The 288358-nt window shown below is 40.2% G+C and overlaps 4 protein-coding genes across 6 annotated transcripts; 3 read left to right on the top strand and 1 right to left on the bottom strand.

Moving 5' to 3' along the window:
- Positions 1-29629: 29629 nt before the first annotated feature.
- SPDL1 (spindle apparatus coiled-coil protein 1) lies at positions 29630-55981 on the top strand. 2 transcript variants are annotated; one of them, XM_066328942.1, is made up of 13 exons: positions 29630-29708; positions 30832-30879; positions 32658-32841; positions 42438-42614; positions 42919-43113; positions 43416-43565; positions 44183-44281; positions 45100-45210; positions 47633-47773; positions 49284-49393; positions 49943-50130; positions 51246-51591; positions 55220-55981. In XM_066328942.1, the coding sequence occupies exons 3-13, from the start codon at positions 32683-32685 to the stop codon at positions 55365-55367; spliced, it is 1824 nt and encodes a 607-aa protein (XP_066185039.1). In that variant the 5' UTR covers positions 29630-29708; positions 30832-30879; positions 32658-32682; the 3' UTR covers positions 55368-55981. The 2 variants fall into 2 exon arrangements, with proteins under 2 accessions (XP_066185039.1, XP_066185038.1); XM_066328941.1 differs by lacking the exon at positions 55220-55981 and having other exon boundaries at positions 51246-51817.
- A 12076-nt stretch (positions 55982-68057) lies between these two features.
- DOCK2 (dedicator of cytokinesis 2) lies at positions 68058-218847 on the top strand (the record flags this gene model as incomplete). The annotated part of the gene is made up of 51 exons (XM_066328940.1): positions 68058-68169; positions 70888-70928; positions 72539-72594; positions 72736-72832; positions 73863-74011; positions 75630-75765; positions 77142-77296; positions 77922-78003; positions 78532-78667; positions 79212-79287; positions 80250-80326; positions 80641-80766; positions 81628-81752; positions 84162-84260; positions 85730-85802; positions 85878-85981; positions 88022-88205; positions 88309-88406; positions 89482-89571; positions 89816-89916; positions 92372-92506; positions 94717-94825; positions 101897-101967; positions 102241-102347; positions 115983-116131; positions 122868-122960; positions 159556-159654; positions 160741-160835; positions 173683-173761; positions 181874-181974; positions 182072-182130; positions 183784-183932; positions 189167-189252; positions 193099-193255; positions 194767-194807; positions 196478-196568; positions 197606-197725; positions 199388-199477; positions 200685-200789; positions 201597-201738; positions 203378-203459; positions 205614-205698; positions 207204-207290; positions 207606-207782; positions 208300-208383; positions 210364-210501; positions 211589-211716; positions 213322-213502; positions 214790-214910; positions 215899-216041; positions 217971-218847. Coding segments are annotated over 51 exons (5496 nt in total), but the record flags the coding sequence as incomplete, so codon positions are not given.
- Positions 128379-157678, bottom strand: INSYN2B (inhibitory synaptic factor family member 2B). 2 transcript variants are annotated; one of them, XM_066328937.1, is made up of 4 exons: positions 157486-157678; positions 136353-138494; positions 133645-133719; positions 128379-130184 (listed from the first exon to the last, which is right to left on the bottom strand). In XM_066328937.1, the coding sequence occupies exons 2-4, from the start codon at positions 137720-137722 to the stop codon at positions 129998-130000; spliced, it is 1632 nt and encodes a 543-aa protein (XP_066185034.1). In that variant the 5' UTR covers positions 137723-138494; positions 157486-157678; the 3' UTR covers positions 128379-129997. The 2 variants fall into 2 exon arrangements, with proteins under 2 accessions (XP_066185034.1, XP_066185035.1); XM_066328938.1 differs by lacking the exon at positions 157486-157678 and having other exon boundaries at positions 136353-138661.
- Positions 218848-228770: 9923 nt separating the features above from the next.
- FOXI1 (forkhead box I1) lies at positions 228771-231525 on the top strand. Its single transcript, XM_066328804.1, has 2 exons — positions 228771-229550; positions 230541-231525. The coding sequence occupies exons 1-2, from the start codon at positions 228977-228979 to the stop codon at positions 231092-231094; spliced, it is 1128 nt and encodes a 375-aa protein (XP_066184901.1). The 5' UTR covers positions 228771-228976; the 3' UTR covers positions 231095-231525.
- Positions 231526-288358: the final 56833 nt, after the last annotated feature.

Raw genomic sequence — 288358 nt, 5'->3', positions numbered from 1 at the left:
TTTAAACATAGAAAAATCGGTCAAGTGAAAGTGCCTTTGGCAAATGCTAAATCTGCAAAGTCACAGTTGCGAGGAACCACAGCACATAAAGAGTTCAGTGAAATCTGGGATCTCCCCAACTTCATCAGTCCAAGTATTTTAGTGTTTCACCTGCCCCATGTTCTGGCCAGGTGAGAAAGAATGTACCTGGTTCCATCTAATGGGAGAGGTTTAAATATACCTACCCAGAAACAGCCAAAGAAAGTTGTGCTCAATGCCACTGCCCCGCTCCTGGTAGTTGTTCAATCCTCTGCTGGCAGTTGTGTTTTAGAATCTGCTCAAATTCATTTTTCAATTTTTGCTGGGAAGTCTACCTACTTCTCTCATACTGTATTTTTCTTTCTGACATTTTTGTTATTTTATTAACTGCTATGCATTAAAGTGACAGACTGCAAGAAAACAAATGGACACTAAGATGAAGCACAGCCAAAATTCTGGAACACTAGTGAGACTGTTGAAGGTGATGAAGGAAGAGAGAATTGCAAATGACTCTTCTGCAGAGGAGCACAGCCAGAGATCAGTGCTGGAATCCAAGGACACTGCCCAGAACCATCAGCAGCACACTCCTTGGAGGATCATTTGATCAGACCCTTCCATGGAATGGGAGTTGCCAGCACTGCAGTCATCACTAGAATGCATGTGGCAGACAGCTCCTAAATGCTTTCTTCAAATTGACCTGTGTATATTTTGGTCTGAGTGAGAATATTTCAGAAAAAAATTCATAGACTATATATTAAAATTATCTTTTCCATTTTACCCAACTGCTTGAACTCTGAAGCTGTTGGGATTCAGTTTCTTGTTCCTTTCAATATGAAAACTAAATTTAATAACAGTTCATAAATTGTACTGTTAGTTCCAGAGGAGAATGTTTTGTGATAGCATCTTTAAGCTCCAGATCACAACAAGTGAACCTTAAAAGCTTCTGCATCAACACAATTTTTCACAGAAATAAAACCTATGAGGTCTTTCAAGACATGAAGCCATTGCAAAAACTAAAGTTCCTCTGTTCAATGCTGTGTGGCAGCCTAAAAGCAGAGGGGGCAGATGGAGCTGGTGTCCAGGCTGGGAGGGGGACCAGGGCAGGGAGAACCTGCCCAGGGAAGTTCTCAAAGAGCTCAACTGTGTCTCCTGCCCCTCCCATAAAGGTGTCTCAGTTACCGTGGGTACAATGCAAGCAGTCAGCAGAGCTCCACTTGATCTGCAGACTGCATCAGAAATGCCCTGCACCATCCATGTGCAAACAAAAAAAAGGTGACTTTGCAGTGCAATGCAAAGTTCTGCACCTCAGCATGACACACCTGGGGACACAAGGACATCGAGGAACCTACTGAGTGCATGGGATTAGTCATGTGAATGCTTTGATTTTTCTGAGCAAATGAGTCAAGTTCTCAACATCGGCTGCAACATTCAGCTACTGTAAACAGCAGGAAAGACACAAGTGCTCAGAACTCACAGAGCTGGGACCAAATGGATGCATGTCTATTTTTTGAGTTAATTGGTATTTATTTTATCCTGGTCATTCCAGGAACCACTGAAAGAATTTCTGACTTCTGAGAATAAAGCTTCACATCAGCTTTTCAGTGTTAAATTACTACAACTAAGTTATCTATTTAGCTCGGGATTAACTGCAAAAAGCATAGTTATCCAGTAATATTATGAAATATAATGTCCCCAGGACTTGCTATGAATTATTTATGGACTCCTTACTAAGGGAAGGGCATTAAAATCACCAAGTCCCATGGTGTTACAAGCAGCTAAGGTTTTTTCCTGTCCATTTGACCTGACCTCTCTAAACTTCCTCAGCCTATGCTCGAATTCCAGCAGTTAAAAGCTCCATCTTGATTCTTGTTAGAGTTTTACTGTGACATTAAAACCTTCCTCTCCTGCAGCATTCCTGATCAACAAGAATAAACAACCACCCCAAGGAGGACTTTAGCAGTTTATTGCCATACTTGCAGTTCTTAGAAACTGGAAAGACCTTGGATAAGTAACTTGGGGGGTTAAGGGGACTCAAGGAGGACCCTGTGTCACAGTCCATCCTGAGGGTCACACCTTAAGTGTTTATGTGCATTTTTATTCCCTTTGACTTTACAGCTGAAAGGATGTGTCCTCCTGCCCCGAAGGCTGGGACTCAGAAAAAAGCCACTCAAAATACACTGGAAAATGCAGCATATTGCCATTCCAACTCCCTGAAAGCTACACACAGCCTCTGAAACCAATAGATCAAAGACAAATGGAATAACCACTGCTGTCATCCCATTTTTCCAAAAGTAAATCAATTTCTTGTGGAAAGTGATAAGCATTGATAATAGCTGAAAAAATAAACAAACTCTTCCTGGAGAACACACCATTTCTGCATTACTGAATTTTAGGGTTTTTTGCACCATTGGTTTTCATCAGCTGTTATCTGCAGCATCTATCCCAGGGTAACTGATGTTTGCAGGGAAAAAAAAAGTCCCTATCAGTACTTGCACAGAGGTTCAATATATACAAAATTTATCTTGGTAATAGCACAGAAGAGAAAAGCACATTTTGCTCAGTCAATATCTGGTACAATAATTTGATAACAGGGGCCAAGCCCAAGCTTATTGTGCATCCAAACAAGACAGGCACTAAAAATGAAGAACACTGGAGCCAGGGACTGGTTCTGAACACTTCAGCAAATGAATTCTCAGCATTAGTATTCTGGCAGGGCTGCAGCTGATGGAGCCACACAAGAGATGACATTTTGCTATCTGCAAAACTAACTGAAGTGATAGCTGTTGTATATTTTGCAGGGACTAGGACCTCATAAGAAACAACTGTAAATAATGCTTGGAAAATCCATGTCACTGATGGAGTCAGAGAACTGCCCCAGAGCTGGCAAACTTCCCATCCTAATGGCTAAAGAAGGGCTAATGGAGGGGAAGTGTACAGGCACATGATGGGATTCTTAGCGCTGTCCTGGGCAGGAGCTGGACTTTGATGTTCCCAGTGAGTCCCTTCCAACTCAGGATATTCTCTAATTATACTATTCATTTAAGAGATGCAATATTTTCCTACTGCAGTGTGTACTTTCCTTAGCTGCAGAACAGCAGCCACAAAGGCTGCAGACACCAAGATTTTTTAAGCCCATCATGTCAATCTTGTATTTTTATTATCAGTGCAAAGTGACAGAAGCAGCAAAGGGCGTTAGGAGAGATGACAGTTTATTATTCCTGTGAGAGTAAGTAATTCTCACTGCTCCTTTCCCACACTTCACGTAATGCTTACCCCATTTCCACCACTAAAAGGATTTTTTACCTTTTTTTGGTCAGGTTTAGGAAGGACGGACTCCTCAAAGCACATTTTAACACTTTGAGGTATGTACAGACTTGCTATGTATTTGATCTATCTTCAATGCTTAATAGAGGTTAAAAAGGTGGGTATTTAAGAAAAAACAATCTCATGCTAAGATCAGTCAACAACCAATTCTCATGTAAAAAGCAGCTACCAGAGCCAGTGTGGTGTATTCAATTATCCAGCTACTCTGTCTGTGATATCATCTGTCTAGGTTTTCTTATGCTTAATACTTAAAAAAGAAAAGTCTTCTAAGCAACCAGTCTTGTTTAAAAGATGCCTATCAAACCTAAAGTAGAAATCTCATAGCTCTCTTTCCATAGTTAAGCATGACCTTTATAGGTGGAGGAATACAGCTCAGCATCAAGAACTTTAAAACAAAACTAAATTAAGGAAAACCTCTAAGTTATAATTAATTTGGTGACAGCAGCAATTCAAATTGAGTCTTCCATATCAAAACCTGATACTACCTTCTACCACTATTGCTTTAATCAGAAACTGATAATTCCCAGGAAATGAATAACTCAACAGCCAGCACATGGAAGAATTCAGTTCTGGGAATATCCCTTCAACCACAGCTGGTAAATGTGCCCAGTTGTCGACCATTTTTAGGTCAAGTGCCATAAAAGCCCACTCTAGCCATGAGTCACACACAGATTAAAGCAGAAGAAAACAGGTGGATTATCAATTCCTCTCGTCATCATCAGTGAATTAGTCTTTGGACTGCTATCTGTTAACAGAGTCTCATAATTACTCTAAGGGATCACCTTCCCTGAAAGCACAACCCAGCCTGTTGCATCTTGCAGTGGAGCTGACTAATCGTGCTCCTACTCAAGGAGAGTCAGTTACAGGAGTGGTAAATCAAATACATTTCTGTTTGCTTTTCATTAGTTTCCAGAGATTTGCATTAATTAAGTTACTGATTATCAGAATGAACAAGACTCCTAAGGCTAAGTTTTACATGAGTCATCTCACTTTCAACTCAGTGGGCCAAAACCTGCAGTGCCTACATATTGTTCCAGCTAGGAAGATAATGGAACCTGGCATCTGCTGCCACCCTCCCCTTTATAGTTACATCACACTATTGTATTTCCCTCAACACAGCAGAAATCACAAAGGCCAATCTTTGTTTATAGCTCCAAATCACTTCTCATAAAGCCTTCAACCAGAAAGCTCTTTTATTTTTGGCAGTGAGAAGCGGTGGGAGGGTGGGGATGGAATGTCACATTGAAAAGCTTTGCTCAAGGTACATCCACAGGTTGCTTGATCCATCCTTGGGGCCTTTTTCTGCAGCGGTTCTTGCTGCTGATCTCACAACCCTTCTGTGGGTACAATACCTCCCACAAGGCAAGGCTCCCTCCCTCACATCCCTTCAGGGCTCTACTCTTGGAGTTAGGTGTCCTGATTGAGCATTGAGATCAGTTTACTTTAGGGAGAGAGGCACCTGACAGTGAATATACACTGTATAAAACAAGGCAGGATCACAGGTTCCCTCTTGTGCAGGAAAACCCAGCTCAGTTAAGTGAGGGGTTTTGGTACACACACAGGACTTTTTGCAAAGGGGAACATTCCTGGTGCTGTTATTCCTAGCAGGTTGTACAGACACTATGGAAAGCAAGACAATTTCACAACCTTTTCCCCAGTAAGTTGTAGCTTTCAAAGAGAAGCAACCCAAGGAGCCATGCACCTAAATTAGCCAAAACCCCCATTTTCCCTAAACCTGTAACTCCTCAAGAAGCAAAACAGGACCATCTTAGACAGTCCTCTCAAGAGCATGAATGAGTGAGTGGTGGTTTAAATGCTGTCTTCATAACAGATACATAAAATAAAAGGCAAAACTCTCCTCCCCTCTCTCAGCACTGCTGGCCCAAATGGAAACTATCAATTCTGCTAATCCCTCAAACCAACAAAGTGAAAAAACCCTACTAGACACCTACAGTCAGTAAAAAATGAACTGCAAGGGTCTCATGGCTGATGGGCATGGAGCAGTCCCATGCCACTTACCATCCTCCAAAGAGGCTGACATGCTGCAGCCACATGTGTTGGGATACAAGCTAGAGAACCGTTCAAAGCATTTGAAGACTTTAAATGAACCTTTGCATAGGGTTTCTTTAATTTCAGCCAGCTAAATCCACATCAGTCACGTTACATCAGTGTACAAGGAATGCACAGAGAGGAGCCAGTCTTCTGGGATTTTTTGGTCTTCGTATTTGTAGTTAGCACCCTAACATTCAATCTTGGTGTTCAAAACTGGAAAAGGTGTTCTCACTTGAACTCCACATCCTACAGAACACAACGGGGTAAGTTCCAGGATATTCATTTGGCAAACTAAGGTTACAACATCTCTCTGGCACCAGTGACAGCATTATAACTTCAGAGAAGAGAGACCATCATGGTGAAATGGCTCCTCTTCCTTTTGATTTACTTTGCAATGTTCTTCTGATTGTGATAACCCTTACATCTGCAGCACTTAAACTAGGGGTTATTTCTGTGGTTTTCTTGTTGTTTATATTATTAGGGAGTGCATTAATAATCCCTTCAAGGACTAAAATTGGGATGCCAATTCATTTACAGCTCAAAGCACAGACTTAAGAGCTCACCTGCTTTGACACCCCAAAACTCAGTGCCTTAAAACCTGAGGTGAGTGATGGTGAAGTTTCTGCTCTGGACTGTGCCAGAACAGGGCTCCAGAGCTCTCAAGAGAATTCTCCCTGCACCTGAAAGTTGTAAAGCCTAAAGCCAACAGGGCTATGGAGCCTCAGGTTCAGCCTGGCCTGCTGTCCTTGGGGAGGGGATCAGCTCACTGCTCACCATTTCTCCAGGCACCCTCATTGTCCTGGAGAGCCTCACCTCACCCCAGACCTCTTTTCTAGAAGTTATTTCATGTGACCCAACACTCCTACAAGCTAGGCTTAAGTCTCTGGAAATCACCCAACGAGCCACAAAGCCTGATCTGCAAGCAAATTATTGTGATATAAAGTAACAACCCAAAATCTCTGCCCTCCAAGTATTCCACGAAGGAAAATATTGCCTTATGACTGGACAAAAGACAGGAAAATCATAATCACAGCCCAAATGAGAACCTTGAATTTTCCCCAATATGTGAGCAACACATGTATTAAAGCCTTTCAAGAATGCAAACTGGGAAGAGAAACAATCACCTCATCACTTCAATTTCATATCTTCTGTTTTATTTTAAGGCTTACTAATAAGTCTAGTGAGGGCTTTCATGTATCTGAGGAACTTCATTTTGTTTAACTTTCCAGTCTTAATGTTTGTTTAATAGATACTATTTGTAAACTTATGGTGTTTCTATATCCAAACTCTATTTGTGTTTGTTTCTCCAGCATTTTTTCTCCCTCCTGTGTTTATTTCTCTACTGACACACCAAGGGAGGGCTTACTTTTGGCACACACTCTTGCCAAAACAAATTGTTTTATGTACTATTTCCTTTCATCAGAACTTCAACACATTAACAACTTAGGATATTGCATATAAGTCGGTATCAGGATTAAAAAAAATGATGGGAGGAAGAACAGGACACATGCTGAGGCAAGAAAGATTAAAGGAAAACACTTCTCTGAATTAAAACCCTCTTAGCAGTGCAGTTGAAACTACGCCCTAAGTTTTGTTTTGTCATTATACAAGTTCAGCCCTTGATGAAATCATGTTTATAAGTAATTTGGGATCAATCTTCCTTTCCTGGAAATAATCAACAAGAAGTTAAATTCAAACACTTTCTCTTTTTGGTGGGGGAGTGAGGCAGTAAGGTGGCAGCTGGGTAAAAATAAAAGTAAATAGAAGAGTAGAACTAAGGTAATTAGCTATTAACAATCTCAAATTTGCCTATGAAATGGGAAGTAAAGCTTATGGCAGTTGAAGGTATATTAGATAATGTTGTTTCAAGTCAAAACCCTCCTCAGAGCCAGTTAAACATGTACATTAATTTCTATGATTTTCCACATACAGATTTACAGATGTTGGCCAGAATAAAGAAAATAAGCAGAGTAATTCACATTCATAACTGAGACCTAATGTAGTGCATTAAGTAATCTCTGCTATCCCATTTAGACCACACTTGGCAAAACCAGCTTTGATAAAGGGTAACTCTCAAGCACATTTTCTTGTGGATCCTGATCTAACTCCACGATTTGTTCAAAATTCTATTCATAGTCCCTGGGTTCTGTAAAACTCTGTGTCACCTAGATTAATTTGAAAGATGTATTTCTTCATTAGCAATGCCATGTCAAATAAGCTGTGACAGCACTGATTTATCTATCATGGGACTCAGAAGATTATCATACATCTGTCTGTTCAAGCAGACAAAGTATCCTCAAAGCTCTTTGCCTCCATCTCCAGTAATTCCAAAGGCATTCACTGGGCACTGTGGGCCAGGTCATGTCAGCCAGCTGCAGAGAACTGGGGAGTTTGTGTGTGACAAGTGCACTGAGCAGCACAAGTACCTTGTACATTGCTGACACTTTTAAAAACATGAATTCTTATTTCATCAGTCTACCCTTGGAGAAGAAGACACAGCACATCAGTCACATCACAGCCTCAGACCTGTGTGTGCCCAAGAAATGCAGCACATCTTTCACTGCCACAGAGACAAATTTGCCATGGCAGCACAAAGGAAGGGGACCAGGACAGCAATGGCACAACACATTGCCAGCAAAGCTGGCATTTAGGCTGCTGAAATACAACTGAAGGGCTTCTTTTCCTTTTGGTAAGCAACAAATGCATGGATTATCGCTTTCAGATGAGTTAGTGGTGATGGGAGCTCTGTTTCTCCCCTTCACATTTCCATTAGAACCTCTTAGGTGAAACTTAACCAGTGTCCTAGTTATTTCAGAGACTTGGTACTGGACTCTAATGAAAAAAAACCCAAACAACAAACCCAAGCAAGTGTCACATCAGTGAAACCTTGAAAGCAAAAAAATACTCATGTAAAGTCAGAGGAGTCAGTGATAAAAGTACCTCATGTTGGGAAGGCTGGTAGGGTAGAAATGATCCAGATTTAAGATTTTAAACTCACTGCACAGGCACTGAACAGGTGAAAAGTGGTTACAGTCCCTTCACAGGGTTCAATAGCTGCAAAAGAACTGGAGCTTATCTACCGTAGAACTTGGAGCAGGAGAGCATCTTTGAGGGACTATGATGTTGTTGAAATTGTGCTAAACAATCTATCTGTAAAGCTAATGACAGCAAAACCTCCCAGACTTACAGCAACTATAGCACACAATTATTTTCTTACCTAGTTATCTGCTTTTAAATACTTCCTCCACATGCACAAATCCACTCCTGAAACATGAAATACAAAGAAATCCTGCAGTGAACAAACATGATTAAACCCCACTGATTTTCATGCTTTGTCTTGGGATTTTTGTTAAGTTATTGCACTGTGGTACATGAAGTGTTTTTAACACTATGTGCTATACAGCCAGTTTGGAGCAGAAAATGAACTCACGATAAATTTGTAGTAAATGTGTGAAGTTCTTTATTTTAGAACTTCTTGTGATGTTAATACAATTCATGCTATCCTCTTACATGATTTTTTTCTAATCCTCATTTTTCTCCACCTTACTATGTCTAATCTAGCTCTCCAGGCTCTACACTCCTCCTTAAAACCTTTATGTCACTGCCCTGCCCATGGCATTCATTTTGTGCACGGTCAAGGCTTCAGTCTCATGAAACACAGCCCGTACCTGCCAACTCTGATGAAAAGATCATTCCACAAAGGCAAATGGCTTTGGACCCCCCACCAGCATTAAAGAAAACTGAAGGAAGGAAAATTCAGGAGTTGGCAGACCTAATTACATTTTCATAAGATGGATAAGATCTTAAAAATTCATAAGCATTGGAACACTTCTGTATTATGTGTTTGAGACCTCAGTCACACTAGCTATGATTAAAGAGCTCTGTGAAGAAAACAAAAACAACAAAAAAAAGAGAGACAAAACCCACTCAGCCCCCTAAAGGATCAGGAGACATCTGCCAGTCAGGGCATCTGGCATGGAAAAAACATTTTCATCTTGCCTGGATTTTGATTAAGCAAGATAAAGCTTCAAAAGCATGAGTAGTGCTATCTATTGGGCCTTGTCTTAAAACAAAGCTTTAGAAGCAACCCTGTTGTCTCCAGATTGGCTTTTGCCTGCTACACAACAATTGTTCCAGTCCCATGCGAGCTGATGACATAAAGAGATGATCAGAAAGCAAGGACACTCTGAAAAACAGAAAAGCAGAACATGAAAAGATGTTTAACATTTCTGGCAACAATTACCGGTGCTCCAACTTTTTGATCTGGGGAGCTGGCAAATAAATCTTGTTAAATATGAGAGCAGCACAATACCTGAGTTACCAATTACTGGGACATTTTCCTTGAATTTCACACCTCAGTGAAAGGAGCCAGTTGTGAAATTTAGCAGAGCAGCACAGAATGAGGGTCAAGCATAGTGATATTTGGGGGTGCACCACCACTAATTACTCCAACAATGTGAATGCATATCAAGAATTCCTTTAAAACACAGACTTTCTATCCCACACAAATCCCAGAGGAGCAGTGGTAAGTAACATGAGTGTTATGGGTGTTTCTCCCCATTTGTCTGCTCCAAGCCCTTCTCCCTGACCACAAGGCCTGTAGATGAGCCAGCAACAGACACAGCTGAACATTTTGACTTGGTTCAAACTGCTTGATCAGGTCTAACACCTTAATTTTGCTATGCCAGCTTTTAGTAACTTAGCAAACTACTGAGCATTGCTTTCAGAACCTGGAAGAGGTGATTTTTTGCTGGAGGACAGTACCATGACTTCACTGCTGGAAGAAAAGCTTTCATTGTTCAAGTTACTGGCACAATTTCATAGAGGTGAAGGCAGAAGATAAGCTCTCAGCAGAATTTTCATTCAGGCACACGTCCATATCTTTATCTGTCTTTGTCTTAGAAATTGCACTTTGTCTGTGATTCACTTTTCAGCTCTTGGAGTTTGGATTGCTTGAAAAGAATTCACCCCATTAAGGATTCAAATATTTGAAAGCTCCTATGTGAAAAGATTTCAACCCTTTAAGATCAATACCAGATCTGCATCAGACTCAAAATTATACTGGAAATAGTATGGTGAACTGCCAAGAACAGACAGCCAGCCCTCTTGGGTAAAAATCTGGATTGCTATACCCTGAGAAAAAGTGCTTAATGATTCTAGAATGCAGATTCACATGACCTGGTGAATCTAAGTGGTAAGGAACAACTAGGCAGAATAGTAACTTATGGCATCACTGTGCCCTGTTTGGCTTTCTTGTGTAGCACTATCAGGGATAGCCTGAGTAATGATCTTCTGATCTAATTTTGCTCTAGTCCAGGAAATTAAGCTGGTCCTGAAGCAGACACCACTACAGAAAGCAGAGCCAGTGGAACAACTCTGGGGGAGTTTTACATCAGCAGCTACAAAGGATCAACAATTTTCTTTGAACTCAGAAATTTAAATCCACCAATAAAGAAAATCAACGGTTGAAAGTTTTATTCCAGTAACAAAAAGTGACAGACACGCTAGCTAAGATCTGCCACAGATACCATGGCAAACCACTCACCCTGCCTTGGAGGAGATGTCAATTAACCAAATTTAACTATTTACTGAAATACACAACCTTAGTAGAAGAATCGGGCTATGGAAAGAAGTTTGCGCTTCTATCAGTAATAGCCAAACTTCCAGAAGTAATGCAAGACTTAGGATTTAGTAACATTCTAATAGCATTCTCATCACAAAAGTATTATCTCCCAACAAAACTTCAGACTAAACTTGACAGCAACAGGGTCTAGATTTCAAATGTTTCCAGCTATCAAACATCAGTGAAATCCCCATTTTGAAGTGTGGGAAAGCTGATAGAAGATACAGGATTCTGAGCAAACTAATTTCCTTAATGGCAACAGATAAGTTAAATGATTTAATGAAACAGCATACCATCAGAAAGGAAAATATCAGGGTAAAACCAGGCACGTAAAAAATTCCTCTGTTCATAATTCTCAGATTCCTTTCTGTTCTGCACAGACAATTGCTTGAGTGCCAGCCCCTGCCTCACACATGAGGGAGCACATGTGAGTTACCTATTCTCCGAGTCTGCTCTTTACTCTTTCATTCTTATCCTTTCTTCCCACTGGATAGTCGCATCCCTTCCCTCCACCATTTGTCCCAGGAAGCCACCTAAAAGAGGCTGCTTTTCTCTTTGGGGCTCCAGCAATCAAGTTCTTCTGAGAAGCATTTACCAACTCCTGAAAGAAAAGTCAGTCTGTTCTGTACATGTTTAGCCTCCTTCTCTTGCCTCTTGGGGACTGCAAAAAAATCTCCCAACTGGATGGCAATGTCCCCAGCTTTGAGCACTAATATTAGTGCTCTAAGTGCCACACACTGCTGGAGTGGCACTCCCAGTGCAATGCTTACTGGTGAAATTTGGTTTTGTGAGGGCCCTTCTTTGGATCTGGCTAGAAGAATCATTGAGCAACTTCAGTACGCAAAGACAAATTCAGCACAAGTTCAAGACTTCCTCTTACTTTGCTTGCTTAACTCATAAAAACAGAACATTCCAAATCACCAGGATCCAAATCAAACAGCCAGTTTTGCAGGTCCAAGCAGCATCACCCCAGAGAGCCCAGCACATGTCCTGAAAAACCAGACAGTGACCCAAGGCACAAAACCCTCATAACAGGTTTCAAGCCTGATAATTCCCATAAACACATGCTGCAGCAATGAAGTCACCACCACAGCTGTCCAAAACAGAAATATAAATGTATCCTTCAGAAGGGACCAGATGACAACATAAAGCTAAAGTAACTCTTCATTCCAAGCAGTAAAAACTCACAAACACACAACAATAAAATTCACTTATTTCATCCAAATTCTAATTCTTTGGGGTTTCCAACTCAAGTCCAGGTGCTTTGTTTAGGTGAATTCATGTGGTATTTTCATTGTTTGACCTTGATTGTTCAGAACCCTATTTTGGTGCCAATGACTCTCTACTCAGGAGCAGGTGCTGCAGAGATCAGGCTCTGGAACCCACTGCTTCTGCACCCAGGATGTACCAAAGGATCTCCCTGTAGCCAAACAGCCAAGTTTTATACAGACAAGGACATGACAGCAGTGCCTTTCCACAGTAAAATCAGTGTATAGGTAGTGAGGACCATTTAATCACTAACACAAACTCCAGAGTTCACAGCCCACAGGAGAGCCATTAAAGGAAAAGGAATCATCATAGTTCCTTTTCAGATGATTCCCAGACACAGAGGTTAGAAAGCTGTAACAAAGCCTAGAAAAGATGATTGGTCAATAGCACAAATGGCAGGCTGCTTGATGTGTTTCTATTGAGGCTGACTTTAATAGAACTCTCCCTCTCCACCTTTATCACAAGTATTGCTCCAGTAAACAACCCTAATTTGCAATGTTGCCATTTTCATTGCAGAGTTTGTCTATATAAGGGATTGAAAAAGAAATTTGGCATCCCTATCCATCACAGAAATTGCAAACCCTACATGAGGTTCTATGTGCATCTGATTAAACGTGCAATATTTAATAACTACTTGATGCTGCATCCATGTAACAATCATTACAAGTGATTGATTAGATGTGAGCAGTATCAATTTGTGCAAATATTCGCATTTCACTTCAACAGTTTTGGTGGCCAAATTGATGAGCAAATATAATTAAAAGAGGTCAAATCCTTAACTCACAAAACTCTAATTTGTAAGCAACATCTCTAGCAGAACTGTTTAAAAGCTGCATTCGTATCCAAGCTATTTTAAAACTGGCAAGAGGAGTTACCCCAACCTTCTCATCAATACTGGCAGAGCCAAACAACAGATCTAAGCCCTGCTATGATTTAGAAAGGACAGATAGAAAAGGTTAAATGCTGTCAGGACCCCAAAGGCCCCATCCATGTACACTAATAGACTCTCAGTTGAACAACTTTACTGCAATTAACCTTGACATTTAGAAAATTTAGGTTGCCGGCAGATGTTTGAGAACATCTGCTCTTCATGTGCTACTTTAGTGGCAATTGTACAGCCTCTGTACTCTTGGAAATCTTAATTACAGGAATCTCCAGCTTCCCTGAGGAAACTTTAATGGAATTTGTTGTAAAGGAAGCATTCTGCAACAAAAGCTTTACAAATACAGGAGAACTTTTTTCCCCCGAAGTTGACAGGTACACTTACCTGTCTTTATGAGGAATCCTAGAGCCTACATATTGATAGTCAAAAGGGACCCATTACACACTAAAAAAAAATTAAATTAGGTCTTAGAAAAGTAAAGTAAAATGGGCAAAGTAAATGGAAACTTATCAGTAAATAACTTTAGTTAAAATGTGAATAATGTAACTGATTCGAAATTGAACTTCTGCTTGTTTGCTCCCATCATAATAAAATCAAGATTTCAGTCCAAGGATATATCCCAAGTCTTGTTGCAAAGTCATGCTCCAGTTGCTAAGATTGTCTATCCACTAATTGTATAAGATTTGGATTGTATATCCAAACAACAAATGATAAGTTGTACAGCATTCAGGAAGATTAATTAGTTACAAGGAGAATTTTTTACCTTCACCAAGCTTACAACAGAAATAGTTTGAGCTATTTGCTGCCTGAATGTGGCAAACAGCTTATTTCCTAAATGAAAGAGGATTTTCAGCTGTTAGTGAAGTAGATACAAGAAAAAAATTGAAGTTAAGTTATATTTCAGCTTCAAAAGGTCTAAAGGCCTCCAGCACAAATGTTGGAGTGGCATCATCTCTCAATGTAAGTACCAGAGAACTTTTCATTGGAAACAAGTTATAATCCATATTGTCCAGGAAAGATCTGTGACTCGGTGAAATCCTTATCTACCACTATTTGACAATAGCTGTGAGGCAGATTACTAAAGGCAACATTTTCCAGATGAAACAGTCCTCTAATTATAAATAAAGCACTTTTTTCTTCCTTTTTCAGAAAAGACTGCTGTGAGGCAAAACAATAGAAATGGCACCATCTGCTAATAATCCAATTAGAGGGTTTTAAAGCACCAGCTAAAAAAGCTAGCTAGTAGGGATTTATTCTTCTAAACATATTTCTCAATTACACCACATGGATGTCCAAATGCTTTCTAATTACACTCTATTTGGAAACTGCAAGAATTCACAGGATCAAGGAGAAATCATATCATGGATAATGCAAAACATGACTTTTTCCCAGTTATATTTGTCTCCCCTTGTGACAGAACTTCAGCACTTTCTCATATTCCCCCGTGATGAGTGTTAGTCAAACACATCTCAGATATGACTTTTCACCGAATATTCTCCAGAATGACCCAGGATAAGCCCTCTCTTCCCACTTGGTTTATGGTCAGAACAATCAACAGGTGCCAAAGAAACAGTAACTGTGACTAGACATTCTGAAATGCTGTAATTTAGGCAGCAATCACTGCCTATCATTCAGGATTATTCGCCCAGAGATGGAAACCCAGCTAACACTGTTTAGGTGGGACTGGTTTACCAATGCCAAACATCTCACTGGCTCCTGGCCTCTAAAAACCAAAACTCAACTATCACTAACGTTTGAATGTGTCTTCAGAAGATACCGACAGGTTCAGTAAAACAGCTGAAAATTCCACATTAAATCCAATGTTCAGTTTCTGCCTTTCAGTAAAACACGATGCTTTATTGCTGAAGGCAGACAAGAACTTCTTCCAAGCTATAAAGTTTTGACTCCAAAGGTGATTTTATGGCAAAAAGAGATCTGTTAAAAGTAGTGTTTGCCTGGAAACACTTCAACAGCAGCTAAGGTGTAAATCATATGTCCACCATAACTGCACTAGGCCCAAATATTTTCCTCTCACTTCCCTATCTCCAGATTAGCTTCCAGACAAAAGCACAAAATATTATCCAAAGTCTGAGCTAACAAGCTTAACATGGTTTTACTGGGCCTTCAGAGGAAGCAAACTGCTGAACATTGTACTCCAGGCCAATATTCACTGTACAGCAGCTCTTGGAGAAACAACGAAGGTTGCACGTGGATTATTATCGCACAAGGAATATCCAAATGCCCAAATCTGTGAGCACAACAGAAAAATCTCACAGGGTTTGTGCTCCCATACCAAGAACAAACTCATTTCTCTGCTGTTCTGTAGAAAAAGCTAAAATGAAGCCTTTGGAGCGTGATTAATCCCCCAATACTGCCCACTATACAGAGTGCATGAAAATTGCTGATTCCTTCACCCACCTCTAGTATTCCTGTAGTGTGGTGGAGCACAACCTGCTGGGAGATTAAAGTTTAGAATTGTACCACAGTAGGGCCCTTGCTCCTTTTAACGCCCAAGTGTGTGCAAAGAGACCACTCATGTAGCCAAACTTGGTGCATCTTCCCAACTCATCCTTAAACTGGTTCCCTTACAGCAGCACAAACATCAGAGCAAACCAACAGCGGGCAAGATAAAATGTGAACTGACCTGAGTTTCATCAGCTCCTTTTCTGATAATGTAACTTCACTAACATACAACAAAAATATTCTGCAATTACACCCAAAGATTCCTGAGTTCCTAATAAATACATCAATTCAGTCCCAACCTCAAGCAACCTATTGATCTAATGAGCCTCTCTAAAAGCCACTGCCAAAATACAAGGTCATAATGAAATTTCAGGATCGAGAGCCATCAGCACGACATGTCACCAAGGTCACATTTGATGGACAGCTATCAGTCCTGTTTACAGCATGCAGCTGAAAGGAAAAGATCTTTCTGAGCAGTTCCATTTCAGTTTTATTCACCTCATTTGCTGAGAAAATGAAATGGTGTCACAGCACACCATTTCAATGCAATTCATCTATTTAGTGATAAATAAATAGGTATTCCATGAAATGTGATCTCACAATATTTAATTCAGCATTTGACTGCTGTTTTTCCCACTAAGCTATATAAGTAAGGAAAAGCACAGCACACACAGTTTTCTGACAAAAATATATCTCAACTGGAGTAACAACAAACACAAAACACCTGCAGCACAAAGCCACTGGATATTTAACATGGTTTCTTCAGTCCTGCTTGCATATTTAATATTGAAAAATAAGTAAATAAGTTGTGGGGATATTTTAATGAGGTATCTCAATGTCTCATCAAAAGGTCCATTTCCACAAGTGTTTTATGTCAGTTACTAGAGCCACATCCATTTCTGTAGAACAAATAAACAATCCCAGGCAGAAGACAGCTGAGCTGCTGCTTCAGTTGGTGACTATTTCCGTGACTGACAAACCCGTGCACTTCACTCGTGAAAGTCATTGAAAACATTACTGGGACCAAGTGAAGCCTTCCAACAGACTGGGATACAAACCCCAGCTTCCATTCAGAATCCTCAACTTTACAGCACTTGAAAAGTACAAGTTTTATTTCCCACCTTTAGTACCCACATTCAAAAAGAACTGTACTGAAAACCAGAGTGGACAGACTGTCAGGATAAACTGACCCATAATACTTCAGAACTGCTTAAATATAAATATTAGTTAGGACTCCAGCAACATTTTTGATGCAATCTTCAGCCTGTGCATAACCACAGCTATCCATTAACTTCTGGTAACACAACATGCTGGAGGAAAACCACACAGCAACAAGCTACTAAAGGTATTAATAACAAGTTTGCTTGCTAACATAGGCTCTGTACTCAGTACAATATTTCCCAGCTTGGTGTTAAAGTTAATCCAGACCTACACATGCATTTTGTTCATTCCAAGTCATACCCCAATCACCTACAAAATCAAGTATTTCTTAACTATTCCAAACAGCTGTCTTTTGAGAACTGCTTCAGAGACAGAAATTTCTCGACCTAAAAAGTTATACCAAATGATGAATAGTAACTTAAATATGAATTCTTCTCGCATCCATTCCCCACTATAATTTAATTGTTAATCTGAATGCCTTTTCCTGACAAGTCTGCTATATTAAATACCTTTTAGGTCTTTCTGCTCTGCTCTTCTCTTCCCAAGAATAAAACCATGTCTCCAATTAAGCTAAAATCCATCAGCTGCTGTTTTGTACTTTTTAACTTGCTTTACTCACCTGCAAATTCAGAAGTGAGATGACCACATGCAGGCAGCTCTAAGAGATAACACAAGTTCTGTGCTTGGTATTATCTGCCCATAACTGGCTAAAAAAATTAAATTTAAAAAAACACCCAAAAACAAACAAGAAAATGTCTGGCAGCCAACTTCATTCAGGATGTGACTGTACTAAAGGCTGAGATCTTCAGGAGTCCTGAGGAAAGGCAGGTGCTCAACATGTAACTGTCTCAAACACTTCATTTGTTTGAAGATGACAGCCAAGGAGATTAAACCAAATCTGCTCCAGTTCACTTTAATTCATACTCTGTTGGAAGGAGCATTAATTGCAGAAACTTTTGCCAGTTTTCTGCCCAAAACTCCAGCACATTTCATTCCACTCCCCTGAAGGAAAAGCAGGAATAAGCAGCTATCATTACAAAGGTGTATAAGGAGTCAGCACAAGTGCTCTCCAAAAAAGGAAAACTTGTAAACAACTGACTCAGGGGATCAGTCTTCCTGCTCCGCCCAGCACATTAAAAGTTTGCCTAAGGAAAAGCCTTAATTTGAGTTTGCTTCCTCAAACTGGGAAGCAACTACCAAAACTGTTTCTGCTAGAAATTAAAAAGAAAAAAATACTAGATAAGTGACCTAAGATCAGGGCAGCTGCTAAATTTAAGTAGGGCCTAAGTACTCCCTAAGAGTGAGATAAACTATGGTGTTCTTCTGGTTGGTATCAAATTGTACTTGTGCAATAAAGGTAGACAGAAATGAGAATAATATACCCAATACCTACTCCATGCAAACGTATCCATCCTATTCTCTCACTATAGGAAACAAAGCAATGCTCAGCAGGGCTGAAATCTGATCACTATTTCCTGAGGAATCCATCTCCCACAATTCAAGCCAGCTCTAAGCAGAGTAATTTTTCTAGTTCAGGTTTCTAATAGACTGAACTAGAGCCAACATCTCTGCTAACTTTGTCTAGACAATAGAATGTTTACATATTTTCTTTTATTAGAGTTTTACCTTTTGTGCTGAAAAATTTCTGAACTTAAGCTTCATTATACTTTTCATTAATCGTCCAGCTAATCAGCAGCAGTAGAAAAATCTTGAAGCCATAAAAATGCACTGAATTGAGAGTAAGAACAAGACAGAATAGTATAATTTAATATTCATATAGATCCCATATAGTGATATGACTGAATTCAGAAAGCTCAGATTAGGCTGCCCATCTTCCAGGATTATGGCAATAGGAGGGAGGTATTACTCAGAGTCTAGTGCAAAAGCACCTAAAATAATAAATAAATCTCTAGACTGAATTTGTCTGTTAGAAATTTAAGTATGAAGAACATTTAAGGAGTGTTGTTCCTTCAGGCCTCAAATTTCTTGCAGATACTGAGTATCAATAAGGTTCAATTCATAAACTGGAGCAGCAGAGCGAGATTCAGACAGGAAATTCATAGAGTTTCAAAAGGGCTTTAATTCTCAAATACAGGTTTTGAAAATTTTGTAGTCAAAGCTAGAAAGGGAAGAGCATTTAACTGGAGAAGGGATTGCAATACTCTGAGATCACAGAGTCTTGAGCAAATTCATCTTGTCAACTGTACAGAATCTACACCTCAAGAGTTAAAATCTAAATGTTAAAATCTGCTAAGTGTGTAAAACCCAGCCTCAGCAGAAGACATTAGGTAATGAGTGTCTGCTGTAATTAATTACAGCACTTGCACACTTTTCCCCCCCAGAAGTGATGGGAGTTTTCTGATGAGCAGCTTCCAGGCTGGGTGCTGGAAGCAGCCAAATGAATCATCTCTTCCCCTAAACCTGGCAATTGATGACTCTTCTTTTACATCAGGGTTTAATTAGATTTTGCTTTCAAAGCCAGTGCACATCACAGCATTCACTGCCACAGAAACCCAAGGAAGCAACAAAGACTTAAATTCCTAATTTCAGCAGTTGTCATTGCCTGATACAAAAAAGTCTTTCCTAAATGTAGCTCTTGGAAGCATCCTTACACACCTATAAAGTCACAGTATCAGAAGTACCCATGACTTTTTACATAATAATAGCTTTTGGGAATAGTCTTCATGGTAATTCTTAATTAAACCAGTTGCAATCTAGCTTTTGCCATAAGGGTATGATACTTCATGAAAACAACACTCTAGAATCAAGCAAACCTCTAAAAAATATCAGCTGTAGTTAGAGTTCACAAGAGATGGATACTAATGGCCCAGCTTATTGTCTGTAAAGATTAAAGTTTTACATCTTCAGTTTTGATAACCTTGCCTTTTAATTAACTATGCAGCTAAAAATAATAGTTTAGATCACTGAACAGGCCTCAAGGCAACAGAAGGGCTTTATTTCCTGTGGAAGTCAGCTTTACTAACTAATACTCTTTGTAAGAGAACAGTAAAAAGTAGCAATTGTTTGTGTTATACAAGATGTACTTTTTCTTTCCTCTCCCTCCTCTTTTTCCATGTATTCTCGCAACTGCAAGGCAGATCAGAAAGATCAGATTAGTCTGGAACAAGTCAATGGCAGATAAACTATTGTGTGAATACACATGTGAACCCTGAGCCCAAAACAACACATTACATAAAATATTTACATATCACAACTCTCAAAACTTCTGAGCTGCTATTGTTGAAGCTTGAATTCACTTAAAACATCATTAGAATATAAAATCCAAAGGAAAACTTCTAATAACTTTATCTGGTATATAATTATTTACTGTGAAAAAACATGACCTGCCCTGTATTGTTATTTAGACTTGATAAAATGACTTGTGGAAAATGATACAGCAATGAAGTAAAGCTTAGAAAGATGAGATACAGAAAAGACACTTCCATAATCATTCATTCAATCGGCAAGGAAATGTTACAGTTGCACAGAACATACAGACCCTGTATCGTGATTAAAGCTAGTCATGGTTAGTGGAAAATTAAATCAAGTCACTGAGGAGCTACAGAAACCTCTCACTAATATTGCTGAAGGGGCAACCAGGCAGGGACAGAAAGAGCCAACAATGGCCAAGCCCTTCAGTTGCAACTCAACTGAAAGGTGACTGAGAAAATTAAATACACAATTAAATTGATACACGGAAAGATCTGATCCATTCTGCTCTATTTCAGACCCTAGAAGAGGGGTAAAAATCTCTTTTTCATAGCACAAGGGACAAACAGCCTTCAGCTTGAGATCCAAACCACACTGAATTTGCATTATCTGGGTAAAGCACCCCTGTCTCACCATCTTGGATAGATGGTGCACTGTGCAGCAAAACATGGCACATTCAATGCTTGCTTCGTGAGTTCATCTGGTTCAGCAGCATTTAAACTGCAACAAGACTTCAGCTGGCAATTATCTTGTATGAACTAATAGGATTTTTTTACACATCTTTTTGAAAAGAAACATGATTTAACTTCATTCACATTAGTGGCCTCTCTGTGAAAAACTTTATTAGAATAACTCCCCTCTGAAGTTACTGAAAACTGAGTAGCACAGAACTACACAGGCAGAACAGTCTTACCCCACTCAACTCTGAATAATAAAATACAATAAATTCTAAAGTCAAGGCACAAATCTGCCATGAAAACAGCTAATTTAAATAGCTCCCCAAACAGAACAAATACCAAGGTATCAGAGGGGACTGTAACTAAACATCATGAATGCAAACATCACAAACAGCAGGTATAAAGATCCATGTTAATGATAAAATAAAGAGTTTTGATGAGACACTGGGTCCAGTGGAACTTGTACTCTCATTTTAGATTACTCATAAGAAATGGAGACAGGCAAGTCCCAGCTCAGCAGGCAGCCTTCCTGTAGGAATTTGTCCCCCTATCCCCTCATTTCCTAACCAAATTCCCTGCACTGGACATATCAGATCATAGAACAGGTCTCTGCTATTTTACCAATCAAGATACCTTGTCTGCTGTTGCTCACCTTAATCCATAAACCTTCTTCATAAACCCTTTTAACATGAAACCATGTCTACATGAAGTCAAGACCAGTAATTGCCAGCACTTATCACAGTATCAAAGAAAATCTGACCTTTTCACGTGGAGAAAGAGTCTCATCCCACGGCTCATTACTTAAATCAGCAACATGTTTTAAAATTGTCATTTTAAGTTGCCATTTAGAAGTCTTTCTAAAATCCTATTACTCATCTAAACATGATAATTTAAACCAAAACCAGATCCCAGCTACTCAAATCAGCACACACAATTTAAAACAGATCCTGAGACTACAAAGATGTTCTGCATACCACAGGATAAAAAGAGGCTTATTGTAATTTAAATATTACTATTCTTTGATATAATCAGTGTGAAAAAATCTGTTAGCAATTAAAATGAAGAGCATTCAACTTCAAATGCCTAACAGAAGTTAACTATGTTCTCAATGCTATGATCATGAGTAAACAGTTATTTAATGAAGACATGCATAAACATCCTAATTTGTAGTTCAGTGTATGGATCCATATTTAGTTTGGGAATACTAATTGCTGCTAAAGATCAAATAGCCAAAAGCTTTTCACGGTGCTGCTTAGTTACCCTTGAAGCAGCACTTTCAGTGCTCTGTTTTGACCATGTAAGAAAGGCTGCAGTGCCTGTCACAGGACTATTACCACATTTAGAGTTTACTCAGACTATTAAGAAGTTCAACAAATAGCTTGAAAACACAAAAATATGTGCTGGGTTTTTTTTTTAATTTGGTACTATCCAAGATGAAAATATAACAAAAGCAAATATTTCAAAAGCCATAAAAACAAAAGGAAATAAAGTTGAAATTAACTTTTTTGATAGTATTATTGCAGCTACCCAGAGTCCACCACCATTTATAAGGAATATAGGAGAACCCAGGTAGACCACTAGAGTCTCACTTTATTTTTCTATTGTACCCATTTATGTTTGAACTACTCTTCATGTTACTCATCATTAGTGAGACTCTAATAAGCAGTACAGCTTCCCTTCACACTGAACTAATTAGCAGAAAGTAGCACCCCAGCAATTAATTTTAAGCCATTTTATAATGGTGCGGACTCCATCCACCCAAAATTGACCCTGAGTGCCAGACAATGTGGTGATTTTGCTGCTCCCCTAAATCTGAGTCAATACTTAGAAGGGATATTTTAATAAGAGTTTCAGTACTCAGAACTATTCATGTTTCTCCTTTAATTTTAGGCAACGTCTACAAGCTGATGAGATTTTCTATGAGAATTAGCTCAAATTCACACTGGCATTTTTTAGTTAATATTACCCAAGTTAAGACTCAAACAAGAATATGTGTGCAACTGGATATTTTAGCAGGATTGGTATAGAAGGATAACGGTTCGCTCAAGAGGTATTTTTAAACCTAAAAACCTCAACTGAATCCACCCAAGTCTGAGCAGATTATCCAGGCTAAGTTTGGCTAAAGCACAACTTTATAAACTTTGACACATTGCTTCACACCAAATGCCACAGTAAGTTCCATGGCTGGGAAGCTTTTTGGAGCACATACTTTAGGCTATTCAATAGCACAATTTGTTTGTGCAAACAGATCAATTCTATTATTAAGTACTGAAATCATAAGCACAAAGCAGGAAATATGGTTCCAGGCCATTTTTACTGAGGCATTTTGGGAGATCTTGCACTTGAAATTAAATAGTTTTATGTTTTGAGATACAGCATGAATATTTAACAATGAAATAAAAGCCAAATTCACTTAGAATTAAAACTAGGCTCTAAGCTGTTGATCTGCCAGTAAAGCTATTAATTAGTATAATTACAGAGAAAAAGAAATGGGGATTCTCAGTGTCAGAATATTTTACTAGGCTAAGCAAATAAAAAGAATAAAGAACATATTTAAGTGATTACGCCCTTCTGTTTCATCTCTTCCAATTGCTCCATTTTACTTAATCATGTTCAATTCATTGCTTTTATTTTTCATTTTGCATTCAAAAGTAAGTATAAGGGAAAAACAATTACACTAAGGAAAAAATATCCAAGCTACCACAACAAGGCTGGGGGTAGTTTAGTATTTTACAAACATTTTCCAGAAGCTTTGGAAAAATCTATCTGCTCTTTGGTGAGACTTAACAAGTCAGGTCATTGTAGCCCAGGAGTCCCAGAATGAGACTGGCCAGGGCTGTGGGTGAAGATCCAGTTGGAAGCAAGCAGCTGAAGATAAAACTCGTGCCTACAGGACTGAAAACTCCCTCAAAGCCATCAAACTCCACATCTACAACTTCTTTATAGAACTAGGTATCAGATGCTGTTAATTCAGTTAACTCCTAAAGCATTAGTTTCTACCTGGTTTAGGTGGCCTTATGGCAGGATATACAACTTACAGTCAGCAGAACTGCTTAGTCCCAAACAGGATCAGTTAAGTTCCCTCAAGAATAAGAAAGTATCCCCCAGGTTTAGCTAATGAAGGGTTGGAGATCATCCTTTAATAGGGATGGAGCAGGGTTTGGGGTGAAAAGTAAGAAAAAAAAAAAAAAAAAAAAAAAAAAAAAAAAAAAAAAAAGTAAAATCAAGAGTTTTGACAAACAAAAGTCATTGTTAAAAGCAGTCTTAAAAATGGAAAGCCTAGAACAGGAACAAAGCCAAACTACTACAATTCAAACCATTACTCCCTACTTAAATCTATTGCTCTTTTAACTGATGATAAATACACTCAACAAAGTCAGACTTCAAAAGTCTAATAGCAGTTGAGTATTCAGTTTAATATTTTAGTTTCTATGTAGCAACTGACCTCAACCCATGAAAACATGACTGATGATTTTTCATGCATTTCTATATAAGATTCTTTTTAGAGTATCTAAACTATGCTATGAATGCAATCCCCATTATGAATAAAACCAGGATTATAAACAACATAAGTTATAAGATAACTTATAACAATATTAGCTTGAACATTTCATAGCACCATGTTCTAGTCAAAGCTCGCCTCAGAAGCCAAATACACTTTTTAAGCCATCAAATAATATTGCAGTCAATTAGAGCTCTTTTGACTTATTACATTTTACTTCTCTTATTTATATCGAATTCTTCTTTGTTGCTGTAAGCATCAGAAATATGTAACACTAACTAGCATTTTCAAAATTACTTAATAGATAAAAATGGGTAAGAGAAGTTTATAAGAACTCCAATACAATCATACCATCCCACAATTTAAAACATTGCTTAAAGGAAAACTAAACCAAAAAAAGCCCAGTAACTTAACATATTCCACACAAATAAACACTGCACATTTTAACAAAAGAGACATTTAAAAAAGAAAAAAAAAAAAAAATTACCTTTCCAAGCAACCCCCAGGGCAAACTTGAACTAGCCCATATTAAGAGTGAGTCAGGCTATTTTATACCAGGCCTGAAACGAGCTCCAGGTGAAAGGTATTGCTGGTGAAATAGCTAATTGCCTCCAGCTGGCAAAGCTGATTAAACTTTTTACTCAGTTTGATTAGAAATTCACAGTGACAGTGCTAAAGTTATCATCCAGAAGGTAGCTGATGATCTGTGTGAAATTTGATTCAATTAAAATTAAAGACAGTGCCTTTGTCCAACTGTTTAGCGGGATGGGGAGGGAAATGTAGCCATGACAATGAATTTGAAGCATTCCTTTGCTCCAAAGGAAGCTGTATTAGTTGATGGGATCGCTTTTCCCGTTAATATTTGATGGGTTGTGTTCCTGGGGCCGCAGTGGCGCGGTGCGGCCGCCAGGTGGGGCTGGAGACCGCGGGAGCCCGGCACGGCCTCGGCGGTCCCGGGGATGAAAGGCTGGGATAAAAACCTGCGGGAAAATGAACGGCTGGAATACAAACCCGAGGGAAAATTAAAATCTGGAATAAAACCCTGCGGCAAAGGGAACCCCGCGTGTAGAACTGACTGCGTTAGAGAGCTCGGCTATTAGCGGGCATATAAACAACCCGTACCTATTTTAATAATTTATAATGTATACGGCTTTTCAGAGAACGGTAATTGTTCGGGTTAGTTCATTAATGCTATTAGAAGTGATGCATAGTGCCTATATGAATATTTTTATATCACAAAAATGCGGGTTTAAAGCATTCATTTGATGATGTTGCCAAAGAAGAGAGCAGCATTTAAACACTGAATTTGCACTAGATCAGTGCAACAAATTAAATGTGAACTTGTGTCAACTAAGTAAACGCCAAATATAAGGAGAAAAAAAGTGGAGCTTCTGACTCACCGTTGTGGTAATATTGAATAGCTGCATTTATGCTGGGTGTGAAGTTCAAATGGCTTTTTGGGATATTGCTAAAAGAAAAGTGAAAATAACTTAGAGTCACCCTACACTCCGAGTTCTAGTGATTGTGGATTTGTCAACCTTGCTCTGGGATTGACTGATCCCTTGAGTTACCAGATATAAACCAACAACAACAACAAAAATCAGCACCCTGAGGTCCTCATAAAACTCACATTGTTATTTTGTTGTTTATAGAAACATCTTGCAATTGTGACTTAAACTATGGATATTTGGAAAATATTAAAGATGCATCAAATGTTATCCTTTCTTTTAAGAATAAATTGCACACTGAAAAAAGTACATTTTCATGACTGGGTTCCTCAATTACATAAATCCAGGAAGCTCATTGTGAGGCTCTTGTCCCATTCAAACAAGCAGTAAAAATGTGACCAACAGAAATAAAAATAATGGACAGGTTTCATAAGGGGGTTACAAAGCTGAGAGTTTGTTTTTGTAACTCTCACACCTACTTGGTAGATTTTGCAGTGATCATGTGTGGCCATAGAAGGCCATTTAAGGTCAGACTGGTAAGAAAAATGTTAAGTAAAGACATGTTTTGCTAAGATGACTGAAATAGTGAGATGGAGTGATTTGGGTGAGGTCAGTGTCTAATAGTTTAGAGAGGATTAGAAACAGTCACTGGTCCTCAATCTGTTGCTGTAATTACTGAGCTACTGAGTTTCTCACTGAACAACTCATGGATTGGTATTACTGCTCTTGGTATTCACAGTGTTAAATTAAAACATATTAATATCCTGGTTTCTGTTAATGGAAGGTGAAAGTGTCCCATCTCAAAAAAAGCAGAACTTTTTCATATTTACCTGCTGAAAAATCTGGATAGAGTTGAACCTGGGTTTTTATGAAGCTGCACTGAGTTTCACTGAGGAAATAACAAGGCTTTAAGTTGTTCAGCTTGAAGTGTTCTTAAATAATGAAGAGCAAGGATGTGTAAAAACAAACAAACAAATAAACAAGACTCTAATACTCCTGTAAGTTTTTATTGTGGTGAAGCCTGGGTCAGTTGTGCCAAGTGAGGGGTGGTAATCAGCACTTCTCACCAGACTGCTGGAGCTGCCTTGCTCCGTGCAGCATTTGGCATCTCAGACACAGTTAGTAAAACATTTGTCAGCTCATATGTTACCCTGAGCAATTAGCAGGGAAAGACCGAGAAAGCTTTTTTAACTCATTGGTTTTTATGCTGATAAAAGCAACAAGCCTCCTCCTCAGACGAAAAAAAAAAACCAATACCAAACCACCAACACATTGACTTGCTGCAATTAATCCCTTACTTATGTGGAATTCTTGCCTGCTGGTAGATAAGAGTCACAAAACATAGATTTCCACTTTATACAGGGTCAGCAGTGCACGGAGTTAATTAAGTGTGCTGATACAAAATGTCAATAAACAAAAGTATACAAACTCCACACTTGAGAAACATTTACGCTTCAGTAGCTACTGGATTTGTAGATTCTCTGAAGGGCAGTGGTCGTTGTTGAGGTCGGAAGCACGAGAAAAGTTCCTCACAATAAATTTATGGTTACAGTAGCAAGCTAGGGACTAAATATAACCTAAGCTGAAAAGAAACATGAAAATTGACAGTCTTCTCTTAGATGAGCAGGACCAAAGTGTTTGTTTCCATGAAGCCGTATTTACCACAATCAATGGACGTAATGACTTTGGTTCTTACAGCCTCTTAGAGCAAAATCCAGCTTCCAAGCTCAGGAATGCTGGTGTGTATCAGAATTAGATATTGTAAGGCCAGGGAATGCTCCTGCAGCATTCTGGCAAGATGGTCACTCCACCTGACAAACTGCTAACAGCTCGTTAGCAACCCATGCCCGTATTTTCCATTCACAAGCTGTAGATACGGTCTGTAAAAACATCCTACTGACTGACTGACATCTCAGCAAGGGGGAGAGAACAGGTCTGAAGGCAATGGATTTTTATAGTAATGAGTTAGTTACTCTGCGTCTAAGTACCTAACTCTGCTTTAAAGCATAAATGGAAATTCTAAGCTGAGGAAAATATTATGGAGGGTGCTAAATTATTTCATGTTTTAAAGATCAGCTCCCGTAGATAACTGTGGAACCAAAGAGGGGGAAGCAGCAGCTATTCCAACTCTTGTGTAATTTAGCAGGCTAGGAGGGTGGAGTAACCATGTTAATACTTAGCATTTACAATGTATTTTCTCTTTTCCCAAGATGTGCTCACTGTCAGGGGAGTTCTTGGGATTTGTTAATTAAGTCACTGTTATCCGTATTTTAAAACAAGGGGGTTTAGCAGTGGGTGTTTGGAGTGCTTAATCACACAGTGAACACAGCAGAATCAGGATTAGAACAGGATTGTCTTGTTTCCTGTCCCTATTTTAATCAACTCGGTATTCTTGCCTGTCTAGACCATCCTGTATTTAATTTTTAATCCCATTTCTCTTGACAAAAACTAGACTCCCATAATGACAGGAAAGTAGAACTCGTGTAATTCTGATAGTAGTAATGTTTTATTTGCTCCCTCTGTCAAATTTTAGACTCTGCTTATTTTCCGAGCCCCTTTTTTTTCTTAGGACATCTATTTCTGTCCCAGTTGCTCCAAATAGGATTGTTATCCTTGCATCTACTTAACAGCCTGCTGCTTGAATTTAACCTTGCACTACTTGATGTCTCACTAAAGCAAGAATTTGCTATCACACGGTTATGTGCAGTGGCTTTTGTTAGGGATGTCACATCAAGTAGAATAATAAGTGCAGAAATATATAAATCTTGCAGAACTGATTAAAATTTTAATCGCTGCTTAAAAGGTAAAAATTACTAAGGTTTTCTTAAAAAAAAAAAAAAAAAAAAAAAAAAAAAAAAAAAAAAAAAGAAAAAGAAAAAAAAGTATGCAGACATTTGTGCTTGGATTCCCAAACAGCCAAGAGAAACACTTCCTCTGATAGATTTTGGTCTTCTTTGTGGATATCACTCAGATCTTCACTGTGTTAGGAAATCTATGAATCGTGGAGACTTTGGCACTGTAAAATCCCTCCTTGGGAATCCTCCTTGGTATGGAAATGAGGATGAGCAGAAACTGGAGCATGCTAGGAAGAAAAAAGAGGTTATGGACAGCTGTGCTACAAGCACTCAGCTTGCCGTGTAGTTTGGCCGGTGGAGCTGCCCAGAAATTAAAGAAAGGTTTGGCTGAGTAAAACAGGAGGTGATATCCCTTCAGGAGGGGGAACTGACAGATCAGCATGAGAAACGAGAGATAGAACAGCAAGCAGCGGTTTAAACACTCATGAATAAAAAAGTTACGGAATTAGTAACCAGTGAGTGCTGAGGCCTTTGCTGAAATGCATAAATAGGGAAAAGTTTCGCGGATCGGTGAGCCAGCCTTTCGCGTGTTACCGCCCATCTCCCTACTTCGGGCAAACTGGAATAAAACACAGAAATCGCTCTCCTGGGTGTGCAAATTGGCTCCCGCGGTCGGGCCAACGCTGCGACATTTAATACCAGCAGCCGGGGGTGAGGGGCAGGACCCTGCGGCAGCGCTGGCACGGTGACGGTGACGGCCCCGGGATCGGCGGCACCGCCCGCCCTCAGGGGGCTCCTCACGGAGCCGCCCTCACGAGAGGCGGGGCGGGAGCGCGCGGCGCGGATCTCGCGAGACTTGGGCGGCGCCGGGAGCCGAGTTTGAACGGCGGCAACGGCCGGCCCGGGGTGAGGGCGGCGAGGGCCGCCGGGGTTTGTTCCCTCTGGAGCCGCCGCTCCCTGCACCGGCTGGGGCCCTTTGCTGCCCCACGGCGAGCCTGTCCCCGCTGCCCTCGGGGCCCGTTCGGGCCGTACCGGGGGTGGGAGCTCAGGGCCGGCGGCCGGCCCGGTGTGCAGTGGGCACCGAAGGAGGGGACAGCGGGGCCGTGGTGCTGGTGACACCCAGCGCTGCCGGAGCCTGCCCGGGCTCTGTGCTGGCTGAACGCTGAGGCTGTAGTGTGACATTTGTGTGTTCTCTGTAGTACTGACCTGTTTGTGGAAGGTGATCAGCTCCGGAGATCTTTCACCCTGAGTGTGCGGCGTGGTAGGCGCAGATATGGACTCGTGTGAGTAACTGGCTGGAACTGTCGGGAGAATACCTGGGCTAAGGGAGAGAAACCACCCTGGTGATTGTGTTCCCGATCAGAAAACTGCACAGCTGCTTCTGCCAGCATCAGGGCTCAGGCAGCTGATACACGCGGCCCCGGGGAACAGGGGTTTAACGACAGGAGCTGTGCTGGAGAGGGAGAAGAGTTGGCCTGCAGGGAGACTGCCTTTTATCTCCTACCCTGTCACTTTTATTAAGGACTACTTGAATGGTTGAATAATCGAGGTGTGCAGCTCTCAGCATAGAATCTGTCATTGAATGTTTGAAGGTGTTTAGCCAAATGTGAGTAACTCTTGTAGCTCAGTAGAATAAATGAAGACTGATATCTGTTATTCCCCCTCCTGCCTTCTTGCCTTGCTACCCATTCAATTGATCTTAAAACATTATTTTCAGAGTAATTTACTTAGCCTCCTGTATGATATTAAATTGCTGACAATTATTTCAGTGTACAACTTCATGAACAAAACTACCTGGACTTGTTTGATTCATCCAGAATTGACAAGGAAAAATTGAGGTTGGCTGTGCTTCAAAAGGCATACTTGCTATTTTCCCTAATAGTCAGCTGGAATGTGTGAAGAGGCAAGCTATTTCCCTTTTCCTCCATTCTTGAACTATAAAATTAAGAAAAAAAGCCCATAGGATGCTTTTTCTATTGCCTAGTAAATAATTTATTAGGAGCTCAAAGTTCTTGTATGTGAAACTGGAAGAGAAATGCAAACGAGATTGAAGAAGTAGGAGAGAGTGGGACAAAAATCCCAAAAAAAAGCCCCTCAAAAATTCCAGGTGTGGCAGAAGATGTCCCTGGCTGTAGCCTGTTTCCCTGCCCCAGAGGCCCATTGCAGAGCATCCACCCTTTGGCAGCATTGCCTGATCTGACTGTTTCTAAGCTGTCTGACAGCTGCCTAACTTAGATTTGAATGAGATTAGCATTTATGTGGGGGTTTAGCTTGTGATCTGCATGTTCATGAGGCAGGCAGCAGGGTTAAGCCTGTTCTGAAAAGGGACTGCCCTGAAGGGCTGTGCTGTGGTGGCAGCTCAGACTCATCCAGACTAGACAACTGTTGCTTCTTTTTCTTTTAAAGATGGAGTGTAAGAATAAGGTCAAGAAATACTTCAATGGGCTTCTAGAGGTGAGTTAAATATGTTATTAATTTAATGTAGTAAACTAGTAGCTGCCAAATGGCTGTGTTGCCTTTATACTGTTGTCTGATCAGAAAATAAAACTATTTTTTAAATTCTGTTTGTATAAGTGAACAATGATTCATTAGTCCTCTTTACAATGGAAATGCATGCCAGAAGTTGTTGTCTATGTTCTTGTATTGCTACATCTTGCCTTAAATACTTCATGATTAAATTGTACATTGTGTCCCTGTCCTTGCGTAAGTATAATATTGCTGATTCTCAATTATTGGTATGCAGAATTCCTGTGTTTCACTGGCTTATTTTAGTAAGTGTAAAACTAGTGTTTTTAAGTGTAAAAGTGTACTTTTACACTTTAAAGTGTAAAACTAAGTGTAAAACTAGTCTTCCGGGCATTGCAGGGGTTAGAGGTGAAAACTGAAGTTTCAAAGCCTGGCTGGATAAAGCCTCTTTGTATGTGTTAAACCTGGATAGCAACAAGTGAGGCGAAACCGCAAAAACCAGAATGTGATCATTTCTGTCTTGTGCCTTGGAAAGGAATTGGCACAGTATTGGCACAATTACTTCTGCATGTTAATTAAATTCTTTCCTACTAGAAGAAGCTGGGTAACTCCACTAGGAGCTATTCATATTGAATAAAAGTTAGCAAAAAAAAAGAAGTGAAGGATGGATATTACAACATTCATAAGAATGATGTATGTACCGGTAAGGAATGGCAACAAATAAATTGCTTCTGTGAGAACAAAAAGCAAGAGTTAAGTCCTCAATACAAAATTACGTAAAAATTATAGGCCCTGACTTTGAAAAGTCAACTGTAGGAAGTTTTTTGTGTTAGTCTACTACTTTCTGAGAAAACTCTTGGCATATGTTGTTCAGAAGCCTGAATTATTTAGCATTTTCTTAATAGGATTTTTTTGTAGCAGGCTGATTTTGCAGATTTGGGAGTGAGCAGTCATACAAGCTTATGGTGTTAATTTGACTTGATTTTTTAAAAATATTTGTTTTGTTGGACTCACTTTGACTAACCTTTTTGCAAAATTCACCTCCTGTCTCCTTTTTACAGTTAGAAAAGGGTAAATTTGCTGAAATGTGATGAGGAGATGATTATTTACAAATAAGTTGCCTGCAGCAACTATGTTTTGAAAGACTCCATTAAGTACTTAAATAAATGCAAAGCCCTGTGTTAAACTCCATATATTTTAACAGGGCTTCTATTTTGGACTCTTCCCTCCCTTACCTTTTATCTGTTTCTCTATCCCACCTAATGTTATTAGGAGTACATTATTAGGAGTACATTATTAGAAGTACACTGTCCTGCTAAGGCAGCTGCCTACACCAATCCTAAGTGTTATTTGTGTGGATAAGTAATGCTGGACTTGGTTTATAATACAGGGGAAATAGCGTCAGCCAAGTGCATGGCAGTGTTTTTCTAAGGTTATTTAATTGTCCTGTACTTGGCAAGAGAGCTCTAGCCTAAATTAACTCTGGTTGTGATGTACAAAGAAACTGGGCTGGGTGCACAGGAGTGCTTTTGCTGCATGTTAGACATAATCAAGAATAAGGCAGTAGCCAAGTTGATGAAGAAATAACTGTTATTTTACTGTTCACAGATCTGGTTTTGAGCTTTTCTTTGTGTCTTGTATTAATGCAAAAATATATTGTTCTGTCCTGGTTAAGGGAGGAAATCCAGTAACTTCTTTCAGAAAACTACTCTTATCTCTAAAATATATTTACTGCAATATATTTTTTTAATAATTTTTGTTTGCAGTGTTGAATAAGAAAAAGAAAGGAAAATGGAGGCAGAGACCATTTTAAGTCTTAAACAGCAGCTCAAGGAAGCAGAGAACGAGCGAAGAAAGGCAGCACAATATGGTTTGCATTTGCTGGAGTCCCAAAGTGAGGTTCAAAATCAGCTGGATCAAACACGCTCTGAATTGACTGAGAAAACTGAGGTGATGACTGCCTTTTCTTCTCAAAGTTCAAAACCAGAACTTTATTTCATTTTAACTATTTTCTGAAAGGCACAGGTGTTTTACATGCCTTCTAGCATCTAGATTAATTTTAATAAACCTCTAAGTAGTTGTAGAGAGGGCTTTTTTCTCAGCTTGAAGACATTGAGCATAATTGTATCTAACTGGGACAGAGTTTCATAGCTAATTATGCATCAAGTGTTCAGTATCATGTAGGACTAATTGCCTTTAATGTAAAATGAATGCTAAATGCTAAAGTAAATTTGCTTCAGAGCATGTGTTTTGCCTCTGTTTAGCAATTCATTAGTGTGTGCTCTCCCAGTCAGCTTCATATCACTTAAAAGCTGGGAGAAGAATGCTAGCAGCAAGACAAATTGATTTTTTTCTGTAGTGAAGTTTTCAAATTTTCCAAATACCCAGGGGTTCTGAACTTATTAGCACATTTCTTTGCAGCTCAGAGAAGGGGTAGTATAGTGCTGAGTTATAGTGTTAGCGAGGAAAACACATAACCACCGGAATGATTATGAGGTGCTTTATTGAAGAGCTCTGGGAGCCGGGGTACAAACCCAAATCCAACTCCAACGAGGGTCCAAGAAGGGCCCCGTATTATACCATTTCGTTACATAACTCTATGTTAATCATTAAACTTACATTGTTCTATTGTATACATCCAAGCATGAATTTTGTAAATACCTTCTTTACGATTCTGGTTTGAAATAATAATCATGTTTAGCTACCAAAAATCATTACAATTCGATCATCTATCTTATGATGATTAGGTACAGTTTCACCCGACCTAGTTTCCAAATACAAGTCGTCCCAATCTTCTCCTTCTCCCCCCATCCTGATTACCCAGGCAGAGTTATACTTGATTTGGTTAAAGCAATGAAAGCAACACCTGGTTGCAGTGAAGCAGAGACTCTATTCCCAGCTTCTCTGGTAACCGAAATTATTAACCCTATTCTAACATTCCCCCCTTTGAAAGTACTTCACTTTAAATCTACTAAGTGTAAATGCTTTCATTCAGTACAGTCCATTCATCTTCTATACTGGATGTTCAGCTTCAAATCCGTGGTTGATGTGGGCTTCATTAGTGCAGATCGGAGGTGCTGAAGGTGCAGTCTTGTCTCGTGTCAGCGCCTTCATTATTGTTCTGTTCCAGGATGTTCTTCTTTGTATTTCCTCTTTTAGGATCCTATAAACTAACCAGATCACTAGAAACATAATCAGTAAAATTATTACATTTTGAAGGATAGATTTCACCCATGAATTAATATTCAATCCTAATACTTTAAAAATTTTCTCTAACCAAGTAGTAGCTAAATCTTTTTGTTCCTCTTGTACCTCATGTTCTATCTGTCCTAACTGGCTAATATCATATTCTACATTTGTTGTTACATTTGGGATGTGGATGCAGCAATGGTCAATTTGTCCTTTTAAATATCCACACACTTCGTGTTCTTTCAGGAGTAACATATCTAAAGCCAATCGATTTTGCAAAGTCATTTTGGTAGTAGCTTGTAACTGCATATTGAATTTACTAAATCCTTCTCGTGCAACTCTTGCTAATCTTTTTACCCTACCTGTGATTTTACACCTGTGATTTCCCTATTCTGATAATTTGCAACAGGACCAAACAGAGATTCCAGGGCCCACCCGAATTTTACTCCACTAGAGGGTTCTTGCCAGGTGTCATCTTGATTTTGATTATTCGAGATATCTTGTTTTGTTTTTATCTGCAGGAGCTTACGGCTCCCATTAAATGGGGACCTTTTCCAGATTGGGCATAAGGTGGGGAGACCCAGAGTGATTTCTTTTATCTCCCTGTCTACTGGCAAGTGTGTTGTCCAAGCACTATCACTTGTTGCTCACACAAATTGCCCCGGACTTCGGACTGTACTCTTACTACATCCTACTATGATCCTGGGTGCGATTTTGCCCTGTTTGTGTTTGATTCCTCTGCAAGCACAACCAATTTGCAAGGCTACAGCCAAGGGTGACTATTGTTTTACCTCCAGGTTGTCAGAGGTGCAGTCATAAATCTTATCACATGTCTACCAATTTACTTTTGCTGTTTCTTTTCTGCTAGTAGTACTAGTGTTTACTATTGCTGGATCTGTTTCATTTTCAGGGCTTTTCCATTTAATGCACCAAGGAGTGCTTGCCATATATTGAAATTTCTGAAATATACCCACAGACCATGCACTATCCCAGGGTTCTGATCCTTTCCATTCATTTTCTTCACACTTCCACACTAATGGGTTTCCTGTCACATTTTCTGTTACCTGTTTACATTTAACTGTTTTGTTCTCTTTTATATTAGGTAGTTTTGATGTTATGATTCCTCAACTTACTGGATCCCCTGCTGCCTTCGGTATTGGCAGGCAGGCTGTTATTCTAGTGGTGTTTTGCATTTTGGCAAAGTCTTTGATCAATCCAATCATCACATTTTCAGCTTGAAGCGTATTAGGAGCTTCTATTACCTGTGTTCCTGTTTGTACCTCTCTCTTCACTTTAGAATGAAGAGCAGTTGGTAGACCTCCGTGCATTCCATATCCCAAAGTAATTCCTAATGGTAACATTAAAATACATAAAGTTAACATTAACCCCCAAACGAGCATAGTTACTGACACTGTTGAAAACAGTTACAGACGTCTTATCTTCAGCTTTGTTGGTCCTACAGCTTGCGCAGCCCACGACACAGCTCCACGAGGGACTTTCTTCACTCGGGTGTAGCATATCCAGGGTTCCACTTCAGCCCCTCTGACAGCTGTAAAGGTGGCTAGTAGTACTTGATGAGGACCAGTCCACTTTTTCTTCAATGGCTCTCCATCCCAGGTCTTGAGGTACACCTTGTCTCTCGGTTTGATGTCGTGGACTGGATTTTCAAGACTCAGTGGTCTATTCTACAGGAGAGCTCTCCGGAGCTGTGCTAAAGTTTTCTTAAGAGACAGAACATAATTATACACATCTTGTTTCCCTGTAACGTGTACATTTGGATTAGGGTTTGGAGATTCATATGGCTTCCCATACTATATCTCATGGGAACTGACTGACATTCCACTCCTAGGTTTTATCCGAATCCCCAGCAATGCTATTGGTAATGCTTGTGGCCATTGCAATTTGGCTTCCTGGCATATCTTACTAAGCTGCCTCTTCAATGTCTGGTTCATCCTTTCTACTTGTCCACTTGACTGGGGTCTCCATGGGGTGTGGAGGTCTCAAGAGATTCTCAATAATCTACTCACCTCCTGTACCACCCTGGCTATAAAATATGGGCCTCTATCTGATGATATCCCTATAGGCACCCCCAAACCTGGGAATAATCTCCTGTAGTAACCACTTAACTGTTTCCTTTGTTTGATTGGTACAACAGGGAAGGGCTTCTGGCCATCCAGAAAATGTGTCAACCCCTACTATCAAATACTTATATCCTTGAGTTCTGGGTAATTCTGCAAAATCTACCTGTCAGTAATCTCTTGGTTTTGTCCCCACCCAAATTCTTCCTAGCTGTGTTTGTCGTCTGGCCACTGGATTGTTCTTTAAGCAAATCTCACATTTTGACATTACTGATTTTGCCATTGTTTGCATCTGTACTGAGATTATATCTCGTTTCAGTGATTTTACCAATGCCTCTGCACCACAATGACACTCATTATGTCTTATTTGTAAGATTTCTCTCATTACCAAGGGGGGTACCACTATTTGCCCTTGTGTGGTTACATACCACCCTTCTGCATTCTTCTGTGCCTTCAGCAGATGTGCCAGTCTGTCATCTTCTTTTGTGTACTTTGGCTTGGGAGGTAAATTGAATTGAGAGACATTAAGTTTTGACGGAATCAAGGCCATTGTTTTCTGCACTTCCCGTGCCACCTGACGGGCTGTCCAATCTGCTCTTCGATTCCCTTCACAAATTTTAGAACTGCCCGACTGATGTGCCTTGCAGTGCATGATTGCTACTTGTTTGGGTTTTTGTACTGCATTTATCAGTTGTAGGACTGCATCTTGATGTTTAATATGTGTTCCTTGGGAGGACAGTAGTCCTCTCTCCTTCCATAATGCTTTGTGTACATGCACTACTCCAAAGGCATATTTTGAGTCAGTCCATATGTTGACTGCTTTCCCCTCACTCAGTTCTAATGCTCTGGTTAATGCAATCAGCTCTGCTCTCTGGGCAGATGTATTAGGTGGTAATGCTTTTGCTTCCACTACTGTGTTAATTGTGGTTACCGCACATCCAGCGTATCTCATTCCATTTTCCACAAAGCTGCTTCCATCCGTGAAGAGTTCCCATTCTGGTTGCTCCAGAGGAGTATCTTTCAGGTCTGCTCTTGCTGAATAGGTATATTCGATCACCTCTACGCAGTCATGTTCCAGTGGACCTTCCTCAGCTGTAGTACCTAGAAACAAGGCTGGATTCAAAAGGTTAGTTGTTTTTAGTGTCACATCATCCTGCTCGGTCAGGGTTACCTGGAATTTCATCATCCGACTCGGAGAGAGCCAGTGGCCTCCTTTCTGCTCCAGGACCGTGGTTACCATGTGTGGCACGAAGACATCAATATGTCTTCCCATCGTGGGCTTCCTGGCTTCTTGTATCAGTAGCACAGTAGCTGCCACTGCCCGCAAACATGAGGGCCACCCAGCACTTACGTTGTCAAGTTGTTTGGAAAAGTAACCCACCGGTCTTTTCCAACTTCCCAGTCGTTGGGTCAGGACTCCCAGTGCCAGGCGCTGCCTCTCATGTACATACAGCTGAAAGTCTTTGGACAGATCAGGTAACCCTAATGCAGGAGCAGTTGTTAATGCTTCCTTTAATTTCCGGAAAGCCTCTCTTTGTGGTTTGCCCCAGACGAACAGCTGAGTCTCCTGAGCCTCATATGAGGGTTTTGCAATCAGTCCATAGTCCATGATCTACAGGTGACACCACCTGGTCATTCCAAGGAAAATTCGCAGCTCGTGAAGATTTCGTGGCTCTGGAATATCACAAATAGCTTGAACATGATTAATACCCAGCCTTCTTTGCCCTTGTGAGATTTCACATCCCAGGTAGATAACAGTCTGTTGGGCAATCTGGGCTTTTGCTTTGGACACCTTATATCCTCCCATTCCCAAGAAATTTAAAATCTCAGTTGTTACCTTTATGCAGGTTGTCTGTTCTTCAGTAGCAATCAGAATATCATTTACATATTGGAGCAATAGGTACTGGTCTCTTGGTACCTGTCCTTCTTTAGTCCAGATTTCCAGCTCCTTTGCCAGCTGACTCCTGAATAGGGTTGGGGAGTTTTTAAAACCCATCGGTAATCGAGTCCAGGTGAGTTAGGGCTTTCTTCCACTTCCAGGATGTTCCCACTCAAAGGCAAATAGGTTCCTACTATCTTGGTCAAGGGGTATGCAGAAAAAGGCATATTTTAGATCAAATGCAGTAAACCATTTATATATCTCCTTTACAGATGCTAACAATGTATAAGGACTGGCCACCACTGGATAAATATCTCTGGTTATCTCACTTATGCCCCTCAAATCCTGTACAAGTCTATACTCACCATTGGGCTTCTTCACTGGAAAAACTGGAGTATTGTATTCTGATTCACATTCTTCTAGGATTTGCTATTTTAAAAATTTATCAATAGTCTTTGCTATTCCTTGCCTTGCTTTTGTTTTATAGGGTAATGTTTAATCCGTACAGCATTTTCTCCTTCTTTCAATTCTACATGTACTGGTTGTGCCAATTTAAATTTTCCAGGTACATCCATTTCACATACAGAAGGAATCACTGCATCTTCTACCTCCTTAGGAATATTAGGGATTGGCTTTTTTTTTTATCATTAAAATCTTTCCTGTTTTGACTCAGGTATCATTACAAGTTCACCATTCTCAAAAGTAATTACCACTTCAAGTGCCACCCATAAATCATGCCCTAAGAGCGGAATTGGGCACTCAGGCAAATACAAGAATTCATGTGTTAAAACATTATTCCCAAAACTCAAATCTAGGGGTTGCAGGAATGACCGTGTTTCTTCCTTCCCTGTGGCTCCAATGATTACAGTCAACTTATTCTCAATTTGCCCTTCCATACAGTTCAATACAGAATGTGTATGTAAAAAGGGTAACTTTCTTTCCTTCTAAACACATAGTCACCATGGGTTCCTTTAATCCTGGCTTTCTTTCACATAAGACCATGACTCCAGCTACGCTGTCTGCTTGGGGCTGACCATTCTGGGTAAACCGGTTTGGGCACTCTTTTTCTAATGACTTTCTAATAAGTAAGTAAGCATAAATAAGTAAGCATTGATTTATTATTAGTTTTTCATGGCTTCTGCCAAAACCACTTCTATTACCACTCCGACCAGTTCTACTACATCCTCACCCTTGTCCTTGTAAAACTGCCAAAAGACTCTGTCCCTGTTTCTTAGCAGCCACTTTTCTCTATTGTTATTAACTTTAAGCCACCTCAAGTAATTTGTCCAAATTTCTTAACTTTTGCCCCTCCTGCCTTAGGCCAGGCAGGGGCCAATTTTAACCAGGTCCAATGAGATACCGGGGTTACTGGTTTATCTTCATCACTCCCACTACTATCCACTCCTTCTGCACCCTCCCCATGTCTCTTTATCACAGCTACATCTTGGTTATTTCTCGGGGAAGGAAGGAGCAGGTGAAAATGACAGACGAAGGTCAGGGGGACAGGAGCAGGTGTCAGCAGGGGAAAGAGAGAGGCGTAAGCTGGGGAGAGGTAAGAGAATCAGGTTGGGTGAGACCAAGCGAAGGGGAACTCAATGTCGGGGGGGGGGGGGCACTGGTGGGAACTGTGGGTCCCACTAACAAATCAGCTTCTAAATCATTTTCTCCCCCCTTTTCCCCAAACTTGCACTCAAAACCAAGTGTTCCACACAACGCTTATCCTGGACACAAGCCAGGCACTGATTGTTTTCAAAGATCATTGTTTTTAACCCATACTCAGCCAGCCACTCTGGCTTTTCCTGTAAATGAAACAAATACGTAACTTCATCCAATCTCCCCCGTTATTCGCAATACTCCATCAGCTGTGATATTAGATTCGGTTCCAAAGATCCATTCTCCAGCCACCTCTGATTATCAGGCAAAACATAACCAGGCCACCATGTATTGCAATAATTAATCAATTTATCCTTCTGTAATTCCTGACCAAAATTTTCATCCTTCCCGTGTGCTGCCAAGCACCCCAAAGGAGAAGCGGGTATGGGGGCATTGCCGCCCATAACCCCTACTTTTAACTCTTTCAGCTTCTCCATATGTTATAGTACGTAACACCACCACTGCCGAACCTGCAGGGCTTTCGCCCTGTCTGACGGACGGCGCCTAGGCAATACCAGGAATTCCTTAGCCCAACCACGCGCAGCTTTCGCCGCGTCTGACAGGCAGGCACCAGACCAGAATAAAGCACCTTACCTCTTCTCCAGGGGACGTTGTGAGCGGCGGGGGGTCCCGCCTCGATGGGCTCCCCGAGAATCCCTCGGTGCCGGCTGGAGCGTGATCGGGACGGGAGGTCCTCAGCAGCACTCACAGGGTCCCGTCTGGGTCGCCAAAATGTTAGCGAGGAAAACACATAACCACCGAAATGATTATGAGGTGCTTTATTGAAGAGCTCTGGGAGCCGGGGTACAAACCCAAATCCAACTCCAACGAGGGTCCAAGAAGGGCCCCGTATTATACCATTTCGTTACATAACTCTATGTTAATCATTAAACTTACATTGTTCTATTGTATACATCCAAGCATGAATTTTGTAAATACCTTCTTTACGATTCTGGTTTGAAATAATAATCATGTTTAGCTACCAAAAATCATTACAATTCGATCATCTATCTTATGATGATTAGGTACAGTTTCACCCGACCTAGTTTCCAAATACAAGTCGTCCCAATCTTCTCCTTCTCCCCCCATCCTGATTACCCAGGCAGAGTTATACTTGATTTGGTTAAAACAATGAAAGCAACACCTGGTTGCAGTGAAGCAGAGACTCTATTCCCAGCTTCTCTGGTAACCGAAATTATTAACCCTATCCTAACAATAGAGGTATTATTTAGTCAACCATTTTTCTATTTAGTAATTGTTGGAGAAGATTTCAGTTGGGAAAACCTCTTCCACTTTTCATAAAGGTTTTAATGTTCATGTTTGTGTTCAGCCAGCCCATGTTTCAGATAAATTATTTATCTTCATCTAGTCTGTTTGTGATTGTGCATTGCTCCCTTCTCCTGGGATAGAGCTGAAAGGTTTGCAGCACCCTGCTGCTATGAATGGACAGGATTTTTTTATTCTGGTCAGTACATCATTAGTAAGCTTTGTGTGAGAGGCACTGAAGGCACAGTTCCAGGGAAGCCAGGGCAGGATCATCCTTTCCTGCTGGCCAGCAGAGAGGGCAGGTGCTGAGCTCTAAAGCTGCTCCCAATGGCTGTGATCCTGTAAAAGAGGCTGGAGCCAGCTTCTGAGCCTGGCTGGTCACTCAGATTCCAGGGCTGGAGAGTGGGAACTGTGGCCTTTGTACATGCAGTAGAGTAACATTTTGTGTAGGAGCTGTGCTTGCCCAGCAGGTTCTTTAGAGCTTTGGAGTCTCTCTCTGGCTCTCTGCTTTGCAGTCTGAGAGCCAAGGCAGTCACTGTGAACACAACTGTGGGTTCTACCAGCAGGCACAAAAGCCTCTCAGAAAGCTCTGTGCGCTCTTCTGGAGCAGCGTGCAGGCAGGTTCTTGCTGGGGTTTTATTGCTCTTGGCTCTGGTCAAGCAGTGCACTCCCAAACCTGTCCTGTGCCCAGTCTTATCTTTGTGTTATGCTCCTGCCCTGGGTATTAGAGAGCTAAGCCTGTCCTTGATAAGCTGTGTCTAGGCCACAGAGGTCACTGTGATAGCTGACAGCTTTTTGTTTTTTATTTAATTCTGGTTTGTGTCTCAAGAGTTAAGTTATTTTGAAAAGGAAAAAAAAATCTGCATATTTAGATTAATTTGCCTTATTACTTTTTTTGCTTTCAAGATTCTCTTTTTCTTTTCCTTAATTGCTGGCTGAGTGGAAGAGTAAAATGAGGCTGCCCTTCGTAATTAGGAAACATGCAATCAGGCATAGATGGAAGCTGTTTAAAAAATTATTCTTCAGTCTGGAAGAGTTGATGGGATTTATTATGAAACAGACAATTTAGCTGTCTTAAAAAAACTATTGAACTCAGCTGTTTTGCTTGATGATCTGTAGTAATTTTTAATGTAATTGGGTTCTGTAGTGGTAGAAAGGGCATATAAACTCTGGCTAAATTTGTGACCCTTGCAGAAAAGATACCCGCACCTTTCATGTTGGGTGCGAAGAAATAGAGTTTCTGTGAGCAAGAGAATATTGCACAATCAAGTTATAACCACAACATGTATAAATCATAACCTTTTAGAGCAGTTATTTTTATTCTTTTTTAGAATATGGGTATTACAACTCTCTAATTGGCACTCCCAGCAAAAGACTAAATGAGCTACAAGCATCTTGGTTCTGAACCTGTGCTTTTTCATAAATGCTTAGGGAACAGTGTACAATTACATATAGATTTATTAATGTGTCATTTCTTTCAGAAATTTGAACAAGAGAAATACACTCTTCAGAGAGAAATTGAGCTCAAGAATCGAATGTTGGAAAGCTTGAATTTTGAGTGTGATTCCCTTAAGCAGCAGCAAAATGTGCAGCTGGATAAACAAAAAGAGCAGCTTGACAGAGCCTATGGACAAGAAATCAGTGACCTTAAAAACAAGGTTTGGTAGCTAATATATAGCTAAAAAGTTGTTAATGTCCTTTTAGATGCTGTTTGCTTAACTTATAAGTTAAGCACTCTTAACTACCAGAAGAAATAATAAATAGTTACAATGTAGTATCTTGTTCGGTTGGTTTTTAAAAAATTTGTGTAGTCACTTATGAATTGCAATAAATTTCAATGCTTATTTTTAAGAGCTACTCTTGTGTTTCCAAAACATTTTCTGTAGTCTGAATAGTCAGAAGTATTTTGCTTTTAAGAATTCACTATGAAATGATAGTACTTAATTGTCAAATGTTTTTAAGCTGGAGAACCTGAAAGCAGAACTGGATGAAACCCGACTCTCAGAGAAACAACTGAGGCAAAAAGTGGAGCATCAGAAGGAAATAATTGCTGCCAAATCAGAAGAACTGCACATGATGTCTGAGCGTGTCCATGAGACCATGTCTTCAGAAATGCTCAGCCTGCAGATAGAGCTCACTGAGCTCCAGAGTCAGAGGGTGTGTGAGTAGCACTGAATTTGCAGTGTAGCCTGGTTGAAGATGAATTTCTGCCCTTTTAGTCGTTTCATTTTTGGGTGTGTTGTCTACAGTGCCATGTTAGGATTAACTTTTATTCAGACAATGTTCACAGCAAAATTTAACAACCTTAACAGCTAGGCTTTAATACCCTCTCTTCTTCAAGATAATACTTTGTATTAAAACTAATTACTACTAACAAATGGCTTTAGTTTATTTAGGCCTTCTTGTCTCCAATAGTTTTAAATATTTTTTGTTTAAGGCATGTTTTTTTGTTTGCTTAGGCCAGTGATGAAGAGAAGCTGAATGAGCTGCAGTGCATCAAGGAGCAGTTGGAGCTCGTGAACAGTAACTTGCGGAACCAGCTGGAGCGGCTGCAGGGGGAGAAAGAAGAGAGGGAGAAAGAAGTTGTTTTTTACTGTAATGCATTAGAGGTATTCTCTTCATTTTACTTCACGGTGGTAGATAATCTCCAGGTGGCACAAACTGTGTTGCCAGGTTTTTGGTGAAGTAGGAGTTTTGAGGAGTTGGGAAAGAGAAGGATAATGGTTGGTCATGTTTGGTGTTGCCTTGTGGTAAAAGCTCTCTGTTGGCCTTGTTTTGTGGGAGCTGTGAAAGGAGAGCCTTTGCATGGTGCTGTTCTACCTCTTGGGAACCTGCTCACAGGTCGCTGGCAGAGTTCTCCTTTTTATTTCAAGTTCCTGCTGAATGCCATGGACAATGTTGTACTGGGAAGTAGAGCATTTGGGAGTGATGAACACAGCTGGGAGAGTGGTCTCAATATCGTGGATCCAGTTGATGAACATCAAAGTTTGCCCTTAAAGGCTTTTAGTTGTGCTCTTGTCCTGAAGAACAAATGGAATATCAAATGTCTTAGTGAAATGAGTTTGTCTCTTAGTTACTAGAACTGTATGTACAGTTAAGGACATCAGTACAATATTATCTCTGCTAAAGTATAGGAAATTAAAAGGAGTTAAAGCTATCTAATCAAATTCATGTCTGCAGTACATCAGATGCTTAAATGACCAATATCCTCTTTGCTTTAATCTAGAAAGCTCGTGAGGCTAATGAGGAGCTTCAGCTTCAGCTGGATCATGCAGCACAACAATCTTTGGACCCTACAAGTAAAGGCAATTCTCTCTTTGCTGAGGTACAACTGTGCTACTGAGGCCTGAGAAGTATTTTCAGTTCTCTTTCTTACATTGTATTGGAAATATGAGAGTATCTGCACCTGATCTGGCAGCATGTATCTCTATACCTCAAATATGACTTCAGTGTTGATCTGACATGTGGAAAACCATTTCATGCTCTCTCTGAAGATAAGGACTTAGTAAACTTAATGGAGTCACTTCAAGTTATCTGACTGTCGAGTCAGATAGTGACTGAGGGTTTGTGATGGTTCTGTCTGCAGCTCTTGATTTTGAATTGTGTTCAACTGATAAATCCATCTTTAATGTAGAAGGCAGTATGTGAAATACTAACAGATGCTGATAAAAGCTGCCTTACAAACTTGCTGAAAATCTCTGGATGTTTGAGCTTTTGGGAGGGTTTTGGAATTAGCTTTTGAGTAGGAGTTAAATGCATAGGGAGCATTATGTTTAATGGCAGCATCCAGGAGTTGGGTGAAGTTGGGAAACAGTTCAGGTTTTTAAAACTGTTTATTCTGTTGATAGTGGACAAAACTATTCTACAGCTACAGTGAAGCATATGAAATGTTACTTTATTTTGATATCAATAGAACAAAAAAAAAATCTATTGCATTTCACTGCTTGGGCTTCAGTGGCACTGTCTACTCACTTCTATCACAGGGCAATGACAGTAGCCTGTATTTTCCAGTACTATTGCTGGAAAAGCAGTATTTGCAGACTGAACACTTATTGCTAAGCAACAGGTCCTTATCAAACTCATCATCCAAGTGACAGCAAGTGTTGTGATTTCCCAGTAATAATTGTTCACAATGTTCTGTAGGTGGAGGACCGTAGGGCAGAAATGGAACGACAGCTGATCAGTGTGAAAGTAAAGTATCAGTCCCTACAAAAACAGCATGCTTTCACTAGAGAACAATTGCAAAGAATGAAGGTAGGCTGATTCCTGTCATACTCCAGGGTGTCCTTGGGTCTGATAAAGCACTGCTTTAAGTCACAGGCCAGGGGATTTGTTATCTTTAAAATATGGTGCAGTAGTCTGGGGGGAGGAAAATGGGGGAAAAAACAAGTGAGAGGATGTTGTGTTGTTTGACTCCTGTGGTCCAACAGCATCCACCTTACAGTGAAGGCACCATGTTTGCTCACTTTGGCAGCATTTGGTTTGTGGATAAAAGTAAAACACAACTCCTGTCAGTCAAACTAGCATTCAGTTTGTCTTGGTAATTGGTTTTTCTTTTCTTGTCTAATTCTTGTAAATACTGCATGAGTCAAGTATTTGTGCATTAACTGTGGTTATCAGGAATGAGCATAAAGAAAACAACAGGCTTTTACTACTGTCACATTGTAGGGATTTGGGTTTTTCTACCTCTCTGTTGCTTTCTTGTCTTTGTCCATATTTTTTTCTTCTTGCTTTTCCCTATTTTTGGTGTAAGACTAAGTCATAACTCTTTAAGTTAAACTCCACTGCTGTAGGATGGGAGCCTGTTGGTTAATATTGTTGAGGACTAGTTAGCAGAAGCTGATTTACAAGGTGATGTCAGGGGGATGCTGCAGAGCTGCCAACTGTTTCCATGTTGGTTTCATGATTTTTTCCAATGCATCATTTTGATCAACTGCTGCAGTCTGAGGAGAGTGCTTAAACATCAAGGGTGAGCATCATGAGTTGCACTGAAGGTTTGCATTACCTACATTTCGTGGGGTAGGTTGAAAATAGTTCAAACAATGGTCATAAAGGAGAAGGAAAACCCTAGTGATACAGCAAAGATTTGAGTGAGGAAAGTTGTTGGGTAGGATCAGTTCCTTTGGGAATTTTCTCCTTTTAATATGGGGTAAGTCAGTCATACTGATTGAATGTGTAAGAAACATATCTAATACTAAAAGTACCAAAAATGGAGGCAGGTTGGTATCCCTGTACTAGTACTTCATGCTTTTATTTGGAATTTTTTGTGAATTTTTTTTCTGATAGTGTTGAAGATGGGTAGTTTGTTAGGACAGCTGTTTTTACTTAAGCTGCTTAGATCCCTGTTAGCTTCCTCTGTGTGTTGTGCTGCACTGAGATGCTGCCAGTTAAAGCTCAGTCTGAGTTTAGCTCATCTCTCCACTCAAAGCTTCTTACCCCAGGAGAGGCAACTGCTGTTGCATCTTTAGTTGAAGAATCTCACTTTGTGGTATTTACCGGTGAATCTGAGGATCTGACTCCTGAACAGAATGTACACAGCACTCCTGGGAAAGCTTTGCCACCTCTAGTGTATTTTTCCTTGTCGAAGGCATCCTTTCCAGTTTCTTTAAGTTCCTGTTCTCTGTTATGTAGATCAGGTGCAATTTGCAATTCTGACAGCAGGATGTTTTTTAAGGGAAAAGGGGAAAAAATTTGGTGTCTGTGCTTGGGAACTGTAAGGATAGTTCTAGTCAACCAGGGAGGTGGAGTTTACAATTTTGCCTCCCTTACATCCTGTAGAAGCTCTGAGGAGGTGGTTGAATCTTTGATTAGCTCTGATTTGTGCACAGAATCATCAATACCCTTTACCTGACATAAGAGATCCTATAGGGTAAATGCTGTTATTGCTTTCTCTCTGTAATCTAATTTTTTTCATTTGATCCTTTCCCTTTGCTCCCAGTATTACCATATCCATACTGACTAGACTGATAAAAAATGCCTCAGTTTTCACTAACACCTCATGAAGTCTTATTTTTACTGTATTTCCTGTTATTTAAATGTCTAACGTGTCACCTGTAACTGAATGTACTAAGATTCTTGTACTTCAATATTAACACCAACAGAAATATTGCTGTAAATGTAAGTTTGTTATAACTTCTCCTTTGTAATGACAGATGATGTTATTTTGCTTGAAAGGATGTATTCCGTTGGAGAAGCAGAAAAATCTGAAATTCTTGGGTTGATATTGTGGAAGGCAAACGTGGTGTTAAACCTGAAAAGTAGAACTGAAAAAGAGGGGTTAAACCTGTGGGTTTTCCCAAGTGAGCTCTCAAGATGGATTTTGGCTCTGACAGATCAGCCTGGGCTGAGGCTGGCTGCTGGCTGCCTTGGTGTGGATGTGGAATGTTGTGTGTCCTTGGCAGTGTGTTTATGTACTCAGGCAAAACAGAGATGAGTGGGACACCTCAGCACTGTCCTGCTCAGGGAGATTTCAGCTGTCCTTATGCCTTGGAATATCTGTGGGGATAATTACTAGGTTATGTCATGCAGACTGAGCTCAAACATCCATTGCCCCTTCTATATTCAGGTTTAGAATTACAAGGCTTGAGTACCCAAACAGTTTTCTGTAAAAGGCTGGGGTTTTCAATCACTAATCCCATTACCTGTTGTAAATAGGTTTTCTTTTCCTTTTTTCCAGCTGCAAATGGCTACACTGCTACAGCTGAAAGGCTCCCAGGCAGAATTTGATCAGCTGGAACGTTTACAGTCCATGTTAGAGCAAAAGAATGGAGAAATAGAAGATCTTCTTGTGAAAGTGAGGCAGCTAGAAAAATTTAAGGTATATGTTTTTTAATTAAGTAGAATATTGTAATTGGAAGCTAAAACATGAGAACAAGAAGAATTAGCAAAACTGTCTGAAGTCCATGCTTGGGTTTGAAAAGGGATCCAAAAGCTGCCTCATATCTTTATTTGACATGAATTGTATTTTACAGCTGGAGAATATTAGACTCCTTGAGTGCAGAGAAGCAGAAAATTATACCCCACCCAACACCTGGGTTGAAGAAACAATTTTTTTGTCCTGTGTGAAGTACCTTCATATCTTTTATAGTTATTTCTAGCATTTAAATTCAGTTACTTGGTCAAAGCTCACTGAGCTGTGACATCCAGTTTTTCTCTGGGAAGGTGTAGTCGTTTGGCACTTCCACTGTGTGGGCTTAGGCTTTAACCTGTAGTGTCTCAGCTCTATTGAATTTCCTGGATGTTTATTTTTATAAATGTGTCTTAACTTTGCAGCTGAAGCATGCTCTTTTCTAGCAAAACTGAATTGATTCATCATCCTTTTAAAGCAGTTTTTTCAGTCTGCTTATGCAACTTGAAAACATTTTGTCAGTATTTCGAAAAGTGAGAAATACACGAGGCCTTTGGTATACACCAGTGTCTTACTATTGATGTTTGTGTGTTTCCAGAGTGAAAAACTGGAGCCTTTCTTAATTCTTGCATGTTTCTGGACTTGTTTGCCCTTTCTTATCAGAGCTTTGGCATGCAAACTGAGGTGTATTAGCTTGTGCAGTAGGATTATGCTTTCCAGGACAGCCTCCTGTATTCTTTATTTAACCCAAGTGGTGTGAAGCCAGGCTTAACCCATTTTAGCAATAATCGAGGAAACCTGATTGTTTTACCAGTTTTGTTGTGTTTAAGCTTCATCTGTATTTATTTCTGTCTCTTGGCCACAAGTAAGTAGTGTTGAGAATTTGAGTGATTGATTGCAATAACCATCAGAAGTGTCTGTGGGCAGTGACTGACAGAGGCCTGGGAGTTCTCTGGGGTAGGATTAAATCTGAGTACTGCTTGTTCAGAAAAAAACGACCAAACAAAAACCCATGTGTCACACACTGCTGCATTTATGACATCTTTTCTTCAAACCAACTTCCTCATCTGAAATATGCAGTTAATTTTGAGATTTTGACTGCTGATTAGCATGGCTGGTGTTCCTCTGGGGTCCAGCTGCTGAAGTCTAGAAATAAAGGCTGAGAAAATTTCCCTGTGGGTTAACTAAATATCCTGTATTTTCAAGTTAAAAAGCAAGAAAGCTGTTTTGCAGTGCTGCTTCCAAACCTTCTGCAGCTGAGATAACTTTTTTCCTTTTTCAGTGAATGAGAGAGAGCTGTCAGTTTTAGTGCTATTTGACATTTGTAAGAAATGAGAAAGTACTTAGAGCAGCTGAGTTTTATTTTCTGTGTTTAATTCCCTCTATGATGAGGCTTCTCCATGAAAATGTCTCTGAAGAACTAAGCTAATATGCTTCTGAAATGTCACTGCTTGACAACCTGACCCTTGTTCTTTATCAGAGTTTGTATGAGAATATGGAGGAGTCCAGACCTGCTAATGGCACTAAAGGAAGCGATTCTGAAAATGGTTACTATGCAGATTTACTGCAAATTAAACTTGACAACTCCAAGTAAGTACTTCCAGCCTGAGGCTCTGGTTGTAACAGGGCTGTCTTCTAGGTACTTGTTTTTATCCTCCCTTTTTTGTTTCTGTTTGGATGCACTGCCTGCATGTGCAGATGGGTTTTGTTCTTGTTGCATTTTCTAATGCTGTGGAACCAACCTGACTTTGTTATAGGACTGAGAGTTGGTTTTATTTGTAGCTTCATATAAAGAATAACAGCAGAAATGCTATTTATGATTATTGCTTTCTTCCAGAAATGTTGTTAATACTCCTAGATACAGGGCAATTGAGACCTTGAATCAATTAAAAGTTAATCTCTAAGGAAACGGTATGAAAAGTCTTAGCCTTTAGGCTCTGTATGCTTATTTCTCTTATAAAAAGTGAGATAATAACACTCAAAATGTTTTATAGGACAAAAAAGCTTGATTTTTTTTTCCTGCTAATGTATAAATACCAATTTAAGGTGAAGTTGAGTGCTTAGCTGTTGCTTTTCTAAAAGAAAAAAACCCAAATCAATCCAAGTCTGACTGACTTTATAATTGTCCTCCCACCCCAGCAAGGAAACTGAAACACTGAAAAATGAACTATCCCTGCAGAGAATGAAAGCTCTGTATGAGAGCCAGAGGGTTCTGGAATTTGAAAGGAAGCTCTTCAGAAATGAGAGGCATTTACAAGCTTGTCAGAGTGAGAATATGAACCTGCAGGTTATGCTGGATGAGCTGAAAATGAAATATGAACCTGAAGGTAAATACCTCTTTTCTGTCTGGGAAAATAGAAGATTTTCTCAGCCTTTAGAAATGTTATGACATTAAACAGGAAGACATTGGTTTATCTCCAGAATTTAAAGTTTACATAGCTGACTTTCTAAAATAACCTGATCCAAATTCTGCTGAGCTGAAGTAGAAAAGCCCTGCCTTGCTCAAGACCTCACTTGAATATGTGAATATTGACTGGAGGAGACTAAGGAATGCAGTTCTACAGTTAAAAATGGCAGTGTTCAGGGGCTTTATGGAGCACAGGTGGATAACCATACTCAGGTGAATGGGATCAAATCTCAGGTGTTTCCCATAAGAGCAGCAGTGTCTTTGTGGTGGTGAGAAGCCTCTGCTCTCTGGGTGTGCCTGATAGGAGCTTTGGAATAAGGTGCAGAGCATTTAGAGGAAGACAGTTTGGTAGCTCAGGTTGACTAGAGAGGCCCACCTGACAAAGAGCTGACAGCTGAGAGTGTGCAGAGCAAGGGAGCTGTGGAGGAAGAGGATTCTACTTAAACTGAGAGCAAGTTTAGATGAGATATTAGGAACAAACTTCCCTGTGAGGGTGGGCAGGCCCTGGCACAGGGTGCCCAGAGCAGCTGTGGCTGCCCCTGGATCCCTGGCAGTGCCCAAGGCCAGGCTGGATGGGCCTTGGAGCAGCCTGGGACAGTGGGAGGTGTCCCTGCCCATGGCAGGGTGGGACTGGGTGAGCTTTAAGGTCCCTTCCAACTCAAACCATTCTGGGATTCCACGAATGGGGAGCCAGATAGGAGAGGTGTCTTTGTCCACACCCAAAGGATTTAATTTTAAAATGTTATTTGTGGAGGCTTACCTCAGCAGCCTGCAGTTCAGAGCATTAAATTTAAAGCCTTAGTGAAAAGACAGTGGATCAGGAGAAAGATGTTGTCTCTTTTTCAAGCTAACTTCTGTTAAGATGATCAGATTTTATGAAGAAACATTCTTTAAGGGATATAAATTGTCTATTAAGAATTATTCCAAGCTCTTGTGTCATGTGAAATATTCTTACTTCTACTATGAATATGTTGGGGCACAAGTCATCTCCAGCTTCTCTTTTGTACAAAAAGTATGTTCGTTTTTTTCCTTTAGAATTACTTGAAGGTCCTAAAATTAAAAAGAAGAGGGAGAGAATCCCAATGAACACGACTTGTGAGTACTTTGACAGCAAAAATACTCCAGTGAAAGAAACTGCTCTCGCTCAATTGCCGAGTAATGAAGGGAAAAAGATGACTACCAAGAACCTGGAGCAAAGTGATGCTTCTCCAAAAAAACAGCCTTTGCAAGCATCCCCGCTGCACACAGCCCTGCAGGCAATACGGAACATTGTTGAACCTGAAAGAGAAAAAAAAAGAGTTAAAATTCAAGATGAGAATCACGTCACCGTTGCTTCCAATAGCAGAGGTGGAAACAATTCCTTGGCTCCAGCTGTCCCCAGGTCAGTGTCAGCTTCTGTCTCTGCTCAAGGCACTCAGCACAGACCTGCATCTCTTTTCTTTCGCTGCATGAACTGTGCTCTCCACCTCTTTATCTATTTCCTCAGTGTTGCATGCAATGTCATTCCTCAGCTCCAGCTGCCCACACTGAACCTCTCTCTAAAACTACCTTTTAGAAGGACTAAAGCACTGACTAATAGAAAAGACTCTTGAAACAGTCTCTGAAGTAACTTTCCTGTTGCTTGAAGACATTTAAGGTGTGCAGGTAGCATGACAGCTTACCTGGTTTGCTCCAGCATCAGCAACTTTGTGTTCTTGGTCCCCTAAAGCTGCCACAGCTGTGTTACAGCTCGAGGTAATAAAGGCAGCTGGAATCATGCTCCAGTTTCATACCTAATTTCAGCCCCCAGCAACTTCCAGATTTAACCTAAAGTCTAAAAATAATTTAAGTAATTCTTCACCTGAATTGTGTTAACTTTCATTGTACAGGATGATAGAGAATTAATTAGGTATCTGTGTTGTCAGACAAATGAAATGCGTGGTCTGGATGCACAACAGCTGGAAACACAACTGCCAAATTAAGATGAAGTTTTTCTCCTGAACTGAGAATTAAAGTTACTTTTTGCTAATGGTAAAATAACTGAGAACAGTCATCATCTCCAGCTTTTTTATCCTGGTGAAAAGAATGCTGGCTTTGTTTTTCTACTTTTTCAACTAATGCTTTTTGTTTTCTGTTCACAGTCTTTGTAAACACATAATCGAGGGTTTGGGGGTAGAAAAAAGTCTAGGCTAATCCAGATGTTTTGGGCTTACAACTTGCTAACATCTGCTAGAAAAAATAGCCAAAGTTAATGGCATTCAGGAGTAATTGGATTGATGCTTTGGCTCTTAGATCAATTACTCAAGGTTGCATGGATGTAATTAACAGACTTAGAGCTGCCAAACACTGCAGTCTTCTTAACCTGTGGAGAGAATATGGCAGAAAGAGCAGTTTTAGCAGGTGTGTTTAAAATGTGGGATTGTTAGCGAGGAAGGAAGATCAGGAAGGTCAGAAGTGGGTGAAAGTGGAAAGATTAGGATCATTTAGTGGGAGTATTGAGTTTTGACAATGCCCTTCACACATAAAGGAACAAGCAGAATGTAAACTGATATGAAAAGTTTTCTTACTTCCTCACATTGCTTTGGGAAGAGATCATGTCTGCTTGCAGGAAACTGTTGGAAGTAGTTTATGGGAACTGAAGGGGGAAACCGTACTGGAGTGGGGCTGAGAAGTGGAAATGATTTGTGGGGTTGATGCTGGAAATCAGAGTAGAGGAAGTGGAAGAGGAAGATGAAACTGTAGTTCAGAGAGAGGTTTCTAATCTTGTGTCCATTGCTGTTGGTTCAAATAAGGAACAAAATAGGAAAAATATTGGAAATATAAAAACTACAAACACAATTAAGCTGCCACAAAGCTCCATCTGTTAAGGCTGTTAAGCTTTTGTTGGTGATAGTATGAGCCTGTAAAAGGCAAATCCAGGCAGAAAGTTCTGTTTGTTTCTGATTGTGTTAATGAACTGCTAAACCCCCAAGTCATGATATTAAGCTAACATGAAGGATTTACTCTACCCCTGATCTGCTATGATCTGCTGTAAAATAGGAAGTCATATTAAAGCCTGAGTGTTTGAGAAGCTGGATTTCTAAACACTGAAAGAATCTCTGGACTGTTCTATGATGGATGTGGCTGAACCTTGGGCACAGAAAATATTGGCAAATCGATCGGGAGTGGGGACCTGGAAAGGGAGAATTTGTGGGAGGAAAAAATAAGGGTGGATAATTGTCAGTGTTTCACCTTGTGTTAACTAAAATGTGCTGCTGCAGCTGAAAAGGCTGTTATGGTCTCTGGGGCTTGGTTTTGTGCCTGGAATAATTTTTGTGCAGTAATTAGTGGAGCTCTAACATTGGCCCATGAATTGTGGGAGAACAGAGCCACTGTAGCTGTGAAAAGGCTGCAAACTTAATTTCTAGAAAGTGGTGTTTAGAATTTGTCATCTGAGCCCAGGAGTTGATGAGGAAGTGGTCAGAAGTGATCTGTGTGCTTGTGAAGATGACAAACTCCCTTGTGTGAAGAGACTTCCTTGCTGAGGTGACTGAAGCAGGTACAGCTGAATAATCTCAGCCACCAGCAGGGCACCTCTGTGTCCTTCCAGAGGGCTACAGCAGCCCTGGAGTAGCTCATTAGGTGGTGGCACTGATGAGGTTATGAAATGAGAGCGTTGAGACTACAGATTTAGATATTTGAGTGGTGATTATTACTTGTCAATGAATACTGGAATTGTGGCAGTGCAAAGGTTATGTGCAGTGATATCTTTTGTTTGGCCAACTAAGTGGTCAATGAAGAGATATAATTCTCTATTGAAATGCTTTTCTTCCCTTCTTAAACTGAAATAGCAGGCTAGCCCTTGCTGCACAGTTCATTTTGTGTTGAGATTTGAGGTTGTTTGCCCGAGTTTGATCTAAAGAGCTTGGATGTCTAAGAGCTTATTTACTCCCTTAAATTATTTGCTTGGATTACATACCCCAAATTCACTTGACTTGGGCTTTGTCCAATTGCCTGTGGCCATTTGGCTCAGCAGATCTGGATAACTAATAATAGTACTCTTTGGGGCTTTAGGCACGGCCCCTCAGCCCTTGGGAAGTAAAGCTCCACCTGATAAAACAAGTTCATCTTCATTAAACAGGTAAACGGAGCCCCAGTTGTATCTCAGTTTTGGAGTCTGTGGAGTCAAGCTTGAATTGTGTCATTTCAGCAGCATTTGCTTGAAGTGTTTAACCATTGTCTGTTCTCTGTGCTCCATTCCTGTGCTGACAGCTGATGAAGCAGGACAGTGCTCTCAGGGCTGTGGGGTGAACCTCAGCTTGCTGCCAGCTGCACATCAGCTGCTCCTCCCTCTCTTCCACAGGACAGAGGAGAGCATTGGATGGAAAAAGGTTGTTGGTAAAGGTGACAGAGGAAAGCAGCCTTGGGGAAGATGAACTCATTGCCAGTTAAAGACAGCAGGGCAGTGAGAAGGAAAAGCGCCCCAACCCTTCTTCCCAGGTTCAGCTTCACTCCCTCAGTCCTGGCTTCTAAAATATCCTCCTCACCGAGAGGCCAAGGGAGAATGTCATTGTCATTGCCAGAGTTGTTACATGATGTGCTAAGAGAATTATGTAATACCATAAAAGGGCAATATTTGGTATAAATCCAGTTGTGCTGCTTTGGGACATGATTTAAGTGATTGTGGTTTTTATTTGTTCTGGTGTGAGTTATTTCTGCTTGCTTAGAGGGACTCTGGCAATTTTGGCCACTAGAGTGGTGGTTTTGGTGGCCTTGGACAGAGGTTGTTGAAGGCAGAAGAGTGGGAGGGACAAATGAAGGGAATCTGCCATAGGAGCAGGTTGATGGACAGAAACTCTCCATCCCCAACTGATGACTGGTATAAAAATGCTTTGGTTCAGTCTCATTTTCTCCTTAAACTGTGCTTGCTCTGTCTCTGTATATGGATGGTCTTGTTTGCCAGTTGGCTTGTTGATTTTGCTTAAAATTCTTATTTTAGTCCTGGTTTATATTAACTAAATATGTATTTAGAATGGTTGCTTTGCCTATAGGTTAACAGCTGAATCCAGAATTGAAACTACAGAAGAAGATAAGAGAGAAAATAAAATCTCAACAGAGAAGAAAACACAGAAGAAAAAACATTCCACATTGTATGTATCTTCTAAGGCAAGTTCTGAAACTCAGTGTGCTCAGCAATAAATCCCTTCTGCAAGGAGCCTGGACATGTTGGGGTCCTGCTTCAGCAGGAGGTGCTGAGTGAGTGAACTCTGTCTCACATCAGTGCACAGGCTGCTGGCTTGAATATTGATCTCCCTGCTGTTGTGAAGGGTGTGATTGCTTGGCAGAGCTGCACTTTGACTTCCCTGAGGGCACCTGTTGTGTTCCCTGCACTTGAGCTGTGGCCTGTTCTCCACTCTTGGCAGTCTCTAAACACATTAATTGCTCTTTCTTTGAAGCATGGGGCTGTTGTGGAGAAGTTCTGGCTAACAGAGGCTTTATTATATTGTAAGACAGACTAGACAGGGCTGATGAGAGCTCAACTAAGTGATGTGCTCCTAAACATCTTCCAGTTTCCAGATTCAGAATTCTCAGGCTGACCTATTTGCAAAAGTGCATGTGAATCACTCAGTGTGTTTTGTTGGTCAGTGTTTGAAACTCTATAGATTCTTGTGTTTGTACTATTAATTAAAATAAAGATTTATTTCTTTCTTTATAAAATGTAGCCTGTATTGTATTTGAGGAAAAACATGATGTCTTTTGTAGAATTTTTGTTAATAAAAAAAATTCAATAAATACCTCTCAATAAATGATAAGCAACTGTAATGCAGGTGCTTGTGTCGTGTTTTTGGGAGACAATTTTAACTTCCTCAAGTTGATGCAAAATAATTCTGAGGAGAGCTTTTAAGTTAGTTCCATTAATTCTTGGGATATTTGTAGGAAAGTTGGATTGCTTCATTTGAGTCCCCATGCTGCAGTTTAAGCTCCCTCTGGTGCATAAATTAGCTAGTTTCTAAGGAAAAAAACTCAGTAGTCAACAATGAAAGTTCTTTGAGACTTTTTTTAAATCCATCATGGAAAAGAGCACATTGGGGAGCAATCATGCAACCAACCCCCTGGTTTGTTCACAGTTCTGCCAGGCCTGAAGTGGTGCCTGTGGGTGGCTTTAGCTCATCAGTCACTTACCTCAGCAAAAACTGAATTCTGATCACAGAAGTGACTAGAAAGATGGGAATGTCAACTTTAATGACCACATCTTGTTATCAGAGCATTTCTGCACAGTTCTGTTTAGGAACAGCCCAGTGGCTCCTACTTCTGTTGAACAAAATAATCAGAAATGTGTGTCATAGAATCAGATTGTGTCACCTCACTGATATGAGAAATTTGCTATGCAGCTGAGTTTTTCAGTCTGTTGTTACTGGAGCTACATGAACTGAGAATATCTTCTTTTAACTTTTACTAAGGTGTTATTACTGACAGCAAATGTAGAGCCATGAAATAGTTCTTGCTCTTCTTGACTTTGACATGTGAACTTAAATCATATGTTGAAGAAGTCCTGGTTTTTATGCTCCAAAATTTTGAAAAAAGTCCTTTTTTATGCAAGTGATGAAAGTTACATTTATTTACTGTCACTACTGTGAGCATGAAACAACTGAGGCCCATGATTGTTCTGCTTACAGGAAAACCTTTGGCAAGTTGACATTGGATAATGTACTTTCAATGACAATACTGATGTGTACATTGTCTACTAAGACAATTATATGGTATGTTATTATATGTTGATATATGTTGAGCTACTGGACATGTGGCATTTCCAGAATTTTTTCTAGGTTAAAATAACTTGTTAATTTATGTGACAAACAAAACTGGGATGTCATTTCAATAAGCAAATGAAACTGATTAGGATTATCTAATTACCCCCAGAATCTGCTGTAGGCTGCTGCTGGACTCCACATGGAGTGTGCAACCTTTCCCATCTTATGCAATGTATTTGTGTTTGCACAGCCTCTTCCAGGAGTGCAGGTGGGGGAATGTTTCTGTGTTCTTTGGGTTTGCCATAGCACACTTGAGGTGCTGTGCAGCAGAGTTCTTGCTGTATTTTCTTACTTGCTCGTGGTTTGTCTCATCAGTTGCTTTTCTGCAACTTCGCTCACAGATCTGGGCATAGAAGAGAATTTAGAGGCAGTTAAATGCAACTTCTGTCTTTTGCTCAAATTCTTCTTAATAATGAAAATTAGTTTAGCTAATAAATGGGTAATTAGCTACTCAGTGTCTTACACGGTCTTGTTTTATGGAACTGATAGCAATATTGAGGGAAGCAGGAATTGTCTCCCTTCTGCCTGTCCCCAGCCCCCAAAAGGTAAGTTTGTCTTGTGAGCTTCCTCCACAGAGAGTTTCATCTTTCAGGGAAGCAAGGAATTTTGTTTTCTTTAAAAACCTTCTGTCCTGAAAAAGACTTCAGGAAAAAATTGTGAGATGTGTGAGGGTGAAGAACCTGCCCACTTTTTTCTGTGGAATATCAATGTGGAAGTAACTGCACAAATAAACCCACTTGAAATAAAAACCTCCATGGACGAAGGGTGTAACTATTGCTCACCTTGATTCCTTAGAGCTGTGTTGGGGTTTGTTCTCTGCTGGAAGAACAGGAATTTAGGGCTTGTGCTTTGCTCCCAGTGCACTTTACTCTTACAGCCAAGGAAGGATTTGGTTCCCCAATCCATTTATTAGGAGTTCCAGGCAGGAGTTTTTCAGACACAGCCAGACAAGGTAAGGTGGCAGCTGAGATGAGGTGGCAGTGCCTTCCAGTAGGTGAGGAGTTGCAAAAGCACCATCATGAAAATATGCCGGGAGGAAATTCCAGCAGCTGAGCAATGCTGAGAGCTGGAATTGGGAAGGGGATGGCAGTGGGAGGCAGCAATTCCTGGGAGAGTTTGCTTTTGGGGTGAGTGCAGAGGGTCCTGGCCAGAGCCCAGTCCCCTTGTTTGTGCTGTGCTCTGCAAAGTCACATCAGGGCAGCAGAGAAGTGTTGCAAATTGGATCCCAGTTTGCAGGTGAAATTTCTGTATTTTTAGATCATTTGCTTTCAAAAGACAATACAAGTATTAACTAGGTGTATTAGACCTCCACGGAGAGCAGCTTTCTAAATGAGTGCTAGAAAGGAACAATTTACCTCTGGGCTGTTGCTTCACAGGGAAACACAATAAGGAAGGGCAAGGTAGAACAAGAAAATAAAACCAAGGCAACCTTTAGGCCAAGTAGTGAATGGGAAGAGGGGATTTGCTGCAAGAGGGGTTGGGAGGAGTGAGGAACATAATTACCAGTGATTGGGAAGTTACTACTCAAAACCCACAGTAAACTAAAAGATGAATTTGTTCAGCCTCAAAATCTGTTTCTGACAGAATAACAATAGAAAGGGGATTTTCCAGGGACAGAAAAGATTATGAACTTTTAGATGAAGCTTGTCTGTAAATGGAGATAATGGGAGCTGCTGGGAATTTAGCCCACTTTAGTAAACAGAACATGACTTTCAATGTTATTTTAGGGGAGAGTAAGGAGCTAAATCCTTTTCTAAGCTAGTATGGTTAATATTGGACCAATTCAAGCAAATCTGTGATAAGGTCAAAGTGATTTTCCTGTAGAAATACATATCAGAATTCCACATGCAAGGAGAGAGACTGGCAGTCCAGTCACATGATTGCTAGTTAAAATCAAGAAATAAGATGTCGTGTTTTCCAAACCAGAGGAGATGGTTATCAAAAATCAGGAGATGGATGTAGCATGGCAGTGTGAAACAGTCTGAATAAACAGTGATTGCTAAACTGCAGTGGAATGGCCAGAGGACAGGATTGTCAACTGAATTTGGACTAAGCAGATCAAACAAACTGTAAATCTTGCAAGGATTTTGTTTGGGTTTTTTTTTAACTGTAAAGCATAAGTAAAGCACAGACTTTGTGCTTTAAGGTGACATACTGCCTACAATTCAGTATATTGTCCTTTATTCACATCCCAACCTACTTGGCCTGGTCTTTTGCACATCTACAATGTCCTCACCCAAGCGTGGCTCCCACAGCAGCCTGTGTGGAAGCACAGACTGGAAATATACTAAAAACTGCTTTTGGCAGCTTTGTGTTGACAATAAATCTTTAAGAAAGTACTGCTTTGTTTAGAGAAGAGAGTGAGTCTCCTACTTCTTCCTCCAAACATAAAATGATAGAAATCTAAAAAATAGGAAAATAAGTGTTGTTTGAAAAATAGTTTTGTCTTCACTCCATTTCTCTTTGGAGAGGAGATATGAAAAGCACATATCTGTGTTTGGGGACAGGTTAGAAGAGCAGAGTTTTAAGATGTAGCATCCTCTGAAGTCAGACCTTTCCAGCCCAGCGTTGGTGTGGGGTCCAGGCCTGAACAAGCCGTGGTCAGAGATGGCCAGAGATGGCCAGAGATGGTCACTGCAGCCAAGCCTTGGCACAGACCCCAAGTGCAGCCGTGGTGCCACAGCCTTGCCCTGGGCTGGGTCCTTTTGTGCCTCTGCGCTCGGGGCTGACATGGTGCAAGAGACACCCAGTTTGGGATTCCCCTCCCCCATGACACCGGGGCACGGTATCTCGAGCTGAGAAAAGAGGAAGGAAGCTCCGAGAGGCAGCAGATCTCCCCGAGCCCTCGCAGCTGCTGCTCCTGGGGCTGGGGAGCCACGGCGCTTCCGGGGCCTGTGTTTGTCACAGTCTCCAGCTCTGCATCCCCCAAATCCTGCTCTCCTCCGGGCTGCCCATCCCTGGCAGCCTTGGGTTCACCTGGCATGGCAAAGTGGCACAAGACTGAGAAGAGCGGTGTGGGTAAGTAGCTCTGGGAGCTGCCATTTGAGCCTTGTCTTTCTGTCTTGTGAGCAGGATGTGGGCAGGTGTGCTCTCGGGTGGGATGAGTTGACCATCGCCTTCAACAGGGTGGATTAATTGAAAGGATCAAATTTGTTCAAAGGTTTGATCCTTCAGACAGAATAGCATGAAGTACGCTAGAGTCAGCTCTACCACTTTCACAATAATGCAGCTTTTCCAACCTTGATGTGTTAGAGGCAGACTGAATAAATTGTGTGTTGTATAACGTGCAGCAGCCAGAAGTTATGGGGAACAAATGTAGGGGAAGGGGAATCCTGCAGTTGCTTCTGCAAGGTTGTCATTTGTGGTCAGTGTTACAGAAAAAATCTGTATCTCAGTTGCCAAGTCATACTTTTTGAAGGGAAAGTAATCTTAAAAGTAATGATGTTTACTTGTACGAAGGACTGAATTGCTGTTTAGAAAAAGCCTTAAACAAGTAGGAATCAAAGCTAAGGTTCTTGAAAGATGCATGCTACTACTTAGTTATTAACCTTCTAAGTGCTTCTAAAAGAAATTTTTTATTTTAAGTAGGCCATAGAATTTTTGTGATATGCACTAAAACCCAGCTGGCTTCATGAAATAAAATGTAACACCAAGAAATTAATAAGAGGAAAATAATGTCAGTTTTGTTCAAAATAATGTTCAGTGTAGATGTCCAGCAGTAGCAGACTTGCGAAATGGAAGTAGTCTGTTCTGGTGGCAGTTTACATTACAAAATAAAAGGTGTCAAGATTTTCTGTTTCATTTTTACAGATAGTAGAAAGCACCTAATTTTTGCACTTGTAATAGTCTTTATGGTACTTGAAAGGTACAAAAAACCTCACACCGTAAAAACCATCTTGTGAAATACAATCATTCAAAAACTAACGACAGTTTGTTCTCGTGTCCAAAACATTGCAATTTACTCTAGAGTAGGTCACTGGGAAGAACTGACACTGCAGACCTGCTGCTGTTTCCTTTTCCCTCTGCTTGCCCCCTTGCTGCTCTCACTGTGGGCACAGAGTCTGCTGTAAAAGGCAATCTGGGCACGCCGTGTCCTGCAGGGTGGGGATAATGCTACCCCATGCTGGCCCTAAGTTCATTTCCTGGATTAAGGGAAAAACTTCTATTGAACACCTTATAAGGCTCTTTATATTTTTATGTAAAAATTGTAGTGGTATCTGTGGTTTAGTGTGTCACAAATCAAAATAAACAACAATCAGATGGACTTCCCAACAGTGTTAGAATAATAATGGAAGTGGGTGTACATGTGGCCTATGGTAGGTTTTCTTCAGTAAGAGCATTTTGTCTCTATTTTTGCAGAATTGCTTGAATTTAATAGATGAGTGCAAATTCAACAACCTTTAGCTTGTATCCAGAAGCTGCTTTTCTTAGCCAAGCTGTTGGTTCAGTTTATTTTACTCTGTCTTGGAAAACAAATGTATTCTTCATTGTATATGTTGGTGAGAAAAATGGGAGACTCTTGCACCCAGAACAATTAAAACAATCAAACAAGCACGTACCACCATCACTGGCTGTCTGTCCTGTAAATTAAATAAATTTATATTCTTAGAAATTGGCAGGAAAATAGTGTGATTGCCAAATTTCCAGTAAATGAAACTCAGGGAATAGTGAGGCCTGAACAAGGAGTATTGACTACTATGGTCACAAATGAAGAGGTTTTTTAATTTATGGTCTGTTTTAAGCATGCCTCCTGTGCCTGAGGAAATAAGAAAAATGGGCACGCTGAGTCTTCTGAGTCATAAATTCTGTGAAAGTTGATGAGCTTTTGGAATAATACACACTGGAAGCTTCTTGAACATATAGCCCTATTTTGTCTAACGTGTTTTTGAAAATCTTTGGGTTTAAGTCTCTTATTACAAACCTCACATTGAATTTTCAAGTCTATTATCGGAAATGTGCCAGATGCCTCCAGTTTCTGCTGATAAGCAGAGTTTCAGTTTTAGCATATTGGGCCCATCACGCTTTGGATGGGCAGAGCACACTGCAGGGTGGATCTGGAAGACCACACCATCCCTTGGCTATGGTAAATTGCAGCCTGTTGCATCCACTTCTGTGTTTTACTTAACTAAATGGAGCAGTCCAGGTAGCAGATACTCAGCATTGTACTAGGAAAGTACAACCCTGATTTTACACATGAAGGCTGTTCTTAGTCTTGCAGCATTCCCAACATAAATTTGTGTTGCTCCTGTGGCCAGGACAGGATGGAATAGTCATGGCAGGCTGCTGGCTTTGGGTGGCAGTTTCCTGATGGAAAGTCTTTGCCATCTGCTCAGACTTTGAGCAAAGTTACAAACTGGTGAAATACTATGTTGGCATTTAAATTCAAGCATCAGATTTCCTCCTGTTCTGCTGAATCTGAAAGTGAATGTTTATCCTTGTGAAGCAAAGTTCTGGGGAGGAATGGGTGACTTCTTTGAAGGTGTAGAAAAGCACATGCTCAGCCTGAGTGCACGAGGCTGAGACTGGCTTCTCTGATTTCATCTACTGAAATCCCCTGAAATTGTTCTACATCTCTGAAATCTGCATAGATTGAGGCGTAAGGGAGCAGAGCTTTGTTCAGAGCAGGTTTCCTCCATGAAATGTGCCCTCTGAACCCAACAAACTGTTCCAGCTCCTTGGGAAACAGCAAAAGCTGGGAAATAATATTTTTATCCACGGTCCTTCATGAAAAGGAAATACCTTGTTCTTTATGAAGAGTTCTAAGAAAAATGGCTGCACTACAATTTTATATGAGAAGTAAAGAGACAATGTTCATATGACTAGTTTAGTGTGTTAGAGCTTCCTGGTTCCTGTAATCCATCCTGGCTTTATTGTGTTTAAGAAGGAAAATAAGTAGCTCAGGTCAGCAGAAACCTCCATCTGGACATCAGGTTGAGCAAGTAAGGAAATCTGTATTCAGTTGTTTTCTGAGATAGCAACTCATTACCTGAGAACTGCAGTTACACTTTGAGCATGATTCACAATTAATTTAATCACCTTCTAACCCCCCAGAGGTTTGGGATGAGTTTCTGACCTGTCCTGGAGCTGTAGCTGTGTTGGGGTCTTTAAGACACACTTGCTCTGTGAGATTTTACAGGAGATCATTAACTTGGAATACTGGAACACTTTTTTTCCAGGTTTGTTTCCAGAAGCCAAGAAATCCTGTAAGCACTGTATAATATTTTCACCCGGGGTTTGTCTGTCTCCTTGCTGAATGATTTCACCCTGTTGTCATGGGAAGAAAATGGTAACTGAACACCAAGAACTGATCTCTTATGGGTATTTGACTACTCATAAAAGCGGAGCTGCATATTTAAAAAATAGAACAGGGTGCTTGCTGAGCCTATTAATTAGCAATTGTTTGAATATGTAGAGTTATTGCATCAAAATCATACCTAATTGTCCTTGTCTTGTGGTAAAATGAAATTAGGAACTGGTTCAGCAACAGGTTAGAATTTTTTATTTTTTTTTTTTTTCAAATTCTGTATGAGTGGAAAAGTAGCCAAGGAAAACAACTTGAAACATGGCTTGTTACAGAAAGGTGAGTTTTGAAAGGAAACAATGTGATACTTGTAGTTTTTATAGAGAACAGGAAGGGGACTGCATGTGAAAGAAGACAGGCAGCAAAGACTGCTCGGTGAATAAATGGCTTCAGTGTTGCAGGTTCTGAGGTTTTCCTCCCTTACCATCCCCATCTGGCAGCAGTTTACAGGCTAACCATAAAAATAGCAAGAATATAGGGCGTTAACACCGAGGAAATGTGGCTTCTTGAGGAAGGGGTTCTGTTACCTGGGGTATTGTGACTCTTCTGGGATGTTTTGTGTGTGAAAACTCCTTAACAAGGTGCACAGTATGAGGGTTGGGTTTTGTTTGTTTGGGGGTTTTTTTGCTGGTCATTTTCCAATCCGAGGAGGACACATAATTTAATCTAGGGAAGGTGAACTGGTTTCTGTCTCCACAGCAATCTACACAAGAGCATTCTCACGTATTTATCCAGTGAGGAGAATGTGTGTATCAGAGCCAAGCGCTCTGGCTGCAGCAGATGAGTAGGAATTCAATGGAAACAGAGGGAATTTCTCCAGGCCTCAGTTTTTCCCATGGAGAGAGACACTGCTCCATGGCTGCTCAAGCTCTGGGTGAAGCTGCTGAGGGTCACATCTTTGCAGTTCTGTTTGGCTGGGCAGGAAAGGATTCTCAGGGCTTTCCTCATGGCCATGATGGGAATTATTCCCACTTGCTGGGGTCCAGTTGAAAGCCCAGCTGGTTTTGGGCAGGCTCAGAGTGGAAGGCTGGCTCTGTCAGCACTGACCTGGCATCGTCCACTTGCTTCCACACGAGGCTGTGCTATGTCATTGTCACACCGCCTTTCTGTCACTTGTGTGAGGGGTCCACGAGTGTGGCAAATGGCTCTGATAGCTCTTGTTTAACTTCTGTGCATTCTGGGCTTCCTGCTGGCTGCGTTTGAAGGATTTCTTGTGGAGCTGTCCCTTTGATGTCTGCAGGAGGTGCTGAAGGCCAGTCTGCTGACTGGTGTTGGGGTGTATCGTGAGCTGGGGTGTCTGCCAGGTGGCCATGGTGAGAGCAGGGTTTGGGCCTCCAGCATTAATCCAATTAATCCTCAAATAATTAAGTCTATTCATCTGTTAAGAAGCCTTCGCTATTTCACATCCCACAGAGCATACTGTGAATCTGTTAAAATCACCATCTCTGCAGTCCTATGGCACTGGATTGAGTTTCCCCTTGCTCTCTGAGGAATATGGATGTCGTGGTGTGCTGGCCTTCAGCTCCACTGCAGAGGGAGCTGAGCATCTCAGGGGTTTGCTGTCGCCTCAAGTTTGCCTGCTTCTCACTGTTTGCATTTTGTTCTCACGCAGCTTCAAGAAAACTATGGGTGTTTTTAGAATTTATCTATTTTGTTCACATATTTCTCCTCTGGGAGGAGAAAGATGATTGATGGGGATGTTCAGCAACGAGGTCGAAGAGGTGGCAACCTGTGTAGCCAATCTTTGGCCTGCTTGTAAAAGTGTATATATATATATATATATATGGAGCCAGAGAAATAAAGAGGAGAGCTTTCCTGCTGACCTTTCTGCTGCCTGCTTCGTTCTTTCATGCCCCTAACAGCGACAGTTTGCATTGTTTGTCTGTCTGTCTGTTTGCTGAGTCGTGTGTGTGCTATCAATTTGCCACAGAGGCTATGGTGAGCTCTAAAGAGATGGGTTTTCTTCTTTGCTCATTCAGGGGATAATCTTCCATCTGTGTTGTCAGTGAACTGTAAAGTTCCTATTTAGGAACACTGCTGTAAAATTGGAGTTTCTGGGCATTGTCTGGGTCATCCTGGGAGAATCCTGCAGCATCTGTGTGGAGGTCCACTGCTGCTGGGACAGCTCAGCCTGGGGCTGGGCAGGGCTCTGCCACCCAAATCTCTCCCTCTAATCTTATTGCCATGACTTCAGCAGCTCCTGAGCTCAGTAATTGCTGTTAGGATTTAGAGTGAGCGCTGGGGCCTTCGAGGAGGTCACTTCTGTGCCTGAAGGATGCTGACTCATTTTGTATTTATGGTTGGGATGCAGGATGCCAGGAAGAGGAGTAAGAAAGTTCTTCGATGTAATTTGAAAGGGCTTTTTTTCAACTCACTGGAGAGTTCATTTTTAAAAAAGGCAACAACCCATTGTGAGTATCCCACATAAAAAAACCTTCATTCCGCATGGGGTTTTCATATACTATCTTTGAAGAGAATAATAAGTCAAATGTGTTTGTGCACACAATAACCCTGATGATCTCAAAAGAGGGTGGAGTAAAGGGAACCCTGCTTTTGGCTGGTGAACCCTGAGGTGACACACACACACAGGAGGTCCCAGTTTGTAAGGGAAATGACATCACTCAGCTGACAGAAAACATAAGTGGATATAATAGTCAAATTTTTATTCACAGTTAATAATGAAAAGAGAAGCAGATGTGATGGTCAAGCTTTCTGGTGCTGTAGATAAGATATATGGATGAAGCTGTTGGTGTTGGGTTATTTGTTACCTTTTTTGCACAATGGTTTAGGATGTGGTTTATCATAAAGGCATAGACAGATCTACAGCCCAAAACTTTATACAGGATTTTTTCAAACTCGTCCTACCAAAAAATCCAAGCTCTACAGTAAAATATCTCTCGTTAAGTTTCCACTTACTCATTTAGAAATATCTAAACTGATACAGCCACTTCCTCTGCCAGTTTGTTACTGCACCTTTCAGTACATTCAGGGCTGTTAATGAGGAGAGCAAAACTGAAATGCAGTGTAAATAAATTACTCAGTAATTTGCATCTATGTTTTGAAACAGCTACAACTAAGTAGAGAAGGGCATATTTTGAAATCTAAAGTATTTACTGATCAACAGTAATCTTCATCTCCATGGACTTCTCAGGAAGAGAGTGTGAAAGCATGGCAATGCACCCACATCCCTCCCACCTCCCAAACACTCCAGGGAAATGTATCTTGAAATGTCATAACTTTACAGGGTTGTTTGCCATCCTCCACTTCTGCAAAAGAGCCCAGTCAGAATAGAATTACACATGCACTCTTCCACATAAACTCAATTTTGTGTTGTGCTAAGGCAGTTCTGAGGAGGTGTTTTCAGCATTCTTTTGAATAAATGGCTGAATCTGAGCAGCAGAGCCTCACTTCAAAGTTATACTTCTTTTACTCTTCCCCATATTTTGAATGATTCAAGCCTTGAAAGAATTTATTCTTGGTCCTGTAAGCCTCTTCAATCTGAAATTCCTTCTAATTTCAGAAATATAACAAAATAATAACAAAATAAACAAGAAACATATTTTATGGAATACATGTAAAGTGAAGAGGACAAATCTATTTATCTCTACACTTCTACTTCAGGCAATTTCCTGGAAGACAATTTACTTTGAGACTTTAATAATTTAGGTAAAATATTTAAATAAAATGTATTGTCATACATGTTGGACTAGCAAAGATGCATATCCTGCTCTAGAAACCTGGAGAGAGGAGTAAAAGAAATGCAGGAAGATGCTGAAGGTAAACTCAGCTTTATAGATCAGCTTTCCCTCGTCCCAAATCCTCCAGGTTTGGTTGCAGTGGGTGGCTGGATGGGGACACTGCCAGGAGCCAAGGCAGAGCTCTGCTGACCAACGCCTGGGGTCACCTTCAGCAGCCTGTTCCTACCTGCACAGTGTCATTGGGGTTTCAGCTCCTTGTATTTCAGCTCTTTGTTCTCCCTGTGTGGCTGCAGCTTCAATAATCACTTCTGCTGAAATGCTCTTGTAGAAATTCATAACCAAGCCCATGAAGAAAAAAATGTACAGAGGCACAGTTACCACAGGAGCCCACATCCTGTAGGCCTGGAACATAACTCATGAAGAGCTCAGTTTCTTGAATTCTTTCTGAAATGCTGGTGTTTCTTAACCACATGCAGATAAGTTTCTGATTAGAACACTTTCAAAATCCACTGCTCCTGTGTTTTATTCAGAGTCATACAGAGAACACGGAAAATTATGAAGTTTGGTTCTGTTTCCATATGAAACACAGCTTCATGTTAAATTAAAGCATCTAAACCCAGGAAAGAATTCGGTAAATTCAGTTTTCACAGGCATCTCTGTGACCTTTCACACCAGTGCAGCCATAAATTTCTGTAAACTGTGTTCTTAAATCCTCTGGGCCAGTAGACAAACCATTCCTCAGCACTGTGACTGTGTATCAATCAGAGACCTGTATCTCAACAGGGCTCCTAAATCCTGTGCAGAGCCTTGCTGATCAATAGCTCGTGTCCCTGTGCTTGCTGAGTTCTCTGTGGGGTTTGTTTGGTGGGTTTTTACTTTCAGCACTTGTCCTTTTTACCACCTTTCCATTCTCATGAGAGAGGAGATTATTTAATGCTTACAAATGGAGCTTCTTGATGGAATTATAGTTCTGTTTGTCTGGCCTAGTGTGTTGATCCCAGGATCCAAACCTTACTAAAAAAGTTTTAACAACTCGTGTGGTTTTTAGTTTCACTGTGCTGTGTGGCTGTATTGAAAAATATTGTTTTCATCCTTTAATTTTCCAGCTCTATACAATTTCAAAGGCACAGGGATATCACAGCTATCTCTACAGATTGGTGATGTGGTCCATATCCGGGAGTCCTGTGAAGGTAAGTCACATTTTCCATTTCTTTGTGAATAACATAATCCTTTCACCTCGCAGCAGTTCCCTGTCTTACATCAGTAGCTTTCTAATACCCTTAATTTTTGTGGTGGTCTATTTTGAGGAAGAATCTAATCTTTTCTGAAGAGCTAAAATTAGACATATTGCAGTTCATGTGGTTTTTTTGGGGATGGTTTTATCAAATGAGGAAGTCATCAAGGTGAATGCAGAGTTCATGAAGTTTGTACCAGCTTGTGATATACCTCAGGGAACTTACATTAAATTCGATTTAAGATTTAAAGGACTACACTTTTAGTCTCTAAACTAAATATTTGTTGCTAGGAGATATTGAACACCCTCATCATCCTGTTGTATAATGAGGAAACCCAGTTAAGAATCTGAGTGTCAGCATAATAGAAACAGGTCTGAAAGCCATCCAGTTTATTGAGCATGTTAAGCAGCAAAAGTCCAAGTCAAGTCATGCACGATGGACAGTCAATACCTCCCCAATCCCACTCATTCTCTGAGCCTGACTGAGGTTCCCATTGGTATAAAGGAAGAAGAGGGGAGTTACAACTCCAAGGAGAATGGAGTGAGTAATAACTCACTCAGCAGTTAGGTACCTGCAAATGTCACTGTAAGAGTGATTTATTTTCAATTTGCTGTCATGCTCTTGACCAGGTCAAGGGTTTTTTATAAAAATTACAAATTGCTTAAAGCTTTGAAAAAGATACTGTGAAATTATCTTGTTCAACCTATTTCTGTTGATAGGACATGTGTCTTATTAACTGCAGTTACATTGAAGAGAGAGGCCAATTGCTGCAGTGCACAGAGGCAGAGCCAGCTCAGTGTTGAGAGCTGGTGTGTTGTGGTCACAAGGCTGCAAAGACTTTGAAGCTGGTTCCACCACACAGAACTCTGTTTTGTCTGGAAACAACAGAGGATCTGAGGGAGGAGCACCTAAAAAACCATGCTTACAGTGTACTGGAGCACAAAACCATAATTATTTCTCTTCTGTTTGTAAGATTAATTCAATATCTTTAAGCATAAGTGAAAACATTGATGTCACTCAGCAGTCAACAGAGTCACAATGATTCGTGTCCTCTCCTAAAAAAATGTAATTCTTTAAGCCACCATTCTAAGCATCTTGGCTTACAAAACACACACACAAACCAGGAACCTCCTCATCCCTGTATTGTCTGTTAGTTGTAAAAAGAGCATTTCAGGCTTAGGATTCCTGGGGTCCATTTGTTGTCAGCCCAGACTAGTGAGCCAAGTGCTGACTTTATGGCGTTATTTTTTATCTAAAAGCCTTTTGCCCTTGATATGCTCTGCCATGCCTTGCTTTATGGAATATGTCTGTCAGTGAAGAAGTGGAATCCTTCTCATTGTGTGAGTGAAGTTCATCTTTTGTCAGGTATCTTCAAAATATGCTGCCAGCTGCAGCTGGTGAGTAACCAACAGTGACAGGATTCTTCCTTTTGTGTCCTGTTTTAGTTGGGTTTTTATGCAAGAAATAAATGCACAAAACACATATGTGCTGTCACAGCAAATGGGATGAAACAAATTTTACACACTTGGTTGTAAATTGAGACTATGTGCAAATAATTCCGTTTTAGCAGTAAGATGGAATTTTATTGTTGATAAAACACCGAGGGGAAAAAAAAATCCCACTGCAGAAAAATAAAAAAAAAGAGAAATCTGTCCTGAATGTTTCTTTGAGGTCAGCAATCATCCTGTGACTTTTAGCATCACCTTTCTGACTGTGCTCTTTGGCACTGAGATTTATTTTTATTATTTTATGCTTTGCTTGCATGGCTGCAATACATATGAGAGAAAGGATGATAAGCAAAGGGATCATATCTGTGCATGAAATTAAAATTAGAAAATGTACACTTTTGGTCATAAATTCTTTCTAAGGGCTGAAAAATGTAGTATTCAACAGATTAAACATTGTTGCTGTGCAGTTGTTGGGGTGTATACACAGGGCATGTGGCCCCTCACCTCTTCAGTAAGGTTGAAATCTGCCTTTTATGTTTTTTGTAGTTTATTGTGACTCAAGCATGGAATAGATGGAACAAAGCCTGAATTAATTTTTAACTTGCCACTGCTGCAGTTCTGCACGCCTGTCTTTCAGAGGAGCTTTCTAGTTACAAATGGGGCAGGAGCCCAATAATAGCCCTGAGTTTTCTTAACATTCCAATTTGAATTTACACCAAGAAGCTGCTTATTATGGTCAGGCCCAAAATCCATAATTTCTCGTGGCACAAAAATGACTTAACCTTATCACATTGAAGGCAATTGGATCTGTAACCAGCATGTGCTGTACTGGATCAATCCTGGGCCTAGAACACAGTAAGAGCTCCATGGGTCACTCAGGGTTTGTGGCTAGCAGATATTTAAGGGTATGCACATACAACTTTGCAGGAAAAGTATCTTATTCTACCTTTTTAACGTGAGCACAGGGTGTTAAATTCTGTGTACAATTATCTGTACTCACTGTGCAAGGCTTGAAAGCAGACAGTACAATCGTATTTGACAATATGCAAGTCATGCTTAATATAATCCCTGCTACTCACTTTAAGCTATGTATGTTTGAAGTAACTATTAATTTTTACAAATACCATTCTAGGTATATTTTTAATGTAAAACAGCTCCATGATTTTATTGTGTGCTTTGTAATGCATGTTTTTTTGTCATACCAAGTGATCTTTTTTCGTTTCAGATTGGTACAGGGGTTACCTAGTGAGGTACAAAGGAGCAGAGGTGAGATCACATTGTCCATTCCTATGAGACTGTTTCTAAGGGGTGGGGTTCTGAGTATCTCTGCCTAGATGGTCCTGATCTCTCTGTTCTGATCTCTCAAGTCAGCTCTTTCCACTCTTTCCTTCAAAGATGAATAAAATGATCAGCATTCATCCTGCACAGTGTTGGTAAATAGGAGTGAGGACTGGGAAAAGCAGATCAATGAAGAAGAAATGACTGTGCCTTCAGGTTAACAACTGTTGAAGCCACCATTTTAATGGAATTTGGACTCAATTTGCTGCTAGATGTGCTTGTCTCTGTACTTTTGCCAAGGATTCTTTAGGTTACAAACAATAGAAACAACTCGTATGAGGCTTAAGTTCTTAAATGTCTCCAAAGTACAAAAATCATATTAATGTTTTAGATGTCAGTATCCTTAGACCTGAAAATGGAAAGCCACAGAGGAAAAGCTTTTACCCTGGGTGTGATGACATCTGAGTTAAGTAGCAAGAAGATTACTTCTTAGTTTCAACTGCACTTTTCTAGAAGAAAAGCATTTTTGTTTGTAACTTGTTCTTGGTATAACATTTTCTAGGGAGCAGCAATGCAAACGTATTAAAACACTTCACCTGTGTTTTAATTACTTCAACATTTCTTTTGACTGAAAAAGTTATTACCATTTATTCTACATAAAATTTCTATTTTTATCAATTAAATTTTGGTCTAAAACTAAAAAGGGAAATATTTGCCAGAACTAACCGCTTCCTTTTAAGTAATTCTTAATTAATTCCTCATATTGCTAAAGGGCTTCAAGATCATTGTGCATAACATGTAGATTTAAGAAGTATTATTAATATCATGTACTAAGATATCACTAAATTTACCATTACTGAGACCTTCTTCTTTTACTTTGCTTCTTCATGGACTTTTTTGAACTTTAATCTTAATGAAAAAAAGTGTGTTAGTGATAAGACACAATTGTGTTTTGATTAAGATCCAGTGCTTAAAAGAAAACCGTTATGAAAGCCACAATCTAATTCAGAGAGAGGCTTTGTAAAGTAGCACATTTGTTACTGAATTATTGTGGTACTTGAAGTAGCCTTGGTGAGTTATTGAAAAGAGAAGAATCCAGGAAGGATCTAGTTAATTACCAAGGGGAGATTTGCCAGTTCAGGGGAGGATCCTCATGTACAGAGTGATTGTCAAACATTCCTTTAGGATGGCTTGAGACATTTCAGCTTTTGTAGAGCCAGGACAGTCGCATTAGAACTTTTGTCTGGTGACATTTGTTTTCTACAGAGGTCAGTTAAGACAGATATGAGATGATGTACAGACACTCTACTGAATTTAAATTGTATTTTATTAAACTGTGTTTAATTGAAGTGTTTTCTGGGGTGGAAAATGGTGTTAGGAAGAAAGATGCCTATGCACTCCACATTGGAAGAGATATGACAAACTTCTATTATTTGCCTGTCAAATAGAAATGCATCCATCTGGACAAAAAACTAAACATCCAGGAGATAGTTTGGCTATTGCAGTTTGTCACTACTGTTTATTTTCATGGTCACGGTTGTCACCTAAATGTTTTTGGAGAATAAGTGTGGATTTAGAATTTTTTTCTCTTTCATCAGGGAATATTTCCTAAATCCTTCATCCACATCAAGGAAGCTGCTACTGAAAAGAAAAGGTATTGAATTTATCTGTTTTATTATATTATTGAGCCTGCTAAAGAATGAGTTCAAGGCGTTTCTGTACCTCACCCACAGTAAGTACAGTACACAACCATGAAATGCAGACACTCTTGGTGATCTTTCCTTCTCTTTCCTAGACATACAGAAAATGTCATTCCTGCTGAGATTCCCTTAGTCCAAGAAGTTACCACAACTCTCTGGGAATGGGGGAGCATCTGGAAGCAGCTCTATGTGGTAGATATTTTACATCCTGTTTGTTAATTGTTAGTCCTATTTATGCACGCTGGGGCCTTGTTCAAATTAATGTCCTTTCCTACATTCAGGGCAGCCTCTGGGTGGATTTGAGAAATTGCTTTCTTACTATAAAGATTTCCTTCAGTGGCTTTAAATGCCTAGTGACTTTAAATCTGCTCCATCCATCAGCCTTGGACTGGATGATCTTGAGGGTCTCTTCCAACCTGGAGGATCCTGTTCTGTAAAGGGAAAGCTGACATTGCTGAGGAGTACTTCATGCCTATTGTTTCAATGCTTAAAGTCTCCTGTACATGAGAAATTCTTCATAATTTTGATTTGTAGCATTGGAAAGTTTCCAGATAGGAGTATGAAAAATAACTGGAATGCATTTGAAAAAGATTCATGGTGCTCTTGGATTGCTAGAACAGAAGTTGTTCAAGGGTTACTGAGAGCAAGTAGCTACTAACAATTGGCAATTTCATGAATAATGCTGACTGTTCCAGGATCCCAGCCACTGGATTTTTCTTCATTCTATTGGGGCAAAGGGATCTTGAATGTGCTGTGTTTTCTGAAACATGTCACTTTTCAGTTGTCTTGATTAAGCCAGCAATGAAAACCTTTCTTTATTTTCAGTGAATGACAGTAGAACTGCTTTAGTCGCTTCTGTGTATTCTCTCATTTTTCTCTTAAATGCAGTAATACCAAAATCAGCTGTTATTATTCCCATCAGTATCTCATGCAGAAGTTAATAGTTTTTATAATGTTTTCCCTTAATGAGAAATTTGTTAAAGCGTTTTAAAACAACACCATTAAATAAAACAAAACCAACATAATTCACTATCCTGACACAAAAAATCATCTTATTTCTTTATGATCACATGGGATATTCTGTGCTTAAAAATTTGTGGGATGAGACATCATTATTATGCCTACTTCTTCTTCCTGCTGTCATTTAGCATTAAGTATGACATGTAGCCTTTTGTTGTCAAGTCACTTCAACTCAAAATTATTGAGGTTTTTTCTCTCTTAGGCAAATAAGAAAGCCAGGTTCCAGCAGGTGCAGTCCATGATGTGTGACTTGATGGAGTGGCGGTCACAGCTTCTGTCTGGGACTTTGCCAAAGGATGAGCTCAAAGAACTCAAACAGAAAGTCACATCCAAAATTGACTATGGTAACAAGTAAGTGGCCTACACTGCTTCTGGAAAGCATGATTTAGTTTAAAGCACAGCGCCAAGGAGATGATGATAAAGTTTTTTATGTTTACAGGTTGGAATTCTAAAGCATGGTTCATATATCTGACTTCTCCTGTAACTGCTGATAGTGGATACCATGATGAGGCTTTTCATAGCAAAATGCTTCTTAAAAATATTGATTTCTTTCCTATTATAAACACATGAGCTTGTCAGTGGGGAAGATTTGAGGTCAGTTAACCAGCCTCTGTATATGTGTATCACCAGCATACCTGGAGCCCAAACTTGTCCATCTGTCACAAACATGGCCTATGTCCAGTAAGTGACCCTCAAAAGTGGTGCTGGCAAACTGCACTAAGTCTGCAAACAAACACCCAGTTCACTAGGGAATCCCCAGGCAGAACTCTGGTTCTGGTAATGGAAGTGAAACCACCAAGGATGGAATAGTTATTTGACAAAGTGTCTTGTCTGCTCCTTCCTAATAAAAAGTCACTGCAACGAAACATAATGTTTGGCAAAATTGTGGGGTTGTGTGAGGTTAATAATGGTGTCCCACCATCTGCTAAGGGTGGGGGAGATAGAGCTTGTTAAAAAGTCTTCACAGTATTGTTTTTACAGGCATTGGAATCTCTTATAAACTGTGTTTAGCTGTTTTAAGTCACTGTGGTGGTTGTGGCCTGAAGGCCTCTGTGCAGCTACAGCTCCACAGTTACCTGTGGCTGCACATAAAAAATGACCACAAGGTGCTGTGAAATTCTTAACTTGTTCACTGTGATTGAGATGAAAATTTATAATAAATTGTATTAATACAGAGCACACTATGGAATACACGTATCCTACTGCACTGTCTGGAGCTGACTGCTTTCTCAAAACTAGAATTTACTTTGAAGTTCTCCAAAGAAGAAGCCCAGCCAGGATTAAGACAACATTAAAATTCATTTGCTTTCAGCCTGCTGTTTTGACACTCTAATATTCTTTCTGTATCATGAGGCAGTAAAGTGCTTCCTTTGGAAGAGCAGCAGTGGAGGGGGTGTTGAAAATGGTTTGGATTGCAAGCTGGAAAGTGTTTGTAAGCTCCTGAAGGTGTGGGGTTGAGTTGTGTGAAGGAAACTTCCCAAACTGTGAAGAAAGAGTAAGGGGGAAATGACAATGGAGGCTGAAGGAGTCGTTGTGGCATAGGGAAAAAGGGTGGAAGGAAAATAGGCATGGTTGGTATGAGAGCAGGGCAGAAAGCAAAGTGTTGGGACAGAAAGGGTGAGGGAACAGCATAAAAGCAGAAGGTAACAGGAAGATCCTTAACATATTGATTACAAACACTGAGTGTTAAGAGCTAAAAGCGATGACAACTGCTAGAAGTCATCGAACAGGGTGGACCTATTCAAATCATTTCAAAGCTTTGCTGACATTTCTATAAATTCCTAAATATTAGACAGCTGCTTTAAAAAAATCGTGGGGTATAATTAAATTTTTCTTCAGCGAAATACTGTTGCATATATTTAAATTTTATAACTTTAAATCTTTAAGTGCATCCTTGTTTGTGACATTTTTAAGCTTTCTTTGTATAGAAGGAAATGACCCTACCATTATGCCTTTTGTATTTTCACAGAGTACTTGAGCTAGACCTGATAGTTAGAGATGAAGATGGAAATATCTTGGATCCAGATAAAACAAGTGTTATCAGCCTTTTTCATGCACATGAAGAAGCAACTAATAAGATCACTGAACGAATTAAGGAGGAAATGGTAGGAATGACTGGCTGAACTTGATGCTTCCTTTGCTACCATCCAAACAAAAACTGATCCAAGGGTTGAAGGATGGAACCATAAAATTTGGTGGAAACTACTGCCTCTGACTTAAGTGTATATCCACAGTTTTGTGTTATAAATCTGGCTAAGCCTCAAATGGAACTGCATCTGTGCACTGGATTTGGGCTGTGGGCTGGAAGCTTGCGTCTAAAGCTGGTTGCAAATCTGTTCTTGAATTCCTTTGTGGAAATATGTCTCCACTCTATCCATTAGTCTGGATTAGTCTGGACAATCCAATAGTCTGGACTGCACAGGGAATAGTTACACACTTGGAGTTCAGGCTGCAAACATCACTGGCCACAACCTGTTTTCATAAGATCTTGTGACTACACTGGTGGTTTGCTAAGTGCTGCTGATTGCTAGGTGATCTGATGGAGCTGAAGAATTCAAGCTCACTGAAGAGGAATTAGGGTGAATTCAGCATAATCTTCTGAACACCAGAAATTCATGTGCCAAAGCAAAGCTGACGAGTGCATAAATTAAATCTTTTTAAATGCAAAGCAGGTGACACTTCCTTGACCGTTTGCAATATTAAACTTCTGCAAACATTTATAAGCCTCTTTGGTTCTTTTCTCCATTTATGAGAAAGTAAATTGTAAAAAAGCAAGTAAAATGCTAAACAGAAATTAGTTGGTTTGCCATGACTCTTCAATGACACTCATGCCAAATTAGTGGAAAACACCTTGTAATTGACTGATAGTATGAGGAAAATGAAACTTAGGAGTCTGTGATAGACTGTGGTGACTTATTTTAAGAATAGGGACAAACAATGGGTTTAGAAGTGTTAAGAAGCGGCTGCTTGGTGGTTAAGATGAGAGGTAGGTAGAATTCTAAGCCTATTTTTGAGTCAGTGAACCTGCTCAGCTGTGTCCTGATCTCAGCATGTTGTTTGTCTCCTCTTCAAAGAGTCTGACTTCATTCTGCTATTGCTGTAGCACACTGCAACCCCACTGTGATGTGGATCATAGGCCTTCTGCTACAGCCTAGTGTGCTCAAAAATAAATTCTTTCAGGCTTGTAGGCTTGCCTCTGTGGTGACATCTTGATACTTGCTCTTTTCTCTGAGAGTGGGGAGAATATTTCCCCCTTTACATCATTGCCTACTGGCTGAAGAACTGGCCTAAGACATGGGAGCCATAGAATAGCTCAAGGTGCAAGAGAATTATGATAATTACTGAGTCCAACTCCCTGCTCTCCTTCTCAATTTTAACTGTTGCATATACTAGAAAGTAAAACTGCTGGTAGTATTTTTGTAGTAGTAACATTTCACCGCATGGATTATGATTATTGACTGATTGTCCTCCTCCTGGGTAGTCAAAGGATCAACCAGAGTATGCCTCCTACTGCCGAATGTCGTCATCCCCCACACACAGCCTGTATGTCTTTGTGAGGAATTTTGTTTGCCGAATTGGAGAGGATGCAGAGCTCTTTATGTCCCTCTACGACCCACAGAAGTCAACAATTATAAGGTAAAGCTTCCTCCTCTGGCTGCAGAAGAGTAGCAAGTGGCCAAAATGAAGTAAAATAATTGCCCTGTGCTGTAATAATACAATAATGCAAAGAATGTGTAAATGAAAAGAATGAAACCAAAAGCAAGGTGAAGCAGGGACAGATCTTGTTTGCTTGCTGGAAACAATTGATTCAGTCTGCTACTGAATGGTTCTAAATTTCCAAATATTTTCATAGGTAATTCCTGAATTGAAGATTTCAGAAGTTTGGAACAGCCTGAGCCCATTTCAGATTTTTGAGATTGTTCTAGATGGGCAATATTGTTGTGTTTGGTATAAAGTGCTGAAGGGGAAGGAGTGGAAAAAGAATTAAATTTATAAATTTCTGAGTTGATTAAAATTCTGTTGAGTATTCCCACCTAACAGGCTATGACAATGGCAAAGTTGCCTCAAATAAAAGGTGCCCATTTGTGTTATGTTCAAGATACTCTTTTAAAACTTGCTGTTGATACTTGTATAGTGTTTTTCTTGTCTTTTTAATCTGGTCTTAGATTTGAAGCATTACCACAAACTGTAATGCAACTTTTTTACTGTTCAAAGGGAGAATTTTTAAATCACTTGACAGAGATATTTATCTTCCAAACAGTGAGAACTACTTGGTGAGATGGGGGAGTCGAGGCTTTCCAAAGGAGATTGATATGCTCAACAATCTTAAAGTGGTGTTCACAGTAAGTGTTTTCCAGTTTCCTTCCCTTTGTATTTGCAAATGAAATTCTCTTTTCTGTGGTCACTGTCACATCTCATAAAGAGTGATCAAGATGAAGAAGGGAGCAGAGGTAATCTTCGAGCAAGGTGACCAGTCACTAAATTCTTTAAGGCAGTGACAATGCTTCTGTGGCCTTTCTTCAAATTACTTTGCTGCCTCATGAATTTCTTGATGACTTGATTTATTTGTTTTTATCTGCTGTATCCCTTGATTGTTATTATTCTATCTATTTATCTTACCTTATATTTCTTTCAAACTTTAAACTGTCTTTCAAACTTTAAACAAAAGGATGTTTTTTCATCCTTTTGATATGCTCAGGTTTTTTTGGTTGTTGAGTTTTAGGGGTTTGTTTGTTTTGGGGTCTTTTGTTCAGATTTTTTTCCTCCCATTGCTTGCTAAGATTCAGTCTATTACTGGAGGTCCTGTTTTAATTTCACAACTTGCTTTTCCCCCAAGTAACCCTATGGTTCTTTTTTTGTTTGTATTTTAGGATCTTGGAAATAAAGACCTTAGCAGAGACAAAATTTATTTAGTTTGCCAAATAGTTCGAGTGGGAAGGATGGACCTGAGAGACAGTAACTCCAGGAAATACACACAAGGGCTGCGGCGGCCCTTTGGCGTGGCAGGTACCTGGAGTCTCTGTGCTATGGCAGGGGCAGGAGAGAGATGGAGATTTTTGCCAGCCCTGGATGTTAAAATCTCTACCAAGACATGTCAGAACACCCATCAGCTCCATCAGTTGTTTTCTTTTCCCTTTGAAGTCTGTGAAGACTGCACCTACATTGACATTTTAATTCAAGTCAGAAATGTGCTTTTGAATTTCCTTTCTGAATTACTGGTAAAGTGCCAAGCTGAGTGAGTGAGAGCACAGAACCAATTCAATAACAGATTCTCTTGCAGATGAAATAAAGTCAGTGATTACGGCCCAAAAGCATCACCAAAGCTCTGACATCTGTGTTCACAAGTTTATACTAAAACTGGTCTAATTCTCCCTCTCTCTGCAGCAGTATGGTTGTAGTGTGGACTTTGCACAAAATGCTCTGCCCCACAAACCCAACCCTGCTGCTGGAAAATCCACATTTACCTTGAGGCACAAGAATGTTCATAGATAAGAGGAGCTATTCTGAAGTGCTCTTATGTGTTCTGATGATTTTTCTTTTATTCTTCTAGTCATGGACATTACAGATATCATAAAAGGAAAATCTGAAAGTGATGAAGAAAAGCAGCATTTCATTCCCTTTCATCCGTAAGAGTGTCATAGATACATTTTTTAATATGCCAAAGAAAATATTTATTTATTTATCTTTGTGGCTGTAACAATCTGTGAAATGGTTAAAGAATAAGAAAGTTTTCCTTTAACAATTTTATGTTGTAATAGTGCTAATTATTTAGGTATGACTTTAAATGGCATTTAAGACTTGCAGAGGTACCATAGCACATTAAAATAATGAATAATTCCACAGATGTACTCCTTCAGACAACTTGTACCTTGTCTGATTTCACAAACCCAAGTAAAATAGTTACAACTGAGATTTAAAAGCAAGGATAACTACTATTTTATAAGCTTGGTTCTGTTTCGAATTTGAGAAAATTCTGAGTAAAAAAATATGTTTCCTTAAAAAAGTAATAGAATTATCATATACTCTCTTCAGAAGAAATGCCAGAGCAGCTGCCTAAAAATGTGATGCTCACAGATTGAATGCAGAGATACCAGTGGAAATACTGGAAATAACTCTGTGTGTCCTACATAGCACTGCTGCTATGTATTATAGAGGGTAAATTTAATTCTGAAAGACCCGGGTATGACACAGTGCTTTATTTTTTCACTTGTTGCCAATTTGACCCAACATGTTTGCTATGTAAGAATTTGTTTCTAAACGCAAAAGTAGCTGATAAAAACTCCAAGGTCATTTATCTGGCCGTTTGTCAGGGAGAGTGGACTGAGCTGGAGTGGCACATTGCTGAGTGCATGAACATTGTCACTGTCACAAAACACCATTCTTGGTGGTTGACTCAATTTTTTCACTTCAGTGTACACACAAGTGAATGTGAGTGGGCTGCAACTTGAGCGAGAGATAATAAAAATACCGAATATATCACAATCAGGCAATACTGCAAAGACTGAGGCTGTTAGTCCCTTATGTTCTAAATGGTGCCTGCAATATTTAGCACTTAATTCCTGAGCAGACATTGCTGTTTCTCTTGCAGGGTAGTGGCAGAGAATGACTTTTTACATGGTCTCCTAAGCAAAATCACTGCATCAAGAGGAGACAGTGGTGGGCAAGGTAAAGTACATTTTAATTATTTTCTTGTAAGTAATCCAGTATTTTTGTGAAGCTTCATTTTATCTTGGAGCTGTAGTACCACTATGGAGGTGGGTCGGCTTTGAAGCAGAAACTGAGGAACCCTGAGTTTGCTACAGATTCTTAGGGGCTATTTAAATTAGTAGTTTTGCATTATAGAGCTTTTACTTTCATCTACAGGATGTGGGGAAAGGGAATTCTTATCCCTGTTTTGATGCGTAGAAGAGGCAATCAACTGAAGACAGATTTTTTTTTTTTTTTTTTTTTTTTTTTTTCTGTGTGTGTGTATTTAATAGGTCTTTGGGTAACTGTGAAGATGCTGGTTGGAGACGTGATTCAGGCTAGAAAGGATTACCCACATCTTGTAGACAGAACCACAGTTGTTGCTAGAAAGCTGGGATTCCCTGAAATCATCATGCCAGGTAGGAGGTGCTTTGTTCTCTAACAGAAAGGGATTTCTTCTCAGTCCCTGTGTTAATAAGCATCAGCTGCTACTTTACTAATTTCTTTAATGGGCAGCTCAGAGGATCTTTAGAATTCACTCATGGTAAGTTTTGTTCCCATAATAGAGGCTGATATAAAAGAGTGAAATCCTTGGAAAGTAGTTTCTAATACTTAAACAGGAAAAAAAAAATAAAATCCAGACAACGAGAGATAAACCTATCTCCTTGTACATAACTTTCTTATCCTGCAAGTCAATATCCTTCTATTCATCCGTCCTATGGTGGATATCATGTGAATTTTAAATTAATTTTTTTTTATTTTCATTTATTGTCTTTAATAAAAATAAACAAATTATTTTGAAATATCTTGATTTTCATTTGTATGTATGATGAGGTATTTTCCAGTCGGAATCACTCACTATCTGCTGGCCTCCTTTTTAAAAAACAAAGAAAACAAACTTGAGCCCCAGCTCAAGTAAAATCTCGATCCTGTTAAAAGTCATATGGATTCGTTCGGAGGATAGAATTAAAATATGAAGCTTCCGCCAGAAAGGGAGCTGAGGATTTGGGGACATTCCTGATGGGCTCCTCCTCCACCTCACCAGCAGGTGTCGGGGCAGGACGAGAATTGCCTCGAGTCACTCCGAGCTCCCATTTGCTTCTCCCCACATCGTAGTTTTGCCTTAGCAAAGATAAAGAACTGAAAATTTAGGTTCAGATGGAAAATAACAATTTTTTATCTGTTTCACGGCAAACAGTGAGGTGTTCCTGTGCAGTTCAGCTGATCCTATGCTCTCAGAGCATTTTAGTTGCTTTTTAATCTTTCAATTTCTCTTTTAGGAGATATAAGAAATGACATATATATTACATTGCTGTATGGAGATTTTGATAAATACAATAAAACGACTCAGAGAAATGTGGAAGTGATAATGTGTGTCTGTGATGAAGAAGGAAAAGTGTTGCCAGTAAGTTTTATTTTTTTCTGCATGAGGGGCATAGAAACATGAGCTGCATTTTTGATGTAAGGCTTAACCTACACTATTCAAAAACTCAATTCCCTTACTTGTGTCATCCTGTGACACCTTATGACAAATAAGTTTTATGATTTTTAAAGTGATCTGTCTATTAAAGCCCTATAAAATCTTGCATAAAAATGTTACAAGGAATAACATTGAATGACCTATTTTAGCTGTGCCAAGGAACAAATGCTGATTCTGACAATTACTGCATTCTTACTCTGGGGTTTTTCTTGAGGAAATTCTCAGAGGAATGCAATTTGCACACTGAAATGTTAGAAGTACCATTTCTGCTACATAACAAATGCTTGATTCGTGCCAGGAAGCCTGTGCCGCTGTCGCTTGAATTAAGTACATGGCAAAGAATGAAATAATTGACAACAATTACATATGCAACATAAATATTTACAGAGTCTTTTTGCTTGTCTGTTCCCATTTTGAAGATCCTTTGTCTTTTCCTTAGGGCTTATCACCAGTTTGGTATTCAGGGGAATTTTTGACCTGTCATTTTCTGAGCTTTATAGAGTTGGGATTGTGAGGGTGAAATCATAAAGACATTCTTGAGATAAAATAAAGATGGAGTAAAACGCTGTAGTTCATGACTTGTTTATGAACTGCAACTAACTGCTTGACCTAAAATGTAAATTGAAAGCCTGAATAAAGAAAATTCTAATCCCACATAACGTTTGAGGTCCACACTATAAACTGTAGCCCTGATTACAAAACATTGCCTGTACCTGTGACAGCATCTGAGCATGACTTGCATGGACAGAAGTTAACCCTATTCTCTATTCTGTCTAATCACAAAAGAACAAAAGCATTACTTAAAGAAATAAACCTATTACCATGCTTTAAATCTTGCATTCTCAGTTCTGCAGATACATAATTTCTGCAAGTCTTTGGAGAAAGTGAATTTGTCTTGTTGTCCTTGAGATGAAATGTCACTCCTGCTTTCTGTGGGCAATATGCCTTAGATACATTTAAGCAACAATTTTGAAGAGTTAATTAAAGTGCAGTTGAATTCAAGCAAAACAAAAAATGACTGGTTTTTCCTTTTAGGCTGTTAAGATACCCCAAACCAATAGATTTTCAAACCCACATTGGATATGTGGGTGTTTCTCATAACAGGTGAAATGAGAAATGAGGTGAAATGAGAAACATTAGTGTTTCTCATAACAGGTGTATGTTCACTACACAGGAAACTGGTTGGTTCTGTTTAGGTATCAAACTGGCTCCAGTTGCAGAACCAGCCCTTGATTTACTGTTAGAAGGAATAGGACTTTTGTTCCAAGTGAATGTCACAGAGGTGACAAACAAGTAGGTGCATAAACCTTGAAAAATCTCTGCTCAAGCAGATGAGACATTGCTCTGTGCACTTAAATCCCTCTGACCAGACTGTACAAATCATCCTCAGGTATCAGCATCACACCTTTCTGGTCACAGGGCATTCTGATGTTTGAAGCAGACTTTTAACATTCACTGGACTTTCTGTAGGATTATTGCACCTTTGCAGCAGTTAGTGTAGCCTGGGTTGGGTTAGTTGAATCTGTGCCTTCAGTAGAAATATCTGGCAGGTACCAGGACCTTGGTGCCTCCCTGTCCAGCAGTAGCTTTTACTCTGCATCTACAACTCAGCTGCAGTCAGCCAGAGCAGATGGATGCAGGCTGAGCCTTCACAGACTCACTAAGGAAAACCACAAGTTTTGAAGCTGATTAAATCTTTCACTTGGCTCTGTCTTAGTTCAGATATTCTTTAAACAATAGGAAATTCTAATTGTTTGTTGTTCGTGCCTCTATAACATCCAGTTTGGAAGTCATCTCTGGTGTGTGGCCTAGAGCTTCTGAGACTCTGCTGGAAGAAAGTATTTAAAAACAAATGGAGAAATTAAAAGAATCATGAAGCTAGATTTTTTTTCCCTTTTGTACTTCTTCTACTAATTAGGATGACATGTTGGTTACTTAAATTCATCAGATGGGGTCATCAAGTCAATTTTATGTTCTTCATACATCTCCTGGAGCCCACTGTGCGTGACCCCTGTAAAACGCAATTACACTGGCTGTACCCATAGATTATGGCAAATGTTTATTTCCATTGTCTTCAGAGGCTTGGAAAAATGCAGTGTCTTCACGTTAGTGCTTCCCCTCTGTTGGTGCTGCCATGATAATTTAATTTTGAATGATGCCATATCCAAGCTCAAACCCACCGAGAGGAGCTGTGTCCCGGGTGGAATTCCCAGACCTGGACCCTGAGGGGAGGCTCTCTGGTGACTCTTTGGTTTGGCTCAAGTTAATTTACCCAAAACTGCTCCAAAAAGTACCCAAATTAATGAGGCACTAAGCACTGTTTCTTCCCTCCAGAATGCTGTGTGCCTGGGAGCAGGGGACAAACCCGTGAGCGAGTACAGATCAGTCGTTTACTACCAGGTCAAGCAGCCACGATGGATGGAGACACTGAAGGTATGTCCTGGGTACTCCCCACTTCATGTTTTCACTTCTTAATGCCTCACACAGAAAGGTTGCACAGCATCAGCTTCCTCCAAGAAACATCTTGTCCCTGACTACAGCTGAAGCATGAAGTCTTAGTCATACATCAGTTATTAGAGATACACGAGCACTGAGGCTTGAAATTTGGCCTAGAAAATGATGTGTAGGTTTTGTTCAGCAAAACAAATGAGATCATCTTAGATAACCTTATGTCCTAAGAGGGCTCATCAAAAATGAAATACTGCATCTTTTCTATTTTGGTGAAACAGTGGAGATGAGGAGCTTCAATTAAAGAACAAACAAGAGCAAACCAAAACCCAGATGAAAATACCAACCTCGTCTTCTGATTTCAAAAAGAAAAAGCTGCCTTGCTTCTCTTTAGAGACACACTAATAATTACCTAATCAAGCTTTAATGTCTATGATTGGAAAATGCCCAGAAGCTACCAGAAACAGTTCTTACAAAGCAGTGACAGGCTTGTATTTTTTTTTAAGGCAAAATAGCCATGTGTGACAAGCTTGCAGTTATTGCCTTAGGGTGTGTTACCTATGATGGTGAAGGACAGGGAGAGACTGCAAGTGTGATTTCAAACAGAAGCTTATTTGTTGTTCTGAACACATTGACCCATTCTGTTTATTGCTTATTATACTAGTTTCTTTTGAGAATTATTCCATAATTCAATCTTGTGTACAGGATCACTCTACAGCAGATCGTGTTGAAAAGAGTAGTTAATATTAAGGCATTTTTCAGTGAGACTTGTGAAGGGAAGTTGTGAATGCACACAAAGGTGTGCAAGTCCTTACATTTTTAGAACTATAAACTTGTGAATATGAAAAATTGTGCTTTGCCTTACACAGCTGGTTCTTTTTGTTGGAAGTTTGATCTAAAGTATGCTGCTTTAAGAATAAAGCACTTGCAAGTTCCTGTGATTCTCCTCAAGGCTTTACACTAAATTTAATCACTAAAAAACAGTCAATTTATTTTGCTGGAATTTTCATACCCTTTTCACCTGTTTCACCTTTAATAAAAGGTTATTATTAAATAATACCCTTTTCACCTGTTTCCTTTCCTTTTTAATAAATTGGTTGTCAATTTCTGTATCTGAAAGGTAGGAGTTGCATAATGCAGAGGTGTTTAATTCTCTGTGATTAACATTAACTCACTGGGTTCTGAGCTTCATTTCTTTGCTGGTGCCAGACTTTGAGCAAAGTCTAACATATCATTGCTCATCAGCCACCACTTTTCTACTGTGGTCAGGCTCAACAGTTTGAAATGGCCTGTGAAAGGCACTATGGGAACAGAACTGGGGCTTATTTATTCTAAAATATTCTAAAATTTATTCTAGAATTTTCTAAAAAATTTATTCTAAAACATGTGCAACCACCCCCATAACTCTCCTCATTCTTCACAACTCTCCTCATTCTTTTCTGATTTTACAAAAGGTGTCAGTCCCCATTGAGGACATGCAGAGGATCCATCTGCGCTTCATGTTCAGGCACAGGTCAACTCAAGAGTGTAAGTGGGGAATTTTTACTTTAGTGAATTTTAATTCACTGATGGGTAGCCAACTCTAAATCTTTTGCTTTGCAGCTAAAGATAAGGGAGAAAAGAATTTTGCGATGGCCTATGTAAGACTAATGAAGGAGGATGGAACAACTCTCCTTGATGGCATCCATGATTTGTTAGTCCTAAAGGTATGGGCTCAGATTTCTTTCTTTTCTTTCTTTGCTTTCTTGCATTAGTGCTTGCTTTCTTTCTCTCACACTATTGTCTTTCACTGCATTGTAAATTTACTTAATGCTAGATTGATTTTATTATTCTATCAAAGAAAATACTGTGTTTTTCATCTGAACAAAATTAAAAGATGTAGCTAAGCACAGTGAGAGGTGATTGCCCTTTTTATTGGTATTTGTGCTTTCGGCCTTCTGTAGTATAGAGAAAGTTGTGCTGCAGCTCTGTACTTGGGTGGGTACTGTTCCTCTTGCTGGATATGGACATGTGTGATCCACTTGGAATCTTTATCTCATGAATAAGCTGGGAACTCAGTCTTGGAAAAATGCTTGTTTTAAAGTGCTGTGAGTTCCTCAGGTACAAAAAAAGTTTCAGCAATTTGATTTTGGGTGTGAAGAGTAGCTTTACTTACCCCTGCCTGGAAACAGCATCTTTGACTTTGTGAAGGAAGCAGGGAACAGATGTTTTGACTTTTGTTTTATTTGCCCTCTTGGGGAATGGTGTCTAGCAGGAACTAAGAACCAGATATCACTTCCAGTACAAAGGAAACTTAAGTTATTTCTCAGCACTCTTCTCAGTAAACAAGTTTGCTGTATCATTAATACCAAGTGAGATGCATGCAACTAAATCAAGTTGCTTAGGCAAGCCAAAAGAGATTAATGGCAGTGTATAGTTATTTATCTTCTCTTCATTGAAACTATCATTTAAAATATTGAGACTAGAAGGAAAATTGTGGACTGTGTGGTTAATGTTGGTTATGAAATTCCACCTAATTCATTTCTCCATCAGCTCAGTAATTTTTTTTTAAGTGATTGCATGGATGAGAAATGCTAAAAGGAGTTGACCTAGTTTATGATTGTGAGAAACAGACAGATTTTCTGACATATGCTTGCCTATTCTAGTATTAAAACCAGTAATTGTAAGCTGTAAGTGTTTAAAGCAGCCATACACCTTGGCCTCTCAAAATAAGTATTTTGAAAAATGCTAAGTTTAAACTGTCTTTAGGCATTGGATCTTTTTAAGAAACTTTTCAATCAAAGCTTCATCTTTTTCCCATTGTCTGTCTGACTTGTCCCAAAAAGCAGAAGTCAAGACTTTCTTTTGCTTCCAGAAAATTGGGAAGTAATTATTTGGCAATTATGATGCAATCACAGATGTTGGTACTGCTGTGTGTTTTGCTGCATAAAGGTTTTGCTTCTTGTAGTTCTAGGTCTCTTTTAGTCAATTTTTAACCTTGCCTCTTTGATCCAAAGAAGAAACTACACATCTGCAATCATTGAACCAGATAAAACTGCAAAACTTTAAGATGTCTTTCTAGATCATAGTTTTTGCAGCTCCTTGTTCGTGCACATTTGTAGACTAAAGGTCTGCAGCTGGGTCATGTCTTGTCACAGTGTTGCACCTTTAAGTGACATCTCAAATCCATGCTCTAAACAGTGAGGAGCATGATTTTTATTGTCTTTGTCTGAAACTCATTTCCTGTCTGGGGAAATCCTAAGATAAGACCCAGAAAATCTGTGAGTTTGTGGCACTGAAGTTGATGAAAGAGAGGAGGGAAAAATCTCTGTTGGCTCTCTGGTTTCATACAGTCCATTCTACTGAAAAGCACATATTCTGTGTTATTTAGTTACTGCAGCACACTGTGTGATTTAAAATATAATCTTACCATGCCCTGATCTTTTATGTTCAAGGTCCAGGTACTGAGTTATAATGAGGATACCAAAACAGTGCTGCTATTCTTTCCTTACTCAGGCCTGTCCTCTGCTTTGAAATTGTGTGCAGACATTCTAATCATGTTGTCTATGTCCTGTGTAGTCTTCAAGGTGATGCTCAGTTCTGCATTTTATGAGAAACTGGCTCTTGCTTTCACTCTGGCAGGGGTGTCACCCCTGAAAGCCTCCTCCTGCACCCCAGTTTTGTTTGCTTCTCTAGAAAGTACAAAATAAGTCTAATTTAAAATCCGGTGGTGTGAAATATGTAATGAATGCTGTGTTGATTTCCAGGGGGACAGTAAAAAAATGGAGGATGCTGCTGCTTATTTGACATTGCCTTCTACACGTCTGCACACAGAAAACAGAGGAGCAACCTTAGCCAGGAGCTCCAGTACTGCTGGGGGGCTTTCGGTCAGCTCAAGAGACTCATTTTATATCTCAACTCTTGTGTGTTCTACAAAGGTAACTCAGAATGGTATGTACCTCCTAAACAGGTGGGAGTTTTAGAAAGAAAACCCTTGCACAAGTTGATAAATCAGATTTTAAGTTTTAATGTCTGTCTGTTTATTTTCTGGTAGTGGGCTTGCTGGGCCTCTTGAAGTGGCGCATGAAGCCAGAGCTGCTTCAGGAGAACCTGGAAAAGCTGAAGATTGTGGATGGAGAGGAGGTAGTGAAGGTAAATCTTAAATTGTCATTCTAATAATAGTTATTCCTCAGGCCCCTTCATACATCCTGCCTTTGTTAGTTTGCAAATGAGATGAGCAAAGCTCTTTGTTAGTGGGAGCAAGAAAGGCAACACCAGGACAGGATCCTTCACGGGGCTGGCCAGCTTTCCTTCTGCTTTTTAATTTCAGGTATCTCTGGTATTGGTATTGTTGGGCTGGGGAATTTCCAAGATTGTTACTAGGAGATGAAGATAGTAGTGATAAAATATTTTCCACAATCTCAATTCATCTGTTTTCCTTTCTCTATCTGAAGTATCACAAACAATTCCTACTGTGTTCTTGCCAGTTCTTACTATTAATTTACGTGTTGATACTAAATCCAAGAAGTGTTATGTACCAACAAAGCACTTCATTAACTTAATGAGTATATGAATAAAAATTGTTTGTATTTTGGAAAATGGCAGGTACTCTTACTTTTGGGTCTTTAAACATAAACATTAGATGTCTCTGGAAAGAAGGAATGAGAATCAAAAAACCAAAAAACCCACCCCAAACCCACCTCCCTCAAAAAAAACCAAACCCAAACCACCACCAAAAGAAAAAAAAAAAAAAAAAAACACACCAATAAAAACCACAAAAAGAAGAAGGAGGAATTAATATTTTTAACCAGAATTTGTGTTCCAAATATTGAGGTATTTTCTTTGATTTATAACATAATTTGAATCAGACCACAAAAGCAGGAAGTGTCTTTTTAACCAACATGTATATGTGAAAATATCAGCCACTAATCTGTGTCACTAAGGAATGTAGTTTTAACAAGTTTTGTCATTTGTATAGTATTTTTATCTTCTTCATAAGCTTTGAGTTAAGTATGTATGATTGATTGTTTATGTGTCTGAGGATGTGGGTTCTTAAAATTAGAGCACCTAGAGCCTAAACAGTTGAAAATGTTTTCTCAATTTGAGTGATGCTGTAGTAAAGGTAGTCAAATTCTAACTTGAGGGAAGCCAAGTCTACTGCCAGAAAATTTTCTTGTGAGGTTTTCAAGTTGAATTGGTTATCAATTTGTCTTTTCATGTTCTGTAGTTTCTCCAGGATACTTTGGATGCCCTGTTTAACATCATGATGGAACATTCCCACAGTAATGAGTACGACATCCTTGTCTTTGATGCACTGGTAAGAATCAGCACCAATGAATTTATTTGTCAAAGTAAAGAATATTAGAATTTTGAACAAACTATCAAGTTTTTCAGTCCAGAGAATTAGTCTTAAAGTCTCTATAGAACAGAGGAATATTACACATTGACTGAAAATCAAATGTCTTTAAAAACTTATATGGTAAACTACCAGAAATAATTTTAGAAAGTTAATATTTAAGTTTGAAATGTGACTCTGGCTAATTGTGTCCATGTCTGTTCAGATCTATATCATAGGGCTCATAGCAGACCGTAAGTTTCAGCACTTTAACACTGTTTTGGAAGCATATATCCAACAGCACTTTAGTGCAACCTTGGCATACAAGTAAGTTTGTTTTCTTTCTCTTTTTCCCTAAACCTCCACCATCATGTAAAAGCAGTAAATCCTGCTTGTGACTTTTCTGATGTAATTTATGATGACTGCTGTTTTGATGCTGCTGTTTGCTTATGTGAGACACGTTTGATTATGAGTGGAATTAATGAACCCATAGCAAATGATTTGGGGCTAAATGATGCTTTGGTATTTGTTTTCTGTCACCTGGAGTTTGCTGTGTCTGAGCAGTTCACCTGTACCCTGTCAAATTTATCAGAAATGCTTTGCTGTAAAACCTCTTCCTTTGTATCCCTGGCCTTAAGCTGAAATGCCTCAAGTGAGGACTCAAGGCTCCCCTTAACCCATTTACATTGGTTTCCACATTTGTTTTTTCACATCAAGCAAAATCAAAGGCGAAAGAATTGTTTGAAACTGTCAAATCTTCGTATGCATTTGAGTCTGATGTTGCATCAGGAGGGGTTCAGTGCAGTGAACTGGAATTTTGGTACTTGTTCCCTGTCCTGCTGTGAAATGGAGTTGTAGTATTTATTACTATTTGTTACATGGTCATGCCACTGGATTGTAGTGGACTTCTCATGGATTTATTTATAAATTTGTTTGGTTTCAGCTTTTGGAGCTTCCACTTAACACCCAGATGGGAAGACACTGACTCATAGAAGAGAGTAAAAACTGTGCAGACATGTTACATACCAAATTTAATCCTGGATTCCTACTTTATTTAGAATAGGTTTTTGCAGATGATGCTAAGATAAAATGAATGAATTATGAAGGAGGGTCACATCTTCAGCTGGTGCTGATGTCTGGGATGTGCTCTAAGAGGATAGATGTGAGCTTTTAATCTACCTGATGTCTCATTCTGGCAGCTTACTGCAGTGGCAGATTGAAGCAGAACTTTAATTTGGAATATGAATAGTACATGGAAGACCTGAGATGAAGGTTTGGAATAGTTGGGGATATCTTCTAGTGTCTGTGCTGAATCTGTGTTGGTTCTAACTCAACACAAAATGTCACAAAAATCATGCACTAGACCATGAGTTTCCTGGAGCTGAGAGGCAACAGTTCAAAATCAGCCCTTTTTCACACCTCAGTAAAGTTGAAGTGAACATTAGTTGTCTCAGAAAGCTCAAGCACAAACTCTGTGCTCTCCTTCAATCCTCCCTCACTCTGTAAATAATAAGCACATGTAATTTAATGCTTTATAGTAGTGTGAAAGAGGAAAAGGAAGGGTACAGAACCTCTCAGGACAGTCTTATTTGCATAAAATATTTCAAAGACTTAACCTGACTGGGAGTTTCTGGTGACTTAATCAATGGGGTAGAGGCAAAATTATGTTTATGATTGTTCCCCACATCATGTGTTTTCTCGGCATTATTGATGCGATGCACATCATGGAAGATTTACTCTGGTTCCAGAATGATTTAAGAAATGAACAAGTGTGTGTGGCCTAACTCCTAACTAGGAAGGAAATACTGTGTCCCAGACATATTATAACCATGTTATGGTATGGTTGGTTGGCAAACTGTCACCTATTTATTCAGTTCCTGTTGAGTCATCCTCTCTCCTGGATTTAGAGAGCTCTGAGAGGGCTTAACATGCACCACGCCTACATACAAGTTGGATAAATATTGTTCCAACTCAGAGGAGCTGTAAAAAGGAGAAAATGGAAACACACAATGGATGTAATGTCCAGGAGGCTGAGAGGTTGGAAGCACAGTGCTTTGGTCCTGAAATGTGAGTTAGGCTGGGGATGTGCAGTAGTTACACAGAGAGTTGGTTGTTTAGGGCAGGGGACAGTAGGTCTCCATTTTTGTAGAGCTGTAGGGAAAAAACCCAACCACCCTTATCTTAGTTCTTATGGCTGCATTAAGATCAATAGTGCATCATTAGGACTGCTTTAATCATTTAAGATGATTCTATAACTACAAATTAAGGGATGTAGTTTTAGGTGAACTTCTGCTCTTTCTGTAGCCAGCTGTGTCCTTAGCAAAAAGATGCTTTTAGATACCAAGTAAGGAAGTGTTTAAATAAAAGAAATAATTTAAGCAGATATTGTTGAGTACTGGAATATTGTAATATTTACATGCTGTTAATTAGAGCATGCAGTGGTGTTTAATCACTTCTCAGTGGGGGTAGGCAGAAGGAACATTTTGTGTTACTTAGTGCATGTGTATTACAAACTTCTGTGAAGGTGCTTCCAGGACTGTGTAAAGTCATACTTCTCTTTTGGGATTTCAGATTTCTCCCTTGCTTGTGCAGCTAAGAATTTGTTCCTCATTTGTTTATCCTGACTGAATTTGTGCAACATAAATCCAGAAATACACACAGTCTGTTTTCTTTTATGTGCTTGACTAAGCATGAACATATATTTAGAGCTGCCAAAGAAACTAAAGAAGGTAATTAAAAAATAATAATGAAAATTATTTTTAAAAATGTTTTTGAACTTCAGGAAATTAATGAGTGTTCTGAAGACATACCTGGATACTTCCAGCCGAGGGGAGCAATGTGAACCTATCCTCAGAACTCTGAAGGCACTGGAATATGTTTTCAAGTTCATTGTTAGATCAAGGACATTATTTTCCCAGTAAGTACTCAGATATTGCAATTTAATTATCTGTCTAATATCAGACATAGAAGGAGACCTGAGAAGTAGAAAAAGCTGGTTCTAGAACAGAGTTGGTTTTTTTATTTTCACAGATAAAACATAAAACCTTGGCAACTGCTCTAAAACACAAATATTGCTGAGGCACATTCTGTATTTTTGTAGATCCAAAAATCTGCTTTCTGAATCTCAGTGTAAGTTCCAGAGATGGATTTGGTAATAGCAGCAGGTTTCAAAGGGTGATTACTCTTTGTGTCAGGTGGCTTGGCCTCACACCAGGGGATGGCCAAACGTCTCAACAGATGGCTGGAGGCTGGAGCCTTGTCCTTGAGAACACTGTGTCCAGCCCCTCAGACTGTGTCCAGAGCAGGGTCATTGCAGCGACCATGGGCACTATAAATTTAGAGTTTTGGACCTCCTGTTAAGGAATTTATAGGGAAGACTCGATGCGCTGGATGTGTGGAGCTCAGGCAGACAGAGGTGTAGCATTTACAGGTGGTTTTCAGGTTTAGGGGAAGAGAAGGAGGGGAGAAGGAAGGAAATGAAAAGTGGGAAGAGAAAAATTACACACTGGTAACTGTACTCTCTTCATAGAGCACAGACGCATTCCTTTGGCTCTTTTCTGCTTCACCTTTCTCCTTTTGCCCTGAGCTGGTTTCCCCCTACAGCCTGCTCTGATTTCCCTTTGCTCTGTGGCTGAAGGATGGCAGGGGCAGACTCAGACCTGTAGGGTGTTGTGTTCACCAGAACAGGGAGGTGATCTGTTCTAGCTGTCTCATGCTCACTGGGAGCTCTAATACAATTTCTCTCTGGTAGTCCACTGTCCATTAAAAAAAAAAAAAAAATCCATGTAGGTTTATAGTTTTTTAAAATTAGATTTACTTGCTGGATTTTGTTGTTTTGGTTGAAGTTGGAGATTCAGGAGGAATTTACTGCTGTGGATAGTACTTAGGAATTATTATTGTCTCTAGGAACTTATTATTTATAGATGGATACAGGTAAACTAGGTGTAAAGCTGTATAAGGAAGGACGTGGTGCTCAAGAGAACACAATACAGCCTTATCTTATATTTTTATCATAGGTGTCATGGCAGAGGGGTATATTAGAGTTTTGGGGAAGGAAGCACTGTGTAGAGGATTATGGAAAATTTCTTGTCTGGATGAAGGTCAGAAAGCAGAAGGGGTTTGTTTCAGGGAGGACTTTGGTTCTCATTTTAATCCTTCCTGTTATCTTGCAGCTAAAATTGTTCATTGGACAATCCGTCATAGAGTAGGTTATTGCAACATGTTGCATATTCAGGTGATTACCTACACATATCTACTTCTACTTAACTAGAGGTCTGAAACTCTAAATTCATTGGACAATTGTTACTATTGTAGGCAGTCTTACATATCAAATTCAAAAGAAAAGCAAATGACACTGCAACACTTAACTTTAAAAGGAGATTTTTCTCGTCTGATGGAGCAGAAGAGGCAGCACTTAGCTCACAGTGTTCTACTCACATTTCAGGATTCTCTTGTCATCTTGGCTTTTTTCTCAGCTTGTTTTTCTTTAACTCTTGGCAGCTGTTTCACGGAGCTAATTTCACATGTCACCAGTGATTTTACTGTTTATGTAGGCAGTGTTTAGTACTAAGAGCCAGTATGAACAAAACAGGAGAGATAATCTGAGGGATTCAAACTTTAGGACAGGGAATGGAGAAATAATGGAGAGTGAGCTCAATTTAAATGCACTTTTAAACTTTTAAGTGTCAAATAGAGACTTTTTTCAAAAAGCAGACTGGTAAATGGGGCCAGTAAAAATAGCTCTTGGAAAAAGTGGCAGCAGCAGCAGAAGACAGAAATTGTCATAATTTGTGAAAAATATCCTAGAGTAGCTCAGTTGTAGTGGGGGAAAAACCAACAAATTTCTTGCATATAAGTTACTTTGAAAGTAAAATGGATTCTATAAGCTCCAGTCTGGGAGGTGTCGTGCTTTAGAGGCTTTTAAAACAATTGAGAGTGGTTATTGTGGTGTTCAAACTGAAGGATTCCTACATGATACAGTGAATAGCAGTTATAAACCGTTGGGGGAATATCTATGTACACAATACCAGAACAACTTCTGAAATATATATTTAATGTTAAATCTGTTGCATTTCGGAGAAGGAAACTTTCTGATTCTGAAAGGAAACTTAATGCATCTCTCAACAGATTATATGAAGGCAAAGAACAAACAGAATTTGAAGAATCAATGAGGAGACTCTTTGAATCCATCAACAACCTGATGAAAAGCCAGCATACGACTGCCATTTTGTTGCAGGTTGGTCTGTGCTTGGAGATCAGTTGGATCTGGTTTTCTATATGGTTTTTGTACATGGGCTTTTTATATTTGCTCTTTTTAAATCGAGGAAAAGGCACTCAGGAAATTCATCCAATATGTCTCTTTTGTAATTCTCCACTATTGGAAGGTTGTCTGATAAATTTGGAGCCTAGTTTGAAAAGGTCAAGGACAAGATACATTGACAGTAAGTCTGAGAATGTAGTCAAGGAAAGAACCAAGACACAGATGTTGGAATGTTTCAAGCAATCTTATGACATGAAGCCTCCAGTGGGACCTGAATATTTAATTCTTGGGTTTCTCCAGATAATGCTAAGCAGGGAATCCACCATCTTAGTTGGTGGATTTTAATAAATAAAATTAATAAATAAATCCACCAAAAATTTTAAATAAATTTTATTGTCTCAGTCTTTGGGAGTTATATTGTTTAAACTGAGAATAGGATCAGGGTTTGCCATTCATGTCATTCTTAGTTATTCTGACACTTCAGAATCCAATGTTTTAAAGAAAACTAGAAAACAAGAGCTATTAACATCATCAATATAAAATAATTTGCAGTTCTTTATTAAGATGAAAAAAATACCAAGATTTCCTGTAGAGTAAAATGTAGAATTTTTATTAGACAGCTGCAATATGCTTCATACATTCTTTATTAAAAACTCATTGTATGCATTGGGCTTGAATTTTCCACTGATTTTGTGTTTTGATTCTTTTTGAGATGACTTAGATTAGAAGTGGAAGCCTGTGAAAAGGCTTGTGTTGAATAAAACCTCAGGTGGCTGATCTTGAGATTTGTATCGGCTGACACTTTGCATGGAGTGTTTAACGTGCAACTGCAAAAGAGCTGAGAAAGTAAATACCAAGTTAATTGTATAATACCATGGTTACAGTAATATTCTAAGTGCATTTAAAAATCAGTCAGATACTCTGTTACTTGATAATTCTGTAGAGTCCTTCCTGGGAATAGTTTATACATTTGAATACTGCATCAGAAGCAGGAGAAACTTCTGAAGAAAGCATCTTTAAAGTAATGCTGAAAGAGTTTATATAACTATGTTTATTTATTACAATTAGCACAAGTCTTATGGTACTTGTGCTAAGTAAGAAAGAGATCTGGGAGGGTTTGATGCTCCTTGGGGAGAATGTGTCACAACAGTGCATTCTGCCCAGCCTGATCTCAAAGGGGCTGTGTGAGTTTGTCCATCTGTGTTTCTGTCTTGGTTTGGAAAGACAGGTGTCTGCCAGGGAGAGCTGGAGCTTCCCTTGAGATGGAGAATGTGAACACCTTCCCTCCAAATTTTTATAATTTTACAGTTAAGGGCTTTCATGCAAAGATATGGAAATAGGAACACCAGTTCTTTACTAGGAATATTAAAAATAAAAATGTAATAGCACAAAAATAACAAACAAATGAAGAGAACACTGACAGAGTTAGAATACGACCTGACACCCTGTTGGTCAGGGTGTTGGGAGCAGCCCAGTTAAGGCCTGGAGTGACAGATGTGGCTCTGTTGGAGCAGAGATGATAGTGTAGGAGGGTGGAGTTTTCCTCTGAAGGTCCAGTGGTGGTGAGATGGGTCTGGTCTTCCTCTGGGAATCCAGTGCAGACAGGCTGTGCTGGTGTTCTGAATCACAGGTTTTATCCAGGTAGGAATGTTGGGCTCCTCCCCCTGGGTGGAGCCTCTCCAAATGGGATGATGTAATTTTATCAGTCATGCAGTAAAACTTAATGTCCCATTAACAACAGATATCCCCTGGAGGGATGGAGGCAGGACAGGTCCTGGGAGAGGAAACCCCTCCCCAGCTGGTTTCAACAGATGGCAGTAGAATACAGACTTTGGTTACATGTTGCATTGCAACCCAAGAGAGTTTCCTCTGATGAACAGTTTCCTCTTGAGAGTGACCAGAAAGGCTTATAGAGCATTTCTTCTTCCTCAGCAGTGGCTGGGTGTGCAAGGGGCAGTGGGGCCTCTGGAAGGCCATGGGAGTGTTTCAGAACAGGTTGTAGTGCCAGCAGCACTGTGACCTTTCATGGACTGAGGAGTGTGACTGTGCCTACCCTCAATTCCATATTTCCATGTTTAATGCCAGTTCCTACTGTTGGACCTGATTAACATGTACAGTCTCTTGGCTGATGTTCCTCAGAAACAGCAGAACCTTGGAAACAGAGCTGAGCATCTCTGAGAAGGACTAAAGGAAAGAAATCTAGGCTAATTTTAAAGAGCACATTAGTGTGTTTCATAAACAGACTAGTTACTAAACAGTTATGCTTTGATCAATACCATATTGAAAATCAAAATTTTTGATTTCTAACGAATGCCATCAGTTGTGCAAAGTGAGTCCTATTTATTCATTACTCTGAAGTACTAGTGGGCTTTTGGGTCTCTAAATCTGCATAAGGTACTGAAAGATTTCTTTTCAGCAGGAACCTTTTACAGCAGATGTGAAATACTGGTTTATATCATATCTTTGCTCTTGTTCCAAATACTAATGACTCATACAGCTGTGTCTCTGAGAGAAGCCTACAAAGAGATTGCTTTACATACAGTAAATAAAAACTACTGTATTAACGTTATACAATTCTGATAGGAGGGGCGTGGAATGAGCAGTGTCCAGCTGTAGTTTAATGCTGGCTGCTGGAAATAAGTTTAATGGGGGCAAAAAATATGAAATTAACACTTCCTCCCACCTCATCATGAACTCCCTAGGCAGCCACAGCTTTCACAAGGGACAGTATTTCTGTGCCTGTTTGGAGGAGACATCACTGATCCTTGAGACTCCTGCTCTGGTAGGTGGATGCAGGCCAGAAAAAGGAGATAATTTCTACTGAGAGGGAGGAGAAAATAGTAGAAAGAAATTCATAAATCTGCCTCTGCCTAAATCCAACACTGATTTCCCTTGAGGGATTTGAGATGACAATGATGGATGTTGTAGTAGTACAAATTAACTTTGCAGAGTAAGGGACTGGTGGTTATTCAGTGATCCTACAGACACATGGGACTCCATGGATGTTACAGTTTGTGTACCCACAGAGGGAAGTTCAGAGAGTCTGTTGGAAAAATACAGGAGTAATCAGAATATTAAAACTGTCTTAAATCTTAAATCTAAGTCACACTTGGAATTATCATTGATAAGTGGAACACAGATTGGTTGGATCAATTGAATATGTTCAAGTAGATTATGGTCTGAAGATATCAGAGAGGAAAGGTTTAGGAGCCCTGAAGAAAGTTAAAGTAATTGGGTTTTTCAGGATATTGGAACTTGAACTAGTTTGCAGAGCCTTTGAATGTGAAATTTTAACTCTTATTTCATCCTTGATTTTCCAAATGCCTATTGTGTTTAACTGTAGATGATTTAAAGAATTATTTTGAAACCTGAAGTTTTTTGGTCTAAGCTATTTTTTTTTAATTTGGAACTCAGTATTTTAGCCAGTAGTAATTTCCCAGTCATTTTTACTGATAGAATCACACTCAGACTTGCGTTGAAAATTAATTCACTCAGGAAAGGATTTTTTATAAAATTATGTGTTATATGGAACAGCCTCATCTGGGCCTGAAGCACTTTATTGTTTCCATTTAACTTTATCTACTGAGTGAAATCTTACTTCCTGATCTGTTAAATGCTGTATATGTTTACACAAAGTTAAAAATCTCTTTTCAGTCCTTGTTCTAAAGCTAGCTGAAGTGGATTGAGGCTCTGACTTACTGTGATGCCTGAGCTTTGGGAAGGGCAGATACCTGGTTCTGTTTTGTAGTGCTGTTCAGATAAGCTTTGAACAGCTGAAGACTGAATTATTAATTTCTTGTCAGCAAACTGGAAATGTACATATTAATCCACAATAGCCTTAAAAAACAAACAAACAAAACAAAACAAAACTTCTGGAGTTGATCAAGTTCTCTTTTTTTATTTAAAGATGCAGACAGAATGTTTCTCAACTTCAGCATTGCATGAAGTAATTAAACTCCAGTTAGGATTATATTTTCAGTCTCCCTACTGTGCTGATGTTTAAGAACAACCATCTGAGCTGCAGGGTGCCTGGGTGCAGGTTTTGACATGGGGCTTTGTAAGGCTGGCCCTTGGAGTGGTTTAATTTCACCAGTACAGAATCAGGGTGCAGCTGTAGGAGACAGATTCCTCCTTTTGAGAGTTTTTTACAGATTGACCTTATAATAATTTAAAACAATTAATTCAAAACTTACACTGTTTTTACAGTGGTAGGGCTTTCTAGGCACTAGACTTAAACCTTTTGTAGATTTCTTTTGGAAAGGATGATGTTACAGCTTTGTTGCATTTATCAGTTGCTCTTCTGTAGCCATTGCTGGTGACTTTTGTAGATTTTAGAAAGATTTTTCTTTTTTTCATTAAGTCTGTACTTCTGGAGGACAGGATCCTGAAATCAGGAAACCTGGAAATCAGTCTCCAGAAACTGCAAAGAGTTTGGTGAAGGGAGTTGGGGAGTGAAGGGGAATAGGGGAGGTGTCAGTACCTTCTATCCTTTGTCTGAGCATTCAGGTCAAAGAACATCACTTTTAGTGGATGTGTTTTGAGTCTGTTCAAATCACCCTCTATTTCTGGGGAATAAAACTGAATGAATGATTTTTAAATTTCAGATTATATGTTTTTTAGATCCTCCTGCTGGTGACTTCTGACTTGTAGTCTGTGAGTGTGCCCTTTCGTTGACCAGCTTATGCTCTCAACCTTAATTTACAAATCCAGCCCCAGCTCCTTTTCCAACTGTTCTGCTCCCCAGCTGACACACCACGTTTGACCTCCAGATGGTCCTGTCTGCTGCAAATGTCAGCTCTCCCCATCGCTCCTGGGCACTGATTTGAGAAAGCACAACTCCCCGTGCTGTGCGTGCTTTCAGAAACCTTACATGACACATTCTCAAGGTCATTGAAACAGGAAAAAAAATTATCTGTGGCACTGAAAAATATGAAAAATGATGGAATATGAAGCTGCTGCTTTTCTATCATTCTTCCCCACACAATTTTGACCCATGCTAATGTAGCAGCAGATTCTAAGGACTTTATGCATTTCTGTACAGTTTTCTTATGATAGATTAAGCCTAGAAAGGCACTGATAGTGGTGCTTTACTTGTGGTGCACAAAGGGGGATGGCACAGTAACTTCTTAAAGTTGCCTTGATGGCAAGTAAAATTAGATTAAGAAACAGAGCACCAGTGATTTCTTCGAATGTACTTTTCATCCCATGGGCTCTGGGATTTCATGAATATGTATAATGTAATACTGCAAAAAGAGGGCAGCTAAAAATAAGCTTGGTCAGGAGTAAAGGTTAAAATAAATTTAACTGTACATTGTATATGTAAGAAATAATTTTCTGCAGTGCTGTGGGTTTATCTGTATCCTGCTTAAAAAACTAATCTCTTAAGGTTTGAAGAATGCAGAACATCTTGTACTGCTGACTAGGAGATTTTTATGACTTCATTAAGGACAGTGCTCGATTGTGTCCATAGTGCATCATTTGAAGCAATTATTGCAAATGAAACTCGGGAGTCTAAAATAGTGCAGGGGAAATACTCATTATTGTACTTCAGCTGGAGCTGTGGGTCTGCAGAGAGGCTGAAGCTCTGTCCTGTCCACTTCCCTCCTGTGCAAGTGTAGAACACACAATAGTCCAGGTGTCAGTGGAGCCCTACTTGAAATATTTAGTGGCTACTGGTGGCGCTATTTTTTATCAAACATCTTTCACAGTACCTGTGAATTGCTGTAGAATGAAATTCAGATGCTGCTGTGCAGTCTCTTCGTCTGTTTCTTGAAAAGCAAGGAGCAGCAGCACGTGTGTGAATGAAAGCTGGAGGCAGTCTCCAGCCCAACACGGGTGTCTCTGTGGGTGCTGTAAATAGCCCAGGGACAGCCCAAGATCAGTAGCAGACACATTCTCTTTGCTGAAGTTGCAACAGTTTTTAAACACTCCTTTGGCCTTTCTAGGTTTGTGTAAGTGTGTGGGATGAGATCTGCAGGAGAATGACTTTATCTGATGGTGTCATAAGCCAGCAGAGAGTCTCTGAAATACTGTATTAAGACTAAGCTCTTTTTAAATCAAGACATAATTAGTTTTTTGGTTTGTTTTGTTTTTAATTGGCTACTGCAGTGGAAGCTCATACAAATAAAATTATAGCTTTATTGTGTTTAAAAGGTCTAAAAGAAATCTGTGCTTTGATTTTCTTCATTCTAAGCCCCCTACTCTCAAGAAAGAGACAGTTTTTAACAAGGAGCTTGCTGTGTACAGGTAAAAGAAATATTGAAACTAGATAGGCTTCTATCAGATAGATCAGTAATAGAAAACATTACATCACTGTAATTAAGTTTTTGGCAAAATATTAGTAGGAATTTATACCTAAAGCTGCACAATGAAGTCAAGTACTCAAGTTAGTTTTTATGCGGATTAGCCTGAAGTGTCAGTGGTGATTTTGAGCCTGAAATTGCCTGCTGAAGTTCTCTTGTCCATGTAAGAATAGTAACTTGTCTCTTAGCCTTGTCAGGGTAAGGTTTGTTATCCCACTGTGCTGTCAAAACATAGCTCAGGAATTGATAAACCATGCCACAGCTTGGCTGCAGATGGTTGGTTAGGGACATGACACCCCTTTTCATCTCTTCTAGAAAGGGTGGCATCGGGGTGGGCGGGTGACTGCCCCCCTGGCTGCTCCCCTGACTTCTGCCTCCTGCATGGCGCATTTCTGGGGTGGAACTGGTACAGCTCCTGCTTTCATCAGGGCTTGGTTTACTCATTTGTATCACAATGACATTTTTAGTGGTCTGCAAGGAGATAATCTACAGAGCCTGGGCCCTTTCACTGGTTGGCAAAGTGAGCCAGATCCACTTGGAGTTATGGTAGTTAAGTTCTTCTGCATATCCTCAGCATACGCAACTCTGTGACGAAATTTATTCAAATGTGGTGTAAAATATCATTCTGGGGAAAGAAGTCTGACTTTATGGGTTTGTTTTGTCTGTGTGTGTCTCAGTGATGTGCTCTGTGCTGTTCATGGACATGTATAAACACAGGACTAACGTGATCCGTGTGTCAATGCAGGTCGCTGCCTTGAAGTACATACCATCAGTTCTTCACGATGTTGAAACAGTTTTTGATGCCAAGTTACTGAGGTGAGTCACTCTTGAACATTTCCCAGTTGTCAGCAATTAATTCTTGTAGCTCAGTTTAGGTCCACAAAGCTACAGCAGTTCCTACTGATGAAGGTGGTGGGTCCCTGGATACATTTGTTACTGCTCTCTTGTCTATATCCATGATATATGTATAAATGCGAGTCTTAAAATGTGATAAATGTTTAGAAATATGTGATCTTTTGCTCTTGGTCCTTATTAACACCTGATGATTTCATCTGTGTGGTATTTATGACATTCTTCCTTTTCATGCAGCCAACTACTGTATGAATTTTACACTTGCATTCCACCAGTGAAACTACAGAAGCAGAAAGTGCAGTCCATGAAGGAAATTGTACGCAGCAACCTTTTTAAGAAACAAGGTAAATGCAAAATGCCTCTAAGGCTTCAGATAAATGTGTGAAAATTTTAAGGGACTTATGTGTTGGGCAATTCACGTTTGAAATGGAGTGAAACAAGTACTGAAAGAGTGTGAATGCCAGAAGCCTGAGCTCTGGAGGGGATTCATCTCTTTCCACAGGATGGCAAGAGCTGTGCAAAGTGTGATTGCAGGCCTAGAGCAAGGAACAGGTGGGGCTCAGAGGAACAGCTTTGTGTGGTTTTTTAATGTTCAAGTGGTTAGGTGGGTGAGCTATATATCCTTTCAACCCATTTTAAGGTCTATAATGGAATAAGAACATGAAGTGAAACCCTGTGAACACAGATGTATAAGGCCTCTGCCTGGGAAGAGGACAAAAAAAAATTCTGATTTTGTTGAAATCTACTCAACTGCAATGCAGCATTTCCACTTGCAGGAATTACGGTGCTTCTCAACCTCTATCAGAACTCAGTGTCTTTCTCAGCTCTCAGGAGTGTTAATGATACTGAAACTCCTTTATCACCATTGTGCTCAGTTTGTCTTCATATTATCACAAGAAGTGAATTTTTGCTGAAGGAATCCTATCAGAGCAGCCAAGTTCTACATGATTAGTTTCACCTCAGTGTCAAGTGTTCCAACTCCTCTCTTGTTGCTTCTTTCTCTCACCTTTTTGCTGTGTAGATAACCTTCAGAACCTGAAAGGCACATGGATACTCAGATGAGTTCCAGTTTCTGACAACTTAGAGATTATGATTCCAGGAACTTGACAGTACAACAGTGGGCTGCAAGTAGTGCTGTGTGTGAGTAGATTGAGAGAAGATTGCATTGCTCACCTCATTCTGAGTTGCCAGGAGAGTGATGCAGTCCTAAGTAGCCAGGACAGATAAAAATTACACTTTATTTTCAGACCTGTGTTGTATCCCATTGAGACTGAATAGTATATTGTAAGCTTTAACAATAACTAGCTGTGTCTGTTGTGTTTTAAGAGCACTGTCAATTTCCTGGAAAAAGAAGTCAAGAAAATAATGTTGGGGGTTTTATTGTTTAGATTAAATGAAGTAATATTTTCACCTATTTTTCTGTTAATAGTTTCATGGTTATCAGCTGTGATTTTTAAAAAATATGTGTAAATTCACATTTGCTTTAGGTTGATGAAACACAAGTAGCTGCAGCAGAGATGCTGCTCCAAACTGTTAAGAGCAGATCCTAATTAATTTTCAAACAGTTCCAGTCCTGCATTCACAGTTTACTCTGGTAGAGTGTACTCCTGTTTTACAAGCAGAGTCTGATACATCATTGCAGTATGAGCTGCCTTTACGGCTGCTGCTTCTAAAATCAGGAGTGCCACACTTGGTTTTATCTGTGGTGCTTGTGGTGAGCAGAATTTAAACCAGAATGGGAAATATCCTCTCACAAGAGTGAAAGACTCTTGGGTATAAATAAGGCATTCTCCTGAACTCTTGATCTTGCTAGAGTTCAGCCAGCTACCCTGTGTTTAATACTGAGAAATTAGGTGTAAGATATAAACTTCTTTTTGATTCAGTAGTTTTTCTTTAAAGACACTTGTCTCACTGAAGTACAATTGTTGTTGGTCCATAGACCAGGGCTGATGGTCAGGACAGCAGATCCCAGGCTTATATAAGAATAAACCCTAATAAAGATTCAGAAGGAAAACGTTTGAGCATACAATAACTGTGTGCTTCACAGTTCTATTCACTAGTGTACATCCTACAGCTCCTTTCTTCCATCCCTCTGGGTGTTCCAGAAGAGAAAAGAGTGGGTTTTGGATTCTCAAGAAGCTTTCATTATAGTCTGCTTAGTGTGGAGCTTGTTTCCTGTGTTTATCAGGCCTTTCCTTTAGCTGAGATCTGTAAATGCAAAATACTCTGCAAAGCTTTCACTACCTGCAGATAAATAATAATAATAATAATAGATTGCTGGCTGCTTGTAAATGCAGCTTGTCTGATGTCTTGAAATAAATAGCTGGTCTATCATGGGATATGTCTATCTCAGGATGCATTGTGAATTCTAAAAAGAGGACGTGGTTTCTGCTTCTGTATTTTTTAGGTAATAATGCATAAGAAATTTTGCTAGGAGGATTTCTAAGTCAAGGGACCTTTTATAAAACAAATAAATGGTGGGTTTTGCATAGCCCTGACCAGATAATTAATACATTTTAATTTTTCCCCGACAGGTAGTTAGTGGATTCATTTAGTCTTAAATTTGTAGATGAAAAAAATGTATTACCCAAAACTTCTCCTCTTTTTTTTCTAACATCAGACACTTGACAGCAGATCCAAGCAGCTGAGAGCACCGAGGGCAGCATAACACACTTGATTCATTTTCCCTGTTTTTTCACCTGTATCCAGTGTATCTGGATATTGTGACCAAACTTGCACTGTAATTCGCAGTTAAAGTGTATCCACTATGTAATATGTAAAAATTGGCTACTTGTTCATGTGCTTGTGAGAATTACATGTGCAAGATCCACCTGAAAAGGTTTTTACTGTGGTACTTCATATAATAATACTTAGTATATAATTATATAATTATACTTAGCTGTGTTCTTTTTAGAGGAGTCTGGGGAAATGGATTGATTTTTTTTAAATGTATTAGTTTAAAACAAGAGAAGTCTTGTTTTAAAGAAGCACTTGTGCAAAATAGAGAAATCAAGCCACTGCCATTTTAAAATAAAGCTAAAATGTACCATTTGTTTTAGCTGTCATGACATTTTGTTTTAGCAATATCATGACGAATGTTATGATAGTACTAAAAAGAGAATCTTTTTGCTAACTAGAAAATATTCCCTTAAACATTTTGCGTGTCAGTAGGAAATCATCCTTTTAATAATTACAGAGTGTTTTTTTTATCTAAATGATTTTTTAAAATTATTATTTGCATTTATGTTTTGTTTTCAACCTTAACATTGTAATTATCATAGGGGGAGAAGTCCACATGTTTAAATGCAGGCACTGGAGGATGTGAAAAGATCAATACACAATCAAGCGTATCATATATTATCATATAATATATATAATGTAATATTATTACATTGTTATTATACACATTCTTGTATAATATTATAATGTTATGAAAACATTTCTGTACTGTGCTGTTGTAATATTGTGCACGGTAAATAGCAAACAAATCTTTTTTTAATTTACATTTCTGTGGCTTAAAATAGAAAGTTCTAAAGGTGCTTTTTTTTTGCTCTACATTATACAATCGATTTTACAATTAATTGGGTAGAGAAGCAAGTGTGTGCAGGGTGTAGATGCTGCCTGATTCATTACTGCACTCAATGAGCTGGAAGGTCATTTACAAGAATGAAAGCACATGTAGGCTATCTCAGAATAGGATGCAGCATGATAATTAAGGTAAGATTGCCAACAGTATCATTAACTAAAGTTCACATTTATCTAGAACAGGTAGTATTTTTTCTGCCATGAATATGGAATATATTTAACTACACTGCTAATTGGAGCGAAGTCTATTATTTTGCGGATGTTTCAGATTATCCATTTTTCCTCCAGACTTTAGTGTCTTTACAGGTAGTTCATTGCAGTTGTTCAATTAATTTACATCCATTCCCAGAGGTATTATCTTTATAATTCAATTGGATTGCATATCTGGCATTTGTATTATTTGACCCATTGATATTCACAGCATTTTCTAAAGAAGCAGACTTGTGAAAATATGGGGAAGTGTTTTGAAAAAAAAAATTTTTAAAGCCAGTGAAATTTTCCTTTATTAAATAAGTTACACACGAACCTGAAGTTGGAAACCTTGAGGGCAAACTGAATTTATTGCTATATATTCCCAGGCATCCAAAATTTCCACTGTAGACTCTTGGAGTGCTTTCATCAGATGGGAAATGGTCCCGTGCACCTCTGCTGTAATTGATCTTCAAAGGCCTTGCAGCACTAAAGCACTTTTAGAAGCCTTTAAATTACATTGCCAATTTTTTGTAGAGGCATTGATTTCTTGTTCCCACTCTGTAACTATACCACAGCTTGCAGAGGTTATGGGGGTGCAGGTATTTGAGGGGCTGAGGGGAGGATGATGGATGCCTTCCACTGCTTGTGCACTTTCACTGTAGCATTTACAAATATCCAGGGTGTGTGAGCAGACTTTTATGCAGTTTTGTCTTTAGAAAGTATTAGGTTCTTTTTCATTAGAGGACAAGAAATCTGCTTTATTTTTGACACTTGGTTTTTAGATTACTTGATATTTTATTTTTTTAAAATATCAGAGTGAAAGAAATGATTGCCCCGTCTCATATAAACACTTCTAATGGGATTTTAGAGTCTCTTTTATGATGTAAGAAACTGTCTCCTGTCATATCTGTCACTCTGTTTAGTAGGATGTAATGGATTATTCTCTCCCTGCTGTGAAAAAGTTTTCTTAGTATTGCTTAATTTCGGTGTAAAACTACTTATCAGGAGTTACTGTTTCATTTGTTTATTTTTAGGAAACTTATGGCCAAAAGTCCCCCACCACCTTTCTGTTTCTGAGAAAATAACAAATTAAGATATAGCTGTTCATAAATCACGTGGAGTTTTATTGCAGTTAGTGTTGCTGAGTTTATAATATTTGGAGCTAGATGCTTATTCTAGGCCGGGCCTGGAATCTTTACTGACATTATGCTGAAACCTGTAAGGGAGCAGCCTTGAGAGAAGTGGTTTTTATTGGTGTGAAATGAGTATAAAGCGCTTCAAGACACAATCAGTTGTGGATGTTTTGCTCGTGGTGCTTTGGAGGTTGTGGCCCAGCCCTGGTGAGGGGTTTGTGCTGCAGCAGAACTCAGAGATGTCCCCAAAGAACAGGAGCTGTAAGTGGGGCACAGATGGTCCCTGGCAGGGTGGGAATGGAGCTGGTGTCTGGGCTGGAGGTGCAGGCTCTGGGCTCACTGGGGCTCCAGACACGGTGCTGCATGTTCAGCATATGCAAACCGCTTGCTGGTTTTGGAAGAACAGCAGCAAGAGACATATGTTAGCACCAGGGGTTAATTTGCCAGATGCCAGAAGAAATGCTGAGACTGTAGCGATGTTTTTTTCCTCACTGAAGAACTCTTTCTGTTCTATTACTGCTTAAATAAGATAAGTACTTGCACACACCCATATTTGCACTGACTTCCTAACACTGGTGCATATTACTGAGTTTTACCTGCGAAATACTTAGTTTCATTTCACAAATTGAATACTGTTGCTTGTTTATGTTGATACAGTGTATTGTTTTTACCTTCAGGATTAAGAAAAAGGTTTAAAAATAGCAGAAGGAGGAGTAATTTCTGATTAAGCATCTTTCAGTTTAATTATTATGGTCAGGATTGAGTTACAGATATTGATTTTCACTAATATGAAAATATTACAAATATCTTACAATCTGGTTCCTATTGACAAGAGTTCCTAAGCCTAAATTTTGGGGGTTTTGTGGGGGTTTTCTGTGATTTTTTTCACTTCCTTGTGTTCAACACAACTTCTCAACATTTTAAAAATACTTGGATATTGTCAGTGCATGTGACTCTGCTGTTTTTAGCTACTAGGAAAAAAATTGAAATTAGTCACTGTTCATATATTCCTTTGAAAAGGTTCTGTGTAGAAACCCAGCCTATCCTGTAGATTCAGTCTTGAATTTTGTATTTAGCTTTTTTTTTTTCCTGAGGGGTTCTCAGTAGTACATTAACTCTAAAACATCATTTCAAGTCATATATTTCAAATATTTATCTTTTGCAAGTTCTACTGCTGCAATGTTTTGACATAGATGAGTGTGGCATTAACATATCTGCAGGTATTCATCTGCATTTGTGATGAACATATGTAGATTAAAGCTTTTATTGTATTTATGGACTAGTAGGAGACATGCTTGATATTGCAACTGATAACTGTTTGTTTGACTTGACCTATTATGGTATTTTTGTAGTTACATTTTTAAAAAATCTTGTTATGTGAAGGGAGATCAAGTTAAGTGAACTAGCTTTTATAATGAACTTATAAATATATATGTAAAATGTGGTTTACAACTACTTCAAACAGAAAAGAGAGATCAAAAAACGTATGAAAGCGGTTGATAATGACAGATATTGGATGTCAGTAAAATGAAACGAGGAAACGTGAGAATTGGAATTGGTCAAAATTCACAGAATCATGGATGGCCTGGGTTGGAAGGGACGTTAAAGAGCTGACTGTGCCAGAGAGGATGTGCAGACAGGGCTGTGCTGCTGACTGCACACTGAGGTGGCTGCCAGCTGGAAAAGGCCCCAGGAGCTGAGTGCTGTCACAGGGCTGTGCTGGGAGTTCTGCCTGCCCTGGCATCGCCCAGCCCCGGGAAGGGGGACACTGGACACACCCCTGGGAGCTGGAGGCTTGTGCAGGGGTGTGCAGGGCTGTGGGTGCTGCACCTGCTCTGTGTCCTGCCTCACCTGCTGGCACTGAGCTGCCTCCCAGCATCCCTGGGCTGCTCCTTCCTTCGCGCTCCTCTTGGAGTCCAGGAGACAAAGAGGATCTGCATCTTGCAGTGCTGTTACAATGTCTAAGTGACCTACGGGACTTTCCTTTCTGTGGCTCTTATCCAAGCTGTGTAATTCTAATCTAGATTTAACAATGAATGGAAAATAGACCATTTTAAAATCATTTACCTCGGGGCTTCCCTGTAAAGCAAAGGGTTAAATTGCAAATAACAAAGAGGGTAGACTTTTAACAGGAAGATTGCTGCAGTTGTGAACAGATGTCCTTTGTGAAGAAGCACAATGCTTTTTAATTGAGCACTGGCTGCCATCAGAAGTCTCACCTCATTGAAAGAATGTTGTTCACTGGCTTTATTTTTAAGGCTTTGTTCTAAATCTGTGCTCAGATGACACCTATGTCCTTATTAAATTGGCATGCCAGTTTTTAAGTGGGCACGAAGCCATCCTAACAGATGGATATGACTACAGGCATGCCAGGGAATCAAGAGTAGTGTTTCCTAAGGGAGACAAAAGTGGTGTTAAATCTTTATTACCATTTTGGCTGCACATACGAGACAGTCAGGAATGAAACCCATCAGTGATTTTTGCTGAAGGAGACCCAAATGTCTTTTTTAATGCCATGATTGCATTAATGACTTAAGAGTTTGAATTTCATTTACCTGGTACATAACAAATCATTAGGAACCTTCCGAAGGGAATAAGATGAATACAAGGGTTAAAAAACCCAACCAAACCCAAAATAGAAAATGTAAGTGCTTAATCTTGGACAACAATGAATCTACCTGTCCTTATTCAGGAAGGTGCTGCCAGGGAACATCTCCAAGAAGTGTGCTGGAATTTGGGATTGATGAAAACACATAATACTAAATCTTTTGACAGACCTTGATGAAGAAAATGCAAGACGCTCAAACTGTATGTTCTTGTTTTATGTGTTCAAATGAAGTTTGGGGCAGCTAGAATAAAAGCAGTCAGAACAGTTGAGCTTTTTCATGCTTTTGAACATTAAAGAAGAATAGATGTCGTTGGCAATGTTCTTACATTATTTATCAAGCAGAGAAGAAAGCAGCTGGTATTTAAATAGGCATCGACCCCCTCCATGTCTGTGCCTCATCTGTCTTGAGCTTTCTTGGGGCATGGAAGGAGGTGTGAGAATGTGAATTGCTTCATCACAGGCTTAGAGATTTGTTTGGGTTGGAAAAGATCCGTAAGAAAGAGTCCAGCTGTAAACCTAACCATGCCAAGTCTGCCACTAAACCATGTCCCCACATCCAGACATCTTTGAAATCTCCCCAGGGGTGGTGACTCCATCAGTGCCCTGGGCGGCTGTGCCAGGACTGGACAAGCCCTAAGACTGTTTCTGCTTATCTCTTGCTACTTGAGAGAGCAGCATCCTCTCTACACTCTCCTCTTGGGCAGTTGTAGAGGAAGGAGATCCCTTCTGAGCCTTCTTTTCTCCCGGCTGAGCACCCCCCTGGGCCACTCCCCGTCAGGCTGAGCCCCTTCCCCAGCTCTGTTCCCTCCCTGGCCTCCTCCAGCCCCTCAGCGCCTTTCTTGTCTGAGAGCCCCAGGGCTGGACAGAGCCCTCGAGGTGTGGCCTGAGAGTGCCCAGCTCAGGGGACAGTCCCTGCCCTGCTCCTGCTGCCACAGCACAGGGGACAGTCCCTGCCCTGCTCCTGCTGCCACAGCACAGGGGACAGTCACTGCCCTGCTCCTGCTGCCACAGCACAGGGGACAGCCACTGCCCTGCTCCTGGTGCCACAGCACAGGGGACAGCCACTGCCCTGCTCCTGCTGCCACAGCACAGGGGACAGTCACTGCCCTGCTCCTGCTGCCACAGCACAGGGGACAGCCACTGCCCTGCTGGCACAGGCCGGGTGCCTTTGCCCGCTGGCTCCTGTCCAGCAGCTGTCCGGCAGCAGCCCCGGGTCCCTTCCTGCCTGGGGCCCAGGGGCTGTCCTCCCCTCAGTGCTCTCCGCCCTGCTGGCCCTGGCCCCTCTGCAGAGCCCTGCTGCCGCTGCCAGGGGACACTCCTGCCCAGCGCAGTGCCATCTCAGCCTTGCTGAGGGGGCATCCAGTGGTGAGTCTAAATCATCAACTGCACCATAAAGTTTTACTTCAGCTGTTTTTTCAATGACAGTCTTCTGCAATTTTCTTAGTTTTTTTCCTCCTTTTCCCAGGCCAGTGAATTGCTGATGTTTAAACAAGCACTTGGCTCATTTTCCTTGTGTAGCTTGTGCAGTCATAGCTTAGTATTATAATCAGAATTTCATATAATAATTCAGTAAATTTTTTCTCGTTCCAAGATAGTGCAAAGATTTCATATTTTATGTAATGTTCTAGTGAAATAGTTTTAGCTGCTCTTCCCAGATATGAAGAAACAACCACAGGTTTATATTTACTTTAGTCCACCTGCAGGCTCAGACTGAAATCAGCTCTCCTTGCTACAAATACCAATCTTCTTCAGTTGCTTTGTATGTGCTTTTCACAACAGCTTGGAAGTCCATCCTCATATGGGATGATTTTAACTGCTTTGGGCCTTTAAAACCTAATTAGTTTTCCTTTATCTTCTATTTATGAATAATGTTCTAGAAGTGCACTACAAAATTAAGTAATTCTCCTGTATAATCAACAAGCTGAGTTAATCTTGCAGCCAGTTAAAAATATAGGCATAAAGCATTAATTATACCCAAACTAATTAATGCAAAAAAAGAAGAATATTCTTACTAAAATCTATTGGGTTTTTTTCATACTAGTATCAATGGCAAGCTTGATTTTTTCATAAAGGAAATAATATAGCTAAGAATAGTTAAACATCTTTGAATTTCCATGTAGCTTGACTCTTCAACATTGGTCACATCTGAAAACGTCCTGTAAATAATTGATCAGCTGCATATTGTTAAGTTCTTTTAAGAGATTCTCCATGTATCAAGTATGGATCCAATCTTAATTTATATTGCCAAGTACAACTGGGATTATTGAAGCTTGCAGAGTAATTAGCTCTAAAAAACTGGAGGAAACCAATTGTACCTTCTGCCTCAGCTGTTCTCTCAGTACAGTAAGAAAATCTGGTCTATGCAAGAAGCCCTGTTTCTCCATGTTGAAAAAGTACGGAATGGGTCTATATGGAAGACAAAATACGCCAAAGACTCCACTCTTTCACCAAAATACACCTGTGGGGTTTTTAAATGAGTTACAGACAGCAGCAGGCATTTTGCATTCTGGTAGGAAGCTTTAAGTGACCTCTGAAGGCTGGTGTGGAGAACTTTTAAATTTCATATAGTTCACTTCCACCCCTCTTTAAGGTGTCTGGTGCAACTTGTTAGTTATATCTTGCCCATGCTTCCTAATTATTGATCAAATGGGTACCACTGGCATGTGAAGTCAGATGTAATTTGGTGATTAATGTGCCCATAACACCTACCTCGAATTCTAGGGTTTTATTTTCTATCTGAGGACAAATTAAAAATGTACTTTATCTAGAAGACAGGATTCCTCTTGATCAATGACTCTGCTCAGTTTAGTCTCTTACTTTGCTTTAGAAATAAAGCTCATTAGGTATAGGTTTTATTATCCAGCTGCTCCTGGTAACTTTGAAAGCTACCCCAAAGGAATTTTTGTATTTGGTAACTGTCAGACAGTTCAAAGGGACATCTAATAGCTTAAAATTTAGCTGCATATTATTTTGGAGGGGTGAGAGCGATAAGTATGTTTATCCTGGCAGATGTGAAACTGGAATGTGCGAAGAACCTTCCATCTTCTTTGTGAGAGCTCAAAAGTGGCATAATGTGATGTGACTTTGAACTTTGCTGCCGTGGACAGCCCTGTTAGCACAGCACTCCCTACTGATGCTTTTTGAAGTGGAAGTGTTTCCAAGGCATCATTTTTAAGAATGGTAGTAATGGAGAAAGAGTTGCCAGCTGGATTTTTCACCTGCTGTTGATTTGGAATCTGTATTTCTATGTGTCATTGCAGATTAGTTAAAGTTGAATGTGTTTGTCTAAATATGTTCATCTTCATGTTGTATTAGTTGTAGCTGTTACTGTGTCTGTTACAGATTGCTAGAGTAAGCTATGAATCCTTATCCAAAGTGTAAATTATACAGAGGAGGTTGAGAGCAGAGAACCTGTGGCACAAAGTGCTGGCATGGGTAGAACTCTGCTCTAGCTGCAGACAGAGAGGGAGAGGGATGCATGTGAGTTTTACTGCCAAGGGTTTGCTTGGTGTATGGGATCCACCACAATGCTGCAGAGAAATGTGGGCTTTAGCTGGTGCTGAATCATCCCTTCAGCAGATCCTGCACACAGCCAGGGAATCTGGAAAGGAACACAGGGATGGAGCAGAGTGGAGACTAGAAAGGAGAAATTTTATTATATGTGTATTTCCATACAGGTTAAATATATGTGAAACAGATTTTATGCCTCACTACAGATGCTGGACAAGTGGTAGGGATTAAAATGACAAGAAATGGGTTTCTCCTATCTGCCTTTAGAGTAATGAGTTTGATATCATCTCTTCTGATAAAGGACACCTTGCTTTTTGACTCCATGGTTAAAAAAATGACAAGCCCCCAAAATGTCATTATTTATGTACACAGGCGTATTTGTTCCTAACTTTCTGACTTTCAAAATGAAGTCTCATTTTCCAGAGATCTAGGATCTCCTGCAAATTTCCTGCTGTGTTGTGGCACTTACTTGCTGTCCTTGTCTTCTCTGTTCAGTTCCTGAGCATTACAAATTGATCATTTGCAGTGCACCAAGCCCCTGCCACACCAGCACTGATCAGCAGTTTTGGCAATCAAGGATCGTAGAATAGTTGAAGGATACTTGGAAGGAATCTGGGAATGAGTCCAGTCCAACCTGCAGCTCAGCATGAGGTCAGCTCTGAGGTCAGACCAGGTTGTTCCAGGACAGAGACTGTGCAACCTGTTTGTTCTGCTGCTTGCCTGTCCCTGGGAGGAAGAGGTTTTCCCTTACATCCAGCCTGAGCTGCTTGCTTGGCTTGTGAGCCCGTTTTTTATTTCATCTGGTCCACGTTAAAATGTGCTAAATCTTTCAGTAAGGCTTTTACATTTATGGTCTTTCTGCTAAGCACCATTAAATGGAACTTGGTTAGCAATAAGTGCTGTATCCAAAATATAGCTTAAATATTTTTGAAGTAGTCAGGCTCTTGTTGAATAAATTCTGAAGTGATTGTACTAAGAGCTGTTTCCCCCCTGGATAACCTTAGACTGTTGAAGAGCAGTTTCTACAGATAATATGGAAAAAAAGAACTTAAGGTTGTTTAGTAGCTTTTTTAAAAGTAGTGAGCTGATAATCTCTTTTTATAGATTGCACTTATTTGTTGCCTGAATATATAAACTCGTTATTTAAAAGGTCTTGTCACATTTCAGCAAGTTTTTTAGGTATTGCATGGAACTTTTTTGTTGCTAATGATGTTTCTTTGGTTTAGTTTTGGCTTAAGCTAACAACACTGCATTTGATGCATTTACAATTAGTTAGAAGTGGCTCATATGAGCAAATCAAGGAAGTGTTTGCTAGCTACTGAATGACATCTCAGTTTCAGAAAACTTACAACCTTTGCTGTCTGCAGCTGGTGACCACAAAGCTGCCAGTCCTGACTTCTGGAGGGAGGTGTTCTCTGTGTCCATCAGCACAAATCCACAGAGAAGCGCTTTAGGAGTGTTGGTATCCCCTGCTCTGTGTTTTGTGAGTTCAGCCCTTTGCTTTCTGCTGCACAGGTGTGTCTGTGGCCTGCAGGGAATGAGGCAGTGTTTCTGTGCAGAATTGGACACATAAAGGAGCTGTAGGCTGTGTGAAATTCATTTTTATGCTGCTGTTCAAACAGCTCTTGTGTTGATATGTGTTCTTTAACTGTTTTCTTACTGGTGAGTTTGTAATTTGTTATTGGGTTAGATTTTTCTTGTAGCTTGGAGTAAGTGTTATAGAAATAGTTACCAAGAGAAGTTTCTGAGGCAAGAAATTATGCTGCTCTTCAGACATGATTAAAAGCTCTTGGCTTCATATAGCTTTGAGCTGTTGCTTCAACAAGAATAATCTGCATGGATTGCTTCTGTTGCTTCATCTGCAAAATTCAGACAGTTACAATCCACTTCCCCTTCCCCTTCCCCTTCCCTTCCCTTCCCTTCCCTTCCCTTCCCTTCCCTTCCCTTCCCTTCCCTTCCTTCCCTTCCCTTCCCTTCCCTTCCCTTCCCTTCCCTTCCCTTCCCTTCCCTTCCCTTCCCTTCCCTTCCCTTCCCTTCCCTTCCCTTCCCTTCCCTTCCCTTCCCTTCCCTTCCCTTCCCTTCCCTTCCCTTCCCTTCCCTTCCCTTCCCTTCCCTTCCCTTCCCTTCCCTTCCCTTCCCTTCCCTTCCCTTCCCTTCCCTTCCCTTCCCTTCCCTTCCCCGGGGGGATTCTGAGCCCCTGACTTGTTTTAAATCACATTGGATAAAGTTCCACCATATCTCACCCTGCACTTTTTCATCAGGGAGTGCACAGTGTCCAGGTGCTATAAATCACTCTTTAAAAAAGTATATGTTTTCTTATTCCTGGATGGATATTGCTCTCACTACAGTTATTTCAAATTTGTGTGTTTTGTAATCCTGACCTTTCCTATAAGCACCTCTCTCTTAAAAAGTCGATGTACGTGTGAGATTGGAATGCAACTTCATATTTGTGTCAGCTTCCTTAAATTTAAATAAGGATGAATGTATGCACAGCTCTCACTATCACAGGCTTGATAAGACTCTTTGATTAGAGTCTTCTCGTATGTGCCTTTAGAAGATAGGTTTCAAAAGTTATGCACATGGTTCTGTTCTGCTATTTGAGTCTTATTTTCAGAAACGAGTTAATAAATACAGTTATTTTCTTACATTAAAATCCTGTCATTGCTTAAACATAATTAATTTCAAGATGCTTTGTATGTAAGTAATTAATTAGGCCCCAAGTGTTTGATATAAGCTGGATAGCCTTCAGAATTTAGCTGAAGAAAATTATTTTTATCAGGAACTTTTGGTTTTGATATGTTATGAGAATACCAACCAAGTTTGGAATATTCCCGAGGCATGATTGGAAAATCAACAATTCCACGTTGGGATTGTTAAAGCATATCCTGTTTCACTCTTTGCACATAGTATTTCATTCATATTTATTGTTAAGATAATTTGCTTTCTTTCAGAATGCAGGGACATTCTGCTTCCTGTGATTACAAAAGAGCTGAGGGAATTGCTGGAACAGAAGGAGGATCAGCAGCTCCAGGTGCAGGAGAGGAAGTACTGTGTTGAATTACTTCACAGCATCCTGGAGGTTCTGAGCTGTCAAGACCCTGTGAGTATTGATGATGATGTAGAGAGCCCAAGTCTGTAGAAAGCCTGAGCTGATTAGGAAGTAAATTATTGATGATGATTAATCTCTTTCAAACATTTAGTACAAGCCAGTGGCAAATTGAACTTTCCTCCTATTTTTCATAAACCAAAGGGCAGTTGAGGTATTAAAGATGAATCCTGACTTCTGAGTGACCTGATCCAGGGGAAGATGTCCTGCTCATTGCAGGGGTTGGATTACATGGTCCCTTCCAACCACAACTTTTCAATTATTCTGTAATTATTTTAATTATACAAAATAAATTTCAAATTCCGTCTTTCTACCTTCATAATAATCCCTGTGGTTTCTGAAACAAATGCTTTTCGCTGCACAAGTGTTGTAGGGGATGGTTTCTGCTTTCAGCAATGTCTGGGTAAAACAGATTACTATATTTCACTTGGACACTGTAGTTTCTTTATCAGACTCTGAAATTTTGGAACACTGACATTTTCATCTGGGTGGTTCTTTTTTTTTTCCTCATTTGAGAGAATGTTGAATTGACTTTTTAGTCCCTCACTTTGTAATGAGCAGTAAGTTATTCAATGAAGCTCCTCAATAATTCAAGGAATGTATTCTGAGAAAACATCATAATTAATTACATTAAGAAGGCTGTAATTTCCTTTACCTGTGAATATGTGCAGACTTTTCCTCGACTATACTTTTCTGACACGTGTTCAAACTTTGCAGACTTTGGATTAAGGCAAGTTGTCATTTTAGGAGTTTTCCACTGTGGCTCCTTGGATCATTTCCTAGTAAATGAAATCAGTACAGCATATATCTTGATTTCATAAAAATCTTTGATACTGCTGAGGCTTCTCAGTTTGCACAGGGCAATCTTTCCATGTGTATTATGAGCTATTTGCCTCATTGGTTTAGACTTAAGCTGTTCAGGAGGGATTGATCCAAGGGGATAGAAAAGAAATATTGGAACATTTGAATTTGAAATGTAATTCTTAAGATAAATGGTGAAAGCATGATAGGGCAAAAATTGAAGTTATCATCTTATAAGGCTATATAATGCAAAGTAACCAGTTTTTTTACTGTATCCTTTAAAAGGTAAGAAACAATTGTAAGGCAAGATGGAGTAATACTTTCTCTGTGTGTACTGCATAAATGAAGTTTATTTTTGAATTTAGCAGTAGCTGTCCATAGCAGCAGTTGCTGACATATAAAAGACTCATTAAAGCCTACTGAAAATATGGGTTTGTAGCTCATCTTCGTGTGAGTGAGAACATTATGCAGAACAGCAGAAGAATTGCTGAGAATTTAAAACACGTGCATTAAATATATATATATATATATACATATATTGACATTTGTTCAACAGAAGTGGCATTTCTGCAATAGCTTCATTCAAGGAAGGTAAACTGGAGATTCTCTGTGACATGTGCAGTTATCTATAGATTGCACTTGCAGTGAATGCTGATGCATTTCTGATAGAAGGAGAAAAGCCCTTTGGGATAAATCCAGCAGTGGTATCAGAACATGCTGAGCCCTCTAGAGGCATCATATTCCTAAGAAATATTGTAGAATAGTTGGGATATCAACAAAAGAACCAGATGCTTCTGTTGCAGAAAGTCCATCCCCTGGCCTGCCCCTGGCAATACTACTGCTGCTCAGAGAAAATATGGATTTTAGGATACATTAATGTGTGTCATTAACTGAAACACTGGGCTTTGTAACCACAACAGCAAATGTGTGGCCATCACTCTTAGCTTTTTCCTTCCTTGACAGAGGAATTCATGGATTGTTATCTCACTTTTTAAACCAAAAACTGATCTTGCTTCAATACTGACAATCTTCTGTTGAGGTGACCTATCTGAAGGAGGAAAAAGGGGCAAAGGAAGGGAGCACAGCAGCACCCAAGGATCACAGTCATTTGTCTTTAAGAGCCACTATGGATTTCTCTGGAGTGTAACACATGTTCACTTTCCAGCTAAAGCGAGAAACCTTGTTTCAGGCTGTATTTGTCTTGCAGCAGTAAATGCTTGGTAACCCACAGGCAAATGAAAGGGTTCACATATGGCTAAGTTATTGTTTGGGCAGTGTCCTTCAGGATGCCCTTATTCAGTGTGATCTAGATCCAGACAGTTGGTTTGGTAATTAACCAAATTATTTCAGTGGGGATTACACTTGAACCCTAAGATTAATGCAGTTTTCTATTCAACAATTCATTCTCTGCATTTCCTAGCCCCTTTCTAAGAAAATGGATGGTTTGACCTGCTGGAGGAGAAAGCTTCAGCCTTTAGTAGCACAGTTCACAGAATTCACAGAATCACCAGGTTGGAAGAGACCTTCAAGATCATAAAGTCCAACCCAGCCCTTAACACCTCAACTAAACCCTGGCACTGAATACCACATCCAGGCTTTTTATAAACACATCCAGGGGTGGTGACTCCACCACCTCCCCAGGCAGGCCATTCCACAGCTTCATCACTTTTTCTGTGAAGAACTTTTTCCTGATACCCAACCTGTATTTCCTCTGGCACAGCTTGAGGCTGTGTCCTCTCATTCTGTCAGTGCTGGAGAAAGAGTCCAACTCCAGCTGAGCACAGGCACCTTTCAGGGAGTTGTAGAGAGTGGTAAGGTCACCTCTGAGTCTCCTTTTCTCCAGGGTGAACAACCCCAGCTCCCTCAGTCATTCCCCCCAGGGTTTGTGTTCCCAGCCCCTCACCAACCTCATGGCCTCCTCTGGATGTGCTCAAGTGTCTCAATGTCCTTCCTAAACTGAGACACCCAGAGCTGGACACAGCACTCAGTGTCCATCCTAAACTGAGATCCCAGAGCTGGACACAGCACTCAGTGTCCTTCCTAAACTGAGGGGCCAGAGCTGGATCATGTTACAATATTAATAACACTGATGTCTTGTCCCTATTTCTTCTGGTTTTTTTCATCTCAGTAGACAAACAAACCTGGTTTTAGACTAGTATTCAAAAACTTATGGAAACTGAGCTTTGATATTCTTGCACTGCGTTTATTCTGTGAACGTCACCAGAAATAGAATGCACACAGAGGACAAGGGAAGAAAAAGCAGCAGTAGATGTTCTGTTTCATGTGGTGAAAAATTATACTCTGAAGTGATCTTTGAAGTTGTTAAAGAATTTTTGAAGAATGCGTTTTCCTTTGTCAAAGGAAAAAGGGTATTTTGATATTACCAGCTCTGCTCTACTCTTTTGCCTCACATTGTTTAGCGAGTGGGAACATGGGAATCATCAGCTCCTTGTGTTCAGATGCTGTTTCCTTCAGCTGCTGCCTCACTGCTGGGGTCTGCAGGTAGCCAGCGTGTTGTTAAAAACTCTGCTTTCTGTAGTGTTTGTGTGTTTATTTTTATGACTAGACAGTCACTGTTGGGCATCTCAGTGAGATGCTGAGGTTTGATTTTAAGCTTCCTCTCCAGAAAACAACTTTTGGATATAAATGGCATTGTTTTGACTTAATCATGTCTGGAATTAGCTTCGTAGCTTGAGATTGTGCTTCAAGCACTTGTGAAATACAGTTAAATCTCAGAACTGCAAGGAAGGTCATGGTAAAATCAGTTATTTTTGTTTCTATTTTAATTAAACCACTTCCCTTTTTCCTCCTGACAACACTTTGTCTTGTGCAATCTGGCAGTCCTTCATGAGGTGACTTTGTCTCTAATCTGACATACATATGCTATACTTTAATATTTATTGACTCAGAACAGTTTTTTATATATAGTGCTTACAAAATTAAATGTAATGGTTAATGCTTTCTCTTGGAATCTATAGTGAAATCTTGGTTTGGACTGTAAGTGCAAGAGAGATGAAGAATCCTTTCCTCTTCTGTGCATTGTCAGTAATTGGCAGCAGTTGCATTTTAAGCTGTTTAACAAACACGAGCAAACAAGCCTGGAAGCATTTTAGGATTGTAAAGAAATTTTTAAGCATTTCCCTAACTTCCAGCAGATCTTAAGGCTTTAGAAAAAGAGAATTTCAAAGGAATGTAGTCAGGAATTCTGCATGTTCTTTCAGGGCCAATTACCTTAAGGTGTTTTGTGGAGGCTTTTCAACCAGAACAATGCAGGATTATGAGTTATAGTTCAAAAAAGAATTGTTATCCTTTTCTATGTGCCTTTATTGGTATGTGTGTCAGAGAAGGAATACAAGTTACAGAACTGGGTGCACCAGAGAGTGAGCACACAGGATCTGGCTGGTGCAGAGCTCATTTCCTCTGTGGCTGCCCATGTAGTGCCATGGTTCAGATTTGTGACCAGCACAGTGTGATAATGCAGCAATGAAATTTTAGTTATTGCTGAGCAGAGCTCGCACAGTGCCAAGACCTGCTGTGTTTGTCACTGAGCCCCACGCCAGGGAGCAGGGGAGAGTTTGGGACAGGGCAGGGACAACTGGAATGAATTGACAGAAATGTGTCCAAGTACAGGTTGTGTAATGTTGTAACCCTCCAGGAGCCATTCAGTGAGTCCCTGGTTGCCACTGTCCAAATAAATGAACACTCCATCAGAATCTGAAGTGCAGGGTTAACTCTGAATCAACACAATTGTTTTTTCTGTCCCAGTACTGTAGTAGTTTAAATTGAAGATGAAAGCTAAATGAAACACTCTCTGCTTTTACCCCATGCAGATATTCTTGAAAGAGAGTGAAATTCTGTTTGGTTTGGATTTTCTATTAATGAATCTGTGTACCAGTCTGTGCCATCCAGCCCAACAAGGAACCTGAAGGTGTTTGAGTTCTGTGAGAACACTCCCTCCTGCTGACCTGCCCACAGAGCATGAACTCTGCTTCTTCCATACCTTGGCAGAGCTTTTCAACAGGGAAGAAAAACATTTTTGATCATCACATTTAATAAATGGAATAATACAATTAACGTTTTCCAAGGAAGCATTTATATGTGATACAAGCAGTTAATTTAGCTCCTAAAAAAATCTTATGCTTAATCAATGGACTGAAGCCAAATGATGGTGGGTTTTCCCACATCATCCCCGTGGAGAGCAGTATGATCTGAAAAAACACATTGCAGTTGGTTGTTAGACTATCTTCTGAAGCTAAAAGCTGTAAGATAAAAGCTGAACTCTCATGTATTGAGAATGTGTGAGAATAATTTTTGTTAATTTGACAATGTCGGTATTGAATGCCTGATTGTTTCTTAGATTATCAAGAAGAAAAGGAGCCTCAGTTTCATAGAGAAACCATTTTATTTCATTTGGTAATGTTTCTCTGAAATTTCAAAGGTCTACCAGAAAATAACCTTTGTGTGCTTGAGCATATGTAGCAGTCTTTCCAGGAGAGGTTTGTGCTACTTGTGAATTAAGAATAGAGCTCATCTTTAATGATGGAGTCAGGGCTAAATGTTAAAACTCATTATGCAATGTTCTGAACTGTTACTAATTATGGTATAGCACATACTGAAATGTGGAAGTGAACTTACATTATATGAGCCCTCATCTTTGAATTTTTAAAGAAAGGGAAACTAACGAATAAATTACATCCCTGTGCTAAGAGCTACTCTATAGTTCATCAGTTTTGGCTGTTGATAATATTTTTTTTTAAATTATAGTGGTAAACAATGTTATAAAAACAACAAATGTGTCTTCTGTGAAGACATTCTCAAGTGTAGTTGTGTTATAAACATAAGACTTTACCAGAGAATGTGAAATTTTCAAGAAGGAAGCACCAAACACAAATTATTCTGTGACTACATTGTTCGTTTTTAGAATATAACAACTTCTGAGATGCTATGATAGGTGAGGAGATCAATTCAGCTTGTGTGTCTCATTGTCAAAGGATAAAGGAGGATAAATGTATTAGTAAATAAATTCCCAGAGGTGATCAAGGTCCCTGTTTCGAGGTGAGTGCCCTGATCAGAATAGGGAAAAGAAAAAGCAGAAGACTTTGGCTGATTCAGAGGAAAAACAGAACCTGGAGCAGTTTCTCCTGGGATGGTACTGGGGCTCAGCTACCTAAAGCTTTATCAGGAACTCTCCATGGCTTCTGTGGTTGTGGTGTTTTTTCCATGCTATCTCTGACATTAAATGGGGGACTTGGTGTAAGCTAAATATCCTTTTCTTCAAGAGATGTGTTTAGACTTTTTCTTTCCTGTTGCATGCTGTTTTCCCAAGTTGTTCAGTGTTCAGAGTAAGGTCAGAGCAACTGGTGAGCAGAAGGTCGTTTCCATTTGCTCAGGGTTTTACAATAAATAATCAAATGTCCTTTAGGCAACAAGAGCCTGAAGCCTTGGGCCAACCATGTCAAGTTTGTGCCCTCCCAGAGCTGCTCAGGTAAATGAAGACAATTTTCTCCCTTAATAACTCCAATTTGTGACTGCCAGCTAAGAATATTCCTGAGCTCCAGGTGCCCTGAGAGCCCTGACAGACGTGGGGATCTGTGAGAGAATTTGCCTCCAGGTAACTGTGCCAGGGTTAAGCTACTGACTGCTCAGTTAGGGGAGAGCAGGAGTCCTTTGAGTGAGAGATGGGAAGTGACTGTTTGAAACAAAAAAGTTGTGGAGTGGATTGGGCTGAAATTAGACTGAAATTGGACTCGAGAATTCCACTGAAATTGCTGGAATTAAGGAGAAGAGCGAGCAAGAACAATTAGTGTTGCTCTTTCACTAGCCCTCTATATTGTACAACTCAAACTGTCAAAATGGGAATAATTGGTTTCTTCTTACTTTTCAAAGAGATATGATTTTAATATTAAGACTCTCTTTTTTTCATTTGCAGGCATCAACTTATCACCATATTCAAGAAATAATGGTGCAGTTACTACGCACAGTGAACAGAACTGTTATTACAATGGGACGAGATCCATTAATTGTGAGTAATATTTTAACGCATTCTCAATGCTTTGAAACTCATTTTATAGATATCCTGGAAAAAATGCAAATATAGCATTTGTGGAGTCCTTGTGAATTATTTTTTTCAATTTAAAAATTTCAAGCTTTACTTTCTTTTTCATTCAGCTGTGACACTGTAGTCAGTCTTTTGAAGTGTAGTTGTAAGATTAAAACATTCTTTAAGAGAATAAATGATAAATAGAAAATTAATTGATATTTGTAAAAAATGAAGAAAGTTTTACAAACCTGCATAAAGGACATGGTTTAAGACATTGAAAAGATTATTTCTACTAATCTAAAGTGAAATTGTATGAGTTAAACTAAAAATAAAAATCTGGGCATGTGCTGGCACTAAACACTCACCTGAGATTTTTTTTGTGGAGATTCCACCATTTAAGAGTGATATTCAAGGGCAGATTCTGCAATCTTTTCAGATTTAAGTCCACATTTCCTGAATGCTCCTCTGCATTTAGGCTATTTGTGAGAATGCAAGGAATTCACCAGGAATTTGGAGTTTGCCCTTCAGACTGTTCACTTATGGAAAAATGATGTTTAATGGTTTGTCTTTGGAGATTTATTTCATTCTACAAAATCACAGCATCATTTACTTGATGATTTTGGCCACAAGAGGTACATTGTGTGCCTTTTAAAATTTCCTGTGTTCCCCTGTTTATTTCTATTGGAAGATAACACTTTTAGATCATTTCCAGCCAGAGCATGTGTGCCTCCTAATGATCAGGCTCCTAATAATTGAGGAGACTAATTGAGTTCCTCAGAGGAAATATTTGCCACTGGTTGCTTTGAACTCCCTGGTGGTACATCTGCAAGTTTGAGACATCTCTGTGGGTTTTTATCTGAGCTCCAGGCTGTTCATGTGGAACCCTCAGGCTCCTCCATGGTCACAACAGGAAATGGTTTGGAATGAAGACCAGTGACCCTTTCAGTTCTCTGGAGTGTTGGAAAATGTTCTGTGTACAAGGGAAGCATCATATGAGTGCTGTGCATGACCAAACCAGTCTATTAAGGAGTATTTCTGGATACCATAAACAGCACATGAAACAGCAAAATGAAGCTGTTTTAGTCCTCCGTAAAAGATCCATTAGGAAACCAGTAGGAAACAAGCTGGTTACAGTAAATTGAAATGGCTTGGAAAATCTGTTTCTTTTCTTCCCCCCTCTGATCTACTGTAATTTCTTCAGCTGTTTTAACATGAAGAGAACAAATTCAGTGTGAATTTTGAAATGCAGTTCTCTTGCTTCCAATTATGTTCACAAGCACCTCTGCATATGTGTATATTGGGCACTTTAGAGGTTTTCCAAGGTCGAATTCCAATAAATTGCTACATTTTCTATAGCTGAAGCAACTCTTCTCAAAGAATAGCCTTTAAAAAGCAAATAAATTGTTTTTAAGGAACAAAAGTCTTTTGTATTCAGAAAAAAAACTGGCAAAAGAAGCTTTTTCCATGCTCTGTGTGCTACTTTGGTTCACCGAGTTAATTTTCAGGTTTGCTTTAACACTTTTGAGAGGGTCAAACTTACTGTGAAAGCCTGAATGCTTGATCTTATTAAAATGAAGCACCTAGTCAAGAATTATGTCCTGGAGAACGCTTAGATGAGCTCAAGTTGCTGAAAGTGTGGTGAATTCTGCAAGGGCAGGTGGGGCATGTGGAATTCCTGTAGCTGGACTGTGTAGCTGAGGTTATACAGGTGACATTCTAAATGGGGCTAGATCTATCACTTCCAGGAGGACAGAAGGTTATTCTTAAGATTTTAAATCTGTTGCTGTGTTTCTGAACATTGCAAGTATGTTTATTAACTTCTGCAGTGCAATTTACTGTAACTTTAAAGTGCAGTAGAAAGTAGTGCTAATACTGACTTACACTGGTAAGAACAATGGTTATAATTCACAAGACCTGTACTTCCTTGCAAGTCCAAATGCCTGGCACCTGACAGATAACTGGATTTGATTTACCTGAGGGAATTTTTTGCTTTCTGACAGGGATAAGCAGGGTAATTTTCATATTCAGGTGTTCTTTTCACAATCTTTAGCTTGTTGGCAGAGATCTGGGTTTGCAGTTTGGATCTTTGCATGCTGTGATGCCACTTGAAGGGAAAGGGAAAGGGAAAGGGAGGGTTCTGCCTTGGGCTTAGCTGGTAAATGCCTGCTGGGAGCTATGTTCATGTAATTACTGAGAAGAGCCAGGCTCAGAAAGAAATAATCTCCCCAGGAGAAGGAGGTGGTGGTGGAAAGGTAATTTGGCTCTCTGCAGCTACTGCAGGGAAGTCTTAGTTAAATGCCATTCTTGCCTTCACCGTGGTGTTTTAGCAGCTGAGGGCTTTAACAGCTGCTTGGTTGTTTTCCCTCTTAAAACCTCACAAAACCTTGACTCTTTGTAGTTGTAGAAGTGCTTCTACACTTTCATGAGGAGGGACAAGTTTATTGTCTGAAGCTGGCTAGTCAAGCCTTACCTTGAGCACTTAATGAGATTTAGACATTCAGCTAAAGGTCATTGTCATGCAGTGAAGTCCTCCTACAGTAATTATAGAAGTCAAATTTCTAAACCATGTAAAACACAGAAATACTTGTTTTCAGTCTTGCCTTGGTTAGGGAAATAGAAATATCGTAAATCCACCACAAGCACCTTAAAGGTTTCCTTTAGTTCTTCCAAACTTGATTTTGCTCACAGTATCAGTTTAACAGGATGAAATAAGTGTACCTATGCTACATAGAGATGTTTTAGAAAATATTTATATAGAATATTGCACAAATAAAACCTTACCAAGAAGAAATCTGCTAAGTCTTAAGCAACATTTTCTACTCTAGAGCAGACAATGACCACAGAAACTATTTGCAGAGCTGCCGTAGTTGGAGAATTTGATATGTTCAATTATACTCATGATCTAGCTAAAAGCTACAGCCTTTGCGTTTGGTATTCTGATTGACATCCTTGCTCTACCTGGAGATGTTGCAGAATGATTCCAGACATGCCTGTTAGCTTTCCATTCATTTTTCTTTTCCCAAAGAACAGCAGTTCCCTTCCTTTGTAATCTAAACGTTGTTCATTATTAATTGACTCCTGAAACCTAATAAAAATATCTCATTTTATTGCAAAAGATAACAACACATTTAAAGGGCCTAGAAATATACAAAACATACATTAGACACTGAGTGCCATTAGGAAGATGTTGTGTGCCTGTGCTGGCAGCATTGCTATAGTGCACAGAACCATCAGAAGCCCTTCATGAGCTGCTGTTACAGGAGACAAATCTGTATTTTATTCATACATTTTTAATTTTTAAAGAAAGTCCGTTTGATTCCATAAAACAACAATTTCAAATACAGTAATTTTGGAATATACCGCATTCTGTATGTTTTCTATATAGCATATATCATTGAAATATGTATTTCTCAGAAGCCCACAATATTTTTGTAATCAAGTGCTGTCAACTAGCTGTGATTTGGGATTTTTGATGTGTTTTTTTGACAACTTATGGGGAGGTTGTGGGGTTTTTTTTCAATTTTATTTAAGAAAGTGTTTGTATTTTTAACATTTCTTTCCTGCTCTGGGAGCTGTTTTTAGGGATTATGCTGTAATTTTGTAAACCAGAGAAGTTTTCTGTAGGCAGTACTTCTATTTTCCAACAGTCTGCCAATTTCTTCCAATCTTCACTCTATAAATTGTGTAGAGTGTATCAGGTACTTTTTTATTTCCTATAGGAATTTTTTAATTCCTATAGGAATTAATAATTAATTACTAAAATATTTTAATAGTGAACAATTAAAACCCTCTCCGTGCTTTAATATCATATTTTCATGTAACCAAGATTCTCCAATTACGTGTTGCAAAGCATTAAATTTATTTGTTTTATGTTGCCAAGATACGCACGTTTTAAAATCTGAACAAAGCAGGAGCTAAGCAGAGTTACCCTGTTCCTGCTCTTGGTGTATCCACAACTGACACCTCCCCACCACCACTTTTAGTGGGACAAAAGCCTTTTGCTCCAATGTTCTCTCTCAAGTGTGATGTAGAAATCCTTTTGAGTGTCAAGCACTGTGGGATAACTGGGATTTTAAGCTCCTTGCAGCCTTCCTGAAGGAAAGTGCTTTCACAGGGCTGGAATTCTGCATTTCCTGTCAAGGCGAACAGCTGCCTTGAAGGGGTGAGTTTGCAAACTCTGGACAGAGGGAAGGCTGAGAGAGAAGTGGATGTTGCTGCATGGCTGAGCCTTGGGAACTCTTGTGCTTCCCTGCTGCTCTGTGGGCCAAGGGCACAAAGAGAATTTCATATCCACACGTGGATGAGCCAGACTTTACTGACTGGGAGAGGAATCAAAACCCAGCAGCTCAGAAATCTGGAAAACAGAAGCTAATTGTGACTGGGAGACTAAGGATTAAAAATTGTTTGTGATTCTGAATCCCATCAAGCTCAGACATTAAAATATGAAATCTGTAAGCCCTTAAAATACACTGCAATCAGTGTATTTCAGATTTTTATGAGTATTGATGTTTCCTTCAGGTCATAAGAAAGACTTAGAGCCTTACCTGTAACTACCTTTGGTTGGACTTTCTTAAACTAAAAAGATTATTTCTGGGTTGCATAGTTCTCCTGACCCCAGGAGCTGATTGGTGTTATGTGGTGAACCAAAGTGCTGCGGTTTGTTTAAATTAAATGATCTGGATCCTTTGAAAAGAAATTGATGGCATCATATGCATTATGTGGGCAAACCCAAAATCAGATAGCTTAAAATGGGCACTTTTTGTGCTTGTCAACAAAAAGAAAGGCAAAAAGGTTGCTTTTGTATCATAAATTATTAAAAAATGGGTTCAATACAGGAAAAAAACCTTGCTGGTTTTACTAGTGTTAAAGCTCTCGGTATTGTTTATGATTATACTTTACCACAGGGGATATTGGTCTTAAAATGTTATTTTTATACACTAATAAATCATTCACTGCCTCAATTATAGAGACTAATGCAAAAAAGGGATATTGTTGGCACAGCAGCACAAGCAGTGCATGTACTTGAGTGTAACATAGTGATGTGTTCTGAAGGAGTCATTTAATTCTTACCTTTTTTACAACCACAGCCTATTATTGAAGAGCTTTTCTGTCTCACTAGAGGCTTCTAAAAACATATTAGTAAAAAGTAAATTTATTTCTGAAAAGCCTCTAAAATGACAAGAGTTTCATTCCTGTTATTTCTGTGCTAACTGAAATTAACATGGAAATGGTTTTTAAGTGTCAGTCCTTTAGAAATTTGATAAATTAAGCCATGGCATATTGCATATTGTCTTCTAAAAGATTTGTTTTATAAAGAAATTAGTTCCTCCAGACAAAATTCTTCTGTGCAAAATTGTTTTTAATGTATTTTCAAATGTGTAATTAACCCTAAGAATTCAAGGAACACAGAAGTGTACAAAAAGTGTACAGACATTTAAAACTAACATTGCACAATTAATACAGGATGACTTAGAAAAATAAGATGCAGGGATTAATCTATGGAATACCCTGAACCAGGGCCACTTCTAAGAAAAGGTCTGCAGTACATTCCACTGGACTTGCTTTGGAAAACCTTTTCCCCCCTGCCCCCCATATGAAAGGTGACCATGTTTTCATGTGTAAAATAATAGGATCACCAATCATAAATTGGGTTCCATTGGCACACCCTGTGCTAATGGTGATTTGAGTATTTTTGGAGGAAAGAAGTAGCTGCATTGACATTTGATAAAATCTTTTCAGCATATATAATTTTTTTGTGTGTGTAATACAGATCAGTTCACTTAATATTATTTTCATGTTCAATTTTTTTATCATATCTTAATTTACATCTTAAGGCGAAAAAAAATCTTGGGCTATTTTGGTACAGCAATGTAGGTCTTAAATGGAGAGATGGGCAGCAATCAATGGGCAAATGATTCAGTCAGAAATAGCCAAAATAGTTATTCCACTTCATCCAGTAATTGCATGGTGACCTCTGAGGGATCGTGTCCAGTTTTAGGCTTCCAGGGATATGAGGGACATCAGCTCTCTGGAGGGACAGCCCAGGATGGCTGTGGCTGCCATGGGAGGTGACAGCCAAGGGAAGTTGGATTTGTTCAGTCTTTTGGAAGTGAAGACAGGAGAGAGGTCCCATTATCCATGGAGCTCTTCTTGCAGGTGTGCTTGGGCAGAGCAAGACGTGATGGACACACATCAGAGGGCAGGAAATCCAGATTAGATGTTAGTAAAAAACCCTGGAACAGCCTTCCCCAAGGAGCTGAGCATTCTTGTCTTTGGAGATACAACTCAAATTCACTGAGCTGGACCTGGCCTGGGCAGGGCTTTAAGACAAGAGTTACTGGGGCATTCTCTTGTTTCATAACTCCCCTGTTCTTCTCAGAGAAGTCTATTAAATGACTGAAACTTTTAAATGGTGGCTTTTTATTATGAACCAAGGAAAGGATAGAGTTAGAACTTAACCTGAAATTTTTTTGCTTGGTGTTCAATATTAGATGACATGAACAAAATATTTCAGTGGGGATGTGAAATAATTATAATTGTCTCCTTTGAGGAGAGATTTGTTTGAACAATTGAGGTTTCCCTGAATTTGTTCTTGATGATGGGGTTTGTTCAAAGCTCAATGAAGTTTTTTCCCTTTTAGCCCATGTTGCTTTTAAATGGGCAATGAAGGCTGTGTGACATGCTTAGCTTTGTCTACCACTGTTTTTTAAAGTAGAGATTTAAACCTTGTTATTTTTGGAAAGTTGAAAAAAAGGTCTTTACAAAGCATATGAAACTGTCCTTGGAAAAAAACGAGAACTTCCTTTTGAAAGAAACAATTTCTTTTCTTGAAAATAGTATCTACATGCACCTTTATTCAATGAGCTGATTTAATTAAATTCAATTAATTTGATTTTTCAGATACTTTTAATTAAGCATTCTTAACCTTTGTGATTTCATAATAGCACATTTTCAGGTGTGTGCTCTCAGGCTCTTTCTCTTTTAGTGTCTTTTGAAATGCAAAAGGATGCATGAGGAAGTCAAATCCACCAGAAGCATTTTCTTTTCACCTTTTTTGTTTTTCTCCTTAACTCCTTTTTTTCGGGAGCTGGAGGATCAGGTGGTGGCTTCTGAGGTGAAGCTGATGCTGAATTTTGCTCTGCATTGTCCAGTGTTTTCAAAATCTGATGAAATCTTCCTTCTTGTTGTCTGAAGTCATATTCTACACTATGGAAATAAAATGGAGAGACCTATGGTAGTAAGTGAGAAATTGCCCCTTTAAAAAACACAACAAAGGCTGATTCCCTCATCAGAATAACTTGGTGGTATTCAATGAGACAGTCTGGGGTAGACACAAGGGGTTTAGGGGTTTCTCCTTGGGAAATAAATTCACCTCTTAATTTTCTTTTTTTTTTTTTTTTTTTTTTTTTAGCAAAAAAATTTACTTCATGTGAGTTAAGATCTCCAACGTTGTGCCCAAAGGAATGGGACAAAAATGTCAATGTACTAAGATGACCTTTCAATCTGTTTTATTCAAAGGTCAGATTTTGATCCCATAATCTAACATAATCTAATCATATGACATAATCTGTCATATGATAGCAATTAAAAACTCTCACATTTGTTGAATGTGAGTGTCTCCCAGTAGGACACAGGCTAGGGACAAAAAGATATGAAAATAAGCCAGTATGTAAGTCTTTGAGATGAGTGGTGTTAGTTAAGAGGAAAGTAGAACTCATTTCCTCAGTTGAAAGCCCTAATCATTATTGATGTCAAACCAGAGCCAAAATGTTAATTAGATAACAGCAGATGAGTGCAGAGAAAGAAATGTAAGGTTCAAAAGAGTCAGTGTGGACGGGGTGAAGCTGTAATGTGTGTATTTTCCTTACTTCAATTATTTTCTGGGCAGGAGAGTGAGTTGTATCACCCACGTCTGCTGTGAAGGTTGTAGGAGGTTTTAGGGGAGAGTGGAAAGGTTGTATTTGCCTCGAGGGGAGGAAAAGAGCATCATTCAAGGGGGTTGAGATGTCACTTCAAGGCCCTGAAGCTGATTTTGGCACTGGTCAGAAGAAATCTGTAAAGTTAGTAAATGTGCAAATCTTTTAAAACTTTGAATTGTATTTTTATATAAAATCCATAAACATCATTGTTATGTCAAAATTAACTAGAAGATAATTTCCCTTAACTCACGGGTCTTGGGATTTTTCATTAAATAATATATACAATGTAATAATGGGTATAAAGAAAGCAGGAAGATTATTTTCATTTAGAAAAGAGTAGAAGGATCTCTTGAACAAGAAGCAATGTGTAATAAATATTAAAAAAGCAGAAGGAAGTGATATAAACTCAGTGCCTCTTGCATTTTATCAGCTTATTACTAAAACTGCAACTTAATACCTTTCAGTATTCAGAGACCAAGGGTGCTGGAGAACGAAATGTTGGGTTTATATAATACATAAGGGTAGCATCTGCTCATGTTCCTTTTCTACACCCAGCTTCAGAGTTTTTAATTTAATGTTGGAAATATCATCTCCAGAGGCAAGAGGTCAAATCAGTCCTCATTTGAAACTGCCCATGATAACTGGCTTTGGTTGCTACTTGCATTTGTTTATTACAATACAAACATTTCTATTCTACCATCTAGATGGAAAATCCCAAGCCTGGAATCCCTGCTGGGTAGTTAATAAAGCCAAATTTACAGTCACTGTTAGACTGAAAAGCTCTTTATTACTTTAGTGATCAGTGTAATCCACACGGGGATTTCTGTGAGATTAATGCATTGTTTGACTCAGGGGCTGGGTGTGATAGAAGATGCTTCAGTGACAGCAGCCCAACACTGCATGTGCAGGGCTTGCATCAGTGAGGAGTGAGGCTCTCAGAGCAGGAAAACCGGGAGCAGGATGAAACCCTTGATTTTATAATCTCAACTGTGATGCTGTCTTAGGGGAAAATACTTGCACAGGTATTTCAGGCCACATAGAGCACAAGAATTGCACGTGTTTGTCTGGAGCAAACACTGACAATAATTGCTTCTTTCACAATACTGCCTAATGGACTTCAAATGTTAGTCACTCAGAATGCTTTTTTCATAACCACATCTTGTGGAACACCTCTGTAAATCAAAAACTATTGTTTCCTTACTGTTTCCTCTTTGTCTCTTAAAAGCAGAAATTTTTTAGAGCACCTGTGTTGTGTCCATGTTCTATTAATCATTGCAGGGTGAGCCTCCAGGCACCATTATTGTTGCAAACTACCTAGTAAATCAAAAAGGGCCCTGAATGTTTTCTTGCTTCCTCTGTTCTTTCTTTTGAATGATGGTGCTTGTTCAAGATCTATCCCGCACTGAAACCATGTACACTTAAAAACACAGGGTATTTTAACAAAGAGAGAAGGGTCAACTGTGGTTTGTATATAAATTCTAGGGAGTGACCTGTTCCTGTCCAGTCCCATAAAACACACAGAGATTGTTCAGAGACCACGATCAAGTAAAGTAAATCTCTTTTTTTTTTTTTTTTTTTTTTTTAATGAATATAGTCTCTGCTCTTAGAGAAGTCATGTAGCTTCCCACAGTATCCAGGGGGCTGTGAAGAAGACCTACAGCTTTGTCTCAGAGGAGTTGTGGCATTTAATTGCTGGAAATTTCATTACCACAGGTTTAGGACATCAATGTGGGACTGAGTTGCATGTTGAAAAACAGGTTCCAGTGCTGTTTATTAAGTTTATTAAGCTCTTTACTAAATTTGCATGCAGAACATGCAGTGTGAAAAACATTTTCATGTGAGTATTTTCTATGAATTATTTCCATTTAAAAAAACCTTATAGTGATTACAAAGTGTTCAAGATAATGATCTGCCATGTTCTTTGAAATGAGGGAAAAGGTTTCAGCCTCAAAGAGAAGTTCTCTTACCCTTTATTTTTGAAAATGCTATCAGGTAACCCAAGGTGTGGGTTCTCTGCCTCGTAACGGAGCTTGCAGAGATTAGATAATGCCTTTAGAAATTCCCATGTGAGTGGACAAGATACATGTGCATCCAAGCATGATTTGTATCTGCTGCCTTTGGGGTTGATGTCTGGACAGCTGAAGGCTCTCCCAGTGTGTTTGGACAGACACAGCATTAGGAACATGTGCAGCTCCCAGAACACAGCCCTGCAAAGCTTTCTGGCATGAGAGTTTAGCAAAAACGGCACTTTAAATCTGAAGCAGCCTACACTCAAATTGCACTCTCTGGAATGAACAACTGAGGTGAAAAGTGTGGGAATTTGGGGGCTGTTTTATATGTTAACATGAACTGTAGCTCACTGGCCTTCAGAGAAGTGAGAGTTTCTTTTCTAAGACCTAAAACTATTACAGAAACCCTACCTTCGAAAATGTTATCACACAGAAGAATTTCATCATCAGAAATGGCATCACAGATTTTCAAAGTATGCCAGTAATAACCCTGGGAAACGTTAGAGGGAAGTTTCTGTTTGAATTCTCCCAAGCCCACTCCCCCTTCCCTTTCAGCTAACACCACTGTGAACTGTTTTCTGCTTGAGGAACAAACCAAGCCCCTCATACAAACCACTTGGTCCTTTCTTAAAAACGGGGTTAGAGGCAGTTGAGACATTTTTTAGGTGTGAGCAAAGCACTGTTCTGTGCAGCTCTGGAGACCTCCAGGCAGGAGATGTGTGTGAGGGAGCCAGGTACCTGTAAATGATGCACGCCGTGTTCTGGCAGGTGCTGCAGTTGTTGAGGTCCTGCCCGGTGTGGTAGAAGTTACGCCTGGAACAGACAGCAGCTCATCAGAGGTGGGGTCACAGATAATAACACAGCTCTGAATCTTTGATGAGCAAAAGCCATTCTGGTCAGCACTTCTGTTAGCCCTACTAAAAAATTCTGGTATCAAAGGCTAAGTTGGAAGGTTTCTTTAGAAACACACAGAACCCGTGAGCCTTGGCTTGCACCTTTCCCACCTCATGGTGTTCAGAGTTCTGGTTGTTGGTTCTCACATGAATACTTGGTATGGAAACTCTTAGACATGGGACTGCATCTAACAAACACACTCTCAAGTACTTGAAAATTCATACAATTTGCTGAATCAGTCTGATCTCTGTCCTTATGCTTTCCAGTCTTCCCTTTTTCCTTATTTGACTATAACCAAGTCAGATTTTTACGACCGATAAGTTGCAAATTTGTCATGTTGAGAAAACAAGAAAAATGACTTTTCATGCTTAACACCACCTAGAGCTGGAATATTTTAATGGTGGAGAAATCTGCATTAGAAACAGGTTGAGATTAGTGGCTCATAATGTCTGAAGAAAATGTAACACTTATATTTAACAAGTTTTGTTTGAATTAGGGGAGATCAGTTGGTACCAAAATAATTTCCTGATAGTTTTGGGGGAAATGGGAGCTCTTCATGTGCATTTTTGTGTTATCAATGCAAATGCTTGGAACATTCAGTGTAAGATGAATCTGCCAAGTTGGATTGAAGCTTCTCATTGAATATCACAGCAAGAGCAACCCTTCAAGATATCAGACAATTATTTTCTTTTCAACCACGTGGTAACTGAACAGAAATGGATCATAAATATTGCTGGAGAATCTGACTGAGCTTCACTGCAAATTAGTCTTTGCTATGGTCAGATTTGCAAATGTAATTGAAACTTGGGGTCTCCCCATGCAGGGGAGGAGGAGTGGGTGTTCTTTTCGGTCACTGCCTAAGGAACCACACTCACGTGGGGTCTGGAGGAAGATTACAACAGAGAAATGACTGCTGAAGTTTGAGACATATTTGGATCCCTCCCTCGAATCTTGCCTCTTACCTGAATTTTTGGGGATTGGAGTGTTTTAGACTTTTTTTTGCATTTTTGCTGTTAGTCTGTCTACATGGATTTTGTCTCTTGCGTTTAGGCTATTACAAATTTGGTGCTGGAAAATCATATGGAACAAGCCTCTGAGGGAGGGTAGCTGGAGCTGAACTGGATGGGGAAAGTGTTATATAGAACAAGAATTTATATGGGCAGAGTGGAATATAATCAAAGTATTTTCATGATAACAGCCAAATGGACATTACTGATTAACGTTTCCAGATTAAAAAAAGGTAATGTGTATGGAGTAAAATCACATGCTAACTTGATTTATATGACTTTAAATTTTTTAATGAGTGTAAATTCTTATTTGAATTGTGAGTTGGAAAGTTATTCAACAGAAATACAAGTTGTCTTTAATTCAAAGCTAAAATACTTGGAAAAAGAAAAAATCTTCAAAAAAGATTTTCTAATTTTTTTTTCCTTCAGAAATTGTAAGAAAATTTCAGTATATAAAGTTAGGGCCTGCATTGGTTCTATCCTGAGAGCTCTGCCCACATGGGAACAAGTGCAAAGCCCTGATGCTGAGTGGTGCTCTGGGCTCTTTCTGCAGCAGCACCTACACAAAACCCTCAGTGCAGCCTTCTTGTTGTGCTGTTTGCCCAGTTTGTGGAAATGTGGAATATTACCTGATTTGGTCATTATTGTAATAGTAAATATAACTGATGCATATGATCTAATTTAAAAATTAAGAGTGGAGCTTTGCATGCATAATTAATTTATCTACATGCATGAGATGCCTGTGCTAAAGACTAAATTTATGGTAGCATAGTCTCTTTATGTTCTTTTTTCTTTAGAAAATGAAATGGAACCTTTATTCCCTTGACTTATTTCTGAGTTTTTCCAAGATAAATGGTTTGAAGGGTATATTACTTTCCAACAAAACAACTTAAAGGGTGTCCTAGGGCAATTACTGTAGGTAAGAGATGCTGTTGATAGTTTGGACAGCTCTGTTAGGGTATCCTAAAACCTATTTTGAGCATATAAGTATTTAAAATTCTATTTTAACTTTGTCTAATCTTGAGATGTTAGTTGCATTTATGGTATTATTATTATTTATAATGCATAATAATGCATAAATACTGCTTGCAGTGTGGGCACAGACCGTGTGGCACCACACTAACAATAAATACAGGGGCCTTTAACAGTTTTATGGGGGTGCAGAAGGAAGCCACTCTGAAACCTGAGAGTCTGAAGAGAGTTCTTGCTGAGAGCCTTCCCATGCTCTGTCCTTAGCTCCCAGTCTGGCACTCTGTGTGTATCTGACCTTGCCGTGCTCTGAACACCCTCAATCTAAATGAAAAGGGGAGTTGTTAAGCTGGGTCTTGCACTGGATTTTGTAAAGGCAGTGTCAGCTAATGCCAAGCTATGAAGGGACTTGCTTCTCTGCTGAGGCCCTAATACCACAAAAAGGGTGTAAGACACATTTTTGCAAACTCATCTTTAAATATCAGAAGAGCTGTGTTTTTCAGCAGAAAGGTTAAAAGAATGCTAACATCTACTTTACACTTCTGATGAATTGCTAATATTAAAAATGAACCATACCCTTCACTGAGGGCTCTGGATTTTTCCAGGTCTTGGATTACATTCAAAAGGACTTTAATCTTCTCCTGGTTCGACTGCAAGGATTCCTCTACAGACTGCAGCCTGCCTTGTAGGGCACAGAGTTCGCCATGTGCCAAGTGAATTTGATTTATTTCGTTAATCTCTTTGTTGCTTTGCGGGTTTATTTCATTCCTTGGCGGGCAAGACTTTATGTGAAATCCTTCTAAACAGCTGTTACACTGGGAAACATCTGACTGGGTGGAATTTTTCTCGAGCTCAGCACTGCATGGCAGACATGGTTTTGATGCATTACTGCTGGTCAGTGACACTGTTGGGTCATCACCACTTGGTACTGTCACGCAGCTGGAACCTGGCTGGTGCTCTCCTGCCTGGTGACAGTCTCTGAGGAAACAAGGAGATGAGCTGTGGTTTGATGGGGGTGACAGTGGAGTAGTTTCCTTACTGCTGGCATCTTTACTGGCTACAGGCGGCTCAGAGCCTCTTTTCTGCACTTCACCAGCAGCAGAGTGGGGGTTACATTCGCTGCAGTTGGCAGAACTGCTCAGGCAAGGCTCTGCTCTTTCAGAATCAGATGACAGTGTGCTGTTTTCGTGACTTTCGTTGCTGTTGATGACGGCAGAAGAATGCAGTGAATTACTCAGAACTGTGGTTGTGTCTGGGGCATCCAGGGGAACGTTTCTGTCTTGTGGAAAAGTCACATGAATGTATTCAGGCACCTGTGTGGACGCAGTTGTCTTGTCTGACACTGAGAAATCACCCGAGTACCTCGGCCCATTGCTTTGTGCTTTTGGCGACCTTGGACCCAAGCCCACCTCCCTGTTCCTGCATCCATCCTCCAGGTGATTGCTTATCCTCAGGTAGCAGAGCTCCGAGGACAGAACGTCTGGTTCACAAAGATTGCCATTTACCTGGGGAGAGTTCGCAGGCTCCGCTGGCATTTCTGTCAGCGATTTGCTTACTGTCAGCTTTTTCCTTTTGAAAACCGGGAAGTGTTTCCTGAGGCTGGGAGAAGTTTGTATGGCAATATTCCGAAGCCCCTTCTGAGCCCTTGGAAAAGTTGGAGACTGAGTTAGCAAAAAGCTGTGATCCCTAAGACTTTCTGTTTTCCCAGTTGTGAGTGCTGTGTCTCGGGCAGCCTCCAGCCCTGCCTTGGTGCTGACACCATCCTCCTTGAACCGCACCTGCTGGGATTTGGTCCTGCGGTGCTGGGGGTGCCTCAGGAAGTCTGCCGAGTCCAGGCTGTTCCTTTTCAGCAGCACTGGTCGCATTTTCATGTCTTGCTGGGCCATTGAATCACAATTTAAAGTCTGTAAGTAACGGGTTTCTTTGCGACCCATTTCATTGGACATTTGACCTGTGTATTAATGTTGTTCCTAAGACACAAATTAACAGCTTACTCCTGGAGCTTATCATTCTTCTCCTTGTTATTATGTGTATTTTCAACTGGCATGTTCTCTTTAGGGATCCTCTTTCAAATTTAATTGCTGATTAGACCAAAAACTAAGATAAATTAAATATAAAATTTAAGGAAAGATTTCTTGTTGCTTGGGAATGCAGAAATCCTTTTACCTGCAGCTAACATGGTCTTTGTGTTACAAAATTGCAGCAGGCTATTTCAGTTAACTAATTAAAGGTAAGGTTGAGTCTATGGCTTTCCTGGTGGCTCTCATTTGGCAGCAGCTCTCCATTAGGGGTCCAGCTTTTTTTTTTTTTTTTTTTTCTGGATGGACCAGTCACATGTGTTTTATTTGCATGTTGTCTAAACAATCATAATAACTTTTGGGGGCATTTTCATTTCTGATGCATAGTTGTGCTGATAGAATATACCCATTAATACCCAACTGAATTGCTTTCTTTAGAGATAGTTTTTCTTCCTCAGCCATCTTTTTAATGTGCAGTTGAAACCAATCTTCCCAAACAGGTGGGGAAAATGTCACCACTTATGACCAGGGCAAAATGCAGCATCCAGTGGGATTCAGTGAGAAGTTACTGATGTGCAGTTACTGCTGCTGTTCTTGCAAACCCAAAGCAGATCATATCCAAAGGATTGCCTCAGTTCTGTAAACAGGACAGAGGTCCAGGCTGAACGACCAGAAAAAGCAGAATAGCAGAAAGGGTTTCCTGCAAATAAAAAGACAACAGTTGTAGCTGAGCAAACTGGCAATCCGTGTGATTCTCTTCTGCTGTCTCCTAGGAACTTCCCATCATCACTGCTTCTGTAACTTTGGCAAGGAGATACTTGGACAGAAACTGAAAAATGCTTTAGAATTTTGAAGTGGCTTAAATTTGGTTTTTTTTTTTATAAGAAATACAATGCTTAATAAATGGTTATATATATATATTTATACAACAGGTACAATATTTTTTAAGCCTGAATCTGGTCCCAAATGCAGATCTTAAAACTTAAGCAGTCAGATTTGAAAATGACCGTTAAATCCTGTTATGGATGAAATATCCCAAACTGAACAATACAAATGTGAGTTCTTAATTTGGAGGCAAGTTGAGGTTTGAACACAACTCAGAATATTTTTTTTTTCTTTTTAAAGTTGTTAATTTTCAAATGTTCAGATTTGAGTACAAGACTGCAGCTAAATTCCCAGCACAGTGGTAATTTACTGTTAATCCTGTTCCCTTTTAATTCACTGGTCATTTCATTAGCCTTACTACTTCCATTAGCTCAGAACCCATTATTTAAGCATTGCACAGATTTTACCATATTAAATTTACAAGAATTGAGGAGATGGGTGCAGTGGGAAAGATCTTGTTACAGAATATAGCAAACTTATGTAGCATCAAGTAACCTTTAGGTACTGTAATATAATTTAAGCAAAGTAATAATGTGATATTACTCTATTATAAAGCTTTAGAAGAAATTGAGTGCTGGGTTCTTTCACTGCAGAGAGAAACGTCAAGTAAGATATTGAGGAAATAAATATGTGCATTAATACCAAATTTTACTTTTGTGATATGCATGAAGTCATGGAAGTATCTGTGCTGATTGTGCACTGGGAACAAGAATCACAGTAAACAAGTCCAACAGTTTCTGCAAACAACATTCCAGTGCCAAGTTCTGAGTTCTCATTTCATCCACTAATTACCAGAGACTTTTTACGATTTTGTTTGAGAATTTATCCAAATATTGCAGTAGCATTCTCCCCATCACAGCTGCTGTGCTCCAGGCTGATGGACTACTTTAAAAGTTATACTTACTTGCCCAATTAAATTCCAAAAGAAGCTTTAGAAAGCTAATCCTTTGTGTTTTAAATAAAAGTAAAAAGCCCTTAAGGGTTTTCTGAGAGCTCTCTCCTTCAGCTGTAGAGGCATTTGAGCTACATTCCTGCATTCTTAATTTGAAAATTGCTATTTTAACTCTGTTGATTTTTTAGCTACCTTGTCGTCCAATACTCTGGGTTTACTATAAATTGTAATAAACATTTTGGTGCTGCTGTTTATATTAAATCAAGCTGAAAGAAAAAAAAATATAGCTAGGAATGTTCAAATATTTGGATTGAAAACCCAGACTGGCGAATTTCAATGAGTTATAGGTGTCTGTGCTTGAGTTAACAAATCAGTGCAACATTGCCAATTACTAAGTTTAAATAACATTTTTCCTTGCCCAGCATCTAATTCTTCATTCTTTCCTGACACAGCAATTTAAAGTTCTTGTTTTACTCATTATTTGACATTGACTGAAGTAGGAAAATTCCTAAGGATCCATTTAATAGAAATGCTTTGAGTTCATTAATTTAACTTATTTCACTCATGAAGAAAAGATTAAGTCAGTTTTAAATTCACGTCTTGTAGTAAGAGTTACAGTGTTAGTAGAAGAAATTTACTGGGGTTTAATGTTCCATGACCTCACATCCAGCTCTGCAGCCTCTTCCTGCCCATCCCTTCCCTGGCACTGCCTCGACTGCTCTGCTCCATGAGCTCTGGGGTTTGTTCCAGTCTCCCCCTGCCCTGGTGGGTAAGTGCCCCTGAGGTGCCGGATGGTTCATGTGATTTTTAAATGGTGCACAGTCCATGCTCCTCTTTCCAACGTCTGGAGTCTGTGAATCTGACTGATGTTATTGCTTATTTTTTTTCTCTTTGCCTCGGCTGATACTGTTCAAGAAAATCTTGACTTTTTAGGTCCCTGCACGCTTTACACACACAATTCCTAGTGGTGGTAGTTACTCTTCAGTGTAAACTTATCCTTGCTCCACTGCAATTGTACTCCAGGGTGCAACAAATGAACCCCCTAGAAAACACCCAGGTGCAAAGCTTTCCCCCTCACACAGCCACAGAACTGCTTCTGCAGCCTGGGGATTGTGGGTTTGAGCTCTCAGAAATGCACACAGAGCTCAGTCAGACTGCCAGGCAGAGGAAGTTTGACAACAGGACATAGGCATTTTTTATATCATTTTCCTTCCATCTTTCCTGCCTTTGCCTTCCCAGTTTCTTCAAGAGAGTCAAATATATTTGTTTGATTCATATTTCAATTTAATGGCTGAAGCTGTGGATAGAGAAGTGCAGATGGTAAGGATGAATGGAGATTACAGGGAATTCCATGGAGTGAAAAACCATGCAGCAACAGACGGTGGGGATTTTGAATGAGTGCAGGTGTGTGAGAGTGGTGGTTCTGGGGGTTTCCTGCAGTTTGTGGCAAAAGTTACTTATTTCACATGGTTTTCCAACTCTTTCAGCTGCAATTGGACACCTTGACTTTTCATCTGACAAGTTTGTTCAAAAATTAAATGTTTTTTTTCTTATAGTAAAAGTGTGACATGTATTTTAGAATTTTGTTTTTCCCTTGTGCATGTTTTAAAAACAATATTTCTTGAAACTAAATGTTTGGACAGAACCTTTTCAATAGGCAAACGTTTGTGGGGGCTTTCAACAGGAAGATAATTAATGTAATTTACCTTTCACTTTTGAGCATCCACACTTTAAATTTCCCAATTCACTCTATGGGAGAGGGCTAGAACAAGGTGATCTTTAAGGTCCTGTCCAACAAAAACTGTTCTGATCCTGTGGCAGGTGACAGCTGTAAAAACTGTAAGATAATGTATTCAGACTTGTGAGTTTTCTGTCGTGTCTGATTTGTGGTTTGTCCTGTAGAATACAGATTTGCTGTGGTGCACATCTGATGGACATTTCCAGTTTGGAGAGGCAGCTTGTTGTATTTAATTATGGTTTGTGTTTATAAGAAGCTGTTTTCTAGGTGGGAGATTCTCAGGTTCTGAGAAATTTGTGTGACTCTCACTTCCCCTTCATGTAGCAAATCTTTCCAGAGTTCCTAAACTCTGTCTGGGATCAGAGGCTGCATGTGGGGGCTGTTGTGAACTGTGTGCTTGTCAGTGACTGCAAACAGCCTGGCCACAGCAGAGATCCCCTTCCAGGAAGGTTCATTTTTCAAACCAAAAATTTAATATCTGAAATGCACCTTTTTCAGTTAACAAGCCCAAATTAAGGCTTTGAGTGTGTTTGGTTTGGTTGTTGCGCTTCTTCCCCTCCATTTTCTGTCTCCGGCAGAAATTTCAGCAATAGCTGTTGGCCAAGCTGCCTAATTTAGTCATAGCTCTTCTTTGCATAAAAGTCATGTTGGGTTTTTTTTTTTTCCCTCAAAATAATGAGAGAAGTTGAGATTAAGTTTAGATATGGTTCTGAAATCCCTGGAGACTGCAGTGGAACATACATCACCAGTGAGCACGGAGAGCTAGAGATGGATTTGAAACCATTGGAATTGGATGATGCTGAAAATTACCTCTTTTTCCTGTCCTCCTTTCTTGCAGAGGGAAATGGATGGGAATGTGCTCAGAGTTCCAGAGGAACTGCATGCAAGCAGGCCTCTGAAGGGAATATTTTCAGATGAAAATGGGTGACAGATGCAGAGCCTATAAAGTAGAAACAGTCCCCCAGAAGTGCAAATTTGCAGCTTGTTGTGATACACAGGAAAAGCTGGCAGGGAACAGGAAAGATGAAACTGCTGAGAGAGATTTTTAAATGGCTTCTGTGTCCAGGGGCCTGCTGTTGATCACAACAAGGAGCCTTATTGCTTTGGGTCCCACAGAATAAAGCACAAAGCTATTTATGAAAGTAAATGTGTTTATTATGAGAGATGGAGTAATTTGTGGAATATAGTTTTGTACCTGGAGTTTTCTCCAGTGCACAGCTTGTCTAGTGTAATATTCTTCTATTTCTTGCTCTAATTGGACCATGCACAGACTCTCTGTTACTGTTGGTGTGCGTGGCCACAGAGGAGCTCTCTGGATGTTCCTGGATGTGCTCAGTTTTCCCCTACAGCAATGGTTTGGTAATGCTGAGGGACTTTGCTTGAGCTGAACTGAAGAAGGCAAGAACTTTTTTACAAATCCTGCTGGTGGGTTTTGTAAGCCTCCTCCAGGTGGGAGCAAGGTCACTGGAGAAGAGGATCTAACAGAGATGAGGGATACAGGGTAGGATGGAAGCTACTGTCCTCAGAAAGGGAACATTCATTGATGGAAGAGATTACAGGATTTTGTCTCTGAATAATTTTACAGCAAGAGCTGAAAATTATTTCAAGTTGGTGAGACTGGGTAGACAAGATGATGTGATATTTACTGCAGCAGAAAATGGACTTAGCTAAGCAAGTTTTAGGGATGAAAGTTGAGTGTGGTTTGCCTATAATTTGATTGAGATGATGCAATGCCATTCCACATGAAGTGCTGAAGATGCACTAAGAGATAAAACCATGATGATCTTATTTCTGAAATAACTTTCAGAACCATGGTACTTGAAATTCCTTTATTCTACTTCAACAAAAAATGAAAGTTCTTTTCCTTTGAAAAGATGATAGATTCCATTTGCTCTTTCAGAAAAAAAAAAAAAAGTCTTCATGGATTAGAAAATATTTTTATCTCAGTATTTCTTCTGGAACATATGCTAGAAATTGTTCATGCAAGGTTCAGTGTGAGGAGGTAAGATACAACTTATTCACTTAAGAGAGAAGCATTTCAGTCACATATTTATATACAGACACAGGTTGGATTTTTTTTCAGTGTTAGTTTGCAAAGATGAGTGTACTTAAAACTGAGAAATTTCTCTTGAAGAACTGCTTGAATGCCTACAGGGAGAGGGAAGTTATCCAATGTGACAGGCTGGTGAGCTGGAAAGTGGCCAAAGAGCTTCTTCACAGCACCAAATTTCAGTGCTTTTCCTTGGATAAATCTTATCAGTTGAAAAAATATTGCTAAGCACTTGATGTTTGTATCAAAGCGTGCACACATTTTACACTTCAGATTATTGTAGGTTTATATTCAGGCTTAATAAAATGTTCACAGAGCTATAGGTAGACGTGTAGGTAATCTGTGCATAGAGAGGTTTGCACCTTGGGCTGCTTTGCAGGCCTCAGTACTTGGTTAGAGACAGATTAACTCATTAAAAGTGACCTTTTGAACTTTCTCTTTGGTCGTCTATTATATTGACTACACCTGTTAAAACAGCAAAAAAAATATTACTATTTTTTCCCAAGTAGCAAATTTAAAAGCTGCATTTTCATGGTTCCTGTGTGACAGGTTGCCACTGCCCAGCTCCTTTCTCCTGTTGAGATACTGCTGCTTCATTTAAAACCAGTATAAAAGGCTTGCTAAAGACAGTGACTTCAACACTGGAGCTGTTTTCATCATTACAGTATTTATTCAATTCTAAAAAGCAAGTTCTGAGTGTGCTTGCTGCAGCCCCTTAGCTTTCAGTTGGCTTCTGGGGGCTTTTTTCCAATAAATGTATCCCTTCAGCTCAAGAATGACACGACAAAGCTGCATCCAGAAGTGTTCAGCACTCTGCTGTGCAGAGCACCTTGTAAGCACTGGGTGTTCACTTAGGATTCTTTAGGACCTCCAGAAGTTTTTTTTGCCACTTCAGTATGTTGGAGTTTCAGTGAATGTAAGGAGCCAACTGTTACTCTCCCTTGTGTCACAAACCTGGGTGTTCGGGGGGGGCAGTGAGGGAAGAGACCAGCTCTCAGTGAAACACATTGTCCCATGGCTCCTGTTCCCTGTGGAACCACTGGAACCTGGGTGGGAATATTGGGCCAACTCATGGTGGTAACAGGGCTGGAATTCAAAATTCCACCCTGAGGCTTTTTGCCTGTGCTCCTCCAGAGCAGTGAATGACATCAGCAATGTGAGTAATATTTCATATTCATCCTCCAGAGATGTATTTTGTGTGCTCAGCTGAAGGCACCTGGCTCTGCCTCTGCCCGGATGCTGGGCTTGAAAAACATTTTTGGTGTGAGGGAATTGAATTATGGCAGCTCAGACTGGGTTAGCAGCTACTGGCTGACAGTAAGTGCAGGGGAGACTGAAATTGTGCTTATTGGCTTTGGCAGGGTGTCTGCAGAGACTGACACTTCCCACAGGCTCCCAGATTCTGGCACAAAAAGCTACAGGTGGAGGAGAAATGGAGGTTGGGATCCAAGGAGCTGGGGACTCCTGTGAGAAAATCTCTGAGCAGTTATGGCTCTTTGCAGTGTCAGAGGAAGCTTTTCACAGGTTTATCACTCTGTAGTCTGCTCAGTCACTGATGCCTTGGCACATCTCCTCTTTGAATATTTGCAAAGTGGAGCTGGGATATCATTGGCAATAAGGTTGGTAGTTCAGGTTCTTGTGTGAGTTCTGTTCCATCCTATCCTCAACCTGCCAGGAGCCAGAATTATCCTTTCTGGAGGGGGATTAGGGAGGAGTAGAGCAAGAGAGAAAGCTCTGTTTATTTTGAGTCTCTGCTATAAGTAATTTCATATCAAAATACAGCAGCCTGCTGATGTTGGAGAGTTCAGTCACATGTATTTGAGGGGTTACAATTAAATAGAGGAGAATTGAGTGATAAATCTTTGAACGTTTGTTCTCTTCTTCTGACTTTGCAGTTGCAAAATATGTATTTCATATCATCAATAGTGAAGGCATTAAGGAAATTCAAAGTTCAGATTTATAAGACTTACAAGTATTTGTTAAGAACACAGCTCTTGCTATCATAACTGTCTATTTAACAACTCAGTTCCTTTGTGTTGCAATAGAATAATGGGAAGAGACGACTCAGGAATGTTTTACTTGTGTCTGGCCTGTTGTGCAATAGTTCTCTTTAAATCCAGGAGAAAGGCAGCAGGTTGATTCTCTTTTATGAGCACAGTAAAGGTAGTTTTTAGAGTTGTGTTTTATTTCTGCTTCAGCAACTTATCCATAATTCTCTGTGAATTTATTCTGTCAATTTATGCACCACTTCTGCCCTGTATATTTGAACAATCTGCAGCTTAATGTTGTTTGTGAGTTGCACAGATTATTATTATTATGCAGGGCAGGTGCCTTTAAATTTGAATTGTAGCATCATTATTGCCTGACTACCTTCTCCAAAGGTAGAGAGAACTTGTTTTCGAGAAGCCTTGCTTTTTGTGAGAAGAGGATTTAAAAGAATCCCACTACAGTTAATTATTTATAGCCTGAAAAATAACCTAGCCTTCCAATTGCTCTCCAAGCTTTGCACCACTCCCTATGTAAGCAGCACCAGGAAAATGAAAGTTTCTCTGCAGCTCATGCTTTGACAGACACACCCATTCTAAGTTACAGCATTATTACCATGTGTAGCATTATTTTATATTATTAAAATATTTATGGCTAGATACTGGTTTTTCTTTAAAGCAATAGAATAAAAATTCAGTCAAAACTTGTCCCACTGGAGTAAGATAAACAACTGGGTAATTTGTTCTTCACATTTTATTCAAATAATATTCTTTTATTTTTACCTTTTTTTTTGCTGGTTACTGCTGGCTTGGGGCAGATTATGAAAGCTAAAATTGTCTCAGTGCTAACAGATACTGGAATAAGGAACGTTCAAAAAAATGTCAAGCAACTTTTTCTCCTGGTATTTAAAAGAAAAAAAAGCTTGTTTAGTTTCTCATGGAGTCGGAAACATTCTGAGTTACAAAGGGACTGGACACTTGGCTGGAACAGAAATACCCCAATGACTGAAGGGCTTAGGTGACGTTAAAAAAACCCTTAAAACCAAAAAGATGAATTTACAATTTTTCTATCGACCTTGTAACTAATTGTTTCTCTATATTCAGCTCTTAATCTTGATAGTATTTGATATTTCTTAATATTCAAGAAATATTAATGTGAATAATTCCTTAAATCTATAAATTCTCCGTGTGGAGAAATTGAGCCTCTGTAGTTTGAGGTTATTTTTGGAGAAGCCACAATGCCCCAAATTAAGGGCTGAGATTCAACAGCTGGGGGTCTTTGGCACAGAGATGACTCCTACAGAAATGGGGATGAAGGAAATTCTGTGAAACTCTGGTCTTAGGAGGAGGAACTAGTCCATGCAGTGAGATAATAATGATGATATTTGAAAGGAATTCAATCCCATGGCAGAAAAAGTGAGAGGATGACACTTCATTTTGTGTTGAGATGGGGAGAGAGAGTGATCTGGTAACACACTAAAGTATCACATAGATATATTTATGTCCTTCTGGGCACATTTAGAATCATGCATCTTGTGTCTGGTCTGTCCTGAAACATGTCCAAAGAGCCAAGGGCAATCGTGGCTTACAAAAATAAATCATGAAAGTGTAGATAAACATTTCACTCTCCACCTTGCTGAGTTTCTAAGATGGCACCACAGAGGGAGGGAGGTGACCCTTTGATGACCTACTGATGGTGACTAAGGGGAAGATGAACATCTCTGGACACTCCAAGGGCTCTGAACCTTGCTGGAGAAATGAGCATCTTCTCTGGGCAACACAAGCTCATGTCCCAGTGATGTCAACAAAAACTTTCTTTTTGTTTTGTCAAAACAAAAGCCCTGTTTGTTTCTTTGCCTTTCCCATTTCAGGTATTTCTCAATGTTGGTACCTTGTAACTGATTTTATACCTTGTATAAGTTCAAACTTTATTTTTAGCTTACAAATTTATATTTAGATAGTCAGAGAAGATAATAATTGATGATACATCTAATAAATCTGAAGTGTCCTGAGCTGTGGGGCACCTGCTTGTCACTCAGGGTTGGGGATTTTGTTATTCAGTCTTTACTAATGCTGGCAGTTTGAAGAAATCCAGAAGTTCTATTTGGGAACTGCAATCAGCCTAACTAAAAGGCTACATGGAGATAAATATCTTCAAGAAATTTTTGTATACTCGAATTATTTTTCCGCAAGTGAGGGCAATTCATTCCAAAGAGGACAGGAGAGAGAAGACATGCAGCATTCTGCACAAATTAATAGAAACTTCAGTTCCTCGTATGTTTTGAAATATGTGAAGTACTTTGAAAGTAATATGTAAGTTAATTGCATAAGCAGAAGAATATTGGCTTAAACTCACTTTCCCTGTACTTTCTGTCTTTCTTTCGTCTTACTTTCTTAAACTTACTTTCCCTCGTCTAAACATAAGAATGCAGAATGGCCCAAGTAATTGAGTATTTTATGTGATTGTATCATCTCCAGTTGGAGAAGGAAAGAGCAGTCTCTGAAGCAGTTACATAATATGGAATATGGCCTGCCCAGTCTCAAGAACAAAGATGACCTTTCTTCTTTTTTGTACCCCTGGGATGATCTCCCAGGGCCTGTTAGTGAAATATCAGCAATTTCACAGAAGTTCCTTCCTTCCTTCGTTATTCTGTATGATCACTGTGTTGCCTTAATGGCCCTGCAATGAAGTTATTTTCAGAAAACTGTAGTGTTGGTTTTTGGTTTTTTTTTTTTTTAAAGAACAATTTCAATGTAAAAGGTCTCCCTGGGAATAGCTTCAGGTTTAATTTGGATAAGTAGCAGTGTGATTCAGGCAAAATACTGAAATTTAAACCTGAAATGTGTCATTATGAAGGCAAGTAAAACATGGAGCATGTAGGTGTGGTTGTGTCTCACTTCAAACATGACCGGGCATGCAGTTTTTCCAATGTTTTCCAGAAAAAAGTTAAGCAAAAAACCAAATTAGTACCTTGCCACAAAGCTGAGCCAGGCAGACAACCCAGCAGCTGTAAGAGAGGTTTGGGTTAGAGTTATCATATAATGTGTTAGCTGCATAAAATTAGATGTCTGATTCAGGTTTTATTGGGTGGTTGGTTGGTTTGTCCTGTAAAATTAAAAAAAGAAATAAACAGAAAAACCAAACCGACAACTGAACGCTTTAAAAAAATTGATAGAACCCAGAGAGATGTTGCCATGTGTAATCTGTCAAGATTGCTTCGTTATTCCCCTAAGTCCAGAGGAAGAGTTATGAGGCAGGAATGTCTAACTGGCAGCCTGAGGGCATGTGTATCCTTGTATAACAAGAATTGACCTAATTCAGGGGGAACATACTTCCCTTTTTTAAAAAAATAAGTTTCATACGTTGATAGAGATGTTCGTAATCCTGATGTCACTTGTTTTGTGAGGAGCTTCCAGAAAATCCCAGCATTCTCAGAGCTATTTCTGCTGCAGTAATTAAGATTTCTGTTAGCAGATTAACAAGGTTTATTCCCATGGCCTTTGCATGTCCCCAGGATATCACCCAGGTTTGCACATCAGGCTGTTTCCCTGTTAGCTTCTCTGGGAGCACTGCTGTGCCCAAACCTGTGGGGACACCACTGCTGCAGGGCTTGGAGCCAGCAGCAGGGAAATCATCTGAACAAGGGCCACATTTGGGTTTTTCCAGCTGCTGACAGTGCCTGAGCAGCCCAAACCCCTCTGCCGGCCCATGCCCACATCCTGCACATTGATATTCCCCTTTTCCTCCACAGAACCTGCTCCCCACACACTGCTGGGGAATCCTGCACAGTGCTCTTCAATCCAGCCGAGTGCAAGTTCCTTTTTCTGTCTTCTCCCAAATCCCTGGGACCACATTCCTGGTTTCCTCTTTTCATGCTCGGATGCTCTGTTCCTCCAGAGCATCTGTGCCTTGAGCTGCACAACCTGCTCGGGCTGACCTAATGTCCTGGAACTCTCTAATTGCAGCACAGGCAGCCTGTGACTTTTGTGATGATCTGGAAGGGGTAAGGGAGCTCCACTACTGCTCCTGTATTTCAAATTTCCTCCTTCTCTACTGTCTTATTCATTCAGAATCAACATATGAATGATATTTATTCTCCTCTTGTTCGGTTGTAACTTTTTTTTTTTAATATATATCAGTGATTTGTAATAGTTTGCTAAATATTTCTAAAATATTTTAAGGTTTGTCGTATTTAACAGTTCTTGGAGATCAAGACCTTGTACCAAGAGGAGATCAAATAAAAGATACTTTTACCTTATGTGACTACAATGCCGTTTGAAAAAGGACAAATGGCCTTAATCTAGTACTAAATGCTTTATTTACATATTTTCTAAATATAAGAAAGACATTTTTCTTTTAAGGAAAACACTTAAGAAAAAAAATCCTCTCCATTACTGAATTCCTGACACTGAGCTCTGCAGTCTAGGAAATCTTGTTTTAAAGTATAAAATATTAGCAGCTTCCTTTAAAACAAAAACTGAGCAGAACAATTTACCTTTTTTTTTTTTTTTTTCCTTCTTAATGAACATGCCTTGAAAACTGATAATAATCTAAATGGAAAATTTGATTCCAGTCCCTCCAGCTTCCCAGACTCTTGCCTTAATATTATAATGTTGCAGCCATAGTTGGGAGAGTCTTTGTCCAGGAACCACACAACAGATCAGCAGATGCAGGTCTGGAAAGCTGGAATGGAACATTCAGCTCAATGGCTTTGTGTTAACTAATATGGGGAAAGAATTTATTGATAAAACATAGCAGAATGATGTTGTCAAGATTTGAGATATCTCTTCAAATATCTTGGGAGTTCTTTTGATTGTGTGATGGTTCAGCATCTACCAAATGCTGGGTCTGTCCCTCAGCTCTACAGAACTAAAAAGACAATTACCTGCTTCACCTTTGGTGGCATTTCAGGGCAGGACTAGAACAGAAATGACACTACTGCCCATGGTCTAAGGAGCTTTTGTGAACAGCTCCAGCAGCACAGTCCTGTAGCTGCTATTAAACCCAATGGCACTAATATAGAAAATACAGTGGAGGTGTGGGTTGTAATGGTTCTAATCATCACCTTTTCTCTGTGTGTGTTGTTAGATATGTTCTGCTGCTCCCACACACTCTGTATTGCAGTGACTAACCATAAAAATAAGAGACTATAAGACTGCTCAGGTGATGCAAACTCTCAATATCAGAGGCATAACAAATTACTTTGCTCTGGCACTCTCATTGATCAGGTTTGCCCGTGGTTCTGCTTTTGTTAGTTTCCTGCTAGGATTGCAATTCCCTACCATGTATCTACCCTCATTATTTCTGTTTGCTCTGCCCAAAAAAAGGTGTTGGCACCTTGGCTTCTTAGCAAGACCATCTATTAAAATTAAATCCTAGCTTAGAGATGAGGAAAAATAAATCTCTGCAAACTCATCCTTGAATATTTTGGCAGTAAAGCAACACAAAGAGGTGTCCTGGCACACAGTCGTCATCCTCAGAAGGAGTTCAGACAGTCAGAAGATGTGGCACCACAAAACGTTTTGATAATCATGTTTGGGAAATTGTTGAGAACTCCTTGAAGCCCAGTTTGTGTTTGGGAAGATTTGTTGTAACACAGTGTTGTTACATCAATACTCCCCCGTTTTTCTGAGGATGGTTGATGTTTGGGGTATTTTTGGGGGAGCAAGTTTTAATTTCAGAATAAGGATATAATTTTTCGTCAGAGGCATTTAATGCCAGGGGAGCAGAGGTGCCAGCTTTCAGCATCCTGGTGCATTTTCCAAACAGCCAGGATCAGGAATTCAGTCCTGTCCCATTGTGGTTTCAGCATTCAGAGGCTCCTGGACTGCAGTGACTGAGCAGCTGAGGGACAGTCACACCTCTGATGGAGCCTAGGCCAGGGCACTCTGGAATTCTTTCCCTTTTACAGGGTTTTGTCTGGTTTCTCTTCTTCTCATTTTAAAAAATGGAAGCAAAACCAAGAGCTAAAATAATCCCTGATTCAGTTATTCAAAGAAATTTCAACCCTCATCTTCATTCTACTTTTACTGTAAGTACAAAATGAATCCAGCTCTTGGGCTGGTGCTAAGTTATTAAAGGAGTGTTCCTTATTCTGCCAGAGCCCAGGGATAATATGTTAGAATCTCCCTAAAAAATACAGATTACCATATGCACAAATAATTGATGCAGACAATGCTACTTGGGAAATTTCCATCTGTATATGATTGGAGTATCAAAATTCTCTGTTTATATTATATTATAATTGAAATTCAATCAGCCGGGGCATAAGTGACATCCCTTGAAGAGACCCACGCCTGAGGAGGATGCATAATTGGCTGGAGGTTGTGGGTTGTAGGTTGTGTCCCTTGGCAGGACATTCTGTGATTTTTGGAGTTTTATCCTTTCGGATTTATACATGTGTTTCCACAGGGTTTTTTTTCATGGAGCACCCCCTGTGCTTTCCACTGAACAACCTATCCAAGATTTAGGATGGAAAGCTCTCTTTAGAAAGATGGTGGGTTCTGCTGTGAATTTTTGGTTTTGCCTATTACTCTGCTAAACAGACTCCAGGATTTTTTTTTTTTTTCAAGCAAAAAAGAGTAGCCCACTGTTACAAAACAGTTAAAAACGTAATAAAAGCCCCTACTGGATATAATTTAAATAAAAAAATATTTCAGATGCAAATTAAAACTGTTCTAAGAGTCCCTAGTTGCTAATAGTGGGTGGATTGGTTAGTGTAATGGACATAATTTGATGGAAAATTATTTTTACCGGGCCCTATTTTCTCCATAAGATCAATTTAAAAGTAAGAAGGAAGTTTCTGGAGTGAAATTACTTTCAACAGTTTTGAGCAGAACTGTTGTGATAAGATTTGGTTTTAGCCACTTGCAAATATATTTTATTAGTCTCATCTCTGATCAAGTAGTTGAAATTTAATTTCATTTTTCTGTCTTCAGTAAGTGCAGCTGAAAAAGGACAAAATCAAATAGAGTGATACAGTTCTGGGAATACAGGAGGTGGCTCTGTTTCGTTTTAAGGAAGTGAATCATCATCCAAGACATTCATCTTCACATTGTGTAAATTTAAAGTACATGGCACAGCAATAAAAGATGTTACTGCACTTTGAAGAGCCTGGATTGCTCAGTTCTGCTCTTTTTGACCCCAGGGCTGCTCTCCCTCGCAGCTGCTCTGTTCTCTGCAGCCTCCTGTTGCAGCCCTGGCTGGGCTGGTTCCTGCTGTTAAGTGTTGCTCCTCAGGGCAGAGAACTCTTCCCCCGGCCCTGAATCACTTCCTGCAAGTTCCCACCTTGGTGGAAATGGAAGAGATTGGCCCATCTCTGTTACAGTTAATAAACCATGGGTGGTGTTATTATTATTGTTATTAATTATTTTATTATCTATAAAAATATTTATTATAAAACATTTTTATTTATTTAAAATATTTAAAAATAAACTATTACTTATTAAATTTTTTAAAAAAATATTATTATTAATCTTATTCCTTGCCTGTAGCTGGTGTGCAGCTCCACTGTTTCTCTGGAAAGCTGAGTGCATCATCTCCAAGGATGGGATGAATGCACAGGGACACCAGGCAGGAGCAGCTCTGCCTGCTTGGCTGCCCAGCTGCCCGAGTGGCATCAGGGCAAAGCAACAGCTCCTGAAAATAAGAAATGAGGGAGATGAGCAGCCTGAGAGCCCAGGGACACTGGGGTGTCCCCGTGGACATCTCAGGTACCAGGGCAGGAAGGTCCTTCTGGCCTGCAGCACCAGCCTGGGAGGTGGCTCAGGTGATTGTGGGGACACTCAGTGGGGTGAAGAGGAGGAGGGAAAAGCTGCAAGGGATGGGAGATTTCCTCTGATGGAGCACAGTGATCAGGAGTGTGGCAGCAGTGCTTAGGTCAGGAGGTGGAACAGCTCTTCTTCTTTATTTTTCTTTGATAACTATGCTCTGGACTAGTTCAGTTTCCAAGCAATAATTGCTCATTCCAGATCACAGCACCACAGAAGAGTCACAGAATATTCTGGGTTGGAAGGACTCACAGGGATCATTGAGTTCACCTCTTTAGGGCATGGCCCATTCAGGTATTAAACCCACAACCTGGGCATTGTCAGCACCACGCTCTGACCAGCTGAGCTCAGCTCAGAGCCTTCTGATCTCATTGATTAATGTTATTCATAATTTCTTTGTAAATATGCCTTGAAGATGAACACAAAGTTAATATTACAGGAAAAGTAGTAAATTATGCAACTGTGTTTGAACACAGACTTAGACAGAAGTTAAATCAATTATGGTGGAGTGTTCATATCAACCAGAGACAGTAGCAGGAATTTTGGAGTGGATTTATGGCACAAAATCAGCCAAACAACAAAACCCAGCAGCAGAAAAAAACATTGCAGAGAATGAAAAATCTTATTTTTTTGAATATTGCTGGAAAATCAGCACAAAGTTAAAAATACACCCCTGTAAAAAATAGCAAAGATGGCAAAAGATATACTCCATGAAAATCAAGCTACTTTTATGTCCTACAATGAACCATAATTTTATTGCTTTTGTCTATGTATGGAAACTTCTTGAATGAAATAATACTAAATTGTTGTGTTTGCCTAACTTGTAACAAATCTTAAAATTGCGCAGAGCAGCTGCTGTCACTCTCTCATTGTGTTACAAAACTGTTGTGTATTATTCTACCTGGTAGTCTGCTGCTTTTATAGTTGTACATCCTTTTAGCTAAACCTTGTGAATGGAAAGAAAATGGTAGAGCAAGCTAAAACAGCTCAGCGTGTTTTCAGTCAGAAATCCAAAGCTGTCAGAGGCAGGGTGCTGTTCAGTCAGCTATAAAACACAAGGAGACAGAACCAATGAACTGTAGGAATGTATAAATGGAAAATTAAAAACTCACACCCACTAAGAGTAGATGAATGTTTCTGTAAATGAATTATTAGTGCCGTGTGCTTATTGGCAGGCTCCAAGCCTGGATGGATTGGGAGCTGCTCCCCATTTCACACGTGATGGATACTCGAGGGTGTTGCATAGCAGCCTGTCCTAATGTTTATGTATTTGTGCCTTTCCAACTCGAAACAGCACATTTTAGGGCTGCTCATGCACTGGCAGGGACATCTATTTCTGGAGAGAAACAGAACTACTGCATCCACAATTCACTTGAAATTCTGCTTATTTTTCCTTTCAGACTGGTATTGTTTAGTATTTTCATAATATGATCAAGCTCTTCATATGCCACAGTTCCCAAAGTTTAATGGGGTTTTCTGAGGAAGTGTGGCTTCAAGTTACTGTGGTTCTTTGTGGCATCACTGAGCATCTTCCATACTTGTTCTCACGTTGCTCTTTAGCTCATGACAAGGGACAGCTGTGATGACTCAATCATTCTGTGAAGACAGTATTTTTGGAGACATTCTCGATAACAGACTTGTACAACATAAATATTGATGATTTTTAACACTTGATTAAAATAGTTGATTGGTTAGTTTTGCTGTGATTACACTCAAGATGACATATTTATCACTTTTCTTCCAGAAAGATGTTTGCACTTATTGCTGAACAAAAAAACAAAACAAAACAAACCCAAACCCAACCAAAACAGAACTCTTTGGCCCAATGAAATTCTTGGTTGCTCTCTTTATGAGTGTTATCTTTTACAATTACTGTTTCTAACATACAATGAATTTTGAAACTTCTGGCTTATCCTAAGAGGGAGTGCAGAATTAAATCTAATCCATGATTGCTGCAAACACCACTAAATGCTGGGTTGTTTAATAAGTTTCTTTGCCCCGTAGGGAAAGCCGTGTGTTACTCAAACATGAACCATCACTGGTGTGGGGTCACAGGTTGTGAGGAGGGTGCAGAGCCCCCTCACCTCCTGCTGCTTGGGAGAGTGACAAAATGAGCATGTCCATGTGGTTCTGTGTTTACACTCAGCCTCTGTGTTGGTGAAGTGCTCTATTAATGATGGTAAATGCTACTTAAGTGCCTACATTAAATAAATATCCCCCTGAGTCCTTCCAGCAGTGCATCTGCATGGGGATTTGCCTACCCTGCAGCCACTGAAACCCTTCTGCTAGATTAGATCAAAATGTAGCTTCATTCCCTGTTATTTCTGTTGTTTTTCCAGCGCATTTGCCTCATCCTTGTGCTGCTGCTCTATTTGAAGTTACTACGGCAACCTGTCACCATCTGCTCTTACAAAGTGTGCTGGGCTTGTGTTGCTAGGTGTTGAAGTTTGTCATCTCACTCATATGATCCTGATGTTCCTCAGCTGTTTCTGCTCCTGCACACGCTGCATCCACAGCTAATTTGCACTTTTTCAGCAGTGCAAGAGACCCCACACCTTCCTGCTTGACCTCAGGGAGTCCTGTTTGTTTTACAGAATAAGTCTGCAATTCCTTTTGATGTACTTTGTGTATACTCAACCAAAACTGCATCTCTTTCACCTCACCCACTACTTTGTAATATTTATACTAAAGCCAACACTTTATTTCATTTATATATGGTATTAATAAGCGGAGTTTTAAGCAGACAGAGAATTTGAATGTTTCCTGGACATTTTCTCCTCTGTTTTATTTTCATTTCACCACCTATTTACTCGTGTTCCTCTTTCTGACAGCAGTGCAGTGTTCATATTATCAATTTCTGTATTTCTTTCCACTTTTTTTTTTTTTTTAATCTGACAGAAAATTGGATAATTTAAAAAATCGAATTCAGTGCTGTTTCTGTTTTGGGTTCTTTTGTGTTTATACGGAAATTAATGTACTGGAGTTGGGAAATATTTTATTAGATCTCCTTACAGTCATGCAGAGTTGGTTATGGGGTATTTTCTGTTCACATTGTCTCAGCAGTCAAGTGTTTACTTTGATACATTCATTTTTTATACATTTGACCTAGTTCTAATTAATGTTTTTCTGCTGTAATTCACAGGCTAAATCCTAATGAGCTTGAGCACAGCTAAAATTATTTGCTAGGATTCTACCTGAACTTCACCTTGTCTGCCACAACCTTTTTTTATACATTCAATCCCTATGTACAGCGTTTGACCTAACGAAATAAGTTTTTAAGAGACTGTTGTGTGATTCTGAATTTCTTTTTGCCATCCTGTGAACACGCAGGCTGTGTCCAGGCACAGGGGCTGGTCCTCGGGCAGAACTTACTGTATTCACAGACACTTCTGCCCTTTGCACACTCCAGTAAGAGGCACTGAAAGGCCAGGGGAGAATTTCAGCGAAGGCAGAGAGGTATTTTCAGGTTTGATCACAGCTGTGGAACTGTGTTACCCTTCGGCTGTGCCAGTGAGAGTGGCAGTGCTGGGGCTGCAGGGGCGCTTCAGGGATCTGAGGCTGCCTCTGAGAAGCCAATATTTATTGCTGCCATTTGGGGATTAGGAGGGAGGGGCAAGATTTAAACCTATGAAGATGCTAGCAGATGATTTCTGATAGTTGAGATTGCTGGCAAGAAAATGGTTAAAGATCAGACACTATTTGTAATTCCCTGCTTTACAGTTACACGGAAAGGCTGGAGGAAGTTTTTGCAGCAAATCACCTTTCCTGACACCTTTTTTATCATCATTCAGCCCAGCTGATGTGAATTTGATAGGTTTGATGCGAGGTCCTGGCCAGCAAGATGTGATCTTTGTTTATGGCTCTTTTCCAGGCATATCATCTGTTAATTTTAAAATCACCATACCCGGTCACTGAGGCGTTCGTGCTGTACCACAATCACAGACATAGCTAGACACATTTTTTGAAGTTGGTTTTAACAAAGGAAATAACCTTCTTAAAGTCTTTATGCCCTTAAGCATCGTGATACATCTATTCAAAGCTTGTGAAGAAATGCTTCTCATTTCAAAAAGTGATTATTTAACTTGAGTCTAGAAAGGCATTCAGTGGTGAATGCTTAACTACTAAAAATACAAGCTGCTTTTCGTGTCTAACTTCTGCTGGTAATCTTTTTTCAAAATCAAGGCATGAGAAGAAAACCCCCACACAATTTCAGCACCGAATCCTTTGCAATTCATTATTCCTTTCAGCTATGCATTTAACACAGCAGCAAAGATTTGTCTGCTCCAGAACTGTAAAAGTGAACTACTACCGCAGGAAATCCAGCATTTCTTTTAGAAGAGCATCGGTACCCGAGAACACACGATTTCTTACCTGAAAGCTTTTGGTTTACCTGCAGAAAATGAGTCTTCTTAGCCTTAAAAAGTAGGCAAGGCTCCCGCTGGCACTAAGGTTACTCCAAAAGAAGGTACGATAGGTCCTTTAGGTTGTAATTTCACTCTTTGTATGCAAGAAGTGTGCTGGGTCTGCTCACGGAGGAATAAATAAATAAAGCCCCAGCAGCACGAAGCGACGAGCAGCTGGTGAAGTACAAGACCTCTAGTGGTGGCAGGCAGCAGCTGAGACAGGGACAGAGCACAGGCAGAGCTTCTCCCTGCCCTGGAATGGGGACAAAATGGTTGGGAGCCACTCTGATGTAACAGCGGGACAGAGCGAGCCCGAGTGACACCGAGGATGCGAGTGACACTGAACATCCCAGTGACCCCGAGCATCTGAGTGACACTGAGCATCCCAGTGACACTGAGCATCCCAATGACCCCGAGCATCCCAGTGACACTGAGCATCTGAGTGACATTGAGCATCTGAGTGACACTGAGCATCCCAGTGACACTGAACATCCCAGTGACCCCGAGCATCTGAGTGACACTGAACATCCCAGTGACCCTGAGCATCCCAGTGACACTGAGCATCTGAGTGACACTGAGCATCCCAGTGACACTGAGCATCCCAGTGACACCGAGCATTCCCAGTGACACCGAGCATCCCAGTGACACTGAGCCCCACAGTGACACTGAGCATCTGAGTGACACTGAGCATCCCAGTGACCCTGAGCATCCCAGTGACACTGAGCATCCCAGTGACCCTGAGCATCCCAGTGACACTGAGCATCTGAGTGACACTGAGCATCCCAGTGACACTGAGCATCCCAGTGACACCGAGCATCCCAGTGACACCGAGCATTCCCAGTGACACCAAGCATCCCAGTGACACTGAGCATCCCAGTGACACTGAGCATCTGAGTGACCCCGAGCATCCCTGTGACACTGAGTATCCCCAGTGACACGGAGCATCTGAGTGACACTGAGCATCCCAGTGACCCCCAGCAAACCACTGACACTGAGCCCCACAGTGACACTGAACATCCCAGTGGCCCCGAGCATCTGAGTGACACTGAGCATCTAAGTGACACCAAACATCCCCAGTGACCCCGAGCTGCCCCAGCAGCACTGGCACACTCAGGGCTGGCCACTCCCAGGCCAGGGCACAGAAAGGATTTAAGGAAATCCAGGAAATGATTTTGTGTGCTCACCAATTTTTTTGTTAAAATCAAATCAAAACTTTGGAAGCAGGCTCGTTTTTAAACCAAGCATTAAAACTCCAGCAAGTTAAAAGGAATCAATAAGGGAGAATCTTATAGGCTTAAAGAAACACTGCAAATTGTTAAACTCACTCTCATTGCTTGGGAAAGAAACGTATTTGTGGCTTTCAGTAACAGTGAAAACTCCTAGATGCAATAGATAGATAATAGAAAACTCATAGAGACAGCAAGATACAATGATGTCTCTTTCAGCAGTTTGACTTTAGGAACTGAGAAAGACCAAACACTTCCTTTTAAGCAAGTTTGAAAGAAGTTTTGAGGTATGAAGGTCATGATGTTCTACAGAAGTTTGAAAGTTCTCTAACAGCTGCTTGAACACCTGCAGAATGTAAAAAAAAAAAAAAAAAAAAAAAAAAAAAAGACATTTCTTCCACTATTTCTTCCTGTGAATAACAGAATTATTAGGATTTTTTTATTTTCTTCCCATGAATTCCTAATAGAAGAATCCTAGGGAACATCACATGCCTTTTAGGAGTCTTAAGGTGATACTGAGTTGTAATTTTATATAAGAAGTTTTCTTGTCGCAATGTGTGTTTCCATGTGGTGTCTCATTAATGATGCAGCCTTCTCACAAGATCCTGTCCCTTGCCAAAGCAGCTTTTGAATAATCCTTTTGGAGTTTTTAGTTTGTTTCTTTCATCTGGGCTCACAAGAGCTTGAATATTATTTATTTTTACATACATAAAGGGATTTTTCAGTCATTTCACATGCTTCAACTTTAGAAAGAGTACAATCCAATGTGTGAAGTGATCCACGTGTGTTCATTCTGCCTGGTTTGCTTTCAGAGTCATTTTGTGGCATGTATGACAGCCATCCTAAACCAGATGAGCGACCAGCATTATTCAGTGTACATTGAAACCTTCCAGACAAGTTCAGAACTAGTGGTGAGTACTGAGTAATGGTGAAGTTAATAGTTATAATGTTTGATTTCCTGTGAAAAATCTGTAGATTTTTTGGTGTTCCTTATCTGATTCTTCCTAGAATGAATTCTGTTGCTGTACATTTTTTGCCTCTGTGTTAGTGCATTGCCTCCCTCTTCTAAGGTGACATTGGACAACATTGTAATCAGAAATTTGCGCAGAAACAAATTTCTCTGTTGATTCTGGCACCAAGGTGGTGATGTAATGATCCAGAGTAAGTAATGGGATCTTTGTGTTGTACCCTTTTGAGGAAGGGGAAAAGAAAAAGAATAAACCCACAACAAAACAACATCAGAACTTATCCTCACATAGTTGAACATTCCCTCCACACTTCACACATGGTGATCCATTTCCATTTTCATTTTCACTATTGAGTCTACTCCTGGTGCAAATAACATCGTAAGCTAAATGGAATAAATGGCCTATTCTTGTCGTGCATCCTTCTTTTGTGATTGTTTCTGCCAGAATTTAATGGTACCAGAAGGTTTCCACAGTCCTGTGTGTGTCCTTTGACACTCCTGGTGTAGCTGTCAGGTAAGGCAGGGCAGTGGCACAGGTTTGGATTACATCTGCAGTTAGTCCCTGGAGGCAATATCTGCACTTGTCAAGAACTGATCACTTTCCTTCCTTTCTTAAAGACAGAGTAGTGCCATAACTGAAATTTTAAATATGGACTAAATGGAGGAAAGAATAAAAAAATCCTGTATTTTTCAAATCTATTCATTCTTATGCACAGCGCGACTAATTTATAAAAAATATCAAACTTTACACAGAAGTAAACCACTACAACTTTTTCTTTCCATTCATTTACGCCTTCTATTTTCCAAAGACCCCTGTATAATGACTAATGTAATGGATTTAGCTTCCATTTGGAATCTTTGCTGTTCTACAGGACTTTGTCTCCAATCTCAAATTTACTGCTATCACCAGGAGCTCTTTGACTTCACTTAGAGCAAAGTGGAACCCTCCCCTCTTGGCTCCTTAATCCCACAGAAACCTTTCCAAGGGGAGGTCACCCAGCCTCAGCCTGACTGCATTTTGTTCTTCCAGGATTTCTTGATGGAAACCTTCATCATGTTCAAGGATCTCATTGGGAAGAACGTTTACCCCTCGGACTGGATGGCCATGAGCATGGTGCAGAACAGGTGAGGAGGGGAGCAGGACAGTGCTCCTGCTCTCTGTGCTTGTGGAGAGTGACCCACTTCATACCTACAAAACAGTGGTCACTGCAGTGCAGGAGTGCTTTATCATTCCACTCTGGGGAAGGTCATCTGAAACAACCCAAGAAGGTCATCTGAAGCAATCCATTAAAGAGCTTCTTGCCTGTGCTTTAAGTCCACTTAAAATGGAAAGGGAGAATTACTTGCTTTTTTTATTTGTTTGAATGTTACTTTTACTGATGAATTTATCCTAGCTTCTTGTTTTCAAAGAAACACTTTGAGTTTAGATGCTGGATTGGGTTATGAAGTGAATACACTTTTTAAGCAAGACTTCTGCAGGCATTCACCTTTACTATATTTATTTTAGTTTTGTAGGGATGGTGCTAACTGAGTTTTCTAGAAGTTGCAGAGGGACAGGTCTAAGAGTTAAGTGTCAAAACTGCATAGGTTGGAATGAACTTAGTCCACAGATGCTGTTTATTTGAAATGTCACTGTTACACAATTCTTCCACTTTTAAAAAGAGAGGACTGAGGATACTTAATAAGGTTGATCATCTCCTGAGAGTGCTTAGTCTTAAAGAAAAGATTTGTCAATAAAATGTACAGTTTTGTGATATGAGATTTCAATATGGAATACATTTTAATCTAGGATCTGAATTATGTTAAATGAAAAGGTTGTTTGGGGCTTGTTTTGTATTCTGTGATTCAAAAGTGAAGATTATCTTCTAGTAGGTAGTGATGGTTCTAGTCAGGTGTCCAAACCTCACTGTGTCACTCATGGACATTAATGACCCTGCAGAGGGATGCCTGACCCCTCTTCTGAGGTGGGCAAGGACAGATGTGTCAATTCAGGTCGTATTTTGTACATTACAGGAGTTTCATCCCTCTTGGTTTTCTGTCTGAGCCAGTCTTTGGCCTCTCAGGTGAAATCTAAGTCCTTGCACATTCTTATGTTGCTGCTGCTGTGATTGTAATTAGCTTTGATGTAGCAGGATCACTCTAAAAAATAACAGTTTAATACTAAACTACCTACAATCATCTGGCACACGTCAGCTCATCAAACCTTTCATATGTAAAAGTGTCTCTCTTATCTAGAAAATGCTGTTAACACCTGGATTATCCACAAATGTAGGATTATTTTATTCTGTGAGGGTGGGAAGTGTCTGTCCTGGGTCAAAGAATGTCTTTGGGGCTTTGGGCTTCACTTGGTGGTGTCTGTACTGAGTCAGGTTCTGACAGTAAAAATTGCTTTGGGGGACTGTGTGTGTGTTCATGTGCCTCCTAATGACTCTGAACTCTGTGGACAAGTTGTTCCAAGCAGGTTTTGTTGTTCTAAGCTTTATCCTTTGTAAAGAAATAAGCCAGCATTAAAAAATACTGTTTAGAAGCTATTTAATAGTTCTCCTGTAAACACATTGCTGCCCTAAAATAACTTGGCGCTGTTTGTACTCCTTGATTATATTGCTGTTCTCTGGAATGCATAAGGAAATGAGTTATTGATCTTATTTTATGTCTTAATTTTTATGTGTTATCAACAACTGAGAGGGAGGATTTTTATCAGTCGTTATAGAAATTTAGTTTTGTTTTTTTTCTTTGCTGGGGTTTTGGGGTGGTTTTTTTGAGGGAATGAGTGTTCTGCAAAATAAATTGAAGCCTAATTTAGTTTTCTAGATTTGTCTTGTTAACATTCTTTACCACAAACCAGAGAAGTAGCAGAGAAAAAGTCACAGGGGATCAGGCTTAGGTCTCTTATAATAACACCAAGATTAGAAAAGACAATTAAAACAAAACCCCAACAAACCAAACAAGAGAAATATCAGCACAGTGCAAGTCTTGCATTCTCTATTCCCCTGTGTGAACAGGAGGCTCATGCTGGCTTTCTGCTCCTTGGAGGTGTTTTGCCTCGAGTCTCCTCTTTCTGCATTTGCAAAGAGCCTGGTGAGGGCTGTGGGGCACATCCGTGGTGTCACCTGGGCAGTGACAAGGTGTAGATGGTGGCACTTGTGCCCTCCGGGTGTACAGCACAGGCTCCCCGTGTGCTTTGTGGCTTGCAAGGACAGTGGGAATTGGAGGAGTTTTGCTGCAGCACAGAGAGGTGAAATCAGTCCATTCACAGAGAGCAGAGCAGAGGGAAGAACATCAGCAGCAGTGCAGGTCTGGTCCTGTTTGCTGAGCAGGACACCCCAATTCCTGTGATCTGGAAGTGAAAACAGGCAGGGCAGGAATGATATCAGGGATATTTCAAGTAAAAGTTTGCTGTCTGGCCTAGATGGGGGCACACAATGAGAGAATGGCTTCTTACAATGTCCAAAGGAAGGGAGAACGGGCACATTGTTGTCCAGGAGAAATTCTGGTGGGTGAATTGAAAGAGTTGGAGTAGACTCTTAACTGACTAAACTTACTTATTGAGCTTGGCCTGTATCAGGATGGAATGATTTAACCCAAATGACTTTCCATCACTATGATAAACAATGTGCTCTTTGCTTCCCAAGCTCATCCCAGAGCACTTTTGGGGGAGGCTGTGTGTGACTGGCAGTATTCAATGAGCAGCAGAGAATGAAAAGGGGGAATGAAATCATGAAATACCTTTTCTTTTCCCTGTTTTTCTCTCCCTTCCATTAGCAGCAAGACAGAAAGAACACTTTTTTATGGCATGCTAGATAGGGCAGGACGCTTTGGGAAACAGTAACATCATCATTGAGGTCGTGAGGATATAATATCCAAGTTGCTTTTATGATCCTCCATGGTGGATTTAATTAACTTTTGTTCTAATTAAAGTTGCTTACTGCGTTCTTCTTATTAGTTACTACTGCTTGTATGTGCACTTTATTCCACTCATGACACTTAGATATTGGCTATTAACTTATTAAAAGCAGTAATTCCTAAGTACATGGCATTTGTGGGGAAATGCTCAGCTGGTTTAGGTAATACCATATAGTCTGTTTATCTTTCAGCTGCTCATAATTTTAATTTAGAGAGAGAGATAGTTTCTGCCAGGAAATTCATGTACTTTATTGTCAACGTGAAGTGCGTGGGGAGTGAGATTTGCTGAGTAAAAGGAGCAGTTAGCAGGGTTAGCAACCACAGGGCAAGTGTTCACATCCCTTCCCTTGTCCTCTGGGCTGTGGAATTCCTCACAGGGAGGCTGAAAGTATTTGATCTGATCATTATGAGTACGTAGGATCAGTCTGGTTGGTGTCCAAAGTGGGTTAGTGAGCACTTGGATCGTTTGCATGTCCATTTGGGTCAGGTTTTGAACCTTTTTTTTGCCCACGCTATTTTGAGGTATTTAAAAAGAAATGGAAACAGGGTTTCACCAGCACATTCCAAGGTCAGATCCTACTCACTGAAAAAACTCCTGCAAGATAACACTGTAGGGTATTTTCTAACAGCAGTAGTTGAGCTTTTTCTAAAATATGTTTTCATTACCTGTGTATCTGAGTGTTTTCAGACATCTGTCAGAGTCAAGTCTTCCCCAGTGCTTTTCAAGTCTAACTTGAAAGGTTTAGCACTGCAGGTATTTGGCAAAAGAGCTGGAATTGTTGTCAATTTTCTTTCATTATACATACTAAAAATAGCTGCTTACTTGCTGATGAACTGCTTTGTGACACCCTCCAGACGTGTTTCTCATGGAGCTCACACTTGGAGCACTGTTATTAATGCAGCCAAAGCTCAGTGTGCCTTCAAATGAGTGTCACCTGCAGCCCCAGGCACCTCAGCCGCTCTCAGCCTGCCAGGGCTGGGGTCCTCTCACTTCTCCTGGCCCTGGGGGGGAGGCAGAGGAAATTCCTCTTTGGTGCCCAGCAAGGGACTGCTGGGGCTTCTGGTCAAGAGAAGACAGTAGGGATTCCAGGACTGGGTTTTGTTGGGGTGTTTTTAGTGTTTTTCTTTTCATAGATCACCAGAGAATGGCTTTGTGGCACCTGGAAAACTTGTTTTCCACATATTTATGCATGGTCCTGAAAACAACCTTGGAATAAGTGTTCAAGGCCAGGTGGGACAGGGCTTGGAGCAGCTTGTCCCAAAGGAAGGTGACCCTGCCCATGGCAGGGAATGAAATGAGCTTTAAGGTCCTTTCCAGCCCAAACCATTCTGTGATTCAATGAACTCAATCTGAAAGGGACAAAACCCTCACATTAATTAAAATATTTGAGCTGCTTCTCAGGCTTCCATTCACCTATGGATGGAAATAAAGCTTATCATATTTAACAAACAAATACCCCATCCCAACCCCCAAATGAATAGTTTAGGTTAGCTTTACCCTGAAAGCTGATTCGTTTATGTAACTAAGGTTGGATGACGGTGTTATGGTTTCTTTTGTGCAAAAAAGGCAGAATTTAGAAGGCTGATCTGCTGCATACAAGTAACTCTTTTCTTTGATCTTGTTTTCCTCTGGAAGTTTTGACTGATTTAAACATCTTCTTATAGAAATGCCGTTGTTTTAATAAGGGCTTGAATTTTCAGGGGAGCAGAATATATTTATACACAGGCTTATGGCACATTGCTGAACTTTGTAATTTCAATGTATAAGAAAATATTCTAAGCAACGAGTACAAATGCCTAACAAAAATATTCTTTGGTGCACAGTTGCAGAAAAGGATGAATAAGGTATTATAACAAATGCAAACAAATGCTACTGTTTAGTCATTGATTTAATGGTGTACAGTGATGGGATGTGTCCTGGGACAGTTTGGCTTTGCTATGGGACTAAAAATGTCCTTATTGAAATGCAGTTTCCCTGCTAATATAGAGTTCCTTTCAGAGGGAAATTTATTTGTTTATTATTTCCTGTGCTGAGGTATTTGGTGCATAATGTGTTATCAAATTTGTATCTCCTGTCCTGTCCATTTGTATCTCCTGTTTCCTCATTGTCTTTCTCAGTCTCCACAGAAGTCAGTGTTTGTAATCAGGGAGTTGCCATTAAATAGTCCTGGGGCAGTGGGGTGAGGCCGCTGAGAGCAGAGGCAGTGCTTTGCCGTGGGCTGTGCTTTGCCCCCAGGGAGAATTTCCCTTCTCCAGTGTGAAAGTCCTGCACTTCTCCTGTGCTGGCAGCTCCCAGCCTGGCACAAAGAGTCACTTCCATCTGCCTGTGCCAATGTCACTCTGCCTTGCCATCCCCTGCACCCTCCTAGCACAAGGATGCTTATTCTGCACTAGCTCTGCCTGTTGCTGGTTATCTGTGCCGTGGGATTATCTCCTCACCAGGAACCTCAGCTCTCCCTTGGGTGGGGCTGCAGCAGACAACCTGCCCAGGAAGGGAGGCAGCTCCCCTCCTGGACCTGGGGCAGGGTGGTTGCCTGCTGGGTTTAACCGCAGTCATTTATTTAATCTTCAATCTGAAATGCAGAGAGAAAACGTGCAGGGAGATGTCCCATTCCCACTCCCACTGCAGTGTCTCATCTTTCCTGCTATCAGCTGCTGGGATGCTTACATTCCCAGACTAAGGGAAAAGTTCTCAGTGGAGAGAACAACTCAACACACACACAAAAAAGATAATCTTGGTAATTTGATGTTCTCAGGAAGTCAGGGAGATAAACTGTTACTTTCCTAGATACAACTTTGACTTGCAGATACAAACCCCTAAGGTTCTTTGCAATGTGGCCTGTTATAAAATGTTTTCAAGTATTTTAATTTTCATAAAACATCTGGGGATTAAGGCAACGAGGAGTATTTTTCCCTCTGTAGAAAAAGTGCAAATGAGTAAAAAACATTGAAGAGATTCCCCACACAAACTGTTCAATGTCTCTACAGAAAAAACTAAAAATTCAATATTCATCATTTTCATTAGTTGTAAGTGCAATTGAGCAATCCTTCTGTGTTCCCCAATCTGAGTAACTTTGACCCAACTTCATCTAATTAGAGATTCTGAGGAAATAAAATATATGCAATTTCCTTGTATTTTACATTATTTTGAACAGTTAATTTTCATATTTCTTTACCAGAAGCATCACAAAATAACCCTGCTGGTGTATTATGTATTTGCTGCATAATCATCTCTTTTAAAATTCATGGTCTGCTGGTTCAATGCAACGAAAATCAGTGGAAGAATGGAGAAGTAATTTCACTATATCAAGTCAAACTTCCTTCAAAAGTGAAGGCTGTGGGAGTTTATTAGTGTGTGACATTCTGACACAACCCTGTTGAGACATTACATTCATCTTTAAGAACAGGGTTTCAGCTTTCTGTCTGATTCCCATTCTTGATCAGTACTAAAGACAGCAAGTGATTGTTAATTTTTTCATTAATTCAGAATATTTCTGCTATGCAAAAAAATCGTCTGGAACACACAGAAAAGCCAAGGAGACAGAAGTGAGAAGAAAGTCACAAAGTAAGCAAAATTACTGGAAGTAATGAAGTACTGAAACCTCTCAAGCTGGTTTCCTCAGAGTCCATTCTGGCAGCTCTTTGTACACTTCATTTTCAAGCTATGAAGTTCCTTAAAGAATTCAAAACATCCCATTTCCAGGAGTTTGGCATAGAATGTGCACCTAATATGCAGACTTGAAAATGTATTTTGGTTCCTAAATGAGAGCTACACAGGGTTTGAAGCGTGTTTTGTGTAGATGCTGAAGGAAAAGCCACACACAAAGAGCCTGTTGGCCAAGTCAAGGGTCTCACAAGGAGACTTGACTTACCTGGCACAAAGCCCTTGCACATTCCTGCTTTTCTCTGGGAGTTCATTGTGCTGCTGTCAGAGTAACTCTGACACATTACTGCATGCAGTGTTCTGGATGGAGCCGTTTAATGCAAGTTTTCAAATAGTGCTAGGAAGGAAAACCACAATGTGTAATTGAGACAATGTTGTAACTGAGACAGGAGCAGCTGGGGCACAGCCACTGTGAAGCAGTTGCTTTCTGACCATGTGAATTAGTTGCATTCTGGGTGTACATTGGAAAAGAATTTAGGAATATGGCAGTTGCTTTATCATTAGAATTCCATATGAATGGTTCAAGAAATTATTCCTCAGTCTGTAGCGAAGCTGAGTTGACACAAGGGAGAAATATGATGAAATTATTCCCCTTTCTTTGTGCCACTGGCCATATTTCTCCAGTTACCAAGGAGGTGGATTTCTTCCCAAGTGTTGCCATTATTGTGCTCTTCATAACTAGGTTTCATGTAGCCACAAGGTTTTTAAATATTGTTTCCATCTTGCATTACCCTTCATTTCTAAATCAGTGATTGCCAAGTTATTGGGAGATAGTTTCTGCTGTTGCTCAGTGAAGATTTTTGTTATTTCACCTGGAGGAGCTATGTGTTTTGGTCTCTCCTGTTGCACTGATTGTTTCTCTGCTCTCCTGTGCATTTTGTACCTTCCGGCATTAGTTTATAGTTATTCACTGTTCCAGTCGTTGACCACGACCAGCATTGGGGTTGGGTCTGACCCACTTTTGGAATCTTCTCGTTCTGGACTGTGCCTTCTTCTGTATGTTCTGCACAGAGCAAGGAAGAGAAAAGGTGACAGAAGCTCACAGGAGAATCAGCTTTTTGACTTCAGCTGCTTTTCTCTTGTGTTGCCTTATGTTACAATACCCATCAGGTGTCTTCTGCTCAATGTTTTATGGGGATGATACCAAGAAGTTGGTATAAATTATGTACGAGTATTATTTTGGCTCTGCCATTCCCTGCTCCAGATCTCAGAGAATTAGCATAATGGCCAATTATCCAAACTATCCAAACTCAGAAATTATCTTTAAAAATAATAGTCAGTACATTCTCCAGGGTTTGCAAGAACTTCCCTCATCTCCTTCATCTGTTCAAGTAGAGGATTCACTGATGAAAGTGCAGATGGATCAGTTTGGGGGACTACAAAACCACTGAAATTAGTGTAACTCCTTCTGCCTTGAATTTTGGACCAAACTCTCTGAAGGAGAAGTACTTGGGGTTTGTGGGAAGAAGTTCTGAATTGTAAAAACTATCTGTGCCTTCACTGGCTTTTAGGTGTGACTTTAAAAACTCCATATATGCCATCATTTTAATGGTTTCTTCAAATAAGTTTTCACAACACAGGAAAACTCTTTTAAACTGTATTTTTCTGTGCCTGATTATCCAGTAGAAGTTGGTACTTGATTCATTTTTTCCACCTGTCATTGCATCGGTGCAGTGATGGGGTGAGGAGCCACAGCAGGCAGGAGTTGGATTGATGCTCATAAATACCTGAGTGAATTCATTCAGCCCTCACCTCAGTTTCTGGGTTACTCATCTCAGAGCTGAGGCAGTGAACTCACAGATTTTAGAGTCATGTGAACCTGAAAAGACATTGAAGAGCATCTCACTGCAGTTGGGCACTGCTTGAAAAGAATTCAGCTGAAGAGTCTGAGGAAAGGTCTGTTCGTTATTTTGGAAATGTTTCTAATGCTGGATCTGATTTATGCACCTTTCCCAGAGTCATGTTGTGGACCCAGAAGTGTTCTTTGTTTGGAACGAGAAAAAGGCCAGCTTTTGCAAAGCCACCTAAGAACAGTCAAAGTGAATTTAAGGGTTTATTTGAGGGGTTTTTTCAGGGGAGGGTGTTTATTTTTTATTTTATTAAATCCTCTCTTTGTTTTATGTTGCAAGGAGCCGATGTAACAATTCTAACTAGCTTGCTAAAAATAACTTGGAGTTGCAGATCTGAATTTTAGGTTTATTACCTATTTACACTTCAAAAGCAAGGACAACACAGACCTATTTTACTGTTAGACAAAATCATCATCTTCTGAGAAATAGCCTTGAAATCCTATTTTGATTAAGATGTTTATGAATACAGATTTCTTTCCTTGCTTCCTCTCAATCCCTCTGTTTTATTTTGAGGAGGAATCAGCTTGAAATCAAATTTTCATCTTAGGGTGACATGAATTTTCAGGTTTTTCTATCTTAAATTATTTCTCTGTGTTACTTAAGGCACTGTTCTCCCCTGTTTAGAACAGCCAGCTAAGTGTGTGACACTGAGCACAGTTGCACAGATTTCTATTCTTTGGGCCCTCTTTCAGCAAAAATTTCTAACAAATGTCTATGACAATACAATAAATTAAAGCAGAAACAGCAGGAAACTCAGAGAGAGAGAGGAAACAGGAGCAGTTGAACCATGGCAATTTTGTTGCTGTCCTAAGCCAAAACCCTGAGTTTTAATACCCAGATTTAGCCCAGAGACTCTGGACTTTGAAGATCTTCCATAAATCTTCATGCCCAAGAGTTTTATATGAGCTCTACATTAAGAGTATCAATCCTCATAAACTCAGGAAATATCTTTGGCATTATTGTGGGTAAAGGAATTTCAGCAATTTTAGATCACAATAATTTAAACTGATGAGAAATTAATTCTGTAGTAAGTGACTATAGAAAAGTTATTGTTTCATTAAAATTAATTGAAAATGTGACAATTTAATTTAAATCTTTAAAGATTAGTGTTTAAAATTATATTTTCCCCTTTTTTTTTAATCAGAATCTCACACTATTTTACAAGTACCTGTTTATTTTCATGCTTGTGGCTACTTAATTAATGCCCCTTTCTGGTGAAAGTGGACACTGAGGCAGGACAGTGAAATCATTGAGGCATTGGCAGGAGCCAGGAATAGCATTCAAACCACTGCCTAAGTGACTCCCAATGACAGGAATAGATACACCCTTTAGGCAAAATACAAATGCATGAAAATATTTGGAACTTGACAGCCTGGAAATATTGCATGCTCCCTGAAAATGTGTCATTCCAGTCTGTCAGATAAAAATATTTGGGAGAGTGAAAGGGATATTTACAGAAGACAGCTTGCATACAATTATATTGTATAGAAACCTGTAAATGCTTTTAATATTTTCTGTGATTTCTACTGGGCCTTAAATACCTCAGTATTTCTTAGGTGCCCTTGAAGTTTTCTATATGGCTAAAAGTAAATCACAAGCTCTTCACAAAAATGTTTATTATACCCAGTAATGTATCTATATTAGGAAATGGATTTCCACTAATAAATTTCATGTGTGTTTAAGCTATGATTATTTCAACTCTATCTTGAATGATATTTCTGTTTAAGGAGTAAAGTACTGAAAAGTGTGGGATTCTTTTATTGCAAGAGAAGTTATACCAAGTCTGCCTAAACTGGGTATTTGGGTGATGAGTTGTAGCAGCGTGGAAATGCACAAAATCTGGGAATTAAAAAAGCCTCAGAAATGGAAGACACCCCCTCCTGCTCCAGCCAAAAACTCTGAGTGAAGGGAAATGCTCTCCCTGAGCAGCTGGAGCTCAAGAACTTGCTTATGTGAGTTGGCAAGAAATAAGCTCTGTAAATCCAAGGGTCTAGAGCAATACAGAGCTACAGAAAACTGGAAAGGCCTTGACCTGAAATTCCTGTTCAGAAGAATAATGATGATGATGACACAGAATAAACTGTCTTGATTCCGCCGTGCAGTGTGGGCTTTTGTGCTGCCTGAAATCAATCACTCCTCTACAATCCCCTTTCTTTGCAGCAGCCGAAGCTGTTTGTGTCAAGCATCAGGCAGCTTGGAGGAGATAAATGTCCCCGTGTGAGAGGGGGAAGGATGTGTTTATTTGCTTGTGGGCACTGTGGGACTTTGAGCAGGAATCACATTCTGCAGTTGATCACATACAGGAGGCAAAGCCTGGGAAAAGGCAGTGGGGCACAGGGCAGCCCTGGGAGCCTGCACAGGGTGTTCAGCTGAGCAGGGAGAGCCTGCAAGGGCAGCACTGAGCAAAATGACATTTCTGGAGCTGGAGGAGATTTGATGCCACGTGGCTTGACACAAATCAGCTGGCAAGATTAGCTGAGGCAGCGCTGGAGATGAGCTCAGAGGATGCCCTGGACCACAGGGAGGAAGCTGAGCTGAGTGTGTGGGATGATGCTGTGACACAGCACCATCAGGAATCTGTCACCTCCCCCTGCCACAGCTCCTGTAGCATCCCTCTGGTCACCTTAACAAAAAGGCCTCAGCAAGATGTGACAAGGTCCAGAATTACTGAATTTCCTTGATGCCATCAGCAACACAGGGGAATGTCACACAGATAGGAGGAAATTCTTCTTTAGGTTTTGCAAAGAGCATTTTCCTCCTGGAGAACCTCACCCACAAGGAGGGATCTCACTCCAGCCAGCCACTGCTCTAATGAAGCAGGGAGCTCCTTTGGGTGATTGCTCAGTGTTTAACTGGGATTCCCTGTTGTAACCTTGCCAAAAGCTGAACTTCTGTTTACCTCCCTCATTAAGAAACTGAATTTACCTCTTCTGATTTTTTTTTTTTTTTTTTTTTTTTGTGATGAGACTAAAACTCCTTTCCCTGACTGTTGTGTTTCTCCAGTGGCTCACAGAGGGCTGCCAGGGGACCAGTGTAAGAGCAGAGCTTGTTTGCTGTGTTCTACCAGCCTCCAGTGACCAATGGCACTTAATTGTCCTCCCTTAGGTTCCCTCTTTGATGTGTCTGATCACTTCTGAGCCAGTATAAAATCCAGGCATTCACAGCATCCTGTAGCAATGAGCTGCAGAGTTGAGCAAAACCAATACAGAATCTGGGTTTGCTTCTTTTGGTTGCAACATCCTGGTTGTGTTCAGGGCTCTCTGATGCTTCCCTGGGAGCACTCAGTCTCTCATCTCCACAGTACTTTCGATTTTAACGATCCTGTCACCTCCCTCCTCTGTCACTGTGTCCCTGACTGACTGAGGATCATTTCTGTGTCACAATTATTTGCATGGTTTTCTTCTCTCTTCTTTATTTTCCTATTTGTTTATCCTTTTGAGATGAGACACCAAAACACCTCAGAGAATCCAGCACAAGGACACAGCATTCCACTGACTGTAACACATGGACATCCTGTGGTTTCTTCATCTATTGCTGATAATCCTAATTATTGCACAATTGCTTTCTCTGATGTTGCTGATCACTGAGATGGTGGGGATTTCTGGACACGGATGTTGTACTAATAGATTTTTTTCCCTGACTGAGAATATCCAGTTGACATCCAATCATTATATTTGAACAATTAGGGCTGGTTTTCCCTTGTGTTCACCTTTCTGTTTGCCACTACAGTGTTTTCCATAGAAATATTTCCACATAATAGCTTGAAAAAAATTACCTATGAGGCACAGGCAAATGATCACTTTCAGTCAATTTCCAATTTTGAAAACAACTGAATTATTAAAATAAACTTTATAAATATTTAAAGATACAATTGATTTTTGTTTTACGAATGATCCGTGCTGGGAAGTCAGGCAAAGAAATTAGCTTTAGAAACATGACTTAATCATGTTGCATTTATCAAGAGCTTAAAGAGGTGCTGCATTTCAGGCTGGAGGGGCAATGTTCATGCTCTTACTCTTGGAAGAAGTAACTGTGGAGTATTTTGAATGTGTATTTTCACTGTTTGGAATGTTTTTGTAATCCATCTGAGGGGGAGGTGGGCAGAGGTGTTATCCTGCCCTCCCCACCTGTAAGAAAGCTGAAAAGCTGCAGTTAATATCTTTGAAGTGGCAGCTCCACACTAATGATGTGAGCACAGGAGCTGTCAAACCCCAAGAGGAGGTGATGCCACCCCTGTGAATGATCTGGGTTTGGCAGAAGGTGACACTGGATTTGGAAGAATTGCTCTGTTTTCTCAGGAATGCAGCAGAGTGTGCAGCAGGGGAAACAAAATTCTACTGTCTGACTTTTCCAGCAGAGGTGGAGAAGCTTTTTGACAACTGTGTTATTATTTTTGGGGGCAACTCTGTAAATCCAGTGGCGCTGTACAGATTGTCACCTGCTGTGCTCATGTGTGATGCTCCCAGTGTGTTCAGTGCCAAAAGTGCTTCCACCAGTGGGGACAGAATGCCAGGGCTTACATTCATTTGTCTGTATCACTACTTTTATTTTTTAGGGTCTTCTTGAGAGCCATCAACAAATTTGCAGAGACAATGAACCAGAAATTTTTGGAGAACATGAATTTTGAAGTCCAAGTAAGTATTTAGGGTTTTTAGCTGAGCCAGGGCAGCATGTGCAGGTTGTGCCAGAGCCCCTTTGGGCTGTGCCCCAGGGCCAGAATCAGACTGATAGTTACAGAACCAGAGGGGCTGCGGATTTGAGTGGGGCAGGATTGGACCATCCATGTGACATCACAACTGGCCTTTGATTATTTGTGATGGAACACCAAACCAGGGTGTTTTCTGCTGTAACTCTGCTCAGGACTGGCAAGCAGAAAACTCTTCCTTTTTTTTAGCCAGCCAAGTGAATTCAGAAAGTCAGTCTCAGATGTAACACACAGAGCTTTTACAATGTCAGTGCTATGGATGTAGGAGAGAAAGAGCTTTACTTTGCTGATTCCAAGAGTATTTAGCACTTAGAATTTATTTTCGACTTGTAGTCTTTGCTGATAATTCTATCTTCATCTATTTTTTTATTAGTTCTTTCTGTAATCTTTTAAAATTAGGGTTACTTGGGGTTTTTGTTTGTTCAGTATCATTCTGTGCAACTGAATTATTTCATTATGCCTTATACCATGTTTGGCTTCCTTTAGATAAAAATGAAAATATCTGTAGTTTTCACATTCATTAAATTTGTACAAAAATGTAAATATTCTTTTAGATTCAGGGTTTGTCACTAAGTGCTACCAGATAATGATGTGTGAAGTTATTCTGTTTTACCCTTTACATAAAGTTCAGGGCTTTATATTTTATTGTTCATCTCACAGCTTTCAATCTGTTTTAAATGATTCCATTTGTGCTAAAAGCTATTTAAGAATTGGTCTCTTGGTCCTCAACACAAAACTCCTTGGTCCCAAAGAGCTGCAGAGGAGCCACGGTGGTTACACTGGAAGAGTTTGAAAGACAGTAGTGAAAAGAAAAGTAAAAAATTCCCACTCAGTTACAGTAGGAAATGTAGAGCTTTTTCCGGCTTTATTTCATTAAAAATGTTTTATGTTCATAAGGTGTGATTATACAGATGTATATATGCACGATGTTAATTAAGAGTTTTGAATCACAATGAAAGATGTTTTTTCCCATGAACTTAAAAAATATATATTTTCAGTAAATATTTCATGTTGGAAACTCTCAGGCCCTTGACATATTTATAATATAATCTGTCTTAGGCGCTATCAGTTTATTAACAAGCAGTTTATAACCTGTTGTTTCTGTAGCACTTGATCACTGTTTACAGCACAATGTGTCAGTAATTTTTAAAAGCAGAATTTTTTAAAGGCCTGAGAGACATGACCCTGTGCAGGATACCAAAACCACACAGACTATAAAGACTGGATCAAGCAATGTTTTATTAAGGTGTACACTGCCTTTTCCAAAGGTGAAAGCAGCAGTTTGATCTGGAGCCTTTGTTTCAGCTCTTTCCTGTGGCAGTTCTGTGCCTTCCAAGGCGTTATCAAACAAGCAGGGATGTTGTAGTTCAGCACTGCACATTGTAGTTCTAGGGGATGCATTAATGCTCTTTTATTCATGACTTGTCAAATGTCTGGAGGCTCTAAGGTAAACAGTGTTATAGTAAATAAGTGGTGCCCTGTAAAGAATTGTAATACCCCTATAGTCTTCATAAAAGCTTTAAAGCACAGATCAAGGTGTTACCTTACTTTTCTTTCATGAATAAAAGCTCTGCAGACCTTCTAAGGGTTCTCCAAATATATCTATTCAAAAAGTTGCTGCTGGACTGATAAAGGTCTGAATAGTGCAAAGCACATCATCTAATATCCTCAATTATAAATTCAAATCTGATTTCCCACAGTATATTTTTCTGCATTAATATATTTTGGCTGTAAGCAAACCTGAGCAGTGGTTAGCTCAAAGTAAATGAGACACTCCTGTACTTTATAAAACAGTTCACCTTACAGCATAGCTACTGTGCAGCTGTATTTCTATTTTTATTTGCATTCCTATAAAATATTGAGAATAGGACAAAGAAACTTGCTTTTTCTATTTTCATTTGAGAGAAAATTTTTAAGAGTGTCACTTCCCTGTTTGTTAAGAGCTGCAGCTTGGCAATCACAGGGGCTGCTCATCCCCAGCCCCAGGAGCAAAGGCAGCCCCACACATCCCAACCCTCCGAGGGGTTTGGGGCAGCTCCCTGAGCCCACTGCAGGAGGAGCTCAATGGGCTGGGGAGAACAGAGATGCAAATCAGTCAAAGTGCTATTTAAAATAAAAAAATGCCACATCTTTAGGTTCTGTGTAAACAAGTGCATGAATTTTGCTGTCTGCAGGATGGTGTTTTCATATCAGATTATTAAGAGTTGAAGCAAAGTCTTAATTAAAAGAAAAATTTGAAAAGCTATTTAAGGCACAGGGAAATAGATCTGAGGATTTTCACTTGGCTGAGTTGTTGCATGGCAATAAATAGTAGACAACCAAAGCAAACAAAGCCAGTCAACTGTAAAGCAACTGAGCATCTAAGAAAGTGTGGTTTAAAGCTAGAGAAATGCAATGAAGAAAATTTTTGCTACTCTGGTTGATCTTGTTAAATGGAGGAAAAAATGTTTCTGGCCTCTTTGTTGTTTGCAAAGCAAACTGCTTTTTTCATTTATGAAGTGATTCAGGGAGAAGGGAAAGAGATGTAACATTTAGGGCCTGGGAAAGGATGTGCTGTGTCTGATCAGGAGTCGGTCCAGTCCTTGAGTTTAGAACTTGGCATTACCTTAAAGCCACGGGTTCAGTGCTGAGGCTGTTGGACAGAGAGAAAAACCCCAAAGCCCTGCCCAGCACAGCAGTGAGGGGCTGTTGAGGCTTGTGCCCCAGCACTGCCATCACTCACATTCACCTCCCACTGTGCTGGGGACCCTGCCCTGGCCCAGAGCTCTGCCACCGAGCTTGTCATGGCACTGGGCAGGCAGCAAGGGCCACGCTGGGCTTGGGAGTCTTTGATCTTGGAGGTAAAACACTCATCTGATATCTGAGGTTTGTGCCTGCTGGGTGAGGGGGTGGTTCTCCTCAGTTTGTTTTTTTTCTGGGTTTGCACACAGAGTACACAAGGGATGGATTGAGTACATCAGCAGCACTCAGAGGTTGTGTCCTGCAGAGATTCTCCAGTGTCAGCACGCAGCAAAACTTAGCACAATAAAAGCAGCTCTGCCTGGAAGGCTTCTGTTATGGAATATTTACTGTTGTGCTGATAAAACAAAGCTGTTAGCTCCAGAGGAAATAATTTTTCAGGAGAGAAGAGAGTGAAATTTCATTAAGTGATTGACCAAAAATAAACCATGAAGTAGGAGTGAAGGAGAGCTCCCAATATTCATGGTGCCTACAGTACAAACAGGGACAGAGTCTTGCATAATGCATGACTCTGCATTCTTCAGTGCTGAACATAAACTGGAACATGAGGATTTAATGCACAGAAATTTGGAGTTTCAGCGGGAATTATTGGAATAGGTAAAACCCCTCGATATTTAGCAGTTTCTATTCCATTCATCTCCCTGGGTTTAAAGCAAGTTATTTTCTTGCATTTATGTTAGATATAAAGAGGTTATGTGAAATATTGAAATGGATTATCTAGAAAGGCAGGGAGTATTTTCTCACTCCAGGATTCAGAAGGATGCATTCAGCAGCTCACCTGTCTGAAGCAGTTTGGCAGCTCTTGCCTTGGCATGTGGAGTGAGCTGGCAGCTCTCCCTGCAGGTACATGTTCAGGGCCTGCAAGGAAAAGTCTGAAGGCCTGCAACTGTGGGAAGCATTCCAGCTTAAGACTCTGTATTCAGGATGACCCTATGGAGAGAGTTTCAGGAGATCTAGTGATGGCATACAAGAGAAAAAAGGCCAGTAGGTCTGAGGTCAGACTTTCCTCCGCAGACCAAACAATGTCTTATTGCTCATTTGACTTCCTTGCTGCATTTCATGTCAAGAAAAAGTCTTATCGGTGTGATTGCAAAATCGCTTATTTTTCTCTTTTCCGTCTTTTTGTTTGTTTGCTTTCAATATTATTTAAAACAATGTTCCCAAGGATCGCCTTAGCTGAAGGCAGAGGTGTCTGAGGCAGCACACACTGGTGCCCCCAGTCAGGACCACGTTAAAGGTTGTAGGAGGATTTGTTGTGGGCTGCCTTTGATGTTTTCTCTGGAGGTGGGGAGTGCTGCTGGTGACAGGTTCATTATCAGCTTCTCCTGGTAAAGACAAGAGCAATTCAGCCATTGGTATCTTAACAACATTCAGTCTTAAAAGATGCTGCAATGTTGTGATTTTTGCTGGTTTGCATCAAGTGACCATTAAGGATCTGCCAATTTCAAATGTGGAAACTGGACACCATGTCCAGACCACTGCTTTGCAGCTGGGCTTTTGCAGGGCAGCAGAACAACCACACCATCCAAAGGTGTAAATTCTGGATTTAGGATGCAGGAGTTGAGATGAGCTCTTCAGAAGAGGCTTGACAAACAAACGAACAAAAATTTTTAAAATTGTGGAATACATGTTTTAAAAAGTGTTTCCTGAAGGTCGCCCTGGCGTCTTTCGTTTAATTGTAACAAAAACTGTGTGATTTTCTGCACTTGTGCAATACACTCATGGTATTCTCAATAGCTCTCTGAGATGTCATCAGTAAATAGGACAATTCCAGGTCACTTTTGTCTCTGTTGGCAGCTGATGTCATTGCAAGGTGTCACCTCTGTCCAGGTCTGATGGAATCTTGCCTGGGCTTAGATGTGACAAACCCCACAAAGGTCTGTCACTTCTGAGGGGCCAGCCCTTGCAGAGAAATGACTGAAAATAACTTTGAAAGACGACTCTTCAAGTGTGTTTTGTAAAGCAAAGGTTTTAATAAAAAACCAAAATAACAAATGGTACAGAAGAAAAAAGAAAAAAGCCGAGCACAGGTGTCAGAGAAGCCTCTGATAACTTGCTAAGACACCTTAAAGACTGCTTGAGCCCCTTCGTGCATCTTCATAAATCCTTAATGCTCCAGGAGGCACAACTGGGGCCTTTGCCTTATTAACAGAGCAAGGGGTGAGTCTTAAACCTTCCCGTATGTGGAAACACCCACGGGGGTGAGGCTTGCTTTACTGCACAGGACACTCTGTGTAGCTCTAGTTTTGTGCCTGAGGTGTTTTGGTTTTTCAAAATTCTGTTCCCAGAAAGTTTTCTGTAAACAAAAGAAGTGTTTTGTGACTGTACCAATGTTACTCATTCTTTTCCCTAGGAGGGACTCCTTCTTGATGTCCCTCTGCTCTGACCAATGTCATTGAGGAGGTTTGCCTTCGTTTCACTATCAGATTGGTCTGTGTAGAATAGTATAAAAAGGAGACACATCCCAAAATTAAAAAAAGCATTTTCAGCCTTCTGAAGCTCGGAGTCTGTGTCGATGTGGAGTAGAACAGAGTCAGCTCTGCTGTCACTGTCACCTCCTGGCTCCATCCCCTTTGGTTTGGAGCTCCTGGGTTTTGGGTTTTGGTCCTATGCTCTGCACAGGAGGGGTTTCCACCCACCAGCCCTGTGACAGTCCCACCCTGGGTGCCCCTGGGCTCCCCCTGGCCTTTGTGCAGGATCCCTTTGGGAATGTCCCTGGTTGGAGCTGGTCCTGCACCCTCAGGGCAGGGCAGAGAACAAACCCAGCCCATCCTGGTGTGTTCAGGCACAGCCTCTGCTCTGGAAATGCAGCTATCGATTCCTACTCCTCCCTCCCTTCCCTCCATTAGCACTACATTTACAGGGCATTAGAAAGGATTATAATTCTCTATCTGTTACAGCGAGTAAATTCATAAATTAATCACCTATGCCACAGACTTTTATTATAAAAGGGATAATCCACAATCTAATGTCAGTCAGATTTGAAAGAAAATGTTTAATTTTTTGTGTTTTCCCACCCTTCTTGCATGAGCTGTGCTCCATTAATAACTCAGCATTAATGAATTGTATTTCAACATCACAAACAGAATATTCAGCTTATTTTTTATGTTAAAATCTTCTCTTAGAAACCCCAGAATCAAAAGTCTCAGTGCATTACAAATACACAGGGAAAAATACACAGTGCAAAAAATCTATGTGTGACAGTGGCAGACATTGCAGAAACAATGCAGAGGTTAATGGAGAATGAAATCATTGGGAAATTTAGCTAGAATGAACTGTACTGGAAATATCAAAGTGTTATATTTTTATATATTATATATAATATTGTGCATTTGAAAATTATTAAATTGCAGAGTTTGAAGCTCATATTTGATCCTTGCACCAGCAAATATCAACTTTCAGAGATGTGTGAAGGAGGAGGCTGCAGCCTTTGCTCCTGGGTGACTTTTTAGGATAACTCTCAAATCTCTCCTTTGTGAGATGGCTGGAAATTTCCTGCTAAATTAATTCCACATTTTCCAATCTGACAGATGTGTGAAACACCTTGGAATGCTATTGTGGGGTTAAGAGAAAACAAAACGTGTCTCATAAGAATACTTTTTGCATTTTTAAAATCTGTTTCCATATTATTTTACTTTAGAGAGAAACTAGTTTGTCTCATAGAGTTTTAAAGTTAGTTTTGGTGCTTAAAATCTTGTGAGTCCTTAATTTGAATATGCTATTGAAAAGGAAAGAGTCTCATTTATTCAGCCATTTTGGGATACTCTGAGGATGGAAGGAAAATTTTATTAATAAGGAGATTGAGTCTGTAGGGTGTGTCACTGACAAAGGTGGTACTGAACTTGGAGTTATTAAATTAAATAAGAGATCATTTAGGAATAAGCCTTCATTTTTCTCTCCAAAATCTAGAACAATTTGAGGAATTTTCTATTTCACTGCTATAATTTGACACACAGAGTGCGTGCCCTGCACATCAATAAACACAGCTTCTCAAGGGGCTGGGAACTCCACACTGCTCAAAATAATCTCTTCAAAATATTTGGTGAGAGGGTAAAATGGGCCTTTCAGGGCATAAACAACATTTTTTTTTGGTGAGCAAGGCTCTGAGCTGGCTGCAGACTGGAGTTGGTGTGTGCAGCAGGGCCAGCTGTGCTCACAGACACACACACAGAGCCCTCCAAAACTCTGAAAGGAGCAGCTCTTTGGGCAGAGCCTTGCCTGGGCCCCCAAGGCAGGAGCATCATCTACAAATTCAAGAGGACGTCTGAGGATTGTGTTTATGAGGGGAAATGTCTGTGGCTCCGGGTGTGGGTTTGTGTGCTGGGATCTGTTCTTCCCCTGTTATTTGCACACCAGACTGTTCCAGGCTACAAAGGACAGAGGCCAGTTAAGTTTTGATGGGATATTTGTTTAGTGTGGCTTCCCAACCCAGGCTTGTGTTGCACCATACAAAATGAAGAGCTCTGTCCCAGGTCTTGTTCCATCCTTTGACTCACCACTGAATCCATTCCCCATTGTCTTCTTCTCTCTCACTGAGCCCTACCATTGGTTTTAGCTACAGCTGCATTTTTAAGTGTTTAAAGCTGCTGCTCACTGCCTAAAAGCTTCTGAAAATTGTAAAATTGTATTTCCTTCCTTAAATTTGTGTTTCCTAGGGAAGTTTTTCTTTTCCCTTTCCATCTCTAGTGTGAGAGAGGTGCTTGTGTTTGATTGTAGAATAGTTTGCTTTCAGGTTGTGCACTGTAAGCACAGAGGCTTTTTGTCTACTTCAAGTCTAGACTCAGTACTATCAGCTGTTATTTAGGGATGTATTTTGTCCTTCTTTCATGAGGAGAGCTCTTCACAAATTACACTGGAATTTCATACAAATGGTTGTTGAATTAGGATCCAAAGAGGAGCCAGGAGATGCCTTTTGAAGTGGTGCTCCAGTGCAGTGCAATTACATTGGTGCCTTTAGCTCCAGTTTGTTAAGATCCATCAGCATGTAACATGTTCCCTCAGTCCTGCTTTGGATCAGGGTTTAATGTTGTTGGCTAATGAATCTCATGTGAATCTTTTTTTTTAGCAGTATTTATTCAGCTGCTCTGTTATTAAGAGCAACTGTGTAGTAGTGGTTATTAAAATTCATTTTTCTTGCTTTTCTGCTAATTGTATAATACTAATGATGTACATCTCTGCATAATGGAAAAATCTCATATTGCCTGCATCATTTGGCTTCATAAATTATTCTGCATTATGCATCATTTAATATTATTCCTGCTTTCTTCAAAATTATTATAATTTCCTTATATTCAATTTACAGCTGTGGAACAACTATTTTCATTTGGCTGTGGCTTTTATTACCCAAGATTCACTACAGCTGGAAAACTTTTCCCACGCAAAATACAACAAAATCCAGAACAAGTAAGCAAAATATATCCTTTAGCTTATATCTTTATTTTGTAGTAAAATGATAAACAAGGTAATGCTAAAAACACCTTTCATGTTCCTTTCCTCCCAGATATGGAGATATGAGACGTTTAATTGGCTTTGCTATCCGTGACATGTGGTACAAACTTGGTGAGTAGCAAGCTGAGCTTCTCTGCAACTGAATCTGTCACATAATGTTTGCTCCGTTGAAAAATATCTGACATGAAGTGCTTTTGTAAATATTTCTGCTATTTGAACTTAAAATATGTTTTCACTCCTGTCATTAAGCTTGGAGCCGACATGAGATACAGTTGGATTACTGCCAGGTTTGTATTTAAAGGAGAACTCACAACTTTCTCTCAGGTTTCAATCATGACTGAAATCAGATTATTTTGCAAGATTGAGACTGGTGAATTTTCCCTGAGAAGGTTACTGCTCAGCCTGAACCTATGATTCTGCACATTGGGAGACTCAGATTTGGAGTCTGTTTGGATCAAAATTCAAAAAACTTTTTACATTTGTTGTCCAGCCAGGTTCTGCTGCTCCTCCTTTGAGAGTTTCTCATTGACTCCTTCGGGATCATTTCTTATAAACTGAACTGAGGTAGAATATTCCTTTTACCTTGGAAAAACTAGTGTGGCATTTGCATTAAAAGATCCCACGGCACATATCAGACTCAGAACACTCCTTAGTTTGGAACAAGTTTGTTGATGAGAATGTTTTTTGCCTCTTTGCAAGTTTCAGGCAGCACTGACACTCTCACAGCTCCTTGGGTTTGCTGCTCTGCTCCATCAGGGCACAGTTGGAGCCACACCTGGCACCTGGCTGTAGGAATAGGGTAAAAACTGGCCTGTCCTTTCTCCTAAGGGCAGCTAATAAGCAATCTGTAAGGACTCATATGAAACTGTTTTGAGAATGAGAAGTTCTTTTAACACAACAATCTATTCTGAGGGTGAAAAATCAGTGCACCTGTAATAACAAGGGAATTGTCTCATGAGAATCAGTAAAGAAAAGATGTAAAAAACCCCGAGAATAGATAGATTTGATAGAAAAGTAAAATACCTTTTACTAACCAATAAAATAATCAACAACAAAGCTGTTAACCAATTAGAAGTTGCCCTTGAGGTGTGTAAAAGCTGTATAAAAGACAGATGTGGCCATAATGAAGAGCCTTCTGAAGAGATTCTATCGTGCCACTCTCTGTGTTGTGTCTGCCCTAACAGCCACACCTGGCCAGGTGTTCTGCAGATTTTTGGCAGAATTTTGAGGTGTTTGCTGGCAGCTGATGGTGCAGCAAGATCATTCCCTGTGGGTTGAGCAGCTGAGTTCAGTGGATGGTGTTCCTGTTATTTTAATGCATTGCTTGGTTGGATTCATTGTTGCAATGTCGAATTTCATTCAGAAAGCAGGTAATGGTTTTCTCCTTCATAGGAAGGTTACCCCATGTGACATTGTCCTGCTCTCCTGCTGGTAGAACTGGGGAGGTTCTTAGGGCAATTTATTACTTTCTACTCTAAATATTTATAAGGAGATGTCAAAAACTGAAAAATCAACTCCTTCACTGAAAATATCAATTCCTCTGGCACTCCTGCTTGTCCCTGGTGCTGCGTTCAGGCACCTTTGAAGGAGACAGAATCCATTCACATGGCCCCAGCTTCTGAGAAGAAATCAAGAGACTGAGTTGTAAGACTTGACCAACACAGATGGCTTAAACACTCCTTTAAATGGCTGCAGCTCCTCGATGTCCTCCTAGAAATATTTGGTTTGCTCCTCTAATATTCAAATATTTTTGGTTTGTTTCAGGGCAGAATAAAATTTGCTTTATTCCGGGGATGGTTGGGCCCATCTTGGAAATGACTCTTATTCCAGAGGTTGAACTACGAAAAGCCACGATCCCAATTTTCTTTGACATGATGCTGTGTGAATATCAGAGGACAGGAGAGTTCAAAAAGGTAATTACAAATGCTCTGTGTGAAAACGCATTTAAATGTCATGTGCTCAGTCCATCTGGTAGATGTTTGCCAAGTGAGTTTTCTGCTTGCACAAAGTGAAATCCCAAACATAAAGAACCAGAGGAACAGCAAGTGTAGGATCTCCAGAGTGACTTAGTTTGATTTAGGCAAAACTTGCTGCAGTGACAGCAACAAATAGATGGAACAGTAAAGAAAGGCCCAGGGAGGATCTTAATCCAAAATGTCAGGATTTTACTGGAAAAGGTTCTGAGCAGCAGGACTTATATTGAACTCAGCCCTTTGTTAAGTAAGAGATAGAATTAAATGACTTCTAGGGACCCTCTATAATCTAAATATTTCCTTATCCCCCTTCCTTTTGACATTGGTATGGGTGAGCCAAAACTTCCAGGTTTTAATACATAGGATCTGCCAGGAGTAGAAGTGAATAGTTAATTATATGTTATCAGATTTATCAGGAAACTGCAACGTTTCTAAACGTTTATTGTGAGAAAAACAATCACTGTGAAGAACTGAAATTCCTGGAGAGTTTTCTGCAGTCATTTTGAGAAGGAAAAAGAATTTTTAAGTCACTACTAGGAAATGTTTTTGATTGATGGAATAGAAATTGGGATGCTGGGGCAGAGCACCGGAGATTGTAATCTGATTTTCCTGCCACTGCTTGCTGTGTATCCCTCCCTGCCTGACATCTCCATTCTCCTCGAGCTCTTTGGCCATGGACTCACCTTGTTCTGTGTTTGCACACTGCCCCCCACAGTAAATGATCAATTGGATATTCACCTTTGTAGTTACATAAATAATTAATTCAGAGCAGTCAGTGTAAGGGAAAATGACAAACAAAAAGGCCTCATTTTCGACACATGTAAATATAAATATCTTGTATACCCAGCTATGTTTAATACTTTAAATCATTTGGGGCATTTCTGTGTCAATGAAGTGTGGAACAAATGAGCAGATGGAATTTCCATTTTGGTCTGTACTCCACAGTGCAAAGCTTTTGGTTCAAGGCCAAGATTAAAAACCACTTTGTTTCTGTGCATCTGTTCCCTCCGTGTCCTGATAGTCCTATATTTGCCTTCTTAAAAATGTTTTCCTGCTCGTGGCTTATACCTCCACTCTTGGGAGAGACACAGAGATCTGTGCAGCCCAGGAATGCTGAGAACTCATCACTCATCCTGCCTGATTAACAGGGGCAGCAGCTCGGGAGCCTGGGAGAGGCCAGGCACTCCAGTGCCCACTGAGTCACTTCTCCTGCCATAAAAATAGGTTTCAGGTGGTATTTTACAGTGCCAAGGAACAAGGACATTGAGTTTACTGCAGCTTAAGGAGAAGGGGGAGTTTTCATCAGATGGTGCAAAAACTATTTCATAATTGAGCAGCTGAGTCTCATTGGACTCTAATGTTCTGCTTTAGGAATTGTGATCATTTGCTCATCAGGAATCATGGGGTTTATCCTCTCCTTTGCTACAGATGAGGTAATTAAGATTAAAAACCACTTGCCTCTGTAAGCTTAGCCATTCTGGTAAGTTCAATTCCTTTAAATCCTTTAAAATACATATTTTAAAGGAAAGGCACATCAAGTTTTACGTTTTAAAATTGTTCCCACCTTAATTTAAAGGAGCAAATAAGTAATATGAATGGATAATTATTCTAGGCAGAAACACATAAACTCCAGGTTTTAGTAGTGGGCAATTTTCATTTGCAAATTGACATTTAGTAGTATAGAGGATGTTTTTTTTAAAGCTTCAGTATAAAATTTTGAGAGTGACAACATGTTATTTCAAGAGTGCCTGGGGCACCCAGGAGCCCAGAATGACATTCACTTATAACATAATTTTGCGGAACTTTTAAAATAAATAATTTATTTTTAATCTAATCTTCTCTAATGAGAGAAGAGGAGGGGAAAAAGGCACAGACAGAAACATCTTTACGAGCTGAGACTGTACCAGCACAGGAACCAGAGCCTGTCTGGAACCTCCCACACCATTTAATGACCTGTCCCAACAATCCTGTCTCTGCTAACCTGCCCTGGTGCTGTGCTGGGCCAGGGCTCAGTTCTGGGGGCACAGGGGCTGATGTGTCCTGATGTAAACACACAACCTACAGGCAGGAAGGATATAAAGTCATTTAAATCTATCAAGCGAGAATTTTATTTTTTTTATTTTATTTTATTTTATTTAGCTATTTCCAGGAAATCGTCTAATGCCAGAGAAAACAAAATTCCACCTGTGGTTGCCTCAAGAATGAATTGCTCTACAAATATATTTAATGGCTTGGAATCTGTATGTAGGTGTAGGACACAGGAAGATATTTTCTTGGAATCCTGTCTTCTACTTTGCACATGTAATTTCCATTCAGCCAGAGCAGTGTTACATAAGCTCATAATTTTAACTCTAATTGAAGATGTAGAGAGGGAGCCATTAATATCTACTAATTTTAGCTATCCAGGCTCTGCCTATCATGAGCTCAGAGAGCTGGGAATCTTGGAAAGCCAATTTATTCATCCCTCAGTGTCTGTGGACAGACTCAGTCCTGTAAATGGATCCCTTTTTTTTTCCCTTTCTCCTTCAAACAAAAAGAGAAGCTCATTGCTTGTGTGTTGGACACACAGGATTTAAAAAGTCCCATCCTCCAAATGCTGATAACACAACCTTTCCTTGGAAGATCAGGTTGTGCATTTTATTAAGACCTCCCAAAGGAAGACACATCTTCAAGGGACCTTGTCCTGCTTGTTCTAACTGTGATCTGAGGGCAGGAGTTAGAAAATGCTTGCTTAAACAAATAAACAAACGAGGAAAATTAGCTCTTTGCAGAGTAAATGAAAATATCATTTAAATAAACATGGATTTGAGTTACATTGCGGATTTAACTTGGCTTAGGAAAGATTAATTCATCTGTGTTTGTATTTTTGTTCAAATAAATCATTCTGTTTGTGTTTGGTATTTTCAGTTCAGTATCTCTCGTGGGTTCTGCCAATTGCTGGAGCCATCTGGGGAAGTTTTCTGTGTTTGCTTTCCTCCCTGACTGCTGTGGGACCGTGTCAGAAATCAGTGCTGGCTGCTGCTGAGTGCTTTGGCTTTCCAGGCTGGTTGTTAGAGGACAGACACTGATTCTGTGGCCCTGTCCTGTTGTCCTGAGCTCTCCTGGGTGACAGAGAGTGACTGAGGTGTTCTCAGCAACTCCTCTGCCACAGGAGATTCACCTGCTGAATGACAGCCTCATTTCTTCCTCTCAGTTCTTGAAATCTTGCTGTGTGTGAGGGTTTCAGAGGGGTGTGACCTGAGCAGCAGAGGCAGAGTTTGGGCAGCTTGGTTCTGCAGAGAGATCCTTGTGGAAACATGGATGTGCTTTGGTCTCACAGTGTGCCTGAGCCTCCTTGATCCTTGGATTCCTTGGATCTGTTAGCAGCAAGTGGGTTTAGAGCTGAACTGGTGCCAGTGACAATTAGGCACACTCTGTTTGAGTGAGAGGGAAAAGACACTTTCCAGAGCTTAATTTTGCTGCATAGAAACATTAAAACTTTATTCTATATTTCTGCCAACTTTTTTATTTGTTTTGATCCAAGCAACTGATTTTTTCTCTTCTTGCAGCTTGTTGAGGAACTGCAGGAAAGATGCTTAGGAAGAGTTTTTTTGTTCAGATCCAGCAATGTGAAATTATTGCCTCTTCGACAGCTAATCAATTCTCTACCTGCTGAATAAGTACTAGGAAGGATTTAAGAGGTGGATTTAACTGATGCTCGACCTGCACTATATTCACAGATTTGTCTTACTGCAGTAAGCCCACAGAAAATGGCTGGATTGCATGCTTTTGCTCAATATTTCCTTGTCCTGGAACTGCCATGCACCAGTGTTACCCACATTAAATACTAACACACATCCTGCTTGCATATAAAAATTAATTCTGAGCCCTTTAGACTTCTATTTCAGCCAGGATGAGACAGAGCAATTTTTTTTTTTTTTTCTGTTAAGCCATTTTTCAAGGATAGCTCTTTATTCTCTAATATTAGTGTAGCATTTACTGTTCAACAGGCAGCCTTTCATTTGTATTCTGATTACAGAGGAAGAATTAATATTGCAAGTAATGAAGAGGTGGAAATGGCTCCTTCCTCCTGCCCCTTTCCAGAGCAGAGTGTACCTGCACTGCTCTGAGCCCAGGTTTTGCTCCTGGTGTGAGCAGTGGAGAAGTTTGGCTGCTCAAAGCTCCTTGAAAGAAGCAGCAGCCCCCTCAGTTTCTGCCTCCAGAGCAGTTCAGGATCAGGGTGGCCACTAGATCTGGGTTGGACACTGGAGGAAATAAGAGAAAGTTTGGCCTTTGTGCTTGAAAAATGATGAATCATTTTTCTGGGTGGCGAGGTTGAATCATGACCCACTTGAAGGGAGTACATCTAGTAGCATATTTTCATTTAGAATGCCATGTTCCTTGAAACTGAATTCCAAAAACACGTCAGAAGAGATGCGTGACCTGCTTGAGGCTCTAAGAGGAAGAACTGATTCCCTCTGTGAAGCCCTGCCTTGGCTTCAGCTCAGAGCTGAATGTTTTGATGAGGATGTATTGAAATAAGGTGAAATATTTTGTGTTGCAGTTATCTGAAAGCCTCACATCTGAAATACTACAGTAATTCTTTGTACCATGAGAGGCTTCCGGGTCTCTGATGGGATGATCTGGATCCCAGCCTGCCAAAGCTCTCAATTACACAGAAACACTCCAGGGAGAAACAGAATTATTCATGTACTGACAATTGTGTGAAATTTTGTATCAAAGAAGAACGTGAAAACTTGCTGCATTAGCACAGTAATGAATCCTGTCATTTTTACAGTGGTTTTAATAATTAGATCTATGTAAAGCAACGGAGCTTTATTTCAATGTAGGTCCTCACTAATTCTCTCCTGTGCCTCCTGATGTGTTAATGACTTGTCAAGAACTCTGAAGCAGCTCTTTCCTGCCTTCTGAACGGGGTGCAGTTGTTTGCATGAGGACAAACACTGTCTGTAGCATCCGCAGACTCTGAGCTTGTGTCTCAGTGCAGGGGAAGCCTTGTGAAAATCTGTGTCCAGACTTTCAGCTCTGCTAAAAGCCCAGACCAGAGTATGCCCAAGCATTTCACCTTTGGGAATATGTGACATAATTATACAAATGTACATTTTTAATACCATGTTGGAATGTGTTGACCTCTGGATGGCTGGTCAGTGTTTTGATTTTTCTTTCTTTATTAGTTTGAAAATGAAATCATTTTGAAGTTGGATCATGAGGTGGAAGGAGGACGAGGGGATGAACACTACATGCAGTTGTTTGAGTCCATGTAAGTAGTGCATGACAATAAATAGAACAAATGCCTTCAGGATGTGTTTCTATCTTATTGTTCCCAGTCCTCAGGTTGGTAACCTTACCTAAAATAGAATCTTAGTAACTTTTTTCATGAAGGGACTGGAAATACCACAATGCTTCCCTGCCGCTGGTTTGCAGCTTTGCTCATTGAAATTATTTTCCTGGTTGCTTTCCATTGTTCTGTGCTTCAGCTAAATTACCAAGAAGTTACACCTAACCTGTGTTTTTACATATCCAGATTGGGCTCCAAGAGATCATTCAGACAAGTGTGAATTTAAATAAGGCTTTATGATGTCATGTGCATGTTTTACTTCCTCAAAGCCTGCTTCCCTGTATGGACTGTACTTCTGGGTAGGGGTAGCAGTCTTTGAAAAGTCACATCTCTCATCAGATGAACCATGAAAGCTTTGGGTACACACACAGGGGACATAAAGAATCATTTATTCTGTTTCTTTTTGCAGCAGCTTTTATCAAAGTTGAATATTGCTGTCTAGTTTCCTTCAGGATTTCCCTTAGGGTAAACAATCCAGTATTTCAGTTTATCATATGGAATGTTTTCTGAACATTCCTACAATGTCTCCATCTAATTCGAAATACTACATTGCATTAAAGCTGGAGAGAGAATTCAAAGTGAGACTTTATCTATGCAAAAAGCGAAGCTCCCCTCAGATCTCGTGTATGTGACCCTTTGAAGTTCACTCTTTCTGAGCTGTGTAACATTTGCTTGCCTTGTTTGCACTTTGCTCTTTAATTCCAGTGCTTTTCTTGGAAAGTGGCACCATCCAGTTAAACCCCCTCTTTCAGCAGTGCAGTGAGTGTCCTCAAACACAGAACAGAGCTTTTGATCTCCTGCCTTTGCAAGGCCCCCTTCTTGCTCTGACACATCTGGATTTTCCCCTTGGTACTGTCCCACTTTCTAGAAGGTCTCAAGTTCAAAGTTTCCACATTTCTAAAGACGACAATTCATCTTATCTCCAAATTTTGTTGAATGACACCTCTAGGTGGAGTGTTGAAGCAGAGGCTGGTGACCTGCCTGTGGTAGGACCTGCTGTCTCAGTTGGTTTGGTTTAAGTCTTCCTACATTTATGCTTTTCAAAGCAAGGATTTCAAGCCTCTGGCCCCAACTCCCTGCTCCAGCTGGAAGGACACCCAATTAAATTTGCCTTCACGTTTATTCACTTGGTCAATTTTTCATCAGCTGGTCCCCTATAACTCTCTGCCCTCTTGCACAGTTCCAGATGTCACCTGAAGGCAGATATTTAGCAGCATTCAGTGTCTGCTGTGTTGCTGCTCACCTCTGCAACCAACCTTTGCCCATGCTGGCGATTGCTGGGAACTTCTCCGTGCCCATAACAATAAACTAAATAGCTCCAGCTTAAGTTTAAGAAGTTTAATTAAACACTGCCTTGTATTTGTCTCCAGACCTAATGGTGAGTGTGGCCCATGAGGGGTTGTGACCTGTCCTAGACAGCGCCAGGGGAACCTGAGGTGATGTGGGACAGTGAGAGGTTGTTCTCTGCTGGCAGAGCAGACAAGGCTGCCTTGCCTGGGGCACTGCAGGACAATCAGTGCAGCTCCATCAACACAAGTTGTGCCATGCCACTTGTCTTTGGGCTCAGAAAATGAGTTCTGGCATGTTTTACTTCCTAATACAGGCACAAGAGGAAATGGCACTTGGCAGCTTTCCAGTCCCCATCATTGCAGTGGCCCATGCTATGCAGTTGTTTTCCTCCATCTCTATTGCAAATGTTTTTTATTTAAAATTTTCTATTTTTTTTCAAGTGCTGGTTAAAAATTCAAAGGTTTCCTGCTCCCTCCTGGGGGTAAAAAAACTCTTCTGAAGTTTTTTGGTCCTTTTTATTGGGATTACTGTATAAAGCTGAGCAATACAACTTTTCGAATCTTCCCTCAAGAGACAGGAATTCTTCTCTCCTGTTCCTTTTGTAGTTCTTTATGTGGACTCTGTTTCACCTTTCTTTACTGCCTGGAGTTATGTACTTCGTGCTGGGTGAGACCCAGCAATAGCTTGTGGTTTATGTCAATGTTTTTCTGCTTGTATTGGGAAGAAATGTGATGTCTTGGTGCCTCAAGTTCATTGTGCAGTCAGGGAGTATCCACAGCTCTGCCTCGTTTGCTGTCACTCCGAGGGAACCTGTGGCAGAAATCCATAACACAATCCATAGTCACTTGAATGGTGGCTGTACTTTCCTTTCTTAGTATTTCTGATACTTGTAGATGTAAAATAACACCATTTTCCTGTATCATATTCCAGTCTCCTGTGTGTTTCTTGCTTTCTTTCCCACAAACATATTTTAATGTGCTCCAGCCTTTTCTGTCATTTTCAGCTCTTCAGCCCCTTTAGTGTTTCCATTCCATTTGCAGTGTATTATATAAGCCATGTGTCAGTTATTGATTTAAATGTTTCCGTTTCAGACCAGTCACACAAAAGCAATTGAAGTATTCTGGTATATCTGCTGGCCTCTGTCCCTTTGTCTTATACAAAATAAATGTTCTTTCAGACATCCATGTACACATTCCCTCTGTGTCAGGACTCCACTGGAGCTGCACAGTCCAATCAATAAACTTGAGATGCTGCTTCTACTTTGCTTGAGTTGGAACTTTATTCCTGGGTATTCTGCAGAAGTTCCATTCTAGGCCAAAGCTTCAAGGATTTCTTTGCAATTGAAGTCAATATGAATATTTATTTTCCGAAGAGTGTTCAGATAATTATGAGGAGTAAAAAAGATTGTTTTGCTGTTAATTAAATCACTGTATTTTTTAATTACAATTTTAAAATATTGTGCCTAAAGATTACTAATTTTTTTTTTTTTAACCTGGATGTCTGGAAAAAATGATGTAGAGCTCAACTGATAATTGAGCACTGAGAGGTCAGAACCTTCCCAGCTACAAACACAATGCAGGACTGCCTTGGAGAAAATTACCTGCATCTCTGCCTGACCAAATGCTTGTATCTGTAATTATATATGTGAATATCTCTATATATTATATATGTATGTGTGTATATAAATATATATTTTATATATAAAAACTGCAGTTTGGTAGAGAGGATCCCAATGGAAAACCAGAATGTTAAGTAGAGGAAACGAAAGAAAAGCAAAGCAAGAAATAATTTCTCTTAAGCAAAGAAAATACTCCTTAATGAGATGCAGGTAATCACTTAATAATATTAAAACAGTTAAATGTTGAAAACAATGTTCTGACAGTAAAGTGAAATCTTTACTCCTAAGTTACTTCAACACTTTTTAGAAACAATATATGCTAATGTTTTGTTAATGTGAATTGAAACTTATGATGCCAAAGTATAAAACTCCCTTTCAAGCTGCTCTTCTCAATTTGCAGAAAATTGAGTGGTTTTGCTTGTTTTGCAAAGTAAAATTACTCTAGTGATGTCTTTTTTGAGCTAAAATTGTAGTTTTTGTTCCTTTAAACTTTTACTCACATGTAACAGTACAAAGGGAAGGAAAGCATTTCTGCATTTGATGGTGAGGAGAGGGAGGTGCAGGTTTGTTGCAACAGAGTGACATTTCAGAGACTTGAGTTTGTGATAGCACAGACACAGATTTCTCTGTCCTGAAGTTGTGGGTACATCCTTGCACTCAGAGTCGTTTTCAGACAGGATGAGTAAATGTTTCTTTTTTTTTCTTTTTTTTTTTTTTTCCCCATTTGATTTATATGCCATCTGTCCTCTGAATATCTAAATTACCAACTCACTGAGGGGATTTCCAGTGCCTTCTGCAGTTGATTTAGGCCTAATTCAGCAGTTGCCATCAGAACCATACCAATATTTCTGTGTTTGCAGCCTCACAGAGTGTGCCAAGCAGCACCCTGGCATCTCCAGCCTGGTGGAAAGCTTCGTGGGCCTGGTGAAGGGGCTCCTGGAGAGGCTGCTGGATTATCGCGCCGTGATGAGCGACGAGAGCAAGGACAACCGCATGAGCTGCACCGTCAACCTGCTGGTGGGTTCTCTGCTGGGCTGGGGAGGGATCAGGGTCTGTTTATTGGCCATGAAACTAAACCTTCCTGGGGGCAGGAGAGGGTGACACCGTTCTGTAGTGATTTAAACTCTGGGGTGAGAGATTTTCTATCTCTTTGCACGGATACATGTGTAAGTCTGAAAGCAACGCTCACCTGTAGGAATAGGGAAAAAACTGGCCTCTCATCTCTCCTAAGTGCAGCTAACAAGCAATCTGTAAGGTCCCATACAAAGCTGTTTTAAGAATGAGAAGTTCCTTTAACACAACAATCTATTCTGAGGGTAAAAAATCAGTGCACCTCTAATAACAAGCAAATTGTCTCATGAGAATCGGTAAAGATGTAAACAAACCAAGAATAGATTTGATAGAAAAGTAAACTACCTTTTACTAACCAATAAAATAATTGACAACAAAGCTGTTAACCAATTAGAAGTTGCCCTCAAGGTTTGTTAAAATCTGTATAATATACCATGCCACCATAACAAAGGGAAGACTTCTGAACTTTTGTGGTGTCATGCTGTCAAGACTGTCCCAACAACATTCACCCATTTGCTTTGTTGGGTTTGGAGGCTTTATCCACTTTGGTTCTGTGGATAGAGAAAGAACTTGGCTGCTCACATGCCTGCACCTACTGACAGGTTTAGTGGGACTGTAGGTTCTTGACAGAGCCAGGCTGTGATGAGGAACTGACCCACTTGCTGCTTCAGCATCTCAATAGTTACAGTTTTCAAATGTGGGCAGGAAAGCTGCAAGGCACCTTTGCAGTTGGGTGCCAAGAGGTTTGAGGCTCTGATCTTGTCCTGGGCCACTCTGTCTTCGTCTCTATTCCTGTTTTTTAATGAGGATATCACACAGAGAGATTCTCCCAACAGGAAATTCCCCAAAGCTGAGGAGGAGCCTCTGCCACCTTTGAAGTGTGACACTCACACACTCCTTGTTCCTCAATAATCACTGTGCAAGGTGGTGTAAATTTCTGCAGCTCTTCAAGAGACCATTCTTGTCATGCATTTTGCACTGCCTTAGCAACTTGCATTCTGCAAACCTGTTATGGTGACAAAAAATGAGCTTTATTGCTGGAACTGGCCCCGTCAGAAGAATTACACGATGCTTCATAACTACAGTGCTACACATCAGCTTCAATACATACCAGCTGCCACCACCAAGTGTAGCTAGAGCATGTGTTTATTCTGTTAATGCATTTGGATAATCGTATTTTTCTCTTTTCCAATAGAAAAACCTTCAGTAATGATCCCATTATGAATTAGGAGAAGTATATGTAGGTATAAAACCATACATATAACTAATAAAGATATTAATTGAAGAAGTAGTTCCAGGTTTAAGCTTCAGATAGTCTGTAAATAATCTATGTTTCATGCTGTCTATGCTTTCTAACTACCAAGGAAAACAAAACCTCAGTCTATATATATATATATATATATATAGCATTTTATGAAAGGACATTAGGAGGTAACTTTAAATATTTGTGTCCCTAGAATTTCTACAAGAACATTAACCGTGAGGAGATGTACATCAGGTATGGAACCATTCCATTGGATCTCTTTTGTGGAGGGCAATTAATACTGTCTTGTGAGTTCTGGTTTTATCACTGTGCTTGGATTTCTGTATTTATTGTTACTTTACCATCCCTGATGACTCTGTGGCAGCCCTGGCCTCATCTGCATTCTCACTCTGTTCTTAGCTTAGCCTTCAGCAACTGGGAATCTGTGCTATGTACTCAGCAGCAGCATTTTTTTCCACAAGAATTAACTTCTAATTGATCAAATCACTCAACATTCACTGTCTATTCTTTAAAATTAAGGAAGTGCAGATAGATTTGAGGCTTGAGGGAAGCTGTATCACACACGTAGGATGACAGAGAAAACATTCTGGTTTTGTAGAGTGGCCCAGTCTGCTGAGTCTCCTTCAATATGCAACACTCCAGGGGCAGGGTTGCAGCTGGGGCATTTTCTGTGGGAACTGCAGCTACATGGGCAAATTCCTGCAGATGTGCCATGGCTTCTGCTGTTTTCAATGGCAAATTCCTGCAGATGTGCCATGGCCTTTTGCTTTTCCAATGGCAAATTCCTGCAGATGTGCCATGGCTGTTGCTGTCTTCAATGGCAAATTCCTGCAGATGTGCCATGGCTTCTTCTTCTCCAATGGCAAATTCCTGCAGATGTGCATGGCTTCTGCTGTCTTCAGTGGCAAATTCCTGCAGATGTGCCATGGCTTCTGCTTCTCCAAAGGTAAATTCCTGCAGATGTGCCATGGCTTCTGCTGTCTCCAATGGCAAATTCCTGCAGATGTGCCATGGCCTCTTGCTGTATCCAAGAGTTCTGTGTGTGGGCTGCAGCAGATCTTACTACTTTAAGAGCTCCCTGTTTCCTGCCTGTCCTCTCCTGCAAAATCTGCAGAACAAAGGCCAGAGCCCCAGCAGAAATGAGCCCTGGAGGTGACTCAGAGCTCACCCTGGAGCTGGGAGCCAGAGGGGCCAGGGGGAACAATGTCCTCTGTGGACATTGCTGAGGAGGAAACTTTCTGTTGGGCTGGCAGCTGGGAATGCTTTGCTGTCAGAGCTCCTGTGTCTGAAAACTCCTGGTGTGAGCTGGAGGAAGGGATGCAATTTTCCTCCTGGCTGCTGTAGATGCAGCTTGAGCCCCACGGTGAGCAGTGATGGTGCTGGAAGCAGCAATGCTGCCATAGGGGTCAAGGAGAACATTCAGATCAGAACAACTCTTCTGCCCCCAACACCTCCCAGGTGGAACAGAGACCACTTTGCCTTTCTGGGCTGGTGTTTCCCACTCTCTGCTTCCTCCTGGTATCTGCTGTGGTTGCACTGTGTGCATGGAGAAGGTGTGCCTGTGAGTGAGAGGTGCTGCAGGGAAGGCAGGAGCCCTGAGGAGCCCTGCAGGTGGTTGGCCTTGGAGGGCTCTCTCAGACCCTGAGTGCAGCAATCCCTCCTCTCTGAGGACCACAGGAGCACGGCTCCCTCTCCTCCTTGCCTGCACAAAGTCTCAGCACACAAAAAGAGCACAGCCAAGGGAGAACAAACACCCAGAGCTTCCACCCTCCTCAGTGTCCTTGAAGCTCGTTGGGGAGTCACAGTGTGGCATCCACGGGGCTCCCTGTTATCTGGGACATTTTGATGCTCAGTATTCCAGTCGTGTCAGTCTCCAGGCTAATCCTTGCTCTCTCCTCTATCAGGTATTTGTATAAATTGCGAGATCTTCATTTAGATTGTGAGAATTACACAGAAGCAGCATATACCCTTCTACTCCATACGTGGCTCCTGAAGGTTAGATTTTCTAAACTCAATATACAATTAAGCTTTTGCAATTTTCAATTTGATATTCTTAAGTGAATGTCTTAATCTCTGAGTTATTTTCCACAGGGGCATTCAAGTTTCTAGTTAGAAATACTGCAGTAGGTTGTACAAAATTAGCATTAGTTGTTGTAATTATATTTTCTCTAGGTGATTAAAAGCCACATATTGCTGAAACTAAATATGGTAGAAAAAATTGTTTTCCTTTACAGTGAGAACATTGTGTACAAATGTAGTTTTCATTTTGGTAATTTCTTACTATCCTAAACACAACAGTTATGAAAATAAAACCATTCCAGCTATCACAAGGGGACATCTAACTTTTAATTTTAAATAATATGGATTACATAACTAAGTTATGTTGGTTTTCTTTTGTAGCTGGTAATTAATTATCTTTCACTGTAACTATTGTTCATTACCGGTGTAATGGAAGCTATCAATTAAAATGGTCAGTGACATCAATTTCCATTACAAGGGGACATTCTAAATTTAAATGTTCTTCAGCAAAAATCTGGTATTTCTTATGGAATTTACTTTAGTGCAGAACTATAAATTTGTGCTACTTTGCTTAAACTTATTTTTGATTTTTTTTATGATTGTACCAATATGAGATATATTGTCTATACTGGTATAGACAAAGATAATCATATATGAAATATTTTAATACAAAAAATCTAAATCAAGTCGTTCAAGATGATACCACTGAAAAGAAAAGAGGAGCTCATTTCTCACATAGATTTTTACACAAAATTTGTAAGTGGGGCAAGAATGGGCAAGTATAACATCTTAAATATTTTTTGAATACTGTCTAGTGCTGGTTATCACATAGCACTTGTCTGAGAGGCAGTGGATGCAATCCCTGTGCCTTTCCCAGCTTCTCTGTGGACGGGTAAAAAAGATTTGGGAAGAAAACACTCAGAAGAGCCCAGGGGACCAGACCTCGTGGGAGGAGGGCCTTTGATGTGAAACACTGAACTTGAAAATTCTTTTTGATGTGTTCCCATTCTCAGTGGTCAGATGAGCAGTGTGCACCCCAAGTCATGTCAACAGAGTTCCAGTGCTCACAGACCTACAGACACCTGAAAGAGAATTTGTATGAAAAGATCATAGAATACTTTGACAAAGGAAAGGTAGGTCTGGAGAGCTCTTCCCCTCCAAATCTCTCTGCTGTGCTACTTTGAATAGTTGTGTTTAATGAATGTGCCCTGTATAAAACATTTGTGAGGAAAAGCTGCTTTGAAATGTGGGTCAAGTAAAAATTGTGTCCTGGAGGCTTATTCCCAGAGCATATCTGCTCCATAGGAATAAGTTCTTTACACGACCCCATTCACAGGGAAGGGAGGATAATATCTCAGCACATCATCACAAGCATCTCTGTCAGGGACCAACAAAATACAATAAAAAATGTTGAATCTACTTCCCTTTACAAAGAAAAGAGTATGGACTACACAGATTCCATCTCTAAACCACTTGGCCCTTATCTCAAAACAAATCCAGATGGTTCAAAATAGACATATTTTTTTGAGAGAGGACTGGCATTTGTATCCTAAACTTAAAATGGTATAGGCTGATGCTCAGTGCCTCAGTTTAGTTCATTCAGGAATAAAAAAAAAAAGTTAATAAAATTACCTGCCAGTGCAAGGGCATTAGAGCTGAGAATTCTGGAAATAAAGCAAAGGACTAGAAAGCAGGAGGAAACTCTGCAGTGCCAGATAATGAATCCCATGACCAACAGGACCTTTAAGTCATTATGTCTTGTTCAGCCATAGCCAAAGGTACAGAGGGGGAAGGAAATTCATTCCTGCTTCTTGCAAAAGAAGCCCTTGCTATAATTCAGAGGGTAGGAAGTTTCAGCTTCCCAGGTTTTCTGCTGGCCTCTGCAGTAGCTGCACTGCAGCAGTGCCCACCCAGTGTCCCAGGAGAACCAAACCCTCCCAGCTCCTGACCTGCAGCAGGCAGGTTCAGCCCAGGGGCCAAGGGCTCAGCTGCCAGGTCAGGGACACGTGGCCAAGGGGCCCCTGGCAGCAGGTGAGCGTGGCCTGAGGTGTGACTGGCAGTGTCCTCTCTGCAGCAGAGGGTTCTGCCCAGGGACCCCCTTGTCTCTTCTGCTCTGAGTGGGTGAGGAAACAGAATTTGAGAAATATCCTCACCAGAGGGAGTTTGCTCCTGCTTGAAGACCGTTTTTGTGAAGTGCCCACAGCAGAGGAGGAAAGCAGTCCTGGTCTTCCAGTGACACTCACTGTCCCAGCAGCTCTTAAGCTGTGTGCAAAGGAGGAAGCTGCCACTCTGGGCAAGTGGAAATTTAAGGCTTGTAGTTATTTAGTTGACAGGGAGAGCTGTCATAGACAAGACTCCCTATGATTATGGATGCTGCAGGGTATTCTGTTAAATGGTGTGTGTTTTCAGGACAGGCAGGTGTCAGTCCCCTCATAAACTGCTCTGTGCTTGGGGTATGTTCTGAATATTATCACCTCAGTGATTTACTCTTTTTTTTTTTTTTTCTTTAATGTATCTGAAAGGTTAGAGGATTTTTTAAAAAATGTTACTCTACTAATAAAGTAGGTTTACTTATTCCTCCCTGTAATGAATCATAAAACACTTTTATTTTTTAACATTAATCTGCCTTCCTTAAAGTTTATGATTGCCCTGAGTCTTCCACTTTAAATGTGCAGTTAATAAATGACTGCATTTTAACTGCACTTTTATTGATTATGCTGTCTTTAAACTCTGATGCATGGAAAACTTGTTTGTTGGTCCTGGATTTACTTTTTGAATGTGTGGTTGCATTGCAGATGTGGGAAGAAGCCATATCTTTATGCAAAGAGCTTGCAGAGCAATATGAAAAGGAGGTTTTTGACTACGAACTTCTAAGTCAAAATTTGGTAAGATTCTATGCAGATCTTCAAATTATTGCAGTCATGGACATTAGTGCTTTTCAGCCATCAAACAGCAGATCTGCCCAGGAGCTCGTGGTCTAAAATGGATTTTTAATTCATTTGTTGAAGAGTTCCTGTTTCGCTGTAGCAATCCAGTGGTAAAGTAAAGGTTCATAAATAACTGTTGGTTAAAGTTGCATGAACATCTGTTTATTGAGGTATTTTAAACTGTCTGTAGATGAAATAAACATGTTCTCACCTAGGGAAATTTAAAGGCCACGTTTTGAAGCCTCTGTACTGCCCTAGGGTAGAAAGAACACCTGGATGAACTTTTCCCCTTAATTTTTTCTTTAAATTTTAGCAGCTTGGATCTTGACAAGCCTGAATAATTCTGTCCTAATCAGGACTGTGGAAGTATTACAGCAAAAGGAATTAGGACTAGGTCCAAAGGCTAAAAGGAAAATTTTGAAGCAAAATAAAATATTCAGTTTTTTGTTTTCATTAAAATTTAATGAATCCAAAAAGGATCCCACCCCCTACGAACCCCAATTTTTTCTACTCCTAATATTTCATGTTTGTATGATTTTTAACAAATGTTTAGGGCTCATTCGATGGATATCCCTGAATCTTCCTCAAAAAAAGCTGTGGGAATCAAAACATTATGTTCTTGAATGGTGCTGAGTATAATGAAAGCTTCTTTTGCTCTGTTTTATCACGAATTAAAAGACATTTTTGAAGCCAGTTTAAGTTGCAGTGCTGTGTTCTCACAGACATAACATCTAAATGACACTTGGTATTTTATGGAAGAACTTGTTCTAAGCCCTTTATATGGTTTGTGCCCCTAATACGAGGCCACAGTAGAATTGGATTTGATCCCAAACCTCAGGAAACATTTGAGGCAGGGAGTTTTCCAAATGTATTATTTCATCAATGTTATCAGTGGCCAGGGATGACTTTGGTGTTTGCTTTGCTCCTAAGTTAAGGGTAAGCCCAATTCTGAGGTTAAATATTAAAGCTGAAGCCGTACCCATTTCACTTTATATTTGTGTATAAATGTAAACAGTGTTTAATGTTCCCCTGCAGCACCCTGTGTGAGAGCTGATTATTGCTGGAGCTCATCAGCTGATAGCTGATAGCTCTTGCATGTGTAGTAGAGGTTAAAAATGCAGAGATGAAACCCCTAAACACAAATTACTGTTGGTTTTGCTTTCAGATCCAGCAAGCAAAGTTCTATGAAAACATCATGAAAATTCTGAGGCCTAAACCAGACTATTTTGCTGTTGGATATTATGGCCAAGGATTCCCAACATTCCTAAGGGTAAACTTGATTAATTCTTACTTTTCATCTATTTTCATTCTTCTTTTGTTTTCTTGTTTTCGTCATGATTAATGTCCAGATTCCCTTTTTGACTCTAACTTGCTTTGAGCTGACCTGTTCATACCAACTGCCTTGTACTGCTCTAAGAATGTTCCTGGACAGCAACAATTCCTACTTTAGGGCAATTATGGTAGGTTTGGATTGGTTTTATTCAAATATGCAGAATCTACTCTCTTTTCTTTACTTTCCTCTGGTTTTGACTACCATGAGGAAAAATCCAGACTCCAAGGGGTCTGGTTTTTCAGAGAAACCTGATGAGTTTGGGAAGTGCTGCCCAACTGGATTGTACTGCAGTTTTTTAAAAGGTCATTGTTGGAACCACAGTGGTGCATGAGTTCAGAGCATAAAAATAACCTAAATATTTGATGTTTCTTACTGCTAAAACCTTCTCATACATACAGCAATAATATGGAGGCTTTCATCACACTTGGAAAGGAATGAGAGGCCCTGCTTCCCAATTTAAAAGGCCAAAACTGCCTTGAAAACATTGGGAAAACAGTGAAATGATAGGCTGGTGTTATTATTTCTGAATACTAAAGCTTTAAGTCTAGAATCTTTGGAGGATCAGTGCTGCTTTCCAGCCCCTGGTCAAAATGGTGTTTGGCTTCAGAGCAGATTAATACTCAGAAAAGAGAAGCAGCAATTCCCAAATCTGGACTCTGCTGTGTCTTTGTGTCAACCACCCTGAAAGTGCAGCTTCTGCCTCAGCACCAGCCAGCCCAGGCAGTAACTCCTCCTTCCCTGCAGAACAAAGTGTTCATCTACCGTGGCAAGGAGTATGAGAGGAGAGAGGATTTCCAGGCCCAGCTGATGAGCCAGTTCCCCAGTGCTGAGAAGATGAACACAACTGCAGCCCCTGGAGAGGACGTGAAAAATTCTCCTGGTCAATGTATCCTTGGGCACGTGGGAGATTGCAGAGGGAAGGAGGGTTGGGAAACCTGTCCTTAGCATGAGTTTATCTGTGTGAAACAATAATTTGCCGAAAAGGTTGAGAGTTTCCTGACGTGGCAGCTCAGTTTGCAGTTTTGCTTCCACGTCCTCCGTGTCTTTTCTGGTTTGCTCCTAAGAGAGCTCTGGCTTTTCTGGCAGTTCTGAGGAGTCTGTCTCTTTCATTCATCATAGAAACATTTAGGTTGGAAAAAACCTTTAAGGTTGGGTCCAACCACAAGCCTTGTTCACCCATGTTCCCAAGTGCCACGTCTACATGTCGTTTAAATCCCTCCAGGGATGGTGACTCAACCTCTTCCCTGGGCAGCCTGTGCTAGAGCTTGACAGCCCTTCAGGGAAGAAAATTCCTCCTAGTTCATACATGGTTTAGCTTTATTTTCTTCAAATGGCAAAAACCAGTGTCACACACTTGAAGACACCCAGATTAAAGCAGCAATTTATTTTTTTTTTGTTACCTCATATTCATAGCTGTAGTGTCTTGATATTAAATTCATGTCCTCCTTGAGCACTGCTCTGACTGGCACCACACTTTGGCATCACCTCCATTTTCTGGTGACCTAAACATGTCCCAAGTCCCTCAGAAATTTTCTTAGAAAAATTAACTTATAAACATTGTTAACCAGTTTTTGAATTGCCTCAATTTTTCGTGATTAGAATAACTCTGATTATCTTTTTCTTCTGATTTGAGTCATTACTGACTGAGCAGATATGAGATCACCTCGTTGTATCAGATATTTGTTTTTGCATGCTGATTTCCCTTTATTAATTTTCAAGGTAATGTTGTAACACTTCACACACTCTCTTGAGCCTATTCTGGTGGAACCTTCTGGAGGAGAAAGAGAACACTTCCTTTTCACACTGTAGGGACTGAAGTGGCAGTATTATAGTGTCTTGTCTAAAATAATACATTAAACTTGAAAGCCATGCTCTCCCAAGTCTGTCTTGTCTCTTAACTAATTAATTTTTTGTGGAGAACACATGCTTCAGACCTTAAGGTAGAATTTGCTCGTCTTTTGCAAGGAGCAGGAGACAGGCACTACCACTGCACTTCTGCAAGAGGATCTAACCAGAGGGCAAGAGTTTCAAACATACTGAAATGTGTAAGGATGAGATATATTTACTTACAAATACAGTATTCAGATTTTAAAAACAGCACTTCTATAGAAAAAGGAAATCTCAAGTAAAAGGGCTGTTCAGCTACAGATTTCAAAACGAAATGTTAACCATCATGACTTTATGCATGCCTAAAGCTACACAGTGAAACTGTTAACATCAGATGTGGTTGATGTTATTTTTGTAAGTTGCCTGAGCTTAAAAATTTAATGAATGAGTCAGTGTGATAAATTCAGCTGCAGATATTCAAGCTTGGGAAATAATAAAAATATGCAGTTCAGAATTAATATGTATTCACTGGTTACTACTGGCAGATTTTTCCTTTTTTGCCAAGGAAATTCCAGAAATGAAACACTGAGCACTTCAGATTTTTCATCAGTAAATGTGGTTTTTTTTTTATTTCCCCTGCAGCCTACAGTATTTCACACTAATAGTTAATAACATGCCCTTAACTTTTACAATTTCAGATATCCAATGTTTTACAGTGCAGCCAGTCCTGGAGGAGCAGCCTAGATTCAAAAATAAGGCAGTGCCTGATCAAATCATAAAGTAAGTGAATTTCTGTAGTAGATAGTACAATGAAAATCGGTCCACATTCCTAAACTGACAACCATTATTTTGTGAATTCATTCATTCATTTGCTAATGAACCTTGGAGTTTTTGTTGTCTTTATTTTATATATTCATAGAATCAAGGAACATTTTGTGAGGGAAGGCACCTTCACAGGCCACCCAGTCCAGCCCCCAGACAGACACATTGCTCAGAGCTCCATCCAATCTCTCCTGGATATTCCCCACGAATTCCATGTAGGAGCCTGTACCCATCCACCACTGCAGGAATAACTCATGGATTCAGGGCAGGGAGTGGAATCCGTGCTTTGGGTCGAAGTTATTGAGTTTTCAACACAGCTTCTCAGACAAGTGATGGAGAGAGGGCTCTTGGAGGTCACTGCAGTGTGAGAGTGGTTGAATGAAGGCTTTTGAATGACAGAATCTTGTTGTATCTTGTCTGGTCCAGTGCAGAACAACGGTGGCAAAATGGTTTCTGCTGGTGCTGTGGAGTATGGGTTCTGTAAAGGAGTAAAGGAGGTGAATTGACCAAGTATTTTGAGAACACACTGGCCAAGAGCTGCTGCCAAACCAGTTGTGCCTTTGGTCTGCAGCCCTCTCCATGGAATCTTTACTGAAGTAGCAACTGACTCAGAGTGGAAAAATAAGTCTCCACATAACACCAAAGTAAATAAAACAGATCCGAGCACAGGTCTTGTGTGACAGGATTTTAAAATAAACAAACACAGACCAAAAAACAACCAAACCCAAAAAGCCACAAAAAAAAAAAAAATGGTTCTAATTTCAACTTGATTCATTTTAAAATCAGTAACTGAAAGGTAGGTTATAAATGTGGTCCTGTTGGACCAGATTTTGGCGTAGAGCCAACCACACTTCAAGCTGCTTTGGTTTATGTAGCAAAGTGTTCCATGTAAAATACAATCTCTGCCCATAGGGGAGATTTTGTAATGGTTTGTCTCAGCTGCAGAATTCAACCAAACTGCTGAACACATCTGGGCCTAAAGATTTACTCTTATGAATTTACTTTATTGGTCATTTAATTGTTCTTTACCTTACATGATGGCAGTGCATTTATTCCATCAAAGAGCTTCAAAGTATCTGTCCTTTCAGCTGGAACTGCATAAAGGGATTTGACTCATTGGGGCAGTATTTTCCAGTTACTTTGCTTTACTGATGAAGAAAATCTTTGCAGTTTGGATCAGAAATCATGGTTTCCTATGAACTAACATACCGTGGTTTGCTTAACTCAGATGTCTGGAGCTTCTCTATTTGTTTTTCTGGGCTTTCAAAACATAGTTCAGTTTTACTGGGAGAGATTCCTGAGATTTTTTTTGTCTTTCTGCAAAATTAGCTTTTACTTAAGAAGGGTTTAAATTTAATTCGTTTTTAAAACAAATAGTGAAAACCCAAAGCAGAGATTTTCTTGTGGACAGCAAAATGCTTAACCAAAACTCTGCAACCCCCAGTGCTAAAAGCCAAGTGTTTGCAAGTTTAGTGGAAAGATCTCACAACGATGGAGAACAGACCACAACATAAATTTGCAAAGGATCCTTTCCATCTGTGTACCCTCTACGACCACTTACTTATATATTATTATCTGTCTCAAGAAATCATTATTAATGACTTCAGCTGTTTAATTTGTTGACTGTTGTCCAGCACTGTGAGCAGGATTGTTGGACAAGATTAAACTGCTTTGTCATGTGCCGTGTTCCACTCCAGGTCAAAGAAGTTGCTCTGCTCAGTCAGTTCTTTTGAATGAAAATGAGACTCCTTTCATAAACCAGGATCAAGCTGGGAAGTAGGGCACATGCCACAGCAAGATACGAGAGGAAACATCTCTTCTAGTCCTCCTGTAGATTTGAGCATTAATCTGGATGTTCTGGAATTTTTATACCTGGGAAATACATCCAGTCACAAGTTGAAGCTTAATACTTGTAAAATACTGTGTTGTGACTCTGATTTATAGATAAAGTAGTTGCCATCTGATTTTCCACTAAAGTCCTTTTTTTTCTGAGCAGTAAATTTACTTTTAATTAAAAACTCAGCTACTCAAAATGAAATATTTCTCGGTGATAACAAGATCCATTAATTTCTGGTTTCTGTATTTTACAATAGTCACCTTAAAATCTTTCAGCTTTTATAAGTCAAACAACGTGCAGCGGTTCCACTATTCGAGACCAGTGAGAAAAGGATCTGTTGACCCTGAAAATGAATTTGCTGTAAGTAAATTAATGACAAGATGATGGATGTAGTTCTGGTAACTGTGACTGAATTTTGATCCTAGCTCCTTTCTTAGGCCCAGATCACTCATTATAGACACCTTAGCTTTAACATCTGGTTCAAAAATGCCAAATGCCAGGCTTCTCTATTTCATCATGACTCCTGTGTACTTAACTGTACATCACAGTTCCAGTTGCAGGTAAACATTATGCAATTAAACATGTTCAGCAGCAACTTTTTCTGGTGCAGGTTTCCACTAGGAAACAAGGTGACATGTAAATAAATATCATTTGCTTTGCTGCTTGTAGTTTGCAACACTTCCATCAGCTGCCAGCCTGGAAATGAGGTGAGTGTTGTCTGCTTTCCTGAGTCCTGTGGGATCTCACCCCATGAGAGAACTGACTGTGTCACTCCTACTCCCATGCCTAATGGTGGAATGCTGAGGAATGGCCTTCACTCTTCAAATATTCTAAGAAATCTACCCCACCACGAATTACTTCTCAGTGTTAAGCATAAAAATGTGGTGTATGTACTTTCATTTTACAGGTATCTGGTATTTTATGGTTTGTTTTGAAAAGCATCCCATCCAAGCCTTATGGCTAAAGCTGTGCTCTTGGCATACTGCTGGGAAAAGCCATTTCTTTCCAAACTGTACAATTCCTGTTATGTGTGTGCTGATTAGCAGAGTCAACACTTTCATGTAAGAGCTTCCTACCTGCTGTTAAATCAACACTTCAGACACAAACTCTACCCTGACATCCCAGAATTTTTTGTCAAGACTCAGGGTGCACCTTGGCTTCCTTTGCAAACTAGAGAGTTCAGGGCCCATTTATGAATATAACTTGAAATGGTTTTATAGGAACTTGTTGATGCTCTCATTGCTGAGAGCAATAGATAAGATGCCTATTTTCTTCAGAGAGGGGGAAACTGGGACAACTGGAATGTCTTCATTCACCTCTTAGGGTATTTAACAGTAGTGGCAGTTTTGGTGACCTCATAGTGAAACAGGGAGCAGCAGGATAAATGAAACAGTGGCTGTTCCAAACTATTCTGAAATGCCAACAGCCAGTCTTGTTCAGAAAAGAAAAATGAGAGGACCAAAAACAAGGTCAGAATGCTGGCAAGTTGTTCCAGGGCTATTACAGCTTTTAATTGCAGAAATACCTCTTGAATGTGGAGAGAGGAAATATAATCTGAGTAGAGGTGAGAGTGGGTTGTTCAATGACAGCCATTCCATCTGTAACGGCAAAGATAGGAATACAGACTAAAAGATTCAAGGGTAATTTTCTTTTTTCCCTGCTTTGTGCCTGAAGATGACCTAATCTGAAATCAGGAAAATTATTTGTTCAAGTTGCTGTGCTAGATTTAGTTTGCAGTGTCTTTTTATGCAAAAATATGCATATGTTTTCCATCTACAACCATCTCACTCTGACACCTCAGAAGGCAGAAAAGATTGAAGTTTCAATCCTGAAGTATCATTTTCTCCTGCTATGTTTTTTGATAGTCTATGTGGATTGAGAGGACATCATTTGTCACCGCCTACAAACTTCCAGGAATCCTGCGCTGGTTTGAGGTGGTCTCCATATCACAGGTGAGTGTTAATGTGCTCAGGGCTCATCCAATTTGTAGCTGTTGAATCCTCATGTACAAACCAGTGTGCAGAATTATCACACAAGACTACAATTACTTCTTTTTATACATACAAAATGGTATTGTTTATATTTAATCTTTCCACTCCTCAATACAGGATCGATATATCTTGTGCCTGATTTATAGTTTCCGAATTGAACAAGTCTGTGTGGGTTTGCTGACTTGCAAAACTGTTGTTCACATACGTGAGTTTTATAAAACCAAAAAGACCTGTTTATATATTTATGGACCTTAGAAGTCTTTTGTTTCTTTGCAGTGCACAATTAGTCCTTTAGAGAATGCTATTGAGACTATGTCCATGACAAATGAAAAGATTTTGATGATGATTAACCAGTACCAGAGTGATGAGAACCTCCCTATTAATCCACTTTCCATGCTTCTGAATGGAATTGTTGATCCAGCTGTTATGGGTGGCTTTGCTAAATATGAGAAGGTAAGAGCTTTTGAGTCACTGCAAAGAACATTCTCAGGTGCATCATTTCATAATCCTCCTACATCCTTTGTTAAAGTGGCAGTGCAGTGGGGATGGGGAATAGGAAAGCCATCACTCCATCAGTTAAGGGATCCTCAAATCCTCCTTTCCTGGTCACCTCTGTCTTTGAAAGCAAACCAGAATAACTGAAGTTATCAGTTGATGCAAATCATGATAATCCAAATCTGTGCCTTTTTACTTTCACTGTAAACTTAATAAAAGAAACAATAATTTGGGTTCATAATAAGGGTCTCAAAGTCAGAAGTGCTGCATCTTTTTACAAAATGCTCCTCAGCTCCCAGCTGATAGAGGGAAGAATTATCCCCAGCAGCATCTGGCTAAGGTCCATGCATGTGTCTTTGCTCTTTGATGGGCAGTGTTGCCATCACCATCCAGGCTGTGTAGATTAATGCTTGATTGCTTTACCTGTCAAAATGATGGACTGTATTTATTTTATTTTATTTTATTTTTGTCTAAGGCTTTCTTTACAGAAGAATATATCAGACACCATCCAGAGGATACAGAAAAACTGAACAGACTCAAAGATCTGATTGCTTGGCAGGTAATTTCTCACTGACAGACACCACTGAGGCTTCACCAGGGGTTCCTTTGTTCCATTCTGTCTGGCAGGAGCACACAGCATTGAGGTGCTTGTGTCATTTCCACTTTTTTTTTAACCCCTGGAAAATATTTGGTAGAACACATCATCTGGAATGGTTTATCAAAAGCCACATATAGCAGGCTACATTTATGGTTAAAAGGGCCAGGATTTCCAACTTGGATTGTATTCCTGAGAGCATGACAAAGGTCATAATGATTTCATGAATTTCTGGGGTTGGCAAATAACAGAAACTCTCTTGGGAAAAAACTCTTTCCTAGAGTATTTCTTTTTTTGTGGAGGACTTTTTTTCCCACTAGAAACATAACTGGAATGTTTGCTGCTCTCAGGAATTATCCTCATGCTCAGGGACCCTTCAAGATTGCTGCTATGTGTCTTCTGTGGGGCAAATAGCATGGAAGATTATTAGGAAATATTTTTAAGTTGTTTCTCCAGAGGAGAACTGAATATTCTCCCTATACTGGTAGCACTGAGGTTACTTGAGTTTACTATTCATTATTTTATATACAGTGTATATATGATAAGACAACCAGCCTGCAGAACCCTTCTGTCCTCAAGGAGGAAAATGCACCTGTGGAAGGTGGTAGGAGCAAAAACTCTATTTTTGCTCAGATTCAAGGGAAAATGTCTCTTTCTGTTGACCCAATGATGATAATGGAGCAGTAAAAAACATGACCTGAGAAATTATCCATTCTATTTCCATTAACCAGTCCAAAATAGAAATCATTGCTATCAATAGATAGATAGAGAGAGAGTAGGAAATCATGAGAGTTCATCTGGGATTTTACTATCAGAAATGAATGGCTCAAGGTGTTTCTCCTCATGTTCCATGCCTCATCCTTTGTACTTACTAAAAACATCCCTGGAAATATCCAAGGTCAGGTTGGCTCTGAGCAGCCTGATGGAATTGAAGGTGGCCCTGTCTATGGCACGGGGTTGGACTGGAAGACTTTTAAAGGTCCCTTCCAACCCAGACTATTCCATGATTCTATGGTTCTCTCTTTCCTTCATAGATGAGAAACAGCAAAAATTCACTGTTTATTCCTCTCTCAGCCTTGAAATGAATCTTCAAAATAGTTTTAATGGAATTGTTTGTACTGTTTTCTTAATGTTTTTGAAAGTTTCTTCCTGTTTCATTTTGACTCATCCCAGTTTGGTTATTGAATTGTGCCTTTACACTTTCTCCTGTGTTGCCCACCACAGCTCTGTGTGGTGTTGTTTTCTGGCCATCAGCATCACTCAGTGCATTCAGTGGGATGGACTGACCACAATGTCATCTGGCAATAGGAAATAAGGGCTAATTTCTACCTATCCCTGCAAATCCCTCTAAGGAGGACAAACAGATCTCTCAGTAACAGATGGTCAATAATACCATGATTCTACAAGTTATATTGCAATTGCACTTCCATAAAATATGATCAATGTGATGGGTGGACCACTGTCCACAGTATTTACTGAGTCAGAACACAAAAAAGAAGCATGGAATCTAAGTGGATTTTACAAAAAATCCCAGATATCAATGCAAAAGTTTTAAAGCTGGAGTAAAGCAGTTAGAAAAGGTTAGCAACAGAAGGGGAGCTAAAAGTATTTAGCACAAATCTCATAACATTAAAATACACAGAAGAGAGGAAACAGCCTCTGTGAGGCAGCCAACATTTTTCAGAGATTTACTGGGGAAACCCATTTTTCATGAGCTATTTCCATCTTGTATTTGCTGCTCCAAGCTGAGATCAATGGGGAAATCCACCTCCCAGTCACAGGAAGAGTTTTGCAGTTGATTTCCCAGATAATTCAAGCAGAGCCAGAGAGGTTGTTGGACCCATTTGAAAAGTCTCACCTTTTTTTTTTTTTTTTTTTTTTTTGTGTGTGTGTGGGTTTTTGTTTGTTTGTTTGTTTGTTTGTTTGTTTTTTGTTTCTCCTAAGATACCTTTCCTTGGGGCTGGAATTAGAATTCATGAAAGAAGAGTTTCTGAGAATCTTCGTCCTTTCCATGACCGGATGGAGGAATGTTTCAAGCACTTAAAAGTTAAAGTGGAAAAACAGTATGGAGCCAGAGAATTGGTATTACTCTCCTTTTGACCTCTACTCTCATTTCTCTTTATTTAATACACATCTTCTTCTAAACAAAAACATGCTATTTTTTTTCTTGCTTATGGGTTTTCTTGTGATCTAAAGGTAGTAGGATCTGAGTTTTCTCATCCAAGAGCTGATCCAATTCTCTGCCACATCAAATATTCCTCCTTCTGGAAGATTTTGAGTATATTTTATTACAACTTAAAATTGCAAGCCTTATTGAGGAAGTAAAAGCAAGTTCTTATGTTTGTTCTCTTTGTAATTTTTCTTAGTGGTTTAGAGCTTTGATCTCCAATTGATGTCTCCCTGTGCCGGCCACTTCCAGCTGTGTTGTGAAGTAAAACCTGTCATGTGTATAATACTATAAATATTAGTTGAGAACAAACTGAAATATCTGGGAATTGAAGGATAGCTTCTGAACACAAACTCCCCAGACAATTCTTGAATAAAATATTCTATCTGAGTTGTGCAGGCTAGCAAGAATGACATTGCCTGGTTTTTGTGATTAAATGACAGTTACTTTGTAAATTATTTTTTATTGTTGCTTTCAGCATTGGTGATTTTATATTAGGATTTATTTCTTTTGTTATACAGGGAAAAGTAGCAAGTTTCTAACTTAAATTTTGGATATGTGCTGTATTACACACCTGAAGGATGAAAATTCTATATATCTATCTGAATATGTATTTTATTTTGCAATAACAGAGGCTGTAATTGCAATAATTGACTTGAAATCATGTAATTGCAATAATTGCAATAATAATTGCAATAATAATAACAGAGGCTGTAATCAGAAATCTTGCCTCTTGCATGAACCACCCCCTGCACTCTTGGGACCAGCACTTTAAAAACCCAACCTATTTAAATTTTTGCAGAGAATGTACTTTGTGAATTGAGTTTGGGAGGTCTGAAGAGTAAGATTTCATCCAGACAGGATAAATCACAGTAATTAATGGGAGCAGACAACTTCTTTATGCCAAGTGTTAAACACCTGCACAGCCTTCCAGGAGTGGTGTGAGGAGGAATTGAAGCTGCAGAGTTGTTTGACAGGACGTTTCTCTCTTCCATCCTGCAGCCAGAGTTTGATGACAAGAGGGTCGGGCGGCCAAGGTCGATGCTGAAATCCTACCGCCAGTTATCCTTCATCTCCATGTGCTCCATCAGTTCAGACTGCAGCACTCCCAAGAAGCTTGCTTCAGAAAGGTTGGTCAGAAATACAATCCTTCTTCAGGCCTGGTTTTTAATCAGTTTTATGAAATGAAACAAAATGATTTTTAAAAAGGAATGACGACCACCAGCAGCCTTTTCAGACTATGCCAACATTATTTTTAACTGTAGCTATCTACTTCTTCCAGGCTGAACACTACAGAGTTTCAATCTTAACAGACAAAATGTGTTCAACTCTCATTGGGGGGGGGGGAGGGGGGGGGGAAGTGGCATTTCATTTTCAGAAAATAAGTATTTTTAAAACAAAATAACGTTTTAAAAATTTTACCAAGATCTGGGATTTTTTACAAGTTTCTTTTTATACAGCTTTTAACTTAATGAACATCTTTTTGTTCGTAAAATGTAAATAGCAAAGGAACAACCTTTACAAACTTGAAAAGGAGGTGGAAGACTTTGGTAAAGTCTGTTGTAATGTAAAATTCTTTGCCTAATATGTTTTAACTGCAATACTGGAAAACAAAAACATTTTTAAGTTTGAGAGAACAATTATAGGTACAGTTTTTTCATCCACAAATTGTTCTCTTTATAAATTATCTTTCAGGCACACAGAACTTCTTAGCAAGCAAGGTACATATAAAACTGAACTTACTGAGCAGTGTTTGATTATTTTTTTAAACATCTGATCTCCCTTTTTGGGTAGTTCACTTTGAAAAAGTCCAGTGGTTAATGTGGAAGGGTCGGTTCTTCAGACATCCCTTGTCCTTCTGAGAGATTCCTGAGGCTGCTCCTGCTGCCCTCCAGGGTCCCCTCCAGAAGCGTGGAGCAGACAAACATCATTTGTGTGCTGCAGTACAACAGGAATCCTCCTCTGACAGGACCAGACAAACCCACTGAAGAAATGGCATCCTGCTCCTGCTTTTAGCTCTTAGGATGCCAATTTGTTTGTAGGAAGCACAGGTCAACAGTCACCACACTTCTTGATTTATCAATTTTTATGTTGTAACATCAGTTTAGTCCCATGTTCCGAAGGTTGAGAAGGGAGTACAGCCAGCACCAATTTCATGGGGTTTGGGGTTTTTTTTTAAGGAAAAGTAGCCCAATTTTTAAACTGTAAAATTTAGAGAAAGAGAGAAGGTGGAAGGGGTGCTGATCTCTGGGTATGTGCATTCTTGTCCAATATGGTGAAATAAAGAGGAGAATGCATTTAAAACATGGCAATAGATAGCAATGCTCTGTTCCACTTTGGTTCTTCTACAGCCAGAATAGCAAGTCTTGCTTTCAGCAAGACATCACCACACATCAACTTGCCATGTGAGCTCTACCCTATTTCCTTTAGGAGTTCTTAAGCTGATGCACAAATCTTTAAACAAGGATTTGAGCTCATTTTAATATTTCGTTAATTTTTAACATTCTCCACGACATTTCAAGATGGTGTCACACTGTCTGAAGGCATCTGATTTGTGTCTCCAGTTGCCAGCTGCTGAAGCACATCAGATCCTTTTTGCCAGCAGTTTGGGCTGCCTGGAAAGTAGAAGGAAAGAATGACCTGCATTTATATTTCATGGGGAAATGACATCAGAATTCCGGCAGCTTTTAAAATATCACTCGGCAACTTGTACTCTCTTTCTTTTGCTCCTGCAGCTTTGATCTGGAAGCAGTGCTGCCAAAGCAAGGAAAAGCAGAATCAGAGGAGATTGCTCCGCAAAATAATCCTCATCCTGAAGTCAAGATGAGAAGGTCCAAAAAAAGAACAAAAAGAAGCAGTGTGGTGTTTGCTGATGAGAAGGCAGCAGCTGATATTTCTATCACTGACATGAAATGTGTATGTTACTGATTTAGAGTAGTGTTTTATAATCCATGGAAAAGAGGACGTTACTCCTTCCCTTAGAAAAAGAAAAATACATCCCAGAGAACTCCAGCTGTCATAAAGGGAAGGATGCAGGATGCAGAGATGATCTGCCCTGCCATGAGTGAAACAGGCAAGATGCTGTGGATGAAACAAATCAGTGAGAAAATCAGATCATCTCTCCTGGCTTCTGGTGACAGATAACAGAGCTGGGAGGCTGCAGATCCCGAAGCCTGGTTAGCTCAGAGAGGAGCACTGTGTGGGGAGGGTTAAGCTGCTTTCCTGTGGAGAGGCAATTGACTGTGCTGACATTTCATGGCAGCTCCTCGCAGTCAGGGCTATTTCAGAAGTGATGAGCCCTGTACGTTTTGTACCTTGTTATGGAACATGCAGCTGTTAGCAAAGTGCAAGATTGCAAACAGTGCTCCTTAAATGGTGCCACACTGAAGTTTGGAAGCACTGGCATCTCTCACTCCATAGATCATCCGAGGGCTGCTGGATCTTTACAGTGACTTATGGAACTTACACTGGGCCTTTTTCTATAGAGACTTTAATCCTCAGGAGAATTTTATTTTAGTATGTAGTCCTTTAGATACACAAGCCCCATCTAAATGAAAAAGCCAGGCAGTAACAGATTGTCAAATTACATGGAGGGGGCATAAATAATTTGATCAAAAATGCTTGAAGGACTCATCAAAGGTAAAATGAATAGAGTAGAAAGCCAAGACTGGTTGGGGAAGCACAGAGGAACTCATGGGTGATTATGACTTTCTTACACTGCCTGTCCTTATGCAAAAGAGAGATAAAGCACAGTTATGCTTTGGGAAGCACTGATATACAAAACCAAGTATCACCTTTGGCTTTTGATGAAATTAGATAACACATCCATCAAACTGTGGGGATCCCACTGTGTATTGAGTTTAGAGGATTTTCTTCTGCTTCAAAAAAGCAGCGACAAGGCTTTGCGGCAACCAAGCTGGGCATGTTAATGCAATAGGGAAAAATGTTTTCAAAACTTCATTTTACTTTGCAGATCACACCCAGAGTCGTCTTATGGTATTATGCCAAAAATAGGTCAGGAATTGAGATTTCAGATTGCTTCTGTAACTTTTTTAGAAATCTTTATTTCTATGTAGAATGAAAAGTTTTTGTCTAACTATAAATTATCTGCAAAATGGTTGCATGTTTTTAGATTTTACATAATATGCTACATAAACCAAAGTCTCAGTTCATCATTAATGTTGGGGCTTTTTTATTTAACAGCTGTCAAGGAAATATGAGTTCATGAGTGACACCAACCTCTCAGAACATGTGGTGGCACCTCAGAAAACCTCTGTCCTCAAGCAGATGAGCACTGTCAGTCGTTCTATGCCAACTATCCCAGGTAAGGTGCTTACATCAGGGTGAGAATTCTGAACTTTATTAGGATGTTAAGAAAACAGCAATGAAGGGTTTGCTCCAAGCAGGGCTGGCAGCTCTCTCCACCCTTGTGAAATCCACTGGGACAAAAATTATAATTGAAGAGTGTACTGTGCACGTGAGGCTGGACTGCTCCAAATGCTTGGTAACACCACAGCACCTCGTGCCAAAATGCAAATTCTAAAACTGTTACTCCTGGAGCTCCGAATTTCACGTCCTTGTACAGTGTGAGCATTCCTGCTGCCCAGAAAGAGGCAAGGTTTATTCAGACCCAGCTGAGCAGGGTCTCAGGAGCAGGAACAAGGGCTCACAGCCAAGGGCAGCGTGTGAAACAGGGAGAAATGCTCTGTGCTGTGGGGAATGAATATCCCCAAAGGCTGCCCCATCACAGGAGTTCAGCTTCTGCTTTTGAAACCAGAGAGGGATCCCATAGACTCCCCATGGGAGGCAGGGAAAGCAAGATAACAGCTGCCCCCAGACAGATGGGTGGTTGTGTGAAAGTGGGACTAAAGGGGCTCATCTCCAGGCTGGGGCACATAGAGAAAACAGGCCCAGTTTCACTCTCTTATCCCTTGTTCCATGGGACATCCCAGTTCTTAGCCTGCATTTCATCTGTCCCTCTCACTGCCCTTCTCTTTCCAGATGCCTGTGACAGATGTTTACACAACACAACAGACTGCCATGGCCCACTTCTTTGTCATGTGTTTATCTATTTTTAATTCCTTGGCCAGATTGGTTCCTTTTTTTCACTCTTCAGTTTCAATGTAATGAAGTTTATTGTTTCCCTATTATTTAAGTTTTTTATTCTAAGTTTATGGTTAGATTAAAAATGTCTCAAATTTTTCTAGTCATTGCAGTAGTTCACAATTTTGAATTCTGCTTTGTCTTACAGTCTGACTCTCCTTTTTCGGTTTTGTTTTGGTTTGTGTAACTGATATTGTTTCCATCCTAAGGATTAACTCTGTCTGTCAGCACTGTGGCACCCGATGAAACAATTGCCTCACACAGGCTGAGCCAGCCAGTGCTTCCTTCCACCTCAGATGGTGACAAGAAAACCTCCAAAAAGAAGAGAGTGAACCAGTTACTTAGAACAATGGTAGGTCCTGAGTGTTTGTGGGGGGGAAAAAGGAAGGGTTACATGTTAAAAAAATCTGTGCTATGAAAATTTAGTATTTTTGAGACAAATAGGTTTGTAGGTCAAACTCTGCTCTTTTTTCTTGATGTTTTATCAGAGGGTGGGGTGGGAGCTCAATGCGAAAGCAAAACTGGCTCTGGCCACACTTCCAGTGGGAGGAATTCTGGGATGGAGGGCTGGAAGGATGGAGGGATGCAGGGTGCAAGGATGGAGGGTGCAGGGATAGAAGGATGGAGGGGTGCAGGATTCAGGGATGCAGCGATGGAAGCCTGGAAGGATGAGGGATGCAAGAGTGCAGGGGTGGAAGAATGGAGGGATGGAAAGATGCAGGGAGGCAGGGATAGAAGGATGAAGGAATGGAGGGATGCAGGGATGGAGGGATAGAGGGATGAAGGAATGGAGGGATGCAGGGGTGCAGGGGCACAGGGATGCAGGAATAGAGGGATGCAGGGTTGCAGAGATGGAGGGATGCAGGGATGGAAAGATGCAGGGATGAGGGAATGGAGGGACGCAGGGTTGCAGAGATGGAGGGATGCAGGGATGGAGGGATGGAAAGATGCAGGGATGAGGGAATGGAGGGACGCAGGGTTGCAGGGATGGATGGATGCTGGAAAGATGAAGGGATGCAGAGATGGAAGGATGCAGGGACGCAGGGATGGAGGACAGGAAGGATGCAGGGACACAGCTGTGTGCAGCTCGGCTTCCGGCCCGCGAGAGGGCGCGGGCGGCCCGCCGAGAGCCGCCGGGGGACGGAGGGGAGCGGTGACTCCCGGCGGGGCCGGACCGGGATGGACCGGGATGGGAGCGCCGGGCTCGGGGCGGGCTGAGCGCGGCACCGGCCCGAGATGCTTCGTGGAGATGATGAGAGCAACGTGGAAACCGGCTCCCGCTGGAGTCGGCACTCTGCTAAAGGCGGCTGCCTTCCTTAGAAACGGGGAACTTTTCACTGATGTCTCAAATTTTCACCAAGTTAACAGTATTTCATTTAACGTAGTGTTTGACAGCAAAACAAACCCCCCAAACGAACAACCACAAAGAAAAAGCCCCACAAATACCAAACCAAACCAAAACAAAAAACAACTCACAAAAAAACCACCAAAAATTCTCCAGAGCAGCTATTTGGACAGAGAATGTGAAGATTTCCTACTTTGAAGGTAGTGGGATGGTGGCATTTAATGCAGATGTGGGCAGCTACCAACATGCATTACTGCATCAGTATTCTGGAATATTTGTTATGTTTTACATGCCAGCTTTTCTGATCTTTCAGTGCAAAGGGTTTGTTGCTTTGCTTTCTTTTTTCCTGGGTAATTGGTTTCATTTGTATTCATTACTTTCTGCAGTGTTTTGGGGTTTTCTAAAAAAAAAAAAAAAAAAAAAAAAAGGAAGGATAACAGCTTTAGGGACCATATAGCAACATTTAAGAAAACCTTCAGTTAAATGTGTTCATAATCACATTTTTCTGGTAGGAACAAGAATTACTTATTAATGTGAACTCTACAGTATTTCACTTACATTCAATTTATCACAGACTTGTTTCAGACCCAGGAGTTGCAGCTTTTCAGTCCCATCTCTTCCACTTGTATTTAAACTTACATAGCATATAAAATACAGGGGATAGAATGTTCTTTCTCACATGGCAGAAAAAAGACTAACTACAGCTAAAAATCCAGTTGTGAGGTGCTTCATAACATGTTTAGAATCATGTGGATAGGTTTAAATACAGGATTAAGGTTTTGCAGAATAGAGAAATGAATTCAAAACATGCAGGATTTGGTCAAAGTATTTTTTCTCTAGCTACAGCTTAAAAGCACAAGTAATTAATACACATATTACTGGATCCAGCACTGAATCAATTTTAACATAGGAATATCTGTTTTGGTGTTTTTTCAGCGCATTTCCAGAGTTCTGGAAGATGGAAAGCAGCCTATGGAGGAGTATTTCAAACCTTCAGTATCAGATCCGTGATCAATTTTTACAAGAGCACTTCTCAACTGAAAATAATTATATCTACAGACAAATACGATATTTTGGAGCACCATCTACTCTAAAGAAAGGCACTGACAGAGAATATAAACAACATCCCCCATGGGCCCTTATAAGTTACTTGTGATACAGATACAGGAATAACATTTGAGGAAAACGCTGCAGAATGTGTCCACTGGCATCTGGAACAGAAACCTCTGGCTGTAGGTCAAAGCTGGTAGCTCCCTTGTCAAAGGGAGCTGGGAGTTCCCTGGGGACAAAGCTTGTTCCTGGGCAGTGACATGTGTGTGAAGGCCAACTGCAACTCTCCCTGTGCAATGCAGCTCAGGGTCTGTCCTTTCCAAAGAGCAGAGTTCTGGTTTCCTGGAGCTCGCACAGACACATTCCAGAGATCCTTAAACCCTCGCTGGCAGTGTAGCCAAGGCAACAGATGGCTCAGCACAAAACAGCCACTGACAATTCACCGTGTGGCTGTAGCTGGATTTACAGCCCTCAGATCCTCTGCTGCTCCCAGCACACTGCTCTGTATCCTCGATTTCCCCGGGTGATGTCTGTGGCTGTGACACCACTGCCTGAGTTGTTTTCAGAACAGCAGCTGTTATGTGGAAAACATGCAGAAGTTTATTTACACATGTACAAATTGACCTCACATCCAGCAGCACGATGAACAAAAGCTGCATTTTCTGCTGTTCAATAAAGTGTTACAAATCAGTCTTACTTGCCCTGACCCTTTCTCTCTGACATCTCCAGGTGCCATCATATGAAAGGTAATAGTGTTTTACTGACAGCAGAATTCTAAGAGCTCAAGCTTTCTGGATTTAGATTGATTTTCTGTGTCTTCCCACCTCGTGAGGTGCACCTGGGAGGTGATGCCTCACTGGTGTGAAGCTCCACAGCATTACAGGTCAGCACCTCGGAGTTTTTATAACCTGTCAGCTCTTCCTCACAGTGTGTTTTCCAGATCGAGGGGGGTCTAAAGGTGAATAATTGATTTCCTTCACTCATCCCTTTATGTTTCAGACATCAACAGAGGTTTATAGTAAGTAAATAAAATATGTTCATGTACAGTGTGGTGGATGAGGAGACTGGCCTTGCTGCCATTTCTATGGATTTGGGAAAGGCAAAGGTTAAAGTTATTCCTTGCTGTGGATTTCAATCTATGGAAAGACATCTGCAGTTTGTTTAAACCTGACTTTTTCTATCAACACTTTAACACAGAGTGTGAATAAATTAGTTTTATGAATTTAGACTCTCTTTGCAAGTTGTCAGAGTGAAGCTGTTTTCTACAGGAGTAGTTAGTGATTGCTTTCTGTGAGTGGTTTGGAATATTTGCCATTGGAATTAGTGCTGCACCTTCACCAGAATAACCATAGACAGCAAAGCAAAACGGGCCCAGTTTAATACTAACTGCAGTGTTTGGCATGAATTCTGATAGACTTTTAGTTTCATTTTGTTTCATTTGCTTTCCACAGCAACTTAACAATGCTTCTCGAGAGGCACAGAGGAAGAAAAAGGTTTTCCTAGGAAAAAGTCTTCTGTTTAATAGAGAAGGTTATCTGTGAGTGGGAGAAAGTGAAAGGTTGAAAGGTGCACGTTTAACATCTTACTAACCTGGAGGAAGAAGAAGTGGGTATCAAAGCTGTCCTTCAATATTATCTGCAGGTACCCTGAATACAGCACAAAATATTTTAAAAGAAAAGGTTTGGTTCTACTGGAAATGAGTAAGAAAAGGATGATTCCTTAAACATTCTTTGTAAAAATACCTGTTCAAGGTTACTTTTTTAGTTATTGTATCTTGCAGAAATGTTTTCAGGTGAGTAGAATATTAGAGTTTTACGTCTATACTTTATTATAAATTTTTATTGAAATTCTGTGACTCAAAATAAAGAAGTAGCAAGAATGGAAGTGAAGGAAGTGGCCAGAAACAAATACCAGGAAATCAGAAGCACAACATCCAAAGGAAGTTTGGTGTTGGGTGTTAAGCCAATGGTTCAAGATTCGTGTTTGTGTTTTGCTCAGGTTTTATTATTCATTTTTGGGGAAAGTTTTGGATTCACATTTAGTTTACTAAATATCAGTGATAATTGTATTAGTTGTCCCACACCACAGATTTTCCTCCTCTCACCAGCCCAAATTCCAAACCTGAAATCATGTCAATCAACTTTAAACAGAAAAGCAAAATTAACAGAAAAAAATAGCTGCCAAGAACGGGGCATTCATAGAACTGGAATTTTAAGGGTGTTTCAATAACAAGCTCCAGCCTTTTACAAGTTTCCAGAAACTATGGATACAGATTTTAGTCCAAACAAATAGCACAGCATGAAGGGCAACTGATGCCCTGGGACAATGAAGTGTCAGTATGGCAACATCTGTTTAAAAATGTGTATCAGCACTGATTGCTGCCATTTCTGTCATGAGCTCAACAGTCTTTCAGTTCATGCATGCAGAGGTGGGGGGCAGAAGCTGTATTTGACATTCTTTGAGGTGAAGCAGAGAGGGCAGAAGTTTCCTCCAGGACAGGGTCAGGTTTTGGCTGCCGTTGAGAGAATGAGCACAGCAGGAATGGCTTCAGCTCTCCCCGTGCAGGTCAGGAGCAGTCATTCCACAGAGTTTTTCTGTCCCAGTTATTTCCCTTCTCTCTGACATTTCCAGTTGTCTGGCCGGTGACAGTCTGGTTTGCAGTCACATGGCACTGAGATAATGATGGTGCTGTGTGATCTGTAATTAATGAGCTGTTTGCAGGGGCAGGAAAGTTGCACGTGCAGCTGAGATTTGATGAGCTGACCTGCACTGAGCTGTTACACTGCAGTGACCTGAGATGCATTAAGTAGTTCAGTTTAGGCAGAAATCTCACTTTTAGCCAGACACAGGGACCTGGATATCTCTGTGGAGTGTAACACCATGTCAGAGGTGCTGGTCCAGCCCCAGGAGCTGCTGTGTCAGTGCAGCACAAGGTCTGCACAGCAAATGTTGGCAATTTACCCACCTCAGGGTACTCAGGAGTATCCTCACCTCCCTTGGGTATCCAGCTTGCCCTTGTTTGTACTATGAAACCATACCAAGTTCTTATTATGAAATTATGACTTGAATATTCATTCTGGGGGCAAATTATTGCCCTTAAAATCTCATTAAAAATGAGCTGGTGTGAGCTATAGGAAAATGGTCAGAGTCTAAGTCAACAAGGATCAAGTTTCTGAGGAGGAAGGAGAGTTTTATTAAAGATTTTACAGACCTTAGGAACACATTGTTCTGGAACTTGAATGTGTGTACCTGCTTGACATTGAACTTTTATCTCTATAATACACAGCCTGTAACCTTCTTTATCAGACAGGAGAAACTGTGGGTGAGTAGAGCCATGGAACGGTTTGGGTTGGAAAAGACCTTAAAGATCAACAACTCCCAGTCCCCAGTGGGGATACTGGTGCCACGCTGGTTATTCTGTGAGGAGTCCATTCACACATGAGGCATCATTGGACCTCTGCTTTCCTTTTTTCCACCCTGATCATGGGATGAGAGCACTTTTTTAAAAAAAAAGTGTTAAATAAGTTTTTTAAATAGCATGATAAGAAAGAGAAAGTGGAGTTTTTTTTATTAAATCTGGTTTCCATTTACGTCAGCCAAGATTCAGGAGTTGTGTTGAAAGGCACTCAACCACATAATTCTCTTGCTCACTTTATCTGCTATTTTAAAGGCTTAAGTATCATAAAAATACCAGAGGATCCTTTTTCTCATTCTAGCTTCAGTACAAAACTATTCAAATGATGGAGCATTTATCCCAGGGACTGGTTCCATTTATGCCAATGTCAATGGGAATCATCCAGAATTAGGGCATTCTGTTTAAAACAAAAGCACAGGTCAATTCTCCAGAGTGGAGGAAGATAAAAGGAATAACTTAACCACACACAGCATTTTTCTCATTTAGAAATCAAGAGAAATCAGCAAATTTAAAGCCAACTTGTGTTTTGCAGCACCCATTTTTTAAAAAACTGTTTCTGATGAGAGAAGAAAATGAAACAGGTTAAGGATTCTTTCCCTCATTTTTTTTTTTTTTTGGATGAAGAGATGTCCATCTTTTTAGATGTGTCTCTGGGTTTTTAGGAATATGGAAGCCTCCATGAAAAAAAAAATCTTGCAGCCATCTCTTATCCTGAGTGCCTCAGAGAAGTCACTCCACAGAACTTGTATTTCCCTGCCAGAACTCAGTTCCTGCTTGCTCTTAGGCATTCAAGGTCCTTCTGAGAGGGGAACATTGAGCAACACCCCAGGGGCTGCCCTCAGCTGTAAGGACTTCAGCATTGGCAGCGTTTACTGCTCTGGGGTGAGGAGAGGACTTGTTCTTTATTGACTCTGGGTAATTTGTTCTGATTTGCTCTCCTCATGCAGCGTGTGCTAAAGATTAACACCGTAAATGAAGAATTGCTCCACAAACAAACCTTGGGTAGGCCGTGGATTTCATAAACTTCTAAATGTTAGATAAATTTAATCACGGCTTTGAAGTGAGGACAGTTTGAGCTGATTGGGTTTTGCACAGAATTATCCTTTTTCAATGTAGATTTTGTCTTCCAAGATAGCTGACAGCTTCTGTGTGCCATGGGGGATCTTTCCTATGGCTGACCCTGTGATGAGAGAGCCGCTGTGAGTGTCTGAGCTGGAACAAACACAGGGCCTGTGATAATGATTTTTTTCATGTGTATTAATGAGTCCTGCAGCTCCAGATGCCCCACTCTGTGTGTGGGTATTCAACTGCATTTAGCACCAGGTTCATGTGACAGGCACGGCTGATGTCTCATTCACAGTTAACCCTTCTTGGGCCTTGCCACTGCTTGGATTGGTTCAGCTCCTGGTAGGTGGCTGCTGATGTAAATGGTGACTGATTCAAAAGGCACAGGACAGGTGATGGGGATCAGAAAACAGTCATTTTTCATTCATTTCAGTCATCAGAAAACAGATCTATGCCCTGGCAGGCCAGCAGCAAAAAAAGACTTATGTAGGTGAGGTAGCAGGAATCTTGTACTGTTGTAACTGGAAAAGTCTAAACAACTCTCCACATTTGACAGATATTTTGAGGGAAGACTTTCTGCAGAATGTTTATTTATGTGTTTTTAGATATAAGAAAACAGCCCTGGACAGAGTAGCTTTAGATGCAGACCTTTTAACCTTGTATTTTATTGTACACTAAAGTATGTTATGATTGGATACCTGGATTCTACAAATAATGAGGAATGCAAAAACTTACTTCAGTTGCTTTGACACACACAGTAGCAGTAGTGCACAGTCCCTGAATTCATAGAGCCTTTCTTTACAACTGCATTTGAACTAATTTCACAAGACAGGAAAAGAGGAATATTGGAAATGAGGATGGGGAAACAGAAAAGGAAAAAATCCCACCATCACCACAAAAAAAAACAAAGCGTAACAAAAAACCTACCAAAACCCACACCAACTCAAACCAACCCCAAAATAAGCAAAGGAAACGGATCTCCAACAAAGACATCTCTGGATCTCCCAGAATTTCCACACAGAATTCCAAAGGAAGGGAAGGATTCTAATGGGAACAAAGTTTAAAATGTTTACATACAGAACGGGTAATGTTCACAGACCCAGAGGATGCCGGCCAGCAGCACCAGGACGGCAGGATCCCGGGGCAGGGCTGTCCCGGCCGTGCATTCCCAGGCGGTGTCGCCGGGGGGCGATAGCATGTCGCGATACTCCGCCGTGTCGCGGCTGGCCCCGCGCAGCTCCTGGCAGCTGTGCCCTAAATCAGCCTGTTCGCGGGTTGGGTTATCTCGGTTTGCTGCGCCCAAAGCCCCGCTGCCATAAAACAACCCCGAGTTTATCTGTGGCTGGGTGTGTCCGCAGAGAAGTTCCCTCTGCTTGCGCCCATTCGCTTTCCAGCTGTAGTTTCTAATTCATTTTGCCCAAGTGGTTGTGTCGTGCAAGCACTAAAGGGCACAGAACACTGAAAAAGAAAAAAAAATCCTTAAAAAAAAAAAGGACGTTGTGTTTTCTGAAAAATTTTGTGGTTCTAAAATGTCTTTTCAATGAAATCTCCATTTGAATAGTGGAGAGGGAGGAGTTGATTTATCCACACCAGCAGATATCTTGATGTAGAAATGTGACTGGAACTAAAGCAGTAGCATGTTGCTACTGTTTCTTCCTAGAAATCATTTAATAAATTCATTTCATTGACATGCACAAGAATTAAAACTTTGAAAGGTTTTGGAAGTGTGTGTAAGATTAATTTCTTTCGGATCCTGTTGATGTTCATACAAGACCTCATTTAATTTTAGCACCATTGGTTTCTCCCACATTCAGTGGTGAGAGTAGAAGAAGAAGCAGATGATCTGAGAGAGGGAACCCTGTTGGCTGCTCGGGAGCTGCAGCAACAGTGAGGCTGTCGAAGTGAGATTGATTAAAGGTCTGTATCTGTATTAATTTCCTCTAACTGGGAGGGACACCTTGGATTCACCATGAGAAAGATTTGTCACAGACTGACTTTGCCCCTCTGTGGCAGATGTGACCACATCTGTGTCCCCCAGCAGAGCAGATCCCGTGGCAGCCAAAGGGCAGCTGTGGATTCCTTGCCTGCCTGTGGCCTGCCACAGCTGATACACGAGTCAGGGGACACCTAATCCCCCCTACCAGATTTATTATAGGTTAGAGATGGTAGAAGGCCTTTTTGGAGGTAGAAGTTATGACTGCTTTTATTATGATCATTCTCATAGTCAGAGAGCAGCTACGAGCCCTCACATGATTTCACAGCCTTCTAAAAACCCAGTTCTAAAGTTGCTTCAAAAATCCACAGTGATTTTGTTCTAGAAGGCTTGAAAAGTCTAAGGGCATTCTAACATTGCAGCACTCATGGCACAGATCCCAATGATATTGCCTTTTCCATTAATTTAATGTTCAACCTGCCTTTCTAGAAATAAAGTTCAGTTCCCTTGTTTTGCAGTGCTGTATTTTACATTTCTTATGCTTTTGTAATGTCCTTGAGATGACATTGCTTTGCCAGCTACAGCCGGTTTCTTCTCATGGTGTGATTTATTTTGTGGATATACTGGGCAGATGATTAGTGGCATAAGACATGAAGACTTCTAAAAGTAATCTACTGGACAACTGAGAACATAGAGAATTTTTCACTGTGTGAAAATGTCTTATTGATGAATACTGACCTGTTTCTGGATTCAGGGTGTGAATTGCTTGAAACTATGTGGGTTGCTTGGTATATCGACTTAGAAATGGACTCTTTTCTTTTAAAAACAATTTTTCTCTCTTCTTTGTGACCACAGGAATAGTTTCTAGGAAAAATGTGCTGGTGTGTGCACACCTCTCCCAAGTCACTGCATTTCAGAAACACTCGATGTATAGGTTACTGTGGAGTATAAGTGGAAATGCTGAGGAATCTGAGTTTAAATGAAATGAATCTGAACCTTTCTTAACCCAAAATTTCAGATATTATCTTTTATATTATCTTTTATTTTATATATTTCAGGTAATATGTTTTCTTTTAAAGAAAAGATATTTTCTTTTTGAGTCAGTGTGATAAAATATTACTGGAGTTGGCTGGAGTAGAGGGGTACATACATGGGAGCCAACATTAAAAATCTATGGAAAACAATGGCTCTTCTACCAGGGCTCCACCTCAACGCTGCGGATTTTTGAGCTTCACTTGAGAAAATGAGAGCAGCGAGTATTTGTACAACACAAGAGCTGTCAACAGTCTTTGGTTTGACAACAACCTGTGGTTGACCAGGCTTCCAGCTGGTAGAGACGTGCACCCAGGCCGTGCAGTACTGGACTGCAGTAAAAAAAAATCTTAAAAATATCATGCGTCCTGCCAAGTCAGACCTTACTGACCCAATGCATTTGGAATAATGATCATTAAACCTTCTCCAGCAGCAGTCTCCAATTTATTTGCAGAGTTTTTAATCCCTAAAAAAGATCTGTTTGTAACATAAACATAAAACATAAAAAACATTATAAAGCACATAAACGTTAGTCACCATGCCACTTTTTTCCAGCCTCTTTAACTGGAGGACTCACTGGTTTTCCTTCTCTTGTCTCCACTTCTGGGATTGCTACCTTCTTTCAGCCCTGCCAAAAGGAAGACTGTCAGTGGTGACAACCCCAGGACAATATCACTGGTTAGACTCAGTTTCCTCCAGGTCTGACTCAGCCACCACAGCCTGAACAGAGTTGATCCTCTCCTTGCTGCCTCCTCGCCTGCAAAGGAGCATCTGCAGCAGAAGAGCTGCCCGGGAGCGTGTGCTGCAGTCACCCTGCAGCAGCAAGGTGTGCCCAGAGTACTGACAAAGCACCTTTTTCCAGGCACTGTTTATACTCTGATCTGAGTAAATCAAGCCCAGCCAGCTGAAGGGAAATGCTGCTGATGGGCTCGTGTCCCTGCTGGAAGCTGTGCCAGCACAGCCATGCCGGGGAGGACTCAGACTTTGCTCCCTCTTTCACAGCTCCGCGGGCGGCAGCCCAGAGGTGTGTGTGCACCTCCCTGCTGTAAAAGCAGCCCTTGCCGTCCTCAGCCAGCGCCTGCTTTGCTGCGGGACGCTTTGCAGGCAGGGCTGGGCATCCCCAGCACGGCTCGGGCTCGCCCTGCTCCAGAACCTCGCCAGGATTGGCACAGGAAATTTTACAGCCTTCACCCGCCTCTGGCTGCAGCAGCGAAGATTTTTAACTTTGTAAAGCCTGGGCTTTTTTCAAAGCCTCTATTCACTCGGCACCCACTGGAGTGTTTTTTTATTGTAACTGTGCATGCAGTGCATCCCAGGGAATAAGTATTTAGATGTCACTCATCAAAGTCCATGATGCAGTTAGTTGAGATTTTACTTTTTTGAATAAATTTACGAGTTTTTCTTGTTTTCAAGGGGGTTTTTGGCAAAAATCTTAATTTGTTGAGCAGGTCAAAAAATGTATTATGTTTACTTTTCTCACTACATTCTGGCTCTTTAGTTAATTGTAAATGTGGTTTTACTGATGAGTATTTCTTAAATGTTCTATTCTATTGACTATTCTGTAAATGAAGGGGGTTATTAGCAGTATTGAACCAATATTTGCAGGAATACACATATAATTTGAAAATATATCTATACGTTAGCAAGTTAACTAGGAAGCTGTAGAGGATGTTGTTCAAACAACATTTTGCATGTTTGTAACTCAGATTCTTATGGTGAAAAGGATTCTTGCAGGTTAGTCCCTTGAGGAGGGAGGCACTCACATTATGAGCTTTCGAATTTTATTTTTTTTGTCCAAGTCATCTTTTAATCAGCAATTGTCACTTAGAAAATAAGCCAGTCCCATCACTTAACTGTTGTCTGTTTAACATGTGTCTCTGCACAGGTTATTCAGCATTTACATATTCTGAGCTCTCAGCCATTCAAATTAAAGTAGCAGTTTGTTTGTTGTGGTACAAATGATTTTCTGTGCAGTGAAGGTCTGGATTTTTAAAGTAACAGCTGTAGAGCTGCATTTCTGAGCTGGCAAATTGGCTTTCTTGATCATTCTGTACTCAATATTTCAGCAGTATTTCCAATGGAAGTTTTTTCATACCTTCAAAGGAACAGTATGGACATGACATTAGTGAATCACTAATTCTTAGGGAATGGGGAGTCTTGGTGGTTGTGCTACAGCACAAAAGGTTCAGATGAATGTGTGACAAAGCAAAAGGCTTTTGGTAGAGCCAGGAATTCAAATCTATGGGTCAAAACTGGTGTTTCTGCAGAAATTATAGGACAAGAAATGGAAGGCCCCATCATACCATGACCTTCTTTAATTGCATGGGTATTAAGGCTGTGGCAAGTTTTAAATGATGTGTGTGCCTTAATCACAAAAAAAAAAAAAAAAAAAAAAGAAGAAGAAGCAAATATCACTGTGAAGGCAACTGCAGCTCTGCTCTTTCCTCCTTCAAACATGCAGGGTGCCATGCAAAGCACTAAGGATTTGTCCAAATCATAAAAAGGCTAAAGGTTTTTCCTTATTACTTAATTTTAAGGAATCAGCTCTTGTTTGTATAGATACAGATGAAGTTATTGGAACTTGGCTAAAAAGAGCTGTGCCGAACACTGTTGCTACTTTCCTGTTTGGAAGTTGTGCTGAGAGGTTTTATGAGCTCTCTGCACCAATCCTGCAGCAAAGAGGAAGCAGCACATAATGATTTCCCATCTCAGTTCACCAATTTAAGCTCTAAAGAAAGGTTTGATTATTAAGCTTGATATTTTTTTCTCACAAGATTAATCCTTACTTTAGGGAGTTAATTCCATTTATATCAGTAAGATTACTCACGTGAGTAACCAGCCACAGAATTTGCCTGTAGTGCTGTGACTGCCTAGGGGGAAGTACAAGCAAGTCTGCAATTAAAGTTACAAAAGGAAAAGGTCTGACCTTTTCTTTTCTTTTTTCTTTTCTTTTTTCTTTTCTCTTTTCTTTTTAAATATATATCTCTACTGTTTCATTGCCTAGTGACAATGGCTTTTGCATTCTGAAGGGTTACTAGCAGCAGCACAAAATGACTTTGCTTTAATAAGACAAAATAGGATATGCTAAAGCTTCACTGTGAAAGGTAAAAAGAGGAGGATCTCTGAGTTTTAACTTCAAGAAGTCCTAGGCTTTCTTCATGTGCATCACATTAGTGGAAAATTCCTTCATTCATTTAAGAAGACAAACAGTTGTAACTTTCACGTTTGGTTGATGTGACATCAATGACTGACTGGGACTGCCAGCATTCCAAAAAGGATATCGTCCTCATCTGCAGCCACTCAGGGCTGTGGGGTGGAGCCTGCAGCACTGGCTGAAACATTTACAGGTGCATAAGTACCTAGGGAAGGGCGCAGGTGATGCACCTGTCCCCGGAAAGCAGCACTAGCACAGGTGTGTCACAACTCACCAGCCACCTGGGTTAGAGCATGAGCTTCTTTGACCCACAAACGCATTCCCCTCCACGCTGCAGCCCACAATTCCCCAACATCGGCCAAGAACCTCCGGAGATGAACATCTACTACGAGAACTTCTTCCACCCACAGAACATCCCGAGCCCACAGAGACCGAGCACCTTTGAGACGACGGATTACAACGCCACCCCCAATCCTTACCTCTGGCTAAATGGACCTTCCATTACCCCACCACCATACCTGCCAGGATCCAACTCCAGTCCCTTCATTCCGCAGTCGTACGGGATGCAGAGGCAGCTCCTGCCCAACATGCACAGCTTGGGAGGAACTGACCTTGGCTGGCTTCCCCTCCCGTCCCAAGAGGAGCTCATGAAGTTGGTGAGACCACCTTACTCCTACTCTGCCCTCATTGCCATGGCCATCCACGGGGCACCTGACAAGAGGCTGACTCTGAGCCAGATCTACCAGTACGTGGCTGACAACTTCCCGTTCTACAACAAAAGCAAAGCTGGCTGGCAGAATTCCATACGGCACAACTTGTCTCTCAACGACTGCTTCAAGAAGGTGCCTCGAGATGAAGATGATCCAGGTATAGCCCTCTCCCCCTTTTCCCCCAGCTTTAATTAAACTTGATGAATTTGAAAATACCTAGTGCACTGTAAAGAGACACAGTAGCCCAGATACAGGACATAGACACAGTAGCACTTTGTTTTCAAAGGGCTGATCTAGAAAGCAGATTTGAATAGTTGAGGTGTGAATCAGTGTTGCTGTGAGATCTCTGGAGGGAAGGGAATTCTGTCCTGCCCTGGGTCTTCCTGAGAATGAAACTAATCATGAGACTAAGCACCAGACTCTTCATGCACAGGAACATTTAACTGGGCAAGGCACACTCAAAACCCATTTGGTGTAATGCATGATGTGTGTCAGACTTCACTGGGAATTCAAGGGAAGGGGATTTGTCAAAGAAATCCAGTGGCTTTGGGGAGTCAGCATTAATTCTCAGGAAGAGAGCAGGCTGCTTTTATTTTGTTTGTTTCAGTTAGTGTTTTGCTTGGAATGACACCTCTGCCATTACCAACCCCTTGGCTGGTAGGCTGTCAGATATTCCTTTAATAGCTCTTAAGAACCATTGAGAATATTAAAAACTCATTGAAATTACTCTGCAGTAGAGGGCCAAGAGTCTAGTTCAATCTTGTTAGAAATCTATGCTACCCCACTGAATCTGGAGGAGCAGCCCAGTGTGGGATTTGATTACTCTCTGCCATAAATTCATAAGATCAGCTGTATACTGAAAACCTCCTTCCCTCACCAAGAAAACAAAATAGAAAGCCTTTCCAGTGACTCCGCTTGTAGTTTTGCCTGTGTGAAGAGTCAGAGCTAAAGGGTAGAACCCAGAACCTTAAACTTCTTTTCTGAATTCAACAGACTTGTATATCTGAGTGACTAAAACTACATGTGTATTGCTCATGCAATTGTTCTGTTTCTGTGAAATGAGAGAAACACTGTAAAGTCCTAACTTACTGCTTTTTTTGGTTTGTGTGCATATTTTTAAACTAAAAGTGTGAGTTTCCTTTGACAGGAAAAGGGAATTACTGGACTCTGGACCCAAACTGTGAGAAGATGTTTGACAACGGAAACTTTCGCAGGAAGCGGAAGAGAAAGTCTGACATTGAGGCCAACGCTGCTGCTCTCACATCCGAGAAATCCGAGGACAGTAGCCTGACTGGCAGCCCCAAAGCTGCAGAGCATCAGGATGTCTTGGAAAACTCATCACCTGGGACTGACAATTCACCTGAGAAAGGCTCATCTCCTCCCTCTTCCAGCAGCCCGTGCCTCAGTAACTTCCTCTCCAGCATGACCGCCTATGTCCATGGCTCCAACTCAGGGAGCCGCTCCGGGCCCGTGGGACTCAGCTCTGAACCCATTGACAAAATGGGGCAGAACCTGGTAGGCTTCAATTCCTATTCCCCACTCTCCAGTATCCCCAGCCATGGTGTGGGAGACTGGTCCAATTCCATGCCTTCCGGTCACCTTGGCCACAGCAACTCGGTGCTCAACCAGTTTAACACCCATTTTTACAGCAGCCTCAGCACAAACAACACCCTGTACTCCAGGGAAGGGACAGAGGTTTAAATGAAGGCTTCCAGGACACTAGAGGATAGTCAGTTATGAGAGGAAATGATCCATGGACAGATGATTAGCAGTAGCCTCTTGTCTCTAGGGCCACACTGCATCCCCCTCCTGACAGCCACCAACTTCATTATACTGAAATCACAAACACTTCACATTTGGCAGCTGCACGTGAAAAAACAAAGATCATAAGAGGAAGAACAGTGAAAAGTTCTCCTCAGACACTGCTTGTACTGCTGCCAACCAGGGTCCTTTCCAGAAGTCCTTGAGAAGTTACAGCTTGCCTTAGGCAGGAGGCTCTTTCTGGCATGGCATTAACATTGCTGTGCCTTTTAAAGTGACAACAGAAGAGCAGTGGTACCTTTAAATATCCTGTCTTCAGGTATAGGCTGCCTGTACTAAATGCTCACCAAGCTCTTATTTGGCCAAAGCCCTCCTGAATACTGCAGAATCCATACTAAAACCCACTGGAGAGTGAGTAAACCCTTGAATGGTGAGTGCTGTCTGGCTTTCTCTCATGCCAGTGCAGACCTTGTCTAAAGCTTGAGCCCTTCCAGTCCCAGGGGAACGTGGCTGTGCAGCAAACTGACATCATCATGGACACAACAGGAGTTTTGAAGCTGAAGGGATGCATAAAAAAACACACTGTCTTCTGCTGTTGGATCTTTGTGTTTTCAATTCTAATTACAGGGTCAATTTTATTCCTTACACATGTAAATCTAGTCACGTAAGGGAAACAGGATCTGTTCCGAATATATAAGTATATATATTTAAGACATGTTTTTTCTAAGAAGAAAACATTTGTTATATCTTAACATTCTACATAAATAATTTTTACTGAGTAAAGGGTTCGAATACTGGTGTGGGAGGTGAGGGAAGAAGAAAAGGGAGGTAAAAAGTTTAACTATCTCTGAATTTCAGTTTCAAAGACTGGGTCTTTCAGAGGATCAACTACAGACATTGTAAAAAGTCTCTGTACTGTATTTCTTTTCATTTTCTAAAAGTCTACACTGTTTGTCCTTGTGTAAATATTAGAAATAATTCTTATTTTTCTTACACTTTACTGTAGCAACAAACATTTCAAAATATAGATGTTTTTTAAACCAAGACTTGCCTTCCACATTTATGTAGAGTAATATCTCAAAATAGATAACCCCAGAAGCATTTTTAATAAAGCATTTGTATAGAAGAGTGTGTACTTGTGTTTGTTTGTACTGCACTACTTAAGCCTTTAAAAGTCTCCTCACCAGTTTGACTTGAGGAATTCACATGAGGAAGAGCAGGGTAATGGTAGCAGAAGGTCAGATGCTGAGATGAGATGCTCAGGCCATCAGCATTTGCATGCCTGGAAAATATAATTGGCTGCTATTACACAAAACACTATCACTGAATAAAAATCACCTTGGAATTTCCCTGCTGGAGCAAAGTGATGCCAATCATTTAGGATTTCAGAAAGCAGACTGTTTCCAAGTGTCAATTAGTGAATATGGCTCAATTTTCCTGCAGTCTTACTTAATTTAATTTCTTTTATGTTTCAAGTTTTTCACTATCAAGGTTGCTCTGACTTTTCCTGGTTTTAGATCCACTATAATAAATTTCCGAATGGGAGTTGCAGCCTACCTAGTCTACCAGCACCTTTATTCAATAAAAAGGGAAAATGCCCTTCTGGGGGTGTCCTTGTGCCATCACTGTAAGTTTCTCTCAAGACAGGTACATGCTGAGGCCTGAGCTGTAACTCCTGCCCTCAGAATCTTCCAACTCCTGCAGACTCTCAGCCTGCTGGGTGGGCTGCAGCATGCCCTGCAAATCTGCAGTGGTAGCATTTTTCATAGAGATCTTCTCATGTTAAAACTGAGATATGTCTTCATTCACTGTGCTTATGCCTTGGATATGCCACAAATTGCCCAGAAATACAGTTCCTGTAGAATACATGGCCCACGAACTCAGAGGAACTGTTTTCTTTAGTGCTGTAATGGAAAATGTTCCATTATGAAGTTAGAGACCAAAGGTGTGGGGGAAAAAAGGTGGAAAATAAAGTAAGAAGAATGACATTGCTAAGTGACAGCAGAGAGTAAAAAGCAACTCCTTTGTCACTCAGCAGTTTGACTCTCCTAGTGCCCAATCCCAAATAATAACAGGAACTCCATATAGGTGTGCATAAAAACAACCTTGTGCCTCATTGCTTCCCAGATGCTGTCAACCCAATACCACTTTTGGCTTCTCCATGTGAGGAAGCGCTGCCAAAATTCCAGTTCACAAAGGTTTGTTTTCCAGTGTCTTCCCTGAACACCAAGGAATTTGTTCCCCTGCAGCCACTGAGCTGGCTTGGCACATCAGCTCAGCTGGTGGAGCTGCTCTTCAAGGAGGGGTGGAAAGATGATTGCATCCATTGTAATCCTATTTCTCCTCCAAACAGAACTACTTTGTAACGAAACAAATCATCATCTGTATTTTTGTGGTTTTCAGAGAGAACTGTTTTTGGTAGTCAGCCATGGTCAGTGCATTCCTTGAGCTGCTGCACATCAGTGAAGCAGCTGCAGGGAAACTTAGCAACTAATCTTGTATGAGCAGCAGCACTGCTCTGTCAAAGTAATGCTCCCCTTCATATTTTACCAATATGATCAGTGTAAGGGTTTTGGATGGAAGAGCATCTGGGGTTTAGGGAATTTTTTTTCCTATTATTTTGTTTATTTATTTGTTTGTTGGTTTTAGGTACGCTATTAAAGAAGCCACTAATGTTGGACTCATAATTAAAATATCTTTAAAATATCACTGACATTTATAGACCTATAGTATGATTAATAAACATATTTACTAAACTGCTCAAAAAGAGAATCTGGGCACCAAGAACACTGAATAGGTTTCCCTGTTAAGATTCTTGATTGATTATTCCATTCTTAGAGTGTGTTTTGTGTTGAGATTCAGCTGTCTTCACTTACCACCATGTTTCATGACTCTGCAATTATTTGTTCCTGGTTTATATGTCAACCCTTACAGGCTGCTCCTATCGTCCCACATACACATCCAGCCCTAAAGTGCCAGAGTGGGTTACTACCTGCTTTCCTTCTGTATTGCAACAAAACCAGCAAATATTAGAAGCTTTCACTGGCAGGCAGTGTGTCTTGACTAATGATTAATGAGGAACAAGTTCCTACATAGGTCTGAGGTATATTGCTGCTGAATCCCTGGGGCAGCTCCACTGTCACTAATCCCCCTAAAAACACCTTCCCTGGGTTCTTACTCCACAGCTTCCCAAATTTGTGTCCCAGCTCTGCAGCCCTGGAGTCTGTGACTCTTCAGCCCCGGCTCTAGTGCCAGGTGAAGGAAAGATGTGGGGTTCACAGCAGAGGTCTGGGCACACAGAGATCGCTTGTAGCACTGCCAGGGTTGTTCCACCTTGTTATGGGATGAGCTACAAGCTGTGAGTCCTGCAATAATGGGTTCTGTCTAACTGAGGCCCTTTGTGCTCCAGTAGTCCTGTTGGAGCCTCATCTACAATTCAAGACATTTCAGCCACAAGATTTGGGTTTAACTGCAGGATTCTGAATGCCTGAGCTTCCAGAGGATAAACTGATGAGAGCTTAAATGTTACAACTGGTTCAAAGATGACACCAAGAGTTGTGGTACAGGAATTTCCCTGTATAGGAAAATCATGTTTCAGGCCTCACAGTATTTACTTCTCCCATAAGCAGCAGTGGGGACTTTGCCAGATTCGCTCTGAATGACAATGTACTAACTTTCTCTCATGAGGAGATACATTATGAAACTCTTCACTGTTCAGCAGTGTCAATAGTTGCTTTGTTGCTTCATGTGAAAGCATTCCCAGGGGAGGAAAATAACAAACTTTTTCCCAGTAGGTTTGCCAATTCCTAACACTTCCACTTTGTAGCACTTTGCAGCAATCCTTACAACTCTTTCTTAAAAGCATTTTAGAAAGAGCTGCCCTGGACCTGTGTGATTTTTTTGCCTAAGTACCACACCCCTCTGGATCTGTGAGCTATCTGAACCAAAAGCCTGCTGTACACCTGGAACCTGCAGCTTTCCCTGCTTTAAGTGCTGACCACTGCAAGGCTGTGTTGCTGTAGTCCTGGAAGTATTGCTGTTAAACACACCTCAGCTGGTGCTTGCCATGGGCTAGAAACCTGCAGGACTGTCATGCCCTGGATAGAAAGACACTTTAGTTTTTCTTATTTACACTGCAAGTCTAGTTCTAAGGGGGTAAGGGCTGTGATCTACGAAAACGACCCTTCCTAAGTGTACTTTCCCAATATCCTCCCTGCTCATATTATGTGCAAATTCATTTTCAGAATACCTCACTACAATGAATTTTTACATGTCTTGTGTTGGCTGAATTGCAATACAAATTGCGCTTTACCTTGGCAATGGTTTTGATTCTTTTTAAATCCTAAAAGCGTTCCTCTGCTAATGTCTTTGCACAAGGTGATTTTACCCGTGTGCAGGACATAATCTCCTTTGTTCTTTAAGAAGGAAGGTGCCAAGTTGAGGCAACTCTAAAAGTAGCCATTCCAGCATTCAAAAAAGTGCTTTCACTGAGGCAGCCAGCAGTATTCTTCATGTTAGGTATACTTTGATTCTGCAACTGCCCTGAACGGCTCCAACTCCTCTCATTCAATCTTTGCAGCTGAAGATCTGTCCTGCAGCCTCCTCCTTACCAGTGTTGAGTTCCACTAATTATTTCCCCTTACTTTTGTTTCTCTGGCAGATTCCAGAAGGTAAGGAAGGTAGGCAGCCAGTAACAGATGTTAGCATCAAACTCTTCATGAGGAGCTGTCAGAAGCTCTGCTGTAACTCCATGACACATCAGGAGAGCTTTTCTCAGGGTTTGAAATTGTGTGTAGGTGACCTATGACAGCTGGATTAGTAACACACTTCATCCCTGCAGAGCCCCCAGCTGCAGCAGCAACCTGCCCACAGTGTAATGCTGATGCTTTCATGGCAACACAACACAGAGAAACTAACTGTGCATTGCCTAATAGCTGAGTGATGGAAGCTTCCAGCCACCACATGGAAAACTGACATCTGTCATCAGGAAAACCTTTTTATACATTCTGCATACAGGTTCATCAGGGCTCAGAACTTCAGTGGAGTCACGATGTCCCACAAAGCAGTGGAGGTTATTTGGACTGCAGCACAATGACAAGCACAAAGCTGCTCAGTTTATCCTTTCTGGTGCCTTCGCAGAGCTGCAGATTTGTGTGGAGAAGTCTCAGTAGAACAGCACGGCAGGGTAATAATACAGCTCAGCAGCCATTTGATGCTGTTGTTTGCACAATGGGTTCTGACATGAGCAGTTTATTGTTTGCTAGTTCATGACAAGAGTTTTGTGTATGCAAACTTGCATGCAAATCAGGCATAATTTATTATGTTTGTCTCCAATGAAAGTGGAAGGAGAAAAACCACTGTTTAACCTCAGCAACACATTTTCCTATGAATAGGGCAGGTATTAAACGATTTATGGAAGGAATGTTAAGAATGTAAGAAGTTCAAAGAAGGTGGAGGGATATCTTTTTCCCTTGTCAGCTGGGAACCTGGCTGTTTAATGCTGATAAAGCCATCATCTAACTGGACTCCAACTGTTGTACCCATGTGATGTACCTGCACTTTACTGCACCACAAGCAGGGAGATCTCTAATTAGCCTTACTGTTATTTAAATAGCAAAATCAGTTTGACACAATTCTTGCACAGAAGAAGAAATGACGAGGGGGTTTATATTTATTCACCCTTGTTGTCTGTTGCTTTGTAGGGGTCCTTCCCTACCCTGGGCCTGTCACTGCTGTGAACAGCCCTGTTTAGCTCAGGTGTGAGGAATTCTCCTGGACCTGCTCTTTAATATTTCCACTGGAGATACTCATTTGGCGTGCTCATACTTCTTTAACCTCATGAACCTGCATGATGATCTCCCCTTCTGCAGTGAAATAGGTAATATTTTCACAGAGGTGAGAATCTAAGATTTTTTTATTATATTACATATTTTAATAGGAAATATCTTAATAATATACCCAGATAACTTAACATTAATATTAATAAGCTGGCCTTATCACACATCTTTCTTTAATATAAATTGAGTAGACATACTTTAATGAGTGGTACAGGTACCATAAAATGAATATTATTTCTCATTTAATTTTATTGGATTCATTCCTATGCAATCCATCAGGTAGGGAATGCAAATATAAATGCTAAAGGAGATATATGTTTCCTCACATGGACTAAATACCACTTAGAGCGATGGTGAACAAACATCCATCCTGCATGCAGAGACAAGAATTGAAAACTATTGGTTCCTGGGATGTCACATGATCCCTATTAATTCCTATTGAATATTTAATCTCTCTCCCTCTCCATAACAGGAAATTCTAGAGTGAAATTTATCTGACACTTTTCCTGACACCTATAGAAAAGTTGCTGGGTTGTTACAGGGTCAGTCTTGTGTGTTGTAAAATCACAGGTTCTCAGAAGCTGCACTCAGGTCACTGTTTTTCCCTTGGCATTGAAAGCCACCCCTTCTCATGCACCACAGCAGACACCACACGAAAGAGCTGTGCTTTGCACTGAGACTGTTTTATCATTTGGGCCATCTAACACATGGCCTCCTTAGGAATCAGGTGGTGGTCACTTCCTATTTGGTCTAAGCATTAAATTTCATTGATCCCAGATTTGTTCTCAGGAAAAATGCAAAGTTTACAGAAGCTGAACATTTTTCCAGGAGCACAAAGACATCTTCTATTCTGTTTGGAAGTGGTAAATTTGAGCTAAGCCTGGTAGTTATGGAGCAAGATTGTTTTCACCTTTGGATTTATCTAAACTTGTCTCCATGCACCTTAAGTAGACATGTGCAAAAAAATGTGATATGCTCTGCAAGATATGTGGATGCAGATCAGTCATTGTTTTCCTGTTACCTGTATCCTTCAAGATCTTTAAACCACTTTGATAGAAAATAGATGCAGCCAAAGAACATACAATTGTCTGCCCTCAAGCAAGGATAAGACAATGTAAGTCACCTGCAGATTTGCTTGCAATATGCTATTTCTGGTTTTCATACAGGGTGTTGTTTAAAGCAAATATCGTAAATTCAATTGATTTTTTTTTATGTCAGCATTAAATCAAATACTGTAGGTTTGTGCAATTTTTGAAGACAGTATTTATGCAAATAAATATGCAAAGAGGCTAGGTCTTTTATCCCCTGGCAAGTTAGTAAGGTAGTCCTTAAAGGGTGAAAGTCCTCAGACCACTGCCAATAATGACTTTTTTTCCCCTCTATCAAAGTCTTTAACATTCCTAGCCCTGCACAGAAGGAGAAAAATAAGGTCATAGCTGTGGAAAAAACTTTTGATCATAACAGATAATATGAAAATGAAGCAGTCAAGCAAGCTGTGGATAGCACAGGTCAGGTCTACTTATACAAAAGCAAAATTAGAAACGCAGTGATAGAAACATGAAAATTCTGGGACATGAATGAAACAGAAGCCACCAGTTGTGGTCAGATTAATCTTTTAATACTGCTGGTATTTCCTTGTTGTCATGGGAGACAGATGGTGGCTGGAGTATCCCAAATACAGGAGGAGTAACACCAAAAAAAGTGACAGAGAAAGGGCTGACCTGAACCCTACATAAACAAAAACTCTGCAACTTGAGAATTTTCCAAGTTTAGGGGGTTTTCACATAAGTGACAGAAGAAGTATTAACTATCTCCTGCAAATTTTGAGCTTTAGTGTCACAGTGATTTCTGCACTACTTTGAAAGTTCCTGGGGTGGTTGGAGTATCATTGTTCTTATCTATGGGATCCAACAGTGAACTGTCTGCTTTATTACACATTTTTACTATATATTTATTGAGATTATTCATCTGCTAACTAGTTTGTGTTGGCAGATTTTATTTGTAATGAAAAATTTCAGCTGAAATTTATTTTAAAAATTTATGTTAGATATCAGTGGACAGTTGCATGGACAAAACAGACGGATCTGTGTACTATGTGGAGATATGTCCAGGCTGGATTTGAATAATCAAGTGAATCAAGTGCTAACTTTTAAATATTCCTAAAGTTCTATGAATATTAAATTTTAAGACACACTCTATTGCCTCCAAATTGTGCTTGTTGAACTCAATGTTTTACCAGTAAGGAAGAAACAATAACTCAAAAAAAAAAAGGCAAGGGTGGTATTTTTATCCTGAATCCATTGAATTCTTCACATATTCCTGTAAGGTGAAGGATTTAATGGCAGGAGCAAGCATGAAACTGAACAGACAGGGACTGGGAAATAACTCTGGAACTACTTAAACTAAAATTGCCACCAAGGTTTCTGCCATAAAGCTTCATCCATGGTCTCACATAATTTCAGACAAACTTCTCTATTTGGGTAACTGCTCTATGGGACACTTTCATCACATCTTCCAAGGGAAAAGAAAAAAAAAAATTCAAGCAGTTTCAACTCATCAAAAGTTTTAAAAATAGGTGTGTGTTAGGAGAAGGGAGATGGGCTTTCTTATATAAATTTCAATGGTCCTTCTTGCTCACTAGCACAACTTGCTCAGAAGTACAACTGGCATTGAATCAGGATTCACACCAGAAATGAGAGCAGTGAGCACTCAAGATTCATTCTGTCCCCTGGGTCTTTGCAAGCTTTAACCACATACTGCATTTGCACACTCGGGTTGGAAAGGAAACACAGGCACTTTGGACCTGACAGTTATTTTATGAGAATGGGATAATTACATTGATAGAACAGAGAAAATGAGCCATGCACAAATTAACAATCAAAATTAAATGCCTGTGTAATTAAATACAAACAAGGGAACAGCCTAGTTTTAAAGGTTTCTTATGAAACTGCATCAGACTTTGTGTAAAGGGCCAGAATTTACTGCTTTGGCCAATTGCTTAATTGGTTATTAACTCTCAGTGCAGCTAAAGCTGCTTTGTAAATTTAAAGTGAAGTGAATGTACCTGCTTGTACCCACACAGTGAAATAATGACATCCCCTTCTGCTGGTAAAAGTTTCTGCAGGGTTCTAGAGCCTGGGGAGGTGTAGTATTTTCACTAATTGTATTTGTTGTAGGTTAAACTCGGGTGGAGAATGTCTACCCCTGCTGCAGTCATTCAGATGGCACTCAGCTGTGTCTGCAGATGGAACCCATTGTCATAACTACAGCACCTAACTGAAATTACCCTCTGATCAATAACAGGATTCCTTTACTTCCACCCTTGAAAAAAAAAAAAAAAAAGAATGTCCTCCTTCTTTAAATTACTCTTTAAAAGAAAAATGCACCTAAAACCCAGTTTTTTATCACAGAGTTCCTGAACTACTTTTTCCAAATTTGCTCACACTTACAGCATAGGAGTAATTTGTCTGATACTGCAAAGTGACCTCCTGAAAAACCTGCCAGAAGTTCCAGATTTTTAGATGCTTTTTCCAGTTATTTAATTTTGAAACACTGAAAAAGCCACTATTCACTTTTGAAATCTATCATCAGTCTGTACTTTCCTGCCAGGAGAGAGTGGGAAAAGATACCATGAGACCACAACAGTCATTGCCTGTGCTCTCACAACGCCCTGACCAGAACAGAAGAAGGGATTTATGCATCCTACATGTCTTGCCCAAGTTTAACAGCATATGGATTCAGTCTGAAACAATGAGCAAACAAATGCCAGCAACTCAGGGGAAGATTGAATCCATTTTCCTCATAAAGTGGAAAAACAAAGGCCATTTTAAAAATCACAACAGTCGGGTCTTTTGCCCTTGTACACAAGCTTTTTCCTAGTATCTTACTAAATTACTTGTTTGGTTGCTTTCTAGGGGAACCTGCCTGGCTGGAACTGAAGGGGACTGAAGCAAGAGGTGTTCTGAACTTGGCAGCACAGCTCAATTGAGGTAAAGAAATCCACAGAAGTCCATTTGCCTGGTAAAGCTGCAGCGGGGACAATTAATCTCTCAGAGCAATTACAGTTACAGGAATTGGCTCTAGAGACCTGGTGCTCTGTCTGCTTTGTGTTTACGTTTGAACACTGTGTCAAATGTCACTGTGTGACAGAGAATAATTCTGTATGCATTAAATGCAGAGTGATGTTTTCCTTTGTGTCCAGCAAATATTTTGCTTCCAAAAGAAAGAAAATGCATTATAAAACTGTCTTTATTATGCTTCCCTGTAAAATGCCAGCTTCCTGCAAATCATGCATGTATTTGCATTTTTTTAGTTTGGAAACTGAGGTTTGGAATGCATGGACATATCTGAGGTGAGGCAGTAAGCTGGTGTTACAACTGGGAGTGTTTAAAATTACTTTAAAAAATCACTGGCAAGAGTATGAGCAAACGTCAGATTTGCCCCTTTTAAGAGACTTGAAAATCCCTTCCCCTTTATCCTGCATAGCAGTGTTACCATGACAGCTGACAGTCACAGAGAGGACAAGGACACAGCACACCTGGGTTATTGTGAGCTTGGTTAAAAATTGTAACTCAGTGCAGTTCCCTATCCTGCAATCAAAGGTACTGCTGGAAACACCACCATCCCTCTTTGCCCTGCACTCCATACCCTGTTCACGTGATTATATCTTACAGCTTGTAATTATCTCCTTGGTGCAGCCCCCAAAGAAACAATAAGACCTCCTTAACCTTCTGCAGAAAGGAGTTAACACACACTCCCACTGAACAGACCTAGTTAAGCTGCATTGTGACGACTCTTTAAAGAATTACAATAACAGAATTTGATTATAAAAATATGTGTGTGCATATATATATTATCCTCATTATCCAGATTCTTGGACTCAGCAGGAGCTGTCTTCTCTTTAACTTTCTGCATCTGTCATTATTTGGGCAGAAAACACTCTCAGAATGGACTAAAGTTTTCAGAGCCCTAATCATTCTGCAGTTTCTTCTGATTAGTGCTGATAAACAGGTGCACCCTACGCCTGCCCTGGTATAAAAGGTGAGCTTTACAAGAAATATAGCTATTAATTCAGCATGCATCACCTAGTAGTTGCAAAGTAAACCCAGAAGAGCTATATTGGATAGCTAAACCCTGTTAGGACATTACTCACATGTCCATGATGCACATTTATAAAGAGGCTTCCCAATGCTGAGCTGGTGATACAAAATGTAAATGCATTTCCCATTGTCTGAGGCATTTGGTTTGGGACTGTATTAATTCTGTAACTCTGCTGTTTGTAACACTTCTGTGACAGACGATCATGTGAGTACCAGCAAGTGATGACAACGTAAATACAAATAAAATAACTTTATATACAACTTCAGACACGGACAGCACATGAAACCTAAGAACCCAAGCATAAAAAGATAGGATCATGCATATTAATGGCCTTAGAATGTTGGAAATTACAGTGAAGCATCCAGAACTACACAGTATACCATTCTTGTTTCAAAACCCTCTTTCTAAATCTGTAAAGTTGTGTTCTGAAATAGTCTGTTTAGATTATTTTCATCAATTAATATTGACTGAACTGAAAACCATTCTGAATTTCATATTTGTTGTGTTCAGTTTTACTTTGTTTCCTTTTTTCTTCAGAAGGCTTATTTGAATTGAAATTATTTTGGGGATTAAAACTTCTGACCTACTCAGAATAATGTGCAAAGAAGCACCTGATAACCCAATCCCATATATCCTGGTAATGGAAAGGGAATATGTATAGAAAGGGGTTTCATGGTGTCCAAAGATATGAACAGAAGAGCAAACTCTTGCACTCCTATCACATATTTTAGATATTCTGTTTCAAATGTGATGTGACAGTACTGAAATTACCTCATAAAATCCTGAGCATTTGAGACAATGTGGAGCAGGAACAGTAGAATGCAGCAGTAGTGGTTCTCTGTGGTGGTAAATTCTGACTCTAGAAGGAAAAACAATCGGAAGAAATATGTGTAAATAGTAATTTTGATAGAGATATTTTCTGGAAAAAGACATGACCCAATAATGTGAAGAATAGAGAAAACCAGAAATAGTTGTTTTTGTAAAACCATCAGAAAAATGTCATGTTCATTAGGAATTAAGAAGAAAATTATGTAAATAAATGTATTGTTTTAATCATTTGCATTTGCATCTTGATGAAAAATAGCCTGGGTTTTCTTTTAATTGCTCATATTATGTTAAACAGTACCCACAAGTAATGTCAGTGCTGTTGAAAAGCAACCCATAAAGTTTTACTCTAATGTCACACATGGGTAAATGATTGGTCAATCAGTTAAAAAATTGGCAAAAGTGAGATCAGAATCCAAGTCAAACCACAATTCTTGGGGGGAAAAAATCATAGATCTATGTTTATAATATTTAGCAATAAAATTTACAGCCCTGTTATCTGCTAGTTATGCAAAAACAAACACTTGTGCAGGAGGAGTGTGCCATGTGTTTATATATAAACAAATGGCCTAATCCTGCCCTAGGGCACTGCAGTGCTGGAGCGCACGGAGCTCAGGGAGATAGCGTGGGCAGAGGGAAAGCAGCCAGGCCAGCAGAGAGCTGATTTGTCTCAACCACCTAAAGGGAATGCAAGGTGAAGTTCCAGGCACAGCTCGAGTTCACATCTATGGGCAGACTCTGGCTGGGCACAGAGCAGAGCCCAGGAGCAGGAAAGCAGAACTCTGAGCTTGCCCAGGCTGGGGGAGCTCTGTTTCAGACACCTGCATGGCCCACAGCCAGTGCAGCAGTGCAGGACATTGCTCTATGCACCTTCCTCTGCTGTCACCGCTGTGGCAGGGACTTCTTTGGATCACATTCCAGCAGTGAGGGGAGCTCACTCGTCAGGCATGCTACTCTGACCCAGGGAATATTGCCTCTGGGATCTCCCAAAACACAGAAAGAGGCATAAGGCATATAAGGTTCTCTGTTACTGATACTCCTCTGGAAAGTTGTGTCATGTCATTCATTAAATGTGGAACATAATTTATACTCTGCACATATATATATATACTATCCTCAAATGGCAATTTTCAACATCATAGATAATTCCATCAGTTTCCATTTCTGAGTCTGATAATGGAATATAAATTAAATATTTACTTGCTACCAAGCTGCTTTTCTTTTCTCATCTGGTACAGAGGAAACAGTCCAGTGAATGTTACAGTTCTGTGAAAGCTTGACAGAGCAGTCTGGGTTTGCCTTCACTATAGAGGAGGCTGTCTCTGAGATGAATTTTGAGATTTGGGGTTGGTCAGGTGACAGTTTTGCTATACAAGGAGTTTTGCTATACAAAGGGACAGGGCAAGAGTAGAGAACTAGGAAGTTGCATCCTTCCTGCAGAGCAAATCCACAGATTTGTTTCCTGTGCTGATCAAAGAGGCTGATGGCCTTACCCTGCACACAGGAGGAGGCAGCCAGTAATCCTCGTAAAGATTATATCAGAAGCTTTTTCTGCAGGGTGTAGAAAACTTTGATTAAAAGCCCATCTTTATTGTGAAAATTGGCCTTGGTAGAAGGGCCAATTATCAGACAGGCCAAGGTAATCTAGGCCTTAATCAAAACAGTAGTCCGTTGCATTAAGGCACGTCAAAGATTATTTTCACTGCTATAAAAAAATGACTCATTTGGGTCATTATGTATCTAAGATACGTTGTACCCATGCAACAAGATACACTAGTTTGCTGTAAAAAAAAAGACGTAGTTTTATTATGTGGCAAACCCTGATGCATTTTTTTGGTTGGGTTTAGGGTGGGGGTTTGGGAGGGCTTTTTAGTGGTGGTCTTTTCACCTCGTGTCATTGACATCTTTGATGTGGCAACATTATGGACACACCATCTTCAGCTCTAAAAGCTCTTTTTTGGCCACTACCAGAGGGGCCCTTTACCTGAAACCAGGACTAAAGAGGAGAAATGGGTCATGAATTGTACTTACAAACAAGTTTGTGAAGCTCAGTGTCTCTGCTTTAAGTGAGGTCACGATGGCTGTTCCATACTGTGGAATTTAGTGAAAAGACAAAGTGCTTTTCTTTACTGTGATTTTGTTTGGATGATTGATTTTTCTGCTCTTGTTCAGCATGCATGATTTTTTAGTGCATTGGCTTTTTCAAGGCAAGTCAAAACTGGCCCAATGTATTTCCAATTTCCCAAAGTATTCATGACTCCTCTCCAACTAGTTTTAACCCCATCAGTCTTTGGAACTCAGTCTCCTCCACCACCAGTTACAGGAGGGCACAGAGGAACAGACCTAAAGCCACAGTCAGTAAGAAGTTTATTTAGAAAAATTCTAACTAGAATGCAATTCTAAGATAGAACATAGAAGTGGCAGACATACCGACAACTGCTAAACAGTTGGGGTTTTTCTAATACATTGTCCAATTTAGGTAGGACAGAAACAGCTCTGTGTCTCTGCAAATGCTTGAGTTTTGTGGGGGAATGCTGAAGGAAGACATTAATTTAAAATATAAATAAATCAGTATTTCAGGAAAATATAGTGCGACTTCAAAATGTTTAGACCTAAACAACAGATCGTGAGGCTTCTGCAGATGAGGCATCATAAGAGAATCACTGGCTGATGACTTCCTCCTGGTCCTTTTCATTGATTGGCCTTAAGCCCAAGTGTCTTGCTGGTTTTAACTCTCATTTCTTTCAATCTTCCAGCCTTCAAATTTTAGGTTTTAACCCATGGTTGTAATTCTACTACTGATATTATCAGTCATTAAAAAACACCATTGTTTCCTGAACAAAGGAGATTCCTCACTTGCCATTCTGAAGATTTAAAAGTGAATTGCTTCCCACTGAAGCTAAGCAGATACTTGGAAGACAATTCTGCATCAAAAAACTGGAACTGAAAGGTAGAATTAATCTCTTTTCTGTCTTTTCCTAAATATCACTTTAGAAATATATCCAGGGAGTTATTATAGACTGATGCCACCTCTAATCTTCTTTTAGCCAGATTACTAAAATATAAGGTCTTCTTCTTTCTGCCATGCATAGGAACAAGTTATGGGAGCTCAAACACTGACTTTGCCTCAGTAATGAGTCTAGATAATTTACAGAGTAGTAGAGTAATGACAGTAAAGTATTAAAATAGTATTTCAACAAAAGGCTCTTAGGTTGGCATCAAGTTTTCATTAGGTATCTTGTGCTCCATAGTTTTAAAACAAGGCATAACATAAAATGAAATAAACTAGTGGTGATATGGGAGCTAGATCATTGTTGAAAAGCAAGTGGTGACTGGGATAGCAAGCAAAGGATGAAGGATGAAGTGTTTAACTTCAAGTGCTGCCTACTTAGGAACTAAAATAGGCAGTTAAACCTGTAAAACCTATGTTTTAAACCTGTAAAACCTATGAATCTGATGTGTTCATTTGTACTGAGTGTGTCATGTAATGAAAAGCAATACTTTTATTAACGTTCCTTCATTATTAGTATTTTTAATCTCTCATTCATACATACTATACACTTAGTCATTATCTGCTAATTATTGTAAACAGCAAAACCCTAGCTGGCTTTAAATAAAAATTGCTTACTAATTACTGTTTATTGCACAGGAACAAAATGTTACATTTTGTGTTATTCTCAACAGGACCTCTAAAGCTCAGTTGGAGATAAGCAGTAAACACCGAAGCGTTCACATAAATCACATTTTTGCATATAATTACTATATGCCTGTAAAAGTGAAATTTCAGCTATTCCCCTGTTACCAACCAGCTCTGGTCCAGGAATCAATTCAGCTTCCACTGCAGCGTCTTCACACACCATTTGTTCCAGCAGCTCAGATTTCCTTCATTTCCATACCCTGAACAATTCACTCCATTTTACATATTAAGTCTGCCTATATTTTCCTGCATTTGACATAATGTGATGAAGAAAGTCCAGTCCCTCCCTTCTAGCCTAGATCACACTTGCTGTCCTTCATGGTGTTTGTCCTCCCTGGAACACCTCACTTTTCCAGTAGAAACCCTGAATTCATTTTTAATCAGTTTGCTCTCCACTCAGTATTTCTACTCCAGCAAGCTGCACTACAGCTGCTGAGTTGGTGAATTTTGTTTGCATGAAGCCAAAATGATGAGGCTGTGCTAAAGAATAGGCTGGTATAAAAGAAACTAGTGGATGTTTATTTACAAAATGGACATTTGTGTATTTATGAAGTGGACCTGTGTCTATTTACGAAATGGACAAGTGTGTGAAAAAGACTTGATCTCCTTCAAGAAGGCCCTCTTTTTCAAAACCTACCAGTCTTGTCTGTGTTTTTGTGATCAAAACCTTAGTGATTTTCTTTCCTTAGGTCAAATATGAGAAACTAAAAAGAGCAAGCCAGGTTGTACTAAGATGAATCATTAATTTTATAAAACCTGACACAGTTCGTTCTAGGTTATGACAGAAAATGGATGAAGCATTGCAAAGGCTGAAAGGTACAGGATTTTTACTTTTTTTAATTTATTTTTTTATTTGAGAGAGAGGAAAATAAGAAATCTGTAAAAGTCAGCCAGCTAAACGGAATTCCAACAAAAACCCTTCAACCATCCTACTAAATATATACCTTTCAAATCGCAAGAAGCTTTAGCGTGAAAGTGACAGTAAACCTGAATTTGTCAGGAAAAAGAAGCCATGCCAAATCAGTGTAAGAGCCTTCTCCTCGGCGGGGCACCGTCAGCAGAGCACCAGGCCAGGAGTCACAGAGCCAGCACAGGGCAGGGACAGCAGGAGCTGGGCAGGGACATCACACCCCGGAGCTGCAGGTGGCAATGAAGGCAAGGGCCCACCGAAACACCGTGTGCGGCTTCAGGCACGGCACAGAGAGGCTGAACTCTCGGAGTAACTAACCTCTCATACATGTGTGTGTGTGTGTATGTGTGTAAAATAACAGGAGTAGCAAACACCTGGAAGAGATTCGCAGGAAGGTCCTGGTGTCTGTGTCACTGTACCTTTTCACAAAGTCATACCGAGAGCCGGCCGTGACCTGAGCTGTGGCCCTTACCCGGTGTGTCCGCGGCCCAGTGCAGGCACTGGTGTCCCCTGCCGCCGCAGGAGCTGGGAGACCACCGAGGAGCCGGAGCCGGGACAGCCGGAGCCGGGACAGCCGGAGCCCCCGGGGCCGGGACAGCCGGAGCCCCCGGGGCCGGGACAGCCGGAGCCCCCGGAGCCGGGACAGCCGGAGCCCCCGGGGCCGCCACCGGCCCGGCCCTCAGCGCTCCGCCGGGCCCCCACAGCGCTCCCGCCTTCCCGCTCGCTGCGGCCCCTCCGTGCCCTCAGGGCCCCCAGTGCCCTCAGGGATCTCCGTGCCCTCAGGGTCCCCAGTGCCCTCAGTGTCCCCAGTGCCCTCAGGGTCCCCAGTGCCCGCAGGGTCCCCAGTGCCCTCAGGGTCCCCAGTGCCCGCAGGGTCCCCAGTGCCCCGTGTCCCCGGGCCCGTGTTTGGCAGCAGGACGGTGGCAGCCCCAGCCTGTGCCCAGCTACAGGACCAGCGCCGCTCCTCAGCAGCTGCTCCCCAGCCCTCGCCTTGCGCACAGTCAATGGATGGTTCGTTCCTGGCCGAAGGGGGAAAGAGCAGGTAGGAGACGGGGAAGGAAAGGATGGCTGTGCCGCTGGGCAGGTGATGAGCGGTTCTGATATGCCCCAGCAGCCTGTGCCTTGGCCTGCTGCTCCCTCAGCGCCGGTATTTCCCCTCAGGCGAGGAGCGCTGTCCTTGCTCCCCTCACAAACCCGAGGGCTGAATGCCCACCCCAGCCAAGCCTTCAGCTCTTCCCCTGCACCGGGCACTTCAGGCTATAGATTCATACTCTTTTAACATTATCCCGTTCCTACAAAATTAATGGAACGTTTGAATTATTCACTGTTCAGTTTTATAGAACAAGAGTGAGCAAAACTGGGCCTTTACTCCAAGGGAGTTTACGTGGAGTGGAGTTGTGCTTTTCAGGTGCGGGATTTAGTGTTCTTTTTAAACAAAAGCATAGCTAATCTTGGCTTTTTTAGAGCTTGACTGCATCTCTCTGCTTTTAAAACTCCTGGTTTGAATTTGGGTCACAAATCTTGTGATGGTACAAAACAGCTTCATAGGCTGCAGAGAGAGCTCTCAAACCTGAGCAACCAGAAAAAATTGAAACTGAAGTTCATTATCCAAACCCTTATTTTACAGGAGTCTCAGTACTCTCAATCTTCAAGAGCCAGATAGTTTGAAAACACAGTGACCCAAACCAAACAAGCAAAAATCCAAATCAAAACCAGCAAAACCCAAACTAACCAAAAATCAAAGCAAAAAAAGGCCCTCACAAACAAACACAACAAAAATTCCTTGTATTTTCAACCTTGTTACCCTTGTGACACCTTGTCACCACCTTGTCACTGTGGTAAGGGTAAGATAGCAGAGAGAGTTCTGCATTTTATAACATAGGAAAATGAATCCTGAGCCATATTTCCTTCTCTTATATCTTGTGCTGTTTCAACATTAATTGCTAGCAAGCAAAGAAGTCATTATCTCAGCTATATTGTTAGACCTTAATATACCTACTAAAAAGGCATAACAATGCACTAGACATTTTTCATTTTGATGCAAGAAAGCAAATAGACATCTTTTGAAATGCCACACTCCCACAAGGTGAAGCAATTTGTTACACTGGAAGGGCCATGTCAGTGTCTGTGAAAGGGCAGTGCTGCAGACCATTTTCTACTGAGGTGATGAGCAGCAAGTGTTCTCTGTCTTACACTGCTCTGAGATATAGTGTCTAACATAAAATAAGTACTTCAGCCTCCTTTTTCATTGCCAGGGCTGATCACTGAGTCTGGAAGAATGATCCTCTGAATTAAGAAACAACCAACCCCAAACCCAAAAACCAGGTTAAATTCCATTAAGCTTTTGTAAAACTTTGCATTGCAAATGAGGAGATGATGTTGCAGTCCTGGAAGTCTGCTGTATTTCATTTCAGAAACTGCTAAATGAGAGCATTTCAAACGTTTTTGAAATGAAATGCAGTTTCTGAGCTCCCTGGCTTAGTTATTTCACAAGCTCTTTCCCTTCTGTGGAGTCTTAAAGCCAAACAAGCTTGGGGAAGCCTTGAGAATTGAAGCTGCTGTGGCAATCCACAGAAGAATTCTGATATGGCTGTATTTATCAATTTATTTTCCTCTACAGCCAGCTTTTGTATTCAGATAGGCATAAAATTCATGTATTGTGCCCATAAGCAGTGACAGGTGCTTCAATCCAAGACCGAGGGTACAAATGTAGTATTTCATATAGTGATAAACAACTGTAAATGTGATTTAATCTCAGTTTTGATGGGGTATTCAGGGAAATTCATTTGGTGGCTGTATTCAGGGAAATGGGGTTTTATGATGTATTTAATAAGTTTTTCCCTCTAACATTAATAATGAGGCAAGGCGTAGATTTTTGAATTGAGGAGGCAGTTTCCTGAAATACTTATGTGTAGATGTTGTGCCCATATTTGTTTCTCAGCGTCAATGCAGCAGCATTTTCACTGCTGGTATCCAAAAGGCTTTTTTGACTTCCTGCCTGTCCTGGGGTGTTAAACAGAATTCCAGATCAGAGTATTTGTGTATGATAACTCCCAGAGAACAAATCTGTGCTTCAGTTTTCATCTGTCTGTCCAGAAAAATAGGAAATCATGGAAAATATGTGCATTTCAAGTAGGTGAAGTGTGTGGGAGCTATTCTTGATGGTTTTTCTCCATTTTTTCAGCCATTGACACATCTTTCTTGTCCTAAGGGAACGTAAATTCCAGCAATCCATTTCATTCACCACTCCCTTTATAATTTCTTCTCTTCTTCCCTTCTCCTTTTCTCACCCTTGTGATAAACACAGATGTACCCACACTCTAAAAGCAACCCAGCAAGTAGAGAACAAACTTGAGACCAAAACTTGGAAACTAGGGTTTGTAAGTTATGAAAAAAATAATAATAATACAGTTTCATGATTGTGATGGAGTAATTATTGGGAAAGAGTGATAAAAGGAAAATTAAAAGGGCTGAGACATCACCTAGAAAACAAAAAGCTGTAATATTTTGGCTTGAAAAGGAGTTTCTGTGTGTAAGACTTGAGATTTGCTACAGAATTCTTTCAGAACAAGTTTTAATTATCAGGCTGGTATCTTGGTTAATGGCATTCTTTGAATTCTTCAGTGGCTGTGAAATCCTGAGGCCTTATTAAGGGAGAACATAGAGAAAAAGGAGCCACTGGAGATGAGCACGCTTTCCCAATTTCCCAAATTAAACGTTCCAAGCGTGCATATTGATGGTTTTCAGCTTTGGGACGTGCTGTTGATTGAAGGAGCACAATGGCTGTTTATGGAGGCGCAGTGGGGTGTAGCCGAGCGCTGGGGTTGTGGCTGTGCTGATCCCACAGCCCCCTGAGCCTGCCTCCAGCTCCTCATGCTCCCTCCTGCTGCTCAGGGAGTGCTTCTCATGGCATTGCCTTGCCTACAACTGCTTTGTGCTTTTGTGAGTTTAGCAAAAAATGAGCAGAAGATATTTTTAGGCCTACGTAAAAGTGCTGTGCTTGGAGAGGCAGCAGTGATTCACTTCATATTTTCAACTAATTTAGCTATTTAACAATTCTTGTCTAACTACAGTCTTGGTTCAGAGAATGGAGGATATTCTGTGTGAAGCAGAGTCCTGCTAATACAGAATGTAAATACCTTTTGTCTGCTCTTTCTACATAAATTACCTGTGTAGTGTATAATAACCTCCATGGAGGCAGGCTGGGGGTCCATCCAGCTCAGGATCCTGCTTCCAGCAGTGGCCAGAAGTGGCCAAGGGAAGAGCAGAAAGTCAGCAGCCTCCTTAGAGATCCCAAAGGAATCTACATTCAATATGCAAAACTAAACCCCCTCTAATTGCCCTCCGTAAAACTGAACCAGTTACATGCTTAGCTGACTCCAGTTACTGGTAATGCAAATATTGATAGACTACAGTCTTCTGGAATTAGCAGATTTGTCTGATTAAGTGAATAATAAATCATCTCCTGTTACTCCTAACAGTAACACATTTAGTATTTGCATATGGTGTGAATGAAAGTTGTCAAAGACATGCAAACTAGAGGTTGAGAAATCAGGTTTCTAAATAAATAGAGATCTTGAAATAGAAAAGCCGATACAGACTTGGTCTTTGGTGAACCCAAACAGCATTTACGCATTTCTCTGTTAAGCTCCCTCCCACAAAAAACCTTTGGGGAAAGGCTTTTCAGACAGTTCATGGAGAACTTCCAATATCACATTTCCTCAGTCCTCAGAACAAAGTTGTATCACTCATGAGATCTACTCCTCATGCTATGTATACATTCAAAATACACACTGTAAACTGAATAAATAACTATAAAAATCTGTAAGAGGTCACAAATGCCACTGGTCTTAAAAGGGGTCACATCTAATCTTTTTTTATTTTCATAGATAAATACTATTTTCTATGGTTTATCATTTTGAGATGGTTCAAAAAAATTTATTTATAGTGAATTCCAGTGAGAGATAACAGCCTAAATGCTCAAAATCACCACTCTACATAACTAGATTTTTATATCCTCCAGTGCTATTTGTAATTTGGAAGTCTCTGTAATGTGTTCATATTGGAATCTAGTCCTAGGAACAGAATCTTTAAATTAACTTTGATACTTGAAAAATGCCTTGTGCTGTTCTCAGGGAGGAAAACAGAACAATGGAAAGATTTGGAAATGTCTGTCAGTTGACAATAAAGGCTATAAAGAGAAGATAAAAAGAGGGAATAGAGTAGGGCTGGACTCTCCAAAGACACTAAGTGTGTAGTCAGAGCAGTCCTGAGAAAGGAGCTGTGGTCTCATGCTGCCAAGTGAATGCATCTCTACTTTTTCCTTCTATAATAGCAGGCTGCACTAGACCTTTATCAACGAGACTGAACAGAGCTCTGCAAGAAAACAGGCTCTGTGGACTCTTCAGCTGTATCAAATTAAACCAGGGTTGTGATATTTTGCCAAGCAGCAGCTCGGCTAAAACCTGTGACTAGGGGGAGCCGTGCGTGTTTGCAGTCTCAGCTTGGAGTGGGGTTGTCTGCTGATTCTATCACTCCTGGCACATTCCAGCAGGGTTAGTGTGCTCTGGAGTCCTGGAGCAGGAGCACAGGAATAGGCATGAGCCAGTTCAGGTGATGGTCTCTTTTCTTGTGTAATTCATAAAGTTCTTGCTAAGGTCCTTGTACGACAAGGAGAGATGCAGGGAGAAAAATAAGTCTTTACTCAAAGCTCAGTAATTAGACAAACATTTCAGATTTACTTGTCTAAATTTTAAGTGTGCAGCAGGAAGAGCTTGTAGGAGATCAGGACACATTTGGGAACCCAGAAGGGTCCAGTGGCTGGGACATGAGCAAAGGAGTCTAAAAATTTGAATTTTACTCCCTGACTTAGTAGATGATCTTCCTTCAGTGAGTCACTTCATGCCTGTATTTTCTCACATTAATGTGTTAATGCTGGGCATTCTTTTCACTGTTTTCTTCTATCACAACAGTTTGCTGGTATTTTTAGTGGATTGTAAATACACTAAAATACATACAAAATGAATTAATAGATGCAGAATCAGTCCCAGCCTTTGGGCACCAAAGTGGAAAGTCAGATTGTTTGAACTTCTGGGTGCACATTCTTAGGAATTAGGTTTCAGGATGAATGAAGCTATTCATCTTTCACAGCCTTTAAGACTCTACTTACCTATGGAACTTTCCAGCATCCTCTGGGATTTGCAGGCTGCTGTTGATTAAGATGGAGTATGTTTTTGTGAATAGAGCATATGTTTTTTTAGTGCATGCTAAATATTGCTATGAAATGAGTTGAAATGAGGAACAGGCATGCTGCACCATATTGTTATTTGCTGTGAAGTGATTTAACAAATGTTTGAACAGCTGTGCTGAGTAGGTCCTGTTGATATAAGTAGTGGAACCACGAGAGCTGCTGTTTTGGCAGCTTTACAGTGGAAAAGGATCAATCAAATAATTGTCTGCTGGGGTAAAGGACTCTATATGAATGTAATAGAAAGTTAGGGTAATTTGTGATAAAGTCTGTCAAATCCAGCTCGGCATGCAGTGAGTTTTATCAAAGATGCACATTTCTGATCTTCCAGAAAAGATTATAGAGTTTTTGGCTACTTCAACAATCAAGGAAAATTGCCTTGGAGGACAGTCAGGACAGTTGCTGGTCTTTATATTACTTAACAACACTCTTTCAGCTCCAGAAATGAACCATCTCTGAACCACAGTTCTAGGTGGACCACCAAAGTGACTGCCACACAGATTGATCATTTGTAGCAGAAAACCAACACTTCTGTGGCCAGCACCCCTTGTCATGGAAAGGTTCTGCTCTGCACTACCCTTGGCTTGCCAGTTTTTCAGTAATGAGGCAGTGAAAGAAATATGGTCTCTATACAGCCATGAGAGGTATTAAATGAACAGCTGGCATTCCTGGCATACCACAAACTCACCAAACAGGAAAAGAAAATCAGGGTAGAATATTTTAATGGGTTTTACTCCTAAAAATGGAAACCAGCTATCCAGATCACAAAGACCCCACTTGAACTTTCTACATGTGGTCTGACTTCTGATAAGAACTAATTTGTTAGGGACAGATTTGACAATGGGCAGCCACTGTGACTGTGGGCAGCCCTTCACATTGGAGCTTGGGTTTTTTACCTAACAGCAAAATGCACCAAATGAAGACCCTTCATTTTAGCATGGTGGCAAAACTTTTTGGAAGTATGAACATAAATTTTGATGCCAGAATTGATCCTGAGTATCTGACTGCCAGGGCTCATGTTTAGTGGTGGCTAGCACAGTGAATTGTTCAGAGGGCACACTTGTGGTCTGGGAACCCCAAAGTCCTGGAGGGTGTGTAGGGACAGTGGCAATGAAGTCACTCCACCCTCGTCCCTCTCATATGTTCCACCCTCCTGTTTTCCTTTTTTCACTGCAGAGTATTGCACTGCCCAGGCCTCTGGGCATTTCCTTGAGCTTTTTATAAAGAAGAAAACATGTAAGGGAACATAAAAAGGACTTTCTTATACTAAGAGGAATGGCAAACTGAGATATGCTTATTGCCAGCCTGACCTTACAGGAGAGCAATCCTTTCCAGGAGCATTCACACTGAGGTGCCTTTATTGCAAGGAATGCTGTGTGACAATAAAACCTTCAGTAAAGTTTATATTGCTGCTGCCATAACTGAGACATTATATTTAAATAAAATAGCACTCCTTTTATGAGTGCACACTGTAATAGGAGTTCTCAACCAAAAGGAAGAATTAAACTGGAATTTATTTTTTCGGAAGGATAAAAGCTGTCAGATTCTATGCTGATAGCTGCAGGTAGCTGAGTGCTGGAGAGTAACTTCAGGCACTGGCTGTGGGTGCAGAGGCATTGTGCTGCAGCTCCATTACATGCAATGTGTCTTCATAGTTATTCTGTTTGCAGGGAAGCCCATCAGAACTTCATTCTCTGGATTAATTGTGTTTATCATGGCAGCTGAGAGAGAGACATAATCGAGACATCCCCATGTCTCCAAGGCCTTGGTGCATCTCAGGGTGGGCTTGAATACAGCCAGTGAGGAAGCTTGTGCTGCAAATCTCCTAGCAGTATCCCACTTGGCTAGCAAAAAATGTCTGTGAGCTCTTTTGTTCCTCTTTTTTGTAGTCTAAGTAAATTCCAAACTGGAAACATAGTGAGATTTGACTTCATGGCTTTGACCACTGATTTAACACATTTTCAATCTGTGTTAAAGATTTCTGTACTTTTATTTTTCCTAGTACAGCCTTTTCTATTTCAATTTTTTTTTTTTTCATTTCAATTAATACTTGGTCTTCCTAATGAGCCACAAAATTTTTCACCTAGACAATCAGGGTGGAAATCAGTATTATCAAGGTAAGTGGTAATGTGCACTTCTTGATGAACATTAATGGTACCAATTGCAATAATCCTTTCACTGTTAGATAAAAAGCTGGCCTGAAGATAATGAATCTGCCTTCAGGAAAAGCTAAGACATAATAGACTGGAAAAAGCATTTGTCTTAATTATGGTAATTATGTTAATTTAGGCTTTAAATAATAAGAGGGTGGCACTTTATGTATTATTTCAGTTAACTGTGAGCATTAAGGAAAATGAGACATCTCAGAGATCCAGATTCACTCCAGCATTTCATATAAGCAATGCTAAGAAGCTTCCTGGGAGAAGCAGCAGAGGGAAGAAATAAGATGTTACTGGGCTGTTCCATGTCCCTCCCTCACAAACACAGTGTTCAGCCAGGCCTCAGGTCTGCAGGTGGGGCACTGCAGCCTGTTCGGAGTAGCTGAGCACCTGACCCACAAATCCACTGGAGGCTTTTACTTCCACTGCTTCCGTTGTCTTAGCTGCTTTCCTATCCACTGTGTGGTCTGAGATTTATTGTACTGAATCTCCCTGGGAGGATTAGAGCAACCTCAAGGCTATTTCCGTCAAAATCAGACTATGAACAGAGCTCTCTTTGCAATGAAATGTCACCTTTATGAATTCAGAAAGAAGAAAGTCGTAATCCCCCATGACTCTCTATACCCACATGAGCCTAAGTATCCTGGAAATTATTTGTTTTCCTGCTCCATATGTAGTAATTATATTTGCTTAGCTACTTCTGCATGTTTTCCAAAACTTTGCTCTCAAACCAAGCCGAAGAACCTTCACATCCACGTTGTTTTCTCCTGCAGGATATGTCCTGTCCTGGTGCCTTTGGTGCCCATGTTTCCAGTTAGGCTGGGTCAGCTCTACAGCAGACAGCAACTTGCATTGCTTCTTCAGTGTCTTGTCTGCAATGTGTTTCACGTTGTTCTTCTCTGGAGACAAACCAGTTTGGGTCCGGCTCTTTCCATAGTGGAGACAGGAGGAATTACACACTGCAGTTTGTGCAGGCTCTCAGCTGCCTTTGGGCTGAGTAGTTCGACACTCTCGGCAGTGCAGCTGCACAGCAAACAGCTGGGAGCTGCCTTCAGCTCCATCACCAGAGTGCCTGTGGTGATCAGGACTCTCCTAGACGAGCTGCAGTTCCTGTAACGTGCATGCCCTCACAAAAAAATTCTGGAAAGCGAGCTGAAGCTCCTGCAAAGGAGGCTCAGATGCAGGATCGGCTGTGGGAAGGCAGGAAGGAGGATTTGTGCAGGGACTGAACAGCTGCACAGCTTTGATGGTAGCAGAGAATGCCACTGCTTTAGTCCTGTACCTGTACTTCAACCTTCAGCTACACTGTTGCTTGACAGCTCTGTGCACCAACTGCTGCCTGATTTCCTGGCATGTTCTTCTGCAAGTGAGCCCTGCAGTTCCCCTCAGAGGGCTTCTCCATCTCAGCCAGCTGCTCTCTCTCTATCTATCTGTCTATCTTAGTCTCTAATCTGGGCTATAAAGCAGGCCCATTTTCCAGGCAGTGTTTACTGAAAACACAGGAGCGTGCCTGGCTCCCTCGGCCATCCCTCCTCCTGCCCTCCCACTCCTGGCAGGCTGTGGAGGTCAGGCTGCTGCAGGACTCTCCTGCTGCCTTTGGGAGAGTGTGCAGTGAAATCAGCAGCCCGTGAGCCCATTAACCCTGACAGGCTTGCAGTGGCTTCCTCTGGGGTTAAGGGAGTTCATTATGCTCGCAGCCAGTCAAGATGGTTGACAGTAAAGCAAACAGTGATTGAAATCTTCATTAGAGAGAAAACTGGAGTGCCAAAGTAAAGAGTTGGGATAGGAGAACACAGTGAAACATCAAGGCTTTCAGTGAGATCAGTAATTTTAAAATGAATTTTCTAAAGAAGCAGAGAAGAGATCATGAAAAAGGTCAACAACAAATAATAAGGGATAATTACGAGGTTGGTGTCATTCACAATTGGCATTGGAGAGCTGGTAAGAAGAAATTGGAACTTTCTGTAGTGCTTAAATTAGGAAATAATCAAGACTTTAATGAAAAAATACACCTGAAATGGTAACTTCCTTGAATTTAGTGCTGCAGATTGATTTTGTCTAAAACCCATGTATTCTGTCGGTATGCTCCTATTTCTGTGGGTATACACTAACTTTTGGGAAGCAGAAACCATCTGGAGCTGCCTCTTTGTCCCTAGCTCCTGACAGCTGGGACTGTGATGAGATAATTAAGGCCTTTGCTTGAATAAAGTATTTCTAGATTTCTTTGCAGCTTCTTCTGAACTAATCTACCCATTCATATCCACCTTGAAAAGATGACTTGCCTCATTCTAGGAATGAGAGGAGCTGAATTCTTTGTCTTGCCCTTACTACATAATTTTTAAATTTGTTTTAACCTCGGACTTAAAGGCAATAGAAGGAAGTGAGCTGGGTGATTTTTTTCCTTGATAACAGCTGCTTTTCTTGCCTGGTGTTGTCACTAAAGCTCCACAGGCTGTTGAAACGCTGTTGTAATGGGGCAATATTGAGCCTGGAAGATGCAGACTGAGCACTGATGTTTTAATAGAGAGACTTTTAGGAGCCTTCCCCACTCTTGTTAAAAGCAAGACACATCCCTGCCTGTCAATGGAAACAAGATAAGATTTCAAGTCACAGCTTGTGTCCTACACATTTTCTGGTGTGTCCAGAAATTTCAGTTATCTCCACTCATAGCTGGAGATCAGGAGAGCTGTTTGAATTTTTAGTCAAATAAGCCAAATACACCTCTATCTTCGCTAGTTATATATTTATTCAGTAATTAACTCAACTTTCAAGCTCACAAACTAGTTCTTTGTCTCTTTAAATATTTGTCCTGAGGGTTAGGAGCAGTGATCTCCAGGGAAGATGAAGAGTCACCAGAGGGGTTGGTCTCTGGGGCAGAATGGTCAGGAGCTCCTCCATGGTCCCACCTGAATGCCAAGGCTCTTTTGCTCTACAGCCCCATCTGATGTCTGGAGTTTTAACATCCTTGGACACTAGCAGGATATTTTTGCACATGTTTCTATTTTCTATCCATTTTAGTTTCTTGGTAAACAACAAGGAGAGAACGTATTTTCCTCTTAGCATTTTACTTTTTTTTCTTTTTTTTTTTTTTAGCAGCCTAGGACAAGGAAAAATTCTTGTTCAAAAAAATAACCTTAAAAGGAAAAATCTGATTACCTGTTTTGTCATAGATGTTAAGAAAAGGCTCAGAGGAATCCCAGCCACAGTAAAAGTTGGTATGAAACTCCAGAATATGGGCCCTTCTAGTAGAGAGTGACTAGAATAATTAAATATTGATGAAAAATAAATTCAGAAGAACTGAGAAGCCTGTTTTTATGCAATTATCTATTAAAAAAGAGATATTTCAAAGTAATATTGAGAAAAAAAGTATAATTTTAAAATGTAATTACCTACAAAACAAGATCAGTGATCTGGAAAGAAACCAGTTTTACTTAACTAGAAAGCAGTTGCCAAGAGGTTTATTCCATGAATTAAATTTTATGGATTCTGTATTAAAAACTTCTGCAATGTAGCTGAACAATTTGTTCCTGTCTTGACAGGAGCTATGATAATAAATGCCAAGAGGTTGGATGTGTAGGTTTTTCATCCTCACTAGGGGTCTTTGTTAATTAAGAACTTCTGGCAGCCATTCTTTCCTTTCAGTTTGAATTGTTTTTAGCAAAATGAAAGGGTAAAATTTCACTTGAAGAACGAAATGTCTGGAATTTATTCACTCTTATTACTGAAATGATCTTAAGCAGAATGTTGAGAGAAAGTTCATTTAACATTCCTGTCAACCTGGATGATGTTTGCTTCTCCTGCTGGTCTTTTCTATTTCCTCTGTCTCTGATTTACAGCATAATGAACTAACACAGTCAGAGCTGTATCTTACTATAGGCAGAAGAAACAATTGGGCAAGCAAAGCTACAAACTGCCTGAAACACCTCTGAAAGTCAATTAACTCATTAAAGGATCGAGAATTTGGTATTTTGATTTGTTACAATTGAGCATTTGCGTGTAATGTCTGTGGAAGCCTTGGGAATGAAAACATATAAGTTACATTATTTATACCCAATCTAATATTTATGAAATATAGAAGAAGATGTTTTGTAGTTTGGCTTTTTGTTGCATTGAAGTTCAGGGGTATTTATGGATTTGCTGTGGTCTTTAAGGCACTTCTCACTCTGTTTCTCGTTCAAGTGGAGCAGGAATCACAGGGTTTGCATGAGCTGGAGGGTGATGAAAATACTGCAAGCTGCTGACAGAAATTGAATGCAAATTGGGAAATGAAGTGTTCTGAGGCATTGCTAACATTAAATATTTTGTTATTTTCTCTTTAGAGATCACTGCATGTTGTGAAACCTTCCTGACACCCGAAGGCCTTTGGAAGCTGAGGGCTGCTGGCTCAGAGCAGGGCTGGTTGAGGGGCCTTCTCTGAAATCCCTTCTTCACACAGGAAGAGAGTTCCTCATCTGATGGTGCACCTGAAACAAAGTTGCATGATCTGTTGATATTTATTAGTGCAGGTAAGTGAGGAAGAGTTTAAAGATTTTTCATGTCAACTTCTTTGAATTATGCATTAGGGTGAGGAAGCTCAGAGCCTTTTGTGTATGCATTTTATTTTCAGTTTGTGTTTTCTCCTGAGATGCTCATTAGTTCAATTTCAGATAAGCTTCAAGGAGAGAGTGGGTTTATTTCAGAGGAATGAAAAAGACAGAAGAATTGGCTTTATATCTTTGCTGCCCAAAATCACACCTAAAAGATCCAACTGTGAAAAATGCAGGTAATAGACTCTCTGCTGTGTTAGTCAGAGGTAAAAGCCTGCTGGCAACCAGAACACTCTTTCAGCTGCTTCTGAAGTGTGCCACAGTCAAGTCTGCAAAGACATTTCATCATGTTACTGATAAAGATTATGCTACATTGAACTGATCTGCAAACATGCAAACAGAATAAACCTGTGTGTGCATTGTGCATATATGTGTGCTTCAGGATTTGTGGGCAAGTGGAAGGACAGCTTTTCAAGAGCTTTGTAGTAAAGTAAGAGAAGTCCATTGCTCATTAACTGCCTTCCAATTGTTCTTTCATTTTGGGTCTGTTTAGCATTTTTAGTGCATGGAAATTCTGACTCAGCAGTCCAGCTGTGTCATGACACAGTAGCAAAGAGCATTTCCAGCTTTAAGGGCTAAGGCTTTATAAAGGTAAGGGGATATAAGGTGGTGCAGTAACAGTGCTTGACTTCCTTTTTACTGTCACTGCCTTCTGGAAGCTGTTTTGTTCTGGCTGCTGATGAACTTCTATGGTTATTTGAAAGTCAGCAAACAAGGATTGTTTTTGAAGCTGAAAACAATTATCAATGATCTAGGACTGGAACATTTGAACAGCAGCTCTGTCTCCCAGAGCACACATTTAATCCTCCTCAATGTTTTTAACGTTAGAAACATGGTGACTTTCCAGTATTGTTCATATTACCTTGGATGTAAATCTCCTTCCCAAACTGCGGATGTACATGTTTTGACAATGTTTCTCTTTAGTAGGACAGACCAGTTTCACAGGAGAGAAAAGTAAGATCATAAGGAAACAGGATACAGCAGGGAAATAAACGAGTGGTTTGCCAAGAAAATACACATAAAGTTTTAAAGCCTGAAAATAGCCCATTCTACTGTTTCCCTCCCTGAGACCCTTGTGAAGGATCCTATTCATGATGCCATTTAGTCTGTGACTGGTGGTGAAGTCTGTGCCATCATCACCAAGAATAACCAAGATGTTGGTCTAGTTTAAATTAAATAAAAGTGGCAGGTAACAAAGTATAAGTGGGATGCTGTTTGTCAGGCAGAATTGGCTAAATCTGACAACACCCAACTAAGCTTTGTGTAGGAATGTGAATCCTGTTGTGTGCATGGGTTGGTGCTGTGATTTGTGGGAAGAGGAACCCTGGTACAGAAGGTATTGTGAGGTCAGGAGGGGTTGGTTTTACCAGCCTCCTTGCAGAGGTCCCATCTCTGTCTTCAGTCCTGGCACCAAATTCAACTACTAGGTCTTTATTCAAAAGTATTAATGGAACAAATAATAGCTAAGTTCCCCTCTTCAAGTCAGATCAGAGATGCTAAATATGTCTGTCAGAACCTTCCTGGAAGAATGGAAATTTACAGTAAATGCAGCACTGAAAGCAGAAGTATTATTCTCTATTACAGTTCTGCACAGCTCAGCAGATAAAGCAGATACTTTGTGCAAGCCTGGCAGCAGAGATAGGTTGTCTCAGAGGCATTTTATTAATTTTTCAAGAGTATAAATCAAGACAATTTCATGTTGAATAAAGAATTAAATACTTTTTGCTCTCATTTCCGGACTCTCAGTAATCATTAAGGAGACAGTAAAAGGACTGCAAGGGAATTAGCTTTTTGACCCAGTATTCACCAACAGTAGATTCTGCTAACAGTGGGAATAGTCTTAATGAGCAGTTTGCAAATGAAAGATTTATATACTTTATTATAGGCCGATTTTGTGAGATTTTTAACTTTGTGGCCTGAGTGGAAGCTTTAAGGCAATTAGTAAGAAAATAGTAAGACTGACTGGTGCATGAGGAGATATCCTGCCTTGGGAAAAAGGAGATGTCATTAACTTCCAGGTGCTGGTGCTGAGATTCTGCTGAATGGCACACGGTCTTGCACTTCCATTTCACAGGATCCCTTCTCCTCCTATGAAGTCAGTGGAGAGGAGATGAGCAGGCACTTTTCGGAGTTGAAACAGGAGGTAGATGGAACTATAGGTTACCACATATATTCAACATTCTGACTCCTCATCATAGTTCCTCAATTCCAAACTACTGAGTCTTCAGAACACACATTTGCTGTACAATAGTTGGATTTCTTACCTTGCTGTGGGTCCCAGCAGGAAGTAATCTGTTTAGCTTGATCCCTGATCTGTCTTTGTGTGGGAAAAGTAGGAAAGGGAACATAAAAAGGGGATAATACTCTGCTGCTGTTCTGCAGTGTGCCTCTGGCAGTGGCCTAATCCCAAGGGTCAAAAGGCTGAGAACATCAAGCAACTTTAGGCTAACAAAAGAAATGGTTGGCAATGCTCCATCAGGAGCCAAGTGCCTCAAGATTTAACACATGGATGTGCCTCCTCTGCATAGTCTTGTCCCGTGGCCCATCCACCACTGAGTGAAAATGTCCCATTCTGGAAAAAAATCACTGTTCTGCTTCAGCAAGGGCTTCTCCTTGTCCTGCCTAGTGGGAGGAATAACAGGGTTTATTTGCTTGAGCAGGTGCTCATGGAGCCATCCCATGCCCCATATCGTCAGTGTTCCCTCAATGCTGATCATGTTTCCAATGGGACTATTCCTGTGAGAATTATGGTAAGGCCAGATATGTGCCACTTAAAAATGAGCAAACTGATCTTCAATAAGGGATTTTTTTTCATCTGCTACAGTAACACTGGTCTGCAAAGTTAAAATATATTCTGTTGAAGAATGTTCTGTCCACTTCACTGAAATTCCAGGCTGTGCCCATTTTGCAGGACCTGCCTTATACCAGTGATTTCTTTATCAGCATACTCTGTTAACATCGCAAACACAGGCTCAATAAGGTAATAGGAAATTGTGTCATTCAAATAAAAAAGCTATGAAATCTAAAGGTAAGCTTTATATAGGCTATATTGCCGCTGAGTCCTGAGAAGATGGCTGCATCTGCTTGACCTGATGGGAAACTGGAAATGTAGGACTTCCTGCTGAGACTTAGCACAGTGCATTGAGTTTCCTGAATTTGAAGGGTACTGCAAGAGAAAATGCAGGAAATTACAGGAACTGAATCAATGACTTGACTAAATCACTTTGACTCTTTCATGTTAGAGCAAAACAATGTTACAGCCTGACTTAAAATAAATTGCTGCTTAATAAAGCCAGAAGTAAGTCATCTCTTTTCAGTTAATTCCTGTTCAACTTCCTCAGCTATAAAACCCTTATTAAAGAAGTTTTAGCAGCTGTACTGTTCTCTGAGGCATGAAAAAATCTTGATTAAAGCCACTATACTGCAGTCAATGAAGCTTAAACCTTGAGATACTGGGACACAGGGAGGGCCCAAGCCAGCTTTATGCTCCCCAGGGTCCTGCTGGCCAATCCACAGAGGACTGCTTGTTTTGGGGACTGGAAGCAGCTTGCCAGACCTCCTGCCTGTCAGATAAGCGCCCTGTTATCTATGCCTATCTGCAAAGTTAAGAGCAGCAAGCAGAAAGCCGTGGTCACCAAAGAAAAGATATTTTAAGCAACTTGGAGGCTGAGCTTCTGACATTCCTGCTTTTGATAATGATGAGTGTTTGGGGAAAAAGATCGTGGCTTTTACACTTCAGGTGTTGGGTTTGAGGAGTACAATTGAGCTGGTAGTGCAGCTTTCTTAATAGGTCTAAGGACAGCTGTGCCTCACAGTGTTATTTAAATGACCACGCGACTGTAACTTCATTAATAGCCTTAATGCAAGGTGATTAATGATTGATGCAAGTCAATTATGTTGATAAGTCAAGTTCTGCTCTGAATAATATCATGTGACTGCAAGGAATGAAAGCTAGCACGGAATTGTAATGCTGGCTACAGATACAATGGTACTGCAGTCACAGAATTAACACTGAACCAATGAGTTTTGATTCCTGGATTTTTAAAATTAATAGTTTTTCCATTTATTCTGGGTATGATGTAAATGAATTTAAATTAGGTCTGAAACAGCTTTATGTAGAATTTTATTTTTGTTTTTCTTCAGTTTTGTTTGTCAGTCCTTGCCATAAATGAAATATATTTAATTAGTTTTATATTTGTTTTTATTCTGTATTTACCCCAGAGAGTATTATAAAATATATTTCCACTGGTAATGAACTGCTGAAATATTATGATGAAAAGTATATAAAAGATATTTTGATTTCTTAATTAGTAAATGATTTTTTTTTTTTTTTGCAAAGATTAAAAAACTCCAGAAACATCAAGATTATACTGCAAGAGATTTCATTGGTAAACTAAGCTCCAACTCATCAGTTGCTATTGCAAAATATCTTAGCAAGGAAGGAAGGGATAGTAGCTGGACCAAGGCCACCTGAGCAAAACACTGATTGGGAGATTGCAGTTATGGAATCAAGAATCCTGTAAAAACATTTTTTATGATTAATGAAGATTGGTTAACGAGTAACTGGCAAAGAACAGATCACACCTCTCTGTGTGGTTATTTAGGTGTCATTGGCTTTACTGATATCACAGAGCTATTGTGTTTTATTTGAATAACCTTGTTTGATACAGTAAAAATCACTGTTTTTACAAGTTTCTTTCTTTTTTAGTTAAAGCAGAAAGGCTGAGTCACTCCTCTTAACCCATCAGTACACGGGCAGCCTCTGAAGTCCATGCCAGTATCTGTGTTTGGGGAAAGGTTCAGGAAAAGTGAGAATGTATGGTTCTGTGGCAGCAAATGGAAGAAATTCAGGCCTTTGGTATCATCCTGTGTGTAAAAAATAATTTTGGTCTATGTTCTAATTGCAAACTGAGAGTCGTTTCAATTTGTTTTCTTTGGATTATGGTATTGAAGGTTCAAGGAACTATTGCTTTTAAACTTCACTCAAGAAGTTGGGTGTTACTGCTGAGGCAACATCAAAGAGTGATATTACAGAAGTAAAGACTGAGGATAAATTCTATTGGCTAGAATAGATTTGTTCCCTGTGTGTGAAATGTATCTTCTGTGCTCACAGGCTCACAAACCTGTGTCATGGTGGGTCATTAAATACATTATGGATCATCTTATTTTCCTTTTCCCATTCTGTCTTCTTTAGTATAGTCTGCTGTTTCTTCTCTGTCAACAGTTTGTGTCTATTTAGGTGACAGAAACAGGTTATTGCTTTAAAAAATGTTATTCTTAGTCTTTTCTACTAGTATAGCTGAGGGTTGTGGCTAACAATTTAGGCAAATAACAGATTGTTTTGGTGATCTGATTTGAAGGAATTTCTTTAGTACAGTAAGCCAGGAACTTGACTGAGCAAGAACCGGGAGCTTGGTTTCTGTGGGAAATGAGGGAAAATTAGTTTAACAATTGTTTAGGAATTGGTTTCTAGGTATTCTAACAATTTTCTTGTGCTAGAGACCACAGGAACTAAAAAGAAAGAGAATCATTATTATGTCAGTATTCATCTGGGATATTTTCTTTGCAGTCACACAAATCATAAAACATTCATGCCAGAAGGAGAAATAAAATGAAATAATTCTTATTCTAAGGGCTTTAACTGTCACTGTCTTTCATATTGTAATTGCAGTTCACAATAAGCTTACACTGTTAGGGTGAACCTGCAGGACAGAGGAAAACTGAAAGATAACTTTAAGAATAATGAACCTGGACATTGCACACAAATTCAGAGAAACACCAAGCTGGATTAGTCTAGTTCTTACTAGGAAACACTAGTTTCAGGCTGAAAAATGCAGTGTCTGCTGGAGAGATACAGACCAAGCACATCATTAACAAGCACTGCATTTTCCATCTGTCAGGAACTCCATTGCCAAGGTGTCTAAACTGAGGAACTGGAATTTGTGCCTATTGCAGGTGCTGCAGGAGCTGCAATGTTCCTGCTGGCACTACTCTGTCCTGTGCTGTTCTGGGACAGCCCACTGCCCTTCTTCAGCTCAGGATATTCTCTGTTACTGTACTCGAGTGGGAAAACACCGAATTGTGAATAAATGTGAATAAAACTGCTCCTAAGTAGGCCAGATTATAATTATAATTTGCATTGAATTAATTCCAGATACTAATGAAGACATGCAAACAAATTATTTCTCCTAGGACTGATTTAAGGAAGCAATTTGAAAGCGAGGCTTAGAGGGGCAAAAAAGGGAAGTTACACCTAATTCAAGGTAAATATTCTGTATTGTAGAGATTCTGGTGGTACTTTGTTGTTTGTAGTCTAGCATGTGCAAACCTCCGCCAAGGACTGCCCTTCTCCTCTTTTGTTATGCTCAACTATTAACAGCAATTTTCCAGAATTCTGCAGAACAACTGATTTGGTCACCAAGCAGGTACATCTTTTTGTGCAAGCTGGAGTGTAAATAATAGAAATAAAAGGATGATTACAGTCATCATCAGTGTCTCCCCTGCATTTAATCGACCTCAGGGAATTTTCCATCACGGGAGATAAAGTAACTATATGTGAATAGTGGGTTATTTGATCAGTGAAATATTTTTTAAATAGCCTGTACTTGATTACTCCCTTAGCCTTGGATTGGTGCCTCCACAGGTGCATGAACTGCATCTCTGATTTACTCTTCATCCTTGGAAACCTGGTCAAAGCCTTGAATGTGGGGATATGACAATACAAATGTTGTGATTATCATCTGCAATAATGCAGCTTTGCTGTAGAGTATAGATGATTTATTAATGCTGGATGAAGGCCCATTATCTCATTGAAAGAGTGCCATCCTCCCTTCTGGAGAGGTCCCCACAAGTAGAGTGCCATGTGCTGCATGGCACAAATTAGTAGTGCAATGAAACGAAATTTTTGGATTTTCAGGTCCAGTATTGAGCTGTCAGCAGTTTCTCTCAGGGCACTGTGTGCAGGGTAGCTTGCTCTTAAGGAAGAAAGTTGCCTCAAGAGAACCATTAATAGTGAAAACCCCATAAACTAGGGGTGAGGGGAAGAAAAGGCCTGTTTGAGGGCTATTTCTGTCTCTGGTAGGCTCTGCTCTTAGACCCCTGGCATGTTACCCTGCCACAAGATGAAAAGTGACTGTGCTCGAGCCTATGAAGGGCATCTGTGACAGGAGTTATTCCCTGGTGCCTTACAGGCACTGAGCACACACTCTGAGTGGTGGAGGTTAGCTGTAAATGACAGATATCAGTCGTGTTAAGCTGATGTTGCTCTTATTCTGTTCTGGGAAAATGAACAGCTGCACCAGGATTGCATTCTTATTTCTCACAAGCATCCAAGCACCGGTCACGCAGTGTTTGTGCTTCTGGCCACAAGTGGAGCTCTGAATCGGGAGCCACGTGGGTGTTTTCAGATCTTAATTGACTCCACAGCAGGCAGCCAGGCTTAGAGCAGAAATCCACCACTGCAAAGAAACCAAATACTTTAGGGGATCCTATATTGTGTACAGAGTTAACAGGGAAGCGGGAGGCCTTATTTATGTGGAGTACAGGAATTGCCAAAGCTGAAGAAATACTGTTTTCTTTCAATGATTAATATGCTCAGTCGAAGTGCAGCATTTGCTGCCAGCTCTCATTAACAAATCAATGGAAAACAAACCCGCGTGGTTGGGAGTGTGTCTGGGAACAGCCTAAACAGGACTGAGCTGCTTTAGATTTCAGCTGTTTTCTTTAGCACAACAGTGTAGGGCACTCTCTTGTTTACAGGATAAACACGGGGGATTGGAGTCATCTGTGTAGCACACAGGAGAGGTTGCCAACCCATAACATTCTGCAGAATGCAAAAGTTCCGTAGCTGCTCCCTTGGGACTCATAGGCTACAATCTTCTTGCATGCTGGTTTCAGTGTAAATAACAGTTAAGTCATCAGAACAGACAAACTGCCAGGAGAACTTTGAATAAAGTATTAGTTCATTTTCCTTCCATTGTAACGCAGGTTCAGCAGACTCAGAGCTCAGCCAGCTATTGGTTCAGAAGTGGAATTTCATACCAAATTAATACAAGTAATGCATAAAAGTAGGGCTGTGAATGTGTGCTTTTTTAGCTCAGTCACAATGAAAAAGACTGAAATACAATAGATGACTTTATTTTTAACCTTATTTTCACTTGAGAGTGATCACACAAAGCGATCTCAGACTGGACATGAGTTTGATCTGTGACAAGAGCTTCACTGAATCAGCCTCAGGATGTGCAGTGATTGGAGTATTAGAATGATTTCAGCATTTCCAGCTGTTCAAAGGGTTGTTTTGGGGTTTTTTGTTTTGGTTTGGGGTTTTTTTAGGTTTTGGTTTGGGTTTTTTTATGTAGAAATTAGATCCTTTTAAACAAATGAACAGAGGCTATTCCAAGCAATATTGTGGCTGTTCTTCAGACACATTGAAGCCTAGCAATCCTCAGAGCCATCTGTTTAAAAATTTGCAAAATTATTTGGTCATGGGGAAAATACCTCATGGAGTGGCAAAAATATTTCAGGAATAAAAACAATAGATACAAATCCACCAAAATAGATACAAATCCACCAAAACATTTAGGAGTAAAATCAATAGATACAAAACCTGAGGGAAGTAAGACAGCCATCCCTGCAGGTTACAGATTTAGGACAAGGATGGCTTTGGGAATCTATAATACTGGTTCTAAAGCCAAGTACTCTAAGCTGAATGACAGTACAGAGAAATAAGCTGTACCTTCAACTGTACCTGTGAGCTGTGCTGAAACCAGGGAAACCTTCCCTATAAATGTTAGATAGGAGACCAGCCCTGCTGTTCCCATAAAATCAGCCTCTCCCAATTGTCTTCTCTGCAAAGTACAAAATCCCTCCAGACAGAAGAGAAGATAGATTTCAACAGCTTAGACTAGAATAAACTTAGATTTCACAAAGCCTAAACTAACATTCATCAAAAAGTGTTTGTATATATCAAATAGATGGAATTAAATTTACTGTTTTCCTGCACAGGATTTTAATGCACAGGTGTTAAAATTTTTCCTGCACAGGTGTTAAATACAGACTTGGTGCTCATGTAGCTGACATGGTCACACATGGAAGAGAACTTCATGTTTCTGAGAACAGAAGCTGGTCTTCAGTCCCAACATACTGTAACTATTTTCACCATGCAAATGTGGTTATTTGCTAATGAACGCATCCTTCTGTATGTAATTACATCACACTTTTCAGTCCTCCGTTCTCTCTATAGTGATAATGTTCTCTCTGTCTTGTGTGACTCATCAGACTCCTCAGGTATACCCAGTGTGTGCTGTGCACATTGATGCACTCAGCAGGTGTGGCACAGGACAGGGCAGTTCAAGTAAAAGGAAATTGAAATGTATTTTCAAAGAGAATGTACAAATAGTTTGGTGTTTGATTTCCAGGGTGGTGATTAATTGCAAACTGTGTGATAAGAACATGCAGGACAAATAACAGTGATAGCCGTTAGTTGTATCATGAAGTAGATTCACCTCTGGTTTGAGCTGGCTTTTGGTGGTATGAACTAGAAAACAGGGACTCTGGCAGAGTAAAGATAAGCAAAAGCCTGATTTCCCTCTCTGTGGTGAATTCTGGGGGCTGGAAAACTGCACTCAGAGGACACTGACCTCATGGGCTGAGATTTTCTGGCACTCTGTGAGGACTCCTATCAGATATGATGGTGACAATTAAAATATGGCCTGTCCACACAATCACACAGCTTATGCCCATGCTCAGGTTGATCCTACTAATTTATTTGTGCTTGCTTCTGCTAGAAAGCTCATCTTGGCCTCCATATACATTCTGAGTTCAGAGAATATGGAGTATTTAAACCCTGAGCTCAAATACCAGCAGTGTGACCTGCAGAGTCTGGAGGTGCAGTGTGTCATCAGTATGTGGCAGCTTATACTTGAGCTAGGTGAAAGAGCAAAAGAAATTTGGAGCTTTTACCTCTTTCCCTTGTACTTACAAAATCATTGTATGCTCCGGTACAACTTGCAGTTCCAGCTAAAAGCTGTAAAAGTTGCTGTGTTCCAGATCATAAATTGGGGTGAGATGGCAGTGCTGTGTGATGAGGCTTGCACAATACCCATGCAGCTTATATCTGACTTAAGGCTTTGCTATTAATTCCTCACTTTCATGAACACAAAATTAACTTCCTGTTCTTTTTACTTCTCTGAAGAACACATCCTGTTGCACATCCTGTTGCAGGAATCTTTTTCTAGACAGAATAAAATTCCTTGAGGTGTAATTCAGTGAAGCAGGATCATCTCTGACATGGTTGTGCATTTCCCCATTACCCAGTGCCTCACACTGCTGGAAAACGAAATGAGTCCTGGCCTAAACGTTTCTGCTGTTATCTAACTCCCACTGTACTTCATGTCAATTATTAACATCAGCAATGATAGAAATCTTAACACATGTTAAGAAACAGGACTCCTACAGAATTTTTGTTAATCTGTATTATTTTGCCCTATGATCTTTCTTTCAGAGCCTACATTTCTCTGTCTCCTTTTCCAATATGCTCTCCCAGTGGGCCTGTTTTGGGCTGACACATTCCTTCCAGTATTTTGGAGGACAGAGTGCAAAAACCATTTATTATCTCTTTCACACTCCAGTCAGAGATCTTTTTCATTGTTTATAAGCCTTCTGTTTGAGTTAATTTTATCCAATAATAATACTAAGAAGACTTTAACAGAAATCAGTAGGCACCACTAAATCACTTAGCTGAGCTCTCAGATCAGAACATGTGTACATATATATATATATATATATATATATATAAAGGAAGTCATTGTATATCTGCCTTATGTGTGGAAAGCTCCTTTTTCTTGATGTTGTTGCTGGCTTACTTACTTATTTTTTAGTGAAGATCCTTTGATTTTTCTCAAGGTAATAAAAAATGCAGTGTAAAACTGACTGCCAGGAAAGGGAAGAGTCAGTCATGTAGAACTTCGAGTTGGGAGTAGGAGAAGGCAGATGGATGTAGAGTCCAAGCACTTGGATTGAAGCATGAAAACAAGGAGCTGTTTTGGCTTTGCACTACTTCCAGTGCAGGTTTGGAACAGCACATACTGAGGAGAAGGAACTTTATATTCTGCAGCTGGGAAGGCTGAGCACTGCACAGCACTTGTGTTGGGGATGGAGGAAACATGACTAGAGCCCTACCTTTCTGCCATTTCTTTCCAGAGGAGACAGTTTTAAGCTTTACCACCTGACAAGTGGCAGAACAAAAAAATTGGTGCACGTTGAATCTGACTCAGGAGAGTTTTGGCAGTGAGAGAAGTGCAGGACTAATCTCACAGTGTGCAGCCTCTCAACAGGATAAATGATGACAGTGCCTGGTACTGGGTAATGCCACCCTCATGGTTTTTCACTACCATAATGTAACTGCACATATGCAAATGCCATGATTTGTGCCTCCTGTGTGTAACTGAATAATGCTGTGTACCTGGGACAATGAAACACAGAGATCAGCTAGGAAAAAAGAACCTTTTCCAGCTGAAGTTTCCCCTCCTGCACAGAGCCTTATCAGAAGAGCTGTTCTAGTGTTGCCTGAGATAGGGATTTATTCTGAAGAGTCACAATCTGTCACTTTTTCTCTTTTTCTTTCTCAACTAGATAAAAAAGCTATGACAACTAATCTATAGATGGGAGTTCTCATCCTTCCCTGTAATGAAACTGATCTCAGAATCTGAGAGGAGTCAGCTGAATGTCAGCAAGGCTGTAGGTTGCATCTGCACAGTCCATACATTACTAGAAGCAGGAGCATTAAACAATACCAGAATGAATCAGTGATCCAAGTGTGTAGAAGGCTACCTATAAATTCCTAGAAATTATGTAATTGCAGATCCCACTTGTATAGGTCAGTCATGAAAATACTGTTCCTTTTTCAAGTCAGGTGTCTATTATCTCTTTTCAGCACTAAAGTGACTCATTCTAAAAGCTCTTTAGTGTTTGCTTTATTTCTCATCAAATCACTAATTAAAAGTGTAAAAACCTTACAAAATTCAGAGTATCTGATTATTATTTGACATGTAGAAGCCTTACAATAGCTTCCCCCAATAAACTTTAGGAGAGCAGGATAAATTCCTACTCAGAGAAGAAGCAGTAATAGGCTCTGAGAGATGAAATGAGCCTGTAAACAGCCCGGTGAACAAGGAACAGGAGAAAGGAACTTATTATTGCATTTTCCTTTGCATTATCTGTGTTAGCTGCTAGAGTGCACCACATGCATGAAATAGAATATCTTTCACCTTGAGTCCTTTCTCAAATTCAGTGTTTTCTGGAGGTCTCTGTGTGTCAAAATAGCTGGAATTGGTATCCAGCCTCACCGAGCTCCTAGACCAGGGCCTGGATGAAATGTTCCCTGTTTAGGATGCTGTGCAATGCCAGATACTGTGGATGTTCTGTTGTTTCACAGAGTGTTATTTCATGTTCTCAGAGAGAGGGAAAATTGATTGCTAGATGTGAGCACAAGGCCAAACAGTGTGGTGTCAGCTCCTCTTCCCCTGTAACACTGCTTATCTCCCCCAAATCATAACCACATTGTCTGTACAGGATTCAGGCTGGCAGGGCACCAAACCCAGCTCACCCTGGGATGCACACAGGAGCAGGGCACTGCTCTCTGGGAGAGGTTAGCCCAGCTCCTACTGAGCCAGCACTGCAGGGTTTGATGCCATCTCAATGATTTGATGCCCCGTCAGGGCTGGCTTGGTCCAGCCAGAGATAATTCCCTGCAGGATCAAAACACACTGTGCTGAGCATAAATAACCTGGGAAGATTTGATACATTTGGGATGGATATAATGTATAAGATCCTGACCATATCAGAAATGTTGCAGATTATTCCATTGTGCAAGCACTAGACACTTGACTGATGACAGGAGTAGTCCTGTGTGTTTTAGGTCAAATGCTTGCTTGGAAACAACCCCCCAAAAAACCTGCAGAAAATCAGGAAGAAATTAATTTTTATTTTGCAATGTACTACATTTGGGTGGTAGAAGAGTGTTAAGTAGCAGTAGTTGTAGAAATGCTGTTAGAAAATTTCTCCTTAGTACACAGGTTTTATGATTAAATTAATCACAGCAATTTAAGGAATAATTCAAGTAAGCATTCTTCTGGAATGAGAGAAGTTTCATTTTGGAAAATTCAGTTGGGTAAAGGAATTCTCCCAATACATGATGTGCTATGGGTTATGCAGTGATATACCAGTATCAAAGCACTTAGCTGACCTTGGACATTAGTGAGGGAATTACAGCAGAGGCACTGCTTTGAGGAGCTGAAAAGTATCCAGTTAAATGTATGGTATTATATTTCTATCTAGTTTTACAGCTGTGGTACAGTTAGATAGTAGCATGGTGAATATTATCAGCACTCCAAAATGAGGTGTGGGAGATACAAGCTTGTTTGTCTTGGCCTGCTGCACAGTTATGGCAGAATCTGAGCCTGTACCTGCAGATTACTCCCAAGTTTTGTTCCTTACCCAAGTCTTCCAAGTACATGCTACCATTGCCATCCCTAAGTCATCAGTGCTCAAAAAAGCACATGTGGTGACATAATGAATTTCCAATAGAAATACTTGAAGAATACTTGAAGTCTCAAGGACAGTGACAGGGACTGTTCACCTGGAATGCAGTTATTATCTTTGCTCAGGCAAGATTTACACGGAAACAGGCAGAGAGAATTTTTTACTAAAATGATCGAGGAATTGGGAGATTTTTTTATAGCATGAAAGACAGAAACACATTTAATTAAACAAAACAGAAGCAGTGTAAGGGCCAACTAAAAATGTTGACATGAGAATCAGAAGGTAGAAATTGGTGAAGGATAGATCCGCACTGGAATTTTTATGTAAGGAAAGGGGGAGAAAAAGCCTTCCATGTTGAAACAATACTTTTAGGGAAGAACAAAATGATGCAGTGCCATGGAAGTTAACCATACTCAGTTTCTCCTGGGATCATCTTGTAGTCAGTGTTCCTTTAATCCTCTCTGTACTGTTGGAAAGCATGAATAGAGTTATTACCACTCACAGGCACAAATTGCATTATCACAGAGCTTGGCTGTTCTTTGCCCTATACACAGTGCCACCACAATTTTGAATAGATTGCTCACAGTTAGTATTGGTTAAGCAAGAACTGGCATGGAAACTGCAGTCCTGCATCAGTTGCTTCTGTAATGCCTGTGGTGCTACATGAATGCAGCAAAGGAGAGGTGGGCAAATGTCCCTGCCATAGACTTACCTTCTTTTTTGCTTAATTTTTTTATAGTTAATGTTTACAGCAACATTAATTCCATGCTCTCATTAGAGCCTGCTCTTATGCTAAGGCATTATTCTCTTTATAAGGTGAATATTGAAATACCATGCTGCCCTCTTGAGGGTACATAACATGCTTGGGGGGTTTCACGCAATGACTGGGAAGAAAATGACATTTTTATGAGAATTCGTTTCTTATGGAGATAAAAGCTTAGAGGTGAGAATTTCAAAGCCATCTTCATGTTTTGAATGTTCCAAAAGGAATCGGCCATGCATGTCCTTGCAAATGACTTAATTTCTCAGCCTTAACTCCACAAAAGATTTAGAGGATCATGTGTGGAAGAGCCAGTGGCTGGGAGTAGAAATAGGGATGATTTCTTACAAACATTATTGTGTTTAGATTTGAACAGTGATTTAATTTGCAGAATGGAAAGATCTTGTTTCCACTGCTCTGGTATTGACCAGCTGTCTTGCATGACACAGTCATGGTCCTGCTGCTCCGGAGTGGTGAGTACACAGTGACTGATCCAACCTGTACTGCAGAGCTCTGGCTGCCTCGTGATTTCTCCCATCTGCAGTGTCTCATTTGAAATGTTTACTTTAACAGAACTATATGTGTCTGTGTTGGCAAGATAGGAATGCAGGTGGTTAGAACAAGTGCTGTGAAGGACATGCAAAGCATAAGCACAAAGGAGGGAGACACTGACAGAAATTGTCTCTGATAGTTGGGGAGGAAGGTGACATCAAAAAGGAAAGTTACTGGAGTGGCTGTGTGCAAGAGTCCCTCTTAAATGAATTGTTTAGCATGAAACCAGATGGACAATGATGGGAATAAGGTTAGGTGAAGTAGGTTGCCTAATTGCTCATTTTTTATTCATTGTTCTGGGAATCAATTAAAGTACAGCATGTTCATCAGAAACAAACAGACTGGAACAAAAGAAGAAGGAACTGGTTAGGCCCCATGTGGTGTTGTGCCACTGTAAGGCTTGAATTGACAGGATACAAGAAGACATTTTAGCCATCTGTCCTCTCTCCTTCTGCTCCCCCCATGCCTGTGCTATTCCGAGGGGATCCTAGGGAAGCAGAGGTGCGCTGGGAGTGATTTCTGGTGCTAGAAAGTTCAACAGAGCTTCTACTGCCTGGACCAGAGGCAAAGGTTTCCATGTTTTCATGTAGTTTTAGAATATTTGCTGCCTGTCCTCAAGGGTCCCTTTCAAGGCCCAGCTGTGCTGTCAGGAGTTGCTTCAGAGGCAGAGGCTGAAGCTTCTGTCCCGCTGGTGCTGAGGTTGGCAGAGAGCTCCTGGCTGGCACAGAGCTGGGGATGACTGGCACCTGGCATGGCAATGCCACAGTCAGTGCTCCCTTTGCCCCAGAGCTTTCCGTTCCAGCTGCTCAAACAGGAGCTGTGGGTTCCTGAAGTGATCTCCAGTCTGCTGCCTTGACTAGAAACTGGGAACTGTACTTCACTGAGCAAATATCCATGGAGTGACTAATGCAAATGAACCTCAAAACCATCCCCACTGCAGGGAGGAGTCTTACTAAATATGGAAGAAATATGCATTGTTAATATCATATAAAAAGGCAACTGATGTCCTTTTCTGGTACCTTCTAAAATTCCTGAAAAATTTGCAATGGTCCATGTATTTATTTTTTTCGAGAGTAGATACAAATACTCCTTGGCCTGTCTTTTTGTATGCAAAATTTCCAGACCCCCCCCATATTGTACTTCATTATACAGATTTTCGAGTATTCTTGGATCCTTCTATAAAAATAGGCACATGGAATGAGAAAACCTCACTAAATATAAGCAAAAATCCAAGTTAAAAATTACTTAGAAGTGTTTATAACTGACTGTGTAGAAGAACTCCCTTTTTCCCTGGTTGTCTGATGGAAAGCTGAGCATTTAAATTACCAAATGCTTGTTTCCTATAGATCAGCCTATAAGACCTGATAGAGCCTTCAGCAAGGGAAAAGCCCCACAAAAAATACAAACCCAAAAGGGTTTTGACTGAGTTTGGTTTCATGTATGGAATAATGTATTTTAAAATAGTTTTAAAAGCAGATCTGCTGGAACAAAAAGCATAAGCTTCTTTCTGAAAATTAATCCTGTTTACTGACACTGTTATTTTTCACAAACATAACTTTTTTTTTATTTTGTGGCAAGAACTTAACTGAGTTCAACCTCCTTCCTTTCTCTAATGCAGAATAGCTTTGTTCCTCAAGGCCAAAGACTCTTCAGCAGCTTTCCTGCCTTTCGACTTTTGCTCACTAGGTTGGAAGGTTCTTTTCACTTGTGTTGTTCCAAACTTCTTAGAGACCTGCAAATTGAAAATATTAACATATATCCTTGTGCCTTAGGATATTTATATAGTAAAATAAATTTTAGTAAAATAAATACTGAATAGAGAATTGTGTTCAGCTGCTGCCCATCTCTCCTGTGATGTTGCTCTTGTATATTCCCTTTTTAAAGGTCTGTTTACTAGAGAGAGGAGTAATAGATAAAAAGAACCATAGAATGCTTTATGTTGGAAAAGACCTCCAAGATCACTGAGTCCAGCCATTAACTCAGCACTGTCAAGGCCACTCCTAAATCATGTTCCCAAGTGTCACATCCACATGTCTGCTGCATTCCTCCATTAAAGGGGACTCCGCCACTGTCCTGTGCCAGGCTTCAATAGGCCTTTCCATGAAGAAATAAGCAAAATTTCTCTGGGAACTCCCAGAAATAGGGAACATGATGACAACTGGTAACAAATGGGCATTTGTAAAAATATCTGTTCTACATTTTATATCTCAGTGGCAGCCCAGTTCTCCAGAGATTCCTTTGAGGCAATGTATACACAGACATGTTGATGTGTGACTTTGTAAGCCAAGTGTACTCTTGCTGGCATTTTTGCTGTAACCTCTGGAGCAGTGTAGAGCAGCACTTTTCAGATTTTCTGTGGACACAGAAAGCTTTTCATACAAGCTTTATCAGTTTTCAGAAGTCCATAGAACGTTCCTGGTTTTCCTTTCTTGACAAATTAACATTAAATAGGAACATTGCTTATGCACACTGCATTTCAATATCTGCTGATATCTTGGTGATACATGTCTGGTGTGAGCTTAAGCATAGATCTAGGAGGAGCTGTAGAGTATCTGTTTATTTGTGTGGTGAATTTCAGCTCTTTTATTCTAACCTCCCCTGTATCTTATTTCCCTGAACCTAGTGTGTTGCAGTCTTAAGACAAGGAAAGCTCAAATTTTTGTGTGTAGTAGGACTGTGTATCAGTAAACAAAAGCAGCAGCTGTGAACTTAGCATCTGCAAACTGGGGTGTTTTACTTATTATACTTCTTTTAAACTGAAATTACACAAAACATTCAGCTTAGTGACCTGGTTCATTCATTTTTCTTGAAGTCATATGACCCTGAACTCCAGCACTGTCTGATTTCAGGCTAAACAAGGTTGGTCTGGGTTGGTACCAAACTGTGAAGAAGCAGGAAATGACCTTCAGTAACAACACTTACTGCTGGTTCAGAGTGGGGGCATGGTCATTGTCAGGACACTTTTTCCTGAGCTGAGACTGGACAACATGGGAGGCAAAATGTTATTACTAAAAAAATTCTCACTAAAATACAATTTAATCAAAAGCTTGTATATTCACCCTTGTACTACGGAGTGCAAATCTAAAATCTCTTTCTATGCTTGCATTTTTATATCCAAACTAGAGAAACCTATCAGAATAGGAAGCAAATAATATGCAGTATTGTTGCATTATTAACTAGTACCAGCTGTTTCTGTCACAGAATTTCAAAAGAGTAAACAAAAAGAGATTTGATTTTAACAGAGCCAAATATGTGTTTGTAGAAATGTTACAGAGTGATTCTGTGAAAGAAAAATTCTAATTTTTAGTGCTAGTTCTGCAAAGATGTAACTGAAAAGAAAATGTGACTCCAGCAGATTATCTGGGCTTGTCACATATTTGGGTGATCTAATTGGCAGAAATGTCTGTAGACATTGTAGGCTTGGAAGCAGCCAGTATTGCATTATTGAAACTTCTTATGCAACTGTTTTTATGGCTTGGTTTAAGATAAGGTATTTTATGCTGGTACAGTAGTACTTAGGTAAGTACTTAGGTAAGTGTAATTAATAAAAGCAAGTTATACAAATTTTCATCTCATTTTCTGTTCCTTGGCAATGGAGCATTTTTTTTTACTTGGTTTCTTGCTCTTCCTGCATACTGAGTGCTTCTGAAATGGCACAACTCAGACCCTTTCAGATATCAGACACAGAGCTAAGTTCTGCTGGTTTAGACATAGACCTGGAAGCCCAATTTTGAAGCAGCTGAGGCAAACATTATAAAAGATGGTGTATGTAGCAGGTAAGAGGTGTTGGATGCTCTCCTTTAAGTTCTTATGGGCACCTTCCAAGTGAAGTATTGAAGGAAGTTCCTGAGGACCTTAATCATAGGCAAAAGGTCAGAAAAAACCAGACATTTGCACAATCCAAGAAAGTCTGTCTTAGAAAGAAGATTCTGTTTATGGAGGTAATTGAAGAAGTTGCTGAGATCTTGGAGACAGAACTTGCCCTATGACTTCTTACTCATCCCTGCTGCACTGAGGCATGAGAGCAGTAGTGGGTTTCCATATAATAAATATTCTCTACATGTATAATGCTGAGAAACTTGAAAGCATTGGTTTATTCTGAAAATTCATAAAAACTGTACTTCCCTATTCGTCAGATCTTCCTGATGTGCACATTCAGTTATAACTTCTTATTTGGGGTGAAGAAGGACTAAAGGAACGTTGGTACAAACAATACCCCCTGACATGGCTCTGCTGAAGACTGAGGAGCTCGGCTGATCCTCCACTGCAGCATTTCTAGTGAGGTCCCAGAGAGTGCCACATGAGCAGAGACCCCTTGTCAGCACAGAGGAGATTGAATCACTGCAGCCTGGAGTGTCAGGATTACACTGAGTTCATTTAAACTGACAGGCTACAAGCCTAGAAATTAAAGAGAGAAAGGTGTGTGTGACATGATCATAGTCACAATTAAGGCACTCTAAAGGCAGTTTCAAAAGGAGAATGTGTTGAGTGTAAGAAGAGTGTTAACAAATCTGATGCCTTTTCAGAACCCTGACGAAGCAGCTCATCCAGGCTGCAGAGTTTTTCACTTTCCTTCTAATTTATACATAAAGTTTTTCCTTTGTGATTATGTCAGCCTTAGCTGAAGTGTCCTGAAGGACATGTATTGATCCTTATGATAACAAATACAGATGCTCATCTAACCATAAGATTAAGTAAACATTTGCAGTCATATAGATAATCCACCATATGATTTGACATATTCATTATTTACACAAAATGGATTTTACTTACATACAGATCAGATGATGAGTTAAAAGCTTTCTGCAGTATCAAATTGTTCAAGCTTTATTACAGGTAAGAATTAAAATTTTAAATTCAGGGAGGTGTTTTGACAGCATGGGGGATTTCTCTTTAAAAATGTGTTTCAAATATTAGATCATGATGAAACATCATCTGTATGTGACCTTCAGAAGGTTATGATGAAGAAAAGACGTTTTAGGCTGTTTTGGTAACAAGGGTATCACCAACAATGGCAAAACAGGACAGACTGAACTTATAAACATTACAGCAGCCCTGTGCTAGAGATAACGTGTTTACTAAACTTCTCAAAATGAGCTGAGACCACGAGTCATCTCATCGTGATCAGCACTCGGACTGTTTCCTGCTAAGACTGGCTAGCAGACTGGTATATTACTGCTTGCCCAAAATATTGAACTTAGCATGTGAAGCTGTCTTTATTTTGTGTAAATAAGTACAAGTGTTCTCTCCTGGAAGGACAAAAAGGTTTCCAGAAAATACAAATACTGGAAAATACCAGCATGGTAATGATAAGGACATTTGAAGTTCATCTGTTTTTAAGGAAATCTTATTGTCACGTTGATAAATGAAAAAAAAAAAAACACCTTTTAGTCTTTCCAAACAACTATGTTTATGTTTTTAATTCAGCAAAACTAGTCTTTGATATTTAAATATGTTCTCCTTTGCCACAGGATGTTTAACTTTTGGAAGTTCAAAATACACTAGACTTAGCATTCTATGAAATGGGATAGAAATATTCTCAGGTTTTCCTGTGCTCTTCAATGTCTTCTCAAAGACCAGTTCATGTTTTGGAATTTTCCAAGTCCACTGAATTGAGAGGGATAGGGTAAAAAAATAGTGGAGAAACAAATGCATAAAACTAGGTCAGAGCACTTGCCTGCATTTTCAGAAGGAAAAAACTTGGATTGTTTAAGAGTATGTTCAGAAAAAAATTTTAACTATTGAAATATTCCATAGATATTTAGGCTCATTTTCAGAGGACACCTCTGTGGTAACACAAGTGACATTTTGAATGTGCCTTTCCCTTGCTAAGCCTTCTTAGCAAAACCAAATGTCATTTGTTGTCTCCAAAGCTGAAGACATATTTCACATGTCAGATGCACAAAGATGCTACTGAGCAAAATTACAAGCGAGACATTTAAATTCTGCTGCTGCTGGAATTTCTGTCACCTCTCTGATGCAGTGCACAGCAGCTCTCTGTGGTGACAGCAGAACTGGTTCCATTATGCTGCAAAGTAAATTAATATTTTGTGTGAGGGTTCAGGTCAAAATAAAAATAGTTGATGGCTTGTTGTGTGTCATTGTTATGTGATTAGGAAATACTGCAGCATGTAAATGGAAACCTGAACACATTTATTTTCAAATTTCAATTGTGTCATTTTTGAAACTGTTTCTTTTTAGGATCAGCGTTATTAACATTTCTTGTGTTACTAGAGAACCCCATCTACCCAAAGAGCAGGTGACCTTTTCTAGTGGTGTATGCTGAATATGTAAAATATTATAATTATTTTCAAATGAATAAATGGGTCATGTTATTTATCTGCAACATTAAAATTTTAATGACCTTCAAAGGAAATCATGTCTAGTTTTTCATGATGTAATCCTTGGCGGTTATCAGTATTTTGTCTATCTTAGGGGCTGCAAATTTATCCAACGTTTCAGATAAATGTCTTTGAAAGACAGATGTGCTAAAAGTAAGATAGTTACTTTTATATCCCACAGCAGAACTCTTCAGCACTTTTGGAAATGTCACTGATATTTAGGAAATTTTCAAATTAATTTTAAAATGTTGTAAGCAGAATCTTGCCTTCCCTAGGCTTTTGCGAGTCAGTTTGGATTTCAGAATCTATTGCTGCTTGAGAAGAATCATTAAAGAAAAGACATTTGCCAGAATTACTCAGAAGAAAGACAAGCTAAATTCAAAGGCTTGAATTTGCACTTAAATGTAAGTGTGTGTCTCTCCTTGAGTTTAAATTAGAGGAGAGTAGTATTTAGTCATGACCCGTTCTTAGGGATTCTGAAAATGTTGAGCAATTATATTTTTGTTCCCAGTTCTCCTGTGGCTGTGGCAAATGGAGGCAGGGGCTGTTTGTGTGCAATCACAGCAACTCAAATCTGCCTCCACTCACTTCCCTTCGTCAGCAATGAAACAAAGAGATTCACACAGAAGAAACATTTCCCTCCTGTTCCCTTACTTCCTAGCTGTTACAAATACTTCACTTAAGAAAAACAAATAGTTTGAATTGTGTAGCATTATAAAATGCCTTTTAAAGCATTCTATTGCCAAAATCTTGTTCTGCAAATGTTGTCTAATTGTCAAGAAAGTTGTTTGGCATAATGAAAATGGGACACTTGTTTCCTCAGGGGTACATTTTCTGTATCTATGGGATTTATTTAGTTGCAATGAAAAGAAATCACAATAATCTTCCATGTTTCTAAACATCAATTAATTATTTGAATTCCCCTGTGTATGTACAAAGTAGTATTTCTCACAAAAAGCAAACAAAAGAAAAAGAAAAAAACTCACTCAACAAAAAAAGCCCTTTCCCCCTTAAAAGAATAGGAAAATAATAACATCACTTTTTTCTCCCTGCAGCTAAATTTCATTACTGAGCAGAAATGTAGGAATATTGTCCTGGGTCTGTAGCCCAACTCCTTTGTGTGTTACTCTGATCCACATGTTAGCACAAAGAACTATACAGCCATAAAGCTTTAAAGTTGTTCCAAATCGATATTGCAATTAAGATTGTACTTATCTGGCTGCTGATATGATTTGAAATCTGTTCTTCTTCTGTTTTGAAGTTCAAAGAAGTAATGCAATAGTCCTGCAGTAAATCTGCTCAGGAGAAAGACTTCACAATTTCAATCACAAAGTAAAATACTTGTGCTATCAAAACCAGCATTTCTGACCCTGAAAAAAGGACATCTCTCTTCTGCAGTGGTTGACCATTTGCCCAAAATTGAGCAAAAATATATATTGTATGTTGCTTCCAAAGGCATCAGCGTGTGATCTCCACACTGTTCTCACAGTGCACGTTTCATTAGTCACAGATTCAATGCTAGCTTGAATGGCAGTCCTTACAATATCTTATTTAATTAAACTTTGCACTTAATGCAATATATTTATATTGAAAATCCTGTCATACCACTAAATCCATTTTTCTGCTGCTAGATTTGCATTTAATTCAGGATTTGAATCGTGCTCAACCTCATTGTTCCAAGTAACAGAATTTATTAGAATGGATCCATACAGTACTGCACATAATGAAAACGGGAGAATCAGAAAGCAGAACTGCAAAACCAAAAATGGAGGAAAATATGACTGGCAATTTTGGATGACTCTATTTTGGATGGCCAATGTGTTTCCAAGGCCTTCTTTTGAAAAAGTGCCACTGACTTTCCCACAGTGCTGAACAGCTCTGTTGCAATTTCTTATTAATCAGAATAAGTCAAAAAAACATGCTCTGTACATTTACAGAACTGGTATCAAACTCCTTCAGTAACTGAAAAGAAAATTAAAATATTTCATTCTCTGAACTGTTGTTGCTTGCTTTTCATATTTCCTACACTAAGATGAGGCAAACTGTCCTAGAATTTACATTTAGTTACACTCAGTGCTTTCAAAAACCCCTCTCACATAATTGCAACTCTAATAATCCTTCACCTGCCACCTCAGTTTCTTTATGTGAGAGATTTTTGCCATTTGATGTTACAAACAGCTTCATAAAGTAGGAAGAGGAAGGAAAAAAATCTTTAAAAATCATCTAGAAATCGATTCTTTCACTTAGTGAAAAAAGAGGCTAAAAATGAATTGAATGATCTTCTAAGGTGTTCTTAAACCAAGAGGATGTAATTTAAGAACAAATTAAATAGCAGATATTTTCCTGTAACTAAAAATTCACTTCTTATTTCCAGGTATGTGGTTTAAGGTTGAAGAGCATTTTCCAGCTACCTGTCTTGTGCATTACTGAAACGTGACAGTAAGTAAGAACAACTTAATTAAATGTATTTATTCATACATTAAAAAATATTTATTAGATAGAACACAACAAGTGCATAACTTAAAATAACGTTCACTGGTAATTTCTTATTATACCCCCAAACGCCATAGTGGCCTTGTTATATCCCAGAATTACAAGTATTGATAAAATTATTTTCTTTCTCCCCCTTCCCATCTTTCCCACAATTATCTAACAGTTCAATGCAGTAACTGGACTAAAATATATTAAGATTACTTTGCGTATGAATATTTACCCTTGAAAATCATTCGTATGAAACCATTCCATTTTAAAAGCCACTTAAAGTCAATCTTCCTGACTTGCTCTCCAAACTGATATCCACGATTCTGGTTGAAATAAGGTCCCCACAGATCCAGCCAGAAACCCCCACTGAGATCCCACCTGATCACCTGTGCCACTGCACGATGAAGAAACGAGGCTTTCTCGGAGTGAGCTTAGTGGGTCTTTGCTCTGGGATTTATAAAATGCAATAAAAAATGACAAAAAACACAAATGCAAATATATTTTAAAATATAATATTAGCATTGTCAACACGAAAGACCTTTATTTACTGCACAGAGAAGAAAATACTCAGAATAGTGTAGTTTGTTTCGGGGAATGCATGAAAAAGTTTCAACAACTAACACACAGTGTTTCTTTGCAAAATAGCCTCGTGCATGATGCTGAAGTGAAATGGGTTTTGCTCATTCTTGTAAAATAAGGTCATTACCTGCTATTGGGACTGCTCCTTTTGGATTACCTGTCTTTGTCTCTGCACAAGTCAAACAATAAATAAAGACAGTCTGTTAATATAGATTAGAGGTTAAAGTGTTATTTGTTATCACCTTTTATGGAGAGATTCTGTGAAGGTTGTTATTGACCTTCCCTGCCTACAAACTAAGTGTCAGGTATTTATCCCAGGCAATCCATTTGCAATGAAAAAAAATTACAGTCTTCCAGAGGAGGCACAGACAGAAACTGAGCTGCAGTGATAAATCCTGATGACTAAGAGTTCCCAAATTGAAATGCGTCTCCAATTCACATCAGGTTATGTCTCTGAGCATATGAGATGAGGAAGTAGTTGAGAAACAACAGATCCCCTTTTGCAATTTTTGAAGTCTTCTTTTAAACATCCTCTGGGATTTGGATAAAGTCGAGCATGAGAAAAGTATACAGCACATTTTCATTCCTTTGAGTTTATGTAGTACAGAGAGATATAACAGTAAACAACAGCAACAACAAAATTAGCATTTTCTTTCATGTGTTCCTTGAAACTGAAATGGTTGAAGAAAAATCAATGCAACACCCACTTACTGTGCCTTAATCACATTACCAGCATCCCCTTAAACTGGTTTGTGATGGTACCTCTGCAGTGCCCCTGGATCAGAACACACCTCAGAAATTGGCCTGCAAAGGTTGCTGTAACCTTGAAACCATGGAAGAATTTCCTGAGCTCAGAGCATGGAAGGTTCCTGCTACAGTGAACAGAAACTCCTTGTCTGAACATCCCAAATTGTGAGGGTGTCAAAAATCCAGACTAAGCCTCCCATGATGGTGAGAATGGAGAAGAGAGAAAGAAAAATACGATCTCATAAATACTTTATTTTCTCTTCTATAAAGCTGCCACAGTCTTCTGCTTCCTTACTCAGTCTGTCTTACAGGCTGGGGCCTATGAAATTGTGACTATTTGAAAAGATTTAAAAGCCACTTTCTCCTGCAGTCCTCTAATTCTGCCCTGTTGTCACTTCACCTGTGACCATACCACAAGGTTACAGCAGAAGGAAACAACCCATAATGACATTTGAAGAAGAAATTATATCCATCCAAGACATCCTTTTTGCCTATCTCAGTTTGTCAAAGTGTTGGCAGAGTTAGGTGGCAGAGAAATCTTATGGGATCTAGCTGGATCAGTCCTGGTGGTATTTAGCATCAAGCAGTCAGAGTGAGGAAGGGAGAGCTCTGCAGCCAGGCACGAGGTGTGTTAGAAACTGTGCAAAGAAACTCTCCGACTCTGCTTCTGCATTGTCATTGCAGAGGGTCACACAACTGCCTGGTCCCCTCATCACCAAGCCCTGAACAATCTGCTCAGGCTGACAAAGGTAAGAGGGCGGTTGTTGAATTATTGCATCTTCCTCATTTCAAAGCAAAGTGGTTAGAAAAATTCAAATATTTTAAATCCTTGAAGGAGTAAGGTCATGATTCGTTTTCCACCTGAGGTCTGGGCAAGTATCTCTGAATTCTGCTCTAACTACTGAAGTTCCACTCTGGTTAGTTTAAAATACTGATTTATTCTTCAGAGCAATCCCAAAATTCTCAAATTCATTAAATAAGACAAACATAGAAGTAAGTCCTTATTAAGTATTTCCATACAAATATCATTACAAAAACCCTAGGAAAACCAGCCAGGAAACATCATAAGGAAAGGAAGAAATTATAGCAAAAAAATAAAATGACCACATCTTCCAGAAACTTATGAAGTTTGAGGACTAAATTTTTCCCTGTGAGGGTGGTGAGGCACAGGTTGCCCAGGGAAGCTGTGGCTACCCCATCCCTGGCAGTGTCTAAGGCCAGGCTGGATAGGACTTGGAGCAGCCTGGAATAGGGAAGGTGTCCCTGCCTATGGCAGGGGAGTGGAACAAGATGGTCTTTAAGGTCCCTTCCAACCCAAACCATTCTGGGATTCACTCTGAGATTTCAGGAGGATGTTAATCTGGAAAAAAATACAGTAGCCTACGTCTGACTGTACTAATCACAACCCTGGAGATAATATAAGGTGGGGAAAATGTGAGATAAGACTTCAGCTCCTCAACAGCAATTTACTGGTATGTTCCTGCTGACAACCTTGCTCCACCTCAAAGTTTCTTAAGGTCAATGGTGTTGCTCTCCTTGCAGCACACACTCCAATTTGGAAAAGATGTTCACACATTGGTTTCAGTGGTCACAAATTTTTGAGACAAAGCATTTAGTTTGCAAATGGGTTGTTATGAAATGGGCCTTTCTTTTCATTGTTCTAACTGCATGCTTGGGAAAGCTGTAATTTTAATGACCAAAGCTTTTCTTTTTCCTTTCCTAGTCTTGGAAAAGACCAAAATCTCACTGCTTGCACAGCTATCCTCATGAAAGTGTTGCAGTGAATGCAGTCCAGTGAACACCTAAACAATCTGGTCCAAAGTGCTTCCATTTACTGGTGACACCATCAAGGCTCAAACAAACCAATAGGAGCACTGGAACTGCTAATTGTTAACAATCATTTGTTCTCAGATTTAATTCCTTCTGAAAACAATTGAGTGGCTTGTTCCTAGGCCTATTAACCAGGTTGCCCTTCACATCTGAACTGTTTCCACTGTCCAAAAATTTTAACTATCTGACAGATGTACAGAGCTTTATTTCAAGTGACTCTATGTCACTTCCCAGCTGCTGTATCCTGTAGCCCCTGGGTTACCTGTGACAGGCTCATTAATTGGGCAGCTCTGCAGTGACAAGGTGGGAATGCTCCAGTGACTCACAACTGAGCTTCACCTTAGACTGAAGTGCATTGGTAGGTGGAAATTTAAATTTTTTTCTGCATCAGCTGTAATATTTTACTTGCTCATTTTCAGGTTGCCTATTTGCAGCCAAGTAAAATCAAATTTAGGGAGCTTTTAAACCAAAATTTGAACATATTTATATTCAAAGGCCTCTAGAGGTGCGCTACACAGAATATTAAAGATGCTCTGTTGCTGCCAATTCTGCTTCCCAGCAGCAAGGAAAGAGGGTTTTAATCAAACAAGAGTGCCTGGGCTAAGTGGTAAATCATGCAACACTTTTCAAAAGTGGGCAGCACCAGCCAACAGCAGACTCTACACCCAAAGCATTTGAAATGTATTTTATTGCACCAGAAGTTGCCAACAAATCCTTCCTAATGTGATCAAAGTGTTAATGAACAATGACATGAAAGTTGCTTCTGGCAGCTTTTTCAAAAAGTGACCGAGGCCAGTAATGTTCAGCAGCTGATAGGCCCTTGTGTCAGAGAAACTGGTAAGAAAAAGGCAATAAAACAACTTTACATGAATCATTTTGGTGAAGTATTTTGACCTTATTTTGAAATGACTGCACACGTGTATTTGTATACGTTTATTTTTGTGGTACATTTATTTTTCAGTGGTACAGTTATCAAAACCAAACTGGTAACAGTTAAAGGATGGCCTTCCTGAG

This window comes from Sylvia atricapilla, chromosome 14, assembly GCF_009819655.1.
Source record: "Sylvia atricapilla isolate bSylAtr1 chromosome 14, bSylAtr1.pri, whole genome shotgun sequence".
In the NCBI taxonomy this organism is placed as follows: domain Eukaryota; kingdom Metazoa; phylum Chordata; class Aves; order Passeriformes; family Sylviidae; genus Sylvia; species Sylvia atricapilla.
Note: the sequence above shows the minus strand (reverse complement) of the source record. Positions and strands in the feature narration are given on the sequence as shown.

What these genes read in the sequence shown, in the direction of transcription:
- FOXI1 (XM_066328804.1), top strand. Translation starts at nt 228,977, where the DNA reads ATGAGCTTCTTTGACCCACAAACGCATTCCCCTCCACGCTGCAGCCCA. An exon ending in TCGAGATGAAGATGATCCAG is followed by an intron (nt 229,551 to 230,540) that starts GTATAGCCCTCT and finishes TTCCTTTGACAG; the next exon opens with GAAAAGGGAATTACTGGACT.
- SPDL1 (XM_066328941.1), top strand. Translation starts at nt 32,683, where the DNA reads ATGGAGGCAGAGACCATTTTAAGTCTTAAACAGCAGCTCAAGGAAGCA. An exon ending in GGCAGCTAGAAAAATTTAAG is followed by an intron (nt 47,774 to 49,283) that starts GTATATGTTTTT and finishes GTTCTTTATCAG; the next exon opens with AGTTTGTATGAGAATATGGA. An exon ending in AATGAAATATGAACCTGAAG is followed by an intron (nt 50,131 to 51,245) that starts GTAAATACCTCT and finishes TTTTTCCTTTAG; the next exon opens with AATTACTTGAAGGTCCTAAA.
- INSYN2B (XM_066328937.1), bottom strand. Translation starts at nt 137,722, where the DNA reads ATGTCCAATGAAATGGGTCGCAAAGAAACCCGTTACTTACAGACTTTA. An exon ending in TCCAGAGCCCTCAGTGAAGG is followed by an intron (nt 133,720 to 136,352) that starts GTATGGTTCATT and finishes TGTCTGTTCCAG; the next exon opens with GCGTAACTTCTACCACACCG. An exon ending in ACGGCGTGCATCATTTACAG is followed by an intron (nt 130,185 to 133,644) that starts GTACCTGGCTCC and finishes TTATTTCCATAG; the next exon opens with TGTAGAATATGACTTCAGAC.